Raw genomic sequence first — 243752 nt, 5'->3', positions numbered from 1 at the left:
CTGTATCAGGTAAGCTCCAAAAGGGGAGGGAGGTGGCAACATGGAAGGAGGGTAAGAGGCTGTTTAAAAAATTGAAAAAGAAGGCATATGGATCAGCATTGAAATCGGGTCAGGTCACCCAGGTCAACCAGGTCACATTTTGTCCGGGTCATCCAAGTCTGACCCGCATTAAAAATTATCCGAGTCTGACCTGGATTGGATCACATGCGAAGCAAATTAATTAGTTGGACAGTATGGAAGTGTATAAACACATTATAGTCAAGTCCTGATGCAACCCAACTTCTTTCGCGAGTCATGTTCAACTGCCTGCAGTCATACATGCAGCCACACCCATTTATTAAAGTCTAGGTGTGCATGAAACCATGCTCACAACTGCCTGCTTGTGTGGAGCCACACCCACTAATCAATTGTTGCTGTACAAGACATAATCTAGGCCATCTTCTTTTGTGAGCCATGCCCACTTTATATCGGGAATGTGTCATACTGTTTTAAAATCATGTATGTGTAAAGCCACACTCACTTGCAGGAAATATATCTTGCTTTTTGTAAACCTACATGGAATCATGCCCACTGACTAACATTGTTAAGTATAGACACCCTTGTGCTTAACACGCTAGTCAGCACTAAAAACGTAGCTCTTGGCGCACGCCTCAGTTTTACTTAATCCAGGTCAAATCTAGGGATGCGGCGATTATGCTGGCATAATTTCGGGCATAATAGGTATGTGTGGGAATCAGAAATTATGCTAGCATTTTGAGGTGATTATAAAGCTTTGACAGTAGGAAAATCTGCAGATTGCACAATTCCGTTTTAATGATCGAGATACTCTAATAGAGCAGTCACTGAATATTATTTACTCTAATAAAGCAGTCACATTGAAATGAAATACTCTAATACAACAACCAGCTAAACAATTCAAGACTATCTGAAGTTTAAAATATCAATGAAAATGGCCTGATACAGCAATGAACTGGCATTATTAGCCAATTATGGTGGCATAATTTTGGGAATAATGGGCAATTCTCAAAAGCATAATAGGTGATTGTTTGAGCACTGCTCAAAAGCATAATGCTCAATTTTTGGAGCATAATAGCCTCATGCCTAGTCAAATCTGGGTATGACCTAGATTGCTATCTGGGTCATCAGGTCATCCGGGTAAGCAGTAGTGACCTGGTGTCAATGCTGGTAGGGATGAATCAGGCCAAGTTATGGGCCATTCGGGTATCAAAACTGGCTTAAATAAAAGGAAATTTACAGCATAGGTCTTTATCAACACCATGGAGCTGTACAGCCACATACAGCCACCCTCAGGCTGACATTAATGTCCCACACTGCACATACAGATTGCCACTGGGCATGGGAAAAGCAGCCAGCAGAACCAGACCACTCAAGTCTAGCTGATTTTGTTTGTGAAATTAAATGTTTATGTAGCTTTGTGTTCTTGGTGAAAATTTGAATCTGCTGACATGGGTGATAAGACCAGACTGGGTCACATACAACTGTGTCACATGAGATAATGTGATCCACCTAATAATACAAAGTTGTAAACTGGTTGCTGTGGCTGTTCTAAGTGGCTAGTACTACTTCTGGACGTGTTTCATGGCTGAAATTGGTAAGTTATAAATATTAGCTGTTCTGGAGTATCTGGCTATTAATCTGTAGTTGTTATTTTTTAAATTTATTTATTTATTTATAAGGCTTTTCAGCATGGGTACAACTACATACAGATACAGTGGTTATACATTCATGAAAACAATACTAGTCCATGCTGAAGGTCCACTAGCAACCTGTGCTAGTGGCCTGAGTATGTTACAAAAATTAATTACTTAACTACAGTAAGTTACTTATTTATTTAATTATAAATCAATTAGTATGTAACTACAAGAGATCAAAGTTCATGACAAGATGATTGCTAACACAGTTACCACACGGACAGAGATAGTGATATTTGTGTGGGTCAGTAGAATTGAAGTTTGTGATAAAATGATTCCAGAGAAAAGATTTGATGCGTCTTTTGATGGTTTCTATAGGCAAACTTATATCAATGATTGGTAGGGAAGTCTTGATTTGTCATATGTTTGCAGACTTGATCCGATTGCACAATCTTCTTGACCTCCTTCGAGTAATGCTTGAAAGCTTTCACATTGTCTGACATGATAACAGCTGGGACTCTTCTACATACACAGAATTTCTAGAAAATTATAGAAAAGCTACAGCAGATAACTCATTAGCAAGCTCTAGGTGCACAGCCCCCTGGTGGTTGCACAAGTATATAAACACAAATAAACCTTGACCTCTTTGTCTGTAGTGCTTACATCACTATCACTTACATACAAAGGGCAAGCAAAATCAATGGCTTTACTAATAAATGGCGGTCCATAACTCTTTCCTTCACTGAAAGTTCAGTGTAACGGTGCTTAATGGGCAGGATTCTTCCAAGATAAGGACAGATATCTGCGGTATCTAAATGTCCATTACAACAAGCAAACCGGTCCTCATTAATGAACAGTTTCAGTTGGCGATTGTAAATCACCTTCTCACCAGGCAATAATGTTCTGTACTCACTTGTAAAAGACTTCTTCTGAATGTCTTTATTTCCCTCCTTAAGATCACTTGCCTCTAGCTTCATGTGTACTTTTCTCTCTTTATACTTCCAACACATAGATAAACTTGAGAACCCTTGCAGTCACTAACTCTGGATATTATTATTATTATTAAAGCTAGGTCTGACAGCAACATGTGCTGCAGCCTTTGGATTAACCTAACCTAACAAACTGGAACTGAAGACTTAAGAAGAATACTTGACCTAGCTAACAATAAGGCGAAACAGAAAAGGGCCAAAGAAAGGAAAAAATCCCTCCTACCACAGGATTCGAACTGCAGGCCACCCAATGTCTAGTCGAGCGCCACACATATAATGTGTTATGTCAATAATGTTAGAAACATTGGAGGTTGGTTGTTCTTTCGAAACTGAAACTATGATCAGAAGGGGATTTCGTATCAATTTTTTATCAGCTAACTTTGGCTGATAACAAGTTGGCATATCTGGCAAACAAAAACTTAGGTAATTTTCTGGACCTTTCCATCACTGCTTCATCTGGCAAGTAATAACACCTGAGAATTTTGACAGTTAGCAACAATTCAAGTCCTCCACAGAATTGATTCCACCTCTTCAACCATTGTCCTTCAAGTGCCTCATTCTATTCATAATACACAGTTTTTGAAACAATACTTTAATGCCTATAGTGAATGCACTGAGGAGTTATAAGGGATCAAACAGCTTGACTGACACTCTCAAAATGGATAGTTTTGTGAGGAGTAAAGATTTTGCAAAGGCTATAATAGTGATATTTACCAGGATTTTGTCATCTGATAAGATTCTTTCTGTGCTTTAATTAAATATCTGAGGAATTCAATTTGGTCTCTTGTCCAAATATTCATTCAAAGAATACACTGTCTTGGCATCCTTAGCCAAACCATCAAAGACTATACATACAAAGCATAGTTGTTCCTTTGTCTTATTATGTTACACCATGGTGAGGTAAAAAGCGACCCTCTCAGCAACCCTCTCAACAACTGAATCTTGTAACCACTTCTCTAAAATCTCATCATAAATAAATAAATATCTATTTTCAACCTTAATCGTAATTGTTGCAGTCTAGTTACACACATACGTATCATACCCACTTGACAGTGGTAATCTTCCATGGCAACTGCACTCTATATCTACAGATCTTCCAATCATATACATCAAAGCCAAGTGTTTCTTTGAATCAGGTGAACACTTTACAAAACAAGTCCCAGGAGACTGCTACGATCAATAACTCATCTGCCATGGATACTACAAGATGAAGGTGGTCTAGTAGAGGTTTCAGAGGCAGCAAAAGCCTTTCTGAAGGCAGCCTTCTCTGGGATGACAGACAACAACAATCGCAAAAAGCAAATTAAATGGATTGGGGTGCCAAACTGCAACCAAATTGCTGTTCAAAGTTAGACGGAGTATTGAAGACTGTATTACCGACAGATGCCACATAAAGGCAGGTGGCTGCTTATCACACCTGCAGCAGTTCTGGTTGGATGCCATGTCACCAGCAGCAATATTGGAGAGTGCGAAAGTAGGCAAATTGATGCCAGAAAAGGTGGTTGCTTCAACCCAAGTAGAACTGTGCTTAATGGGAAATGTGCAACAGCAGATGGCTCAAGAGAGGTACAAGAAACTGCTGCTCAAGCTAAATCCATCTCCAAAATTCACGGCAGAGGACCAAAAAAAACCTTCAAATCAGCAGATTCAATGTTGTTTGGAGAATTTGCCAAATCAGCAATGACTACAGTAGACTAGGTTGAGGCTACGAAGAGAATCTCAAAGCCAGAGGAGAAGAAAGGAAGGATGTTTTTCTGCCTTGAAACTATCAAACCAGTTGCAGGGTGGATACAGAAGCAGCTGTGGACGATACCAGCCATACAGCAGGGGATACAATCACTCAAACCACAGCTCAAGCTGCCCATCTGCAACAGAAATCATAGATATAACCCATGGTATGGATGTTGTAAATTGTCAAAAAGATATGATAAGTTGTCATCATACATTAGATCAAAGAATAATTTTGCCTTCAATAGAGAGGGATACAATCACCAATTTACAAGCAGGGTGTATAAAGGCCTTCAAACAGCACTGGGCCATGTTGACACAAGATCCTTGGATTGTACAGACAGTCCAGGGGTTTCACTTGCCCTAGTTTCCCAGCCAATTCAGACAATGGTCCCATCACAGATGCACTTCCCTCCAGAGCAACTAAGTTTGATATCGTCGGAGGTGGAAGTAATGTTAAAAAAAACAGATGCAATATCACTGGTGTAACCCAGTTTTATTTCTCTGTTATTCGTGATTCCCAAAAAAGACGAGGGCTACCGTCCAGTAGTGAACCTAAAAGGCTTGAACAAATTCTTAGCAGAGGAGCATTTCAAGATGGAGGGCTTCCACGTGGTGAAGGATCTGGCAAAGACAAGAGATTGGATGGTGAAGACACACTTGAAAGATGATTTTTTCACTGCTTGGCTGTTTTTGTATAGATTACTATTTCCCTAGTAATACTATAGGCAGTTTCTTTCAGTAACTACTGTCGGTTAAACTTGTCATTAATCATTGCTAAAAGTAACATTTACAACAGAAGTTACTTCTGTTTATCTACTGAGACCACTTGTTACTAGAGCAGATTATAACTAGCTTCCGTTGATCTGATATTATGTCAGATCAAAGTAATGAATTGATAATTGTGACCGTACACTTGATAGGCTATAATACAATACATGTCGGAAAGCGTAAATGAACTTGAAAATCTGTTGGTGAACTGTGCCCACAGTCATACTACACAATTAATTATAACTACATTAACTATGCATACAATTATTTCAAATTGTGACTATACAGTTAGCTAATAGGGCTGCACTGATTCTAGTACCAGTATTGGGCCAATATTGCTACTTTCATGAGGGTATGAGTTATACTGGGATTGCAATTAGTAAGGAAGAGAGTAAACATAAGGATTGTTTAGCAATTATGATCACACTGCAGGTCATTTAAAAAGGCTGTTGAAGTCACTTGGAGAGTCTGTCAACAAGCGGTAGAAAGATGCAGAACATGCTTTGTTGAAGACCGTTTTTTTTTTGTTGTTTTAAGACATTTTAGAAGCAATTAGACTGCTCTATTAGAGTAGCTGATTGTTCTATCGATTTTTAGCGAGAAGTGGTTAGCTATATTAGTAAGTAATTGGGCGGTCTTCAAGCAAATTGGTCAGCAAATATCCGATGGCTTACCATTATAAAGTTTGACCAGCTCAGCAAAAAACAGTCATTTTCGCACATTCCTCAAATTCCATTTTATTGCTTCTCTGCTACCGTAGAGTCGGGTTGTTAAGCGCATGTATCTGTTAAGCGCATATTATTTGTTAAGCGCATACACATTTCTTGTAATTAACTATGGATGATAAGCGCACACGGCAAAAATGCGATGATAGAGTTACACACAGCAAGAAGCGGCAAGAAAAGCTGAAAGTGCTGAAAAATTAATGCCTCCCCAAGCGCTTACGTCTCTCTTGAGGTCTCTCTTCACCATATATACAGCAAATCAGCCATCTGGATAATAATAATTTCGTTCATCACGAAGGAATTCACCCGGAAATGGTATCAAATATCCTTACATACTGGTGTGGTGACCGGTACAAACTATTAACTACGCTATTACAACGTAGTGATCCCGTGTTACACTCACCATAATTATCTATTAGGTATATGCGCCTAACAGATAGTATGATTTTTACTAAAGTTTTCTCCGAAAATTATAAGCGCATGCGCTTAACAACCCGACTTTACGGTATCTATAGTATGGTATTTCCCAAGTACAACGTCATTTCTCGCAAGTGCATATGATTAAAAAACAACTCACTAGTTAGTTAAAGGACATGGCAGAAATTTTGCTAGCGAGTCATTATCCTGCAAAGGGATAGCAACTTGCTAGCGAAATGGCTGCCACGCCCTTTAATTAGTGTGTTTTTAATTGTGTGCACTCGGGAGAAATGACATCGCGCTTGGATGGTATCATAGCAAAGGAGTGTATTGCCAAAGTTTCAGTCTTTTGTGATAAATATTCTTGGAGTTATAGCGCTAGACATTTGTAAATAAGTTCGCATAACTCAATTTCTTATAGCCTAGCATTCATCTGGTTCAGAATACTACGTGCATTATCAGAGAGGATTGTGGTTGTGTTGGATCTGATATTACCATACGCTTTTGCCAGTACTCAAAACCAGCAGAGTAGTAGGAGGATAACAGTGGAAATCTTTAGTGTAATGGCCTAGCTTTCATTCTGTGCAATATGGTACCATTTTGCAAATCTAAAAACTAAATTAAAACCAGTTATAATATATAAACAAGAACCAAGCAGTATACAGAAAACCAAAGAGTGGTATGGAAAGGCTACACTCTAATTAAGAAATCTACTTAACCACCTACAGTGTTTACATAAAGTACAGTCATGATCAGAACCAAAAGGTAACCAAATCACTGAATAGTGAATGATAAAATATGATAAGCTAAGTGTGGTCTTCCTGGAAGGTAGTACGTATGTGACTATTTGAGTAGTAATTAGTCGATTTCCTAACATAATACTCACCATACACCATCACAGTAGCAATCCTTGACATCACTGATCCAGCACCATTTGCTACTACACACTTGTAATCATACTGTCCGATTATCAAATTTGTATCAGTAGTGTATGATGGACTTTTTGCATTGTTAATACGTTTCCAACTACTACCAGATTGTCTCATTTGCCAGGAATACATCAGTGTCCCATATCCAGTAGCACTACATGTTAGAGTGGTAGTATTCCCTACTGGTATGTTGACAGTCATTAGGTATGTTGACAGTCATTAGGCGTGTAGTGATGGATGGAGGACCTGTACAAATTACATAGGTAGTCATTTACTACACTTGGAATTTCTGTAACACTACACTGTACGTTTATACTCTTACCAAAAATTAACATTTATAGTAAGGTTTTATTTCTAAGTGTAGTATTTTTACTAAAATAGCTGATCATTGTGATAACCGATATTGTTCAGAATTAGCTGATACTGATAACCTAGCTGATATACACTAACAAAGGTATAGGAACGATACGCAGAGTGGGGTGTGGGCAAAGATAGCCATAACTAGTTAACCATAAACTGATCAACACCCATGCAGGGTCTCATTGATACAGCTCCTGTACCCAGTTCATACGTGTATTTATATAAAGGTATTGTGGAGTGAGGTATCACTAGCTAATAGCCCTACACCTATACTGCATAACTATATCTCTTCACTTTCTATCTTGCAAATGGCTACTATGCTCCTCTACACCTACTGCATATGCTCGATGCATTATATATATCATGTGAGAAATCATGGTCATGTGAAGGTCTTCTCTTTATGCAAGCTTTACGTACTTCACACTCAAGGATTACAACATTAATAGTCTGATTGCTATCTGCAAAGTGACACACAGTTACCTTTAAGGAACTACAAACTGGGAGGTCTACTCTAGCAGGTGTTCCCAAACTGAGTGTAGATCACGTGAATACCACACTGCGTTCACGGTTTACCACTTTCATTTTCAGCATCTTTGTATGTTTCTCTTTAGACTACTTGATAAATCAACTACACCAAAGTCTTTATAATTTTTGGTTTAATCGTCGGTAGTCAGCAACTCCCATACACTCACGCATTACAGTGAAACTGTCCTCTTAGATGTGTTACCACCTCAATTTGAGTTAAATCTTTCCCACATCATATAATGCCACGGATGTGGCACTTTCCACTGTTTAAACTTCTCACTGCACGGGATCCAGGAAATATTTGAATAACAGATATCACGTGCAAGCATGACAGAAATAAAATTACAGGCGCTTTTGTGTTTATTGCTGTGCAATGAATAGCTTGACAGTTGTGGTGGACTGGTGATGCCACACCCCAGAGTGCTTTTGTGTGATGGTTGTATGGCTTCTCATATGGAGGTATGTTCTGTGTGTGTTGTTGTAACGTCCAGTCTTGCAGAAGGTAAGCAGCACTCAGATACTTTTAACAACAGCAATTACAGCAATAACCAAGAATATCTTACATTACATGTGTCTCAAGTGTCTATTACTAGCCTATTTTCACTTAGCTATATCTGCTATCCAAGCTATATTACACTATAATACAAGCACTACACTATCCCCCTCTTTCAAGAAGACTTCTCGGCTTGAACTTAACTATGTGGTATAAAATCATCATAATGTGCAGGGGGTTGTCAGTGTCTCTCAGGATACCTTCTAGGTGGAGTAAAGGTAACACAGCAGTCGGTTGTTGTGTGTCCACTGTTTGTCGTTTATCATCATCATCATCATCATAATCGATGAGCTGCAAGTTAGTCCCAATACTTGGCATCCGTACTTGTTCATCATCTACTGACCCAGATGACTACTCCACATTCTTCTGCTGCTTCTTATTAGTTGCCTCATTGGTATTGTCCTTCACACGGATGTTGCTAGGTCAAGGCTTTAATCTGTCAAAGTGAACAACTTTGCATTGTCTTTTCCCATCAACTTGCTTGATTCTGTATGTAGCCTCTGAGATCTGCTCGAGCACTTGGTAGGGTCCTGTCCAGGGATGGTGGAGTTTGTGGTGTTGGCCTCTCTTCACAACTGATGAGTGCAGCCACACAAGGTCCCCTCTCTGGTATGGGTCTCCATGTAACTTCTGATCATAATACTCCTTTTAGCGCATATGTTGTCTACCCATCTGTTCACGAACCAAGTCAAATGCTGAGGTAAACTGTTTCTTCAACATGGCTGCATACTCATTAGGTGATTGAGATTCTGGCTTGCTAGTTCCAAACATTATGTCAACTGGCAAAACGTGCCTGCCTCCCAAACATCAGGTAGAAAGGTGTAAATCTGGTAGAGGGGTGTATACTGGTATTATACACCATTCATGCCTTACGTATAATATGCTGCTCCCAGTTGAATGGGTGTTCCTTAGAGCATGTTGCCAACATGTCTAAAAGAGTTCGGTTGAACTTTTCAACAAGGCCATCACACTGTGGATGGTATGGGGTCGTCCTGGTTTTTATTATTGTTATTAGCACTTTACAGTGACCAGCACTGAAGGTCTGACAGCAACATGTGTTGCAGCCTTAGGATTACCTAACCTAATTGCAAGGACTTAGACTTAGTGGCTTATAGCTGAAAAGGTGTAACAGAAAAGGGGCCAAAGTAAGGAAAAAAAATCCCTACAGCCCCAGGATTCGAACTGTAGGTCACCCAATGTCTAGTCGGGGCCACACTCAGTCTCCTCCAGGAGGGATGGATTTTCTTCCTTAAACCTAAAGTATTTATTATTAGCACTTTACAGTGACCAGCACTGAAGGTCTGACAGCAACATGTGTTGCAGCCTTAGGATGACCTAACCTAATTGCAAGGACTTAGACTTAGTGGCTTATAGCTGAAAAGGTGTAACAGAAAAGGGGCCAAAGTAAGGAAAAAAATCCCTCCAACCCCAGGATTCAAACTGCAGGTCACCCAATGTCTAGTCGGGGCCACACTCAGTCTCCTCCAGGAGGGATGGATTTTCTTCCTTAAACCTAAAGTATTTATTATTAGCACTAAACCTAAAGTATTTATTATTAGCACGTTTTACGTATGTTCAACAATTTGCAGACCTCGGTAAGCAGTTCTGATTCCTGCTCAGGTACTGAGTATCTCAGAAATACTTCATCTACTAGTCTAAATTCCACTGTCTGTGCCTCCTGGTTGGGGATAGGTAGAGCCTCCATCCACCTTGTAAAGTAGTCACCGACCACCATGACATATGAATTTCCACTGTTACTCTCAGGAAGAGGACCAAGAAGGTCTACTGCCATTATCTGTGTTGGACAACCAGGAGTTATGGTACCCAGTGGTGCACGTCGTCTCGGTGCTTGTGACTTTCTAGTAGCACACCCTGGACATGTTTGGCACCAGTCTCGCACAGCATTAAAGTGTCCTGGCCAATAGTATCTCTCTTTCAATTTATTAAGGGTCTTATCTTGGCCTAAGTGGCCCCTCCTGTACCTTCATGTAATTACTTCAAAATTACTTGTTGCAAGGATTGAGGAACAATCAATTGAAGCCAACTGTGGCTCTCTGATGGGGTGTAGAAGTGACGCCATAGTACTCCCTTTTGAACAACAAGTTGGTCCCACTGTTGGTGAAGCCTTCGGTAAGAGGGACACTGGCTTCAAGCAAACTCAGCACTAGGCTTTTTGTCTGTTTCCTTTGCCTGTAGTATTCCACCGATACTTCCATCCAACAGTTGTACTTGACGTAAATCCTCAGCTGTGTGGTTATCTGTAAGATTAGCAGCTGATACTTGAAGCTCTTCAGGATTATCTTGCACAGGTGGTATCACAGGGTCTGTGGTGACATGTGATGATCTTCCACACTGACGATATGGAATTCTGGATAATGCGTCAGCATTATGTGTCTCCTCCCTGGCTGATGGATGATGGTAAACTGAACTCCTGAAGTTTCTCTAGCCACCGAGCCAACAACATCAAACTACTTGAAGTTTTGGATCCAGGTCAAAGCTCCATGTTCAGTATGGATCATAAAAGTATGTCCCAGTAAGTATTGCTTAAATCGCTGCAGAAAGGTCACAATTGACAGACGATCCAGGACTCGTTGAAGATTGTGCAAATGCAGGTCAAAAGTCTTCCTAAAAAATAATGATGGCATCTATATATACCAGGCATGTACTCCACTGGATACCTGCTAACACCAGATTCATTAGTCTTTGGAACATTGCTGGGGCATTGCACAAGCCAAAAGGCATTACACTGAATTTAAATAGGCCTTGTTGGGTGCAAAAGGCTGTTTTCTCCCGGTCACTGGGGTTCACTTCAACTTTCCAATACCTGCTCTTCAAATCTAAGGTTGAGAACCACTATGAACCTGCAAGGGTATCAAAGGTTCATCTACCCTTAGCAGGAGATAAGCATCCTTTGATGTGACTGCATTGACTTTTCTGTAATCTATACAGAATCGAATTGACCCATCCTCTTTTGGACTAAGACAACAGGTGACACCCATGGACTCTTTGATGGGGAGATGATCTTGTTTAACATATCCTCAAGTAGTTGTTCTACCTTTTCCCTACATGGCATGGGTACCCAACGAGCTGCTTGGCAGATTGGTGGGGCATCTCCTGTATCAATATGGTGGGAAAGCACCTGTGTATGACCTAAGTCAATAGGACCAGAAGCAATCACATCAAAATACAGTGACAGCAATGCTAGGAGCTTGTCTTGCTGGGTCTGGCTAACATCATCTGGTAATTGATTACAACTGTCTGTATAGACTGGTACAGAGGTAATGCCATTAATGTCTCGCTTCTCTGGACATTCAACACTGCTTGAAGTATCTTAGTTTACTAGAGTGGTATATCCCCAGTATATGGAACAGTTAATTGTTTGTTATTTTAGTAGTTTTTCAGTAAACCTGCATTGACTGATGTTTTACTGAGAGTTTAAAACTTAGTAAAATAATTATGTTCCATATACTTAAGTTTACTGACACTTTACTATCAGTATAACTACAGTAGGGCATCTTAACAAATTAGTAAACTAAGAACCTTCAAGCAGTGCAATTCATCCCATGATCTCTAGCTCACTAGCAGGAGGTATGACAGTTGTATCTTGTAGGACTACTTTCCCCAGGAGTGAATCCTTGGGAGAGAGGCGTGGTACCAATGGAATACAGGTTTTGTTGTTGACACACAGCTTCCTTTGTCCCAGGTCAAGAATACACTTGTGAGGATCTAAGAAATTTAGTCCGAGTATTGCATCTGCAGTGATGTTATCAGCAATGATCAACCAGTGTTGGAATTCAAGGCCAGCAATAGTCACAGGGAAGGTACTTGCTCCACGTACCTTGAGTAGTATACCATCTACCCCAACTAGTTTCTGGTGAATTACTGGTTCCATAATGACGCTCCTTTGGCCAACTTTATCCAAAACATCTCCACTCAGTAGGGACACTCCTGCATCAGTATCAACCAAACAGGATATTTCCATTCCAGCAACACAAATAGGCAAAAAATAACTGGACACACTGTTTATTGTAATGGTTGCCATATCACTGCTCCTACTGCCTGTTTCACATATTGTCTTAGTGCTGGCCTGACTCTCAATCACACTATCAACACCCCGATTACACATACTACAAAATTAATTTTAATGCTCTTTGGGCACTGCTCATTTGCATTAACACATTGTGGTGGCAAATGTCGCTCTCTGTGTGATTCCTTTGCAAAATACTCCAGTCTTTCTACTTGGCTTGTAAGGTATTGGATCTGTTTGAGTATATTGACTTGGGAAGACTGGATCGTAGTCAGTAGTAACGGGTCCTATGTCTGTTGCTGGGTAGGCAGTTGTTTAGGCAAATATGATTCCAATTGCATGGTGATTCCCACTGCTTCAGCTACGGTTGTAGGGTGGGTTTGTTTACTCCCACTGCTATTAATGGTGATTCAGCTGGTCCAAGTAGTGACGGAATGCGAGATGCTCCTGCGCATTCGCTTGAAAGTAAGGATAAGCTCTTTCTACTAGCAATCGAATATCATCACCATAATCTGCCCAACTTTCCATGTCACTTTTTAGTCAACCGAGAAATTCACATTTGTACAACTCCCTTTTGCTAGGGTGCTCGAAGTGATTACGAACTGCTGCTTTTGTCAGTTCATAGGACACCTTGGTCATGTGCGATACTTGTCTTAATGTGACTGCAGCCTTGTCAACCAATTTAACGTGCATCCACATTAGTTTTTCATTATCGCTCCACCCATGTATAGCTGAAATACTTTCAAAATGGCTCACCCAGCTGTCCAAGTCTTCCAATCTAGTAAAGTTCTGTGGCAGTACTGTGACTCTATCGTCCAATGCTAGGTTCTGTGAGGTGTAATTTTCTGTTCGCTCCAATTGTAGTCCCAGTTATCCAGTCCTCTGTCCGGTCTTGGTCAACTCAAGCGTTAGACACATCATCAATCCTGCAAGAAGGGGACAGAGAACAACGCATCCAATACATTCAAGCGGGTGACCTTAACGGGTACCGTTAATATATCCATGGTACTAAGGTTTGTTAGTTCAGACGAGTAGTAATCCTGACAACTACGCCAGTGTTGTAACGTACAGTTTGCAGTAGGTAAGCAGCACTCAGATACTTTTAACAACAACAATTACAACAATAACCAAGAATATCTTACATTACACGTGTCTCCAGTGTCTATCACTAGCCTATTTTCACTTAGCTATATCTGCTGTCCAAGCTATATTACACTATAATACAAGTACTACAGTGATTTAGCTTTAGCTGATTGGCTACTTGGCCCAAAAAGTGTGTGGGGGGGGGGGGGGGGGAAGAAACATGCTTTTGAAATAATGTGTGAGCCATGACCCCCCCCCCCCCCCCCGGTTCCGACACCCTTGTACACTAATAACACTAACACTCATCCTCATCATTAAAATGACTCATATTGAGTGACATAAGCATTAATTGATGTATAGTTCAATCTTGGCTAAAATGTAAAGTTTGATGTATACCACACGTAAAAGTTACTATGTTTACCAGATTTTACCACTGCTATACAGTTGAAACAAGTGGATGGTATTCATAGTTTACGTTGAGAATGGCTTGTAGTCACTACTAAAGCATCAACACATAACTTAATGAAAAAGCCAAATAAATTAGCGCATTACACTGTGAAAAAAGAGGGATATAAGATGTTATTTCCAGTGGCTTATTGAATACAAAAAAGCTTGGTATAACCTGTATTATACTAACAATCCCACATAAGACTTTAGTTAATGTGTTAAACATACTGAAACCATATATGTGATGGTATAGTGTGGGCATTATAACAGATATAAGCTATCTCAAGTATTGTGGTAAATAAACTGAAACCATATATGTAATAGTATAGTATGCATTATATTAAAGTATAACATGAGTATAATGCAGGATTTATATTAAGGCTTATTTGTATTCAATAAGCCACTGGAAATACCATATTATATCCCACCTTTTTCACAGTGTTAGTTAGTATAGACGACCTGGCATTAATCCACAAGGTCTGCTCACTTGAAAATATTAAAAAATTAGGCTGCTAACAAAAATATTTATTAGTTAATGTGGCAGTTACCCGGAAGTCATGGCTTTGAAACATTGCAAAACAAAGCCATATTCTCACCACAAAATTTGTTTATTGCATTATGTGATTAGTGTTCACACAATGATTAAAATGGGTGCTGTGCATGCTAAGGTGCATTGCCTTGTAACAAGAAGATATTTGTTACTGTTTTGCCTTGTTTAAATGGGCCTGGTAATGATGAGGGTCAAGATTAATTTTGGCTTCACTATTTTATAGCGTAGGATTGATATCGCATCATGGAAAGGCAAATGTAATTTCTGACCAATTAAATCTGGGATACATTTTGGTGATCAACTCTAGTATGTGTTTCCCCAATAAAGGTAATGCATAACCCACCTTCTTACCCTCTTCCAAACATTCTCCACTAGGCCTCAAATTCTTCATATCCTAACATTCATCTGGTTCAGCATAGGTGCGGATTATGGTTGTGCAAATCAGATATTATATCAATAGGAACCCCCAGATAAAACAACCAGGTATCAGAACCAGGAGGATAACAGTGGAAATCTTTAGTGCAATAGCCTAGCTAACAGTTTATTTTTTATATGTTTTTCATTCTATGCAATATGGTACATTTTTGCAAATGTGACCGTCTCAGCAAAAGCCAGCCTACTACAATACAGAAAGTAGCACTTGAATGGCTGCAACATGTTACATGAAAATGATTTATACGAGTTAATAATAGTGGAGAGGAGAGTGTCTGACACAATTAGAGCCTCTACAAATGATTTAGTGCAATTCGAAGGGATTCTCTCAGACATTGTAACCAGTGCACTCTGGCAGAAAAGGAAAACCCTTACCCAAATGACATGACACGAATTTCTATTTGGGGGACTCTTATATTTTCGAGTATTGTTACCAATAGCAATTGACACTTCAAAGATTGGCACAGTGACTAGCAAACAAAATATTGAGGCAAAACTACCAAGTATGTTTTTTGCAATAAAGAAACAATAATATTTCTACTCAACTTGGAAAACTAGCTGAAAATTCTAGACAATAGGTTTTATACCCTTATAACCATATCTGTTAGTTTTAGGTCAATATTGATTTGATTTCTTATTAAGCCCCATTAGAACCCACACTCAAGTATGTTGGAGTCCCCCAAATAGAGCATCCATTTGCAATCTGTGGGATAATTAAGGCTTATTGCACACTGGCAGAACAAAGAAATGTGATGAATGATGATTACAACAATCTTCAAAATTAGAATATGCTACAAATCACGAAGTATAAAATCCCTTTGAATCACACTAAATTATTTGTAGAGGCTCTGTATTGTGTTGGAGACTCTCCTCTCCACTAATATTAACTCTAGGTAATTTGCATTTTTCATTGTAGAATAATTTTTGTATGCAGTTATATAACAAGTTGATGTTATTCTACTTCTAAAACCAGGCAGCCATGTAGTTAATACTTTCCCATTCTAACTAAATAGGCCATTAATCAACCATGTATATTTAATTCATGCTATTGCTATTATAAATTCAGCTAGATAATAGGATTTGTAATACTGTAATTTAGCATATTTTGTAATTCATGAATTATCTTGTCATTCTGTAATTACAATGCTATGTGCTGCTAACGAAGCATAACTGTAACAAACCACTTTAAACTGCAAATTACACACAGAAGTATCTTTTATAGTGTGTCCATCGTGTTTTCTCATGCAAATTGTTTAGAGAAACTCTTGAGACTGCCCTTCATTTTTGTTCACGTAAGTACAGGTAATGCCCCCCTTTCAACTCGAAGTATACACTATCTCTGGTAGCCTAAGAGACCTTCAACATTGTTTTGAAGTTGTTAAATGTCAGGGAAGACTGTTCACGAAGACTTACCATACCCGTATTTTAGACCACTGAGAAGAAACCATTGCAGAGCAAAGTTTATGTGTATAGAAGTTTAATACAAAGCTTTCAATTCTTACATCCTGGCTGCTTTTTACCATTTAACGATTTTGCTCACATGGATGCGTATGAAAAAACATAGATAGGTACACGCACGCACGCACTCACACACACACACACACCACACACTTTTACGAAAACAATTTCAGTAAACCAGATGCGGCCAGCTGTGGGCGCATGCCTGGTTTAAAAATTTCTTGCATGAAATTTTTTTTTGCAAAAGATAGAGCAGTCATATTGATGTAAAATAATTTCATTTAGTGAAAACCATTCAAAAAATAGTTTTGTACAAAAATTCCATGAATTTTTTTGCACAAAAAATAAAGCAAATTGTGGTAGGCAACTATTGTATTGGCAGGGTAGAAAGTATGATACCACAATTGGAGCACTTATAAATTTAAAGGGTTTTACATAATTACAGGTGGAAGTAAAAAAGGTGTTGAGGTGGGTGAAGAGCGAGAAATGAAGGTAAAGGACAAGTAGACCCACTTTACTGCTAGAGGACGCTGTCTATTCACTGAGACCACTTGTTACAGTCTCAACATCCAGCCAACTGATGCTGTCTGGCTGTGTCCACAAGAGCTGTTCCAGCAAAACCAAAGTGGTATCAGGGCATCAGATCTTCTACTGTGGATTTGCAGTATCAGGGCATCAGATCTTCTACTGTGGATTCACAGGGCTCCAGAGACATGGGCCCAGAAAGCAAATACAGCAGATTAGTAGGACAACAGTGAAATCAATAGCGTATAAATATATAACTAACTGTTTGTGGCATATGTAAAAGTTTGTGCAAAATTCTACCGTTTTTACAAATCTGAAGACAAGTTTTAAAAAATACAGTTACATAACAAGAACCAAGCATTATATAAAACGCCAACAAATGTGACCCACTGAGCAAAAATTAGCCGTTGTCACACATTCCTCAAGTTCCATTTTATTGTTTCTCTGTTATCTATAGTAACCAAGGAATGGACAGCCACAGTATTAGTCTTTTGGGATGAATAGTCTAGCGCTAGACAGTAGGAACAAGAATAAACCCAATTTATACAGCAACAATATGTGACTGTCTCAGCAAAAACCCATCTAGTTTGCACAAGCATGTGTTTTGAGAAAAATGAAATTTTAAAAAATTGGCTAAATTATACGTGTTACAAAGAAAATTTTATGCAAGTTTTTATCAAGCCATTAATTAGGAAAGGAAATCTCAAATCAATTAAACCTATACACCATCTTATTTGCCTACTCATGGAGAATTCGAAAATCTTTGTTTCGTTTTTGTAGCCCTAACAGTTTGCATGTCACGTATGTGTGTTCATGACACGATAGACGTAAACAAAATTGTCACCGTTTTTCAGTAAAACTGCCTTCATACACCTATGTACAAGTGACTGCAGGGCTACAACTATTCCTTGGTCAATCTGCCAATCCATGGTGAACATTGTAAGCCAAATCTCAACTCTGTAGACTAATCCAAGCGGAAGTTATGGCCGCGAATGTAACCGCCTGTAGTTTATTTTTAGTATAATCACTGTACAAAAAATCAAGGGGTGTGACACCTTCACAAATCTGTATGTGATTTGAAATCATTTTGTGATTTGAAACTTGATTTGTGATTTGAAATTGGATTTGTGATTTGAAACTTGATTTGAAATGTCACGCGTGATTGCCATACTGTGATTTGTAAGGTTATTACTGGGTTCTGAAGGACATTAGGACATGATTAAGAACTAGTATTGTATCACTGTGAGCTTGTATTGTTTATAAATATGTTTTCGAGACTAGTTTTCAAGCAGCATTAATTACTCGCGTGGGAGAATCGCTTGAGTTTGCTTGATTTGTGATTTGGTAGCTGAAGGGCGTACGTGATTTGTAGAGATGTCATACCCCCCGGTACACATCGATTCTCCCTACTGTCTAGTGCTGTAATTCCAAAACTACTCACCATAATAAATTGAAACTTTGGAAAACCATAATGAAGATAATGCTAAGAAAATAAAAAGACATTTTGAAGTTGTGCGAGCTAGACAGGGTTTTGCTGAGATGGTCACATATGGCAAATAAAATACAGGCGCTTATTTAATCGTCGATCATAACTCATGATACGAAGAAGGGTTTGGCTCAATCTTTCACCATGAACTGGCACATTGATGAAGGTATAGTGTTTTCCCTATACGTCTCCATGTGGACAAAGAAGAAGGCTATTTCAACAATTAAATGAAGACAATAAACTTTATTCCTACCGCATCGTAATTAAGTGCACGTAACTCACATAGCTACTGTACATTGTAAGAACACAAAATAAAGATTTTCTTGCTTACTCCCAATGAACAGGAGAATCTGGTGGCGTATAGGTTTTATTGATTTGAGTCAGTACATACTGAAGCTATTAAAATGTACATAATATATTTATGTAACACACATATTTTTACCCAATACATTTTATAGCAAAATAGAAATTTGCAAAAATGGCCAGTTTTAGCTCAGCAGGTCACAAATGGTATGGAAAGGCTACACTCTAATTATAAGCAATTTATCTACTTTACGTATATTACAGTCATGATCACATCCAAAAGGTAACCAAATCACTGATTAGTGAATTAATGAACAATAAGTTGTGACCGGATTGTATAAAATTGATCCAAATTGCACATCGGGCAACACCACCAGTGGATGGCTATGTATACAGTATCATACCACTAGTTTAGACCCTACTCAAATCATTAAAGGCTGGTTTTAGGAGACGTCTTTTCTGGGTGGTGTGGCAAGCTCAAATTATGGTTTCTGGCCTTGTGAAGGACCTGGCTTGGCAAGAATCAGTTGTTTACTGGTGGATGGCTTGACATGGTTGGCCAAAAGTGTTTGCTGTTGATTTTGCTGTATATCAGCCACTAAACAGCCAGCACAGCTCTGTAATCTTGTGCTTGGACTTCAGTTGTCATCTACCTCCATTTTGAAGTCTATCACTTCCCCGCATCCCTACCTCTTTGTGAGCACTCATGATACTACTTCACTCATCCAATGGCTCAGATTTTCTACCATATTTGGCAGGAAAACTCTACAAGCAGCTACAAGTACTGGAAGGGTAATAGATTGATGCATATCTTGTGTAAATTTCATACACGTGTTTACTATCCTTGGCAAGTTATATTGACTTGAATTCTTAATTGTTTATCTCGAAACTTCTAAAGTGTGATTTAGATCGTTTTTCCAAAATCTAGTCACAATGTAAGTGTATTAAGCATGGTCTTCCTGGAGGGTTAATACTTGGTATATGACTATTACAGTAGTATACTGCCTCAAATTATGATTTTTCGTAATGTAATACTCACCATACACCATCACAGTAGCACTTTGTGATGTTGAACCAGCATCATTTCTTACTGTACACCTGTAATCATACTGTCCAACTGCCATGTTACTATCAGTAGTGTATGATGGACTGTTAGCATTGTTAATACGTTTCCAACTACTACCAGATCTTCTCATCTGCCAGGAATACATTAGTGCATACCCAGTAGCACTACATGTTAGAGTGGTAGTATTCCCTACTGGTATGTTGACATCCATTAGGCGTGAAGTGATGGATGGAGGACCTGTACAAATAGGTAATAATTATAATGTATGTAACAGTATACTTACCATATATATTTACAATAATTGTGCGATTAACTGATCCAGCATCATTCCTTACTATACATCTGTACTCTCCACTGGTTGTTGTAGTATAAGATGACATGATAGCACCATTAATAGTAGACCAACTGCTTCCAGAATTTTCCTCCCAGGAATATAGCAGTGTTCCCATACCAGTAGCTTGACAAAACAAATTAGCATTAGTTCCCATTGGTACATCAATATTCCTTGAATAATTAGTCAGTTTTGGAGGATCTGCACAGAAAATATAACCATTTTTAACATACTAACCCAAGACACTGATGTTTAATGCTTTTGTTGCATTCTTCTGTTTACATGTATACTCTCCTACTACAGATGACATAATTGAAGTGATACTCAGAATCCTAGTTCTCTGAGGAGCATTATCAACACAGTACTTAGTAGCAGACATATCAACACATCGAAGTACTATCATCCCATCAGGACCCAACCAGTCAGGTCTTCCACTACCTGCATTACACTGACAGCTAACAAGTACACTACTTCCAACTGGTTTATACAGAGTAGTATCAGTAAATGACTGATCATCCACTAACAAGCTAACTTCAGTACACTGCTGCTGCTGTGCATTGATCAGAACACTAAAAACTAACAAAATAGTTTCGATAAATATATCTAATCCAAAACAGCCAAGTTGTAAAAAAGAGTGCGGCCCTCAAAAAGGCTATGGTGGAAAAAGGTGTGAAATCCAAGGTGGCGGCCAAGAAATGGCTGTGATGGTAGGTTAATGGTAAAAATTTTAATAACGAAAATTCAGGTGAATTTTGGTGCCACTTGGTCTTGGCACAAAATTCACCTGAATTGTCGTTATTAAAATTTTAACCATTAACCTACCATCACAGCAATTTGTTGGCCGCCACATTGGATTTCACATCTTTTTTCACCATAACCTTTTGAGGGCCACACTCTTTTTTTACAGTTTGGCTGTTTTGGATTAGATTTCACTTCTTTTTGTATTTGTATACCCCAAAACCGGCCTATGGGACTTTTTAAACCTATCTTTGTTTTTACCACAGGAAGAAGAAAAGATGAAGCAGATGTTAAATACTTCAAATATTTCTGATTTTATCAGTAAATGTACAATTTATAATTCGTATATTTATTACAGAATTATCTACATGGTTGTTTCTTTGTAACTGAACTCACTTCAAGGTAACTTCTTCTAGCTGATGTCTCTACAGGGTCACTAGTTTGTAGCTGAACTCTCTACATGGTGGTTTCTTTGTAAATGAACTCTCTACAAGGTGACTTCTTCTAGCTGATCTTTCTACAGGGTGATTTGTTTGTAGCTGAACTCTCTACAAGGTAACTTCTTCTAGCCGATCTCTGTACAGGGTAAATTGTTTGTAGCTAAACTCTCTACAAGATAAATTCTTCTAGCTGATCTCTCTACAGGGTGATTTGTTTGAAGCTGAACTCTCTACAGGTGATTTGTTTGCAACTGAACTCTCTACATGATAGTTTCTTTGTAGCTGAACTCTCTACTAGGTAACTTCTTCTAGCTGATCTCTCTACACGGTGACTTGTTTGTAGTTGATCTCTCTACAGGGTGACTTGTTTGTAGCTGAACTCTCTACATGGTGGTTTCTTTGTGGCTGAACTCTCTACAAGGTGACTTCTTCTAGCTGAACTACCTCTTTCCGTAGTTGAACTCCCTACAAGGTAACTTCTTCTAGCTGATCTATCTACAGAGTGAATTGTTTGTTACTGAACTCTCTACAGGGTGATTTGTTTGTAGCTGATCTCTATGCAGGTTACTTATTTCTAGCCGATCTCTTGAATTCTCTTCAGGATGACTGCTCTATTAGGATGACTGCTCTATTAGAGTATCTCGATCTTGCACTTTCTATACCAAGTTGGATTTCGTATTGTAACTCCGTGGCTTTAAGTCTGATTCTTCTACACCATTGAAGAGCCTTTCTACGATGATTACTTCATCTGTACAGCGATTTTCAAAGCATTACCCCAAGCGGTTTTTCTGGTAGGTGTGACAAGTAGTCATTTTTTATTAGCTAATCTCAATTGTGTAATTGTTACACACTGTTGGTTTTTTTTATTGTATCTTCCTGGTTTTTAGCTCAATTTCTTTCGAACCACAAAAGGTTTGAGGTTCAATAGTTAACCTATTCACCCACCGATTTTCAGCTTCTTCCCATAAGTGGTTTACCCTGTAGGTGTGACAACATATTGGTGTTATTTTTCGTGAATAATCGCTAATAACTCTTTGCCTGTTTATCGTACTCCAGCCAAAGTTGGTACCAAGATGCGTCTTTATACCCCCCTTTTGTGTGCCAAATTTCAAGGCAATTGGATATAGCGTTTGCGTTTTATAGCAGTTTTTGTAAGTGTATGAGAAGAGGAAGAAAAATAAGAAGAAAAATGAAGAAACTAAGCCAATTTTTGAAGTCGCATATCTCAGGAATGCATGAAGCGATTTCGCTCAAATTTGGAATGTGGAGTAGTGAAGTTGGAGGTAGTGTCCACAGAAAAAATCGTCGTGTTTCATCAAGGCAGCACAGAGCTATGGAGGCGCGAAAATTGCATTTTTGTTCTTCCTTTCAATATACTCATGGGTGTTGCGCGCCGGCTTCTTGGGCTGCACGACACACTACCGTGTGTCTTGATATATATGTACTAGTAATAGCATGGGTAGCAGTGAAATTTGGGATAAATATCACGAGTGTTGTATTGGAAATGGGGATAAATTTCACGAGGCGAAGCCGAGTGAAATTTACAATTTCCAATACAACAAGAGTGGTATTTATCCCAAATTTCACTGCTACCCATGCTATTCCCAGTTAATACCATACTCGCTGCATATACGCATGCTGTGCATTAGCATTGCTATGTACGCAATTTGTCACTATGTACTAAACATGCGTCGACACTAATTGGCGCTACATTGTTAACATAAAATTCTAGCCAATGAAATTACAATTACAACTTTTTCACTGCTGTCAGTGAAATACGGGATAAATTTCACTGCTACTATTGAGACTTTTGTATGGGCAGTGAAACAGGTATGGTATTAATATATATATAAGTGACAAATAATATAACTCTTACAACTCAAAAATCATCATTAGGGCCATTTGTCAAATCAACAAAGAATTTAGGACCACCTCTCTGATTTTGATGAAATTGTATAGTACCTATGGTTTTCATCACCCATACAAATTTTTAGCCCCTTACACCACATGTTTTCTGATTTATGACCACAAATATTTTGAATATTTCATGAAAATTTGATCTGTCTTAAGTTACAAAATCGACTGTAACTTTGTACTGTGTAATATCTTAAAATACAATTTTCAGCAATTGAAGACTGTTGATTGACCCTTCAAGTGATTTATAAATTATGGGATATCACCTTAATAAAGGTTCAAAGATACTTAACTGAAAACTTTAATACTTAATATTTAATGCTGTTTAAAATTCTGGGAATTTTTAAACCAGGTACGCACTGACAAACAACCAAAGGCCGGCTGTGGGCACACGCCTTGTTTACTGAAATTATTTTCTGAAAAGTGTGTGTGTGTATGTTTGTATGTATGTATGTATGCATGTATGTATGTATGTATGTATGTATGTATGTATGTATGTATGTATGTATGTATGTATGCATGCATGCATGCATACATGTATGTATGTATGCATGCATGCATGCATACATGTATGTATGTATGTATGTACGCATGTATGTATGTATGTATGTATGTATGTATGTATGTATGTATGTATGTATGTATGTATGTATGTATGTATGTATGTATGTATGTATGTATGTATGTATGTATGTATGTATGTATGTATGTATGTATGTATGTTTGTATAGTTGTTTGTTTTCCCTCACCCACGTGAGCAAAACTTTGCTCGCTAAAACAGCCTTGATGTGAGAAATAAAGGCCATATAAAGCCTGTATTGAATTTCCAGGCAGGTAAGCTTTGGTTAAAGGCAGATAGTACATGCTGGTTTGAAATACGAGTTTATAAGGATGCAGTGAAGGCCTTTCCCAATAGGCTCTACGGATGTCAAACAATCAAAAAAAAACACAACTGGCCTCCTAAGACTACTGGGTATAATGAATTCAAAAGGAGGCATGCCCATACATATGCGAACAAGAATGAAGAGCCTTTGCCTAAAGAATTGGCATAAGAAAATGCTATAGATGAGCTATAAAACAGTTAAGAAGATACTTCTGCGCATTAATAGTGGGTTAAAGTGATTTGTCTTGAGGTATGCCTCCTAAGCAGTGCTTAGCAACATAATTACAGAATTACAAAATATTTCATCGATTATGACTATACAAATTACTATGATTCAATTGTGTATGTAGCAACAAAGCAAAACCCAAAATAAATACTAGTTTATTACACTGTTAATTAAGGTTTGTTTGCTTCATGGCGCTTGGTTTTATAAGTAGCACAACATCAACTTGTTTAGTGAGTTATCATTGGGTCATGGTTACGTTTCATTAAAATTTTTGGTGGGACTACAACAAGTTCAAGAGTTATAATTAAATATGTTGAGGTAAGCAATTTAGCTACTAGACAGATGTTAACAACATCATGGAGCGAGCCTTGCATAAAATTCTATTTGTGCATGGTTGACGTGTGGCATGTTATTGCTATTTTGTAGATGAAGCAGAGAGTAGATTTGAGGAAGACTGCTAGTATGCACCCACTGCTAGTATGCACCCACTGCTAGCTATTTTGGTAGCTACACTTTACATTTCATTAACTACAATGAATCTACATAATACATGTGCATGAAATTCAATGACTATGTGCCACTTGGTTGATTAAAACATATATACAAACTGTGTAGTGTTGGTGCCACTGGTGTCACGATCTATATGCATGAGCATTGATCATCTCAGTATTCCCTGTCTCTGCAGTTTCATTGGCTCTCTTCTGCAAGTGCACATTTTAGTGTATACTTGCTTCTGCTTCACCTGGTGTTTCTGCTGGTTTTCTCTGTCCATGTAGATAACAAGTTCTAAGCTATGCTAAACAATGTGGTGCAAATATGGTCTTTTTTCGTACAGGAAATTTTTGTAAACGCAATGTACGTACCATTCATCAACCAGTGTGGGGCAATCTGTTTTCGTAAAGGAAATTTTCATGAACATGGCGTACATACCATTCACAAACTAGTGTGGGTCAATCCATTTTCATGCAGGAAATTTTCATGAATGCAATATACGTACCATTCACCAACCAGTGTAGGGCAATCCGTTATCATACAGGAACGCTAGCCTTATATGGAAGCATTTGCATGTCATTCATGTTTTCTTGTAAAATTTTGTTCGTGAACAAGATGTATGTACCATCGACTCGCTAGTGTGGGGCTTGCTCAGGCTCACCCCAATTATTGCTGTGTGGAGTGTACACTTCGCCATCTAGGTCATGCCAAGTTTTCCTTGCACAGTGGAGATGTAGAAGTACAGTGCAGCCTGTATTAGTGACCATCTTTAAGGAAAAAACACCTTTTACAAGGGCGTATCTAGGATTTTCAAAGGGGGTTTTCACTAGAAAGTAGATTCAAGATGCAGGGGTCAGCCCCAGATGCTGATGAAGATATAATTTCACCAAATGCCTGTAGTCTGAGTGCTATATAATATCTTATCAAAACAGCCAAGCTGTAAAAAAAGGGTGCAGCCTCCAAAAAAATCAGGATGAAAAAGATGTGAAATCCAAATTGGCAGCCAAGAAATGGCTGTGATGATAGGTTATTGGCAAAAATTTAATAATGACAATTCAGGTGAATTTGGTACTGAATACTTGGAGGAGGCAACACAGATTTACCTGAATTGTTGTTATTAACAATTTCATACCTAAAGCCAGCCTATGGCCAGGTTGGGTATTTCTTTTAACTTGTCTTTTTATTTTCTACATTATTAAGAAAAAAACCTCTAAATTGTTATCTTTTAACAATATTATTTAGTAATTAATTATTAACTCAATACAGGATGAATTGCTTGCAGCTGAATACTCTACAGAGAAATGTGTACGTAGCTGAAATTTTTACAGGGAGAATCATAATGCAGCTGTACTCTTAGACTACATGGTGAACAGTTTGTACGTAGTTGAAGTCACCACAGAGTGACTTGCAACCTAACTAAAAGAACTGCAAGATAGCCGAACTTTCTACAGGGTGTTTTTTTTGTAGGTGAACCCTCTACAGGGTGACATAGTTCTAGCTGACAGGGTGACTTGGTTCTATCTGGTCTCTCTACAGGGTGAGTTGTTTAAAGCTGATCTTTCTACAGGATGATTTGAAATGTAGCTTCTCTACAAGGTGAAATGTTTTTCTAGCTGAATTTTCTACAGGGTGACTTGTTTCTACCTGATCTCTATACAGAGTGATTTGTTTCGAGCTGATCTCTCTACAGGGTTTCTTGTTTCAAGATGATCTCTCTATAGGGTGATTTGTTTCTAGCTGAACTGTCTACTGAAAGATTTGTTTGTAGCTGAACTCTCCACAAGGTGACTTTTTAACGTAGCTGGACTCACTACAGGGTGACTTGATCAAGCTGATCTATCTACAGAGTGATTTCCAGCTGATCTCTACAGAGTGATTTTTTCTAGCTGATATCTACAGCATGATTTGATCTTTCTACAGGGTGACTTGTTTCTATTTGATCTCTCTACAGGATGACGTGTTTCTAACTGGTCCTTTTGTGGGGTGATTTGTTTCAAGTTGGTCTTTCTAAGGGTGATTGCTGATCTAGCTATAGGGTGACTTGTTTCTAGTTAGTTGATCTCTCTACAGGGTGAGTGATAGCTGATTTCTCTACAGGGCGACTTCTTTTTTGCTGAACTATTATTTTATTTCAAGCTGATCTATCTACAGAGTGATTTGTTTCTAGCTGATCTCTCTACAAAAATTTGTTTCTAACTGAGCGCTGTACAGGGTGATTTGCTGATCAACCTACTGAGAGATTTATTTGTAGCTGAACTCTCCACAGGGTGACCTGAAATGTAGTTGAAATCTCTACAGGATGATTTGATCAAGCTGATTTCTCCACAAGGTGCCTTGTTTCCAGCTGATCTCTCTACAGCGTGATTTGTCTCTAGTTGATCTTTCTACAGGGTGACTTGATTCTATCTGATCTCTACAGGATGACTTATTTCTAACTGATCCTTCTATGGGGTGATTTGTTCAAGCTGATCTTTCTACTGGATGATTTGAAATGTAGCTGATCTCGCTACGGGTGACTTGTTTCTAGCTAGCTGATCTCTACTGGGTGACTTGATTCTGGCTGATTTCTCTATACAGGGTCACTTCTTTCTGGCTGTACTCTCCACAACGTGAACTTGCTTCTACCAGATTTCTCTACCAGGTGATTTGAAATGTAGCTGATCCCTTTACAAGGTTACTTGTTTCTAGCTGGCCTCGGTGACTTCAAATGTAGTTGAATTCTTTGCAGGATAACTTACTTCTAGAGATTTGTTTGTAGCTGAACTCTCCACAGAGTGGCTTATTTCTAGCTAAAACACAAAATGTAGCTGAACTTTTTATAAGGTAACTTGTTTCTAGCTGATCTCTCTACAGGGTGATTTGTTTCTACAGGGTGACTTGTTTCTAGCTGAACATTGTACAGGGTGATTTGTTTCTAACTGATCTCTCTCTTTATGGTAACTTGTTATATAGCTGCATGAACTCTCTATACATAGTGACTTGTTTCTAACTGATCTCTCTACAGGGCGGCTTGTTTCTACTGAACTCTCTATAGGCTGATTTGAAATGTAGCTGAACTCTCTACAGGGTGACTTATTTCTACATAATCTCTCTACAGGGTGATTTGCACTCTAGCTGATCTCTCTAAAGGGAGATTCTAATCTTTCTAAAGAGTGATTTGTTTCTGGATAAATTCTTTACAAAGTGATTTCCAGCTGATCTCTCTACTGACAGTCTGTGATTTGTTTATACTGAACTCTCTGCAGGGTGACTGTTTCTGGCTTATCTTTCTAAAGGATGATTTGTTCTCTGTTTGTTTCTAGCTGATCTTTCCACAGAGTGACTTGTTACTAGCTCTACAAGGTGATTTGTTTTCAGCTGATCTCTCTAAAGGATGATTATGTAGATGATCGTTTTACAGGGTGACTTGTTTCTAGCTGATCTCTCTACAAGGTAATTTGTTTCTAGCTGAACTCTCAGCAGGATGACTTGAAATATAGTTGAAGTGACTGGTTTCTAGCTGATCCTTCTACAGGGTGACGTTGAATACTCTACAGGGCGATTTGAATTGTGCTTTAACACTTTGCAGGGTGACCTGTTGACTTGTTTCTAGCTGATCTCTCTACAGGATGACCTTTTTGTAGTTACGCTCCATACAGTGTGGTTTATAACAGTGTTAAATTCTCTACAAGACATAGATGAATGCTTTAATAAAATAATTTACTTATTATAGGTGACTGCTCTATTAGGGTGAATGCTCTGTTAGAGTATCTCGATCTCGCACTTGCTATAACGAGTTTGATTTCATGTTATAACTCTGTGGCTTTAAATCTGATTCTTCTACACCATTGAAGAGCCTTTCTAAGATAATTATTCCATCTGTACAGCGATTTTCAAAGCATTACTCCAACTGGTTTTGCTGGTAGGCGTGGCAAGTAATTGTTTTTTTATTAACTAATCTCGATCGCGTAATTGTTACACACTGTTGGTCTTTTTGTTGTATCTTTGTTTCAAACTACAAAAGGTTTGAGGTTCAATAGTTAACCAATCTACGCACTGATTTTCAGCTTCTTCCCATAAGCTATTTTTACCCTGTAGGCGTGACAACGTATTGGTGTTATTTTTCGTGAATAGCATTGAAACCGGGTCACTACTGCTGACCCAGATGACCCACTTACCCGGATAATTAAAGACGAGGAGTGTGATAAAAGCTATGTTTCGGGTTGTCTCGAGCGAGCGAGACTACGCTTTGAGCGTTCAATTCATGTTGAGTAAACGAGTAGTTTATGTGATACCTAAGCCGGTAAGTTCATAATTTAAAATCAGTCAGTGGGTTTGGTTCCACGTATCTACCGTGAGTTTACAGACAGCAATTGGGTGTGGCTTCGTGTATACCTAGTATTACAATTTCCCAATATATTAAAGTGGGTGTGGCTCACAAAAGTACTTATTAAAGTGGGTGTGGCTCACAAAAGTACTTATCCTGCTGCAAGACTAGACTATGTACAACTTGTACAATAATCGATTAGTGGGCGTGGCTCCACATAAGCTTGCAGGCAGCAATGGACACGGTTTTGTGCTACAGACTGCACTTACTAATAAATGGGCGCGGCTAAGTGTATGTTTGTAACATGATAAGTGGGAGTGGCTCACAAAAGAGCGGCGTGACTAGCGTTATAAGTTTCCACGTTGTCAAACTAACAATTTCGTTTCTCATGTGATCCAATCCGGGTCAGACCCGGATAATCTGTAAACCGGGTCTGACCCGGATGACCTGGAGAAAATGTGACCCGGTTGACCCGACCTGGTTTCAACGCTGGACTAAACACACTATTAGTGGGCACAGTGGTAAGCCACAGTAGTTCGTTTGCATTGCAGTTAGAAAATATGTCCTCAATAGCCAGCAGGGGTTTGTGCCTCTCTCCTATTATTTTGGGAAAAGGGATTTGTGATACATGTAATTACTAGCTATAATGAGAAATACAGAAAGTAATGTTCAACTCTTCTGAAACTGCTAATTCCAAGCCCTGGTTACAATAGCTATTTCACTTTCTCTATTAGCACAGTAGAGAGAAATGAAAAAAACTAATGACGGATATCCCAGATCATGGCAAACAAAATGTACTTGTTCACTATAACTAGTGGATATTTCACTGGCATTCAGACTAAATTAAACACTAAAAATCAGCAAGTGAGAACCTAAAGTGTGAGGCTAGGATACTAGTTATATTCCCACTGTGCTAACATGGCCAGCTAGCCTAAAGAAGAAACCTATATACACCTGGTAAAGGAGAAACCTATAGCTGGAATCTGAACCTTCATAACTAACACGTCAGCATAGTACTGAAAACAATCCTAGTCCAATCCTAGTTACACCCTCTCAAGAGTAGTCACAACTACATTTAAGGCAACTGTGGCCACAAGCAGCTGCGGATGCATGAAGCAGAATAGTCTCGCGCCGCCCACCCCTATAGGGGAGGGCGGCGCGAGACTAGAAACAGGATAGCTGCCGACTTACAATGTGAATCTCATATGACATCAAGAGTGTTTGAAAATGTCAAAACACGACGATCTGGTCAGTAGGTACAGGTACGAACCCACACGCTCCTAGTAATCGTACCACCAGTGCCAGTGCTATTTACAGAAAACATGAATTGTGTAAGAAGCGTTCATATGAAGCTCGCATACGTGAATTTGAACAGAACTCCTTTCAGCCACAGGAGGAATGGCTAACAAAGCAACCATGTTTTACAAACGCCTTGCTTCCTTGCTATCAGATAAATGGGACTCAAATTATGCTGCTGTAACGTGGTGGATCTGGTGCTACTTGTCTTATTCACTTCTGAGGTCAGCAATTAGACGTCTGAGGGGTTCTAGATCCTCAAAGGGGTCTTTTGGCCACTTTAGGATCAGCACCAATTGACCTAAGTCAAGTAGAGTCAAGACTCCCATCAATTAAGCAGTAACTCGTATTGTTTTTGTTTTTTTTCTCCTTTCTTTGTACTGTTAATTTGTTGTTTCTATTTAAAAAATAAAAAAGTACAGGTACGATCAGTAGGACGATCAGATCTAGCTACGTACCTAGCCAGTAGCTAGCTAACAAAAGTTTGCCAAAATGGTTAACCGGCGGCGTACCATCAACACCCATGATTGTATCTAAGGTAAATGAGGGTAATTCCGGACACTCCAGGGGCGGATCCAGGGGGGGCTGTCTGGGTAATTCCGGACACTCCAGGGGCGGATCCAGGGGGGGCTTCATAGGTGCATGTATAGGTGCAGGCAGATTTTTCCAAATCTGCCTGCACCTATACATGCAATGAAATGAATTGGTCTGTTTAAAGGGCTTCATTCATCTACTTGTGTATGACAATACTTAATTCAGGTTCACAATTTCCATTGAAAATGCTCTCAGATTCAATCTTGTATTGTTCAAATTTCAAAATTTTCCACTTTCAACATTATTATTCTAACATGCACCTATTCAGTGTTGTGCAATTGTGAGAGGGGTGCATCATTTACTTGGTTGTCTGTACCTACCCAAACTTTTCCATTAGCAAAATGCTTCAGAGAACCATACCTATAATCTAAAGGCAGTATATAAAATATCTACAGGCAGAAAATATTATGAATTTTATGTGGAAATGTCTCCAAATTGCAGTGTTTTAGCATCTATTTTTCAAAATTTTCCTTGGGGGGGCATGTCCCCAGACCCCCCTAGTTCCAGCATGCTTTTCATGCTGGGAAGTGTGCTTCGCTACCTCTACCCAAGAGATTAGTACCTTGAGTTAGCCCCCCCCCTTTTATAAATCCTAGATCCGCCCCTGCACTCTTTAATAAAAGCGATCTAACATTAGACTCACAACGAGTTAAGACAAACTCTAGGAATCATTGTAAAGCCTATCTTATGGGCTTACTTTATTCCATGGACTGGACTGGACTGGTCTCGCGGACTGAGCTGGAAACAGCTTTTAAACAATAATCCAGGAATTATCCATCTATTGCAACACTGGAGACACCACTATCGTGTTACAACTGTGCTGCTGCTGGCTCTTCCTTACAAGTCATGACACTAGCGCATACACTAATTAATTAGAATACACTTACGATACATGTGTACTAGCAGTGATAGAGGCTATTTATTTATTTATTTATTTATTTATTTAATGCTTTATGGTGAAAAGTGACACCAAAGGTCTGATGGTAACTTGCACCATCAACCTGCCTAAGTACAAAATTATCTACAATTATACAATGTTATGTTGATTAATTATAAATGTTTGAAGTTTGTGACTGGAGGTCTGGATTGATGACAGGTTCTGCAAGGACAAAGGAAGTGAAAGGTACAGTTGTTGCTCTCGTCAAAATTCATTAGAAAGTGATTCCATAAGAATGATTTAAGCTTAGATTTGAGAGTAAAATATGATGTGTTTATATCCATTATCGGCATGGCATTCCACAAAGATGGTAACCAATGGAAATAAGAATGTCGAACTGTGTTGTTAAGGTGATGAGGTATCAAGAGTTTATTGCTTGCTCCAGCCCTAGTAGTAGAAGAGTTGAAACTGATAAAGTTGTTGATGTTGAACTGGTAGGTTGGTGACTTTAGTGACTTGATAGCAAACAGTATGTCCTGCAGTTCAAATATGTATATGAGGGGAAGGAGCTTCAGGTTAATTAGACGAACTTTGTAGCAGCTGGTGTAGTCATTGAGGATGTGTTTAGTGGCTCGGCGTTGGATTCTCTCAAGGTTAACAATGTCTTTCATCAAATGTGGTCGCCAGATCTGAGTACAGTAAAGTAATTGTGATCTTACCAAGGATACGTACAATCTAACCAAGGTAGTAGGTGAATGATTGCAGACAAATGTCCGTCGAATTAGACCAAGTGTTCTGTAAGCACTGGCAATGATGGTTTTATGATGTTTCTCCCAGCTCAGATCTTCAGATAGTATCACGCCAAGATCCTTGTGAGAATCTACATGAGGTATAATGGAATCAGACATTGAGTATGTTGTGTGGAATTTGCGTTTGAATGATAAGTGAATAAATTTCTTTATATTGAAATTTACGTCATTGTCCTGTGACCAGGCGAATTCTTGTAGCGTAGATGTTTTCTTTTGTTGCTTTAGCACTAGTGTTATAGCTGTAGAGATGAGCCAGTAATTATTCTTAGCAGGTAGCTAGGTGGCACCACCAGGCAAGGTGATGGTAGTCTCGCGTGGCCAGACCGCTTTTTCTCAGCACGGCGCTTATCGATTAAAATTATAAGCGCCTGCTCGAAAAAGGCCTGTTAAACTATAAGCGCCTGTTCGAGCAGGCGCTTATAATTTTACTTGATAAGCGCTGTGCTGAGAAAAAGCGGTCTGGCCACGCGAGGCTAAAGGTGATGGGGCTATGCAAATAATCTGGCTCATCACTGCAACCCTAACGCTAGTGTTAAGTACTGAAGCAACAAAGGAAAACATGTATGCTACAACAATAGCCTATTAGCCTCTGTCACACTTTATCACTGCGAGTACACGTGTATCGTAAGTGTATTATAATTGATTAGTGCATGCGCTAGTGTCATCCGACTTGTAAGGAAGAGCAGTACCAGCAGTTATAGCTCGATAGTGGTGTCTCCAGTGTTGCAAGAGATGGATAATGCCTGGATTATTGTTTAAAAGTTGTTTCCAGCTCAGTCCACGAGTCCAGTCCAGTCCGCGAGTCCAGTCCAGTCCGTGGAATAAAGTAGGCCATCTTATGGTGCATCTGCAGTACAAGTTTCGTTTCGATACAATTAACTGCTGCGGAGTTATGAACCAAAATTTAAAAGCGTGTAAAAATGCAACATGCGACTAATTCCGGACACTTCGAAAAACAAGGAAGTAGAGCCTTGCACAGCTTACCAATCCTCTTTTACAAGTATGGAGACTAAAGTACCACTCATCCTGCAGCTTATAAATCAAGTAGAAAGTTCATACCATTTGGGAGAAAGCAGCAGTGCGTATTTTTAAAAGTTTATGTAATTCGCGAATATTTTCTTTGTATTTCAACCAAGCAGCTGCTGAAAAATCGACTGCCACTCCGCCTGTGCTGCATGGATTCTTATGATTTTTGGTGTGCAATTAGCTGAAGGTATGAGCTTTCTATAAATCTTGAAAATCGAAAATATGAACTTGGGCTGACTGAACATTTTCAAAGTTTTTGAACAAAATAACCCGTGATTGCGCTACAAATTCGTGTCAAACTTCGCGGTGGAATAACGGATTCGTTTCAATTTTGGTTTGTATATAGGCCATAGGACACTGCATTAGCATACCAAATTATAGGCCCAGAGATTTTACCATTGTTGAGAACGATCTAAGTGTCCGGAATTACCCGCACTTACCTTATTAAATCAACATAGGTCTACAACACATCGCTTACCAGCTAACACAAGTACGCAGTATTGCAAAGAAGTTCCTGCCATGTCTCTTCTCGTCCTCGGCTAGGAGTGAGAACAAACTAAACAGCGATCAGCCCAAATAAGGGAGTCAATAAACAACACTCACGTGTAGCTACATGCGGGAGCAAAAATTTTACGAACGCCAAAAAATAAGGTTTAAAAACGAGGATTAGCAGTGCAGGGTGTGGCGCCCGCTGCTCATCAGTACCACGAATAGAATACAAGGGAAACACAATAATGTACGGCAGCTAGTAATTAAGTTGTTGCGCAGGCGCAAGCATAGCATCAGTTTACAGTTGGTGTCAAATCCAGAAGCGAAACAACTTACTGCCCACCCACCCTGTTCCACTCAAAGTTCCTTCTTTGCTGACTAATTTCACTCCACTTACCTCAGGGTAATAATTTACCCTCTCCACTGGCTAAGCATCTTGTACTACCAGTGTGATCGGTGTGGGCCAGGAGTTGGGATTTTTGCCCCAGCTCTAGATATCCCTCCTGCTTGTGACACAGGATGCAGTATGCAGGTCCTCGCAGGATAGGGGATTTTCTCCTGGCCAATACACACCTCTGCCAAAACTCTACACAGCAGCCAGGCTGTGGAAATGGAAAGGGGAGACCTGTCACCTACTGCACTGCTGATCATGATGATAATGGTGAGTATACACTATGTGGTTTGTGTTGTGGTTATGCTTATGATAGTCCGACAATTATTAAATAAAATAAAATAATTGCTTTACAGCGTCAAAATGAATGGATGACATGTGAGTTATCTCTATCCAGTTGTGTTGACAGTCGATTTTGTGCGAGATATTGTGTGTATGTAAGTATGATATTGTGTTGGGATTAGCCAAGAAGGACAATGGTCGTGGTTTATATAAGAGCCATGTAGGCACACCGATTTTGTAAGTATCACTTGCCAAGTAGATGTCCATTTCCAGTAAAGTTGCTGCTATGATAATTTCAGTACTGGTTCCTCAAATGTACTGCTTTTTTTATGTTCTTAAGGTGGCTGTTGAAATTATTCTGGTAAAGTGCTTCGTGAAGAGGTATAAAATAATAAGTTATTGTCAGCTTCAAATTCACTTATTGCCTTCCTTAAATGTGGATGGTAGTCTTCAACACCAGTAAGTGATTTAGAGAGAGCCCTAAACAGATAATTTCCATCCCTCAGAACCCTGTCAATTTCCCTACCTTGTGAACTGAGGAATGGCTTTAAAATGGCATAACCAGTAGCAGAACAGTTTGCTGACATTGGCTTAACCATATCATCTGGTATCACCATGTCTGGTACATTGAGGCCAGGTGGCTTCAGGAAGGTTGGAAATGGAGAACACATTTTCTATACTATTAAATCTTAGCAGACAGTAAGATATCATGTGCATACCTTCATAACATCCATGCTTGACTATTTGCTATTCCCTATGTCAGGTTTTATTGTTAAATGAATGTATACATGTGTGGGTGACTGCTCTGTTTACATCAAGACACACGGTAGTGTGTTGTGCGACCCAAGAAGCCGGCGCGTAACACCCGTGAGTATATTGACAGGAAGAAAGAAAACGCAATTTTCACACCTCCGTAGCTCTGTGCTTCCTTGATGAAACAAGACGATTTTTGCTGTGGACATTCCCTCCAATCGCAGCACTCCACATTCCAAATTTGAGCAAAATCGCTTCGCGCGTTCCCGAGATATGCGACTTCAAAAATTGGCTCAGTTTCTTCGTTTTTTTTCTTCTTATTTTTCTTTTTCTTGTCCCACACTTACAAAAACTGCTATAAAACGCGAACGCCATATCCGATTGCCTTGAAATTTGGCACACAGAAGGGGGGTATAAAGGCGCATCTCGGTACCAACGTTGGCTGGAATACAATAAACAGGCAAAGAGTTATGAGCGATTATTCACGAAAAATAACACCAATATGTTGTCACGCCTACAGGGTAAACTGCGTATGAGAAGAAGCTGAAAATCGGTGGGTGAATAGGTTAACTATTGAACCTCAAATCTTTTGCGGTTTGAAAGAAATCGAGCTAAAAAACAGGAAGATACAACGAAAAAACCAACAGTGTGTAACAATTACGCAATCGAGATTAGCTAATAAAAAAACGACTACTTGCCACGCCTACCAGATAAACCGCTTGGGGTAATGCTTTGAAAATCGTTGTACAGATGCAATAATCATCTTAGAAAGGCTCATCAATGGTGTAGAATAATCAGACTTAAAGCCACGGAGTTATAACACGAAATCCAACTTGGTGCAGCAAGTGCGAGATCGAGATACTCTAATAGAGCAGTCATCCTAATAGAGCAGTCACCCTGAAGAGAATTCAAGAGATCAGCTAGAAACAAGAAATCTGTATAGAGATCAGCTACACACAAGTCACCCTGTAGAGAGATCAGCTAGAAGAAGTTACCTTGTAGGGAGTTCATGCAACTATGGAAAGGGATCACCTTGTAGAATTCAGCTACAAAGAAACCACCATGTAGAGAGTTCAGCTACAAACAAATCGCCCTGTGGAGAGATCAATGGAAGAAGTTACCTTGCAGAGAGTTCAGCTACAAAGAAACCATCATGTAGAGAGTTCAGCTACAAACAAATCTCCCTGTAGAGAGATTAGCTAGAAGAAGTTACCTTGTAGACAGTTCAGCTACAAAGAAACCATCATGTAGAGAGTTCAGCTACAAACAAATCTCCCTGTATAGAGAGATCAGCTAGAAGAAGTTACCTTGTAGAGAGTTCAGCTACAAAGAAACCATTCTTTAAAGAGCTCAGCTGCAAACAAATCACCTGTACAGAATTCAGCTACAAATAAATCACCCTGTAGAAAGATGAGCTAGAAAAAGTTACCTTGTAGACAGTTCAGTTACAAAGAAACCACCATGTAGAGAATTCAGCTACAAACTAGTGACCCTGTAAAGACATCAGCTAGAAGAAGTTACCTTGAGAGAGTTCAGCTACAAAGAAACCATTATTTAAAGAGCTCAGCTGCAAACAAATCACCTATACAGAATTCAGCTACAAACAAATCACCATGTAGAGAGATCAGCTAGACGAAGTTATCTTGTAGATAGTTCAGCTACAAGTAAATCACCCTGTAGAAAGATCAGCTAGAAGAAGTTTACTTGTAGAGAGTTCAGCTACAAAGAAACCATCATTTAGAGAGTTCAGCTTCAAACAAATCACCTGTAGAGAGTTTAGCTACAAACAAATCTCCCTGTAGAGAGATCAGCTAGAAGAAGTTACCTTGTAGAGAATTCAGCTACAAACAAATCACCCTGTAGAAAGATCAGCTAGAAGAAGTCACCTTGTAGAAAGTTCAGTTACAAAGAAACCACCATGTAGAGAGTTCAGCTACAAACTAGTCACCTTGTAGAGACATCAGCTAGAAGAAGTTACCTTGTAGAGAGTTCAGCTACAAAGAAACCATTTTGTAAAGAGCTCAGCTGCAAACAAATCACCTGTACAGAATTCAGCTACAAACAAATCACCCTGTAGAGAGATCAGCTAGAAGAAGTTACCTTGTAGATCGTTCAGCTACAAACAAATCACCCTGTAGAGAGATCAGCTAGAAGAAGTTACCTTGTAGATCGTTCAGCTACAAACAAATCACCCTGTAGAGAGATCAGCTACAAACAAATCTCCCTGTAGAGAGATCAGCTAGAAGAAGTTACCTTGTAGATCGTTTAGCTACAAACAAATCACCCTGTAGAGAGATCAGCTAGAAGAAGTTACCTTGTAGAGAGTTCAGCTATAAAGAAACCACCATGTAGAGAGTTCAGCTGCAAAGAAATCACCATGTATAAAATTCTACCACGAACAAATTGCCCTGTAGAAAGATCAGTTAGAAGAAGTTACCTTGTAGAGAGTTCAGCTACAAAGAAACCATTCTGTAAAGAGCTCAGCTGCAAACAAATCACCTGTACAGAATTCAGCTACAAACAAATCACCCTGTAGAGAGATCAGCTAGAAGAAATTACTTTGTAGAGAGTTCAGCTACAAAGCAACCACCATGTAGAGAGTTCAGCTGCAAAGAAATCACCCTGTATAAAATTCTGCCACAAGCAAATTGCCCTGTAGAAAGATCAGTTAGAAGAAGTTACCTTGTACATAGTTCAGCTACAAACAGATCTCCCTGTAGAGAGATCAGCTAGAAGAAATTACCTTGTAGAAAGTTCAGCTACAAAGAAACCATTCTGTAAAGAGCTCAGCTGCAAACAAATCGCCTGTACAGAATTCAGCTACAAACAAATCACCCTGTACAGAGATCAGCTAGAAGATGTTACCTTGTAGATAGTTCAGCTACAAACAAATCACCTGTAGAGAGTTCAGCTACAAACAAATCTCCCTGTAGAGAGATCAGCTAGAAGAAGTTACCTTGTAGAGAGTGAAGCTACAAACAAATCACTCTATTGAAAGATCAGCTAGAAGAAGTCACCTTGTAGAAAGTTCAGTTACAAAGAAACCACCATGTAGAGAGTTCAGCTACAAACTAGCCACCTTGTAGAGACATCAGCTAGAAAAGTTACCTTGTATAGAGTTCAGCTACAAAGAAACCATTCTGTAAAGAGCTCAGCTGCAAACAAATCACCTGTACAGAATTCAGCTACAAACAAATCACCCTGTAGAGAGATCAGCTAGAAGAAATTACCTTGTAGATAGTTCAGCTACAAACAAATCACCCTGTAGAAAGATCAGTTAGAAGAAGTTACTTTGTAGAGAGTTCAGCTACAAAGAAACCATTTTGTAAAGAGCTCAGCTGCAAACAAATCACCTGTACAGAATTCAGCTATGAACAAATCACCCTGTAGAGAGATCAGCTAGAAGAAGTTACCTTGTAGAGAGTTCAGCTACAAACAAACCTCCTTGTAAAGAGATCAGCTACCTTGTAGAGAGTTCAGCTACAAAGAAACCATCATGTAGAGAGTTCAGCTGCAAAGAAATCATCACTGCCCAAATTTCAAGGCAATAGCTCTTTCCAATCTGAAGTTATCAATTGTCAAAGTTGGCAAATTGGATGTGTGGAAGACCCCTTTTTGCAAATCCGGTCACATATGTATTATATATGTAATTGTACATCTACTGATAAAATATTTAAAGTACGTACATCTACTTCATCTATTCTTCGTCCTGTAGTAAAGAAAAAAAACATAGGTTTAAAAAGTCCCAAAGCTGGCCATAGGCTGGCTTTGGGGTATACAAATACAAAAAGAAATGAGATCTAATCCAAAACAGCCAAGCTGTAAAAAAAGTGTGCGGCCCTCAGAAAGGCTATGGTGAAAAAAGATGTGAAATCCAAGGTGGCGGCCAAGAAATGGATGTGATGGTAGGTTAATGGTAAAAATTTTAATAACGACAATTCAGGTGAATTTTTGTGCCGCTTCACAAAATTTACCTGAATTGTCATTATTAAAATTTTTACCATTAACCTACCATCACAGCCATTTCTTGGCCGCCACCTTGGATTTCACATCTTTTTTCACCATAGCCTTTCTGAGGGCCGCACACTTTTTTTACAGCTTGGCTGTTTTGGATTAGATAATATGTAACCTGGTTTCTTTGGTTGGTTCACTTCATTGTTTTTGTTGGTCTGACTAATTGTTGTTTGCATGCTTGTACATACACGTTGGATGCATGCCTTCTTTAGCTTGCCAGGTCCACCAACATTTGGGCTGTGATTACAGTATTTACATGTTTTATAGCTTGCAGCATTGCAACCAGCACATTCCCCATACCTAACTCGTTTATGGCCTATTGGAAAATTAACAATGGATTTGTTTTGTATACAATAAATACTTGTTGCGATCTTTTTGTCAGCGTCCTCAGTGCTTGTGGCAATCTTGTCAGTTTACTCAGTTCTTGGGGGTGATCTTCATGCTGGCGTCGTGATTGTTATCTGAAACATCTGATATTTGCATATATGTGTATATAGTTCTGCATATCATGACACCTTGTGTATTTATACCTGGTGGTACATGAGCTGGTGATTGCGGAGCTGAGTCCTCTTCTGTTTGGAATGCAGTAACTTGAGACAATTCTGTAACTTCTACTTGTTGATTTGTCGTTTCTTCGCCAGCACTTAATTCCTTTGATATAAATTACATTGTGTGTGTAGTGTGAATATCTTAAAAGTTATGTTCACATTAAGCAGATACCTCAAAAGTTGAATGAATAATACAACGGCTCAAAGTATGTCTCACTTGTATTACTAATTACTCTCTTAAAGTATTTCAGTACACTGAAGCGCTGTGTAGTGGATACCATTTATAAATTAAACTCACAAAACTAGTCCTCTTTGATAGAAATTTAACTATGTAGTACTAGCTAGGTATAACTCAGCTATGCTCAACCCGTTACACAGCATTACAAATCAAGAACTGTTTAAAATAAAGCACCTCTGCAATCCAATATAAAATATACAAACAATATCCATTACGAAGGGACATCATGCACTACCACCAAATTGAATGGGACACAAAGGAGGACACTGGTAAGTCCATGAAGAATTCATTGTATATACTGCGGTGTGCCAAAAGCACCTGTCAGGCTGAAGTGACGTTGAACAGTGAGAAAAGTCAAGCCCGTAGATTTAGCCATTATCGAGTTATGCTTGTCTGAAGGCATAAGTAAGTCAGTTAGCTACTGTAGAAAATTCTGTTTAATAAACGTTTTAAAAATTCCATAACAACTTGTTGACAGCATTTCGGGTCAATCTGAAGGTTTGTTTGGGCTTAGTTTTACCTACGTAATCAATACTGCCTCATCATCGTCAGGGAAAAGTGAGGCTGGTTTTTGGGTGATGTTTATTCACATTTTAGTCCCAACAGGCCTGGCTTTACCATTGAAAGAGATAACCCTCTATATTAAAACAAAGTGGCCAGAAATCTGAGTGGTCCCAAGGTGTCCATTATAGAGAGGTTCTGCTGTATTTATTTCATAAGTGAACTGGTTGCATTTTTTGTACCATTCTTTGTTCATTCGTTTGTATAGTGTGTAAAAGGCAGAACAAGGCTGAAAATGAATGAAATGGCCATACCACCTTTTAGTAATTGGTAGCCAGGAAGCAAAAATGCCTCTATTCTCAGATATCAGCTCAATGTAAACATATTGTGGTACATGTGTGTATGTGTAATTTTAAAGGTACTGTTATTCACATGTACTGATTTGTTCATAGTAGCAACAATAACAGAAATGACCCTAGGATATCGTAAGTTGCATAGAAGTCATTGCCGTTTGCACTTTTAAAATTGGTGAGTGGCAGTATTATATGTAAGTGTGCATGCTTTAAGGTTACGGGATACCACAAACCCGCATTTACATTATACATCATTTTTCATGATTTAGGGTTTTGATTTTTTTAAATCCAATGTTACCAAATATTTATGCATTCTTAACTTCTCATTAATTGACATGGAACTCAAATGTTGTCATGGAAACATGAGTTGTCCCCAAGCCAATTAGTGAAAACTATGAACCAAAAATCAGACCAATGAAGAACCATGAGAACTTACTAACAACTCAAAGGTTTGAAGAGCATCACTTGTCAGGGACTGACAAGAGGATTTGTGAATAATGTGTATAGTTGTTGAAATATGGCAACAAAATGGCCTAAAACAAGACACTATGGTCACAAAATTATTATTTTAATTCATATCACAAGCACTAGAAACACTATTACAATGGCTCCATCAGGACCTAGGCAAGAAGCCAAACTAGTAGTTTGCTTACACAAAATGTTAACAGCTTGTTTGACAGTCTTGATTTTTGGTTCAGGAAAATATCGCCATTAGTAAGCAAAACTATGCATGCACCTACAGGTGTGCCAGTTGCTAAGTGTATTGTTTCTATGTTATCTTGTACTGTTACTTGTGTTTTCTTGTACCTTGTACCTGTCCAGTCAGCATGCTATTATTCTCCCAACAATTTAAGCCTGGTACAATACCAAGACCGCCTTAATTATGTAATAAAAATTTTGTTCGACAGTCGCGCACTATTCTGTAACCTTAACACCACTGTACTTATCTATATCAAAGTGCTGTTTAGTAGGGTTCCCCCTTAAAGTAATGTGCACCATTAAAAATGGCACATCTAAAAACCATCATAGAAAAATCATATGTAATGAAAATCACCTTTCTTACTCCATTCAATACCAAATACACCATTAAAACAAGAGAACACTGACAGGAATCTAAATATTAGAATTTTAAAAAATTGTTGAAACCTATCATTTGGTCAAGGCTAGAGGCCAAACAAAGTAGCACATAGCCACCATTTTACACCACAACAACAAACACGTGGGTGGGGCATGCCTTTTGTGATGTCTAGTTTTGTCTACCTCCAGCACTAAATGGTCATCTTATTCTTCATGCCAGGAAACCATACGAAAGTACTGTATCGGCACTTTCCTTGAAGGAGTGTATGTGTTCATTAGAATTTCACATGACCCGATAGCTGCATTGATCAGTGGTTTATATACAAGAGTATCATATCCTTGTGTAATTCACTGTCACTCATATACATATGCATAGCTGTACATACACTGTACCTCAATCTGACTGTTGGTAAACTTGTCTAAAATTTTCTCTTTCTCCTCAGTACCAGCATGCCTGCACCAATCATATAAGGAATATACATACATATATAGGGGTCAGGGGAGAGTACCGTATACCTACAAATTTTTGAGGGACACGTTTTTTTGCAGTTGCTTAACTGCCTGCAAAATTTTTATCCTTGAAAATTAAGATTAGCTATGCACATGCTATATAATATAGATGGCCTGAGTGATAGACAATCGAGTGATCCACAAAATAATAAATCTGTTGGTCTGCAAAATTTATATGTTCCTTCAACATTCATATGTATATGGTATAAATTGCCACGTTGTCCTGTAAAAGATGACAAAAGTGTAATGGCGTATTTTCCGTACATTTTTAGTATTTGTTTGTCTCCTTATTGTAATTACGTAGTTTAGCTGCCAAATGATAAGAAGTTAATTTTATTAATCCTACTTGCCATACTAAAACAATCTTGTGAGCTATAATCACAGCATGTTGTTGAAATAATTAAACCAAAAAATGCTTCAATTGTAACAGTGTTTTGAGATACATAAGAATGTATGATATTTGTGCTCGCAAGATATCGATACAATTATCACAACAATATTGCACACCACTAAAGAATATACAATAGAGTAGTGCTCTTTCAGTTTCAGAATGCTCAAATGCAGGTTTTGCTTGTAACTGATGACATGTAAAGTCAAAAATTTCAGGCAGTACTCCTCCCTCTATTATTGATTTGTCAGACACACTTCTTATGGAATTGTCCTCCAGGTTATGAGTCATGTCTTTAATACAACAACCCTGCTTTGTCGAATGCACACTTTTGTGTCTGAGATGATCTTTGTGGTTAAATATGAAACTATAGTAGCCAGTCTATGTTACACAGAAAGAAAACTGTTAAGTTATGCACAAACATCTTTTGTAGGACCACACGATGTTAGATACTCTCCTCAACATATTAACTCTTAATGATATACCATACGACAGGACATTTTGATGAATTTGATAAATCAGTTTGATTCATCAAGCATCCATAAGTGCCTTTAGAAGTATATGTGTTAACTTATGTAGATTTATGATTTTGATAACATTTAATTCATCAAAGCTGATGAATATGGATTTGTCAAATTTTCATTCCATCAAACTTTTCTGTCGTACAGTACAGTAGAACCTCTCTATAATGGACACTTGGGGACCAAGACTATTTGCTGTAATATAGGATTTCCTATTTCAGAGGTACAACATGTATTGAGCAGACTTGTATTATGAAAAGTTTTTTCTATTGGCTGTGTCTGTAATTTAGAAGAAAGGCTCCACTGTACTCTTTATTATTATGTCTTACGTACCTTAAAACATTCCCATTCTTTTTCCTACCAGGTAATTTTGTTGTGTTAATAAATCTTCATTGATGCTCCAAACACTTTCCTGGTGGTATATTCTCCTTTTTGCTTATAGGCTCTGGTGGCTTTGTGGCTTTGGTAGCAGCAGTGCATGTTGATATGGCTTGATGTAGAAGTGCATTAATGTGATCTAGGTGTGGCAGAATTTTGCTGTTGGTGGTATTAACATAAGACTGCAAATCCTTTTGTAGGGTGTTGAATGTTTGGAGTTGAATCAAATAATCTGTAGATTAAGAGTGCAATACATTACAGTTAACCCCCAACACGAATAGGATGTCCTTGTTATCATCCAAGCTTCAGGCTGTGGCTGAGGTGATGATAACAAGCATATCCTAAGTGTGTAGGTGTAGTTTAACTATAGCTTCTGTCCTAAGCAGTACTTGACTTCATAAACAAAGCTGATTGTTGATAATGATAACTATGTGTTGTGACACTGTTACATAATTACATTGATTTTTGGGGCACTACAGCAAAATACAGGTGCCAACACAACCACAGAGAAGCCGCATCATGCTATTGCGAATTCTTGTCAGCGTTGAGCACAAAGGAGGACTTTTAAAGGAAAGTCCGTGGTGCATGTATTGTACATACTGCAGTTGGCAAAAAGGCATGTCTCAGGATGAGATATGTTTGGTTGGAACCAGTTCGTTCGTTATTCAGTTAGCATAAAATTCTGTTAGATAGAAGATAAAAAATTTAAATTCCATAGAAATTTTTGGAAGGGTTTGGGGTTGAGCCTGGCTGTGCCTAACCCAATGCTGCCAAGCTGTCATGAATGGAAGGGTGATGTTTTAGCTGGAAAAGCCCAGTTCTTCACGATCCCTAATGTACAGTACTACTGTGCTGTGCTGTATGATTAATTTTGTGTCTGAACACACTCCCCAACTATCAATTACTGAATGGTGAAGTTGTCATTTTCAACTACGATTGGCCCGTTTCGCAGCATCACAAACTAAAAACAGCACGGAAGGACAAGGCTCAAAAGTTAATGATTATCAAGACTAGCCCCTATACTAAAAGCTTCAGTGAAGAACAAGTATCTATGAAAATAAAATCGTGAAAACCCTGAAATTTGTCAACCCACAAAAATTACATACCTCAAAAATATGTGCATATACAGTATCTATGTACACTACGTACCTCTCTGGGGTTCAGCTACTGACTCTGCATAAGCTACGCTTCCATTTTCTTCATCCTCAATTCTGTCATATTGTTCTTCTGGAATTTCTGGAACTGCTGATTCTGTTTGCTCTTGCTGTTTCTTATGTTGAATAGAATGCACACAGTGGATGTGCTTACAGATGTGGCCATTGTTATAATTGTAGCATCTATCGTCACATTTGTACATATGAACATATGAATGCAGAAGCAGCTACATTCCTTTACTGTACAAATCATCTGATTGGATAAACACTCTTCACAAGAATTATTTTGGCAAAGTATAATGGTATATCCCTCTAGGGTACTCCCTGATATGCTTTCAACATGCCACATACCACTTTCCACTTCCTAAAATAATAAAGGTTTTATAAACTATTATTATTATTATTATTATTTTTTATTAATGCTTTACAGCACAAGTGCTGAAGGTCTGTAGGACACCTGGTCCTACAGCCTGCTCAAAGACTTTAGCTACAGAAGGTGTGTTTGAAAAGTTGGAAAAAGGAGAAAAAATCCATGACTGGGCCTAGGTAGCCTCGAACCTACTGCTTTACGGTGTCCAGCACTGAAGGTCCAACAGCAACTTGTGCTACAGCCTTCAAATTATGTACCTAACCTAGTAAACTTGTATTTAAAACTGTAACATAAACATATGTACTTAACATAGCTAATAAGGCAAAACAGAAAATGGGCCAAAAAAATGAGGATTCGAACTGCAGGCCACCCAATGTCTAGTTGAGCAACACACTCAGTTTCCTCCAGGAGGGATGGATTTTTCTTCCTTTGTGATATAAGAAAATGTATAACACTTTGAGCAAAATTTTATTTAGGAGGATGCAAGTTTTAATGAAAGTCTCAGATACATCAATAATAATTATCAACGACTCTAATAATTATATTGAATGAAATACAGGACATGTGTATTTTGTCAGTTGCAGTATAACTGAGTATCTGAGAATGCATTAATTAGGAACAGTAATAACCTGAAATTACTTCTGCTCATTTCTAATTATAATTTTCCTGGGGGATTTTAGATGTCGCATGTGTAGCAGTAAGGAACATGGATCTTTACACTGTTGCCACTTACTCTAATAAAATTTTATTGTGCCCCTCCTTGAGTAATTTCCCAGATGAAGGCCTGGCCTTGTTACTATGCATACATGTAACATCAATGCAATTCCTGTTCATTTATTTAAGTGAATTACCACTTGTGTTGCTAATAGAACCCTGTGTTTTGAATGGCTGTACCTTGACAGCTGCTAGCAGCATGCAGTGTAGAAACAAGGAGCATTAATGTACCATAATTTAGTTCTGCTGCATAATATTGCTGATGTGTTGCAATTGTTGCCAGACTTACAGGTGTGTAATTTCCATGTTTTGTGTAGCCTCAGAGCATGGCTGAACTACACATGGATCCATGGGGTTTAGAGATCATGTTTTTAGCCAATCACAATTCATGCAGTATCTAAATAGTAAGGAGTCTAGAGAAATATAATTAATATTTTTAATCAGTTTATAAAAATTTTGATCCTCATTCATATATGTAGTATCCTTGGGTGACACTTAACCTGTATTGTGGTCCTTGGTTGAAACATGTAGTTGAGCAGGTAAGGATATTAGATATCCTCTGAGTTGTAGCTCTGTGAAGTAGCAAGAAGCTACTTTTGTAATCTTCAAAGAACAAAGCAAAAACTGCTATATGGTTGTCTATTGTGTTTTCAGATTATTTGTATGCCTGCTTTTCATTTTGTGCATGCAAGGGAACATGCTCTTTTTTTTCAACACAAAATAAATGTGGTACAAGATGTGTTGTTGTTTGGTTGTTATATCACACTAAGAGTAAAGCTGGCCAGCCTGGTTGCTACAGTGTATAAACAGCCTTAATTTCTCACATGTACTAATTGCTTTAACGTGCACTTTTTTGCTTGCATGGCAGTGTTGTGTACAAGAATTAACATTAACACACATTATTTATTTTTGCAACAGAATTACTGATAGGCTTTTGGTCAGCCGTGGCACATACCTGAAACCATTAATATATTAGTAGATCCTCAATCAAAAGCACTAAAACAAGACTCATTTGATAAAGCACAATCCCAAATTCGTACAAACGATTAATTATGATACTGTATAGCATAATAGCAGAGAATTTAACAATAACTCGTCAAATATTCCCTCTAAAAATTTTATGTAGTGTATTCTTTAATACAGTATTGAATTGTAATGTAATAATAATAGTTATTAGGTTCACCTGTATGTTAGCATCAGTTAGTTATTTAGTAGTATTACACTGTACACACTTTACTGTATGTGTACTTAGTAACTCTCACTGTGCTATTGTATATGTACATTGCTGTTAATACATATTAGTCATGTACAAATCTTCACTTGCTGCAGGTATCATAAGACCTCGTTGATGATGATTCATCTCCTGCTTCTCTTTCTTCTGCAATGCCGGTGGTAGTAACCAATTCATTTTATAATGAAAAAATGCATCCTTCTGATATTGCAAGAAGTGATGGATAAGAAAATCCACTCTACAGTTGACTTTTCCGTTCAGATATGTGGTCTTCAGTTGGTTGTGAAAACTGTACAATGTATGTATGACAGTATGTATGTATCTTTTATATGTGACCGAGCCTGCGATAATAGGGCATGTTGGCACATGATTTTTGCCTACTTTTTCACACTTTAATTACTCATAACTTTTTGTACCATTATGCTATGGTATTGCAATTTTCAGCTCTTAGTAAGCATCTAAGTGGCATCATGATGCAGGTTACAGAATGCAAAAATACTATTCCAATATTGAGATATGACCTGAAGAGTGATGGGGTATAGTTTGTGCCCACATTCCCTGTTTTTGCAGGCCCGGTCACATATACATACCTCTCTAGGTACATGTTAGTATCTGTGTCTCCATGTTTAAAGTGACTATTAATGAAATGCGCTTATTTTAATGAAATTTTAATCCATGTATCTGTGCAACAAGCACCATCACTCTTGTTCTCTGTTGAAGCTACTTTGTCCATCCTCATCACTTATTTGGTTTATTTTTACCACTGGAGTGTCTTTATTTTTACCACTGGAGTGTCTTTATCGAGTGCTAGGAGTGGTGGAAAGGGGTGCTGGATACCCCAGGAATAAATAAATATATATATATAAATACACAAAGTTTGATACAACTCCTTCTGATTACAAGGTGACACTGCTATGAGTTTGTTCTTCCATGCCCTGTACAATATACGTAGAACCTGTATAGTAGACCTGTTGTGATCTATTAATTATCATGAAGAAAGATTCCATGTTCTGAGGGTAATTAGTGAACATTGAATATTGTGGATTGTAATGTATGTACTACTGTGAAATAATACAGTTAAAACCAGAAACTGGCCAACTATATAAAAAGGCCACTTCTCTATAAAGGCCAACTTTAGATGTCTAAAGTGAGAAGTTTATAGAACAATATCACTGACATATTGAGGACAAGAAACTTCAGGTTATAAGTGACTGACCTATTCAGGTGCAACTTTTGTTATCACTGCCAATCAAGTTCATGCGTTTTGTGTGCATGGTGTGTGTGTGTGTGTGTGTGTGTGTGTGTGTGTGTGTGTGTGTGTGTGTGTGTGTAGTGTGCGTGTGAGCACGCTCGCGGGTGCATGTACATGTGTGTGTGTTGGCAAACAACCAACCTAAAAATTATTAAAACTGTAATTATACAAGTATATGTTATGATTGTTCATAAGAACTTGACCACCTGCACACATTCATGCTCCCACATGTATCATGCAAAGACAAAAAGTACAGTGTGACAATTAACAGGCAGAAATTTTTAAGGCTTATCACTGTTGCATTTGTGTACTTTCCCTTACAGGTCACTTTGCTGGTATATTCTGTATGAATGCTAGTGTGGTTCATCTTACCTATCCACATGCCAGTGGCACAGCAAATGTCTAATGTCACCATACACAGTTCATGTGGCTGACCAACCAGTATTATCTGAAATATTAATGTTGATAATATATATATATATTGTGTGTGTGTGTGTGTGTGTGTGTGTGTGTGTGTGTGTGTGTGTGTGTGTGTGTGTGTGTGTGTGTGTGTGTGTGTGTGTGTGTACGTGTGTGTGTGTGCACGTGTGTGTGTGTGTGTGTGCACGTGTGCATGTGTGTGTGTGTGTGTGTGTGCACGTGTGTGTGTGTGAGTGTGTGTGTGCACGTGTGTGTGTGTGCACGTGTGTGTGTGTGCACGTGTGTGTGTGCACGTGTGTGTGTGTGTGTGTGTGCATGTGTGTGTGTGTGTGTGCACGTGTGTGTGTGTGCACGTGTGTGTGTGTGTGTGTGTGTGTGTGTGCACGTAGTTTGAAATTACCATCATCAGTCATCATAACATTTATGACAGTAGATGGTGATCTTGCTTTGATGCTACTCAAAAATGCTTTGATGGCTTCACTTGATTCATGATCTGATAAGCACCATGCAACAGGCTGACCTACATGTGATACGTACATGCAGTAGGTATCATTTTGGTGCTGTGATACTCACAGCTTATACATACTTTTACCATGGTCATCTGGTACAACACAAGTGATCAGTTTACTGATTTGTACAATGTGTAGAATCAATACACAAGATGGTTGAAGCATGCTGTCTGTAAAGTTCAATCTGGAATTGAGTTTGAAGTACCAACATAAATGTATCTTCTGGTACCATTGGATACTGAGTCTCTTTCATACCCTGAGGTTTGTAAATGAGGACAGGGTTAAATGGTTCTTCTGTAAGCTCTTGTACCATGACATTGACAGAGGTAGCATCATCTTCATGCCATTTGATCCCAAAATCTTTGACTTTTATTTGTATATTGTAAATATCCATTTTGCTTAAAAAGTGTTTCCTTTTGACATCACTGTCAAATGTCCTGTCCCCAACTCCTGCTCAAATATCTAAATAAACAGTGAGCTTTCCACTATTTCTCATGAATATTGTACACTATACCAGTACTTGCAGGTGAAATATAGTTAATGTACATACAATATATACATATAAATGCAGTATATTTGTGTCATATAATGATGCATCTGTGCAGAAAGGTCACCGCTCTAATCTACAAGGGCGGATTTAGGGGGGTGCTTGGAGTGCTAAAGCACACCCCCCTCCAAAATTTTATCATGTGTAAGCTAGGAAACTTCTAGAAGTTGCAATCGCATCTTATACATATGCATGGGCAATGAAAAGATGGAAAGAGAAGGGAAAATGGCTAATCTTTTCTTAGAATTACTAAGAGGGGTTCAAATTATACTTTTGTTGTGAGACTTAACCTAAAAGCTGCTAAAAAATCGAAATACTCTAATAGAACAGTCAACTACTCTAATAGAACATCCATCATAATGTGTTTTTTTCAAGAAGTTGCCTGTGTGTTTTTTTGACCTGTGCACTGCTATCTTACCATTGCTCCAAACATCTTGCCATATACTATAATCACTTTCTGAGAACAACTTCTGTCAAATGGTTTAATATTATAGTAGGTATTTTTAGTTGTTGCTACAAACTTAATGCTTGGGTTTACATGCTTAAGTAAAACAGTTAATTTCTTAGCATGTATACAGTTAACAAGGCTGTAGCATCTGAAAACTGTTTGTTTTTGCTTTATCAGTGCGAAAGTTCCATGCTGCATTTACTGAATCTAGCATCAACTGAAGTTAATAAAATTTAATGTCATACAGGGTTTGTGCACTCTTAAACCCCTTGAAGCTCAACTTTATAAGCTCAGATGATACAGCAGCATTTACGCTGTCACATTGTAAGGGGGTTAGTTGTGGCCAAAAACTAGTGAGAGAATAAACGTCTTAATGATTAAGACAAAATATACAGTACAAGCATGTAGGGGCCTAGACACGGCAAGGGTGGATTTAAGGCTTGGGGTGCTGAAGCACCCCCCCTCCAAAATTTTGTCATGCGCAAGCTAGGAAGCTTCTAGAAGTTGCAGTATAGATGCAATTGCATCTTATACGTATGCATGGGCAATGAAAAGATGGAAAGAGAAGAGAGAATGGTTAATCTTTACTTAGAATTACCAAGAGGGGTTCAAATTATACTTTTGGTGTGAGACTTAACCTAAAAGCTGCTAAAAATCGAAATACTCTAATAGAACAGTCAGCTACTCTAATAGAACATCCATCAATTTTTTTTTAAGAAGTTGCCAGTGTGTTTTCTTGACCTGTGCACTGCCATCTTACCATTGCTCCAAACATCCTGCCATATACTAATTACTTTCTGAGAACAACTTCTGTCAAATAGTTTAATATTATAGTGGGTATTTTCAGTTGTTGCTACAATGATGCTTGGGTCAACATGTTTAACTTAGCATGTATACAGTTAACAAGGCTGTAGTATCTGAGAATTGTTTGTTTTTGCTTTATTAGTACCAAAGTTCCATGCTACATATATCTGAATCTAGCATCAATTGAAGCTAATAAATTTAATGTCATACAGGGTTTGCATTCCTAAACCCCTTCAAGCTCAACTTTATAAACTCAAATGATACCACAGCATTTACGCTGTAATGTTATAAGGGGTTATTGTGGCCAAAAACTAGTTGTATATGTATGTGACTTTCAACTCTAATTAATACAGTGATGGGGCCATATAGTTGAAAAAGTCAGATTGAAATATACAAAGTTGAAGTTATTTTTGTGTGCATTTTAAATCTCTACAGTGACCATAAGATCCAATCCTGTCTTTGTCTTTGACAATCCACTATTATGTATTGCCTTATAATCCAATAGCATTTTAAGGTGTAGTTCTATTTTTCTAAAATTGCTTACAACTGAACTTTGTACCCCCACGTACAATCTTTCAGTACAATGGAGTATTTGGTTAAAAATAGCTTCCAGATCCAATCTTGTGATAGCTATAGTCCAAAAATTTCCAGAGGAAGCATCACCCCAAAGTCTCAGACCCCCCTAGCTGGAAAATTCTACGTATATGTACCTTACACACTGCATGGTGAGTGTTACTGTTACAGCCCTCTCTCCATTGTTACTGTTTGGACGTTATTTATAGTTTGAGCCATGAAACTGTAAAGCACATTAGCTATACCTTAAGCCAAGCAATGCACTAAATTTAGTGATCTTGTATATTGATCAATTTACCATATAAATTTTATTAATTCATGAATTGATGTAATCACTAATTAGCAAAAAAACCTCTAAATTGCTAAATTTAATGTCAGTGTTTATTCTATAGGGCCGTGTTCCCCCCCTAAAATCTCAGACTCACCCCCTAAAAATTGTGACCACTACACTATACTTTCTTTTAAAATAGCACACAAAACTATCAAAAGTACCTTCAGATTTCAATCTCAGAGTGTTTAATGTGTAAAATTTTCCCAGGTTAGAAACTTACAATGTATATATGCTCTCAGGATTAAATCTCCAAAAGTACAAATACAACTATCAAAAAATTTCTACACAAAGTGATGGCTATTCCATATCTGAGAGCCCAGTTTACCCTGTTTCTTAGTTGTTTTCTATACAGTAAATAGCATGTTTAGCTCTTAAAATCGTCCTTAAATTCAATCTCATTTTAAAAGTTTCTAAGTCAGTTTACTTTCAAATGGCATGTTTACAGCCAGCAAAATACCCCCAGATTTTAGTTCAGAAAGCCTGGTTTTGAAAAAATTCCTTGTTTGCTATAGAATCGTGGTATCATACAATTATGGCCAGTACAAAATTGTGATTCAACATACACAGTACACTACTAATATTAATAATTCACGTGAGGTGCAATGGTTGTCCTAGATATTGCACCATTACATCATCATTTCTACACTCATGCATCAAGCCCTACCAACCATAGAATCTGAATCACAAAAATCGACACTCATGATACAGCTAAGTGGTCAGTTGGAACTATTCAACTGTTTTACATAGTTGTGAGCTTGTAAGCCAGTTATCAACCATAGACTTTCAACTGGTTACCCCCCAAATTCCTGATTCACCCCCAAAGGAGAAATCCTACTGTTTAATATACCGCTAAAATAAAGTATTTGAAACACAAAATTAATGGTGCAAGTATTGATCATGTATAGCTGCATCCTTCGCCTTCCTGTTCTTTATGTAAAGAATAGTTACTGGCTGTGCCCTTATATGACAGCTAGTATTACAACTGTTCTGGAATAATGGTGTCATTTTATCATTATTACACTTAGGTGACTCACAATGCTTTACAAGCATTGTGAAAGCAATGTGAATCACTTAAGGCTCCTATTTGGTGATTATTAGTTTCTCATCCAGTTTTTCTAATTATTATGATGCAGGTGGGAGAGAATTACCATTAGGCCATTATAATATCAATACACCGATGTCCAAAGATTTTCTTTCTTTCCTCCCACAAATTAACATTGGTTTTTAGTGGCATTCTCTATCGACTTCAGCTCGGACTTCATCATAGTGGGATTTCAGTTGAATGTTGAAAAACCATCGAAAATAGAATCCACTGCAGTAATTTGCCAAGGAAACAGCAGTTCTCCTGGTGATGTATAGCGCTCTGTAGTGTTAATTAAAAAAAAAAACGTCCATTCAATACAAATTATGACGGTTTGGTATCATGTGTTCTTCTGAGCATGCACAGAGTAAATAATGGCTTACCATGCGGTAGCTTAAGAAGGATGCGGGCGGTGGATGAGAAACTAATAATGATCAAATAGGGGCCTAAACAAAGTGGCATCATTTTTCAGTCAAAAATATTGCCAAATTTTTGGCTAAATTTGCAAAACTTTTCTGTGACATGCCCCCAGACCCTCCTAGGTAGAGCATGCTCTGCCATGCTGAGTGTACTTCGCACACTATACCTAGTTGTATTAACCAGTTGTCACTTTTCTTAGCCAACCAACCATTATGTTAGCACCCCCCATTCTGAAATCCTAGATCTGCCCCTGAATCTACATATGTTTACTTCCCTCAGCAAGAAATCTTATACAGTTTACAGTGGAACCTCTCTGTAACAGACATTTTGGTATTGCTGCTGCAGAGGTAGAATGTATGGAGACGACCTGTTAGTACCAAACTCGTTGTCCATGTAATGGAGAGCTTTTTTATTGTGTCCTCTATTCAGAGAGTTTGTAAAGAGAGATTCCACTACATGTAATACTAGTATAATGCATACCACTTAAAATTCGGGTTGAGTTTACTCCGAGGCTTAGTTTCATTGCCTCTTCTTCCTTTTCTTTCCATGCATAAAACTCTGCCATGCTAGTAAACTTCAAACTCTTCTTCCCTGCATGTGAATAATATGAGGGTGTGTGTCATAGTTATTAGTTAAAATAACCAGGTGCATGTGTATAGCCTAGAACATTGACACCACCATATTAATAATCACCACAAAAGTGCTGCAATACTCAGCAATGGCTACCGTGTTTCTATCTACCTAGTGAATGATCATGAACTTCTTCACAGTAACTTATCGGCTCCTTGTTTGTTCTATAATTCTTTACTCCACAACTGAAAGGACATGAAAGTTTCTTGTACATTCATCACTGTCTATTCCGTGGACTTGTTTAAGATATTTATTCAGACGGTACTTCCTTTTGATGGACTTTGTACATCTGGAGCACACATGGTGTGATTGTTCCACCTGTGTATATATAACTTATATATAGCTTGCATCTGGTAATTTGCCGTTCTGCACACTTTGGCGTATTATGGAGGTAACTTGCCTTTGTTAATAAAGGGAAGATTTTACGTGGATGTTTTCTTTGTTTATGAAGGGAAGATTTTATGCCAATGTCTTCTTTGTGTACTTAATGGAAAGATTTTATGCAGAGTAAGTGACATAAAACCAATGCATGCAATTGCATAGTATGTGCTTACTAAAAGGAAAATTTTATGCAAATTGTCATTTAGCATATAATTGACTTGAATAGTGAAAATTATACTTGAGTACTCATTGAGATCACATGACCCAGCTCAAAGCCTCATAGTAATTAATTTTTAAATGAAATGATACCATAAAGGCTGTAGTAGTGGATTGGTATTGCAATTTGATACGGGTCACTTGTCAGGAACACCAATATCAGCACTTTCTGTACCAATGCTGTTACTTAAAAACATTGATATTAAATATATCACAATTGCAATAATTTAGTACCTAGTATTTGTGAACACTCAATCACATTAACTCTAGAGAGCAGTCAAATGCTGAAAGGAAATAATAGTTTCAGCTAGCTGTAATAAAAATTTAATTAAAACTTGAAACAGCTAGAGATTGCAAACAAATAGAAATCAGTACTGCTACAATTAAGAATGTCAAACCATTCTAAGACCCCAGCACTTCAAGAATATGCAAATAATGATTCTTACATGAATACAAAACTACTAGTTTTTATAGAGTTTAGAGCATTCACTTGTAGCTACAGCTTAGAGTTAGCTACTCGGTGGCTAAGTGAACTGGGCTTTAGAATGGATATCACGATACCCTTTCAATGTGCACATTTTAAGCAATATCGATATCGTTCTCATGTCAAAATCAGTGGTCGAATTGAGGGTATACGGAGGTATACGAAGTGCACCTTGATATTTTTTTGTAATTGAATCAGTAGCTAGCTATCCATGTTAACAGTGTAGCTATCAAGAGCATCCATCTTCCTTTCATGAGGTGTGTATTAATTAGAACATGATGTTTTATTTTGCAAGTATTCAATCTAATTTTTTATATCATCTACCCCTTCCACTGCATGTGTCTACCAAGGAAGTAATTGGTGATCAGTTGATATGAAAAGCAGCAAAGCAGTGAAGAATATTGTAGTGAGTCTAGTGTATATACAGAGCAAGTTAACTAGCAGTGACACATTTACTGTACCTAGTTTTTGGAACTAGAAAATGTGGCTGGATAAAAAATGTTCCTACCTTTGGCTTATTTGTGTAAATCATAAATTGGGTTGCAACACTTGTAAATAGTTACCATCTCTTTAAATTAGGTGTAGATGCTGCAAAGAATATTCATCTTTCTCATAAATGGCAATCAAAATTACCACCAGAATCATTCTCAAAAGGTCAATATTTCGAAAATTTCCTTATAGACTTTATTAGTATTCATACTCCCAGCATTGAATTTTCATAAACATTGACAATTTACATTTACAAATTTTATTCAAAATCGCTACCAAATTCAATCTCAAAATTATTGAAGAAACTATACTAACTAACTCTGTTTTATAGCTCAGTATATAGCTACTCTTACCATTCATACTTCCAGTGTTGAACTCAGCCAATTTCAGCCAAAATCAATCTCAGAATGTCAGTTTTCAAAATTTCCATGGGGAGCAGCCTAGGTCTTTACACTAATTAATTTTTTTAGCTTAGTAGCTATAACAAATCTTAACATGTTTGCATGAAATTTCACTTCTGTCGTCAAAATTCAGCAACCTACATCCCTGTTGCAATGTTAAATGATGACAATCATCCTCTACACCGGTTACCATCATTGTACCAGATCTCAATTTCTGAATTCTGACTTGCTGTACTCCTTATTCTTTCCATGCTTCTTTATTCTGAGGAGAAATTCTAGTGGCTTAAATGAACACTCATTAGCTATCATTTGGTACTTTTCTCATCATGCTTTCCTTTAAGTGCAGCATTATTAGAATACTGCTGCTGATTGACAGAACTGTGATAGGAAGCTTTTAGTTATCTGCTGCAGTGATATCCTATGAAGCAAAAAACTTGTCTTATTCATAAAGAGACTACATTACTGCTTTGCTGCATATGATAATGTTCTTTAATCACCATTCGTTGCAAGTAAACCTTGCCTGCTCAAGTCACTGCTTGAAGTTTCTTAGTTTACTAGAGTGGTATATCCCCAGTATATGGAACAGTTAATTGTTTGTTATTTTAGTAGCTTTTCAGTAAACCTGCATTCACTGATGTTTACTGAGAGTTTAAAACTTAGTAAAACAATTATGTTCCATATACTTAAAGTTACTGACATTTTACTATCTGTACAACAACAGTAAAGCATCTTAACAAATTAGTAAACTAAGAACCTTCAAGCAGTGAGTCCAATGGTGCTATGTGGAGCTTGGTCCCAATCACTTGAGATCATATTTGTAAAGCATTTGTAGATGATTTAGCTTGGTCCACATGAAGATTTTTACTGCTTGAGTTTTCATTTTTACTATTTTGCACTACATTAAGACTACTAACTTTGCTATTGTATAAGAAATGTCAGGAGCTTATGAACAGCCGAAGATGGTGAAGGAACATGAAATTTACACTGCCTGCTAGGTGCCATCACAATCCAAATCAATCGCTGATTAGTTTCCATATAAGGAAAGTAAAATCCCATTTATTTGAAGCCGTATACAAAATTGCACATGACCAGTGACACATGGCGATGGTAAAGTTGGCTGAGTCTTCCTTGAAGTCTTTCTCTTCTTTGATGGTGGCGAACTCATTTCTACTTTGTGCAGCTGGAGCACCATTTGCACATGATATAAAACAAACACAGTGACGTAATTTGGATTGTCATGGAACTCAATTTCATGCTACTTCGCCTAAGCTCCTGGTAATGTATTTAGTACTATGTAACACAATGTAATCTTGTTCCATGGTATGCTCAACATGTCATGCATAGAAATATGCATCAATGCATTGCCAAAACAATTATTCATCATAAAACAGTCAACTTGTCATAATTTTGTGACTACTCTCAGCTTGACTAAGAAACTAATATTGCTGTGTGCTGCTCAATATACAAGTAAAACAAGCATATCGCAATCGTATCTTTGAATTGGTTGGGTATCAAAGCTGTGTTCTTAAGATATTGTCTGGCTTGAGCGGTTCCTTTGACTAAAGTAATCATACAGTCCAACCGATAAAACCCGCAATTGTAATACCATGTTCTAACATAGTAAAGCATAATGATGCATGAATAATGTTCTGAGGGCTATTAGTCCACACTTTAAAGCCATGGTCAATCATGCAGTAAAACAAACAGGGTGAGTGCTCTGTAGTTCTGTACAGTACTAATTGTTTTAAAGTGTAGTAGTACTGTATAGTATGGAATAGGTACCACACATATTTATACTCTCCTGCCATAAAACGTCATCATAACCTTTCTTCATGACAACTTGTCTACAAGTATAGATCATAGAAATAAAAGCCACTGAAAAAGGAGACCAAAAGGAGACCTTTTACAACCTCAGCTATGCATTTACTAAAGGACACTTAATTCCTACTCCAGTTGTGGCTATACTATATTGACAGACTGTATAATGATCGAAGTAGGAATTAAATGTTCAGGTGTATATAGGCAATCTCCCTTCTTTCAGGGCCTTTTTATATCTGATCCAAACTTAAATACACTTTTCCGTATAGTGCCAATTTTGAATAATTCTATTTACCCATCTCTCCTTGGATATATATATATCTAATCAAAAACAGCCAAGCTGTAAAAAAAGGTGCGGCCCTCAAAAAGGCCATGGTGAAAAAAGATGTGAAATCCAAGGTGGCGGCCAAGAAATGGCTGTGATGGTAGGTTAATGGTTACATTTTAATAACAACAATTCAGGTGAATTTGGTGCCAAGACCAAGCGGCACAAAATTCACCTGAATTGTCGTTATTAAAATGTAACCATTAACCTACCATCACAGCCATTTCTTGGCCGCCACCTTGGATTTCACATCTTTTTTCACCATGGCCTTTTTGGGGGCCGCACCTTTTTTTACAGCTTGGCTGTTTTTGATTAGATATCACTTCTTTTTGTATTTTTATACTGCAAAGCCAGCCTATGGCTGGCTTTGGGGCTTTTTTTAACCCATGTGTTTTTTTCTTTAACACAGGAAGAAGAAAAGAACTTAAAGAAGAATTTTAGTACTTCAATTATTTTTGATTTTATTAGTAATTATACAAATTATATACATATATTTATTACATGCCCATTATTCCCCACAGGATTTTTTTTGCAGCTGATCTCTCTACTGGGTGACTTGAAATGTAGCTGAACTATATACAGGATGGTTTCTTTGTAGCTGAACTCTCTACAAGGTAACCTCTTCTATCTGATCTCTCTACAGGGTATTTTGTTTCTAGCTGAACTCTCTACAGGTGATTTGTTTGCAGCTAAACTCTCTACATGGTGGTGTCTTTGTAGCCGAACTCTCTACATGATGGTTTCTTTGTAGCTAAACTCTCTATAAAGTGACTTCGTCTAGCTGAACTCTCTACAGGGTGATTTTTTTTGTAGCTGAATTCTCTGCAGGGTGATTTGTTTGCAGCTGAACTCTCTACATGATGGTTTCTTTGTAACTGAACACTCTACAAGGTGACTTCTTCTAGCTGATCTTTCTACAGGGTGAATTGTTGTAGCTGAACTGTCTAAAAGGTGATTTGTTTGTAGCTGATCTCTCTGCAGGTTGATTTGTTTTAGCTGAACTCTCTACAGGGTGATTTATTTGTAGCTGAACTCCTTACATTGTGTGTAGTTTCTAGCTGATCCCTCTACAGGGTGATTTGTTTGTAGCTGATCTCTCTACAAGTTGATTTGTGTGTAGCTGATCTCTCTGCAGGTTGATTTGTTTGTAGCCGATCTCTCTATAGGGTAATTTGTTTGTAGCTGAACTCTCTATAAAGTGATTTGTTTGTAGTTGATCTCTCTGCAGGTTGATTTGTTTTAGCTGAACTCTCTACAGGCTGATTTGTTTGTAGCCGATCTCTCTACAAGGTAATTTGTTTGTAGCTGAACTCTCTACAAGTTGATTTATGTGTAGCTGATCTCTCTGCAGGTTGATTTGTTTGTAGCCGATCTCTCTACAGGGTGATTTTTTTGTGGCTGACCTCTCTTCAGGGTGATTTGTTTCTAGCTGATCTCTCTACAGAGTAATTTTTTTGTAGCTGACCTCTCTTCAGGGTGATTTGTTTCTAGCTGATTGCTCTACAGGTTGATTTGTTTGTAGATGAAATCTCTACAGGGTAATTTGCTTGTAGCTGAACTCCATACTTTGTGTCTAGTTTGTAGCTGTTCCCTCTGCAGGGTGATTTGTTTGTAGCCGATCTCTCTACAAGGTAATTTGTTTCTAGCTGAACTATCTATAAGGTGATTTGTACATAGCTGATCTCTCTGCAGATGGATTTGTTTTAGCTGAACTCTCTACAGAGTGATTTGTTTCTAGCTTATCTCTCTACAGGTTGATTTGTTTGTTGCTGATCGCTCTAAAGGTTGATTTGTTTGTAGCTGAACTCTCTGCAAAGTGTTTTGTTTGTAGTTGATTTCTCTACAAGGTGATTTTTTGTAGCTGACCTCTCTTCAGGGTGATTTGTTTCTAGCTGATATCTCTACAGGGTGATTTTTTGTAGCTGACCTCTCTTCAGGGTAATTTGTTTCTAGCTGATCGCTCTACAGGTTGGTTTGTTTGTAGCTGAACTCTCTACAGGGTGATTTGCTTGTAGCTGAACTCCTTAAATTGTGTGTAGTTTCTAGCTGATCTCTCTACAGGGAGATTTGTTTGTAGCTGATCTCTCTACAAGTTGAATTGTGTGTAGCTGATCACTCTGCAGGTTGATTTGTTTGTAGCCGATCTCTCTACAAGGTGATTTGTTTGTAGCTGATCTCTCTGCAGGTTGATTTGTTTTAGCTGATCTCTCTACAAGTTGATTTGTGTGTAGCTGATCTCTCTGCATGTTGATTTGTTTGTAGCCGATCTCTCTACATGTAATCTGTTTGTAGCTAAACTCTCTATAAGGTGATTTGTCTGTAGCTGATCTCTCAGCAGGTTGATTTGTTTGTAGCCGATCTCTCTACATGTAATCTGTTTGTAGCTAAACTCTCTATAAGGTGATTTGTCTGTAGCTGATCTCTCTGCAGGTTGATTTGTTTTAGCTGAACTCTCTACAGGGTGATTGCTTGTAGCTGAACTCCTTACATTGTGTCTAGTTTCTAGCTGATGTCTCTACAGGGTGATTTTTTGTAGCTGAACTCTCTACAGGGTGATTTGTTTCTAGCTTATCTCTCCACAGGTAGATTTGTGTTGATTTGTTCATTGCTGATCGCTCTAAAGGTTGATTTGTTGCAGCTGAACACCCTGCAAAGTGTTTTGTTTGTAGCTGATCACTCTAAAGGGTAATTTGTTTGTAGCTGTACTCTCTCCACGGTGACTTGTGTGTAGCTGAATTCTGTGTAACTGAATTCTCTAGAGAGTGACTTAATTGTAGCTGAATTCTCTACACAGTGCATGACTTGTTTATAGCTGAACTTTCTTCAGTGTGACTTGTAATGTTCTGAATCTCTATAGTGATATATTTGCTTAACTCTCCACATGGTGACTGTCTTCTTGCTGAACTGTCTATAAGATTAACTGTTTGCAGCTGAACTCCCTACAGAATAACTTGTGATGTAATAAAATTCTATAATGGAGTAAATAAATTATCAGAATGCTCTATTAGGGTGACTGTTCTATTAGAGTATCTCGATCTCGCATTTGCTACACGGAGTTGGCTTTCGAATCATAACTCAGTGGTTTGTAATCCGATTCTTCTGTACTACTGCAAGGACTTTCAATGAAGATTATTCCAGCTATACACCGATTTTCAGCTCATTGCTCTAAGCGGTTTGCCTAGTAGGCGTGAAAACTAATACTTTTATATTTATAAAAAAATCGATCGCGTAATTGTGACACAGGTTGGGTTTTGTGTCATATCTCCATGGTCTTTATCTCGATTCCTTTCAAACCACCAAAAGGCACTCCTACGATGGTTACTCCATCTACATAGCAATTTTCAACTCATTCCATGAAGCGGTTTACCCTGTAGGCGTGACAACAAATCGATCTTGTTTTACGCGAATAATCGGTCATAACTCCTGAACCATTCATCGGATTTGTACCAAAGTTGATGCTAGAATTCGCCTTTGGACTCCCTTTCTGTGTGCCAAATTTCAAGGCGATCGGAGTACGCGTTTGCGAGTTACAGCAATTTTTGCAAGTGTGCGAAAAGACGAAGAAGAAGAAGAAGAAAAAAACGAAGAAAAAAACGAAACTTTGGCAGCTCGTATCTCGGAAATGGCTGGAGCGATTTCCTTCAAATTTGGAATGTAGACTCCCTTGGCTGGCGGGCAACTGTGTAGCAAATTTGGTTCCAATCAGATAAGTGATCACCGAGATACAAAGGTGTGAAAATGACGTTTTCGTTCTTCCTGTCAATATACTCACGGTGTGGCGCGCCGGCTTCTTGGGCCGCACGACACACTACCGTGTGTCTTGATATGCCAAATCTGAAACCAAAAGAGCTTAGCTATAATCTGGCTAAGCACCTACCCGCAGGCTAAGCTCATATGCATCCAGTGGTAGCTAGCTATAAGCTCTCAGGTAAGCTTGCTTCGTTTGGACCAGTTTGGTGAACAAAACTGATAGCTAGCTATATACTGCATGTGGTTTGGTGGACTACATCCCAAAACTCACACCAGACTGGAAAACTGGTTTGGAAACCCTTGGTTTGACCCAGACCGATTTGGTTGGGCCGGACCAGTTTTGGATACCAAGAATGGTCCAGCTGGACCAGTTTTGATCAAAACTGATCCGGCTGGACCAATTTTTTCCCTAGGACAAATTTGGCATTACATGCCATCAAGAGTTTATAATGTGTTAGGGAGAGTATCAAACTTCGCTATACACAATGAAAAATGAGCCTGTAAAGTAGCCCCGCATACCTTTGTGTCCTCTCATAAATTTCACCACTGTTGATTGCCCAGATTTAACATCTTCTTTGTTTGTTCAGGTGTTCCACATTGAATCACTATGGCTAAAGCCCCATCTAGACGTGTCATGTTCACTATCAGAACTATCGAGGCATGGAACGGCGACCATGATGAAACCTCGAATTAAGATGTCACATGCAAAGTTGATATCTATGGCTTTGAGGTTAGTTGGCTGTGTCTTTCTCTTTGTACTGAGTTCCTCAGCACGCTGTGTCATACTTTTACAATGTTTTTTCACTCTGTAGCTTCAGTCTCTCAACGTGTATGCACACGTCCATTGTACTTGTACTTAGTAGTCACCAGTCAACACAAATCACCGAGTTGTTTGAACAATGCCATAGGACTTTACGGGCTCATATTTCACAGGGTATAGTGTAGTTCCACACTCTCCCTACACCATTATAAACTCTTGATGCCATTTAGATGTTGATTACTCCTTCTGTTTGTCTGTTAATTCTGCCAAGTCCTGAATAGAAGCAAAAAGTCGCAGTAACTTGAAGGGCATAAAAGAATCTAGGATGTCTTGCTTTACTTTTGCTATAATTATAGTTTGGAAATTTTGCGAACATTTCATCTGTGACTTTCTTTTTGTTACCATTCAGAGAATGGTTTACCTTCTCTGCAACCCTTTGGTATGTTATAATTGCATGCTCTTTCAATTTCAAACTTGCATACGATTCTTAGTATAATTTATATGAATCATGGTACTGAAATGATCATTCCTTATTGGATCTCATACATGCTACTACAGCCCATTTCATAGCTATATGACTAAAGACCATTAAATTACAGCAATTCCATGTTTTTATTTTGTGCCTTCCATTATATAGTAGTACAGTAAATTTACATAATATATATGGAGGGATAATCCACACTAGTAATATGATGGCAGCAGAGGTGGATCTGGAATTTTTGCAAAAGAAAGAGCACACTAGTAGAAGTAACCACACAGTGCATGTGATTCACTCTGCAAAATGCAAAGCATAAGATTTCTAGTGGGGTCTAGAATTGTCTCTCCAAAGGAAATTTTGAAGAAATTATAAGCTTTTTTGATTGCATGTGATGGCACTTTAACTTAAAGTTGTTTTATTGAAACTTCATATATGTATATACAGTACTGAGCTACAGAACAGAATTAGTAGTAGCTATAAGGTCTAAAGTCCAAGCAATAGGCACTGCTGGTGTGAGGTGTACAGGTGCTTCTGCTTTTCTGTTTAAACAACCAAAATACTGATTCTCCTAACTCAACTATGAACTAGATCCTAGTCAGATACTCTTTGTAGATGAATGATCAAGTATATAGTATTTTATAATTATACGCTATACTACTCTTAACGTAATGATTACTCTATTACAGTATCTTGATTTTAATGCAGATGGAACTCTAAACCATTTATTTTCCCATGTTCCCCTTGTAATATTATGTCATGGGTAGGGATAGGATTGGATATATTCACAATTATAATTAAACTGCACAAAAATCTTTGAATAATTAGAGCCTAGATATTTATACAATGAGTATAACACTATGAAAATTTTCTGAAGGAAGACGGGCTGTGGGAATCTGCCTCTGACAGGCATACAACTCAGTGCTGTCAGCATTGATAGGATTCGGTATGGTCACTACACCCCTACCCCAAAATTAATATATTAAGCATTGCAAATTACGTATAACTAATGACACAGGTATAGTAAGTACCATACATCAAAGAGTCATACTTCCACAGCTGGAAACCTTCCTAGAATTTATTTCATTCTTTATGCTCCCTTCTATGCAGCCCCTGCCAGTGCTGCTGCAGTCTAGCATATGCATAGAGGTAGACAGTGAGTAATCTACAGCAGGGCTAGTTACTTTAGACAAGTTGACAACCTCTTCTAATTCTTCAAATTTCAAGAGGAGAACTATAAACTGCTGGCTTATTTAAATCATTAATTATGAGCTTTTCACTCACAGAGAAATGCCTCACTTTTGACCAACCTCCTCTTCACACATGCAGCTTAGAAGCATATAAAATATGTGTATCCATTTTCTTCAAGGGTGGGTAACAAGTACACTACTATAATACCTTTAAACCCAGATTGTTATATTAGCACAGAAGCTTCTTAAGAGGTTTGTCATTGAAGATATACATGATAGAATTATAAGTCTAAAGGAGTGTTTTTTTATAGTGTTGCAATAGATACGGCAATGCCATGATCTGTTGTAATTAAGGTTGTACCTTTGAAGGCATGTTTTGTAGAGTTGCCATAAATATTGCAATACCATGGTCAATTGTTACCATTAGGGACCCGCCGATTATGCTCATTATTTTACCTATTATGCTATGCTGCACTGCTCAAAAATTTGCCTATTATGCTTAAATTAATGCTCAATATTTACCTATTATGCTCAAATTATGCTCAATATTATAATTTTATACCTCAGTTCCCATATGCATGTTTTTGTAAATTTGTACTTTATGGGAAAACAGTAAGTTTCTGAAGCACAGACTCTGAATCCTTGCTTGTCAAAATGCATGTCACAGAAAAGATCGATATACTCTAATAGAACAGTCAGATGTCTGATTATTCTCTGACTGTTCTATTAGAGTATATCGATCTTTTTCTGTGATATGTATTTGGTAAGCAAGAATTTATGGTAATGCAAAAGTGCTCTGCCTATTATTAGGGATGCGGCGATTATGCCAGCATAATTTCGGGCATAATAGGTATGTGTGGGAATCAGGAATTATGCTAGCATTTTTAGGTGATTATAAAGCTTTAACAGTAGGAAAATCTGCAGATTGCATAATTCCGTTAAAAAAGATCGAGATACTCTAATAGAGCAGTCAGAAACTCTAATAGAACAGTCACCGAATATTATTTACTCTAATAAAGCAGTCACATTGATATGAAATACTCTAATACAGCGACCAGCTAAAAATTCAAGACTATTTGAAGCTTAAACATCAATGAAAATGGGCTGATACAGGAATAAACTGTCATTATTAGCCAATTATGGTGGCATAATTTTGGGAATAATGGGCAATTCTCAAAAGCATAATAGGTGATTTTTTGAGCACTGCTCAAAAGCATAATGCTCAATTTTTGGAGCATAATAGCCTCATGCCTACCTATTATGCTAGCTTTATGCTCAATGCTTTTTAAGTACCTATTATGCTTATTATTATGCCAGCATAATTGGCGGGTCCCTAGTTACCATTGATACATCAGGATCCATTTCATAGCGTTACCATGGTTACCACAAGAGCCTAATGTCTGTGTTACCATGGTTACCACAAGAGTCTATTATGTCATAGTACTACCATAGTTACCACAAGTGTTTATTATATTGAATGACAGCTTGCATAAAATTTTCCCTTTAGTAAGCACACACTATGCAATTGCATGCATTGGGTTTTACGTCACTTACTCTGCGTAAAATTTTTCCATTAACTACACAAAGGAGACATTGGTGTAAAATCTTCCCTTTATAAACAAAGAAAACATCCACATAAAATCTTCCCTTTATAAACAAAGGCAAGTTACCCCCATAATACACCAAAGTATGCATGACCTAGTGTACTAGAATTCCATTCTTATCCTCTTACTGGAATAAACATTGTTGTGCACTAAAACATCTTGCCCCCTGGACAATGTCTCCTAGATCCATCTATGTATAGTACTGTCTTAACACTTAAAAATTACAAGCAGCCAATATAGCTTCAACATTAATTGACTGCTCTTCAGCAGTACCTTATATGCATTGATATGTGACAGGGACACTGGAGTCTTAAGTATTAACATTAAATTATCAGTATTGTTACTATTAATTTTATCATACTATTAGTTACAGCCTCCCCTCAAATGTACTGTGCCCATGTCATTAAATTAAACATGTGATGTGTTCTCAGTGTTGGGAGTAACGCGTTACATAATATTATTACTTTTGTGGTACCTAAGTAATATAACGAAATATGCTATAAAAACAGGTAATATAACGCAAGTTACTTTACTTACAAATGTAACGCATTACCTCAGTTATATAGTTACTGTAACAAGTCTAATATTACTACTACAAGTAACGAAATTACTAATCTCGTTAGTTATCCTCTGAGTAATGCCAGCCACAACGAAGTAACGAAGCCTACTGAATGAAGCTTATTCACCAGCTTCTTACTTATAACCAAGATTTGCACATTGTCCAACAACGCAATCATGTCATGTGATAAGGTGGTAGTTTCACACGTGACAGCTTAAGGCTGTTGACACAAAGTAATATAATATGTAATATTATTATAGTTACTTTATTTTATGGGTAATATGTAACTGTAGCTAAATAGTTCAGTTGCAAGTAATATGTAATAAGTAACGAGTTACATTTAAAAAGTAACTTGCCCAACACTGTGTGTTCTGCAATGCTGCCTACAAGAAGGCTAAAAGACCGCCATAAATGTTTGCAGTTTGTAGAAATGAAGTAATAGTTCAGAAGATGTAAGCTGCAAGTAATAATTAGTAAAATATTGTACAAAACACTGTTCCTGTCATGAACTGAGTTCATGTTAAACACTAATGAATAATACACTAACAAGTCTACTAATATAAAAATACAACTGCTACTACAGCGTGGGGTTCAGAATACAAAAAAAATATTTACATGGTAGCTCCTTCAGAGAAGTTGTCATAGTTGGCAAAACGTTGCAGCATGGCAATCAGAGCATTGTGAATGAATTTGTACTGGTCCTGTTAACAATACAAACAGTAATATTATGTTGAATATTTCCACAATGTCTTATAACACTGAAAACTTTCTAATAAAGCATTCAAATTGTATTACTACTTCTCTTACAGCATTGGTCACAAGTTGTGGTTTCTGTGTACGCATTGTTATAATAGTCTGGAACACATCCACCATCTGTTCAGCCTTGAACCTGTTAATACTGACCACCAGAGCACAGAATGTTCCAGAACGTCCAACACCATCACTAAAAGAATGCAGTAAATATACAATAACTGTATATTTGAGGACAGTAGCAATACTTTTAACATTCATCCAAATAATTTCTCTCTCTATATAAAAAAATATTGTTTACTTACCTGCAATGGACAATGATGGGTCCATTGCCAGTTCTACGCTGGACACGTTCCATTATTTCAATCATATCAACAATGGGGACAGAACTGCTAGGACAAGACTGTTGTGGCCATCTTACATACTGTAACTGAGTAATGGTCCTGGAGGCTTTCTAATGAAACATCAAGACAACAATGCTGACAGGTATGCATCAATATTATGTCCTTACAGTTTCTACATGAGTTATCTTCATAACTCTCTTGATGACACTCTCACCCAATGGCTCCTCAGAAATAGTTTCAATAACAAAAGTGCCAAACTCAACAATCTGACCCTTGTCTGGCCAATACTTGAACGAAGCCTCCTGTGATAGTGAACTATCATAAACTACTCTATTATAAAAGTCAGGATGCACTTACCTCTCCATTCTCCACCAACTCCCCCAGCATTATAAGTGAACATGATTTGTTCTCCCATAACATCTTCCAGAAATCAACACTAGTTGATTCCATGGGTCCAGGACCAACTATGAACTCCTTACTATGACGATATCCCTTAAGTGACACAAAACTCTCTATTAGAACATAGATAACATGAAAGTCAGCTTACATCAATGTAGCAAGCATTGATGTAATCTGGTTTGTTACCAACTGGTGCTAGCTGAACTCTAGAATTATCAGCTACACAAAGTGATACCTGAAGTTTTGTTATCACATAGTAATATTCTTACGTGGTAAGATTTTTTTGTTACGATTCTTGGTCTTGTTCTTAGAAGAACTAGCAGTTGCATATGTAAACTCTGATTCTTTAGGACTAGCTTTTGTCAGTTTCTAATATAATAGAATAGCATTACACTAATATTATCTGTTTAGGATTTTACATGCCTCAAATTGTAACTCAAATCCAGTCTTCTTGGCAGATGGAGCCACAGCAGATAACTCACTGACTTTATCCTGTACACTCTTAGTTGGAGCAGTAATGGAAGTGTCACCGTATGCAATGTACTCCAACAAGGCAGTGTGGATCAGTGTGTACTGTGCCTAAACCAATGAAACTCATTAAACTAGATTACATCTCATTGCAATTACAGAATGGTTTATATAAAATATTTAGCACTACAGCCAATTTAATATATCAACATATCATGTTGGGACTACTGTATGGGTTCTGTGTTACAACTACACTACAAGGACACTGATAATTCTTATATACATTTATGTAATAGTTGTATCATGTACCCGAGTGATTTGCCTGATATGTACACGCAAGCTTGAGGGCCGTTAGGCCCGAGAGCGTGGGTGTACATATCAGGCAAATCAAGAGGGCACGTGATACAACTGATATGTACCATTGTGGTGGGCGACTAATCACCCAAGCCAATACGAGGCAACCCGCTGGATTTATTATATAGAGAGTCTTGTAAAATTCGATTATGTGTCAGCAGCAAGTAACGTTGCAGTTACGTTTATTAGCATAAACGGGAAAATCCTATCACGGAAACATTCAATTTTGCGATTTAACAAGTGTTTCAAAGTTGCTACATTGTTTAACCACTGTTTACAATGTTTTCTAAACATCCAGAGGGGTAAGCTTCGCTGTAGAGTGGTTACCTCGTGATATACGAAAAGTGGGCGTGGTATGTAATCAAACACGTGGGAACGCGATTGTAAATTAACCATGGCACTAGTTCTCACCTTAAACTTCCGTTTGTCAACTCATAGGGTGGTAAGGGTGTCGAATCGCCTTCGTATGAGTGCTGTAGAATGCAAAATCGGGTTCATTGTTTTCATCACGTGAGTAATACTAAACTCCCACAATCGAATACTGCCAGGATTCTTATAAAAACAAACAACGTTACCTCATCAGATATATCAAGGCCATGGTACATTTAAATGTACCATAGCCAGCCATGGTTTAACTTAAATGTACCATGGCCAGACAGGGTTTATAAGATATGTACGCAGGAATTTGGCTTTGAAGTTAGGTGGTTTCATGGTACATTTCATTACAAACACTTGTCACATAATTAAAACATCAACATTCTTACAAGAGCCACTGTGGTGTGTAGGAAGACCTACATGAGCTGGTATGTAACCATTAGTATTATTCATAGCAATTACAATAATAATCATTTAAATTACTTTTACCATATAAGGCTATGCATTTAATGGTTATGTCTTACTGATGATTGGACCATAAAATTCCTCCAGTATCTCAGCTTGAGAACACAATTGTAAACATCTACAATATTCTCATGTCTGATGTGTTGTATCTCACTGTCAATGGCTATGAATGTACCAGTACGACCAACACCAGCACTGGAGTATGATAGTAACAACTGTTGATCTGTAATACTGTTTGATCCTACCTGCAGTGTACCAACATGGGCTTGCCAGTCTTTCGTTTGTGATGTTTATCAATTCTCTTTTGAAACTCCAACAGAGCAGTGCTGTACTTTGGTACTCCATGATCAGGCCAAGCCGTGAAATAGAATTGAGTGACTGAACGAACTTCATGTTTCTGATTGGTGACCTACACAACACACTATAGAGTATACTAATAAGTTAACTGTATCATTGTCACCTTCTCAATAGTGAAATTTCTTATACAATATTTGGCTATTTCTTCTTGTTTCAATACTGTTACTTTGTAGTCACCATACGTAGCTGGTTCAGTATTGTTGGGCCAGTATTGGTGACATTTCACCTGTGGGGACACATACAGTAATTAGAAATATATTATAATGTTAATGTTTTTAATATCTTGGCCATTTTACCAAAGAAGGTTAGCTAGCCTATACAAGTGCTGACACTTAAAGCAGCCATTTAAAATGCTGTAAGTTGTTTACCATAAATGGAGACAGCATGGTTCAGTTATGTAAAATTAAAAAAATCCATCATTACAACTGATATTCATTTTTATGTATGACGTTTACTTTAGCATCTTCCACTAGTCTGGTGACCATGACAATAGTGGCAACATTTTTTTCCCATATCATCCTCCAGAAAGTGTCCACTGTGTCAGCAACTGGTCCTTGTGCAGCAATGTAAGCCTTGGGCTCCTTGTAACCCTAAGATGTGTATATTCTGTTCATTACACTGTGTAGTGATGATAACTATTGGAGCTTACATCAATGAATGAAGCATTAACATAGTCACTTCCTGGCTTGTGTCCTTGTAGACTCAGCACCACACGTGAGTGGTCATCTTGGGGGGGGGGGGAGGGACATATGTTAACTACAGCATAGGGAAGTTGTACAATTTACTTACATGGTACAATGTTCTTGTATCTGTTTTTGGATGCATTGACATGAAGTTTAGCAGTGTGTTGGCTGAAAGGTATGTTGACTACCATTGACTCGTAATCTGCTTCAAATTGCTCATTTTTCTTTGACCTCATCATTGCCACATGCTCCGGAAAGTCATCGACTTTGATAGATTTCCGTTTGGACATTTCTACACTATCATAATAACATGACGTTGTTGTAGTACACAATTCTAACCAGATGGCAACTGAGGGTTAATCACTTTAAGACGAAGCCTCTCAGACATACTACTCTCAGCACTACTAGCAGTCACATTATATTCTCCACTATCACTAAGGTTAGTATTAGTAATGTACAGGGAACCATCTGGGAGTACTGGATAGTTGCTTGGTTTGTTATCTTTCTTCCAAGTGATCTCTGACTCATCAGCATAAGGTAGTTCCACAAAGAGAGTGGTTGGTTGTCCAGCTGATGTGACTACTTCCATTAGTAAATTATCACTTGGCACTATATAAATACCAATATAGCATTTATTGAACATACCCTGGAATTACAAATAAGTACCTTGAGCAGATAAAGCTACAGGATTAACTACAGGCAAAGGCTTGGCCTTATCTTCCTTCATCTCCTTCTCCTTCATTTGAATACCAGAGTCACTAGGAACCACTTGAGATAAGTCATTCTGGTTTTGTTTTAAGTACATTTTCTTGTAATAGCTACAACAAAATTGCACAGCTCTTATATTATTAGCTAGTAGCCTATAGGTGTATACTTACAAAAGGAATAATATAACTGCAATTATTATGGCAATAAAGATCAGTAGTGCCACTATCACACCGACCACAACTCCTACTGCACTACCACTACCACCACCACCATCAGATGATTGACTGTGGACTGTTACGTGAATTAGTCATGTGCACATATTAAATGACAAAATATAGCTAGTGCTTACATGATTCAATCATAGTAGTGGTAAATATTTCATTCTACAAGAGACAGGTAAATTTGACATTGACGTGTAATGTAAATACCTCTTGTGTACTGTTAGCAGAGAATATACGAAAGAAATAATAGTTTCCCTGAACGTCTCTGTTATAAAACACATGACCATCAGGATCAGTAGTGATATCACCAGCTCCCAGGATGTATCTCATGGTATTATTGGAGTTGTACTGATAGGAATATATCACAGCTGCCACATAATACAAAAGAGAAGACTCATTGATCTTTTCAAGAAGATCTTCAGTCGATATCTCCTCAACATTTTTAATCACACTATCATTGACAGCCACAATAATGTAGAGATGACTATAGAAAAGGTAAAATAGTATTAAAGTACTTATATAATATACACAATACACTAACCTGAATGGTCCATTTTCTAAACTGATGGCTGGTAAATCAATGGTAAATGTTTTATCACTCATAGTCCCATTACTGACATATGAATTTTCATTTATTATCAGCTCAGGCTTATTTTTATCCACTTTTGCTAATGATGGTTCTGCACAAATCCATTATAAAAACTCCACTAAACACCTATTAGATATTTACACATACAAGTACAATACAAAGAAATAAAGAAGAGACAGGAAACCATTTGATCCTTCTGTAGTGTGCAGAGATCGCTCGATTTTTAAACGTGTACATATTTCTTGAAGAGTCTTGTTGCTTTTCTTCTGCTGTATCATTTGCTGCAAATATATACGTAATCTTCTTGTCTTGCTGGTACCGATGTGGACTTTTGAATTGTGGCAAAAATCACTGATTACATTTTAACAACTAAATATCCTACGTATTGGTTAACAAGTCTACACACTATATAGTCACACACTGTACACTATACCTGGCTATGCACTAGCTATAGTGTACATCATTAAATTTAATACTAACCACCAGAAATATTTTTAATATAATTTTTCCATGTATGGATCAAAACAAATCTACTTACTCAAACAAAGGAAAATACTCTACTGTACTACAGCAAACATTATTTATAACACAAGGTACACTCAATAACAAACCTCCAGCTAATGTTCTAGCAGAGACTATATTACTCTTCTCCCCCTTCAGTGATCTACCAGTAGTTCCTATCAACCTGACTGCTGTCACATATACACTGTACTCTGTGTATGGTCTGAGGTTGTCAAGAGTGTAGTTACCAGTGAAGTTGGTAACATTGACCACTTGTACTGGTTGGTCACTGCTATTGTAGTAGTACACCTAATTGACAGAAATAAACAACGGTATTAATATGCTTGAGTGTACACTGTATGACATCAAGGATGATAGGTGACACAGACAACATACATTGTAATAGTTGATACTACCATGAGGACTAGTAGGAACACTCCATGTCAGCTGCAGTGAATTAATGAGCACTTGAGTAACGTTAAAGGATGTAGGTGGTGATGATTTCTCTGTAATATACAATGTAGTTATTATACATTGTAATGAAAATATACCTTCAACTATTAGAGTAAGTGATGTGCCAACACCTCCACCTTCAATATTTCTTACAATACACCTATATTGTCCACCATCACTATTAGTAATGCTGTTGATATGAAGAGTAGAGGATGCTGTACGACTATCATCCTCATCAGTTGTTGTTTCATTAAACTCAACTCCTTTTGGTGTCCTCCAGGAGAACATTAAGTTTTCTGGAGCATCCTGATCATTAGTAGCAGTACATGTGATCTGAAACTCTTCACCCAACACTACATGAACTTGTTGTGGTAGTTTCTGTACTGTGGGAGGACCTGATATATAGTGTATGTTAAAGTAGAAGAAAAAATGCTATTACTAACATACCATATACTGTAATAGTTGACTCAACCTGACCACCTTTATTTCTAGCCACACACTTGTACACTCCCTCGTCTGATTCCTCTCTGTTATTAATCGTCAACATGTTTGAGTTAGCACCAGACACTACTACACCATCCTTCATCCACTGGTAGACTATGTCAGTACCTAGTGCATTACAAGTGAGCTGTGTTGACTGGCCAATAAATACAGTGACATCATCAGGGTTGGTGAGGATTTGTGGGAGAACTGCAAACAAAGAACAGTAATCTTTGGCCAAGAATAAAATTATTTACTTAACAACTCTGCTTCATTAGATTCAGCACTCTTTCCATCACTATTAGTAGCTCTACATCGATACTTGCCACTATCAGCTACTCTAGCTCCGTTCAGTGTTAAACTACTACTCACTCCATTACTGTGTGTTGTAACTTGTGTAACGCCCGATTTGTATATTTTTCTGTTCTTTTCCCATGTGATAGTTAGTGTATCACTTCCATTAGCAAAACACTCAAATATCACTTTGTCATTGTTATTAACAAATTGATTTTGTGGATGCTTCCAGAACAATGGTAGACCAGCTACACATATCAAGCAGAATGTAAGTAATTTAAAACAAATTAATTTTTTACGGCAGTCAATTTGTTAGTACTCATTGGTAATTATACATAATTAATTCAAAGATTCAAAATGATTCTTTTAAAAGTGATAATTACCACTAACACCTTGCACTGTAACATTATAAAATCATTATTAAGGGGTGGCTTATCCAATAAGGTATTCTAAATAAAATGCGTCATCAAAAATTGTGGAGACCTAACTGCTGTTATGTTATTTTGTTATAAGGCTTGCAGTATAAGGTAAAGGCCAAGTGCATCAGGTAGTGTTGCACTGATATGCATTTTTCACATTTACCAATACCAATTATTTGCCTGTTCCTATAACCAATATACCAATATTAACTGAAAAAGGAAGCCAAGTAGTCATAGCCAGCTAATCAAAGGGTGTTTTTAGTGGGATTCACCCTTTGTGGAGAATGATTGACTAATTGTGTGGGCAGCCAGTAAATATACATAGCCTGCTATAGCCTTGCAGCCATAGTTTCGCAAACAGTCCAGTTAAAGGCTATTGCTGGTGTTCCAGCCTGTCGTAGTGCAAAACATTCGTCTAAATTTAATTAGTACAATCTTTGTAAACTTCAGTACTTTTGCTAACTTAATCGCTAATTACTGAGCTCCAGCAAAATTACTGTAATTTCGTACAAACAATTTTGTGTAAAAATATTTTCATATGATTTACGTGAATGACTGCTCTATTAGAGTAGTTTGATCTTACAGGTATGTAAAAATTTTCACGTAAGAAATTTTCGTACAAATTTTGAATACGAAAATTATTTTACAACAAAAAAATTGCAAATTACAGTATATTGGTGCCACCTATATGTCCTTGGGATTGTTGACAACAAACTGCTCATTAGGCCTGCTAATGCCAATATACTCTAAATTTTACCTATCATTCTTTCCAGAATTTCTCAAACATTCTCCTATTATTCTTTTTTATTCTTGTATCTAGCCTATTGTTAATTCTCCTTTGGTTCTGTGGCTAGTCATTTAGTTTTCAAGATGATCATAAGCAGTTTTAATTAATAACCATTATAAGAGTTCCATCTTACACATCATTTTTTTGTAACCATAATAAGTAGTTACAGCAAGCTATGTGCAGTAACAAGAGTTCACAATAATATAACTGGTAGTAATAATTCAAGTACTTTCAATTATTGGTGTATTAAGGCTGCTAGTGTATTTAAGTTGTAGCTTTATTTAGCTAGCTACGTACTAAGTTACGTAGGTAGATAATGATATCAATCAATATATTCAAAGACTTCAAGCTTCAAGAAGATATATGTACAAGTTTCAGAATTGGAGATAACTAAAACTGGCTGCAAATTGTTAACTTGAAATAATTTGACTGTTCTATTAGGTATTTGAGCGTTCTGTTAGAGTATATCAATGTTTTAGAAGCTTTTCAGCCTCTTTTCAGCCAGCACTTTGCAGCACTCCGATATAATGTCAGCTATATATCATTCATAGTAGCTTAACTTTTCCTTCTAGCTACTCAAGAAGAGACACGCCCCTTAATTCTACCAATTATTCCCATGGATGTCCGATAATTCTAAAATTATGCCTGTAACAATCCTATAATTCTGGAATTATTCTCACAAAATTGGTGACCTATTGATGCCTAACTGTCAATAACTGATTGAATTCTTCACATCTCAAGTGGTACTTTGTGCAAAATAAAATATATCAATCTGCTTGATGTTGCCCAGGTAGTGATAGCAAAGCTCCAGGTCAAATTACACCCTACTGGGAGCTTGAATGGGCTGTAGTCCAGGGGAATCAGAGTAAGTCTGGAAGATCCGGCAACTGCCGGACCAATGTTTACAGGCAAAAAGCAAAAAAAAAAAAAAAAAAAAATATATATAAGAACGATTTACTATAATCACATTGCCGAGTCATTTAGTAACAGCAGCTGAGCATGAGGTATGAGTGATCTTTCAAAGGAAGTTCGTTGTCCTCCTAATCCTTCAAAGAATTTTATGTTTCCTAAAAGAAAATTTGGCGTGCAAGGAAAAGATCAGAGATCATTTCGTTCTGAATGGTGCGTCTCTTACACATGGCTACACTATGATGCTACTTCTGATGCGGCATTTTGTCATCTCTGCATGACAGCAGAATTCGAGAAGAAGTTCCTGGCTAGCACGAAAAGGGATCCTGCATTCATTAGCGCAGCTTCACATATTGGAAGGAAGCAGTTACAGAGTTCAAGAAACACATGAACAGTGCTTGCCATCAAGAAGCTGTAGAGGCCATTGAAATATTTCCCAGACAGGTTAAGGACATTGGTGAGCTCTGTGATACTTCAACCAGTTATGAGAAGACTGCTAACAGAGCAATATTTAAACACATTTTGCAAAACTTGTGTTTCTTAGCTCACCAAGGACTGGCTTTTAGAGGACATGACACTGGACTGGACAGCCAGTTTACCCAGTTACTTCAATTGAGACCGTACGATTGCCCTGAAATACTTACATGGATGGCTAAGAAGACAAACAAATACACTTGAGCAGGTATGCAGAATGATAGCTTAAAAGAAATTGCTTTGTACATTGTAAGACAAATTTGTAGAGATGTTGCTCACAATGGGTTTTATACGCAGATGAATGTACTGACATGTCTAATAAAGAGCAGTTTACTATATGTTTAAGATGGGTAAATGAACATCTTGTAGATCATGAAGATGTGTTGCGCTTGTATAAAGTAGATGTAATTGATGCAGGTAGCATAGTTAATGCTATTGATGAGCTAGCTTGTCTTATAGTCAGTGTCGTGGACAGTGCTATGATGGTACTTCTAATATGTCACGGAGTAGAAATGGTACAGATTCGAGCAAATGAAAGTCGCACAGTACTAACTCATTGCTATGGGCATGCACTCAATGTTGCAATAAGCGACACCATCAAGCAATTAGAGCTGGAAGGTATCGGTATATAATCAATAAGATGGTATTTTACTTGTACCGGTATTGATATCGAGCTATAATTTTAATACCGAGAAACTGCTATACCGTTAAGAACTGGTATACCATAAAATACCAGTATACATTTTGACACGTGAGTGGTTATGTGCTCAGAATGTGTGAACTTGCTTCGAAGGAAAAGTCAATGTGATTAGTGTGGAGTTATTTTGGGTTTAAAGCAGGTGAAGATGGGAAGCCAGTTAATTCTGAGAAGGCCATCTGTCATGGATGTACAAAGAAGCCAATATTAGCAAAAAGCAGGAACACCTCTAATCTGTCAACGCATCTCAAGAGACACCACCCGAAGCAGTATAGAAGCACAGGAGAAGAAAAAGGCGAAGGAGAAAAGTTTGAAAAGGTCTCAAGGACAGGCAAAACTGAATGTTGTTGACTAGTCGGCAGTGATATATGGCCATGCAAGTAAAATATGGCAAGAATTAACCAACATCGTGTTGTACTGCATTGAAGACGTGATGCCGATTCATACAGTAGAGAAGGAAGGATTCAAAGCATTACTGGAGCGGTTTAATTCAAAGTACGAGTTGCCTAGCCAAAAATATTCCTCCCAAACTGCACTGCCAGCACTGTATGCTAAGACAAGGGAAGCAGAAGAGGTGAAAGAGGCAGGATACTTTGCTGCTACCATAGATTTATGGTCAAGTGCTACAAGTGAGCCATATATTAGTTACACTGTTCATTTTATCACTCGAAACTGGGAGCTACGCAGTCGTTGTTTGCAAACCATGTTTATACCAGAACAATATACTGGTGAGAACATAGCTGAGACTATCTAAGTAATGCTGGATGCTTGAGGTCTTCCAGAAGCATACCATGTGTGTCTGACTACAGACAGTGGAAGCAATGTTATCAATGCTGCTGAAAGGCTACAGATGACCAGATTGGCCTGTTTTGGACACAATTTGCATCTTTCAGTAACCAATGCTTTAAAGGATGACCCAAGACTGAGTCGAGCTGTGGGTGTGTGCAAGAAAATAGCGTTAGCCTTTTCCTCTAGTTGTAAGAAGAAAAGTGAGCTATCTAGAGTGCAAACAGAGATGGAGCTCCCACAGCATTCATTGATTACAATAATATACAGTGCACACATTTAATTATGACAATTACAATAGGTACATGACTATGGTACACACAAATCTAGTTACACATATATTATGACTAAGCTTTTGTAAGCCAAGCACATGAGTCATCAGCCATGTGACAATGTGGTAGGACTTTTGGGAGTGGTTGGTTTTTTACATACACACACTGGTATTTGATTACATGCGTAACATGCATAGTTTACAAATCCATTTACAAGTATTGTGCTTAACAGTGTAATGGTAATGTTAGTATTTGTTTCACTAGTCCTGTGCAACACGATGGGGATCAATGCAAGCAATGGTTGGGCGGGTTTTGAAACAAGAAAAGGCAGTACATCAAGTCCTCAGTAACAACCGTAAAACTGCTCACCCGATTGCCACATGGCAAGACATTGCAGTTTTGGAGTCGGTAAATAAAGCTCTTGCTCCACTTGCAGACCTGACAGACAACCTGGGGAAGACTACGTCACAGTGTCATACATTAAACCACTCTTGCATCACCTTAACACTGAAGCTTTGGCTGTAAAGGATAATGATACTACACTAACAAAAGATAACAAGGAAAGAATCAAGTCATCCCTCACAGATAAGTACTGTGACAAAGATGAAATCAATATGCTGCTAGACGTGGTTACAACACTGGATCCTCATTTCAAAGCTGATTACATGAGTGCAAGTGACATGGAAAATGTGAAAGAGAGAATAATGGATGAAGCACTAAATGAAGAGCAAGTTTGTGCCTTGCTGATGCCACAGTCACCAGAAGATTCTGGTGAGATCACTGACACTGATCAAACAAGTGAAAATGATCCTCCTGCTAAGCGAAGGAAGTTATTTGAGTTGTTAAATAAAAGTAGATCAAAAGATTCCATGTTCCCAGGAAATGAAAATTCTAGTTTGAGCCTTTTTGTGAAGTGGAGAAGTATCTCCAAACCCCTCAGCTTGACATTGATGACAGTCTAGTTTTTTGGTGGAAGGGTAACCAGCAGATGTTTACAGTCTTAGCACTGATGGCTAAGAAGTTCCTGTGTATATGTGCATCAAGCAGTGCTTCAGAACGCACATTTAGCACAACTGGGAACATTGTTACACATAAACATACATGCCTGAAACCAGCTAAGGTTAACATGCTGCCATTTTTAGCTAACAACTTGTAGAAGAAGTGACAGTCAGTCTACAATAAAAACGTTTACATACAATTACTTAGCCTTAGTATACTGTTTGTAATGTAATTTGTTATATTTGAGACAACTAAACATGACTTACTACTACACTTGTGTGAGGATGTTTGTATGTGTTAACAAAATACTGAGATAGTTATTCATACTGTGATATTTTATAAAATATCGACTTAAAAATTTGTGTACTGCCCAGCTCTACAAGCAATCCAGGCTATGCCATAACTCCTTGGATACAGCTTTTGAAATAAGCAAATTGATTTGTTTTTACCTCAAACGAAATGCAGCATTTGACAGGATTAAAACTGAAGTTCTTGGAAATGAAGATGGCTATAAAGTGGATATTCAAGAATTTTGTCTAACTAGGTGGACAGTTAGAGGTGACGCCATTACTAGTATTATTGAGTAGTGTTGCCATGATATATTGATACATTGATAGTATTGAAATAACAAGGTGGTGATGATATAGCTAATTAGTTATATCAATGGTTGTGCAATAGTGGCACTGCTTAATATAATGATGTGGGGGAGGCCAGACATATTTGACATTTAATTAAGTTATGCATTGATGGTGTAGTGTGGTAAACAAGCGTGATGGTATATTTAGCGAAATGGCGGAAACGGCGGAATGGGTGGAAACAGCAGAATCATCATTTACAGATTATGGACAGTCTTAGAACACCCACTTCCAGTTAGCTACTCACTGTTACATATATAAATACAGCTACATAGCCACAGGCTTTACAGGCTCACCATGACTGATTACCACATTTTGGTGTTGAATGGTCAGGCTAAGTCTCGGGTGGCCATACTCTATTTTCTCAGGGTGGCGTTTACAGATTTTCAATTATAAGTACCCCCCTTGAAGGCGCTTGTAGTAACATGTACTTCAAAATATGGGGTGTGAGGGTTGAGATATGACTACACTCTAAGAGTGCCACAGATGATGTTAAGCTGCAAGAAGACAGAAAATCAGTGCTACAAAGACCATGAGCTTTAATTGTGGTGAGCTCTATGTAGCTGTATTTATATATCTAATCAAAAACAGCCAAGCTGTAAAAAAGGATGCGGCCCCCAAAAAGGCCATGGTGAAAAAAGATGTGAAATCCAAGGTGGCGGCCAAGAAATGGCTGTGATGGTAGGTTAATGGTAAAAATTTTAATAACGACAATTCAGGTGAATTTGGTGCCAAGACCAAGCAGCACAAAATTCACCTGAATTGTCGTTATTAAAATTTTTACCATTAACCTACCATCACAGCCATTTCTTGGCCGCCACCTTGGATTTCGCATCTTTTTTCACCATGGCCTTTTTGGGGGCCGCAACTTTTTTTACAGCTTGGCTGTTTTTGATTAGATATCACTTCTTTTTGTATTTGTATACTGCAAAGCCGGCCAATGGCTGGCTTTGGGTTTTTTTTAACCCATGTGTTTTTTTCTTTACCACAGGAAGAAGAAAAGAACTTAAAGAAGATTTTTAATACTTCAATTATTTTTGATTTTATTAGCAAATTATATACATATATTTATTATATGCCCATTATTCCCCACAGGATATTATTTTGCAGCTGATCTCTCTACTGGGTGACTTGAAATGTAACTGAACTATCTATAAGGTGACCTCTTCTAGCTGATCTGTCTACAGGGTGATTTGTTTCTAGGTGAACTCTCTACAGGTGATTTGTTTGCAGCTAAACTCTCTACATGGTGGTTTCTTTGTAGCTGAACTTTCTACAAGGTGACTTCTTCTAGCTGAACTCTCTACAGGGTGATCTTTTTGTAGCTGAACTCTCTACAGGGTGATTTGTTTGCAGCTGAACTCTCTACATGATGGTTTCTTTGTAGCTGAACTCTCTACAAGGTGACCTCTTCTAGCTGATCTCTCTACAGGGTGATTTGTTTCTAGCTGAACTCTCTACAGGTTATTTATTTGCAGCTAAGCTCTCTACATGGTGGTTTCGTTGTAGCTGAACTCTCTACACGATGGTTTCTTTGTAGCTGAACTCTCTACAAGGTGACTTCTTCTAGCTGATCTCTCTACAGGGTGATTTGTTTCTAGCTGAACTCTCTACAGGTGATTTGTTTGCAGCTAAACTCTCTACATGGTGGTTTCTTTGTAGCTGAACTCTCTACATGATGGTTTCTTTGTAGCTGAACTGTCTACAAGGTAACTTCTTCTAGCTGAACCCTCTACAGGGCAATTTGTTGTAGTTGAATTCTCTACAGGGTGATTTGTTTGAGGCTGAACTCTCTACATGGCAGTTTCTTTGTAACTGAACTCTCTACAAGGTGACTTCTTCTAGCTGATCTTTCTACAGGGTGAATTGTTTGTAGCTGAACTATCTACAAGGTAACTTCTTCTAGCTGATCTCTCTACAGGGTGATTTGTTTGCAGCTGAACTCTTTACATGATGGTTTCTTTGTAGCTGAACTCTCTACAAGGTGACTTCTTCTAGCTGAACTCTCTACAGGGTGATTTCTTTGTAGCTGCACTCTCTATATGATGGTTTCTTTGTAGCTGAACTCTCTACAAGGTGGCTTCTTCTAGCTGATCCCTCTACAGGGGGATTTGTTTGTAGCTGAACTCTCAACAAGTGATTTATTTGCAGCTGACCTCTTTAGGTGGTGGTTTCTTTGTAGCTGAACTCACTACAAGATGACCTCTTCTCTCCAGGGTGATGTGTTTCTAGCTGAACTCTCTACTGGTGATTTGTTGCAGTTAAACTCTCTACATAGTGGTTTCTTTGTAGCTGAACTCTTTACAAGGTGACTTCTTCTAGCTGAACTCTGTGATTTCTTTGTAGCTGAACTCTCTACATGATGGTTTCTTTGTAGCTGAACTCTCTACAAGGTGACCTCTTCTAGCTGATCCTTCTACAGGGCGATATGTTAGTAGTTGAATTCTCTACACGGTGATTTGTTTGAGGCTGAACTCTTTACATGGCGCTTTCTTTGTAGCTGAACTCTCTACAAGGTAACTTCTTCTAGCTGATCCCTCTACAGGGAAATTTGTTTGTAGTTGAATTCTCTACACGGTGATTTGTTTGAGGCTGAACTCTCTACAGGGTGATTTGTTTCTAGCTGAACTCTCTACAGGTTATTTGTTTGCAACTAATCTCTCTACATGGTGGTTTATTTGTAGCTGAACTCTCTACATGATGGTTTCTTTGTAGCTGAACTCTCTACAAGGTGATTTGTTTGCAGCTGAACTCTCTACATGATGGTTTCTTTGTAGCTGGACTCTCTACAAGGTAACCTCTTCTAGCTGATCTCTCTACAGGGTGATCTTTTTGTAGCTGAATGCTCTACAGGGTGATTTGTTTGCAGCTAAACTCTCTACATGATGGTTTCTTTGTAGCTGAACTCTCTACAAGGTGACCTCTTCTAGCTGATCTCTCTACAGGGTGATTTGTTTCTAGCTGTGTGAACTCTCTACAGGTGATATGTTTGCAGCTGAACTGTCTACATGGTGGTTTCTTTGTACCTGAACTCTCTACAAGGTGACTTGTTTCTAGCTGATCCTTCTACAAGGTGACTTCCTCTAGCTGATCTCTCTACAGGTTGATTTGTTTGTAGCTGAACTCTCTACAGGGTGATTTGTTTGTAACTTAACTCTCTACAGGATGGTTTCTTTGTTACTGAACTTTCTACAAGACAACTTTTTTCTAGCTGGTCTCTCTACAAGGTGACTTCCTCTAGCTGATCTCTCTATAGGGTGACTTGTATCTAGCTGAACTATCTACAGGATGATCTGTTCATAGTTGAACTCTCTACAGGTTAATTTGTTTGTAGCTGAAATCTCTTGTTTCAAACTGATCTCACTGTAGCATAACTTATTTGCAGCTGAACTCTCTACATGGTAGTTTCTTTGTAGCTGAACTCTCTACAATGTAACTTCTTCTAGCTAAACTCTCTACAGGTGGCTTGTTTCTAGCTGATCTCTCTACAGGGTGACTTGTTTGTAGCTGAACTCTCTACAGGGTGATTTGTTTGTAGCTGAACTCTCTACAAGGTAACTTCTTCTAGCTGATCTTTTTACAGGGTGATTTGTTTGTAGCTGAATTCTCTACAGGGCAATGTGTTTGCAGCTGAACTCTCTACATGGTAGTTTCTTTGTAGCTGAACTCTCTACAATGTAACTTCTTCTAGCTGAACTCTCTACAGGATGATTTGTTTCTAGCTGAACTTTCTACAGGGTGATTTGTTTGCAGCTGAACTCTCTACATGGTAGTTTCTTTGTAGCTGAACTCTCTACAATGTGACTTCTTCTACCTGAACTCTCTACAAGGTGACTTGTTTCTAGCTGATCCTTCTACAAGGTGACTTCCTCTAGCTGATCTCTCTACAGGGTGACTTGTTTGTACCTGAACTTTCTACAGGGTGATTTGTTTATAGCTGAATGCTCTGCAGGGTGATTTGTTTGTAGTTGATCTCTCTACAGGGTTTCTTTGCAGCTGAGTTCTCTACAGGGTGACTTCTTCTAGCTGAACTCTCTCTTGTTTCTAGCTGAACTCTCTCTTGTTTCTAGCTGAACTCTTTACAGAGTAGTATTTTGGTTGCTGAACTCTCTACACGGTGACTTGTTTGTAGCACAATTCTTTACAGAGTGACTTGTTGGTAGCTGAATTCTCTACAGAGTGACTTACTTGTAGCTGAATTCTCTACAGAGTGACTTACTTGTAGCTGAGCACTGTATAAACTATAAAGTGACTTGTCTGTAGCTGAACTCTCTTCAGGGATACTTGTTTGCAGGTGATCTCTATAGGGTAACTTGTTTGTATAGATGAACTCTTTACAGGGTAGTTTCTTTGTAGCTGAACTCTCTCCACAGTGACTTGTTTGTAGCTGAATTCTCTAGAGAGTGTAGCCGAACTCTCTACAGGGTGTATGACTTGTTTATAGCTGAACTCTCTTCAGTGTGACTTGTAATGTTCTAAATCACTACAGCAATATATTTGTAGCTGAACTCTCTATAGGGTGACTTGCTTCTTGCTGAACTGTCTATAAGATTAACATTTTGCAGCTGAACTCCCTACAGAATAACCTGTAATGTAATAGAATTCTATAATGGAGTAAATAAATTAGCTGAATGCTCTATTAGGGTGACTGTTCTATTAGAGTATCCTGATCTTGCATTTGCTACACGGAATTGGCTTTCGCATCATAACTCAGTGGTTTGTAATCCAATTCTTCTATACTACTGCAAGGACTTTCAATGAAGATTATTCCAGCTATACACTGATTTTCAGCTCATTGCTCTAAGCGGTTTGCCTAGTAGGCGTGAAAACTAATACTTTTTTATTCCTAAAAAATTGATCGCGTAATTGTGACACAGGTTGGGTTTTGTGTCATATCTCTGTGGTTTTTATCTCGATTCCTTTCAAACCACCAAAAGGCACTCCTACGATGGTTACTCCATCTACATAGCAATTTTCAACTCATTCCATGAAGCGGTTTACCCTGTAGGCGTGACAACAAATCGATGTTGTTTTACACGAATAATCGATCATAACTCCTGAATCATTGATCGGATTTGCACCAAATTTGATGCTAGGATTCGCCTTTGGACTCTCCTTCTGTTTGCCAAATTGCAAGGCGATCGGAGTTTGCATTTGCGTTTTATAGCAATTGTTGCAATTGTGCGAAAAGACGAGGAAAAAAAAACGAAGAAAAAAAATGAAACTTTGGCCACTCGTATCTCGGAAATGGCTTGAGTGATTTCCTTCAAAGTTGGAATGTAGACTTCACTAGCTGGCGGGCAACTCTGTAGCAAATTTAGTTCCAATCGGATAAGGTATCACTGAGATACAAATGTGTGAAAATGACGTTTTCTTTCTTCCTGTCAATATACTCACGGTGTGGTGCGCCGGCTTCTTGGGCCGCACGACACACTATCGTGTGTCTTGATGTATGTAACAGTGAGTAGCTAACTGGTAGCAGGTGTTCTAAGACTGTCCATAATCTGTAAATGATGATTCTGCTGTTTCTGCCAATTTTGCCATTTCGCTAAATATACCATCCCTAAACAAGCCAACCCCAAAGTAAACTGGGAGGTTTTACGGTTTCTATGTAGTGCCAGCCACTTGTCTCAACTGTAAAGCAGTAGAAAAATGCAGATAAACAAGAGTAGCTTTTGCTTGTGGTATACATCCAACTTAAATTTTAAACTTACAATGAAGAGTATGTATATGTTTGTCTTGCAAATGTTACAGTTCTATATCGTGATATATGTTCGTATCGTGACATAAATATTGGTGATATATGATATAGTTTTTCTAAATTGTGGCAGCAGTATTATTGAGAATTGCGATTTTCTGTTACAAGTCTGAGGGGGGGGGGGTGTTTGGAAACAAAATTAGACCCAGATGCTAAAACACAGATGTCACAGCACAAACTGTTGTTTGGCTAGCACCTATGTAAGATGATTCTGCTGATTACAGATAATTTAAGCAAAACATTACAAAAGCAAACTCTTGTCTGCTGCTGAAGGTCAAGAAGTTGCCAGGCTTACTACTACAACATTAAAAGGCATGAGAAGTCGTGAGGCATTTGATATGTTTTTTTGAGCTTGTTGATAAGTTTTGTGATAAGCATGATGTTGGCAAGCCTAAAAAAAGAAAAGCTCCTCGTCATCTGAAAGTTGGCACAGGTGGAAGTTGGAACAGGTGAAGGTTACCATAGCACTTCACAGTACAGGAACACTATTGTCAAATACATTTTGAAGTCCTTGACTTTGTAATTACAGGGATCACAGATCAGCCAGGATACACTCTGTACAAAGGTCTTGAAGGCATTCTGGTCAAGGCTGTCAACAATGCTCCATATGATGAATGCTTTTAAAATATAACATCCTTTTACAAAGATGATTTGAACCCTAGTGAACTGTCTACACAGCTGAAAATGCTCTGTGTTCACTTTCCTGAACAAGGCAACAAGGTCACCCTACAGGACTACATAAAAATATTTCTGGAGTTTATCAGCTGCACAGTGTTCCTTTTATGGCCAGGTTAATTCTGGCGATGCCCGCAACAAATACAGATACGTAATATCGCATTACAGCATACAAGTTTTCTACACTCCCCGTTTAATTCCAGGGAGATTAAACACAAGTTACATAACAAAATAAAACTAACAATTCATTAACCAAAGTCCTATTAATATGTAATTTGTTCGTTTGATTGTTTCTCCTGATGATCTCACTATTCATCGTAGCAACACTACATGGTCTGGTAGATATGTTAGCAGATCTGGAAGCACTGTAGCTTTCAGATTCTTCTCATCTACCTTCATCAGTAACTTGGAGGTGGTGGACGTCCAATGGAAACAAATGCTTTATGCTTCGCTTCAATCGTTTTGGATTTCTTTCTGCATTTTCCACCTTCACAATACCGAATAGTGGGTTATTTTTGAAGCAGAAGATTTTGCAAAAGAAGCAAAATCTGAATTTCGAAAGATTTTAATTTTGAAGAGTGCATATTTCGAAGTCCGGGTGGATTCAAATATATGTAAATTCATGTCACAAATCTATAAAGATACGTGAATGTTTTGAAATAATCCCCATCCCTGTGCACCGGAGAGAAAATTGATGCAGTCTTGAGTGGAGGTAATTCACTGGCTCGATCGTAGCTAGCTGGCTATTCACCATAGATTCTAGAACAGACCTCATCAATTTCCATTCTGGATCACCTGTTTCCTGGTTATTGGAAAGTAATGATACAGTTTACCCATTATCACCAGTAATACTGAGCTAAAAGTCAAGGAATGCACAAGTGAATTGCTGAAAGTTGGATCATTGCTTCAATTCACTTGTGGGAATTTATTTTCGAAGAACAACCAGACGTGGGATTATATTTTCGAAGAAAAGGACCTCTTCAAAGCATCTGAAAATAACCTTTCGAAAATTACTAGCTATACAGTAGCTGCTCTCGCAGAACCATCTTGTCCAACCAGAATTTTACCTTTGTCTGATGTGTATCATGACGAGCCTTATTTGGAGTACTGGTAATTCTTCTTCCATTAATTAAATCTGAAGGACACAGTGCACTGCATGCCATCTCTGTCACCCTGAAGGTAGGTGAGGGGTCTATTGTTGATCACTGCTTCTATTTTAACTAATAAAATAGTCAGCTCATCAAACATTAATGAAGTTCTTCCAATACATTTACGCAAACATTGTTTGACAGATCTCACCATCCTCTCCCAAAATCCTCTCCACCATGGTGCACGGTAAACAATGAACTTCCAATCTACTCTCATTTTGGACAGGTACTGTTGTGCCTTTGATGACTACATGATCTTTTGTAGCTCCCTTGCTGATGATTTAAATGTTTTTGCATTATCCAACCAAATGGTAGCTGAGGACCTAATCGACCAACAAACCTTCTAAAAGCTAAAAGAAACTGATCAACACTTAACGAATTTGTTAACTCAAGACGTATTGCTCGAGTTGAGGCACATGTGAATAAACATATGTAGTCCTTATACTCACCATCATCATTGCTTCCCTTGTGATAAACATACAGAGGGATAGCAAAGTCAATTCCTGTATACGTGAAAGGGGGATCCAATTACTCTATCACTACACAAGGACGTATGACACGTTTAAGGGTACGTCTGCCTACCTCTGATCACCTAAAACCTTTGTCTCAATGCATTCAAAGTATCATTCACTCCATTGTGTTTGACTAGGTTGTGGTAGTGGTTAATAATGAGATTAACAACATGATGTTTAGAAGGAAGTAAAATTGGATTCTTGCTTTCTACTGGTACTGTTGAATTGACCATGAAATTTCAGTATTCCATGATCCAAGAACAGTCCAAACTGAATTACACGGATTTCTCCTAGTTTGCTCTTTCGTAAAAATAATGCTCTTGTTTTTGTTTTCAAAACACTGCAGTTGTAGACATTTAATTCAGCATCTCTCTGCATTGTCAAGTGCAGTTACAGGTAATTCTAATTTGCGATCTTCCACTCCTTTGTTTTCAGCAAGCCTTTATAAATCAAAGTACTAGAGCAGTGGTTCTTATCAAATGAGAATACTGGCTAAATCTGGTGTAGTCGATTACTCGGTCAATTTTCATGGTATCAGCACTCCCATCTGTAGTGGCCAACATTGTAAAAGTAATTTCCTGATCATCAGCATTCTTGTTCAACTCTGAGTATGCATCTTCATTCTCATCACACTCAACCTTATGAAACCAGTTAGAATTAGAAATTGTGGACCTTCCCACCATACCTGGTTGTCCATAAGCTCAGTTGCCTTGAGTCCATGTGAGGGTAGGTCTGCTGGATTGAGCTGTCCAGGACAGTGTCTCCACTGGTCTTGGTTGGTAAGTTGGTAGATTTCCTTCACATAATTTCCCACATACTGCCTCCAGGGTTTATACTTTTTAATCCAGTACAGAGCAGCGGTTGAGTCAATCCAGTATGTTAAAGTGTACTGATGTGTCAGGAATTTACTGACAGTATTCCCCAGTTGTGCAAGTAGCACTGCACCCAATAACTTGAGTCTAGGAAAGGTTAATGTCTTTACTGGAGCAACTCTGGTCTTTGAAGCAATAATTTTGACACTGAAACTTCCATCTGGGTAGGCTGAACGCATGTATAAAACTGCAGCATACACTTGAAAGGATATTGAGGCATCACAAAAGCCATGTATTATCTGTATCACAGAGCTCGACATCAGGTAAGTATTAACAACGAGTTAGTTTGATTACTGATAGTGAGCCAATCTCATCCACTATACTTAGCCAGTCCAGGTTGTCAAGTAACCCTTGAACTTTGGGAGCTCTAACTTTGGTACCCACGTCCTGGCTTGTGATACTGTCGATGGAGGTATGATAACGGAAGGACTAGTGTGGTGCGGATCGTTTAAAATAGGGGGCATGGTGCTAGCTTCAACAGCTGATTTAATAACTTGTTTGAGTTTTGACTGACACTCTATTATTTTAGCAGTTATGTTCATCTACCTCTTCTACCTCCCCAGTTGTATTGTTCACCTCACATAAGTTTAATGCTTCAGAATCCAGATTATTCAAACAAATTGACTTAAGATTGAGTTGCTTGCTGATCACGTGTAGAGAGGATTTGGCTTTGGGCGACAAGGGAGGAGTCGAAAGTAGTTCTTTGGCTTCTTTAATGAGCTTAGTGGTAACATCTCTATGGCTTCCTTGAACCTCATAATTCTTTCTCACTCATTGAGACTTACAATGGACCTTATCCAAAACTATGCGAAACCATACAAGTGCTGTATACTATTCGTTTTATGAATGTTATACTTTCACTACATTTCCGTGTCACGTCCATGATATTTTAACTGGGGGTGTAGTTTGTACAGGAGCCTATAGGAGAATGGCAAGTTGAGTGTATAAGAGTAGGTCTAGCTTTACGAGACACAAGTACATTATTTTGTTGTTAAAAAGATGGCGTTTTAAGATAGCAAAAAGTGTAGAAGTAGGCTGTGATAGCCAAGCGGTACAGCACCAGCAAAGTCAAGTTCTACTTTCATTGAGGGCTAATTCGAAGGCACATGATACAATATTGACAGCCCATTTATACAAAAACTGATAGAACATTCTAGAGCTTGCCAGCTCAGCATATACAGTGCCACAAAAATCAAAACTACAATCAACAATGTTCAGTTCTTAAACGGCTTCCTGGACTTGATCATTCAGGTTCCTGCTAGCTTCACACTTCTGCTGGTTTTCTATCACACTCCTCCCCTCTTCTTGAACTTCAAATTGTCCGGTTGGATCATCCTCCCAAGATGGCATCCAGGACAGCACATCAGCATTGGCGCTGTCAGTGCCCCTCCTATGTTGGACCTGAAAGAGGTAAGGTTGTAATGCCAGACTCCATCTCATTAGTCTTCTATTGTGATCCTTAAATTTTGTAAGCCACTGCAGTGCTCTATGATCAGTTTGGATCACCAACTCTCTACCCAGTAAGTATACCTGAAAAGCTTCAATACCTAACTTAATGCTAAACACTCTTTCTCTACTGTGGAGAACCTCCGTTCTCTAGGTAAAAGCTTTCTGCTAAAAAAATCTACTGGGTGATCATATCTTTCGGCATCCTGCTGGCTCAGGACTGCTCCTACTCCTACATCGGAGGCATCTGTCTGTAAGATAAAAGATCTAGTAAAGTCAGGATTTCTTAGAACAGCAGATGACAACAATATTTCCTTTAACTTACTAAAGGACTGAATACATTCTATACTCAAACTCAAAAATGCTCCGGAACTGACTTCCTGGTGAGATCGGTGAGGGGTGCAGCAATGGTGGCATAGTTAGGGATGAAATGCCTATAATAGCCAGACAGTCCAAGAAATGAGCGGACGTACTTCTTGGTTGTCAGAAGCAGAAACTGAGCTATTGCCTGAAGCTTGTCCCTCTCCGGCTTCACCACACCATTTCCTACTACGTGCCCTAAATATGCACATTCTGTCATACCCAACTGACACTTTGAAGGCTTAGCTGTTAAGCCCAATTCCTGAAGGCGATTCAACACTGCTTGAAGGTGTACCAGGTGATCCTCCCAAGTCATACTGAACACAATAAGGTAGTCTAAGTAAGCACAGGTAAACTTGCTCATTCCTCTAATAACATGGTCTATCATGTTTTGAAAAGCTGCTGGTGCTCCACAGAGACCAAATAGCATCACACAAAATTGATATAACCCCTGTGGTGTCATAAACGCTGTCTTTGGACGATCCTCTTCCGCAGCTGGCACCTGCCAATATCCCTTGGCTAGATCAAGAGTGGACATATACTTGGCCTACCCCACCTGGTCCAGGATATCATCGACCCGTGGCATTGGGTAAGCATCAATCCGAGTCTCTGCATTCAGTCTTCTGTAGTCCACACACAGCCTTATGGTGTTGTCTTTCTTCTTGACAACTACAATTGTGGAAGCCCACTCACTACTACTACAGGGTTCAATAATGCCTTCAGCAAGCATCATCTTGATTTCCCTTTCCACAGCATCTCTATATGTGTTGGGCAACCGATAAGGCTGCTGACGAATGGGAGTATCCCCTTCACTCGGATGTGATGCTGACAGACAGTAGTCCATCCACACTTACCACTCATCACTGTCCTGAACTTTGCCAACAAGTCAGATAGCCGCCCCTTCTGCTGCTCTGACAGTTGGTCACTTATGGTTGAAGCAGTACTACCCTGATACTGCCATGTGGGTACAAACTCTTCCTCATCAACCTCCATGTCTTCTGATGACCAGAAGCTTGTAGCTACTGGTGAGTACCACTTCTTCAGCATGTTTATGTGGAATACCTTCCTCCTCTTCCTCTTATCCGGCATCAGCACCTCATAATTCACTTTGCCAACCCTGCATAGTATGCGATACGGCCCTTGCCACTGGGCTAACAACTTATTACTACAAGTGGGTAGCAACACAAGTACCTCATCTGGTTGTAGCTCTCTGTCTCTAGCTGTCTGATTGTACCACTTCTTCTGGCGTGACTGTGCTGCTCTAACATTCTCTTCTACAACCTTGGTCATCTCCTCCATCCGCTCACGAATTAAAAGAATGTGGGATACCACACTCTCATCACTCCTCTTGTTGGCCTCCCACTCCTCTTTAAGTACATCAAGTGGGCCTCTAACCTCTCTTCCATACAGGAGTTCAAATGGGGAGAATCCCGTTGTATTGTGGGGAACCTCACAATAAGCAAATAAAACCTAAGGTAACAGCCTGTCCCAGTCACGACCTTCCTTATCAACAAGCTTCCACAAAAGCGACTTGAGGGTTCTGTTGAACCTCTCTACCATTCCGTCGGTCTGAGGATGGTAGGGTGATGTACGGATCCGTTGTATGTGCAAGAGATTGTACAACTCCTTAAGAAGTTGCGACATAAAGTTGGTACCTTGATCTGAAAGGATTTCTCTGGAAATACCCACTCTTGCAAACAACTGAATCAACTGTTCTGCCACTGTCCCTGCATCAATGGAGTGAAGAGGCATGGCCTCTGGATACCTGGTGGCATAATCACAGATAACCAATATATACTGATTACCCTTTCTACTAAGAGGCAGAGGACCAACAATGTCCATAGCAATACGTTCAAAAGGTTCTCTCATCATCGGTAAAGGTATCAGAGGCACTCTTCGCTGGCTTCCCTTTGCAGTACGTTGACATTCAGGGCATCGGCGACAATAGTCTGCCACATCACGGAACAGAGTTGGCCAAAATAAGCGCTTAGAGATTCTCTTGGCTGTCTTGTCCCTGCCAAAGTTACCTGCAAGTGGGATGGTATGAGCCATCTTACATACTATCGGGTGAAACCGTTCTGGCAAAACCAGTTGTTCAACAGTCTCCCCTGGCTGTTGCTTTGAAGTCCACAGATGATACAGTAGACCACCTAGCTCAACAAACTGGTTTGGCCTCCTCATCATATCCCGAATGCCCATAACCTCATCTTGAAGCATACGTAGCTCCTGCTTAGTCATCTCCACATTAGGAATATCACCTTGCAGCCTCTTAAGACATGCCCACCTATACTGATCCTTCCTCTTATAAGATCTCGACTTTCTTGGTGTTAGAGTCCTGTCATCTAAAAACATGTAATCATCAAAATTGAACTCACCTGACAATACAGATTGCTCGCTACTGTCAGGACCCGGAGAAACACTCTTTTCCTCCTCTTACTGCTCATGTGTCATGGCTACCTCAGGTTCCTGTGCAGGCCTTAACCTACTCGAAGAATCACTTGATTTTCCTTGCTCTGAATGAGCTGCCCGTTGTAGCCTCTGAGCCTGACTTCTGGTAACCACCATAAGGGCTTTTCCCCCTTCTCTGACCCTCAGCAGACTTAACAGCTTTGGAACGTACGTTCCCAGTAACACCGACTGCGGTAGTGTCTCTGATACTGCAGCCTCTACTGTCACAGCTTCCCCCTCTACTTCCAATTCCACATTGGCGAGAGGATAGGCTACAGCATCCCCATGAGCACACTGGATTGTAACAGACTCTCCTTTCATCAGCTTCTCCTCACTGACAAGGTCTCTATGGACTAAGGTTCTAGTACAACCAGTATCTAACACAATATCAGATACAAACTTACTATCTACCACTCCTTCACACTTAGTTACCAATGGCTTACTCTGAGAGGACTTGAGGGGACTCTTTGGTCCACAATAAAGAGCCTCACTAGGACATTGTCTCGATGTATGTCCTCTATCACCACAATTGTAGTAAACCAAGAGTTTATCTTCTCGCTTCTTCTTCTCTCCCTTAGTAGAATTGTCCCCTTTAACAGCATCCTCCCCTTTCTCAGGTATCGTCTTTTTGGGACAGTCCTTTGCTAGATGGCCAGGTTGCTTACAGCTGAAACATACCTTTGGGTTGCTCCTCTTTGGCTCTATACCTGGAGTCCACAGATCCCTCTTCCTGGCTTGTCTGTAATTCTCAGCCAGTCGACCAGCTTCCTCACTAGTTCAGGGTTTCCTCTCCTTGACCCACACCCTGACTTCTTCAGGTAAAACATCAACAAATTGTTCCTTAACAAGCTCATCAACCACTGCTGCACGATCTGCACGTCCTTTTAGCCATTTCTCTGCCAGATCCGGGACACGAATAACCAGCTCTACAGGAGTTTCATTTTTCTTTGGCTTCACTTCACGGAATTGTCGTCGGTATGTTTCTTCATTAATGTCATAACGACGAAAAAGGCCGCCTTGACCCTATCATAGTGTCTAGCATCCTGGTCGCTCATAGCAGCATAAGCAAGTCTAGCCTTCCCCGTCAGCTGAGGAGCCAAAATTGCTGCCCATTTGTCTCCCTCAACACCATGGGCTTCTACTGCTCTCTCAAAGGTGGTGAGAAATGCTTCGATGTCATCGTTCTCCCCCAGCTTGGTAAGTTTCAGCGACTCAGGTCCTACCTCTATGCGCCATGGTCTTCGCTCCATTAGCCCTCGAATCAATTCTTCATACTGCCTCCTGTCAGCTTCCCGTTCAGCCCTTCTCTCTTCTTCATAGTGGTGCTGTTCTTCAAGCCGTGCTTTCTCAAAGAGTTCTCGCTCTTCTTGTCGTCTCTCCTCTTGCCTACGGGATTCCTCCATCCAGGCTTTAAGCAGGTCTGTGACTTCTGACATCTCGGACCCTTCGCTTGTTTCTGGCTGGTATATTTTCCCAGAACATAGCATACACAAGCCAGTAAGCCTGTCACTGCCGGGACGAAGTAAGCACTCCTGTCACCAAGTGTGATAGCCAAGTGGTACAGCACGAGCAAAGTCAAGTTCTACTTTCATTGAGAACTAATTCGAAGGCACGCAATATTGACAGCCTATTTATACAAAAACTGATAGAACATTCTAGAGCTTGCCAGCTCAGCATATACAGTGCCACAAAAATTAAAATTACAATCAACAATGTTCAGTTCTTAAACAGCTTCCTGGGCTTGATCATTCAGGTTCCTGCTAGCTTCACACTTCTGCTGGTTTTCTATCACATAGGCTTTTTGATAATGCACGCTAATTAGAGTCGGCACAAACAACATGTTATCGCATTCATCTAGCATTCATTGTTGTTTCAATTAGCCTACATGCCTTTTACATTGCTAGTTACATGCAAACATAGTGCAGTTACAGTTCATTAAACGAATCTGTGGAAATTTCTAATTAGCGCACACAGCGAAATAAACCTGCTTTAAGGCATTATTCCGGGGTTTCGCCATCTTAGAGCGCTGTATTTACACAATGAAACAACATACTTATGTCTGATAAAGCTAGAGTTACTCTTATATGCCTAACTCACCATTCTCCAATAGGCTCCTGTACAAACTACACCCCCAGTTAAAATATCACGGACGCAACGTGGAAATGTAGTGAAAGTATAGCATCCATAAAACGGATAGTATATGGCACTTGTATGGTTTTGCATAGTGTTGGATAAGGCCCATTGGTTAGCAACAGCAGCTCCCTCAACAGAGTGCAGACAACGAACTAAAATTAAAAACGAGAACAAGATTTCTATACAGCAACACAGTATCACCTTTGATGGTGCCTGTAAACCCGGCACCAAGGAATTTGTGTTTAGGCATTGGCATCTCTTCTCTAGATGCTACAATCTCGTCAAGAAACACCTCTCAATTGGTTGTCGTTGTGCCTCACGTTGGGCGCCAGATGTTTCAGAACGTTGCTCAGCTAGCTCAACACAGTGTAGCTACCACAGTTTCATTACGGAGTGTAATTAATTTTATATTATGTGCACACATACGTAATATTGCATTACAGCATACACGTTTTCTACAAACATGCAGTCCCATAAGCCCAGCAGAATTGAGAAATTTAAAGAAAGATCAGTGTGGCAATAATTAGCCAGGGAATTTAGCCAATTTGTGATGGTATTAACTGGATTAGAGTTTGGTCTTTGTTTAGAAATCTAGTTACATCATACAGTATAGTAGTACCGTATATTAGGGATCATGAAGAACTAGACTTTTCCAGCCAAAATTATCACCCTAAAAATCAGCCTCAATTTCCCTTCATAATAGCTTTGCAGCATTGGTTAGACACAACCAAGCCCAAAAATATCTTCAGACAAACCCTTCCAAAAAGTTCTTTCCTAAGGATTTTTCTATTTAACGAGGTATGTTACAAGCTGTTTATGGCAACAATTGGACAGCCTAAAAGTTGCCAATTTCAGGCCACCCAAAGTTGTCAATATTGGCAACTTCAGGCCGGCCAAAGTTGACTATATTGGCAACTTTTGTGTTTCTTTGAGCAACCACAAATGACACTCAAAAGTATCCAAACTTGGCAACAAATGTACTTTCTTTTATAAAAGATGATAGAGAATTTGATTGTGGGATTCGGTTATCCACAATTGGTAATTTTGTGTGACAAATTCTTAGAATTGCCAAAAATGGCAATTTTATAAAAATGTGTGCAGTAGCTGCTGTTTTTGGCAATTATAACAACAGTCTAAAAGTTGCCAGTTTTGGAAACTTTGACACTTACAGTTTACCGGTATTAAGCATGAAAGTGAGCATTACAGTGTTAAAGTTCACAAAGCTGCTAACTTAACTAGAGGTTCCTCAAGAGGCTTTCACACCGTTGGCCAAACGTAAATGTAAGAGGACCATTAAAAACGCATTAGATATGGACAACATTAATTATAATTCTGTTTGGAAAATGTACATCAACTGTAGTTGCAAATAATATTTCTGCTGAATCTTAAAGATACGTAAATTGTAGAACAGTGCATTGTAGCAGTAATCACCATATATATCATATGGTTTAGATATACATTGAGCCAGCAGGCATAAACTACAATAATTATAATGCAGAATAGGGTATTCTAAATTTGTGTTATGTATATTTTGCTGCCAAATTTGGCAATATTGAGTCAAACCTTTCACCATCTTTTTGGTGAACTAGATCACAAAATCTGCTAATCCAGTTGCCAATTAAGTCCAAGTTCTCAATTTTCTTAGTTAAAATTGAGTTGTATTGCCGGAATGCAAAATGGATAGGTACAAGCACAGTTTGTGGATGTTCAAGCTACCAAATTTGGACTATAGTTTTCAGTTTTGGGGCAACTTTTGGCTTGCTTCCAAAAGTAGCCTAAAGTGAAAACCTCAGAAAATTGTCGAAACTGGCAATTTGTAAGCAATACAATAGTTTTGCAACTTTTAAAAGTTGCCAAATGTGGAAACTTTTATTTGCCAGAAGTGGTAATTTTAGTATGCATGAACAGTCCAATAGTGGGCATCAAATTTTGCCATTTTTGCAAACTAGATCCCACAATTGATTTATTCATTGGTCTTCATAAAAAAGAGTACATTTATTGGAATAAAGATAAAAAATAAACTTAGTTGTTGGGAAACAGTCAACATTGAAAGTGTAGATGTAAAGGTTGAATCTGGCAAGTTCTAGAACTTTCTTGAGAATTGTGTATAAATAGATAGTGTAGCATGTACATTTTGCTGGTGTTATTGTACTACTGGTGTGCTGTTGTTATTTTGCTGTTGCTGCTGTATTTTTTACTGCTGTTGATTAAAGAGATTCTTAATCAAATAGACTGTGTAGTTTCTCTGGAAATAGATTTGGGCTCAGTATCGTGGTCTTTACAACAATTTCTTGGTAGCAGAGGATGGTTGAAGGTTAAAAGCTGATGACTATGGAGACTAATAGTGAGATACTAGAGCTAGAAAAAGGTTTAGAACAGCAGCAAGGTAATGAACAGCTTGAAGATAGCATATTAGAGTTAAGACAAGAAAAAGCTAAAGTAAAGACACTATTTACTAAGGCAAGGCGTAGAACACTAGTTTTGATACAAGATAAAGATGTGACTGTAGAAGTTATTAAGGATGCTTGTGAAGATTTAGATGAGGCTTTGGCGAATGTTATGGACACAATGACTAGGTTAGCAGATGCTTTTAGAGAAAACAGAGATCGTAAAAATGATGATAAGCTCAGCCAAGAAATATAAAAGGTTGAGTTAGAGTATAGTAATGCACAAGATCGTGTGCAAGACACCTTGGATGAACTGAATAAAGTAGCTAACCTCAACAAGTTTGTCAGGAGATTAGAAGAAGATAGTTTCAAACAGTCAGAGACAATAGCTGATTATAAGACTACAGCCTCAAGGGAGGTATCAAAGTCAGAGGATTTAATAGCACACCAGCAGTCTGAACATGTAAGAGATCAAGACACACGGTAGTGTATCGTGCGGCCCAAGAAGCCGGCGCGCCACACCGTGAGTATATTGACAGGAAGAACGAAAACGTCATTTTCACACCTTTGTATCTCGGTGATCACTTATCTAATTGGAACCAAATTTGCTACACAGTTGCCCGCCAGCCAAGGGAGTCTACATTCCAAATTTGAAGGAAATCGCTCCAGCCATTTCCGAGATACGAGCTGCCAAAGTTTCGTTTTTTTTCTTCTTCTTCTTCTTCTTCTTCGTCTTTTCGCACACTTGCAAAAATTGCTATAACAAGCAAACGCGTACTCCGATCGCCTTGAAATTTGGCACACAGAAAGGGAGTCCAAAGGCGAATCCTAGCATCAAATTTGGTACAAATCCGATGAATGGTTCAGGAGTTATGACCGATTATTCGCGTAAAACAAGAACGATTTGTTGTCACGCCTACAGGGTAAACCGCTTCATGGAATGAGTTGAAAATTGCTATGTAGATGGAGTAACCATCGTAGGAGTGCCTTTTGGTGGTTTGAAAGGAATTGAGATAAAGACCACGGAGATATGACACAAAACCCAACCTGTGTCACAGTTACGCGATCGATTTTTATGAATAAAAAAGTATTAGTTTTCACGCCTACTAGGCAAACCGCTTAGAGCAATGAGCTGAAAATCGGTGTATAGCTGGAATAATCTTCATTGAAAGTCCTTGTAGTAGTACAGAAGAATCGGATTACAAACCACTGAGTTATGATTCGAAAGCCAACTCCGTGTAGCAAATGCGAGATCGAGATACTCTAATAGAACAGTCACCCTAATAGAGCATTCGGCTAATTTATTTATTCCATTATAGAATTTTATTGCATCACAAGTTATTCTGTAGGGAGTTCAGCTGCAAACAGTTAATCTTATAGACAGTTCAGCAAGAAGACAGTCACCATGTGAAGAGTTAAGCAAATATACCACTATAGAGATTCAGAACATTACAAGTCACACTGAAGAAAGTTCAGCTATAAACAAGTCATGCACTGTGTAGAGAATTCAGCTACAATTAAGTCACTCTCTAGAGAATTCAGTTACACAGAATTCAGCTACACACAAGTCACTGTGGAGAGAGTTCAGCTACAAACAAATTACCCTTTAGAGTGATCAGCTACAAACAAAACACTTTGCAGGGTGTTCAACTGCAACAAATCAATTACCTTTAGATCGATCAGCAATGAACAAATCAACACAAATCTACCTGTAGAGAGATCAGCTAGAAACAAATCACCCTGAAGAGAGTTCAGCTACAAAAAATCACCCTGTAGAGACATCAGCTAGAAACTAGACACAATGTAAGGAGTTCAGCTACAAGCAATCACCCTGTAGAGAGTTCAGCTAAAACAAATTAACCTGCAGAGAGATCAGCTACAAACAAATCACCTTATAGAGAGTTCAGCTACAAACAGATTACCTGTAGAGAGATCGGCTACAAACAAATCAACCTGCAGAGAGATCAGCTACACACAAATCAACTTGTAGAGAGATCGGCTACAAACAAATCACCCTGTAGAGAGATCAGCTAGAAACTGCACACAATGTAAGGAGTTCAGCTAAAAACAAATCACCCTGTAGAGAGTTCAGCTAAAACAAATCAACCTGCAGAGAGATCAGCTACAAACAAATCACCTTATAGATAGTTCAGCTACAAACAAATTACCTTGTAGAGAGATCGGCTACAAACAAATCAACCTGCAGAGAGATCAGCTACACACAATTCAACTTGTAGAGATCAGCTACAAACAAATCACCCTGTAGAGAGATCAGCTACAAACTAGACACAATGTAAGGAGTTCAGCTACAAGCAAATCACCCTGAAGAGAGTTCAGCTACAAACAAACCAACCTGTAGAGCGATCAGCTAGAAATAAATTACCCTGAAGAGAGGTCAGCTACAAAAAATCACCCTGTAGAGATATCAGCTAGAAACAAATCACCCTGAAGAGAGGTCAGCTACAAAAAATCACCTCGTAGAGAAATCAACTACAAACAAAACATTTTGCAGAGAGTTCAGCTACAAACAAATCAACCTTTAGAGCGATCAGCAACAAACAAATCAACCTGTAGAGAGATAAGCTAGAAACAAATCACCCTGTAGAGAGTTCAGCTAAAACAAATCAATCTGCAGAGAGATCAGCTACGTACAAATCACCTTATAGATAGTTCAGCTACAAACAAATTACCTTGTAGAGAGATCGGCTACAAACCAATCACCCTGCAGAGAGAACAGCTACAAACTAGACACAAAGTAAGGAGTTCAGCTACAAGCAAATTACCCTGTAGAGAGTTCATCTACAAACAAATCAACCTGTAGAGCAATCAGCTAGAAACAAATCACCCTGAAGAGAGGTCAGCTACAAAAAATTACCCTGTAGAGAGATAAGCTAGAAACAAATCACCCTGAAGAGAGGTCAGCTACAAAAAAATCACCCTGTAGAGAGATCGACTACAAACAAATCAACCTGCAGAGAGATCAGCTACACACAAATCAACTTGTAGAGAGTTCAGCTACAAGCAAATTACCCTGTAGAGAGATCGGCTACAAACAAATCAGCCTGTAGAGAGTTCAGCTAAAACAAATCAACCCGCAGAGAGATCAACTACAAACAAATCACCTTATAGAGAGTTCAGCTACAAACAAATTACCCTATAGAGAGATCGGCTACAAACAAATCAACCTGCAGAGAGATCAGCTACACACAAATCAACTTGTAGAGAGATCAGCTACAAACAAATCACCCTGTAGAGAGATCAGCTAGAAACTGCACACAATGTAAGGAGTTCAGCTACAAATATATCACCCTGTAGAGAGTTCAGCTAAAACAAATCTAACTGCAGAGAGATCAGCTACAAACAAATCACCTTTTAGACAGTTCAGCTACAAACAAATTACCTTGTAGAGAGATTGGCTACAAACAAATCAACCTGCAGAGAGATCAACTACACACAATTCAACTTGTAGAGAGATCAGCTACATTAACAAACAAATCACCCTGTAGAGAGATCAGCTAGAAACTAGACACAATGTAAGGAGTTCAGCTACAAGCAAATCACCCTTTAGTGAGTTCAGCTACAAACAAATTACCCTGTAGAGAGATCGGCTACAAACAAATCAACCTGTAGAAAGATCAGCTACACACAAATCAACTTGTAGAGAGATCAGCTACAAACAAATCACCCTGTAGAGAGATCAGCTAGAAACTAGACACAATGTAAGGAGTTCAGCTACAAAGAAACCATCATGTAGACAGTTCAGCTGCAAACAAATCACCCTGCAGAGAGTTCAGCTACAAAAAAAATCACCCTGTAGAGAGTTGAGCTAGACGAAGTCACCTTATAGAGAGTTCAGCTACAAAGAAACCATCATGTAGAGAGTTCGGCTACAAAGACACCACCATGTAGAGAGTTTAGCTGCAAACAAATCACCTGTAGAGAGTTCAGCTAGAAACAAAATACCCTGTAGAGAGACCAGCTAGAAGAGGTTACCTTGTAGAGAGTTCAGCTACAAAGAAACCATCCTGTATATAGTTCAGCTACATTTCAAGTCACCCAGTAGAGAGATCAGCTGCAAAAAAATATCCTGTGGGGCATAATGGGCATGTAATAAATGTATATATATAATTTGTATAATTACTAATAAAATCAAAAATAATTGAAGTACTAAAATTCTTCTTTAAGTTCTTTTCTTCTTCCTGTAGTAAAGAAAAAAACACATGGGTTAAAAAAGCCCCAAAGCCAGCCATAGGCCGGCTTTGCAGTATACAAATACAAAAAGAAGTGATATCTAATCAAAAACAGCCAAGCTGTAAAAAAAGGTGCGGCCCCCAAAGAGACCATGGTGAAAAAAGATGTGAAATCCAAGGTGGCGGCCAAGAAATGGCTGTGATGGTAGGTTAATGGTTACATTTTAATAACAACAATTCAGGTGAATTTGGTGCCAAGACCAAGCGGCACAAAATTCACCTAAATTGTCGTTATTAAAATGTAACCATTAACCTACCATCACAGCCATTTCTTGGCCGCCACCTTGGATTTCACATCTTTTTTCACCATGGCCTTTTTGGGGGCCGCACCTTTTTTTACAGCTTGGCTGTTTTTGATTAGATAATACAAAACACCAGCCGCGAGTTGTAAGAGAAGGCAGCATAGTAAAAAGTAAGATTCCCACTGTGTCACTTCACTCGGCAGTGGATCATCAGATTACAGTACCAGAAAGAGGGGCATATTATCCATTGGATGAAGGGACAAGCCAGAATATGGCTGATTCTGCACTGATTGGACAAGACCTGTGGAAACAGCTTAAAAGGGTTAGTATTCCTGTTTTCTCCGGTGATAAAAGAACATACTCAAATTGGAAAGCTGCCTTTTTGGCCTGTGTGGATCAGGCACCAGCCACCCCAGAATACAAACTCCTTCAATTACGACAGTGTTTGGCTGGAGAAGCTTTAAAGACAATTGAAAGTTTGGGACACAGTGCTGCAGCATACCAAGCAGCAAAAGAACGATTAGAGCGAAAGTTTGGGGGTCAGAGAAGACAAATAGCCATATACTTGGAGGAAATTGACAGTTTTAAGCCGGTTCGACCTGGAAATTACAAAGATATTGAAAAGTTTGCAGACCTATTGGATGTTGCTATTGTAAATTTGAGGGAAACACATTATCCAGAGGAGTTGAGAGATGGTATGTTGTATATCAAATTACAAAAGAAATTACCAACTCAAATGCTGGCTGCTTACCATCGTTGAGTGTTTGAAAACTACAAGATTGAAAATGTTGAGGTGTTGCATGAATGGATAGTTCAGGAGGCAGAATTCCAGATGAGGGCTATAGAAACAGTCCAAGGTTTGTCTACTGGAAGGCACGGAAAGCCAGAGACTAGATCTCATGGTTTTAGAGAACCTCATCAGACCTTTTTTGGGAGGTCAAATGCCAAGCTGGAGTCTGGTGAATCCCGAGGTCAGAGGTCATGTAGAGTTTGTAATAAACAACATGGAACATGGACATGTGATGAGTTTAAACAGCTGAATATCCAGAAAAGGTGGGAATGTGCAAAAAGGTTAAGACTATGTTTCCGTTGTCTGGGCGAGGGTCACCTGGGCCAATACTGTACACGTACCAGAGTTTGTGACTTGAATGGTTGTAAAGAGCTTCACCACCGACTGTTACATAGAAATCCAGTTACCTTACCTGATAACGTTGAGGAATCACAGAGAATAGCAACAAACAAAAGATCAACAGTTAAGGTTGATCAGCCACTTACTACTGAGGCATCAAAGTGTACCCAAGAAGAGAGGGTCCCAGTGACAAGAGTGGATTCCCCCAGGGAGGGGGACCAAGTGACATCAACTCAAAATACCACCATGGTTTCTGGAATCTCTAGTAATATTGCCTTAAGGACAATACCTGTATTTGTGAGGAATGGACATAGAAAGTTGATGGTTAATGCTCTCTTGGATGATGCTAGTACTAAGACTTACCTGAATACGGATGTAGCATCAGAGTTGGGATTGAAGGGTAAGCTTCAGATAATAAATGTAAATGTATTGAATGGCCAGGTTGAAACTTTTGAGACTTCACCAGTTGAACTTTTGATAGAAAGTTTAGATGGAAATACTACTTTGAAAGTGACTGCACTTACAACAGGTAGAGTTACCGGGAACATGAAAGTTATTGATTGGGTCGAGTGTGCAGGAAGATGGCCACATTTAAGAAATATAGTGTTTCAAAAATTAGGACCTCGACCGATAGTTGATGTGTTAATAGGGCTGGATTGTTCTGATTTACATTTTTCTTTCAGGGATATACGTGGTGAACCAGGCCAACCTGTGGCTAGACTTACACCACTTGGGTGGACTTGCATTGGACCTGTCTATGATGAGGGACAGGCTTGTATGACTAATTTTGCTAGAACTTACTTTACCACAGGGGACACTGATGTCAGCAAGATTGAAGCTGTATTACAGAAATTTTGGGAAGTTGACAGTTGTAGTGGAGAAGTGAGTTTCTTATCTCCTCAGGATAAACTGGTGTTAGAATAGACAAAAAAATCAATTTAATTTGTTGATAGTCATTATAGAATCTCCATACCATGGAAGGGAGATTCAGTGTATCTACCTGACAACTATTCTGTGGCGGTGAATCGTTTGAAGAACCTTGAGAAACGACTGGCAAAGAATCCTGAGGTGGCCAGGTCCTACCAAGAGACCATTAAACAACATTTGGAGAGAGGTTACATCAGGCAAGTTAATCCTTCGGAGAAGTCCCACAGACAGTGGTACTTACCACACTTTGCGATAGTTAAGAAGTCAAGGTTGACAACTAAAACCCGCATTGTATTTGATGCTTCTGCTCAATGTGATGGAGTGTCTTTGAATGATGCTACACACCAAGGGCCAAAGTTACAGCAGGAATTATATCAAGTTCTGCTACATTTTAGAAAGCTCCCAGTAGCTTTGATATGTGATATAGCTGAAATGTATTTACAGATCAAGTTTTATCCACAAGATCGGCCTGGTCACAGGTTTCTGTGGAGAAATTTAAGTTTGGAGGAAGACATAAAGGAGTATGAGTTTGATCGGTTAGTATTTAGTTTAAATTGTTCTCCGTTTTTGGCACAATTGGTGACACAACATCATGCTAAGATTTATCAAGAAAGATACCCTATGGCTTCTGAAATTATATTAAAGTCAACCTATATGGATGATAGTATGACTTCAGTTGTGAGTGAAGATCAGGGAGTACAACTTTATCAAGAGCTATCCGACCTTTGGGCGGGGGCAGGAATGCATGCCCATAAATGGCTATCAAATTCTGATGTGGTTCTTAGTCAGATTCCAGTAAAGGATAGAATTTATGAGATTGACCTAAACAGTGACCCCTTACCTTCAGTCAAGACACTTGGAGTAATGTGGCTAGCTACGGAGGATGTGTTTATGTTTAATTCTAAAATGATGGAACAAAGGTTTGAGTTAACAAAGAGAAATTTTTTGAAGAAAATTGCAACCTTGTTCGACCCATTGGGCTTTTTGTCCCTTTGTAATACGAGCAAAAATGTTAATGCAAGAAGTGTGGGTACAAGGTGTAGATTGGGATGAAGAGTTACCACTGGATACATCTACACAAGTGACAACATGGTTCAGAGAATTATCAAGTTTACCAAGTGTTAGAATTCCAAGGTGTTTACAGTTGAGGAAGGAGGTGAGCTCAATTGCACTGCATGTGTTTGTGGATGCTTCACTGGAGGCTTATGGTGCAGTAGTTTATGTAAGAGTCAAATATCAGGATGGAAGTTTATCAGTACGTTTAGTTTCATCCAAGACCAAGGTGGCTCCACTTCAGTCAGTGAGTGTACCACGTTTAGAGCTCATGGGAGCTGTGTTAGGGAGCAGGTTAGCGACATCAATTTCAGATGCTTTAGATATGGAGAAACAATCCTATACTTTCTGGACTGATAGTGCAAATGTTCTATGGTGGATTAGGGGATACAGTAGAACATTTAAGTCATTTGTTGCAAACAGAGTGGAAGAAATACACTCATCCTCCTCTCCTGATCAGTGGCGATATGTTCCAACAAAGTTAAACCCAGCAGATTATTTGACACGTGGAGTTAAACTTATGGAGTTAGTAGAGTTGAGGATGAGGTGGGAAGGTCCAGAATATTTAAAAGAAGATGAATCCCAATGGCCAAGAAATGTTGTTGACAAGAGACCTGCATCAGCTGTAGAAGAAGTTAAACAGAAATATACAATGAAAGAACCATCAGAAGAAAAATCAGCCTTTATGACTACCACAATAAAGATAATTTGGCGATTACAACCAGAACATTTCTCCAGCTGGAATAAATTAACTAGATTACAAGCCTGGGTTATGAGATTTACAACAAATTGTCGTTCTCACCAGCATGAAAGATTGCTAGACAAAGGGATAAATTTGGAGGAAATAAGGGATGCAGAAAAACTAATTTTGAAGACATCACAGAAAGAATGTTTTAAAGAAGAGTATACAGCCATAATCGAAAGAAATAAATTACCTAAAAATAGTAAATTACTCAGTTTATGTCCACGACTGGATGATGATGGGGTGATGAGATCAGAGGGCCGACTAAAGTATGGTGAATTCCTTCCATATGATGTAAGGTATCCTATTATCCTGCCCAGGAAAAGTTGGATAACCAAACTTATTGTGAAGCATCACCATGAGTTGGGGAACCATAGTGTGAGTACTAACCAGATATTGTCCACTTTATCATCCAAATATTGGATTGTGGCTGCCAGGGAAGCAATCATTGAGTGGGAGAGAGAGTGTGCCATGTGTAAGAGGAAGAAAGCAAAGAGGACAGAGCAAATAATGGCACCTTTACCATTGAATAGGCTGACAACATCCTTGAGGGCTTTTGCAAGAGTGGGAGTAGATTTTGCTGGACCATTTATCACGGTACAGGGTCGAGGAAAGCGAAGACAGAAACGTTACTTATGTCTTTTCACGTGTCTCGCATGCAGAGCTGTTCACTTGGAAATTGCTTATGGCTTGGATGTTGATTCTTTTCTAACTGCTTTCAGCCGAATGATTAATAGGAGAGGACTACCAGAGGAAATAATATCAGATAACGGCACTAACTTTGTGGCAGCAGATAAGGAACTCAAGGAGATGACATGCCAAATAGTAAACGATTCGAAGTTCACTTCTACAATGATTAAAAGAAAGATAAAGTGGTCTTTTAATCCTCCCCAAGCCCCACACTTTGGAGGAGTCTTCGAAACGATGGTTAAAGCAGCAAAGAGGGCAATCACGGCTATTCTGAGTAACTCAGACATTACTGATGAAGAATTGATGACGGCTTTTACGGAAGCGGAGGCCTTGATTAATTGCAGACCTTTGACTTATCAATCTGCTAATCCACATGACGATGTACCCCTTACACCGAATCATTTGTTACATGGTCAAATGGGGGGAACATTCGCTCCTGAAAGTACAAAAGAAGTAGCTTACCATCCACTGAGACGATGGAGAAGAATACAAGAACTTAGTAGACATTTTTGGCAACGATGGTTTCATGAATGGATACCAGGTCTGAGTCCGCGGAAGAAGTGGTTCGAGTTGCGGAACAATTTGAAAGTGGGTGATGTAGTTTTAATGATGACAACTGATAGTCCACGAGCTCACTGGCCTTTGGCAAGAGTTCTTGAAGTATACTCGGGCCAAGATGAGAATGTTCGCTCAGTTAAAGTTCAAGTAGCAGATAAGACCTTTGTTAGACCAATAGTTAAGCTTTGTCCACTAGAACTGGAATCAGCTAAATAAGAATATTTTGTACAGACAATTGAGAGATAATATACCTTCACCAAAAGATTACTTAAAGAGAACGATTTACTACTGATATTACACTAACTCCTATATCATCATGTAGAACATGAGGAGGGGGAAATGGAATAAAGATAAAAAATAAACTTAGTTGTTGTGAAACAGTCAACATTGAAAGTGTAGATGTAAAGGTTGAATCTGGCAAGTTCTAGAACTTTCTTGAGAATTGTGTATAAATAGATAGTGTAGCATGTACATTTTGCTGGTGTTATTGTACTACTGGTGTGCTGTTGTTATTTTGCTGTTGCTGCTGTATTTTTTACTGCTGTTGATTAAAGAGATTCTTAATCAAATAGACTGTGTATAGTTTCTCTGGAAATAGATTTGGGCTCAGTATCGTGGTCTTTACAACATTTATTGCCAGAATTGGTAGTTTTGAGCACCATCTTAAACTGCCAAATTTGGAAACCATCAGCAGTTTCAGGCTTGGCAACTTTTTGATGGTTTCCAAAAGTTGCCAAAGTTAGACAGAAACTTAGTTACCAAAACTTGCCAAAACTGGCAAATTCTTAGCAGTCCTATAGCTTTGCATTACACTGCTTTATAAAGTTGCCAAAAGCGGTAACTTTTGTTTGCAAGAAGTAGCCAAAATTGGCAATTTTTAGGCTGTCCAATAATTCCAAAATTGGCCTTGTAACATACCTGGAGGTTAACAGATGACTGACTGTAACTGATGTCTCCGACCAAGCAATAACTTACAGGGTTTGGGGTTTGTCTAAAGATATTTTTGGGCTTGGCTGTGCCTAACCAATGCTGCTAAGCTATTATGAAGGGAAATTGAAGCTGGTTTTACGGTGATAATTTTGTCAGGAAAAGTCCAGTTCTTCATGATCCCTAATATACGGCACTACTATACTGTATGATGTAACTAGATTTCTAAGCAAAGACCAAACTCTAATCCAGTTAACAACATCACAAATTGGCTAAATTCCCTGGATAATTATTGCTATTGATAAAGCTACGAGCTTGATTTCTTTACTGCTTGATGTAGCTTCGTCCCAAGATATGCTTTTTTGCCAACTGCAGTACATACAATACTCACATCATAGACTTGCCTTTGTCCTCCTTTGTGTTCCAGTTCTTTTTGCTGACGGTGATGTGGCTTCCCTGTGACTGTGTTGGCTAATCGTCCATATTTTCTGTAGCGACGGCAGAGTTGCTTCTCGTATTGCTCTGCATTTGTAACACTGTGTAACTGACCAAACATAGCTGAAAACAAAGCATAATAGCCCAAAGGCCACCTCCCTTTCCATGATTGTTGGGGCACACGTTCTGACATTTTTTGGCATTCCTGCTGCCATTTCTTTTAATGCAGTATGTGCTGGTTCATTTGTCATAATGATGCTATGAAAAATGTTAACAAACAAGTAGAAGGAAAAATTGAGAAACTGAAGTTGGATTTGGGATCAAAGAAAAAAGTAGCAAAACAAGGAAGGTTGTCTTAATTTACCTGCAGATATACTAGTGGACATTTAATCCCTATGGTTATAAGACTGAAGTTTAGAGATTTAATGTCCACTAGTATATCTGCAGGTATAAGCAATCTTCCTTGTTTCACTACTTTTAGCTATTCTCTTGCTTCACTACTTTATTTCTTTGATCCTAATCCAACATAAAATTCCTAATTTTTCCTTCTACTTGTATACTTAGCTTTCATCATTCGAATGAAGTCTTCTTTTAAGGTTGCAGCTATTCCCTGATGTGTGCAGACAGATACACAAACAATTAAATACACAAATGTATTAAACATTTTCAGGAAACTGGACGCCTACTAACAATTTACCATTGCTATCGCATTACACTGTAGTAAGTTCTGACCACACACACATTTGAATGGTAGCTGAGCTCATCCCTAATAATATACAGTACCACTGTGTACAACACCGTTAACAATTGTGACCATCTCAGCGAAAACCCGTCTAGTTCGCACAACTTCCAAATTTCTTTTTATTTTCTCAGCATTATCTGCATAGTCCAAGGAATGGTTCACCAAAATTTCAGTCGATTATGGTGAGTAGCTTAGGAAATGCAGTGCTAGAAAGTAGGAAATTGATTTGTACAGTGACTATACTAAAAATAAACTACAGGCACTTACATAAGCAGCTGTAACTTCCATATGGATTAGTCTACCAACACTGGAAAAAATTATGTATTTGTCCAGAGACAACTATAATTTTTTTTGAATCCCAGTGAAAATGTCAGGCAGCCTAAAGCATTACCTGACATTGATGTGCTACTTATGATACATGTACATTGATAGAATAGAGTAACTCAACCTATAATAATAATAATACAATCATTGCTGTCTAATTGATTGACAATGCTTCACTATAAAACTCTCTAACTTCCTCTATTTTGATCTGACATTTTGTCAGGCAGGTACCATTATGGTCGGCCATGAATGATATTTGCCTGACAAATGGCCTATGTCAGGCAGTAATAATTGACTCTGTATTTGTCTATATGTGCAACAGAGTACATGTGAAGCAAATATAGTTAACTATATGTGCACCATATGTGAGGCAAGCCAAATATGATTTGAATATTACAAAGATCACATGTGATATTTGCAACATGTGTATGGTAGTGGTTTTGTGCAGTACATATAGTAACACATTTACTTCATCTGCAATCCCATGGCACATATATATGTACCTTATATTTACTAGTGTGGCCTATGTATGATACACATGATATGAATATGATATAAATGTGACCGGATCTGCGAAAACCCGACATGATGGCGCATTTTTCAAATCCTTTATTATTGAATATGTATAATCTACTTAGCCAACTGTATGCTCTGGCCAGGTTTCAGCTTCATATGGCAACAACTTTTGGAGTTTCAGCCCTACAAAGTAGCAACAACAGAAAGATCGATTTGTATAGCAAGTATTGGGAAAATAAATTACATGTGCTTACAAAAACGTCTGTACCTTACAAATGCAAAGCAGTACAGAGTTGCAATTTGCACCATTGTGTTCGCCATGAATAGAGGAGTCCATTCCTGGGTACGTTTTTTCTTCTATTACCCTTCGTCACTGCATACAGAGACGAAATCAGTGAAGAAAAATCGATCGCGTATGATCGTTTCGACGTGATGTAAACAAACGCCCATAGCTTACGTATCCTTTAGTCTACTGAAATGAAACAAAGATGTTTGAACTCCTCTTGAGTTGGCGAATAAGATGATATCCAGGTTTTTATCACAGGGCCCTATCCTTCATAAAGAACAAAGCGTTAAAAAATTTAACGAATTTTTTTTCGATTACGTTAATATTTTACCCATTGCAAATCAGTGGCTTATACTGAAAATTTAGGCTTGTGCCATTATGTCGGGTTTTCGCAGATCCGGTCACAAATATGAAGTGAATATGAATTACACATCATTAACAGACTAAGTACACTATGCACTGTAGCTCACTATTATGTGAACAATTGTTTACAAAACTCACTGTATTAAGTATAAATCAACTATATCAAACATATGTTGAGTTGTCATGCATAAAATTACAGAAATAACTTTTTTACTGACAGATACAGAGCAAGAACAGCCTCTGTTCCAGTGTTCAGTTGCCGGAAATGCAATTGATTTTAATCACTAGTAGAAATGATGCTGGCCAAATGGCTTTTTCAGTGTAGCATACCTGGCCTGAGCTGAACTGGTAGAGGCAGCAGATTTTCAATTCACTGTACTTTTGTCATACAAATTTCCTTGTATTCATTTCCTATCAGTAGATTCTGATATTATAACATACAGAACAGGCCACATCAATATATGGCCATCATTTCCAATACAATACACTTCAATGCATATTGAATGTATACCTCCTACCATGATGCTGTCTCTCCAACCACCAACGAATGGATTTGATGATTTACATGCTTGAAAAGTTACTTAAGATGTTCTAAGGCAAGAAATTTTATTACTGCTAAATCCATGTAGTGAGTATACGGTGGTACAGGTTTAACAAATAATGTTGCATTGCACAAATTTCTGCATGGTATACAGATAAAATATTGGTAGGTTGCTTGGAGGATAGGTGTCTTGCTCTAGTAAAGTCTTAGACGAAGTACAAAAAGTTTTTTTAATCAAATAAAGATAAGTTTATATCACCGTTTACATGTTGTAGGTGACAACCAAAATTTTCAACTTGATTATTTGTTTGCACATGGGGAAATACCATCGTCGTAACTCTTGAAACTACACAACCAGCATCTGTATAGTCCATCAGAATATCACAGATATTCATATGTAGATGTATATAAAAACTGAGTTAACAGAATCTACCCATACAGCATTTCAGCAGAAACAAAAAACTGATACATTAGATCCAGGGTACTACATATAGCTAGTAGTTTACTCACTGATCCCTTAGAATGGCAGAATTCACTGACTACAACAACACACCTGAGACCACTGAATCCAGTATGAATTATAAACAGTGAGAATAATAGGTTCGATTTGTCCATTCATTGGCAGTTAATCTTGCAAATTAGACAGAATTTTGAGTGGAATTTGTCCAAATTTTGTGAGTCAGTGTCAGTAGGCTTCCGTGTCACAGGTTTTCACAGGCCATGCCATCAATTGTCTACTTTTTTTGCCTTGTATGCTCACCAAATCTCCATTCTTAGAACTGGGCCAATACATTGCTTCTTCTAATACAGATAGTTATAAAAACCGGAATCGAAACGGGAAACGAAACGGAACCAGCCTACAGTCTAGTGGAAGATGATCACTATAATATTATTGTGCACTGTTACACTATACTATATGCACATACTACCTGTTTATGCAACAAGCAAGACACCAGGTGGCAGATTTCTCTGCACGGCGTTTAATGATTAGAGATATTAAACGCCTGCTGCTATCCGAGGATCTGGACTCGAGTCTGGGGACTCTACAATAAAAAAGTTCTGTGCTTCGGTAGGTGAGCATTGATTGTCCCTTGACCACTTTCATAAGAGGTGTGCCATAATAGCCACAGATGGCTTCATCCCTCTCTTAAAGGCATGGCTTCAGACTCGTCAACCCACTGCAGCCAATCATTACCGTAAATGGTTTGTAATGATCAAGTATTTATTGCTATTCACTCCTCTTATGAAAGTGGTCAAGGGACAATCAATGCTCACCTACCCAAGCACAGAACTTTTCTATTGTAGACTCCCTAGACTCTTTGGATAGGAGCAGGCGTTTGATATCTCTAATCGATAAGCGCCATGCAAAGAAATCTCTGGAGTCTTGCTTGATGCATATACAGGTATCAATTAAAGTGCGTGCATATATAACAGTGTAACTGTACATAATATAGTGATTGTCCTCCACTAGACTGTAAGCTGACTTCATTTTGTTTCCCATTTCGATTCCGGTTTTTATAACTATCCTTCTAACACTACTTCGTGTCATCTTCATAATTCAGTCCTTCACCTACAGCTTGCCAGGACAAGCGGCCGCCAGGACGGCAGGATTCTTTTTATGATGAATCCTTTTTCAATTTTTAGGATCACAAACAGGTCCCCCTTCTTCTTGTAGACCCAAACAGCAAACGATACCTCATGGTATTGGCATAAATTTTACTAGAGTGCACCTCAATCCAGGCCTCCATGAAGAAAAGAGTTCATGTGCTGTATGTCACAGAAAAGCGTGGGCGAGTGACGAGCAGATGCTTTGTGAAAATCATGGAAGAACCCAGAAGCCCTGTCACTCCCAGTATGCTTCCAAAGGAACTCCGCTGAGAAAAACTGTCGCCAGTTGGATCCCATCATTAGGGCCGGTGGCCGTAATGTTCTATAAGTCACAGATGCCCAGTGGATCAAGCAGCGGATAGAGCAACACTGGTGCTGGAGCAAGCCATTACTAGTGCTGAGCGATAATATTGATAGTTCGATACTCACGATCAAAATATCATTATCGCGATATGATAATTACAGCTTACTATTGCGATATTGCTGTAAGATTACTTGAAACATTGTTACCAAGTTTATTTAACTGTTTTATAACTCTTTAGGCTTGCTTATTTGTGAAATGATTGGTTGCAAGGCTATAACAAGCTGTGTATATTTATCGGCCGCCCACACAATTAGTCGATCGCTTTGCAAAGGGTCTAGAATTCACTAAAAATGCTGCTTGAGAAGCTGGCTTAGCTGTTTTATAACTACTTGACTTGCTTTATCACGGAAAAGTTTGGCTGCAAAGCTGTAACAAAAATTGTAGAAATATCGGCCGCCCACACAATTGATTACAATTAATTACCTAATTGATGCACTTACAAGAAAACCAAGCAAATAGTAATCTGTGATGGTGTTAATTATGCTTAGCATGCATTGAATACTTGGAACTTGACTGAAGATCATTCAAAGTGTAATTATCGTGATAATATCGTATCATGAATAATACTTCAACATCTATCGTGATAGTGAATTTTCTACTATCACTCAGTTCTAGCCATTAACTGATGGATTCAGCCATACAGGGGAGTCGTAAGTTAACGATGCAACCAATTCAGTTACTGTGATATGTAATAACATTTCAGTACTCATATTTCATCTCAAGAAGACCAACTTGTGTTTAATCTAGTACAACAAAAAGTATCCAGACTTTAGACCAAAGGCTTGTTCTAACTATGGTAAAAGATGTGACAAGGACTGCTCACCTACCAAGATACCTTAATAGTGTAAGTTTCATTTTCTGCTTAAAAGTGATCATTCAGTGATCATAGGAAGCTGTCCGTGACATATCATATTGGATGTTGATGATGATGATAAGATTGTAGAAGAACTACACAAGCATTTCAGTCTCAAGTATGAATACATGTTACTTGAGAAACTTAATTTACCCCTCATAATAGATTTGGTGAAATGACTTCAATGGATGGTAATCAAGAAAACATACAAGCAGTTATTGATAAAATGACAAATGAAACTATAACCATTAAACATATGTTCCAAAAATGTGTGTTCTGTGTGTAGAGTTATCCATTTTCTGATAGGAGCAGTGACTTCAGAAAGGCCATCCGTGCCAGGAGAGAAACATGACAACAGTCATCTTGCGCTGCCATTCTAGGAGAAGACAGAGAAGGCACATTGTAAGAATTACAGTGGCTTGTAATACAATATGTTACAGATATTATTTTTGTAGAAAGAAAGTGCATAAAGCACTGCACTATTCTTCAACTATTGGCACAGAATCAAAATGAGAGTGTGAAGGAGGACTAAGAGCAACCGATGAATTAATCGGGCAGGATTCTGGTGGCAGATAGTGCACCGACAGAGGTAAGACATTTAATCGTCCACCGGAAAAAAGAAACTGATTAAATGCACACCGCACTGTAGTGGCATTGTAGAAAATTACAGGATGTGGAAAGTCTCTTAACAACAAAATAGATGTCATAGCACAAGAAGCAGAGCTATGTCGGAGAATCAAAAGACCAAAGCATTGTGAACTTTTCAGTTAGTGTCAAACTCATTTGAATTCGAACTAAAAGTAAATAAACTGTTGATGGAGTTGTATAATTATTTTCATGTTTTATTTTCAAATCAAATTAATTATCAAATCAAACTACATAGCTTATAAGTGAAATATGTCATGTGTATGCAACATGTGTCTTATACATGCACTTCAGATTCATGGCATCTATCCTACATCTGTCCATGTGTGTGAAATTGCACAAATACAGTCCACATGTACTGCAAATCTTGTTTATCTTCTCCTACACTCAACAACAAATGTGAAGCAAACAGCACATTTACTCTAGATCAAATATGATGAGCACATAAGTGAATGTGATATTTGCTTAATATGCACTACATATGCACCACAGGCACAAATGTGTTTTTTTCCAGTGCAAGTTGGGATTTGGCTTACAGTGTTCACCATGGATCGGCAGATCAGCCAAGGTATAGTTTAGCCCTGCAGTCACTTGCCCATAGGTACAAGTTGCTGTCAGACCTTCAGTGCTGGTCACTGTAAAGCGTTAATTATACAACCAAGTACTAACGATAAATACGAAATGCATTTAAAATTACATCATTAATAATGAAATAAATAAATAATAAAATAATGTTTGAGAAAACTACAAGGCCTAAGGCTTCGCACTCACCGAGAATAGAATCCATGTTGTATGAAGAGACAATCTATAATGAACGGATGTTTTCGTGGAAGTGATAGAAACGTACGACGATTCTATTTTACATCGATCAAAAAACAGTTGGCATGTAATGCTGATCAAAACAGTTGGTATGTGACGCCCACTAGACAAGCGAACTACTGTTCATTTTGTGTTTGAAAGTGGGTGACAGCGACTATTTCGATTGGAAGACGGGTGGTTGCTACACCTGCTTAATAGACAACATGATTGGAAGTTGCTACTATTCGCTGGACTCAGGAGGTTAGTTTGTGTTGGTTAAAACACTTGGCTTGGCTGTCACCCTTTATTGGCCTGCATACAGTATTGTGTATCACCTGCATTGTGTATCGCCTATTACCACACCACTGTAAATGTAATTTCATCTTGTAGTATGGTGCGTGGGCAGATCAAAGGCTGCCACCACTGTTACAAATCAGCTGTAAACCAGTTTACAAATAATTGTAGCATGGCTAAGTACATCCTATCAGCCACACAGTCTGGCCACTAATTAGTTCAAAGACTTCAAACAATACCAAACACCAGACCAACATAGGAAGTCACAATGCAAGGCTAATAATGTCAAGGACTGACAAGGAGGTAAATCGCTCTGGAACGAATAAACACACAACACTGCACTCGTCTGAATGAATGAAAAGCAGTACAACCGCTGGGCTGAGACTCATACACGCTCGTTCGCCAATAAATTAAGCTAACCAAGACTATTATAGCGCTGCACCACTCGACAATGAATATCAGACACTTCAGCTACACCTGTCTAAATGGTGCAGAAGCTGTACAATGGTAGGAGTGATTGGCATCGATGAAGGCACCTCGCGCTCGTGCATAACAAATGCGCTACCAATGAATAAACTAGCTACAATGAATTAACTAACCATCAAGACAGTAATTAGTGAGTAAAATCGTTCCTTATACACAGCGCTCAGCAGTAGCCAATTATGAATATTAGTCTTGCGTTCTTGCTCCTTCCGTGTTACAAATGGGGTCCTTTGATCTGCGCAAGCCCCATACCACAAATCAGTTAGAACACACCCATTCGGTTTGTATCTGATTTGCAAACACTCCACCCTCAGGCCGCAGGCCCGAGGGTGGAGTGTTTGCAAATCAGATACAAACCGCGGCCCGAGGGTGGAGTGTTTGCAAATCAGATACAAACCAAATGGGTGTGTTACAACTATTACTTGTAGTATATTATCATGTTATCATTTTAGGACATATGGCCTAGCTCATATCAAAAAAACTCAGATAACAGTTTCAAGTGAAATACTCTGCTTCTTTTATCATTGACGTCTGCTCTTGGAAACTTCAGCAGCTGTGTATGTCTTAATCCAGTACCATGATTCATCCTCATTAAACATAATTAATTTTAGGATTGTTTAATGCTTCATTGCTTGCATGCATGAGATTCAATACCATAGATATGAGAGCATGCACTTGCACCTCAACTTGTGAGAATCATGTAGGAGGGGCAGTGACAATGCATCATGTGGCCTTCCATGGTCGAATATTCAATGCAATGTAATAGCAGCAGGCCCTCATGATTGTAATTGCATATATCACTTATGCTTACTGTATGTGCATCTTTTCCATCCACACACACTGTGCTGGTCATGCACTGGTATAAAATGGTTTTTAGTTTTCAATGACGGCTAGTGTTGTCATGATATAGAAAAAACTTTCACCAGGATTTATATCATGATATAGAATTAACTGTAACATTTACAAGGCAAACATGTACATACTCCTCATTTTAAGTTAAAATTTAAGATGGATGTGTACCACAAGTTAAAGCAAAAATGCATTTTACTACTGTTACACAGTTGAGACAAGTGGCTGGCACTTCATACAAACTTTTAAATTTCACAATTTCCTAGGTAGTTGGAAAAGGCAGATATGGTTGGACACAGACACGGATATTTTAAAATACACTTTTACATTTACAAAACAGTTATTTTTCATACCTAATGTTGTTTTTTACAGCAGCATTTGCTTCCAGACCCAGGCGTCGATCTTGTCATAGTGCTTATCCATTTATACGTGCGTGTGTGAAGGATAGACTAGCACTCTAAAGACCATATAGTGTTGTACATGTGCTCTAGAAATCTAATTCAGTGTCATAGAGATTAAGCTGGCATGTCCCAACTTAATCTTGTAGGACAGGTCCTTGAAATCCTCAATGCTTGGTATAAGCACCTGCACCTTATACTAAAAGGCGTAAGATTGTGGATTTGGCCTGCTAAGCTATGTTGCATGGGGCATACAAGCTAATTTCTACAATTATATAACTCTGTATTAGACTTTAGAGCATGTGTACAACACTATATGGTCTTTGGCATTCTGTGGAGTGCTGGTTTAGTCCTTCGCACGTGCGCTTATAAATAGATAAGCGCTATGACAAGATCGACGCCTGGGTCTGGAAGCGAAGACTGCTGTAAAAACAACATTAGGTATGAAAAATAACTGTTATATAAATGTAAAAAGTGCTTTTTGAAAATATCCGTGTCTGTGTCCGACCATATCTGCCTTTTCCAACTACCTAGGAAATTGTGAAATTTAAAAGTTTGTATGAAGTGCCAGCCACTTGTCTCAACTGTGTAACAGTAGTAAAATGCATTTTTGCTTTAACTTGTGGTACACATCCACCTTAAATTTTAACTTAAAATGAGGAGTACGTACATGTTTGCCTTGTAAATGTTACAGTTATGAACATTTACAAGGCAAACAGAGTTATATAATGTTAATGTTTGCGTGTATGATAAAGATTATTTTTTGATAGGGAGCTACCTCAGATTTGACCTTTGGTGACCTTTACAGGCAATTTAATGTTCAAAAATTGTTAGTTTTGTCTCTATTTCATGTTTGTATATAATCCAAAATCCACAAACTTGGTGTCAAATTGAAACATTTGCCCTAAAGAATAAGTTGGTTTTTACAGAAAGTCTATAGCTTATTCTGTTCTAAAGTTACAATGATTTTTGTGGTAAAACATGCCACTATTGTCTCCTGCCCATGCACAATTTTGAAATATGTACAGAAAGAAGGTTTACTTTTTCAATACTTTTAATTTTTTATTAAGGCTTTACAGCACAAGTGCTGAAGGTCTGTAGGACACCTGGTCCTACAGCCTGTTGAAATTTGTTGTGTTTATAAAGTTGGAGACAGGAGAAAAAATCCATGACTGCAATGACCTAGGCAGCTGCAGCCTCAAACCTGCAGCTATCCGATTAATGCGCAAACGTTTACAGGAGTCTGCCAGGCAGCCAGGATGTTCACTGTCATATATATGTATTCATAGGAACTCTAGAGAGTGACTTATTATCTCAAAGTACCCCAGGTGGACATTAGTATATTTACAAGTATAAGAAAAAATTTGGAATTGTGTATAGCACAGTAGGGATATTCACTTCTTATTGTTTTACAGTATTTGGACATTACGTACTACTCCGATCTAGCTTGTTTCAGTACTTTTTATTGCAGCATTATACACTGTCCCTAATCTAATTTACAATTCCAAATTTTTTCTTATACTTGTTTGTGAAATTTTTTTGCAAGCTCATGACCAATAAATATCTGCTGAGTTACTCACAGCACTATTATACTAGATTATGACACATACAATAACAACTGATCAGTGGGCGTGGCTCTACATAAGCCTGCAGACAATAATGGATGTGGATTCGTGCATACCTACGGACTGATGATTGGGCATGGCTACCATATGTCTACAGATAGTAATTTACATAAGTGGGCGTGAATTCGTGCATACCTACACACTGATGAATGGATGTGGCTACCATGTCTACAGACTGTAATTTACATAAGGGGGCGTGGCTCACAAAAGAAGCAGAGCTACACTATGACGTGTAGTAACATGTCCACTTTTAATTTAGCACGTGGGGTCAGACCCGAATAATCTGTAAAGCAGGACCTGGGCGACCCGACTCGGTTTAACATTGTTACTAAACAAAGACTTATACATTGCTATATAGTTCACCGTGAGTTGCTCTCTCTGGTCGATATCAACAGCGAGTCACGTACGCGTGTGTTTTTGGTGCAACCGGCAACTACGTGTATTCGAATATTTTGATGCAATATACACTGGTATAGAAGCCATACTGTAGTCTATTAACACTCAGCGGTAGAACCTTGACTGATGGCAATGGTAAAGAAGGATAAAAGGTAAGACAATAGTGCAAGCATTCTATGCTTATCAATATACCAAAGGTTTTTTCTTAAGTGAACTAGAAACGTTTCTGCGAAAAAATTAGGGCTGTAGCCACTTTTTCTGCTACGCTTGACTGAAGGTGTCAGGCAGGCAGGCAGGCAGTAGAAAATTCTGTTGAATAATTTTTTTTCAAAATTCTGTAGCAACTTGATGCAAACATTTCAGGTCGATCTGAAGACACTTTTGGGCTTGGTTTTACCCAATCAATACTGCCATGTCATCGTGAGGAAAAATAGTGGCAGGTTTTTGGGTTATATTATATCACGGATCACCCCCACACCTTCGATGTCCCTAATATACAGTACTATCGTACTGTATGATAACAGCACAAGTGCTGCAGGTCTGTAGGACACCTGGTCCTACACCTTGTTTAAAGTTGGTACATAAGTGTACTTATTCTGTATAACAATTTGACATGTTAAATAGGCATGATACTATCAATTGACTGCCATGGGTTACATGCCCATGCAGGTCATTATTCTGAATGGTGGGTTTATGTACGAGGTACAATTTGTGTAAATTTTGCAAATTCTTGAGTCACTAAATTTTAGCTGCATGTTTTTGTATGAATTCACACATTTCAATTAAGGTTTCTGGATTATACTTTTATTGAATTGTCATAGTGAAGACAATTGCTTGTGTTTTGTAGACTAAAGTTTGCATTTGCAGAAATTACTGTTGTAGACTATTTAGATTATATGAACTCACAAATATATAGTATCACTAATGCTTGATATCTATCACTGAAGAATATTTGAAACCACACTATACAATTGCAACTCAGTATATTAGTGCATATCATACTATATAAGCATTGTTCTTATTATATTTTTTAAAGCTATTATTGTGAAACCTCTCTAATTCAATACCTGTATCTAATCCAGAATATCTCTGTAATCTGACACCATTTGCTGCACCAATAAAATAAGACTTTATCTGTTTAATATTGTTTGATAATCCAACATCCCTACACAGGTTTTTGAGCAAAGTAATGGGTGATACAGTAACTGATATATAATAGGAAAATTCTACACCGGCAACTAAACTAAGTAAAATAGATCATATATATGTACTGGTCATGGTGCAGGTTTTAAAATCATAACATTAATTTTGTCCAAAATTAAGTAGTCAGTAGCGTGACTATTTATGTTGTACATTTTAAAATAAATTGTCTGGAATGTAGTAACTTAGTAGTTTTCTTAATTCTTATTTGTACAGTTACTGTGTAATGTCAATAGGGGTGATCAATATGCGCAGATATTGTAATGCTGTTTGGCTAGTGGTGTTTATACTACTATTGTAAATAAACTACTAATTCCTTTACTATCTTGTTGCACCAGGTTAGTAAGCACTGCTTGTACTACCAATCACAACTCACCAACATAATATGTAGTTTATTGCTCTAGCAACAAACAAAAGTTAACAGGCTAGCTTCCATTGGGTGAGTTGTCAACATGTAACACCATGTGTGACCATCTGTCACCTGATTGCATAAGTGCACATCATAGTTAAATTCCACAATCCTAATATAGTAACAGGTCAGGCTTTGCTCATCATTATTATTACTGTTACGTTATGATTGTATGGTGCTTTACCAGGGTCAATGATCCTCGAATATTCCTCAGGCAGTAGAGGATCTAAGCTTGTGAAGTTAACGATATCAAAATTTGAGTGATGATCCCTGTGCACATGAGACTGATCCACTGACCTGCCGGATAGCTACAGCGTGAAACCAGCTAAGTTACATTATACTGTATCTTCGTTAGTAGCTAGGTGGTAGATTATGTTCAATGGAATTAAAGCTCACAATACACTATTCAGTATGATTGTGGCGCACATGAAGCATAGCCAACAGCAAAGAATCCATGCGACCTACGTTTACGTGTGTAGGCGGCCTCCCAAAGACTGCGTGGACTACTCGGATTGCTTGCGGATGAGGCTCGCGCGTGAGTCGCAATAGCAAATAGAGCTTGTTGGTTGAAATAGCTCACGTATTCGAGCAATCACGTGTGCGGGTTGTTCGCGGGCAGCCTGAGATCGACTGTATCAAATTTGTTAGGCAAATATGGGTTCCAGCCCATTCATTAGGTAGCTCGCAGCCGCTTATTTACTCAATGCTATTCGATAACAGTGTTTCACCTTCAAACTTAAAACAAGCCCATCGCGGTTAAGGTCACCTGTGCGTCGCCCTTGTCATAACCGAGAAACCGTACTAATTACCACTCTTCAGGCTTCTACTACATCTCCCACATAGCAACACACAAATCAATTAAGGTAAGTAGCCTACCACAATAACGCATTATTCTGTAACAATGTTAGTGTTACATCAAGAACTCCAGGTTCTGTAAAAAAATATTAATGGCATCCAATGCTTAGAGTGACATGTCATTTCAACAGGCTATTCATGCAAAAATATATATACGTTCATAATTTAATATTTCATAATGCTGCAGCCCTGCTCCTTCATGAGCCATGTCCCTGGATTATAGGCTATAGCTAGACATACGTAAAGCCACGCCCATTTGACCCCGTGTGTGTAGCAGCCAGCAGATATGCACAACATTGTACCTGTTGCTTTCATGGAGCCACGCCCACCACTCTAGGATTATAATATCAGCCACAGTTTGATAGTCTTATAGCTGGCTAGTTTATTTCATGAGCAACGCCCACTTGTGAGACTGCTTGTATGGATGTGTGGAGCCATGCTAGCCGGTCATTACAAAGGTTGTGGGCATGTTCAAAGCCACACTTTGCTTTAGGTACTGAACCGGTTTCGATGCTACCCAGCAGTTGTTAGCTGCCTACTAAAAAATTGTACAAGGTAGTTAAATGCTTAAAGAACACAGTGGTGTAACAAAGTGTGTAATATAATGCCAAAGTAATGATAGGCATGGTTGGACACCAGTTTAATTACATATGACAACGAAGGGAAATTTTGCAGCAAAATCGGGCTACACTGCTACAAAATCAGACTGCTTCCAAAAAACAAAAAACCACTACAACCAGGACTTACCACTTTAGGGTAAATTAATCCCCATAGCCTAATGTATCTTCACCATAAATGCTGACTGTATTGACAAAACCGTTGGAAAGTTATTCTAATATATTGTACGTCATATTGCCCAGATTTTTTCATTGTCCTATTCACATCTATCATCACTCATGGTGTTTGTGCTTTGCTTTAAGTTACAGGTATAGGTTCTCCTTTATCTGATTAACTCCAGTAGGGGCAAAGTTATAGGATTTCCCAGGCACAAGGTCCCATGCAAGGTGAAATGAGAACCCATATCTGTGGACTACTTGTAACACATTTGCAAAATGAAAGTGCACACATACATTTAACTAGCAATTAAAATGCTATTTATGTAGTTTATTAAACTTAGATGTTAACGTTACCACTGGAACTTGGAACTTAGCAGTAAAGGACTGACTCGTCACTGCTGTCACTATTCCAATCCACCATTGACTTTTTCTCTATCACTCTTCCCTTCTTGCGTACAGCTCCATATAGTTGCACTTTGTATCCATCATTCTGAGAGCTTGAATATAACACTGATCCCCGTAGTGCCGCCTCCAGCATGACACGTACAATACTCACTACTCCCGCTCTGGCCTACTCCCGCTCTGGCCTGGGAGGTGACAGTGGGAATTGGTCTTCACCTGTTTTCATTAGTCTACCATTAGTGACTAAAATATAATACATAAATGTTCCATCTTACGAGGAGCCCAGTGAGATTTTACATGATGGCGAGCAGTTAACCAGTGCGATTTTACTCAATTCCACTTGTAATAATACTTATGTTGCACATTCTACATTCTTCACAATTGTGCATTAATAGCTAACAATTAATATGCATATCTACAGTCAACATTGTTCCCAACCCATTGGATCACATACCACGGTGCATGTATAATTTTCACTCCCATGATGCCAACTTATCATAATCACAGTTGCTTGTCACCTAAAGTATACATACATGTTCATTGTACAGGAAGTCCATTACGACATTTATTCTAAAATTTCTCATTGTGCTACAGTCAAATTAGAACTGCCTCCCAAGTTTAACTTGGATTGCACATTTAGAAGCCCTTACCGCATTCAAGGAGTAACATCCACATGTGCATTTATTGTTCCCATCAATACTGCAGATGGCGAAGCAATTGCTGCATCACTACAGAGATTGTTGAAATGTAGAGTTCAACGCTTGTTAATCAAAATTATAAATATTATATTTCATTACCCTTCAGAGTACTGCCATTCTACTATCCACTACATCGCTGTTCGGTGTTTAACAGACCAGGTACCACAAAGTACCTATTCAAACTTTACTGACCTTCTTTTGCATTTTTTTTTCTCCTTACAATCGAGGTGGGATGTAGGAATTACTATCATTGAGGTTTTATTTATCTGTTATGGTGTGTCCGTACACATTGTCATGGCCATTCATAGTCTGTGGTGCCTGTGTTGCAAAACATGACTGTTGTGAATGTACATACTTGTGGTGTATTAATGCATTAGTTGTGTATGCATGTTGTGCTTGCTGCAGCCATTGTTGTTTGTTGTGTACGAATATCTGTTGTGCATGATTGTTGCATTTGTTGTGTATGAATGTCTGTAGTGTATTGATGTTACGTTTGTTGTGCTCAATGTTGCTGCGCATGAATGTCTGTTGTTGTATGAATGTTCAGTTTGTTGCGACCGATATTTGTTGCGACCGATATTTGTTGTGATCGGTGTTTGCTGTGTATGAAGGTCTGTTGTGTATGAATGTTGTGTTTTTGCTGTGATCAATGTTTGCTGCGTATGAATGTCTGTTATGTATGAATGTTGAGTTTGTTGCGACCGATATTTGTTGCGACCGATATTTGTTGCTATCAGTGTTTGTTGTGTATGAATGTCTGTTGTGTATGAATGTCTGTTGTGTATGAATGTTGTGTTTGTTGCGATCAATGTCTGCTGCGTATGAATGTCCGTTGTGTATAATGTTCAGTTTGTTGCGATCGATGTTTGATGCGTATGAATGTCTGTTGTGTATGACTGTTGAGTTTGTTGTGACCGATATTTGTTGCGACCGGTATTTGTTGTGATCAGTGTTCGTTGAGTAAGAATGTCTGTTGTGTATGAATGTTGCATTTGTTGCAATCAATGTTTGCTGCGTATGAATGTCCATTGTGTATGAATGTTCAGTTTGTTGCGATCAATGTCTGCTGCTTTGAATGTCTGTTGTGTATAAATGTTCAGTTTGTTGCGACTGATATTTGTTGCGACTGATATTTGTTGTGATCAGTGTTTGTTGTGTACGAATGTCTGTGGTGTATGAATGTTGCATTTGTCGCGATCAATGTTCGATGCGTATGAATGTCCGTTGTGTATAAATGTTCAGTGTGTTGCGATCAATGTTTGCTGCATATGAATGTTTGTTGTATATCAATGTTGAGTTTGCTGTGGCCAGCATTTGCTGTGACCGATATTTGCTGCGACCGATATTTGTTGTGATCAGTGTTTGTTCTGTATGAATGTCTGTTTTGTATGACTGTTGCATTTGTTATGATCAATGTTTGTTGCAATCAGTGTTCATTGCGATCAATGTTTGCTAAATATGTACGTCTGTTGCATATGAATGTTGAGTTTGTTGCACCTGACAATTGTTGTGTACACATGCTGTGCTTGCTACGGCCTGTGTTGTTGCTGTGTGTTCACGATTTGTGAGCTTGGTATTACAGGAGATGTCTGTCGAGAATGTTTTGTGGTTACAGTGTACTAGTGTAGCATTTGCTGTGTAGCATTTGCTATGTATGAATATCACGCTTGGTATGATCGATGTTTTGCTAGTCTGTTGCATATGACTGTTTCATCTGTTTACGACCAATATTTAGTGCAATCGATATTGCTGTTACCAATTGCTTGCACAGTGAATGTAGTGTTTGTTGTCGTTGTTCTGGCATGATTAACAACTGTTGTGTATGAACACTCATCGTTTCATTGTGACTGAGTATTATGTAACTGTATAACAACAATAACACACATTACTCATCTCATAGTTAACCTTCATTGTTCGTTATTACTTGGCTTGTACACACAAGTTACTCTATGCCTTTCGTACATTCTCATTTGGTATTATTGATAGTTAATGACCTATATGCTATTTTGCATTACAAGCAATGATGTTGTCTCACGGTATAGTATTGGTTGATATGTTGTTGCGTATATTCACTGTTTAATAATATACAAGTTGCAGATACATACTCCATAATGGTAGTTACCATATTAATTGATGCATTATATCTGTGCTTGCATCATATACATTTATGTACTTATGTTACTGTACATTTTTGTCAATTTTCGTGTAACTGTTTACAATTACTTTGGGGGAAATTGGGCACAAATTGCTGAATAATTAAAGTCAATAGCTGCCTAGTCCAAGGCTGTGTGTGTGTTATCACAAAATGCTAACTGTCATTAAATTTAATGTGTGACAACTGAATGTGCTAATCCTTGTTATAATTGTATGTTTGCAATGTGGTTGCTGAATGTTGCTGCTGCTGGCTTGGTATAAGTCATACTGGATGTATTATGTAAAATTTGCTGTGACAGTGATAACACATACTCATTGCCTATTTGTGCTAGTGTATCATACCTCAGTTACCCTACCTCCCCCAAAGAGTTGTATGTATATGTATGTATGTCTGTATAACTGGTCTGTAAAGTGATGTGTTGTTGTAATATGTTGTGGCCGCATGCCGTAATGTTATAGAGCTTAGTGCGGTGGAAGGGCGGTTTGTGTAGGAAAGCATGCAGTAATGTGTTGTGGTATGCTTGTACATGCTCAAGTTAGCATGTTAAGCTTGGTATACTGTATATACAGCTTAAGGATACACATAGAATGGGGCATTGTTACAGGGTGACAACTAAATACAATTTATACTGCATGCTTAGTGTAGCTACTGGCTATTTTATATTCCATAGGCATTAGCACCATTTTAGCCAAGTGTTCCATCTTATTTAGAAAAGTATGCAGTGCGTTTTACTGTACAATGTACATTCTATGTCTTGAAATTAACTTTTATAGAAATGTGGTCTCTTAACATAGGTGGTCATTATATGACAGGTTCCACCTTACAATTCTAAATGATATCACATATCTACTCAGCATCTAATAATAATGTTGGAAATACTCATCTGCACTATGTATAAGTACCATACTGCGTGGAGTGCGTGGGCGGGAGAAAACAGGGCTATATTTTACTCTTATAAATGGTTATAACTTTACAATAGTAAAAGCTATGGACTTTCTTTTAATGTTTGTGTACTCTTCAGAGCAAGAGCACTAATTTGACACTAATTTTGAACCATTTATAGGTAAGAAAGATGAAAAACTGACCATTTTAAGCATTAAATTTGGTGTAAAGGTCACCAAAGGTCAAATCTGAGGTGGCTCCCTATCAAAAAATAACCTTTATGATACATACAAACTATGTGGCAAGTTTCATGTTTTTATCCAAAAGTGCACAAAAAAAGTCTTAGCAACCTAACTAATGTGTTACAAAAGACGTGTAAAATCGCGTAGGATCGTCTACAACAAAAGGCTGAGGATTGTGTGGCATGCTCTACTCCTATGGTAAACTGACAATCATTGTAGAAGTCAGCTAATGTGTATAGATCGACTCTATAAAGTTTTCTTGTAACTGGGGAGGAGAGTTTAGAACATACAGTGAATAATCTAACTATATCACAAAAATGTAAATTATTTTAAACACACTTTTCAGGTATCAAAGGGTAATTTAATCAATTAATTAATTAACATGCAGATCATGCACTAATATGTCATAAATCCTTTCTGTGCTTTTATCATAAAATGAATATTTGCTCTGCATTAAAACATTACCAAGCAAATGTGTATAAAATAATGTACATACCTTGAACAGATAAAGTGACATCATCACTCCTCACACTCCTACCCCACTGATTAGTTACAGTACAATAATACACTCCTTCATCAGATTCACCGAGATTAGGAATTGTTAACACTGCTCTTTTAACACCAGACACCTTATTAGGAAGACTGCTACTACCTGTTTTCCTCCATCGATACATAAAATTTCTCATATTTACACCACTTGCTGTAGCAGTGAACTGAGATGTTCCTTTCTCGCCAATCACTGGATTAGTTGGTATAACACTGATGAATAACTGATCTGTTGAAATTGCAAAGCATTATAATGCAACATTCTTAATGTTAGATCAATGATTTAAAAAAAAAATTATATGCCTGTATGTGGTATTTTCTTAAGCAAATCAGATGGATATAGTAACTGTATAGTAGGGACCACAAAGGAGTAGGTGTGGCCCATGAAATAATATCACCCAAAAAACAGCCTCAATTTTCCCTGACGACGATGAGGCAGTATTGGTTAGGTAAAACTAAGCCCAAACAAGCTTTCAGATCGACCCGAAATGTTTTCAACAAGCTGCTACGGAATTTTAAATATAATTTATTTAACGAAATTTTCTACTGACTGAGTAAGTAACTGACTGATGCCTCCAGACAAGCGTAACTCAATAACGGCTAAAGCTACGGGCTTGATTTTTTCACTGTTCGATGTTGCTTCAGCCCGACAGGTGCCTTTTGGCATACCGCAGTACGTACAATGCATTCTTCATGGACTTACCAGTGTCCTTCTTTGTCTCCCATTCATCTTCGCTGACAGCGAAAAGTGTGAATTTGGCAATAGCACGTGATGGCTTCCCTTCATAATGGAAATCGTCCGTGTTTTTCATAGTGGCTATTTTGACAACAGGGGTGCTTTTCAAACAGTTCTTGATTCGTACTGCTGTGTAACGGGTTGAACATAGCCGACAATGAAGCGCAATGGACGCTTCACTTTTCAGACGATAATTGATATAACTGGGGCGCGCGGCACCATTTCTTTCAGAATGCGTGGATTGCAGAGGTGCTTTTCAAATAGTTCTTGATTCGAAACACTGCGTAACGGGTTGAACATAGCTGACAACTAAGCATAATGGATGCTTCACTTTTCAGACGATAATTGGGGTGCTCGGTGCCATTTCAGATGCGGTATGCGTGGGTTCACCAGCCATAATTATTATTTACAAAAAAAGTTAACAAACAAGTACACAGAAAAATTTGGAATTTTCAACTAGAGTAGGGACAATAACACATCGATAAAAAGTACTGAAACAAGCTGGAGTAGTGCACGATATTAAATCACAGTAAAACAATAAGAAGTGTTATATCCCTACTGTGCTCAAGATACGATAATGGAAATGCATAGTAGGGATATAACACTTCTTATTGTTTACTGTGGTTTAATATTGTGCACTACTCCAGCTTGTTTCAGTACTTTTTATCGATGTGATATGGTCCCTACTCTAGTTGAAAATTCCAAATTTTTCTGTGTTCTTGTATAATATGATACTTAGTGCTATGATCATAAACTAAAACTAAAATCAATGCATGTTTACAAGAGTTAATAATATGGAGAGGAGAGTATCTAACATTGTACAGTCTGCAATAGATGATAGCGCAGAAGTTAAATGGCTTTCTTTCCACGTTACATAGTATTTGTCTCAGAAGTTTATAGCTGCACTGAGATGAATGCTCGAGAGTATACAAGGAGATTGATGGGGGTGCAGTGGAAGAAGTTGAAAGATGTGTGACCAGATTTTACAAAACCAATCCAAATCGCACATCAGGCAAAATCAAACTAACACCACCAGTGGATAGCTACACTATTGTACTAGTAGTTTTGACACTAAGTACCACTCAAACTACTCATGGCTGGTTTAAACAGATGTCTTTTCTAGGTGGTGTGCAGTCTTGGGCAATACTGAAAATAATGTTATTCGATATATTGACAAGCTTATATTCATGATATGATTAAATATTTAAATTTGTCAAGCAGTGAGACTAGTGACACATTATTGCATCATATTATATCATACAATGTGAAATGGTGCCAGACAATAGCTGGAATTTGCCCATAATCGAATTGCCTTCCTTGTAGCAAGAGTACATAATAAAGAGGAGAGTGTCTAACTCCAATATATGCTATCAAAAATGAGCGCGGGTAGACCTTAGTAGGTTTTCCGATTTTATTAGTAAATTTACGTAAACGATAAGGGTGTAAACAATGGTTAATTAACGCATCGGGATAGAGCCGTACAGTCACTGGAAAGGAATCGATGGATACTCCGAGGCGATTGAGCAGTCACGATTCTTCACCTCTGTCGTCGCAAGTCGAATGCCATCCCATTGAGGAATTGTGCGAGGAAGAAGATTACAACGGAACTGCTAGTGTAGCACCCGACTCGACTGCCGTGGAAGACAATAGCTCTGAAAATGACATCTTGACGACTATCTCGATTGAAAGGCAGGTAGAATTTCTGAAAGATATACAGGAGAATGTAAGCGATTTTTTCCCAGAGTTTTCTTTTGTGTTGTCACGTGTATCAATCGACGGTGCTGAAGGTGATTTGCAAGTGCCAGTTTTGATGATTACTCCACTGCAACTGTTCGTCCACCAGCCTTTGGGAGTTATGCCACGAATTCAGATCCAGGTACAGTATAAGATCTACAGTGTACACGTGCTAATGAGGCTCTGGAAAAAAGAAAGCTTCGACACATTTGAGGACATAGCTTCCTTGTGCAAGTTGCTAGGAGATAAATCTCAATACAAGTTTTGTCCGGGGCTGCTTCAGTATGATCAATACATGTCTGAATACAATAAGACAATCCGCTTCCATCTTAAGAAAGTACGGCTCACAACATTCCCATTCAAGCGTGTAGATTCTGTGGATTGCAGCCTTCTGTTTCAGCTAGCTCATAATGCTACAAAGGAAGAAAAGTCATCGAAGGAAGTGAAGTGTTATCCATGCAAGAGTCTGCTTTTATATTTGAAGCACCAGAAACGTAGGACATCTTCAGAAACTCCAACAAGAAAAACGAAACGACAGCAACCATCATCCCGAGCCAGGATGTCATATATGAGCCCAGCCAGTCAAGCAAAAAGAAGAAAATTGGCTCAGTATGAAAGAACTAGTAACATTAGGAAGCTGGCACGATATGAAGAAAATGAAATTGAATTGGACGAAGAGCAGAATGATGAAATGTGTGCTATTGTAAAGAAAATGGAAGACGAAGACTTGCAGAAATTGTTTGATGAAGGAGAAAAACATGGAGTTGGAAGCATTTTGAAGGATATTTGGGCCACAGATTTAGATCGCCAGCGAAAGGAGTTTTCTCATGATCAGGCAACCAATTGTAAGAAAACTTTAATACATGTATTTTAAAATTCTATTGTTTTTGTTGTAGGTAATGGTCGACGAGGTAATCGATGGAGTATGGTTACAATCAGAATGGGTAATGTATGCGTCAATTATCATGAGTGTATTGTTATCTCAATATTTTGTAGCCTTAGCGATATACTGTCGTAGTCCTGCTGCATACCAGGCATTAAAGGATTTTAACATCCTGAGCTTACCAGCCAAATCAACGCTACAGTCCTACTCAGGTGCTTTCATCCATGCACCAGGGGCTAGTTCAGCATGCATAACTGACCAAGTGTCTCGCTATGTGTTGTTTAAGGAGCAATGTAGACTAGTAGGGAAGCATGAGCCGAGGGGAGATGGTGCATTGATCTTTGACGAAGTCAAAGTTGCTTGTCAATTAATGTGGAATTCTCGAAACAATCAACTAATGGGATTGGCAATGACGGCAGCTGATCTTGCATCTTTGAATGATATTTATCTACTGTTGAAGAATTCTGAGGGCAGCAAGCAGACATCATATGTGTTACAATTCCTATGGAGAGATCTGACAAGCAGCTTTGACATTGTTGGGCCTTATTTTACATGTGCATCCTCTGTAGATGGCAAGTTTGTGTTGGCTTGTGTGCTAGAAACAGTGAAACTGTTTCAATGTCATGGCTTGCAGACAAGTGTTTTAGTGTGTGACGGGGGCTCCTCCAACATTGCTACCATCAAGGCTTGTCATGGTCATCATGGTGCTTACTCTGTCACTGATGGTGAAGACAAGTTTGAAGTGAAGCCATGGATGATCAATCCATTCAACCCTCCAAACCAAATTTTTTGGTTAATTTGTCCGTCACATCAGGCATGTTGTATGTCTATATAATTATATATTTACATATACCTGTTTCACTGCAGTTAAAGAACATGATCAATGCTCTGTTCTCATCAAAGATAGGTGGCTCCAAACAATTTCAGCGTACAGACAAATGTACGTTTGGATGGGAGGCTATTGATAGTTTGTATCAAAGGGAGCTGGAACGAGCAAAGCAAAATTTAGCCAGAATGGTTCCAAGGCTAAAAGAGACTCACGTCCTGCGGGATGCATGGACAAAACTGAATGTTCATCCAGCAAAGATCATGCAGGTAAGGTTTAGTATTAAATTCCTGGCATTCAATGATGTAATTGTATAAAAATATTGGTAGCAAGAACAAGTTTTAGGAGAGCTCTACTGGTATGCTAACCAAGAGCCCACGCCACCAGATGCTGGAGTAACATCAGAGACCCTGGAGTATCTGGAAGCTAGCAGTCGTTTGTTTGAAAAAGGCTTTCTAAGCCATGACTGTGTCAGGGACATGAATTCTGATGTGATTAAAAACATCAACGAAGGTTTCAGCTACTTCACCGATTGGCTTGATGCTATTTTACAACAAGGTAATTGTGTACATCCTTTGTAATAGTTCTATTTCAGAACCTTTCTCCCACGCTTAGATCCCAAGTTTCCCCATACCTCAAATACACAAAGGTCATTTTTGTCTTGGCAAAGTAAGTATTTGTTCTTAAATGTGCATGCATAAGTTAGTGTACATGTGCTTATGTGTACATTTCTTACAGCTTGGGACCTCTTAAGAATTGATGTGTATGGCTTTAGGGCCTTCAGTGAGTGGTTCTTCAAAACCTACCCAACCTATTTTATTTCACCTGTACGACTATCGGGATCAGCTGTTGAAAGCTTGTTCAGTCAATATAAGCACAATGCTGGAGGAAAGTTGGACTCAGTCAACTACTGTACAGCCAGAGCCGCTCATCTAGTGAAACAGACTGTCAGCACTCATCACAGCGGAAAGGGTTACCGAGATGAAAATCTCAATACAACCGAGTTGCCACTACGGAAGAAGACATACAATAAGCACAACACAACAAACAATTCATGAGTGTATTCCAATCAAATAAACTACTTTAAGTAAATTTAGTTTCAAGTTTAGTATGGTTAGCTAATAAAAGTGGCCGTAAATTCACATCTGTTGTAGAAGCTAGGCCCTTCTTTGATGCCATGTGCTGTTTCACTGCTGAAACCACTTCTTGGATTCGTGTGTTACATAGTTTGCGTACCAGGATGTTGTAGACATTGTCCATAGCTTCTTCACTAAATGTATGAATATTTGGTAACTTCCCAGTTAGAATATTTATGAATGATTCTTTTAGTGACCCTTGTTCTTTCACCTTTTCATGAACTAACTAAAGTAAAATATAATAGGTACCAATTTTACATGGATTACAGACGTTACCTTTATAATCTGGTCATCATCTTGTATAGTCTCAGTATTTATTACACCTCTAACAATTTCATCCAAGCTCCGTAAAAATGGAACAAATGCTACATCTGGGAAGTACATGTAGCCGTTGTCACGATACATGAGGTACTGAGGTAGCTTTGACTTATCCTTCATGTTTATGGCTTACAATATAGTTATTTCTTGGGATAATACATCTCTTTGTGCACCTGGACAACTCTTGATCTGTTTGTAATGCTGATGTAGCATGTCACATAGAGCAGCACCTCCAAAGCGCAGATAAACATCATCACCGTCAGTTGGCAATTGTACTGATTCCTTCATAGTACCAGTGGCATCCAATTTGTTCTGGAAATCACTACTTCGCTCCAACAAAAGTTCATAAACTGAGGAAGATATTGGTATCATCACTTTCTTGCTGTCATCAATGGCAATATGATGGATATCACAAAAGTCCAACCACTGCTTTCTAAGATCAGCAACTGAAGTTTCAACAGATTTATCCAGATTGATCACAGATAAGCAATATTCCTTGGCCAAGAGAAAGGCACTGCAATGCTGATGCCACTGCAATTGAAAGCGTAAAAAAGAATCCGTTCCTTTCTGACATTCAGCAAACAACTCCACAAATCGTTCCCTGTGGTGGACTAAAATTATTTCAATTAACTGCTTGTTTCTAAACACTTCATCCACAAATTCCCCAAGTCCTGCTGGTAACAACTGCTCACTCAATTTAACTCGCGCAGCGTCAAACAAAACAGATGCATCTACTTCGTTCAAAAACTTACACAAACTTTGCCTCTCCTTTTTATTCAGGGCTTTGCGAGTTCTTTTCGTAGTGTGTTGACTGGCTGATGACTGGTCGTTATCCTTAGACTTGTGTGGCTGCTTGGTTGGTGGTAAATCATCGTCGATAGATTCTGCCTCCTTGCATGTTCGCTTGCTCTGCTTACCAGATCAAGATTTTCCATTAACAGTGGTGGTAGCAGCTGCCTGTTCAGAGTTCTTCATCGACTTTGAGCTAGGCTTCACCCGATTACGAGTCCGTGCAGCAATGGAATCAACTACAGTGGCCGTTCCGCTTTTCAGCTGCTTCTTGCACGAGTTACTGATAGATATTTCATCATTGCCATTCGTGGACTTCGACGCCATTTCTCACAATCACGTGTGTATTTCATCAGATGGGTTAATTTGTGAATCATGCGCATTGCGCCTGCGAACCATATAGTAATCAACACATTGATCAGCCACCATAAGAAGCCAAAGGTCTACCCGCGCTCATTCTTGATAGGGCATATTGAACTTAGATACTCTCCTCTTTATTATGTACTCTTGCTTGTAGGTATATAGCAAGTGCAAGAAATACAACCACTAGCCAGATTTAATTAGGCAATATAAACGATTGTATCGTCTAGACAATATTATTGTGGCTCTATAATTTACCTCGATACGATATAATTATTGTGTAGTTCAATATCACGATATTGCCAATATATTGAAATATTGCCCAGTTCTAGTGATGTGGAGTGTTCAAACGGCGGTTTCAGGCCTTGTGAAGGACCTGGCTTGGCAAGAATCAGTGGTTTACTGGTGGACAACCTGATAGTGTTGGCTAGACATTTTTCTGTGGATTTTGCTACATATTAGCCACTAAGGAGCCAGCACACCCCTGTAACCTCGTCTCTGGACTCCAATCATGGTCTGCTTTCATTTTGAGGTCTAACCCTTTCCCACCCTGCCACTCCCCACCCCTTTGTGAGCACTCGTGATACTACTTTACCTGTCCAACTACTCAGATTTTCTCCTGTCCAACTGCTCAGATTTTTAAACTTATTTGGTGGGAAACTCTACGAACAACTAAAAGTACTGGACGTAGTCTGAAAGGTAACAGATTGATGCATCTTTAGTGTAAATTTCATATACATGCTTGCTATCCTTGGAGAGTTATGCCGGCTTGAATTCTTTAAAACCGTTTGTCTTGAAACTTCTAATGTGCGATTTGGATCATTTTTCCAAATCCAGTCACATATTTCAAATGTTTATGATTCTCATCTCATTCTGTGTCAACTTCCTCTACTGGGTGCAAACTAGATTTAGAAACACTGATTAATGCTGAACAGTGGTTCAAGGAGCTAGTGTTTGTCAAGGGCACACTGGACTGGACCAGCGTCCTACTTATATTGTGACACAGCGGAAATTATTCGATTATCTACTGTTTAGATACACTTCATATATCAATATTACTTTGAAAGGCACTTAGTATGTGATCAATTTTGTTGGTTTCCAGTGAAATCAGGAACAATAGCCAATGATGGTGATGTTCATGAGTTGTGCCAGAGATTTTCAAACCAGTCATCATACAAGTTTTGCCCAGGCATTGGTTGGAATCTCTATGAGAAGAAATACTATCAAGCTATTGCTATTATTTGAACTTAGTAAGATATTCCACTTCTTTGTTTCAGAGGGTTGACTCTGAGAAGTTCCCACAGTTGTTTAAGCAACCAAGAGCCTAGGAAAGTATGCTGACGAGCTTTTGTAAGTGATTAAAAGCATACCTTGACTGGCAGCGCAAGTGCACTATGGCTGAAAGTCCTTCTAGAAAAGTGAAAAGACAACCCCACATCATCAGAGGCTAAACTCTCACACACGTCTCCTGCAATTCAACTCAAATGTAAGCAGAACACAACTGGTGAAAGAAACAATAAAATGAAGCTAGGGAAATATGTGAATATGAAGTGGTATTGGATGATGATCAGTATGTAATAGAGGTGTACCAATATACCGATACATATCGTATCAGTGGCCGATATAGACATTTCTACTATATCGGTGGGAGCCGATATTGTTGCTAAAAACCGATACGATACACCGATATACAACTGAACTATTTTGAGGACACTGTCCAATGATCAAGCCACATTATAAACTCTATTATTTAGCTAACAAGGGCAGGAAACAGTAGTTATCTTCCTTGTCTAAAAGCAGTACGATATGTAAAGCCATCTAAGTGTGTGGATACTTACTGTTTTGTTGTCACAAAGCTTACCAATCATACAACAAACACTCATAGTGGTGGGCCTGGGGAAACAGCAATACGATGAACCAAGAGCACAGCATAAAACAACCAGCCATCTCTACAAGCCATTAAAATGCGGAGTAATCCAGGCTAATCTTGGCAGGGGCATGTATTAAAATATTTGTGGGTGCCTTATAGTCTGAGCTATCAATAGAGGCCACACTACCAAGCATAGCCAATAATCTTAAGACTGTCTTCAGTAGTTAAAATAAAGTTGAACATGGCATATGTGGTTCCTCAAATATAAATAGCTACACTTAATTATATCGGTATATCGGATCGGTATCAGTGTTCAGACTCAGTATATCGGTTTATATCGGATCGGTTCAAAATTTCCCTATCGGTACACCTCTAGTATGTAAAGATGATAGAAGTTAGTAAATATAATTTAGAAAAGGTGTTTACAAGGTGACATCCATGGTATTGGAGAGTTGGCTTATAGATCGGAGGCATCAGTTGGAGCCATTTAATGAGGATCTAACAAGAAATGGTATGTATGATTGAAGACAACTCATTAGTATGGCAAGCATAGCAACCAGTGCAGTCTAGTGACTATACGAATTGGTAAGAAACAAGTAATAGTTATACCATGGCTGCGAGGGATTTTGCTGATATATACACCCAAAGCCCAAGGGCCACAGGCCTGAGGGCTGCAGGTGTATATGTCAGCAAAATCCCAAGCAGCCATGGTACAAGTGATATATATCACTTGGGGCACACTCACCTAATAGGTGAAAAAACAAACTATCCAATGGTCCATTTCTTTTATAGAATAGCCACAACAAATCGATCATGGGTTTAGTACGTTATCCAAATGTTTTCTCCTTTAGCATGCACAGAACATTTGATTGTGAGTTTGCTCACAGAACATTTGATTGTGGGTTTGTTTAGTATGAGTGATGGCCAACCACGTGCTGAAGTTGTCAGCAAGTCTCTTATACGGACGAGTTTAAGGCCAGGAATTACAGAGGAAGGAGTAAAGAAGTTCTGTTTAGGAATTCCTGGGTGGTGTTCTTGCTGTGAGGAGCCAATGGAGAAAGATTCTAAACGGGCACCCAAATCTCTCCAATTGAAACGGACTCGTCAAACGAAGGTTTCAAATGAGAATTGCAGGAGATCGAAAGAATCCAATAGTGAGTACAATGAGGAAGAAGTAGAAATATCCGAAGATAAATTTTCGTTTGATGTCACCTGCGAAGAGCTCGATGCATTTAAAGAAGGCGAGTGCCCAGCAAATACAATGAAGAATACTGAGTGGGCACTGAAGAATTTTGAAGAATGGAGAGTAGCAAGAAATCGGAGATATTCTTCAGAACACTGCCCTCCTGAAGTGTTGGCTTCCAAGAATTTCGAAGAAATATGCGAGTGGCTTTGCAAATATGTTGCAGAAACACGTAAGGCTGACAGCAGTCAGTACACTCCTAGGAGTTTTAAAATGCTATTATCAGCAATTCAAAGGCACTTACGGAAAATTAACCCAAAAATACAAATCAATATTTTCCAGGATCCAGTGTTTCGGCCTCTAAAAAATGTATGTGATTCTGTGTTCAGGCGTCTACACAGTAGTGGAATTGGCACTGAGACAAAAACTACCCCTGTGTTGTCTAAAAGTGATGAGGATGTGCTATGGGATAGTGGTGTGATCAATCTTGACAATCCTACTGGTTTATTAAATGCTGTGTTTTTCTACAATGGAAAAAACTTTTGCCTCAGGGGAGGTTTAGAACACAGAAGTTTGAAATTATCTCAAATCAAAAGACAAATGGATAATGTCAATGGTAAGGTGGTTGCTTGCTATGTTTACACTGAACGTGGATCAAAAAACAACGAAGGTGGATTTGCCTCACTTAATCAAACAAATAAAGTGGTTAGGCAATATGAAGTTGATAAAGAAAGATGCCATGTGAAGATACTGGATAGGTATTTACGAGTATTGCCTCATGAGAGCAACGAAAGTGATGTTTTCTATTTGAAACCGTTCGCTAAAGTTCCCTCAGATCCATCTATGCCATGGTTTACAAATGTACCTGTTGGAAAAAACACATTAGGAACAATGATGAAGAAAATGTGTCAAAAGGCAGGGTTAGAAAAATACACAAATCATAGCCTTCGGGCTTATGGAACCTCCACTCTCTTACAAGCAAGTGTTCCAGAGAAGCTGATACAGCAGCGTACAGGTCACAGGTCACTGGAAGCATTGCGCCAGTATGAACGTACTACCACAGCACAGCTAATTGATGTCTCTAATATAATGGCGGGTGCTGTAAGCAATCCACCATCCACCAGTATTGGTCAAGTTCCAGCACATCAGCAGGAACCTGGTAACAGTTCCATGTCTAGTAGTCTATCACCTGCAACAACAGCACCAACGTTTATACTAAATGGTTGTACATTTACAGGATGCTCTGTTGCATTTTCTGGCCAGGCACTGCATCAATCAACCAGTAAGGAAGAGCAACGTATTTGTGATGAAACACTGCAAGGTATTGACTATGATGAAATATTTGATGATTAATCATTATGGACTTTTCCTTTTTTTCTTTTCTTATGCATAGAATTTAAGCGTTTGTTATTTGTAATAGGAATTTTACCTTAGAGATCATACTGCTGTACAGTTTGTATTAAAATTAAATCCCACAATTGCTTCACTGAGACTTTAAAACGTCATTAATTCGTTATTGTGCTTCAACACATAGTGTTAAAAAACCTGTGATTGTGGGATGGAGTTTATATTGTTATCATTTTTGTACTAAGTTAAGCCAACTACCTTCGCTATTGGGACAGTAAGTAAGTTATTATATTAAGTTAAGTACTTAGGACTGTATGTTACTAACCTATTTCAGCGTAGCAGTAGTAGTTTTGCCATTCTGTGGTCTGTTCAAAGGCTGATATGCGGTGGGTAGAAATACGCATCCACGATCGCCCAAACACTTATTTTGTGTCTTCATTATCCTTTACTAACAACTATCTTTGAAAATATATGTGACCGAATTTTGGAAAACCGTTGATATACGCACAAGAGTACTTTTGTAATAAAACGCATTTAAAAACTATGGTTAAAAAATGCAAGCTCAAGAAAAAAAATTACGCAAGTTTTTATCGCCTCGCTGGTGGGCGAATTAAGCCGCCAATGAATAAATCATGGGCATCATCGTGTTCACCTGTCCATAGGGAGTACAAAAATCTTTGTTTCATCTCCATACACAAGAAGATTCCAACGTTACAGATGTTTGTTTACGTTGCAGTGATAAAAGAATTTACCGACGATCGTTTTTCAGTGAATTTGCCTTCCTTCTCAAACAAAGAAGCATGCCTGGGGAAAAACCTATGCCTTGGTGGATGCACAAATTCATGGCGAACACAATGAGCCAAGATTCAGTTCCGTACGTCGTTGTATCAGTAGGTTATGATGGTTTATGTAAGCGACTGTAGATTCTTTTCTCAATAGCTTCTGTACATATCAAATCATTTGCTCGTCCGGCTGTCTAGTGCTGTATTTCCAACGCTGCTTAACTTGGGAAGCTGAAACTTGGCTAGTCCATTCCTCTGTCCCTGTAGAAAACAAAGAACAAATAAAATGCATTTTGAAAATTGTGCGGATATCGACGGTTTTCTAAAATTAGGTCACATATTAAGCTTAGCAACCACTATAAAAACGAATCCCACAATACAAAGCTCTATGTCGCTCAATATAAAGAGTCCCACGCTAAAGTGGTATATTATTCAGATATATCAGCTATGTATATTATATGAAAAACATACACACTGGGATTGTGCAATAATAAAACAAATAAGTATCATTAGTAAAATGATACCAAATCTTGACAATAATAGTATACAATACATTAGTTTCATGTTCTTAATTGGTGGATATTAAAACTATACATTGTGGCAACTATAGGCTCCTGGTTCGGTATACTGAGTTTAATATTGTTAGCATAATTGGCTGTTTATAGTAGGAACCCAACAACTTATGAAGCTTTAAATAGCTGGTAACTCCTATAATTACCATCCAAGTCATCCCTGCAAGCTTGCATTGGGGCATTTTGTATGACCCCACAGCCAGTCAACAGTGCAAGTTGCACGGTTTGTGATTTCAAGGTAGACTGTAATAAGGAAGGCAAACATGTCACATAAAGGGGTGAATTAAGTCATTGCCTTTGACAAAGTGAAAGTAGCTTGTCAACTAATGTGGAACCCAAGAAGCCAGAAGTTGTCAGGGTTGGCTATCTTTGCTTGCTGAATGATTTATACAGATTCCTTCGAGATCTGGTAAGTCCAAAGTAAAAATCATACATACTCTAGGTTTTATGGAGGGATATTACCAGTAACTACGTCATTGTTGGACCATGACATTTCACTAGCTCAGATTTAGTTGATAGCCAACTGACATTAAGCTGTACGATATAAAGTTATTTCAGTGCCTAGTTTAGTTTGTGGTGGTAGCCTTGCTACAATTAAGGCAACACATGGACACGTTGGTGTTACTCTGTCTTACCAGATAGTCAACCCCTTTGATCCTCCAAATTGTCATATATATTGGGAAGTGTGTCCAACACACCAGGTTTGTTGCAAGATTAATCTATACTGTGTGAGTGTACTTTGCTTATGTGTAGCTCAAGAATATAATATATCACTGCCTTGTTCTTTTCTAAAAGTGGTAAAACAAAATTGTTTAAACATGGTCAGGAGCATTGTATATTTGTTATTGTAGAGCTGTACAGATGGGATGTAGCCAGCAGTTAACTAGAGTGCATGGTTCCTCATATGAAACAAGTACACTGTGTGAGGGATTCATGGACAAAGCTCACTGCAAGGTTAATGATGTTTGTTTTTTTTCAGTGTGTGAGCATCAATTAAAACACTATAACAACTGCTATTCCTGGGTAAGTTGTTTTGGTACAGCATACAACATACACCAACACCCAACCCCACCTGATTATGATACTACTAATGAAAGACTCAGTATTTGTAAGTGTGTCAAAACCTATTTGAACAGGGATTTCTTTCACACAAGAATATTACTAGCATGAAATCTGCAGTACCGATAAATACATTTCAACACAGGTTATGAATATGATAACATGTCTAACTGAAGGTGTGAATATTATTTTAGTAGTTCGGTACAATAACATAAGTTGAGACATTGTGTTTAAACATGCACACAAATGTTCCATAATTATTGGTAATTCATGTCTTCAAAAATTTCTAGCTATGCTATACTGTACTGTGTGTATGCATATATATTTTTATTTTCTTTCATACTTCATTCCACAAAAGCCTGTCTTTCATGGTAAAGTATGTTACTCTCTTAAAACAACTATATACTAAATAAATAGTACAAGGAAACATTACTTGTTTTACCCCTATAATAAGACCACTTTGTTGTGTAGTGGACATGCCAAGAAATTCTCACAGAGTTATCCTCCATTTATTTGATCTTGAGAAAGGTCCTAGATCTCATGGCAACACTCTGTGCTTAATACCTGTGAATACATGCCCTCATGTCTGGATGACACATGAAACTGAAGCAAATATTTATGCAGAAAGGAAGCTGATTAACTTCTATACAATCATTTATTAAAGGACTACTGTATATGGCCTTAGATACTCTCCTCCCCATATTATTAAACTTTTGATGTTTAACAATTGCAACATCATTCAGTATACTGTCCATTACCATGTCTAATTTTCAAGTAATAGAATTATTTTTATAACAATAGCTATAGTGTTCTCACCATCCACTCTCACTCTAGCTCTACTAGACTCCACACTAATTCCCTCCTTGTTAGCCATACAATAATACATTCCCTCATCAGGTGGAGTAGCTCTAGTAATAATGAGTGTGTTACTGTTCTGTCCTCTTGATCTGGAGGGAACACTACCACCATCACGATGCCATGAGTATGTCACATCATCAACAGATGCTAAACAATTTAATGTGACATCTTGTAATGCTATAACAGTAGTACTTGATGGGTGAGTGGTGATTTCTATTAGCACAAAATAATATAATGCTTATTATAAATACAACAACCTACTCAAAACAGTAACAGTAGCATCATCTGATGTATTCCGACCAGCTTCATTGGACACTACACACCTGTACTGTTGTGACTCTTGTAAGTTACTCACAACAAGTACCCTGTTATTACTATTACTAATATCACTCCATTGACCTCCATTAATATTCCTAGTCTGCCATTGATATGTAATCGATCCTCTACCAGTTCCCTCACAATTCAGAGTAACACTCATACTAACAGTTGTCAACTGACTGGTGGGGTGAGTTGTGATAGTGGGAGGACCTGTGGACACTTGTGTCATCATGTCTTACCTGTTAGGACAATACTCACCATACACATTCACAGTAGCACTCCTTGACCTCACTGTATCGACCTCATTTCTTACTATACACCTATATGTGTACTGTCCAACTGCCATGTTTCTATTAGTAGTGTATGATGGACTGTTAGCATTGTTAATAGTGGTCCAACTACTACCAGAACTTCTCTCCCAGGAATACATCAGTGTACCAGCCCCAGTAGCTTTACACATTAGAGCAGTAGTAGTCTTCAATGGAATGGTGACATCTGTTGGGGGCCTAGTGATTGATGGAGGACCTGCATTAAAATGTCAATACAAAGGAAAGTTATAGTAAACAATACGAGTCAAGGATTTTAATTGAATGTCATGTAAACACTAGATACGCAAAAAACTTTAGCAAAAACAGGAATAGGGACAAAACATCCATGCAACAAGAACGGATTGCTAAGAAAGATTATAGTTATATTAAGTAAATCTACAAATCCCTATTCAATGCTATCACTTTACTCAGGCATCTTCATACCTTTAAGGTTAAGGCATATGGCTCAAGCATTGGAGGTCCTGGGTTTGATTCCCGCTCAAGGAATTTTGTTTTTCTCTTTTTTTAGTTTGAGGACCTTTTTTGTCTAAGTTTTATTTTTATTCACATGACTGCTGGAACAATAGCAACAGCCTTGATTTTATTGGTCAATTTCTGGTGGCAGCACAATCTGTGCAGTTTTTTGGCGACAAGACAAAATGTTTCCATATCCTTGCAAACCAGAAATAATTATTAACCATATAAAAAAATTTCTTACGTAATTTTTGCGTGTAAAATTACCTCGTGGCCTTTTGTCTAAAGGAAGAACGTGTGGTATTGTGCACTTAAAACAACATTATGCAAGGAAATCTACAAGAAGATAAGTGAAACAGTTCAGTTACATGTTCCTGGAGGATTGGTGTGAAGTGGGGCTATTCTCTAACCATTCTTCAAGCCATTCTTCGCTACTGGGAATCCAATCTCGTGGCTCTCGTATGAGAACTCTTGGGATGCCAAGCTCAGGTAATATAGCACAAAAATAGAATTCTCTGAGTTTAGTGATCTTTGATAAACAGAATTCTTCGTCAAAGGGGAAGTGCTCAATGTGGACATCTACCTTTGTTCTGAGATGAAAATCACACCATTTCGCTTCGGTACACAGCATGGCGAATTGTATTTGATAGTAATAGTTGTGAGACTGCTTCAGTGATCTCCTTCCATCATGATGATATAAACAGGTACACATTTTGCTTGTAATGGCGTCATCAATATTGCTCTCCTTATAGCTGTGTGGGTTTTTAAACTCCACATAATTATAACAGAAGACGCCAGATTAGTTAGAAAACACAAGGTTTGTGTTTGTATTCAGTATGTTTTGTGATTGTCCAAAGATTATAGGTCTAGTTGTGATACGTATTAACTTCACATGCACAGTCCGAGCCAGTGTCAAGTTACAACCATTTAAATAATTAACTGCAATTTCTACATACGTAGTATGAAAATACAAACAAGTCCATTAATTGGTATTATAGCAAAAATACTCACCATATATTGTTACAGTAGCACTCTCTGATTGTGATGGTCCAGCCTCATTTCTTACTACACACCTATATGTGTACTGTCCAACTGCCATGTTTCTATTAGTAGTGTATGATTGACTGTTAGCATTGTTAATAGTGGTCCAACTACTACCAGATCTTTTCTCCCAGGAATACATCAGTGTTCCATACCCAGTAGTACTACATGTTAGAGTGGTAATAGTCCTCAATGGAATAGTGACATCTTTTGGGGTAGTGATTGATGGAGGACCTGTAAATTAATTACACAACCAAGTACTAAAGATAATAAGAAATGCGGTTAAAATTACGTCATAAATAATAAATAAATAATAATTAATGTTTGAGAAAACTACGAGGCCTAGACACACAAACTAACCGAGGATTGATTCGCCTGTGAATGAAGGCACAAACATATAATCATTGCGCCTGTTCGTGCTGATGACTTAAATACATGTAATCAAGACACACGGTAGTGTGTCGTGCGGCCCAAGAAGCCGGCGCGCCACACCATGAGTATATTTACAGGAAGAAAGAAAATGTCATTTTCACACTTTTGTATCTCGGTGATAGCTTATCCGATTGAAACCAAATTTGCTGCAGAGTTGCCCGCCAGCTAGGGGAGTCTACATTCCAAATTTGAAGGAAATCAATCAAGCCATTTCCGAGATATGAGCAGCCAAAGTTTCATTTTTTTTCTCTTCTTCGTCTTTTCGCACACTTGCAAAAATTGATATAAAACGCAAACGCGTGCTCCGATCGCCTTGAAATTTGGTACACAGAAAGGGAATCCAAAGGCGAATCCTAGCATCAAATTTGGTACAAATCCGATGAATGGTTCAGGAGTTATGACCGATTATTCGCGTAAAACAAGATCGATTTGTTGTCACGCCTACAGGGTAAACCGCTTCATGGAATGAGTTGAAAATTGCTATGTAGATGGAGTAACCATCGTAGGAGTGCCTTTTGGTGGTTTGAAAGGAATCGAGATTAAGACCACGGAGATATGACACAAAACCCAACCTGTGTCACAATTACGCGATCGATTTTTAGTAATAAAAAAGTATTAGTTTTTACGCCTACTAGGCAAACCGCTAAGAGCAACGAGCTGAAAATCGGTGTATAGCTGGAATAATCTTCATTGAAAGTCTCTTGCAGTAGTATAGAAGAATTGGATTACAAACCACTGAGTTATGATTCGAAAGCCAACTCCGTGTAGCAAATGCGAGATCGAGATACTCTAATAGAACAGTCACCCTAATAGAACATTCAGCTAATTTATTTACTCCATTATAGAATTCTATTACATTACAAGTTATTCTGTAGGGATTTCAGCTGCAAACAGTTAATCTTATAGACAGTTCAGCAAGAAGCAAGTCACCCTGTGGAGAGTTAAGCTACAATTATATCACTGTAGAGATTCAGAACATTACATGTCACACTGAAGAGAGTTCAGCTATAAACAAGTCATGCACCCTGTAGAGAGTTCACCTACAATTAAATCACTCTCTAGAGAATTCAGCTACACACAAGTCACTGTGCAGAGAGTTCAGCTACAAACAAATTACCCTGTAGAGAGATCAGCTACAAACAAAACACTTTGCAGATAGTTCAGCTACAAACAAATCAATCTTTAGAGTGATCAGCAACAAACAAATCAACTTGTAGAGAGATCAGCTAGAAACAAATCAACCTGCAGAGAGATCAGCTACAAACAAATCAGCTTGTAGAGAGATCAGTTACACACAAATCAACCTGTAGAGAGATAAGCTAGAAACAAATCACCCTGTAGAGAGTTCAACTAAAACAAATCAACCTGCAGAGAGATCAGCTACAAACAAATCACCTTATAGACAGTTCAGCTACAAACAAATTACCCTGTAGAGAGATCGACTACAAACAAATCAACTTGCAGAGAGATCAGCTACACACAAATCAACTTGTAGAGAGATCAGCTAGAAACAAATCACCCTGTAGAGAGTTCAGCTACAAACAAATTAACCTGCAGAGAGATCAGCTACAAACAAATCACCTTATAGACAGTTCAGCTACAAACAAATTACCCTGTAGAGAGATCGACTACAAACAAATCAACTTGCAGATAGATCAGCTGGAAACAAATGACCCTGTAGATAGTTCAGCTACAAACAAATCAATGTGCAGAGAGATCAACTACAAAAAATCATCCTGTAGAGAGATCATCTAGAAACTAGACACAATGTAAGGAGTTCAGCTACAAGCAATACACCCTGTTGAGATTTCAGCTACAAACAAATCAACCTGTAGAGTGATCAGCTAGAAACAAATCACCCTGAAGAGAGGTCAGCTACAAAAAATCACCCTGTAGAGAGATCAGCTAGAAACAAATCACCCTGTAGAGACTTCAGCTAGAAACAAATCAACCTGCAGAGAGATCAGCTACAAACAAATCACCCTGTAGAGAGTTCAGCTAAAACAAATCAACCTGCAGAGAGATCAGCTACAAACAAATCACCTTACAGACAGTTCAGCTACAAACAGATTACCCTGTAGAGAGATCGACTACAAACAAATCAACTTGCAGAGAGATCAGCTACAAAAAATCACCCTGTAGAGAGATCAGCTAGAAACAAATCACCCTGTAGAGACTTCAGCTACAAACAAATCAACCTGCAGAGAGATCAGCTACAAACAAATCACCCTGTAGAGAGATCAGCTAGAAACTAGACACAATGTAAGGAGTTCAGCTACAAGCAAATCACCCTTTAGAGAGTTCAGCTACAAACAAATCAACCTGCAGAGAGATCAAATAACCTTATAGAGAGTTCAGTTACAAACAAATTGCCCTGTAGAGAGATCAGTTACAAACAAATCAACCTGCAGAGAGATCAGCTACACACAAATCAACTTGTAGAGAGATCAGCTACAAACAAATCACCCTGTGGAGATCACCTAGAAACTAGACACAATGTAAGGAGTTCAGCTACAAGCAAATCACCCTGTAGAGATTTAAGCTGCAAACAAATCACCCTGTAGAGAGGTCAGCTAGAAACTAGACACAATGTAAAGAGTTCAGCTAGAAGAGGTCACCTTATAGAGAGTTCAGCTACAAAGAAACCATCATGTAGATTGTTCAGCTGCAAACAAATCACTCTGTATAGAGTTCAGCTAGAAAACGTCACCTTGTACAGAGTTCAGCTACAAAGAAACTGCCATGTAGAGAGTTCAGCCTCAAACAAATTACCGTGTAGAGAATTCAACAACAAACAAATCGCCCTGTAGAGGGATCAGCTAGAAGAAGTGACCTTGTAGAGAGTTCAGCTACAAAGAAACCATCATGTGGAGAGTTCAGCTACAAAGAAAGTACCATGTAGAGAGTTTAGCTGCAAACAAATCACCTATAGAGAGTTCAACTAGAAACAAATCACCCTGTAGAGAGATCAGCTAGAAGAGGTCACCTTATAGAGAGTTCAGCTACAAAGAAATCACCACCTAAAGAGTTCAGCTGCAAACAAACCACCCTGTAGAGGGATCAGCTAAAAGAAGTCACCTTGTAGAGAGTTCAGCTACAAAGAAACCATCATGTAGAGAGTTCGGCTACAAAGAAATCACCCTGTAGAGAGTTCAGCTAGAAGAAAGTCACCTTGTAGAGAGTTCAACCACAAAGAAACCATCATGTAGAGAGTTCAGTTACACAGAAACCACCATGGATGTAGAGAGTTTAGCTGCAAACAAATAACCTGTAGAGAGTTCAGCTAGAAACAAATCACCCTGTAAAGAAATCAGCTAGAAGAGGTCACCTTGTAGAGAGTTCAGCTACAAAGAAACCATCATGTAGTGAGTTCAGCTACAAAGAAAGCACCATGTAGAGAGTTTAGCTGCAAACAAATCACCTGTAGAAAGTTCAGCTAGAAGAAGTCACCTTGTAGAGAGTTCAGCTACAAAGAAACCATCATGTAGAGAGTTCAGCTACAAAGAAAGCACCATGTAGAGAGTTTAGCTGCAAACAAATCACCTGTAGAGAGTTCAGCCAGAAACAAATTACCCTGTAGAGAGTTCAGCTAGAAGAAGTCACCTTGTAGAGAGTTCAGCTACAAAGAAACCATCATGTAGAGAGTTCAGTTACAAAGAAACTACCATGGATGTAGAGAGTTTAGCTGCAAACAAATCACCTGTAGAGAGTTCAGCTAGAAGAAGTCACTTTGTAGAGAGTTCAGCTACAAAGAAACCATCATGTAGAGAGTTCAGCTACAAAGAAAGCACCATGTAGAGAGTTTAGCTGCAAACAAATCACCTGTAGAAAGTTCAGCTAGAAGAAGTCACCTTGTAGAGAGTTCAGCTACAAAGAAACCATCATGTAGAGAGTTCAGCTACAAAGAAAGCACCATGTAGAGAGTTTAGCTGCAAACAAATCACCTGTAGAGAGTTCAGCCAGAAACAAATTACCCTGTAGAGAGTTCAGCTAGAAGAAGTCACCTTGTAGAGAGTTCAGCTACAAAGAAACCATCATGTAGAGAGTTCAGTTACAAAGAAACTACCATGGATGTAGAGAGTTTAGCTGCAAACAAATCACCTGTAGAGAGTTCAGCTAGAAGAAGTCACTTTGTAGAGAGTTCAGCTACAAAGAAACCATCATGTAGAGAGTTCAGCTACAAAGAAAGCACCATGTAGAGAGTTTAGCTGCAAACAAATCACCTGTAGAGAGTTAAGCTAGAAACAAATCACCCTGTAGAGATTATTATTATTATTAGCGCTTTACAGTGACCAGCACTGAAGGTCTGACAGCAACATGTGCTACAGCCTTAGGATTACCTAACCTACAAGGACTTAGACCTAATGACTTGACTTACTGACTGAATAAGGTGTAACAGAAAAGGGGCCAAAGTAAGGAAAAAAATCCCTCCAGCCCCAGGATTCGAACTGCAGGTCACCCAATGTCTAGTCGGGGCCACACTCAGTCTTCCTCCAGGAGGGACGGATTTTCTTCCTTAAACCTAAAGTATTTATTATTAGCGCTTTACAGTGACCAGCACTGAAGGTCTGACAGCAACATATGCTACAGCCTTAGGATTACCTAACCTACAAGGACTTAGACCTAATGACTTGACTGAAACAAATCACCCTGTAGAGAGATCAGCTAGAAGAGGTCACCTTGTAGAGAGTTCAGCTACAAAGAAACCATCATGTGGAGAGTTCAGTTACAAAGAAATCACCCTGTAGAGAGTTCAGCTAGAAGAAGTCACCTTGTAGAGAGTTCAGCTACAAAGAAACCACCATGGATGTAGAGAGTTTAGCTGCAAACAAATAACCTGTAGAGAGTTCAGCTAGAAACAAATCACCCTGTAGAGAAATCAGCTAGAAGAGGTCACCTTGTAGAGAGTTCAGCTACAAAGAAACCATCCTGTATATAGTTCAGCTATATTTTAAGTCACCCAGTAGAGAGATCAGCTACTAAAAAATATCCTGTAGGGAATAATGGGCATGTAATAAATACATGTATATAATTTGTATAAAATCAAAAATAATTGAAGTATTAAAAATCTTCTATAAGTTCTTTTCTTCTTCCTGTGGTAAATAAAAAAACACATGGGTTAAAAAAGCCCCGAAGCCAGCCATAGGCTGGCTTTGCAGTATACAAATACAAAAAGAAGTGATATCTAATCAAAAACAGCCAAGCTGTAAAAAAGGTGTGGCCCCAAAAAAGGCCATGGTGAAAAAAGATGTGAAATCCAAGGTGGCGGCCAAGAAATGGCTGTGATGGTAGGTTAATGGTAAAAATTTTAATAACGACAATTCAGGTGAATTTTGTGCCACTTGGTCTTGACATCAAATTCACCTGAATTGTCGTTATTAAAATTTTTACCATTAACCTACCATCACAGCCATTTCTTGGCCGCCACCTTGGATTTCATATCTTTTTTCACCATGGCCCTTTTGGGGGCCGCACCTTTTTTTACAGCTTGGCTGTTTTTGATTAGATTCTATATAACACCCAGTACCATACCCATTCTTTAATTTCAGATTTCACAAAGGAAAAGATTAGCAAACCGCTGCAAGTGATTGCAGGAGAGCCAGAGGCCACTTTGCTTGAGACTACAAGTATGTTTTAATGTTTCTAAGCTGTTTTCATGTGGCACGGTGAGTTCTAAGTCACCATGCCAGGTGCCAGTGGACACACTCCATGTGATGAACAAGGTTAAGAGTATGTTTCCATGTTAACATGATTGTTTGTTTGTTTGTTTGTTGCGTATTTGTATCATTTTGTATACCCCTGTTCATCCTTTATCTGGCTTTAGCTAGCTGAATTATTTCCATCTCCAGTGTTCAGTGCTAATAATACATTGTTGCATAAAGTTCTACAAGTGCATCTCCTGTACATTGTACAGTACTGTGCTACGCATCATTATGCCATTGCCACACCATTGATGTACTGGAACTCAGCTATCAGTAGTTTTGCATTGGGCATGGCAGGGTATTGTGTGGAGGACGCCAACACAGCTGCAAGCAATGAAGCTTAAAAATCAATTAAAATCCAGTATCAATAGTTGCAGGCCTTCACAATTGTTATTGCATAATTTATGTTTACTGTATGTGCTACTATGTATGTGCATCTTTTCCATCCACACACACTGTGCTGGTCATGCACTGTTTGTACATGCCCCATTTGTACATTGTCCCATTGGTGGCTGTACTTGGTTGTATGTAAGAATAACAACAAAACATTGGGCATAGAAACTAAACATGTGTCTGAGTGGATCTTTGTGAAAAACCAGCATAATGGTGCAAGCCTAACTTTGCATTGGGTAAAACACTTGCATATCAAAAAAAAACAAAACTACTTTTCTGGATATCATTTTCTTCGCTTACTCAAGAGGATTTTGAAAATCCCTGTTTCACTGCAGTAGCAGTAGACCAATGGATACATGACATATTGGTTTACATCACATTGATGTAATTGTATGCAATCAATCTGATTTTGTCTCTGTATGCAGTGAAGAAAGGTGATTCTAGGAAAAACTTACTCAGCAGCGAATTCCAGCAATATTGCTCTATAAAGCACATAGTAGTGCTGAGGTGGTAACTTGTAGCACAAGTCACATGAAACACATTGCAATTGGTGTCAAACTTATCATGTCATGACAGCACAATACACATGTAACAACAACACATATCTCATCATCACAGCAGATCACACATGTCACGTCGAAAAACATTATTATGTCATGACAGCAGTTGCACACATACAAATTCAATAGAAAGTAATGTATGAATCAACGAGTCTTTAAATGTCACATGTTCGCTTTGACCTTGTGTGATGATAACACACAAATTTTGCACTACCGTCATATTTTTATTCTAGCAGCTGACTACACCCAATTTTCCCAAAATGTGTATAAATAAAATATTACCTATACCAGAACAGCGAACCTGTGAGAAAAAGAGTGTGGTACTACTTAAAGGCCACTTTTAGGCCAGGGTGAAAAAAAGTTGCTAAATCAAAGGTGGCTGCCATGAAATGGCTACTATGATGCTAATGCCAATCATTTTTAATGATTACAGTTTGGTATAGATATCACTTCTTCTAGTAATTGCAAGCTCTAAAGTCAACTTATAGCAAGCTTTGAGGCTTCCTTTTAATTCTCTCTTTACCATAGGGTTGTTGAAAAAGATGAAGACTGGCTTATGTGTCCATTGAAAATAATATGTCACATAAAATAAAATGCATATTATGTAGCTTTTAGGGTGATAAAATGTTAAGAGCCAAAGGGGGTGGTGCACTTGCTGACCTGATTGATAGGCTGCATAAAGAAACTAGGAGCGACACAATCTGCAGAGTTTTTAGTTGGTTCACAACACTGCAATTTGTGGCATGATACACAAAGCAGGCAAGTCTGCTGTCATTGATAAATGTGACCAGATCTGCAAAAAAGGGACATAATTGCAAAAGCCTAAATTTACAGTAAAAAGCATTGAATACATTGGGTGAAATACTTGTGCATCATTGAAAAAAATCTGTAAACTTTTTGACCCCTCTTTCTTAGTGAAGGAAGGGCCTAACAATAAAAAACCTGAATATCTTCTTATTCGTCTGCTCAAGAGGAGTTGGAAAATCTTTGTTTCGTTGCAGTAGACCCAAGGATACATAAATTATGAGTGTATGTTTACGTCATGTCGAAGTGATCATTCGCGATTGATTTTTCTTCATGAATAATTATTTTGCCTTTGTATGCAGATATGGTCACAAACAATTTCTGGTATTGATGTTAGACAGGCAAGTCAAAATAGTGAGGCGGATTAGCTATAAAATTGTGCGTTTTAGTGATAAAAGCACCAAATTTGGCACAGAGGTAGAGGATCACTTTACAAACAAATTTGGATATTGGGCCAATGCAGACCACGCCCCCTTCAATAGTTCCGCCCCTTTACTGTGCCAACCAATAATTCAATATTTAATGACGCTATAAACAAAGAAAACGACGAAATGAACTTGAAATCTCTATAATATAATACAGTATTATACTAATTAACCTATTCTGGTATAGTGGGCATTGTGAAAATGTATTCTGTGTGTAGTGTTACTACCGAGGACACTAGCTAGCCACTGTGACAGTAGAATTATAAAGAATGATACTATAAATTTGTCATTTATATTAATTAATCATGTTTTCTTGTTTACATTGTTCTCATGTAATTATACACATATCAAATTAATTAATAATTCATCAGATATACCTATTTTTTATCAAATTTGGGTTTGTTACCTAGTAACCAATTAAAATGGTAGCTTAATTTCATCTTTCAACTCCTATCCATTGTAAGTGACCATATTATGTGATTGTTTCACTTTTGCAGTAACATGGTAATAAAATGCTAATCTTCATGTTTTTTTTGTATAAGGTTCTAGATATTGCTTGGGTGTTACTTAATTAGACACAGACTTTTGCATTGGTTGACACCAGCGTACAAGTCCTGTCAACTTCTACCAAATACCAAACTGTAACAAACTGGAAATTGTGTATTATCTGCCAAGAAGAAACCAAGGAATCACTGACATGTCCATCAAAATCCAAGAGAAAGGATTTAGGCAGTGGTTACAGCTCACTAGCACAACAGTTAATTCGGTTTAATGAGCTTGACCAATTACCTTTTCAGTTAGAAAGACTAGATGAAGGATGTGGAATAGAAATGGCAATGGTTACAAATCATGCTCAGTATCATCAGTCGTGTAGGCTCCAGTACAATAATACAAAATTACAAAGAGTAGAAAAGAAAACCCAAACATCAGAGAGCAAATCTCTCTACACACAGGAGGTTACAAGGTGATGAAAAAAGCGTTCAAAAAGACATATGCTTTTTTTGTGGACAACCTTCAAGCACTAGTGGTCTTCACGAAGCAGCTACATTCCAGCTGGATAACCGAGTAAGAAGCTATGCAGTGCTACTTGAGGATACAGAGCTGTTGGCCAACTTAGCACTACAGACATGGTGGCCCTGGAAGCCAAATATCATACAAAATGTTTAGTAAGCTTGTACAACCGTACAAGAAAAGTCAAGGGAGACGGACACACAGATGAAACAGAAACAGTATCAGGAATTGCATTTGCTGAGCTGGTAATGTCATAGAGGAACAAATTGATGGAGAAAGGGCACCAGTTTTTAAACTCAGTGATCTTTCACAGCTCTACATATCACGAATGGAACAGCTTGGAATAAAAGCTAATGGAAGAGTGCATACCACACAACTCAAACGTCGTCTTTTGGCTCAGTTTACTGATATGAGGGCTCAGAAGAAAGGGAGAGATGTTCTATTGGCATTTGAAGAAGCTATTGGCCCTGCTTTGACCAAAGCCTATGAGTTTGATAGTGACAGTGATGCTATCCACCTTGCACGTGCAGCTAACATTGTTCGTAACCAAATGTTTGGGAAAGCTAAACCTTTCTTTGGGTTTCCAGTGGGTTGTCAAAATGAATCTGTCCCCCCCCTTACTGCTAGCCTTAGTAAACATGATACTAGAAGGTCCCAATATCAAAGACCAAAGTGAAGACACAAATCCTACAGCATTATCTATTGCTCAGCTGTTAAAATTCAACGGCATTAAACATAGACGAATGCGGGGGGGCACCTCTCAATCTATAACTGTGAGACACAGTACTGCACAGGAGACACCACATCCAACATACATTGGATTGATGTTACATGCTCACACACGCAAGAAAGAATTAGTAGACAGGCTTTACCACCTAGGTATGAGCATCTCTTATGATTGTGTTCTTAGCTTCTCTGCAGCAATGGGATCAAGTGTTTGTAAACAATTCCACAGAGAGCAGGTTGTTTGCCCTCCCAGATTGCGTGGCAGTGTTTTCACCACTGCAGCTGTAGATAATATAGACCACAATCCAAGCTCAACAACATCAAAGGAGTCATTTCATGGCACAGGTATCTCCTTACTGCAGCATCCCACTTTTGATGGTGAAGGAGTGGATCGAAATATTGTTCTTGTAGGAGAATCATACGATGTCAGTTGTAAATCAGTTGATAATCTGCCCCATTTCTACACTGATGTACCACCTGTTACTGAAAGTGTCAAAAACTTGTCTATACCAGCTACCGCCATTACATTACTAAACAGGGACAATCATGATTGACAAATTAAGCAAGAATATTCTTGGCTTGATTACACAAAGGAAGTGTTAATTAGTAGGAAAAATGATTCTCCAATGATTAACGTATCTTGGGCTGCATACTATGCAAGTCGACAGTCCAATATCACCCAAGTAATTGTCCCACTGTTCTCCTTCCTCTGTTCTCTGAATCTGCTCATACAGTGGCAATGGTCAAACACTCCTTATGTGTGATCAAAGTGCAACTGAGCATTTGAACCCTAAGCAGACACCAGTAATTACTTTTGATCAGCCACTATATGCTTTGGCGAAACGTATCCAGTGGAAGTGGCCAGAGGAATACGGTGAAAGTAAGTTTGTGATCATGTTTGATGGGTTACATATTGAAATGGCAGCTTTGAAGATGCTTGGGGACTGGTTAAAAGGAAGCGGTTGGGTACAAGCATTGGTGCAAGCTGAGATTACAACACAAGGTACAGCAGATTCCTTTTTGAAAGCAGCACATGTTGTTCGAACAAGACAAGCCCATCAAGTAACAGCTTCTGCACTGTATATTTTTCACAGCATCATGCTTACAATCACTATCGTGATGCATGTTTACATAATAAACAGGATGTACTGGAATTTGAAGAAGGGTGCACTCAGCGAGAAAAGGTCTGCCCTCATTTTCAATGTTAGAGAATTGTTATAGAACTAGAGCTATGTGTGCTGGTGTTTGTACGTTCACTGCACCAAGCATCTTTTGCAGCATATCTAGACGCTTTAACAGAGCTTGCTCCATGGTTTTTTGCATTAGACCACACAGATTATGCTCGGTGGATTCCTGTACATCTTAGAGACATGGCTGAACTTTCAACTAAACATCCTGAGATAGCTGCAGCATTTCATGAAGTAGGTTTGTTGTTAACAAGACTGACAGAGTATTTTCGAGTATTCCTATTGACCAGGCACATGAACAGAATAATGCCCTCATTAAGGGAGATGGAGGAGCTGTTGGTCTCACTAACAATCCAAGTGCTCTTCGGCGCTGGATGGTAGCAGGACCAGAAATTGCTAGGATAATAGAAGAATTTCATAATGAGCAAAATCAATGGGGAAGAAAGAAGAATACTGAACACCATGACCAGACACCTAGTATTCAAGCTGCTTTTGCTAGAGATGTCTGCTCTCTTGTAAGTACAATGGAAGAGTTTGGTAATCCTTTTGAAGAAGAAAGTTCTGATTTGCTTGTTCTTGACAGTAAGGAGATTGTAGATGATGCAGCTGTATATGTGATTCAGAATGTACAAAATATTGGCCAAAAGCAATTTCAAACTTTCATCAAAGAATGCATTGTTGACAGAGTGAAGTCAATAGATGATACTATTCATCGCAATAAGTTGAAGTTATTTGAAGCAACCAAACCAAAGGTCAACAAGGAAAAGCAACAAATGGTTTCATTAAAATCTGATGTTGGGCTTTTTTCACGACTCTACATTAGCTGTCAGACTAGAGATGGAAATTTAGAAGAATTCTTCTGCTACAAAAATCAGGTTTATTCTCCAGCACTTTCTGACTGTGGTAAACTCCATCTAGGGACCAAAAGTGACTTATTGACATGCTTAAGGGAGTTGGAAGGTCATTCTGAAGAGACTCCAGTGACAACTTGCACAGTTCTTGATGGAGATGCAATTGTGCAAATGCTGAAGCCTGGTTCTGCTAGTAACTTTGCTGAATATGCCTCTCAAATCTTCATTCCATATGTTTGTTCCAAGTTTCAGAATGCATCATGTGTTGATCTTGTTTGGGATAAGTACATGGAAGATACACTGAAAGGTACTACCAGAGCAAAACGTGGAAAAGGGATGCAGAGGCGTGTAGTTGCTGGGGCACTGCTTCCAAGCAATTGGATGGACTTTTTGCGTGTGGATAGTAACAAAACCAACCTGTTCAAATTTCTGTCTAATGTTCTATTGGATTCATTTAGTGTCAAGGAAAAACAACTTGTTGTTACTGATGGAGAACTAATTTTAAGTAAGCCTCCACTGCATGACCTTGACTCACTTTCCCCTTGCAGTCATGAAGAGGCTGACACTCGCATGTTGTTGCATGCAAACCATGCAGCACACCATGGTCATCACAAAATTTTCATTCGGACAGTAGATACAGATGTTGTGATACTAGCTGTTTATGTAGCCCAAGTGTTAGGTTCGCAATATGAGCTCTGGTTAGCATTTGGAACTGGTAAGCAGTTTCGATACTTGTCAGCCCATGGAATTGCAAATGTCCTTGGACTAGAGAAAGCGCATGCACTCCCAATGTTTCATGCACTGACAGGATGTGATACTGTATCTAGCTTTGTTGGACATGGTAAAAAGAAAGCATGGAGCACCTGGAATGCACTGCCAGAGCTCACACATGCACTGTTAACATTATTTCATGCACCAAGTGAACCAACAGGAGATGTTCTCCATACTATTCAGAGGTTTGTCATCCTGCTGTATGACAGGACCAGCAAATGTGTAGATGTTGACAAAGCCAGAAGAAAACTTTTTGCAAAGAGAACTGCAGTGCAGCAGATCCCACCAACCAAAGCTGCTCTAGAACAGCATGTGAGAAGAGCTACATATCAGGGAGGCTATGTATGGGGACAGTCACTGGTAGCAGTTCCTCAATTACCTTCTCCCACTAATTGGGGCTGGATAAGGACAGAAGCGGGCTTGTATGAACCATACTGGACTACTCTTCCTGAAGCTTCCCAAGTTTGCTCTGAGCTGTTATCATGCAAGTGTAAGAAGGGTTGTGTGAAGAACTGTAAGTGCAAGAAGGCTGCTCTTGAATGCACAGCATTGTGTTCATGTGAAGGAGAGTGCTCACAAACTTGAAATCTGAAGTTAGCATTTTATGCCAAGTTTGTACACAGTTTGATTTTTGTAAACTACATTATTATAGAGATAGCATTTTATGCCAAGTTTGTACAAGTTAGATTTTTGTAGCTACACTAGCTAAGTATCCATTGACTGTAGAGTCCATTAACTTATTATGTAAACTGCAAAGTTCACCCTGACTGTACGTACAGTAGATACTACAGAATGGATATCAATTATGATTGAATAGAACTGAGATTCAGTATAAATCCTTTAACACTTCATGAATGGATAAAAGTTAATGAGTACATTTACATAATTGCATAAAATATGAGTTTACAACAAATAATGGTAAAAACAATAATATATTGATGGTAAAATTTAACATCTAATGTGTTGTTGCTCATAGTGTCCTCGGTAAAAAAAACTACACACAGAGTGTTTCCCAATGTATATACTGTACCAAAATAGGTCAATTACATGTATATATTGCAATCCTACACTATATGGTAGAAAGATTTATTTCATTCTGTTATCTTCCTTGTTCGTTGTGTCATTTAATACTGAATTATTTGTTGGTGTGGAAAGGGGGCGGTACCCATCAAAAGGGGTGTGGTCTGCAATGGCCCAATATCCAAAATTGTTTGTAATATAATTCTTGACATCTGTGCTAAATTTGGTGCTTTTATCACTAAATGCACAATTGTTATGAATTTTTCAGTTAACCCACCTCACTAAAAGGAAGAGTTTTGTTCTTTAGCAGATATATGCTGTTCCGAGGAGACAAGATGGCCAATCAAATCTGGAAACGGCCTACCAAATTCAATCTTGCTAGGACATTTGACTGGTCAATGATGAATTCTTATTTCTGGCACCGGATATTAAATCACAGTAAAACAATAATAAGTGTTATATCCCTACTGTGCTCAAAATACCATTAAAAAATGCACAGTAGGGATATAACACTTCTTATTGTATTACTGTAATTTAGTATCGAGCTTGTTTCAGTACTTTTATTGATGTGCTATGGCCCCTACTCTAGTTAAAAATTCCAATTGTTTTTGTGCACTTGTTAACTTTTTTGTAAACAATTTATTATGATTGGCGAACCCATGCATACTGCATCTGAAATGGTGCCTTGCGCAGGTGTATCCATTCACTGGACTGGACTACTGGACTCACATAAAATTTGCTCAAACACATTTTTCAACCACAAACTCCTTTTGCGGCCACTAAAATGATTACATAGAGTACACATGGGGCTGCTGAGGCTTTCATTGTCATATAAAAAAAATATATTATATATAAATTTAAAAAACAAAGGGGCATGCACATACAGTCTATTTTTTTATTAAGGCTTTATTAAGTATGTTTGAAAAAGTGCTATAGTTTTGGTGGTCTATTTAATGGTATGACTTTGGTTTTACTCTTATTACACTCACTGCATTATTTTTGTAAATATGTGTAACCTTACCTTCCTGTTTGAAAGTGCATGCATTGGGAAGCTTAATATGTACCACTGCACAGTCATTGCTATTTACAAACATCATAAACCAAAGAGCCAGCAAAGCTGAAGTGAATGCACAGGCCATAGGTGATATTTATGTTACAGTAACATACATGCAATGTAATTGCATGGCATAAAACGTATATACATGTATGGTGTGTTATTTTACAAAAGAATGCTAGAGAAGATGGACAGATGCATTGGTAGTGTTAACAGTGTACAGTGCTTGAAACATGCTAGCAGTAGGCAAATTGTTTTTGATAACTGCACTAAAGTTAAATTGCATTTTTTTGTGATTAATGTACAAGTTTTATGCCTCGTGGTGAATGGTGTCAGTTTCTAAAACACTTTTTAGTTAAGTTTAGTGATAAAAACATAAGAAAACAAAAAAATCTCAGTCCAGTAGTCCAGTCCTGTAATCCAGTCCAGTGAATGGATACACCCACCTCGCACCCCAGCTGTTGTAATATAGTTATAATATGAATTTAGAAATGATCTTGTAATTATAATTATTAATGTATTTCTTGTAATTGAGTTGTTTTATGACATGTGATTGCACTAGTGATTTACTGAAGATTCCATCTTATCAAAGCATGGTGTTAGGAATAGCTTTCCGTTAATCAACGTCTTTGAACTGTGTCACTACATTGTCCTTTTTATATCGGGAAGCTGCGGAGAGCATAAAATAGTGGTGACAGTCAGTTTCTCAAAACCATGTGCAGAACATGGCATCACAGACCTTAGCCAAGCCACTGGAGCCGCTCAATCTGGAGGACACTACTCACCAGGGTGATCACTGGAGACAATTTAAGCGGGACTGGACCTATTATGAAACAGCTTCCAAAATAGACAAAGAAGAAGGGCCAGTACAGGTAGCGCATCTCCTCAACATCATCGGTAAAGATGGTCAGGAGATGTTGAAACCTTTACTCTATCAGACACTGATCATGGTGATATTGCAAAAGTTCTAAAAGAGTCTGAAGACAGATGCACGTCTGTTACCCACGTAATCTATGAACGTTACATTTTTAACGAAAGAACCCAAGAGCCTGGTGAATCCTTAGACTGCTATCTGACTGACATAATCAAACAAGCAGGCCGGTGCCAGCATGGTCAACTAAAGGATGAGTTAGTCTGGGACAGGCTTGTCAGTGGAATACAAAATAATCGAATTAGAGAAAAGTTACTGAGTAAAAAAGACCTCACACTAACAAAGGCAATTCAGCTACTGAAATCAAGTGAAGCTACACAGCTGCAAGCCCAGAATATGACGACACCAGACAGTACAAGCAATTGCAGCACTGCAACCAAAGTCACACTATGAAAAGAAAACAACCCAGCAAGTTGACAACTCGAAAAGACCTCATAAGCCATGTAGGTATTGTGGCAGGAAACACGAATTTAGGAAAGAGGCATGCCCAGCAGTAGACAAACAATGCTACATATGCAACAAAAAGGGAAACTTTGCCACACAGTGTAAATCAGCAAAGGCTCACCACATTGATGATGAATACAGTGACGAGGAAGTATTCTTTATTTACACAGTGAAAAGCTTATCCAATAGCCTGCTCTGGCTACCTGCACAGTAAATGAGTGTCACAAAGTAAATTTCAAAATTGACACGAGAGCTTCTTGTAACATCCTCCCCTTTACTGGCTATGTCAAAGCAACAGGAGATAAACAAGGGACACAAATTATCCCCTCCAAGACCCAGCTAACTATGCACAATAACACTAGTGCTATACCACTTGGCAAAGCAATGCTACACATGGAACGAGGGGGCAATACACATCTATTGCGATTCTTTGTGATGCAGTTATCAGTGATGCAGTTATCAGTGATGCCCATTCTGGGGGAAAACACTTTTATTGGGATGAAACTGGTACAAGTCTTAGATTGTGATGATGTTCACTTGATTAGCTCCGACACACCAAACTTGCTTATGTCTAAACCTCTCAGTGATCCCATCCTCCAGCAGTACCATGATGTATTCAGTGGCCTGGGTGAGTTCCCTGGAGAGTACACAATATAGATCAAAACGGATGCTGTGCCTGTCATTAACTCACCACGCAGACTACTAGTCTCATTGAGAAGTATAGTCAAGGCGGAACTGGATATGATAGTAGAAAGAGAAATCATCTCCCAGGTGATGGAACCCACCCCGTGGGTAGCCCGTATGGTAGTTGCACAGAAAAATATGGCAGAGTTCATATATGTCTGGACCCACAACACTTCAACAGAGTTGTAATGAGAAGCCACTATCCTCTACCCACAATCGAAGAAGTCAACTTGCCTGACTAGTGCCAAGGTTTTCAGTGTACTTGATGGTAAAACTGGATTTTGGCAGGTGAAACTGTCAGAAGCCTCCAGTTATTTGACCACTTTTAATACCCCATTCAGAAGATATAGATGGAAACGCATGCCTTTTGGCATTAGCAGTGCCCCAGAGATGTGACAACAGAAGATGAATGAACTAGTAGAAGGGCTAAGTGGAGTAGAAGTGATTGCTGATGATTTTTCGATTTGTGGGTTTGGAGACACTTCCACTATAAGCCATGACAACAATCTACGTCTATTTTTACAAAGGGCAAGAGAGCGAGGTCTCAAACTTAACCTTGAGAAAGTCAAGCTATGACTTAATTCAGTACCATTCATTGGCCACCTGTTAACTGAGAAGGGACTGGCTCCTGACCCAACCAAGGTATGTGCCATCACAAATATGCCAACCCCAGCTAATGTTAAATCATTGCAGCAACTACTGGGAATAGTATAGTATCTCTCAAAATTTCTACCACAACTTTCAACTGTCACTGAACCACTGCAACAACTAGTACACAAGGAGGCAGACTGGCAGTGGACTATGGAACATGACAGTGCGGTATATATTGTAAAAGACCTCATTTGCAAAGCACCTGCTTTGCGCTATTTTGATCCAGCCTTGGAATTGATCCTGCAGTGTGATGCTTCTGAGAATGGACTGGGGTATGCCCTGTTACAACAAGGTCAACCTGTAGCATTTGGAGCACGTGGGATGATACAGACAGAAAGAAAATACGCCCAAATCAAGAAGGAGATGCCAGCTATTGTCTGTGGTTGTCAAATTATCTATGGACACAGAATCACAATAGAGACTGACCACAAATCATTGGTGAGTAATTCACACAAATCAATACACAATGCTCCAAAGTGTCTACAAAGGATGCTCCTTCGTATGCAAAGGTATGATTTCAATATTACATATAAGAAAGAGTCAGAAATGTATTTAGCAGATGCTCTCTCTAGGACCTACCCAGGCCAGTTCACAGCCTCACTGTCACATTCACAGTCAGAATTCTGCCATGTAATGGAAGCATTAGACTTAGCAGAACACCTCCCAGTCTCATCAAAGAGACTGAAACAGATTCAAGAAGCAACCAACACAGACTGTACACTACAAGTCCTTAAGAATCAAATTATTTCAGGGTGGCCACAACAGAAGCATGGTCTTATGTAAAGTGTCAAGATAAACTGTCAACGCAAGAGGGAATACAGTTCAAAGGAAACCTAATCATACTCTCCACAGCCCTTCACAAAGAGATGCTCTAGAAGATCCACGAGGGCCACCTTGGAGTAGAATCCTGTCTTAAACAAGCAAGAAAAAATTCTATTAACCACTGATGACCTCAGAAGTCAAGGACTATGTGAGTAACCGTTCTGTATGTGACGCTGTACAGCCATCACAGGCCAGAGAACCACTTTTGGCACAAGAGATCCTGCAGAAACCCTGGAGCAAAGTAGCCACAGATTTGTTCTCTATCAATGGAGATAATCTTGTTGTGGTAGTTGATTACTATTCTTCCTTTAGAAATGGAGCAGATTACAAGCACTGCTTCAAAACCAGTCATCCAAGCTTTGAAGGTTACCTTGGGGAATCATGGTATACCTTACAGTGTGATTTTGGACAACGGGCCTGCATTTGCCTCATAAGAATTCAAGAAATTTGCAAAACAGTGGGAATTCCACCACATCACTACCTCTCCACACTACCAACAGGCAAACGGCAAAGCAGAGAGTGCTGTGAAAATATGCAAGACACTTATGAAGAAGACCAAACTAGCTAATGTTGATCTACAACTGGCACTGCTTAACTATCAAAATATTCCAACTAAGCCAACTGACCTCTTTCCAGCAAAGACTATTTGGCCATCAAACACGCACACAGTTGCCGCCTACAACTGCATTACTGACACCTGAGACACCCCAGCAAATTCCCAGCCAAGCTGTCATGTGGGCAATAGAGACAAGCCCAGTACAACCAGTAGCGTAACTAGACTTGCACCGACACCAGGGCCTAGTGCAATATGTTGAAGTTGCATTCACAAGTAACGCTATTAAAGTAGTTGCATCATCGAAATGATAATTATTTCTAGAGGCGCTTATGCCGCTAACCTGTCAGTTTGAAGCGATTTCACAATAATGAAAGGTAACATAGTTGTTTCGCTTCCAAAAATGTGTGCTGTTGTCAAGCTCTAGATCAATTATTTGGTGAAGTTGTCTTTTTCTACTGCTCTATTGTTAATTCCGTGGGTGTGACTTGATTGCTGACACCCGGGCCCAGGACCGGGTAGGACCACCAACCACCAAATTCACCTGAATTGTCGTAATAAAATTTTTTTGGCCATTAACCTACCATCACAGCCATTTCTTGGCCGCCACCTTGGATTTCACATCTTTTTTCACAATAGCCTTTTTGGGGGCCGCACTCTTTTTTTACAGCTTGGCTGTTTTGGATTAGAATTCACTTCTTTTTGTATTTGCATACACCAAAGCTGGCCTGTGGCCGGCTTTAGAGCTTTTTAACTTAATTTTTTTTTCTTTGCCACAGGAAGAAGAAAAAGATGAAGTATCATTAATTATAAATACTTTAATTCTGATTTTATCAGTAAATGTACAAACTATATATATAATACATATATTTATTACAGATCAATTAAACCCTACAAGATAACTTTTTTTTAGGCTGACCTATCTACTGGGTGACTTGAAATGCAGCTGAACTCTCTACAGGATTCTCTCTATAGGGTGACTTGACTTTAGCTGAACTCTCTGCAGGGTTACCTGCTTGTACAGTGTAGTTGAACTCTCTACAAGCTAGGTGATCTTTCTAGCTGATATCTATACAGGGTGATCTATTTGTAGCTGAACTTTCACAGGGTGATCTGTTTGCAGCTGAACTCTCTACATGATGGTTTCTTTGTAGCTGAACTCTCTACAAGGTAACTTCTTCTAGCTGATCTCTCTACAGGGTGACTTGTTTCTAGCTGGTCTCTGAATGACTTGTTTCTAGGTGGTCTCTCTACAGGGTAACTTGCTTCTAGCTGAACTCTGGATGAATTGTTTCTAGCTGAACTCTCTATAAGGTATCTTGTTTGTAGCTGAACACTCTACAGGATGGTTTCTTTGTAGCTGATCTCTCTACAAGGTGACTTCTTCTAGCTAATCTCTCTACAGGGTGAATTGTTTGTAGCTGAATTCTCTACAGGGTGATCTGTACGTAGCTGAACTCTCTACATGATGGCTTCTTTGGATCTGAACTCTCTACAAGGTAACTTCTTCTAGCTGATCTCTCTAGAGAGTGACTTGTTTGTAGCTGCACTATCTGCAGGATGATTTGTTTGCAGCTGAACTTCTACAAGATAACTTCTTCCAGCTGAACTCTCTAAAGGGTGATCTGTTCGTAGCTGAACTTTCTATAGAGTGATTTGTTTGCAGCTGAACTCTCTACATGATGGTTATTTGTAGCTGAACTCTCTACAAGGTAAATTCTTCTAGCTGATCTCTCTACAGGGTGATTTTTATTGCTGAACTTTCTACACAGTGATCTTTCAGTAGCTGAATTCTCTACAGGATGATTTGTTTGCAGTTGAACTCTCTACAAGTAGCTGAACTCTCTACAAGGTAACTTCTAGCTGATTTTTCTACAGGGTGACTTGTTTCTAGCTGATCTCTCTACAGGGTGATTTGTTTGCAGCAGAACTCTCTACATGGTGGTTTCTTTGTAACAGAACTCTCTACTAAGTAACTTCTTCTAGCTGATTTCGCTACAGGATGACTTGATTTAGCTGAACTCTCTAAAGGGTGATTTGTTCTTAGCTGAACTCTCTACATGGTGGTTTCTTTGTAGCTGAACTCTCTACGAGGTGACTTCTTCTAGCTGATCTCTCTACAGGGTGATTTATTTGTAGCTGAACTATTTGCAGGGTGATTTGTTTGCACCTGAACTCTCAACAAGGTGATGTTGTCTAACTGATCTCTCTACTGGATGACTTGTTTCTAGCTGATCTCTCTACAGGGTGACTTGTTCCTAGTTGAACTCTCTACAGTGCGATCTGTTAAGTTTGTAGCTGAGCTCTCCCTTGTTTCTAGCTGATCTCTCTATAGACTAAGGTTATAACTTGCTTGAATAGCTGAACTCTTTACAGGGTGGTTTTTTGATTGATTGCTGAGCTCTCCATGCGGTGACTTGTTTGTACTACAGAGTGATTTGTTTTTAGTTTAACTCTCTACTGAGTGACTTACTTGTAGCTGAACATTGTATAAAGTAACTTGTTTGCAGCAGATTTTTAGGGTAGCTAACTTGTTTATATAGATAAACTCTCTACTGGGTAGTTTTTTTGTAGCTGAACTCTCTACACAGTGATTTCTTTGTAGCTGAATTCTCTAGAGTGTCTTGTTGTAGATGAACTCTCTACAGAGTGACTTGTTTATAGCTGAACTCTCTTCAGTGTGACTTATAATGTTCTGAATCTCCACAGCGACATATTTGTAGCTGAACTCTCTACAGGGTGACTTGCTTGTAGCTGAATTGTCTATAGGATTAACTGTTTGTAGCTGAACACCCAATAGAATAACTTGCAATGCAATACAATTCTATAATGGAGTAAGTTATAAACGTAGCTGAATGCTCTATTAGGGTGACTGTTCTATTAGAGTATCTCGATCTCGCATTTGCTACACATGGTTGGCTTTCGAATCATAACTCAGTGGTTTGTAATCCGATTCTTCTGTACTACTGCAAGAACTTTCTATGATAAGTATTCCGGCTACATACTGATTTTCAGCTCATTGCTCTAAGTGGTTTGCCTGGTAGGTGTAAAAATTAATAGTTTTATTATTCATAAAAATCGATTGCATAATTGTGACCCAGGTTGGGTTTTGTGTCATATCTCCATGGTCTTTAAATCGATTCTTTTCAAATTACAAAAAGGCACTCCTATGATAGTTACTCCATCTACATAGTAATTTTCAGCTTATTCCTTCAAGGGGTTTACCCTGTGAGCGTGACAGACCTTTAACCTTATTTTATGCAATAATTGCTCATAACTCCATGAATGTTCATCGGATTCCTACCAAAGTCAGTACTAAGATTTGCCTTGATAAGCCCTATATGTGTACCAAATTGCAGCTTGATTGGAGTACGCATTCATGTTTTATAGTGGATTTTGCAAAGTGTGAAAAAAGAAGTAGAAAAAAAAAACAAAGAAAAAAACCCAAATGTTTGCCGTTTGTATCTCAGGAATGGCTGGAGTGATTTTCTTCAAATTTGGAAAGTGGACTCCCTCACCTAGCCAGCACTTCTGTAGCAAATTTGGTCTCAATCAGATAAGGGATCACTGAGCTACAAAGGTATGAAAATCACGTTTTCTTTCTTCCTGTATTATACTCATGGTGTGGCGCACCGGCTTCTTGGGCTGCACGACACACTACCAGAGCTCAATATAACTAATTTTGGTTGATCTGTCATTTTGTCAGACCAAGACAAAAGTGGTAGGTCATCTACATCAGTTGATCGGTCATGCTGCTTTTGATGCAGGGACAGATGTAGGATTTTGCCAAGGGGGCACATGCACTGGTAGAAGTCATCACACAGTGTGAAAGCACTCCATGAAACACATATATAGCTTAAGCCTTCTAGGAGGTCTGGGGGGATACTCCCAGGAAAAAGTTTGCAGAATTAACTAACCAGATATGTGGTTTGTTGAGTTTTACTGCATATTTTCTAAGACAAATATATTACCGCAATAGCAGAGATTGATAAGTGTTACTGTGTAGCTGAAGTGTTATTACAATATAATATGTATATGTGGTGGAACTTTTCAAGTGTGACAAATTATGGAAAAGGATAGGGCACTGTTCCCTCCTGGATTCACCATATAGGCAAGTATAATGTATGTATTTGTCATTACAGGTCTGTTCACTGAATCCCCTTCACTGACATCTAACGGAAGAAATTTGAATGAACCTATGCAAATCATGTACTCAGTTACTGTACAGTATTATTATTAACATCATGTATGTTGACATTCATGTTTTTATTCTAAATAATTATATGTATAAAAGACTAGAATTAAATAAAACAAGGCTTACAGCGGTACGTATAGCATAATACCAAGCTAAAAATCAGAATCAGAAATGTCACTGTCTTCTGAACTTAGAAACCATTGATCCCACTTGTCAAGTGTAAACTTTGGCTCGTCATCATCACTGTCATTGTCTTCTTCATCTTGATCACCTGACACATCTTTGGAGCTTGATGGACCATCTTTTTTCTCACGTACTCTATAAGGTTTCCTTGCATCTTGGTGTGGCCTTCTGCTAGTAGGACAGTCCTCTAGCCACCAATCAATTGCATGATCGGCACAAAAGTTCTCCAAACTAGGACCCTCAACATATATTTCAATTAAATCATCCAACGTAGAAATGTTCAGTGCATTTCTTTTGACATTTTTAAGATGCTTTAGTGAAGAGAAAATCTGTTCTACTCTGGCATTTGAAAACGGCAAGCTGAATGTCAACTGGCAAAGTCGAAGAACATTAGGCCACTCTGAAGAGTTTGGACAGATGAACAAATTGTACCATACTTTTCTGTAATCAGTGGATCCAATTGAGAGGTAAGCCCTAGCATAAATGACAACATCTTCCATTTCATCTTGAAGTGATGGTATGTTAACACCGGCAGTTTCTAGTGGGTCTCAAAAGTGAGACGACAGCAACTCAAGAGCACCTTTCACCTCTTCTAAAGATACATCCGGATCCCCCACCTTACTTCGATGGTCAGCAGGTTCCCTTTCAACCCAGCTCTGACTTTCAAGAAAGACTATGAGAGCTCTTAACAGGTGTAAATCAGACCATTCTAGTCTTTGTTGAATAGTTCTGTTCAAGCGCTCAAGATCCCCTAAAGCTTGCCTCTTGCAGCTTTCCAACATTGTATCTGTGTAATTTTTGATTTCTGCTCCTTGATAGCAATAAACACTACCTTCGGAATCGATCCTTTCCATCACCAGCTTGACAGTTGGCCATAGTGATGGATCTTGCCTTCTGAGAGATTTTAGGGAATCTACTACCTTTAGAATTAGCTTTAAACCATATACAATGTCGCAATCAGTTTTTTGCAAACACAGGCTTAAAATGGATGGGCCTTTCAGAATTTCAACATAGACAGCACAACCTAGCAGCATTTTTGACTGGGATCACTTCTGCACATACCCCTTCAAGCAAGCTCGATCGTCAGATTTGAGAGTTTTGTCTTCACACAATGTAGTTAGGTGCGCAATGTAAGCTCCATATTGATCAACAACTTTTTGTAGAGCTCTTCTTTTATGTGTTATCCAGCGTGAACCCTGTGACCGAACAGGAATGAACCCTCCATCATTAAAACTGTATACTTCTTTAAGATCCTCAACAATCCCCTTCAGTTCTCGCACCTTTTTGGAGGACTTTTCATACAAGTAATATAATCTTAAGAGCATTTCATCAATATTCTTGAACAATTGACTATTCAAGCCATCTTTGGAAGAAAGCTCTAAGCGGTGAGCATAGCACCAACTCCAAAATATCCACGGTACACTCTCGAGTAATCTTGCTCTGAGACTATTGTGTTGTGAGATATTGACCGATGCACCATCAGTGCTACCTCCAACTAATATGGGCTTGACTTTCAAAATACTGGAGGGATCACAAATATCTTGTATACCCATAGTATGTTGTAGCACTTCTCCAAGGCATTGTAGTAGGCCATCAGTAGCAGTTCCGCTGGGGTTAGCAACTGACAGGTACCTTGTGCAGGATTTTATTTCTTTAAAAAAATCATCTTTCTTGAAATACATCATCAACACGGCTTTATCTTCCATCTTACTCACATCTGTGGTCCCATCCATTAGGAAACTGAAGAAGCAAACACTTTGTTCCAACAAATTTCTTGTGTGTTCTCCGTTGACTCTCGGCAATATAATGTGTAAAGCATTTCGCAGCAACATCGTTGCTGTATGATAGGCCTAGGTCTACCTCATGACGAGCTTCTAACTCGTAAAGTGGTGTGCATTTCGTAAACGGTATCCCTTCCCGAGCCATAACGAAACTAATGTCGAACTTTCGGCGTAATCTTTGACGAGCTCCAGCGTCCAACTTCATCAAACTGCCGACTATAGGAGCTACGGCTGCCAAAGGTTGCTGGCATTTCTTAGCTTGATCGAACTTAAGACATTCCATGGCTGCTTTGTGTTGAGAACTGGTGGCGTGATCGATAACATTACTAGTCCTGTGGTTTCCGGATCCATCGATCCATACTTTCGAGAAATTCTTCTGGCTGCAAATCTTTCTTTCGTAGCTTCGACAAACTTTGCACCACAACGATACGACACATGCGTTACCTCTTTCCATGTCACAGCACAACCAAGTAAGTGTCCTGTGCTCGGTGTTGTACTGTACTTGCCATTTCTCGAATGTTTTATACCCTATCTGAAGTTTAACAACTTTACTACCACTAGAATCACCACTAGAACTACGCTTCCTATGATTGGACATTTTTTGTCTGACGACACTAATTACTACTGGTCGTGTGATCCTGTTGTCAGAATTTTGACCGTTGACCGACCGTTATATTGAGCTCTGCACTACTGTGTGTCTTGATTATTATTAATGTATTTCTTGTAATTGAGTTGTTGTATGACACGTGATAGTACTAGTGATTTATTGAAGATTCAATCTTATCAAAACACCAGCTATATCAAGTATTATCTGAAAAGAGAAGTATCCATTGCACTTCATTGTCAGCTATGTTCAACCCATTACACAGCATTTCGAATCAAGAATTGTTCGAAAAACACTTTTGCAATCCACATATACCGAAAAAAGAAATGGTGCTGTGCATCCAGTTATATCAATTATCATCTGAAAAGTGAAGTACCCATTACGCTTTGTTGTTGGCTATGTTCAACCTGTTATATAGCAGTACGAATCAAGAACTGTTCGAAAAGCACCTCTGCAATCAGAGTAGCCACTATGAAATATACAGATGATTTCTGTTTCGAAGGGAAGCCATCACGTGCTACCGCCAAATCGACACTTTCACTGTCAGCAAAGATGAATGGGACACAAAGGAGGACACTGGTAAGTCCAAGAAGAATGTATTGTACATACTGCGGTATGCTAAAAGGTACCTCTCTGGCTGAAGCAATGTCGAACAGTGAAAAAATCAAGCCTGTAGCCTTAGCCATTATCGAGTTACACTTATAATACAGCCAGTGGCTGCACTTGTATTGGTTTGGGTAATTGATCGCCCTGTACATGCTATCAGCCTGGTAAGTGTTGCATGTTAACAAGATACACTGGTAGTGTGTTGTGCGTCCCAAGAAGCCGGCACGCAACACCTGTGAGTATATTGACAGGAAGAACGAAAATGCAATTTTCACACCTCCATAGCTCTGTGCTGCCTAGATGAAATAAGATGATTTTTGCTGTGGACACGCCCTCCAACTTTAGTACTCCATATTCCAAATTTGAGTGAAATCGCTTCAAGCATTCCCAAGGTATGCGACTTCAAAAATTGGCTTAGTTTCTTCGTTTTTTCTTCTTATTTTTCTTCCTCTTTTCGCACACTTACAAAAACTGCTATAAAACACGAACGCAATATCCGATTGCCTTGAAATTTGGCACACAGAAGGGGAGTATAAAGGTGCATCACTGTACCAACGTTGGCTGGAATACGATAAACAGGTAAAGAGGTATTAGCGATTATTCACAACAAAAAAACACCAATATGTTGTTACGCCTACAGGGTAAACTGCTTACAGGAAGCTGAAAATTTGTGGGTGAATAGGTTAACTATTGAACTTCACACCTTTTCTGGTTTGAAAGAAATTGAGCTAAAAACCAGGAAGATACAACGAAAAAACCAACAGTGTGTAACAATTATGCAATTGAGATTAGGTAATAAAAAACGACTACTTTCCACGCCTACCAGAAAAACCGCTTGGGGTAATGCTTTGAAATTTGCTATAAAGATGGAGTAATCATCTTAGAAGCTCTTCAATGATGTAGACGAATCAGACTTAAAGCCATGGAGTTATAACACGAAATCAAACTTGGTGTAGCAAGTGCAAGTCGAGATACTCTAATAGAGCAGTCACCCTGAAAAGAATTCAAAAGATCAGCTAGAAACTAGTAACATGTATAGAGATCAGCTACAAACAAATCACCCTGTAGAGAGTTCAGCTACAAACAATTCACCCTGTAGAGAGATCAGCTAGAAGAAGTTACCTAGTAGGAAGTTCAACTACGTAGTTCAGCTAGAAGAAGTCACCTTGTAGAGAGTTCATCTACAAAGAAATTATCATGTAGAGAGTTCAGCTGCAAACAAATCACCTGTAGAGAGTTCAGTTCTACTTGTAAATTTCAAATTTTTTTAATACTTGTTTATTTGCTTTTTATGGAACATGATTATAACTTAAGCCTAATGGTCATATAACTTCATGTTTGTAATGCACATCATAGCTGCAATGTGTGAAAATGTATCAAGACACACGGTAGTGTGTCGTGCGGCCCAAGAAGCCGGCGCGTAACACCCGTGAGTATATTGACAGGAAGAAAGAAAACGCAATTTTCGCACCTCCGTAGCTCTGTGCATCCTTGATGAAACAAGACGATTTTTGCTGTGGACATTCCCTCCAACTGCAGCACTCCACATTCCAAATTTGAGCGAAATCGCTTCGCGTGTTCCCGAGATATGCGACTTCAAAAATTGGCTCAGTTTCTTCGTTTTTTTTTTCTTCTTATTTTTCTTTTTCTTGTCGCACACTTACAAAAACTGCTATAAAACGCGAACGCCATATCCGATTGCCTTGAAATTTGGCACACAGAAGGGGGGTATAAAGGCGCATCTCGGTACCAACTTTGGCTGGAATACGATAAACAGGCAAAGAGTTATGAGCGATTATTCACGGAAAATAACACTAATATGTTGTCACGCCTACAGGGTAAACCACGTATGGGAAGAAGCTGACAATCGGTGGGTGAATAGGTTAACTATTGAACCTCAAACCTTTTGTGGTTTGAAAGAAATCGAGCTAAAAAACAGGAAGATACAACGAAAAAACCTACAGTGTGTAACAATTACGCAATCGAGATTGGCTAATAAAAAAACGACTACTTGCCACGCCTACCAGATAAACCGCTTGGGGTAATGCTTTGAAAATCGTTGTACAGATGGAGTAATCATCTTAGAAAGGCTCATCAATGGTGTAGAAGAATCAGACTTAAAGCCACGGAGTTATAACACGAAATCCAACTTGGTGCAGCAAGTGCGAGATCGAGATACTCTAATAGAGCAGTCATCCTAATAGAGCAGTCACCCTGAAGAGAATTCAAGAGATCAGCTAGAAACAAGAAACCTGTATAGAGATCAGCTACACACAAGTCACCCTGTAGAGAGATCAGCTAGAAGAAGTTACCTTGTAGGGAGTTCATGCAACTATGGAAAGAGATAGTTCAGCTAGAAAAAATCACCTTGTAGAATTCAGCTACAAAGAAACCATCATGTAGAGAGTTCAGCTACAAACAAATCGCCCTGTGGAGAGATCAATAGAAGAAGTTACCTCGCAGAGAGTTCAGCTACAAAGAAACCATCATGTAGAGAGTTCAGCTACAAACAAATCTCCCTGTAGAGAGATTAGCTAGAAGAAGTTACCTTGTAGAGAGTTCAGCTACAAAGAAACCATCATGTAGAGAGTTCAGCTACAAACAAATCTCCCTGTAGAGAGATCAGCTAGAAGAAGTTACCTTGTAGAGAGTTCAGCTTCAAACAAATCACCCTGTAGAAAGATCAGCTAGAAGAGGTCACCTTGTAGAGAGTTCAGTTACAAAGAAACCATCATGTAGAGAGCTCAGCTACAAATTAGTGACTTTGTAGAGACATCAGCTAGAAGAAGTTACCTTGTAGAGAGTTCAGCTACAAAGAAACCATTCTTTAAAGAGCTCAGCTGCAAACAAATCACCTGTACAGAATTCAGCTACAAATAAATCACCCTGTAGAAAGATCAGCTAGAAAAAGTTACCTTGTAGAGAGTTCAGTTACAAAGAAACCACCATGTAGAGAATTCAGCTACAAACTAGTAACCCTGTAAAGACATCAGCTAGAAGAAGTTACCTTGAGAGAGTTCAGCTACAAAGAAACCATTATTTAAAGAGCTCAGCTGCAAACAAATCACCTGTACAGAATTCAGCTACAAATAAATCACCCTGTAGAAAGATGAGCTAGAAAAAGTTACCTTGTAGAGAGTTCAGTTACAAAGAAACCACCATAGAATTCAGCTACAAACTAGTGACCCTGTAAAGACATCAGCTAGAAGAAGTTACCTTGAGAGAGTTCAGCTACAAAGAAACCATTATTTAAAGAGCTCAGCTGCAAACAAATCACCTATACAGAATTCAACTACAAAAAAATCACCATGTAGAGAGATCAGCTAGAAGAAGTTTACTTGTAGAGAGTTCAGCTACAAAGAAACCATCATTTAGAGAGTTCAGCTTCAAACAAATCACCTGTAGAGAGTTCAGCTACAAACAAATCTCCCTGTAGAGAGATCAGCTAGAAGAAGTTACCTTGTACTATGGAGCATGCATCATCTACTGCATAGTAATTAAGAACACATGCAGAGGGATCTATAAAATTGTTACTGCTGAAGCACACAGGTGCATACAGGTGAGGGCACTGAAAGGTTCTAGTTTGAGTGCGTTCTGAGCAAGAGGGTCGCCCAAAACAGATGGGTTCACAAACGCAGATTGTAAGTTGTGCGCTGTGTCCATGGAGTGTGGGGCTGTGTAACCGAAGTTACACCTTTGTCAAATGTCTGATAAGAACAGCTGTACAAAAGCCTTGTCACGGTGATTGCATAGTTCACACTCAAGAGTGAGTGGTACTGTGGTAGTGGGGTGCATGCATCCCACTTACACATGCTGGGTAGGGGAATCCCCACGAATAAGGTGGGGCAAGTCTGGGTGAGCACCTTTGCATTGTTACAAATGTTGAGGTATTGACAATTGGCGTGTTGGCAAGTTATTAGGTTGGTCAAAACACAGCAGATTTGCGCGAGTGATTGTGGTAGGAAGGTAGGATGGACTGCTAGGGGGCGGGTTGGAAGTCTAAAGTAGCGTTGCACTGATAATTGGGTTGAATTATTGGTAAAAGCCGATATTAGCTAATTTTACAAGTAGCAGTATCAGTTACAAAGTGGAGATATTTCGTTGATTAACTAAAACCCACAATCAATCATTGATGACGGTAATGAACAGGTGAAAGTAAAGCTGTGAAATGCAGCATACAACACTTAACTGTTTATAACTATGTAGGCTTTCTTTTTGTAAGTACGGCTGCCAGGCTATAGTAGGCTGTGTATATTTATTGGCACCCCACGTAATGAGTCAATCACTTTTCACAAATGGTCTAGAATCCCACCAGAAACACTGTTTGATAAGCTGGCTTAGCTATTTTATAACCACTTGGCTTCTTTTCCATGAAGGGGTTAGTGGCAATACTTCAACAACATTGTAAAATCGTATGCACACTCAATTAACCACATTGATTACATTTGCAATTTAATTTAGGTGATTTCCTGCTCCCCCTTCCTTCTTCTGAAGGACTGAATATCAGCATAACATTTACAAGAATAGGCGGTGTGATAACACGATTATGGAAGCCCTATTGATATGGAAGCCCTACTGATGAGCAATGGCCACGATAAAGAAGGATCAAAGGTAAATCAGTAAGCAATAGCGCATACATTGTAGGATATTTAAAATACTAAAAGTTTCATCTCCATGAAATTCGAAGCATTTCTGTCAAAGAAGTAAGGCTGTAGCTGTAGCCAATTTTCCGCTACGCTTGACTGAACGCATCAGGCAGGCAGGCAGTAGAAAATTTGTGAAAATAAATTATTTTTTAAAATTTCGTAGCACCTAATCGAAAATGTTTCTGGTCGTTCTGAAGGCATGTTTGGGCTTGGTTATACCTGACCAATACTGTCAAGTGGCCATGAAGGGTTTGCAAAGATGATTTTGGCTTGATTTATTTTTGTAGACCACGCCCACATCTTCGTCATCCGATAGTACTGTATGATATGTATTATGTATACAATTTGTACATTTATTGATAAAATCAGAAATATTTAAAGTATTTAACATCTGCTTCATCTTTTCTTCTTCCTGTGGTAAAGAAAAAAAGATAGGTTAAAAAAGCCCCAAAGCTGGCCACAGGCCGGCTTTGGGGTACACAAATACAAAAAGAAGTGAAATCTAATCCAAAACAGCCAAGCTGTAAAAAAAGAGTGTGGCCCTCAAAAAGGCTATGGTGAAAAAAGATGTGAAATCCAAGGTGGCGGCCAATAAATGGCTGTGATGGTAGGTTAATGGTAAAAATTTTAATAACGACAATTCAGGTGAATTTTGGTGCCGCTTGGTCTTGGCACAAAATTCACCTGAATTGTCGTTATTAAATTTTTTACCATTAACCTACCATCACAGCCATGTCTTGGCTGCCACCTTGGATTTCACGGATTTCACATCTTTTTTCACCACAGCCTTTTTGAGGGCAGCACTCTTTTTTTAAAGCTTGGCTGTTTTGGATTAGATAGTTGTAACACAGGCATACATATCAGGCAAAGCCCAAATGCCTGTGTTACAGCTAGTATGTAACACTTATCAGGCTGATAGCCTATAAAGGGCGATCAATCACCCTAGCCAATACGAGTGCAGCCACTGGATATATTATATATGCATACCTAAATTTTTTGAGTATGGGTCAGCAACTAGTACATTCTGGTTATGTTCGGTTACGATAAACGGACATATCTTAAAGATATCACGGAGAATTTCGGTTACGCAAGTTTGATGTTTTAATCAGTGCTATTGAATTGTTTATGGAATAATGAAGGAGTTTACTAAAGGCCTAGATAGGTAAGCTTGCTTGTAGAGTGGTTACTTCATGCAGAGTGGTAGCTTTGTGATGAAGGAGTGTCCATAATCGAAACGTGTGGAAACAATTGGTGAATAAGCTTTAGCACTAGTTCTCTTAGTCCAACGTTTATCAACTCATTGGATGGCGAGGATACCAAAATGTTCTCCGTCTGAGTGGTCTTCATGGTGAAATCCAAGTCGTGCATCCAAATCACGTGAGTATTAGTTGATCCCCACAATCAATTTCAGCATCAACATCTATATAATCACTGCCCAGTTGTAGCCCTGCTACATTTCGTATGTAGTCTGGCTAGCTGGGCTGCATCCGAAATGTAGACAGGGTGGTTTCTTTGATCTGAGGTGTGAAAATATTACATATTAGCTGTAACACGGGCATTCGGGCTTTGCCCGATGTGTATGCCCTCTGCCCTCGGGCATACATATCAGGCAAAGCCCTCATGTCTATGTTACAACTATTACACATAAAGGGTTTGTGTGTTTCCTTGTCAAAGAAGTTATTTACATGGCTGATCTTGGCCTCACTGTTTAGCATTTTGAAAAACCCTTGATATCATTTTAATCCTAGTTACATCACATGTAGAATGACATAAATTGTGTAGCTATAGGATGAATGTTTCAAACGTTACAGCACTTTGTGCAAGGTATGCGTGTTTGGGCCAGTTTTCTGGCCTATGCAGGTTTAAGGGTTAATACTCAGAATCGTTGTTTCGTTTTTTGGATAAGATCTTAGCAGTGCTAGTTACTTGAAATTGTTGATCACTTGGTCTTGTCACCAATCTGTGACCATATATGAGGTGAGCTGGAGTTAAGGCAAAGGACACTCTTTCTAGATCATCATACATGTAAGTGAGAGGCCTGTTGTTGAGAGTGGCTTCAACTTCCACAAGTACAGTATTCACTCATTTCATCGATGATCATTCAATTGTTTTTCTCAAACAACATTTCACACACCTCTCCCCTCCCCATCAAGGGGTTTTCTCTGCAATAAATTTCCATTCAATCTTATATTGCATGTTTGCAGACTTGATCTGATCACACAATCTTCCTGACCTCCTTGAGTAATGCTTGAAAGTTTTCGCATTGTCTGCCACAATAACAGCTGGAACTCTTCTACACACACAGAATTTCTAGAAAGATTACAGAAAAGCTATAACAGATAACTCTTTAGCAAGTTCCAGGTACACTGCCCGCTGGTGGTTGCAAAAGTATATAAACACGCTTGACCTCTTTGACTGCAGTGCTTGCATCACTATCTCTTACATACAAAGAGCAAGCAAAATCAATGCCCGTATTAATAAATGGCAGTCCATAACTCACTTTTTCTTTTGCATGGGCAGATATGCCTTTCATGCCTTTAACAAACAATACATCTATGGACAATGTTTTTAACTATTTCACAAGCACGTATAATCAGTACAATTCTCAAACAGCAGCAAGTGTTTTTTGAACACAATCAGATGCAAGGAATAGTGCTTCTCCTTCACTAAAAGTCCAGTGTAATGGTGTGTAGTGGGCAACAAGACTGGATTCTTCCAAGATAAGGGCAGATATCTGCATTATCTGAATGTCCATTACAACAAATCAACTGGTCCTTATTAATGAACAGTTTCAGTTGGCCATTGTAGATCACCTTCTTACCAGACAATAATGTTCTGTACTCACTTGTAAAAGACTTCTTCTGAATATCTTTTATCCACATTTGCTCTGCCTCCTTAAGATCATTTGCCTCTAGCTTCATCTGTACATTCCTCTCTTTACCCTTCCAACATATTGATAAACTTGAGAACCCATGCAGTCACTAACTCTGGATATAACATGTTATGTCAATAATGTTAGAAACATTAGAGGTTGGTTATTCTTTCAAAACTGAAACTAGGGGATTTCATATCACTTCTTTATCAGCTAAATTTGTCTGATAACAAATTGGCATATCTGGCCAAAACTTCGGATATTTTCTGGAACTTTCCACCACTGCTTCATCTGGTAAGTAATAACACCTGAGAAGTTTGACAATTAGCAACAATTCAAGTCCTCTACAGAATTGATTCCATTACTTCAACCATTGTCCTTCTAGCACCTCATTCAATTCATTCTTGCCAATACACAGTTTTTGAAACAACACTTTAGTGCCAATAATGAATGTACTGAGGAGTCATAAGGGATCAAACAGCTTGACTGACACTCTCAAATGGATTGTTATGTGAGGGGTAAAGATTTTGCAAAGGCTATAATAGTGAAATTCACCAGGATTTCATCATCTGATAGGATTACTTCTGTACTTTTTTAAAATCAAATATCTGAGGAATTCGGTTTGGTCTCTTCTCCAAATATTCATTCAAGGAATGTACTGTCTTGGCATCCTTAGCCAAATCATACGTACATAGAATAGTTGTTCCTTTCCTTTGCCTTCTTGTGTTACACCATGGTGAGGTAAAACGTGATCCTCTCAACAACTGAGTCTTGTATCTGCTTCTTTAAAATCTCATCATAATCTTCAAATAAATAAGTATTTATTTTCAACTTTAATTACAATTGTTGCAGTCTAGTTACACATATTATACCCACCTGACAGTGGCAGTCTTGCATGGCAACTTCACTCTATATCTACAGAACTTCTTGGGATAAGTAACTGTTTCTGTAATGTCAATAGCATCTGTGTCCCAAAAACATTGTAATTCTCCAGACTAATCAGCACCATGATTAAGTGACTTCATTAAATCTGAAATAGTCACTCTCCTTTACGACACAATGAACAGGACCTGACAGGAACCAGCCAAAGTCAGGAATAAGCCAAACTTACTACTCACGGCAATTAATCTCTCACTACCTCTAACAAACTACATCCCAGCAATGGTTGAACCCAATCGACATATCAATTATATTAAAATTGTGTTTATCTGTGCTAACATCAGCCAATTCTAAAGTGAGTAATTGTGGGTACTACTCTAAATTGATTTGTCTTTGTAGGGGTGAACATACGGATGGCTGGGAAAGTTAAGGGAATTCTATCTACATCTCCATTGTGCTTCCATATATACTAGTCAACCCACATTCTTGTTTACTAAAATATTTGTGACCTAATTTTAGAAATCTATCAGTCTAAGCACAATAGTAGTTTTGTAATAAAACACATTTTAAAACAATGGGTAAAACATGCAAGCTTCAGAAAAAAAAAATTACACAAGTTTTTATTGCCTTGCTGGTTAGTGAATTGACACTCCAGTAGATAAATGCTGGGCATCATCGTGTTCCCCTATTCATAGGAAGTTCACAAATCCTTCATATACAAGTGAGTTTCTGAGTTACAGACCTTTGTTTATGTTGCAGTGACAAAAGAATTTACAGAGATTTTTCTTCAATGAATTCACTTTCCTTCCGGATCATAGAAGAATACCTTTGGTAAAAACTATACCTTGGTGAATTCACAAATTCATGGCAAATACAATTAGCAAAGATTCAACTCTGTACGCCATTGTATCAGTAAGTTATGATGGTTTATGTAAAATTATTTTCTGCATGTCTTCTGTACATATTGATTTATTCGCTCGTTTGGGTGTCTACTGCTGTATTCCCACACTGCTTATCTTATGAAGCTGAAACTTAGCCAATCCATTCCTCTGTCTCTGTAGACAACAAAGAACCAATAAAATGAATTTTGATTAATGTGTGTATATCTACGGTTTTCTAATTAGGTCACATTTATTACCAAACATGTTCAGGGTTAGTTGGTAACTTTTCAATGTTGATGACCCAATCCTTGATTTTCAATGTATTGCTGACTGTCATTATCCATGAGTAAGCAAACTAGTATCAATTTCTGTATAAGCATACGTATGAGCAGCCTGTAAAACAAGTTAACATTTAAACCCGCAACTATTTTATAAAACGCAAGCACTGAAAATGCATAATCCAGTAAACTGGATTGCATGCTTCCTTTGTAGCACTAAATTCCAGAACACAGAAACTGTTGAAACTACTTAGAAACACAAACACCATCTTACTCACCATTTAATTTCTGTTTAAGTGATTCCATACTTCGTCACGTTCATCTAACCAAGAACTTTTCGCTTCATTTTGAAAGCACAAAAAAATAATCCCTCCATCTTCCTTCTTCAGTTGATATAAAGATATCATGTGATTATGTAACTGTTGGAGGAGCACAGTGACGATACGAAGACGAAGGGACACAAAATGATTCAGCGCATCATAGTGGGTGAGTTCTTTGTTTATGTTGAAAGTTTATACACAGATAGATAGCGTACTCTTTGCCAATTATTACAATCTGTGTTTCTAAGCAAACGGACAAATGCTTCATGAGATATGCCTGTTTGTAACCACCTATGTGAATTGGCAAAAGTATTGTGCATTTTGAATCTGTTTTTTTTTAAAAATCAAATCCAGTTTTCTGGATTATGCGGGTTTAAGGGTTAATGCTGTGCTACTTGTGAAAACCAGGTACACAGTAATTACTAACCTTTGAACATACATAACTCTCTTTATAATATAACTCTCTTTATAATTTAACATATACAGCATGTTATTAATGTATTTCTTGCTTTGTATTATAACAATACATATAGTAGTAACGTCCAACAAAAGTAACACCTCTCAATTAGCACCCAATATAATGTACGTACTACTAACATGCAATCATTACCAAAAATTTCAGATCAATATTGTAATCTATAGTGTATTACAGCTATTACAATGTCATAAAAGTAGACCCATTTTACATACAAAAAAAATGGCACTGAAGACAGTGATTTTTACATTTTTATAAAACTCAATTTGTTCGCATAAACCACTAAACCTATTCTCAGCATGTTTACATGTAAGAAGTTTGACATAGTGCTTTCAATCATATATCAAACTTTCAACAGGGAAAATATATTATTATTGTTTCTGCAAATTAACCTAAATCTACAGCAATGCCTTGAGTAACCATCTAGACCAATACTTTCCATTCAGCATACAGCCCTATCTCATCACACAGTGGTCCGATGCTAATATTCATCAAATGTTCCATTCATTCAATGATACTACCAAGCAAACAAACTGGATTGCGGTAGTATACACATTGCTCAACTCAGCTATGTTACAAATACATCAAAAACAACTTCAAAAATGTGACCGGATCTGCAAGAATCCCACATGCTAGTGCAAGCCTAATTTTACAATGCAATAAGTGTGATGAATTCCACTGCTGTTGCAAAATTTCAGACAACGTAAGCCCTGGTAAGGTAGTAGCTGCTGACAATGTTTCACGTAATTGATTTATTGATTCCAGAAAGGGCTAGGGTTCTTATGAATGGAACTGCCGAAGCTGTCCTAAAATGCTTTGAACTTTGTGACTTACATCTCCAGACTTTGGCAATTGGAGCTTCGGAAGTTTAGCCTTTGCCCAGCAACCTTCACTACTAATATGCTCTTATCAGACAACAAATTCCATTCAGTGTCACTTGCAAAGGATGAAGGGAGCATATAGTGGCTTCAGGATTAATTTTTTGTGAAGAACTACAGTAGTTAAGGCGCTCTATCACTCATCGACTCTGATTCTAGCACATATCTGCTTCTATATCAAGTACCTTGATACTGTCTGATTACATGATTCCAATAATGTCATTTTCTCTATCAACTGTGTTTCGAATAAATTCTGATCAGATCAGTTAATTCTTCTTTAAAAAGAAGAGAGGCTTCAAGAATCAATTTTGTGATGACAGCTCTAGTGGGCCGCTTTCTGTGCCTTCAATCGTTCCATGGTAGTGACAGATGAAATCTCTAATATATCAAAGAAATGACAACAACTGTTCACGCTAGAGTGGGAGGGTTACATTTCTGTGTGCCCATTCTAACCCAGCACCAAAGTTTAGATGACTGTCCACCACACGTTGAGCGCACATGACCGGTACGATTCATCTGTCATGTTCCGTTGTTCTCATTAATTAACACCATGCACATGTGCAATTATGACCATTATGCTACATGACAATTACCATACTCTACAGGAACCCCCAAATATGTGACCATCTCAGGTAAAACATGACATGTTCGCACAACTTTCGATTTTTTTTCAATTGCTCAGAATTATTTGCAGTGTCTAAAGAACGGATCACCAAAGTTTCAGCCTTCTGCGGTGAGTAGTTTTAGAATTATAGCGCTAGACAGTAGGAAGAGCAAGATAATCAGTTTTTACAGCGACTATACTGAAAATAAACTAAAGGCACTTACATTCACAGCCATAACTTCTGTTTGCATTAGTCTACAACATTGAAATTTGGCTTAATTACAATGTTCACCATGGATTAGCAAATCAGCCAAGGTACAGTGCTAGCCATGTAGTCACTTATGCATATGGGTATGAAGGTGGTTTAGTTGAAGAAATGATGAAAATCTTGTTTACATTTACCGTATTGCACGTGGCATGCATACTGTTGGGGCTACAAAACAAAATAAAGAATTTTCAAACTCTCCATGAGCAGGTGAATAAGATGTTGCATAGTTTTAATCGATTTGAGACTTTCTTCCCTGAGTAATAACTCGATAAAAACTTGCATATGTTTTCTTTGAAGCATGCATAATTTTACAAAATTATAAATTTTTTTTTCTCAAAATGCATGCTTGTGCGAACAGGTCAGATTTTTGCTGAGATGGTCACATAATTATAAACAATTTCTGTTGTATTCCTAGGGTACATATGATAGCCAGTACATAAAGCAATGATGCAATCAACGTAGTTGTAGTGGGAACTGAAAGGTAATTGCTTCATCACTATGATAATTTTTATGTCTTCTATCAAGAAGGCCTCGCCATAGGTGGCAGAAGGGTGTTAGAGTTGGGGTACCCAAAATTTGTGCAGGTAGTATTGGTGTGTAAACTTCAAAGAGAAATAAAATTACATACCTGTACTATATGGATTTAATGGAAACTTTCTGGTCATTTTAAAGGAATGATTGGTAAACCATGCTAAAGTGCTATGTCAGCTATAATTTTATGAAACTGATTTCTGGTTGATATTTTGACAGGAAATTGCAATCTCGTGATCTCAACTACAATACGTACGCATTGAGCTGAATCCTCAAAAACAATTAATAACTTACGATTGCTAGATTGCACGGGCCTCCTGTATTGCTCAATATGTAGTGCTTCTCAATCTGCTAAAAATATATTAAAAGCACTTAATTTAAATGTAATACACTCCAGTTATGATGCTGTAAAGTTTTGCCATACAATTTCAATGGGGAATCCTCTTAGGTACGGCCCTTTGATGTTATGTTGACACGTGTTTTAGGTGAAGCCAGACGTCACACTCCCGCCCTCTACACCTGTGATTTATTATATGTTATGCAAGAGGCAGTAATACATTTTGCAAGAACAAAAATAAAAACAATTTAGCTTATGTTAAACAAGAGTTGCATGAGAGGAAGAGCTGGGGCCACTGTTGCATTATATTTATAAGATAAGTGACCCACTTATCTTCAGGGAAAAAACCTCTTTCAGCCATTCAGCATAGGTGTACCTGCAAGTGAGGCAAACAACATGTTTTTAACTTCACATTTACCACACAGCTGCATATTCTCTCCTATTCCCATCTTTGTCATTTTAATCCTTTTCCCATCACTTTGTGCACATGCTATACAAGACATTTAAAATCAGCACCTGGTTCTCGAAGTCACATTGCCACAAAACTCTACAAAAAGTTTCACCAAATGAAATACTGTTTGTATGAATTTGGACCCATAATACCTTTAGTGACTTCTAAACACTCCTGCACTGATCAGTATACACAATATCAGGTATGTTCACCTTCTGCATGCATAATAATGTGATAATAACAGTGCACTAGATATATTGCTCACTTAACTGAACAAGTAAACTAGATATTGCTGGAAGTGAGTCAGGATCAAAATAATGGCTGAATGGTTTCCTTTGTCTCAGTCAGTTGTTTAGGCTCCAAACGTTTATCATCAATAGAATTTTTTACCTATAAAACAATTGTGACCAGATTTTACAAAACCGATCCAAATTGCACATCAGGCAAAATAAAACTAACACCATCAGTGGATAGCTACACTATTGTACTAGTAGTTTTGACACTCAGTACCACTCAAACTACTCGAGGCTGGTTTTAACAGACGTCCTTTCTGGGTGGTGTGGAGTGTTCAAATGGCGGTTTCAGGCCTTGTGAAGGACCTGGCTTGGCAAGAATCAGTGGTTTACTGGTGGACAGCCTGATAATGTTGGCCAGACGTTTTGTTGTGGATTTTGCTACACATCTGCCACTAAGGAGCCAGCACAGCCTCGTAATCTTGTCTCTGGACTCCAATCGTGCATTTTTAGGTCTAACCCTCCACCCCTTTGTGAGCACTCGTGATACTACTTCGCTTGTCCAACTGCTCAGATTTTCTATCTTATTTGGCGGGAAACTCTACGAGCAGCTATAAGTACTGGAGGTGGCCTGAAAGGTAACAGAATGATGCATCTTTTGTGTAAATTTCATATGCGTGCTTGCTATCCTTGGAGAGCTATGCTGGCTTGAATTCTTTAAAACCACTTATCTCATAACTTTTAATGTGCGATTTGGATTGTTTTTCCACAATCCAATCACAATTATCTTTTGCATAATATGTACACAGTATGTTATTCTTGACTTAAATTAAAGTTTCACAGGGAATTTCCCATTTATGGCCTTCCCATTTACAGTACAATTCTAGATGTTTTATAGTTAAACAGCTGTTCATTTTTTAAAAATTTTGTCAGACCATTTAAGTTGTGGGTTTGTGAACAGCAAAGTTATCTTGTACACAAAAACACTAACCTCACTGATAAAATCTCCCTTCTCTATCAGTAGTGGCAGGTTAGCACCCACAGGCCAGCAGGTTGCCACATCAACATCTCTCTCATTTAACCACTCTTGAAACAATTGTGTTGCCTCCAAGAAACTGACCAACTCGCACTCACTGACCAACTTTCAAAATTATCTGCATTCATTTCTTGATGGTAATCTGCTGCAGATCCTTTCTTGGATTTAAAAACCCAATCACAACCTGAAACAACAACTGAATTTACTGGATATTTCATATCATAAAAAATTACCGGGAACCCATTCATCTTCGCCACCAGCATATAAGATAATAAGGCGCTCTCCTTTACCTGATGGCTTGCTATCCAAGTACACCACTGGTTTTCTTTCAGTTCTGTTGCGCCTCATTCTTCTCAAATATTTATGGCGTTGATGGACTATGCGGGGCTGCTCATAGTATACCCTGTATGTATGTGTAGTAAAACTAAAACACACAAAATGGTGCAATGCTAACCTCTTGTCATTAATCTTTTTATCCCATATCACTTAATACCCTCCTAAGTTATGTTCTCCCCCCGTAGAAAACACCATAATTCCGAAGAACTGTTTTTATACCTTTTTCTTGGCATAGAAAACCTGCCTTTCTTGTGGTACTACATCCTCGCTCTTACAATAGATGACTCTGAAATCCCAACGTGGCGAAATGAATACCAAACCCAGCTGCAAAGAAGATATTTAATACCAGTGGCCTTCAAGATTCTCTGCTTCACATTGACGGAAACTTTAGACTTCCTTGCTTCTTGCTCAAAGTAGTCCCATAGTTTCATGTGTAGAAACCTTGTTTGGCTGTTTAACCTCTTTCCAAGAGGGTATCGCTCCACACTCACTGACACTGCACTGGACGCCATATTTTCGACTAATTAAGTGCACGCTCATTTCACGAGCTTACAAATAAATGCGTCATTAACACGAGTGTTCAAAGTCCTTTATCTTGTATGGCTTCTTGTGCAACATTCCAGGATTCAGCTCAACGTGTACGTACTATACCACACTAAATATTGAATGCGTAAGTACAATGAATTAAAAGCAAATTAAAGCAATGACAGCTACACTGTATGACCATGATCAGGATCAACAAGCATTTAAAGCATACAGTAACTGCATGGTATGCCCTATCTATTGATTGCATAATATCAATATGGTCAAGGACGCAGCCCAAATTTGTAGCTGACTAGTAAACATGTTTTCAATTACTGGAAGTGTGACTTCCCTAATATAGGGGTGTCTACTATTATGGTAGCAAGTTGTGAACAAGAAAGTGAAGGACTTTGATGACACATCTCTATTAATGCAGTACTCACCATACACATTCACAGTAACAGTCCTTGACATTGACCGTCCAGCCTCATTTCTTACTACACACCTATATGCGTACTGTCCAACTGCCATGTTACTATTAGTAGTGTATGATGTTGTGTTATCATTACTAACAGTAGTCCAACTACTACCAGAACTTCTTCTCTCCCAGGAATACATCAGTGTACCATACCCATCAGCATCACATGTTAAAGTGATAGTATTCCCTAATGGAATGTTAGCATCAACTGGGTGTGCAGTGATTGATGGAGAACCTGTAAAATGTTGTCAAACAGTTTCAATACAGTCACAGCAAACACTAACATTACACTTACCATATACATTTACAGCAACAGCATGACTAACTGATCCAGCCTCATTGCTCACTGTACACCTGTACTCTCCACTAGTTGTTGTAGTGTATGATGACATGCCAGCACCACTAATAGGATCCCAACTACTTCTAGATTTTCTCTCCCAGGAATATACTAGTTTTCCATTACCCATAGCTTCACAAAACAAATTCGCATTTTTTCCCATTGGTATAACAATGTTACTAGAGTGATTAGTGATCTTTGGAGGATCTGCACACAAATATTAATGTTGTACAACTAATTATAATAAACACCACACTAACCCAAGATAGCAATAGTTAAAGATTTATTTACATTTTCTCCCATACAAGTATAATTTCCTTCTTGTGATTGCATAAATGAAGTAAAGGTTAGAGATCTAGTCATCCTATCAGGATTGTCAGCACAGTACTCACTAGACCGCTCTTTGTCGTCTTTACATAAAATTACTTTCATTCCATTAGGATCTAACCAGTTAGGTCTTCTTTCTCCAGTGGTACACATACAGCTGACAAATGTACCACTACTACCAACTGGCTTATACAATGTAGTAGCAGTAAATGGTTGATCATCCACCAACAACTGAACTCCAGTACATTGTGCATCAATCAAACCATTAATAGCTAAAATAAAATTAAAAATACATATGAAAACTGTAATGTATATTTTGTGTACTGGATTTACACACTGGACTTCCAGACTGACCTGGAAATAATCTCCTCCTAACAATAACCCAGGCATTATCTAGCTTATGTAATGCCGAATACACTATTATCAAGCTACAACTGCTGGTACTGCTCTTATTTATCATTCACATTGGTCCATGTGTACCAATTTATTAGAATAATTGCAAAACATAAGTAGTTGAGCTATGGCTTTGTAGTGCATGGTTATTACTACATGGTTTTACCCGTAACTATTGTAGCGGATGCACACCTGTACACATAGGCATAAACTCACTATTCAATATTGAACAAGCAGGCGCTAGCAAGACATACTAAGTGGCTATGAAAACCTACAAGTGAAGCCTGAACCCTAACCTTTAGTGCTAAGTACCGGAGCAACAAAATTACATTTATGCTACAACAATATTCTCTCCCGCTATTAGTGCATGTGTTTCATAACTAGTGCAATAACTAAAAATGAAGTAGGGTTCCAGCAATCAAGACACACGGTAGTGTGTCATGCGGCCCAAAAAGCCGGCATGCAACACCATGAGTATATTGAAAGGAAGAAAGTAAGTTTGATTCTCACGCATATGTAGCTCCATGATCTCTTATCTGATTGTTACCACATTTGCTACAGAAGTGCCCGCCAGGTAGGAGAGTCTACATACAAAATTTGAAGAAAATCTCACCAGCCATGTCCAAGATACGAGTGGTCATTTTTTCTTCTACTTTTCGCACATTTGCAAAATCTGCCATAAAATACAAATACGTACTCCAAGCAAGCTGAAATTTGGCACACTTAAAGAGCTCATTAAAGCAAATCTCAGTACCAAGTGTGGTAGGAATGCGATGAACATTCACGGAATTATGACCGATTATTTGCGTAAAATAAGATGGCATACCCCTTGAAGGAATGAGCTGAAAGTCCCTGTGTAAATGGAGTCACCATCATAGTAGTGCCTTTTTGTGGTTTGAAAGGAATCGAGATAAAGACCATGGAGATATGACACAAAACCCAACCTGTGTCACAATTACACGATCGAGTTTCATGAACAAACAAAAAAAAGTTAGTTTTCATGCCTACTATATAGGCGAACCACTAAAAAGAGCAAGCTGAAAACAAGTATGTACATGGAATACTCATCATAGAAGGTCTTTGCAGTAGAACAGAAGAATTGGAGTAAAATCTACTGAGTTATAAATCAAATTACATTTCAGAATGCTCGGATCCCATATCAACGTGTTTGGCCTAGTTTTCTATTTTCCAGCAAGTTTTTGTAGGATCAATGAATAAAAAACACTGAACAGGAAATGACATCATCATGACTACCATATAAGTACTGCCACGTGTACACCAATCGGCCTTTTTTCTTGCTTCAGCTAGTGAGTAGTAGGATCAGCCAAGCGATTATGTCTTCAAGTGATTCACCCCGTCGAAGCTGACACTGAAGCAGTCGTAAGAAGCACTGCCATCATCGATGAAGCCATTCCCAAGATTCGTCATTAACTTCTCTGCTGCAATCACTCCAGAAAGATATCACAGCAAACCATGTCAGTCTACACAGCGAGGTACAGAAGATGTGGCTACTTTGGAGGAGCAGAGCCCTCTAGTCCCGCCACCTTTAGCGCAGCTGAATGGAGAGCAGAGTCTCTCTGGAGGACAAGACTCACAGGCAGCAGGAAACACCATGACACCACAGTCAGCGTCGAATTCCAATGGAGGGCAGAGTCTCTCCGGAGGACAAGACTCACAGATGGCTGATAACATCACCGGAAGAGAGCAGAGCTCTCACCCGACATCTATACCAGGCCACAAGGCAGAACAAAGTTAAAGCTCGAACCACTTTGTGAACCACACGTCAGTCCCGGAGGAACTCCAAGGGTGGGGCGACCAGCCAGATGACAAAACCCCGGACTACGAAGAACAGATCTTTTGGGATACTGTGGACTCAGACTCGGATAGTGAACACAGTCAGGTCTCCTCTGCAACAGCCAGGGTCATGCAGGAAGCATTCTCACAAGCATTATCTTCTCAAAGGCGGAAAACCATTAAGGGGAAACAACCGATTCCTGACACACCTCACACCAAGTTTCCCAAGTTGGACCCCACTATTCAGTCAAGAATGTCACCTGGCACAAAGGCAGTGGACAGAAATTTAGCTGGCCTTCAAGGATTTGTCCTGGACGTAGCCATACCTCTAGTGAATATGATGGAGTCTGCTAGGTCAGGATCCAGGGATGCAGCAGAGTCTGCGCAAAAGGCCCTGAAACTCCTGGGAAATGCTTCAGCTCATATTTCAGTTGAACGTCGCCTGAAGGCATCCTCCTGACTGAACAAGGAGCAAGCTCCACTGGTAGCAGATGAAACAACTTTCAAGGATACCACAACCCTCTTGTTTGGGAACTCCTTCCAACAAAGAATGAGGGATGATGTGGAGGCAATCAGAAACCTGAGGCAACCCCAGTTTTCAAGCTACCAGCACTCTTCCTTTTGGAGGAGCTATCCCCTACAGTCGCGAGGAGGTGGTAATCACAGAGGCAGAGGAAACAAGAAATATAAGTCCCTCAGTCAGGAAAACATCCTCAGCAGTAAGTGGACTTTACTACCAATAGACCCTGTATCATTAAACTTGAGCTTTATATGACAAATTTATTACATGTATCAAAGCATTAATATCTACCACTCTTCAAAGAGCACCCAGAGCAATTAAGGGTCAAAAACCTGGGAAGCCATGGTGTTGAAACACCAACCAAAGCCCATAACTGTCAGAGCACACATCACTATCAACAAGTATCAGAGGTCACACTTCAAAGACACACTTCAGCTGATGTCAGTGAACACATCATTAACACAAGCATCAGAGATGCCTCAACTTGTATTTACTTTGAAAAGGGCAGACAGCAACGCTGATTATTCCTCAATTTGTACTTTAATAATGTCAAGCTTCTCCCAGTTCACAATTCTGAACCAAGCCTGCGTCTCGATCTCTCTCCCTGCAGCTGAAAGATCTACCATAGATCCACCTAACTCAGAGAGGCATATTTCTCATGGCAGAGTCCATCTTTCAGACCTATTTACAGGCTGAACCCGGCATTGTTTCAGAAGATCTGAAAACATCTCCTGCAGAAGCAGGTTATCCCTCAGGGAACCTACTCCATAATTTCATGGAGAGGAATAACTGGATGGCCAAGGACACTTTCCTTATGGCCTCAATATAGTATCTTAATTGAGCTATCCTTTCCTGTATATTCATGGTAGAGAAAGGCTTGCAAGTTCATCTGGGTCTGTGCACATTGCTGAGGGTATTCACATACATTGTAGATACTGAGATCTCTGGGCATCCATTTGGTAGTATACATGGATATTATGCTACTGATGTCCTCTGTAGAGCAGTAATTAGCATCAGTATCCAGGTAACCTGCTAAAAACCTGGGTTCATTATTAATTATCAGTAAAGACTACCTTTCTGAAACCCCCCCCCCCCCCCCCCCCCCCAAAAAGTTGAATTTGGGGTGTCAGTAAGCTACTTGTTAATGTGCTAGGAAACGAAATCAGTTGTTGGCAGCCACTTTATAGCAATTCTGAACCAAGCCTGTGTCTTGATCTCTCTCCCTGCAGCTGAAAGATCTACCATAGATCCACCTAACTCAGAGAGGCATATTTCTCATGGCAGAGTCCATCTTTCAGACCTATTTACAGGCTGAACCCAGCATTGTTTCAGAAGATCTGAAAACATCTCCTGCAGAAGCAGGTTATCCCTCAGGGAACCTACTCCATAATTTCATGGAGAGGAATAACTGGATGGCCAAGGACACTTTCCTTATGGACTCAATATAGTATCTTAATTGAGCTATCCTTTCCTGTACATTCATGGTAGAGAAAGGCTTGCAAGTTCATCTGGGTCTGTGCACATTGCTGAGGGTATTCACATACATTGTAGATACTGAGATCTCTGGGCATCCATTTGGTAGTATACATGGATATTATGCTACTGATGTCCTCTGTAGAGCAGTAATTAGCATCAGTATCCAGGTAACCTGCTAAAACCTGGGTTCATTATTAATTATCAGTAAAGACTACCTTTCTGAAACCCCCCCCAAAAAAGTTGAATTTGGGGTGTCAGTAAGCTACTTGTTAATGTGCTAGGAAACGAAATCAGTTGTTGGCAGCCACTTCATAGCAATTTAAGCAGAGGACAGGCATCACAACCCTCCTACAAATAGTCAATTCTATAGGTACTGCAACAGAAGGGGGGAGGGGGGGGGACAGCATCACCAAAGTTGCAAAGGCCCTCTGATTGTGGTGCATACATGACTAGGAGTCCACAACATCCTCAGACAGATCAGATGGGAAGCTTCCTCAACACTGCTCCACAAAATAAGTCTTCTCTTGGACCTATTGCAAGCAATCTATTATCATAACTCTCACCATTTCGTGATTTTAATCCAGGAGCTGCACAGATACATTATTCAGGCTTGGAATAGCCTTCCAGAAACATTGTAGGCCAGGAGCATAACAGACAGAGTCCTATCCCCTGCTCATTCCCTAGTACTAAAGGAGCTATATTACTAACGGCAGTTTGGAAAGTTTAGGCACATCTTAATGCCTCTGGCAATGTTGATTAGAGCACCGGTTTCTCATCCCATAGTCATCAGACCAGAGTGTCAGAGCAATCTATCAAACAACATCCCGCATGTGGCTACAGTCTCTGTCCTCTCATTATATGGAGGGGAAATCCACAAAGTCATACGATAATTGTTCTTTCAGTAAATGGACTCACAGGTGTGGTGAATGGAATAGTATTCCCTTCCAGGCTCTAGATGTAGCTAATTTCTTAGCTGAACTCTATGATCAAGGTCTCTCTAAATGTTCACTGATCATCCACACCCTCAACTCATGAAGTCAGCCTGCTGGCAAGCACATCCTACATTTGTGGGAGTATTAGGGAGCCTACAACTAGCTAGGGACCTCCTTATTCAGATGCTATATTACACACTTCTAGCATCAACTGCTACAGTGGTTAAATGATTCTTTCTATGCTAAATTATCTGAGATAGTTACTGGTTCTTTCAGTGAGAAGTGCCTCAGCTCTCGAGTGGCTTCAGTTAGAATTGTAATAATCAATGCTGCTGATTGGAGGTTGGAATCCGTTTTCAGGAGGTTCTATTACAAACCAGCAACAATTGCCTCATGCAGCATTGCACTCATCCTCAACAGATTCTCTACAAACATCATGTTGATATGTGATCCGAGCATTCTGAAATGTAATTACCTGAATGGCTCAGATTACAGAGTGGTTGCCAGCTATTCTGGATTACATGAGGAATGTGAGGTGAACATATGAACGTCCCACCCATCCTTTACCCGTTGATATTATGATAATGCAGTGTGTTAGGGAGTAGAGGCCATTTATCAGAAACAGACCTTCTACATCTTGTATCATTGCTCCAATCAGCATTTCTGCAGTATTAGCTATGAAAAAGGCCGATTGGTGTGTACAGGTGGCAGTACTTATATGGTAGTCATGATGATGTCATTTCCTGTTCAGTGTTTTTTATTCATTGATCCTACAAAAACTTGCTGGAAAATAGAAAACTAGGCCAAACACGTTGATATATATGTTCACCTCACATTCCTCATGTAATCCAGAATAGCTGGCAACCACTCTATGATCTGAGCCATTCAGGTAAATGTAACATAAGTGTAGCAAGTGTGCGATCGAGATACTCTAATCTAAACCAAAGCTGTAAAAAGAGTGCGGCCCCCAAAAAGGCCAGGGTGAAAAAAATGTGAAATCCAAGGTGGCAGCCAAGAAATGGCTGTGACGGTAGTTTATGGCAAAAATTTTAATAACGACAATTCAGCTGAATTTGCATTGCCTCCTCACGTTTCACTAGGATTCGGCATCAAATTCACCTGAATTATCATTATTAAAATTTGTGCCATTAACCTACCATCACAGCCATTTCTTGGCCGCCACCTTGGATTTCACATCTTTTTTCACCATAGCTTTTCTGAGGGCCGCACTCTTATTTTACAGCTTGGCTGTTTTGGTTTAGATATCACCTCTTTTTGTATTGCAAGCCACAAAGCTGGCCATCACCTGGCTATGGTACTTCCTTTTAACTTTTTTTTTTCTTCTTCACTGCAGGAATTGTGGAACAAAAGCCAGAAGCAACTATGTGTATACTGTTTTGTCTGATTAAATCAAGACACACGGTAGTGTGTCATGCGGCCCAAGAAGCCGGCGCGTAACACCCGTGAGTATATTGACAGGAAGAAAGAAAACACAATTTTCGCACCTCCGTAGCTCTGTGCTTCCTTGATGAAACAAGACGATTTTTGCTGTGGAAATGCCCTCCAATTTCAGTACTCCACATTCCAAATTTCAGCGAAATCGCTTCACGCGTTCCCGAGATATGTGACTTCAAAAATTGGCTCAGTTTCTTTGTCTTTTTTCTTTTTATTTTTCTTCCTCTTGTCGCACACTTACAAAAACTGCTATAAAACGCGAATGCCACAAGCGATTACCTTGAAATTTGGCACACAAAAAGGGGATATAAAGGCGCATCTCGGTACCAACTTTGGCTGTAATACGATAAACAGGCAAAGAGTTATGAGCGATTATTCACGAACAATAACACCAATATGTTGTCATGCCTACAGGGTAAACCGCGTATGGGAAGAAGCTGAAAATCGGTGGGTGAATAGGTTAACTATTGAACCTCAAACCTTTTGTGGTTTGAAAGAAATTGAGCTAAAACACAGGAAGATACAACAAAAAACCAACAGTGTGTAACAATTACGCAATCGAGATTAGCTAATACAAAAATGACTGCTTGCCACGCCTACCAGATAAACCGCTTGGGGTAATGCTTTGAAAATCATTGTACAGATGGAGTAATAATCTTAGAAAGGCTCATCAATGGTGTAGAAGAATCAGACTTAAAGCCACGGAGTTATAACACGAAATCCAACTTGGTGCAGCAATTGCGAGATCGAGATACTCCAATAGAGCAGTCATCCTAATAGAGCAGTCACCCTGAAGAGAATTCAAGAGATCAGCTAGAAATAAGAAACCTGTATAGAGATCAGCTACACACAAGTCACCCTGTAGAGAGATCAGCTAGAAGAAGTTACCTTGTAGGGAGTTCATGCAACTATGGAAAGAGATAGTTCAGCTAGAAAAAATCACCTTGTAGAGTTCAGCTACAAAGAAACCACCATGTAGAGAGTTCAGCTACAAACAAATCGCCCTGTGGAGAGATCAATAGAAGAAGTTACCTTGCAGAGAGTTCAGCTACAAAGAAACCATCATGTAGAGAGTTCAGCTACAAACAAATCTCCCTGTAGAGAGATTAGCTAGAAGAAGTTACCTTGTAGAGAGTTCAGCTACAAAGAAACCATCATGTAGAGAGTTCAGCTATAAACAAATCTCCCTGTAGAGAGATCAGCTAGAAGAAGTTAACTTGTAGAGAGTTCAGCTACAAAGAAACCATCATTTAGAGAGTTCAGTTTCAAACAAATCACCTGTAGAGAGTTCAGCTACAAACAAATATCCCTGTAGAGAGATCAGCTAGAGGAAGTTACCTTGTAGAGACTTCAGCTACAAACAAATCACCCTGTAGAAAGATCAGCTAGAAGAAGTCACCTTGTAGAAAGTTCAGTTACAAAGAAACCACCATGTAGAGAGTTCAGCTACAAACTAGTGACCTTGTAGAGACATCAGCTAGAAAAGTTACCTTGTAGAGAGTTCAGCTACAAAGAAACCAATCTGTAAAGAGCTCAGCTGCAAACAAATCACCTGTACAGAAGTCAGCTACGAACAAATCACTCTGTAGAGAGATCAGCTAGAAGAAGTTACCGTGTAGATAGTTCAGCTACAAACAGATCTCCCTGTAGAGAGATCAGCTAGAAGAAATTACCTTGTAGATAGTTCAGCTACAAAGAAACCACCATGTAGAGAGTTCAGCTACAAAGAAACCATCATGTAGAGAGTTCAGCTACAAACAAATCTCCCTGTAGAGAGATTAGCTAGAAGAAGTTACCTTGTAGAGAGTTCAGCTACAAAGAAACCATCATGTAGAGAGTTCAGCTACAAAGAAACCATCATGTAGAGAGTTCAGCTACAAACAAATCTCCCTGTAGAGAGATCAGCTAGAAGAAGTTAACTTGTAGAGAGTTCAGCTACAAAGAAACCATCATTTAGAGAGTTCAGCTTCAAACAAATCACCTGTAGAGAGTTCAGCTACAAACAAATATCCCTGTAGAGAGATCAGCTAGAGGAAGTTACCTTGTAGAGAGTTCAGCTACAAACAAATCACCCTGTAGAAAGATCAGCTAGAAGAAGTCACCTTGTAGAAAGTTCAGTTACAAAGAAACCACCATGTAGAGAGTTCAGCTACAAACTAGTGACCTTGTAGAGACATCAGCTAGAAAAGTTACCTTGTAGAGAGTTCAGCTACAAAGAAACCAATCTGTAAAGAGCTCAGCTGCAAACAAATCACCTGTACAGAATTCAGCTACAAACAAATCACCCTGTAGAAAGATCAGTTAGAAGAAGTTACCTTGTAGAGAGTTCAGCTACAAAGAAACCATTTTGTGAAGTGCTCAGCTGCAAACAAATCACCTGTACAGAAGTCAGCTACGAACAAATCACCCTGTAGAGAGATCAGCTAGAAAAAGTTACCGTGTAGATAGTTCAGCTACAAACAGATCTCCCTGTAGAGAGATCAGCTAGAAGAAATTACCTTGTAGATAGTTCAGCTACAAAGAAACCACCATGTAGAGAGTTCAGCTGCAAAGAAATCACCCTGTAGAAAATTCAGCCACAAACAAATTGCCCTGTAGAAAGATCAGTTAGAAGAAGTTACCTTTTAGAGAGTTCAGCTACAAAGAAACCATTCTGTAAAGAGCTCAGCTGCAAACAAATCACCTGTACAGAATTCAGCTACAAACAAACCACCCTGTAGAGAGATCAGCTAGAAGAAGTTACCTTGTAGATCGTTCACCTACAAACAATTCACCCTGTAGAGAGAGCATCTAGAAGAAGTCACCTTGTAGAGTGTTCAGTTACAAAGAAACCACCATGGAGATTTCTGTAATCAATATATGTATTATATATATAATTTGTACATTTACTGATAAAATATTTAAAGTACATCTACTTCATCTTTTCTTCTTCCTGTGGTAAAGAAAAAAAGATAGGATTAAAAAGTCCCAAAGCCGGCCTATGGCCGGCTTTGGGGTATACAAATACAAAAAGAAATGAAATCTAATCCAAAACAGCCAAGCTGTAAAAAGTGTGCGGCCCTCAAAAAGGCTATGGTGAAAAAAGATGTGAAATCCAAGGTGGTGGCCAAGAAATGGCTGTGATGGTAGGTTAATGGTAAAAATTTTAATAATGACAATTCAGGTGAATTTTGTGCCGTTTGACCTTGGATTTCACATCTTTTTTCACCATAGCCTTTTTGAGGGCCGCACACTTTTTTTACAGCTTGGCTGTTTTGGATTAGATATTTGTATATATATATATATATATATTTTACACTGAATGATATCACATATGTAATAAGGTGATTTCTTACCTAACTGAACTGTAGCTGAAACTCTCATAGTTTGAACTCTTTTCAGGGTGACTTGTTTCTAGCTGAACTCTCTACTGGGTGATTGAACTCTCTACAGGGTGCTTTCTTTGTAGCTGACTCTCTACAAGTTAACTTCTTCTTCTCTACAGGATGACTTGTTTCTAACTGATCTCTCTACAGGATGACTTGTTTCTAGCTGATCTCTCTACAGGGTGACTTCTTTGTATCTGAACTCTCTACAGGGTGATCTGTTCATAGCTGAACTCTCTACAGGGTGCTTTTTTTTGCAGCTGAACTCTCTACATGATGGTTTCTTTGTAGCTGAACTGTCTACAAGGTAACTTCTTCTAGCTGGCCTCTCTACAGGGTGACTTATTTCTAACCCATCTCTCTACAGGGTGAATTGTTTCTAGCTAAACTTTCTGGGGTGATCTGTTTGTAGCTGAACTCTATACAGGGTGATTTGTTTGCAACTAAACTCTATACAGGGTGGTAGCTAAACCCTCTACAAGGTGACGTCTTCTAGCTTACCTCTCTACATGGTGACTTGTTTCTAGCTGCATGATCTCTCTACTGGGTGACATGTTTGTACATGTAGCTGAACTCTCTACAAGATGATCCTTCTAGCTGATCTCTCTACAGGATGAATTGAGGAATAGTCAAGGAGTTATGAGCGTTTATTCACGTAAAAAAAGATAAAACTTCTGTCACTGCTACAGGGTAAACCGAGTATAGCAATAACTTAGAAATTGGTGTCTAGACAGGCTGATCATTGTAGCAGTGCCTTTTGATAGTTTGAATAGCAATAGAGTTACAGCAACAAAGTTATGAAGCAAAAACCAAACAAATGTAAAATTGTGGGATTGAGATAGTCTAATAGAGCAGTCACCACGGGATAAAAAAAGGTGTACAAAATGTTGAAAAAAACCTTATAAAAGTTTGAACCAGGAACATCCATACCTAACACTTTCATCTTTAACCACTGAACCACTACTACCTTGGCTGATTACCTCACTTAATTTCTGCTTTATAACTGAAATTTCTAATTTAAATCTACTTATAGTCAAATGTTTGTAATTTCATAGATTTACCAATAGAAGTACTAGATTGTTCTAGAACATTCTATGTATGTTCTATTAGAAGCCCGCAAAAATGTGCACTCAATTAGAGTATTACAATAATATTATCAAATATTGAATTAAATCATGCAATGAAATGCATTTATACAGTACAGCTCACAGGTAATGTCGCGAGTATACACATGCGAGTAGTGCTCGTGTCTTCTCGCAAGATCATTCTTTCGCAATGCACTGTACAAGACCTGTGGAATATTGTGCGGATAAGCACTAGCCACGTGAGAAGCTCACCACGCATGAGAACGCTTGCCACTGAGTTTAGTAACTGTGACCGTATCTACAAGAATCCCATATGTTTGTGCAAGCCTACAGTAGCTACAATTTTACAGCCAGTAGAATGCAATAAACGCAGGGTTTGCAGGACGCACTGGGTGGAATTTTTACAGGATGCAATGGGTGGATGTTTACAAAATCGAAAATAAATTTCGTAAAATTTTAAAACGCTTGTTTCACAATGAAGTAAAGTAATAATACCAAGAACCTTGGTAGCACCGTGATCCCCAAAGCAAGGAGTTCCAATATCTTTGTTTCGTGTCAGTATGCCTAAGGAGATGGAAAATATGAGTGTTAGTCTGCCTTGCGTTGGACGAACGGTTCACTGTCACTTTATTGCTCACGTTTTGCTTTCGCCGGTTCACCCTGGTCGCAGGAAAGGCCTGGAAGACAAAACTTACCCAGCAATGGATTCGCTTGTTCATGGAGAATCCAATGGTCTAACGTGCGTCTTGGTAGAGGACTGCATTCATAAGTTATGATCATTTTATTAAGCGCCTGTACTTTATTATCGCCGTACAATTTGATTTTTGCTGTTGCCACTTTGTAGCACTGTAACTTCAATAGTTTTTGGCTTATAGAGCTGAAACTTCGGTTGATCATTAGGTGAGTCCTGTAATATCTCACCTTGCGTGATGCTCTAGAGTGAAGTTTGCTATCGTGGAGCATTACTGTAGCCTTGCTAGGGATGCGCCGATTTTGCCGGCAAAATTTTTTTTGGAAAACTACATTGGTAAAAGCAAAGAGCAAAATGCTGGAAAGATAGGTGGAAAATTGGAAAAATGGGCATTAAGGAATGGCAACTTGGCACATTTTGTATGATAAAGATCGAGATACTCTAATAGAGCAGTCACTACGTACGAAATATTCTAATAGAGCAGTCACACATACTTGTAAGCTAGAGATACTGCAATTAATTTTTACTGATGCTCAGCAAAATAGAAAAATTTAGAGCAAAATATTGAGCAAAATAGGTAAAAAATAAAAGAATTGCTGGAAAGAAAAATAGGTGGAAAAAAAAGCAAAATAGGCTCATCCCTAAGCCTTGCTGTATCCACGCAGGTCACTCGAGCACACCTCACGCGTGTCGTGTGTGTACATGCGACATTACCCGTGAGCTGTACTGTAAGTCTACCTTCAATAATCATCATTGTGTCTGCATAGAACAGAAGAAATGTGAGTAAAAATAAACCTCAAAGTCAGCCATAGGCTGCAAAAAGAAGTGAAATCCACACAACAACAGCTAAGCTGTAAAAAATGATGCAGCCTAAAAAGCCTGGGTGAAAAAAGTTGTGAAATCAAAGGTGGTGGTCAAAAAAAATGGCTGAAATTATGTTAATGCTAAAACTTTCTTTTAATAATGGCTATGTGCACTGTTAAAAAATTAATAGCATTAATATCATTGCAGCCATTTCTTGGCCGCCACCTTTGATTTCACAACTTTTCACCCAGGCTTTTTAAAGCCGCACCATTTTTTACAGCTTGGCTGTTTTGTGTGGATAGAGAGATCAGCTAGAAACAAGTCACCTGTTAGCTATAGAGAGCTCAGCTACAAACAGGTCCCGCAGTAGAGAGTTTAACTACAACTACAAGCTAACCCAATAGAGAATTCAGCCACAAACAAATCAACCTGTGGAGAGTTCAGCTACAAACAAGCCACTCTGTAGGGAGATCAGCAAGAAAGAAGTCACCTGTATAGTTAAGGTCACCCAGTAGAGAGTTTAGCTACAAGCTAGTCACTTGGTAGAGAATTCAGCTAAACCAGTCACCTGTAGATAATTCAAGTCACACAGTAGAGAGTTCACTTACAAACGGATCACCCTGTAGAGAATTCAGCTACAAGCTAGTCACCCATTAGAGAATTCAGCTACAAACAAAATTCACTTGTAGAGAGTTCAGCTACAAACAGGTCACCCTGTAGAGAATTCAGCTACAAGCTAATCACCTTGCAGAGAGTTCAACTACACCCTGTGGAGATTTCAGCTAGAAATAAGTTACCAACAGAGAGTTTAGCACCCTGTGGAGAGTTCAGCCACAAACAATCATCCTGTGGAGAGTTCAGCTTCAAACAAGCCATCCTGTAGAGAGTTCAGCTATAAGCAAGTCACCCTGTAGAGAATTCAGCTACAAAGGAGTTGCTTGTACAGAGTTCAGCTACAAACAAATTACAAGTTCAGCTGCATACAAACCATCCTGTAGAGAATTCTGATACAAAGAAGTTAACAGTAGAGAGTTCAGCTACAAATATTCACACTGTAGAGAGTTCATCTACAAATAAGTCACCCTGCAGAGTGTTCAGCCACCTAGTAGAGAGAATCCAGCTACAAACAAGTCACCCTTCAGCTATATACAATCTAGTTATTTGGTAGAGAAATTAGCTACAAACAAGTAACCCAGAAGAGAGTTCAACCACTTTTGTAACTAAGTTATGTAGTAGTTTAAAGTAACTATAATAATATAACTAGTTATATAGTAATTTGTACCAAGGATTAATTAATTATCCAAAATTGTAACTGGCCTGTTGAGAAAGGTTCATTATCTATGTTTAAAATTAACCCTTTGTATTTCATTTCTCCTTCCTGTAGTAAAGAAAAAGACAGGTAAAAAGAGGCCCCAAAGCTGGCCAATGGTCTGCATTGGAGTACACAATTACAAGAGAAGTGATATCTAATCCAAAAATAACGAAGTTGTGAAAAAAAAAGGGTGCAGTCCTCAAAAAGCCAGGGTGAAAAAAGATGTGAAATCCAAGTGGGCAGCCAATAAATGGCTGTGATGGTAGGTTAATGGCGAAAATTATAAAAACAATTCAGGTGAATTCGTTGCTGAGTCCTAGTGAAACTTGGAGGCAGTACTAATTCACCTGAATTGTCCTTATTAAAATTTTTGCTATTTACCTACCATCACAGCCATTTCTTGGCAAATCAAGGGTTCAGATAATTGAAATTCGGATAATCAAGATCCTACTGTATCTCAGTCTTAGCTATGCAGTAGGGAGAATGGTACAATACCTTGTTTCCTACAGTACTAGATGGTTGAGTGATGTGGACTCAGCACTGATTATTAAAGGTGGGCATGTTAACGTTTAAGGGGGCATAGCCCATTGCAATTACTTTATTAGCCAAGTACAACTGCTACCCAATAATACCAGAGATACTACAATCTGTTGATCACCCCTAGTCCCATAGCATCTAAATAAACTCCTTCAAAGAAAGTGTTGATATGGAAAATTAATACCTTGGTGCACGAAGAAGACAACCATTTAACTGAAGATTAAAGGAATGGCAAAGCACAGAAGTCAGATATTTATCAGAACCACAAAAAAGCTTATCCCACCTGTGAGCTTGTTGTCGTGATGTACCTTCATGATTCACAATGATGAGCAATATCAACAGTTGGAGCTTTCTTAAGTATTGCAATAGATAGTTATATAATTCCTGGATAATTATTAAGAGACTATTTCCATGCCAGTCCATAAATCCAGTTCACATAATACATTAGGTCTCACACTATTTCTAGGAACACAAATTTATGAAGAGCTTTGACTGCTCTAATATTAGACATTTTATTGCAGTACATCAATTTTCTGTGGTTTATAGTCCTGCTCCTAGAAATACTATAAAAACATAATCTACTATCAACACTTTAATTCAGTAAACAACTGTAATCATTTCACAACATTATGTTGACAATTAAATTTCCTTGATACACCTAGGGATGCCATGATAGTTGTGACATACAACATACTGTGACATAAAATCCCATGGCATAGTGTGCCATGGCCCATTTATGTCGTGACACAGAAATAGCACAAAATTTTTGGCTACTTTAATGTACAAAATTGAATATTGTGACCAAAACTACGTGTATTATACCTTGAAAGTATTATGTTCTATAGAAATTCACCAATGGGAAATATATTTTGCTAGGTTTTTTCTAGAGCAAGTTATGTTATGACACATGGGACATAAATATGACAAACATTTCTATGCTGTGACATCCCTGGATACACCAACAATGGTAATTAAAAAACCTGATAGACAAAAACCTCAACCATATATTTCACTGTTCAGTTGGAGCAAAGCAAATGGAAGCCATAATAAATATATCATGCACAACTTGCATCCTTTACTCACGTAACTGTGACTGGATCTGCAAGAACCTCACATGTTAACACATTTTTCAAATTCCAATTTTCTTTATCTAAATAGTCAAAGGAATGGTTCAGCTCTAAAAGCCAAGAACTTTCAAAGATACAGCGTTACAAAGTGGCAACAATAGAAAAATGATTTGTACAGTGACAATATGGAAAATAAACTACAGGCACTAAATTAAATGGACATAACCTACAAATGCAGTTCCCTACCAAGATGCAACTTACACCATCTGGTTCTCCATGAACAGGCGGATCCAGGCTGGTTAAGTGTTACCTTCCAGGCCCTTCCTATGACCAGGGTAAGGCAAAAATGTGAGAAAAAAACAATAGTGAATCATTCATCCAATGCAAGACTAACATTCATAATCTTTTGTCTCCTTGGGAGTACTGACACGCAACAAAGATTTTTGGACTCCTTGTGTTTTGTGAATCATAATGCTACTGAAGTTATGCCGTTATCTCCTTCCATCATTGTGAAACAAGCACTAAAAATATTAATGGAATTTTTTCAATTTCGTAAATATTTCACCTATTGCATATATTGTATTCCACTGTAAAATTAGGTAACTGTACTAAAATATGAAATTTTACAAATCTGATCATATATAATTGAATTTGCTAGCAGACAAATCTTAAGCATTACACCCCTCACTCATTGATTTGCTTTGCTTCCTAAGCCTAATGCAGGCTTGTAGGGGGTATATGCTTTGCTGAATTTTAAAATTTAAAAAAATTTTTATGATTATGCTCTTAGGCTAGTGGTAAACACCTCATATGGGTTCTAAATTTAATGCTCATCCTCCATTGTCTAATTGGTAAAGCAGATAATAGCAGTAACATTGATAGCTTAATAGCCTGCAGCACACGACCAGTCCTGTTTAGTAGGTTAGTCCCCCTTCCCAAAAAACAACAGCAAATTGTTGGTTAGTCAGCCAGCCTGACCACAATCGTACAGCTAGAGGCCAACTAAAACAGCACACGGCATCACAGCCACCATTTCACACCACAATAACAAACTCATTAGTGGTATCTGCCTTTTCTGGTTCCAAAGAGTGTCACCAATCCAATTACATGGTCATCTTCTTTATGCAATAAAAATCTATACCAAGGTATTAATTTCCCACATCGACACTTCCTTAGAGGAGAACATTTAGGCACTGCAGAACTATTTAAAGAGTTTAAGTGGAGTAGATACCTGTAGCTGCACTGCACTTATAAAACAATCACATGATCTGGCCATGCCCCAGAACATGCTATCAGACCCTTAATGATGTGGCTGATTCTGAATAGTTTCCATATTGACTTTTGGAACTAAGGTAATAAATTACACAGTGTTTTAACCCTTAAACCCGCATAATCCAAAAAAACTGGATTTGATAAAAAACGAATTGAAAATGCACGATACTTTTGCTAATCTACATAGGCGGTTAATGTTTAGTTACGCTACCACTCACCTATTTACGTGCTCTGTTCCTCGGATCTTCATTCTTCACCTCCAGCAATCCATTGATTGAGGAGGGGGTTTGGTAGGTGCCAGGAGGCCTCATCTGCCATGGTATATGGCCTAGGCAAATGTTATGTAATTCCAGCGGGACCAAAGTAGGAAGTACTTTTGGTTTATTGATGCTTGGGTAATGAAAGAGTTTAGAGCAGAGAAGCGTCTCTGTCCTAAACTCTTTACAATAGAGGCCAAACGGGAGAACCTAGTGGATAAGGCAGATATCCTAAGTGAGGCCCCCTGGCTGTCTCAAACTCCTCTAAGGAGAATGGACGAACTGCTTATAGCAGTAGTAGGTGATGTGTTGACCTGCGGGTCACCACTAATTTGTGTCACGTGGCTTTAGCCAGATTGTGACAGCATCAACACCTGTGCGCAGGTGCCAGATTGTGCTAGTGATCTGGTTGGGAGAGCGTCTCCTGGTAGTGATCTGGATGGGAGAGCGTCTCCGGCTAGCAATCTGGTTGGGAGAGCATCTCTAGTTGGCAGTTTGAATGGGAGAGCGTCTCCTAATAATGATCTGGATGGGAGAGCATCTTCAGGTAGTGATCTGGTTGGGAGAGCGTCTCCTGGTAGTGATCTGGATGGGAGAGCGTCTCCGGCTAGCAATCTGGTTGGGAGAGCATCTCTAGTTGGCAGTTTGAATGGGATAGCGTCTCCTAATAATGATCTGGATGGGAGAGCATCTTCAGCTAGTAATCTGGTTGGGAGAGCGTCTCCTGATACTGATCTGGATGGGAGAGACAAGCAGCTGTTAGCAACCCAACTTCCTGATGGCACTCTGAACTGGAGGGGCTTGTCTGTGACTGCAGGCAGGATAAAAAGAGCATCTCTCCTGACAAAGATTTGAACTGCAAGCATCCCTCAATAGCAATCTCTACTTGTGGTAGCAGCTGGCACGGTGAAGGAATCCAGGCTGGCACAGTGAAGGAATCCAGTCAGACCTACAGCTGAAGAACTCGCAACAAAATGCATATGATAGTACAGTCTTTCATGTAAATGTTTAGAGTACAACAACAACAACAACAACAACATTATGTGTCTACTTAGCTTGCTCCACTGCTTACCAGGGCTGAGCGATACTACTGTTTTAGCGATATATCGTGATGTTTTGAAAGTATCAATATCGCGATATTTTGTTATTAACTATCGTGATACCATGCCTGTACATTACTGTCATTAAAATCCATTTGTTATGCAGTAGTAGGCTAAGAATTCTTGTAAATGATAAAGTCCACCCGTCTGGTTTCCCCTGCAGAGAGGTGTGAACACCGTACCAACCTCAAAGCATGTGTTACAATAACTGTTACTGTAAACAAGGATGATAGTGGCTAGTTTGTTATCACCTATAAGGACTTCCTGCAGGAATGCTGAGCAATAAGCTATGTAGCACCAGCTATGATTGACTTATTGGTAAGTATCGTGAACTATTCAGTATCGTGAATAGTGGCTTTAGTATCGATCGTGATACCAAAATGGCAGTATCGCTCAGCCCTAATGCTTACACTACATATGTATGTAAGTACCACTATTGACAATGGGATACTGACTAGAATTTTTAACTGCCAACATACTATGCCAATTAACATAGAGTACCTGTGTGTAGTGAAGTTTGTGAACTGTTCAGTGGGTAGGGACAGGGTGGGAAGATTTGTTACAACAGGTATGAATTACTGCCAACGTGTTCTGCTCACTTTGTTGCGCATGCGTTGTTCTTATTAGAGCCCACTGTTGCATGCTAATATTTTGGGTACTTGCGCAGCCTGCGCTTCACAACATTAACTGTGTTTAATAACTTAAACTTTATTTAATGTTTAGTTACGCTACCACTCACCTATTTACGTGCTCTGTTCCTCGGATCTTCATTCTTCACCTCCAGCAATCCATTGATTGAGGAGGGGGTTTGGTAGGTGCCAGGGGGCCTCATCTGCCATGGTATATGGCCTAGGCAATGTTATGTAATTCCAGCGGGACCAAAGTAGGAAGTACTTTTGGTTTATTGATGCTTGGGTAATGAAAGAGTTTAGAGCAGAGAAGCGTCTCTGTCCTAAACTCTTTACAATAGAGGCCATAGGTAGGTCATGATATGTAGTATATCGTGATCTACCCCCCCAAGCATCAAGGTTATTTATTTAGACCATGCAATGTGCAGAAATGATGATGGTGGCAACATCTAGTAATATGCAAGATAAGCTATGCTTGCAGCATACAGAAGATGATGATGATGATGTGCAAGCTGAGCAACGGTGACATACAAAAACAAGCAGTGGCAGTGACATACGTTGGTATACGGACAAGCAATGGTGACGACATACATATCAAGCGTGACAACGTAAACATTAGGAAGACATAACGTACGTGCAGACTAACATGCAACTAAGAACCCAATGGTGTGCCCCGTACCAATTGCCTGGCAAAGTTGTGGAACACATCCTAACCATAGAACTACAGATATATGACGAAGACACTGTATCGTGTACACATTAGAGCAAGCACTGTGTTTTGAAACAATTCCTGTTGAAGATGTATAGGTTGAAGTTTCCTTTAATGACAATAAAATGGACTTTTCTTTGGGACTATTATAAGACTCAAGGGGTATGGTGTGCAAGAAGCTGGCACAACACCATGAAACTACTATGCAAAGTTCTAATATGTACTTGCCTGCTTTTCAACATACAATTTATGATAACCATGTGTTTGTGTTGTTGTTTTTACAAAGCAACTCTTATTATTTCACATTTTACTGGGGGTGTACCAATAGAGAAATTTCTGAACCAATCCAATATAAAGCGATATACTGAGTCAGAACACCGATACCGACCCAATATAATAAAGTGCAGCTATACATTTAGATTAGAGGAAACTGAGAAACTTTAACTTGCCATAAGATACACTTAGTAAGCAGTTCCAAGTCCTAACAATCACTGCCAATGGTTGATTGCCTGTGGTGGTGTGGCCTCAATTGACAGCCCCAATTAACAGCCCAGGCCGTGAGGCACCCACAAGTTTATTTAATTATTTGTATTATTATTATTTAGTGCGTGCTCCCACCAAGATAAGTCCAAATCACTCCGTATTTTTAATCGCTTGTAGCAGGAGCTCACAAGCGCCGAAGGCGCTAAGGAGCGCGATACTAGTGGTTCCAACATTTGACTAATTACTTAAACCTCAGTCCATGTAGGGCATTCATCCTATAATCACTGCTACTCAGTGGTTTATTGCATCATCACTTTTAAGCTGTTAATTTTCAAAGGAAGCCATGATGAGTCTAAGTACTTGTGTGCTATTTGTAAACTGAAAGGGGCTGAACAACTCTTAACAATGAACTAAGTAGCCATATGTTTTGTAAGCTCTCTGTGCTGTACTGAGGACCAGAAACGGAGTTGTGTTGAAATAATTCTTTTAATTACCCTACCAGTATTACTGACACTCTATGGCTGCATATTAACTGCTAGCACCTGTTAACATAACCAAGCACAGCCCAGGAAATTACTGCTCTCTTTATAAGGACATGTTTCATTAACAAAAGATAGAACACAGCTATATCCTGAGTGTCACGCTCCCCGCGCCCACAAGCTTCTGCTTGTAGAGATGGCTGGTTGTTTCAAGCTGTGTTTCTAGTTTATTCATCCCATGGTTACTTTTTTTAAAAAATTTTTTAATTTTTTTTTATAGCTCTCCACTATGATCATTTTTGTATGGTTATAACAAAGAATGTTTGCTATGTGCATATTCCTATGGCTTCTCATAGCGTAGCACTTCTTTTCAAGGATAAAACTACTGTTTCCCCAGCTTTGTTTGCTATATAACAGAGGGTATAATGCGGCTTTACCATGGCAAAGACTATTTCGGTACATTATATTGATTGTTGGCAGCTATATTGAGACCAACCGATATTGGCAAAAGACGAAATCGCCATATTGGCCACTGATACGATGTACCGGTACATCCCCACTGATTGTATACAAATATATACAGTGTGTGTGGGGACAGTGTGCAAGATCAAGACACACGGTAGTGTGTCGTGCGGCCCAAGAAGCCGGCGCGCCACACCGTGAGTATATTGACAGGAAGAACGAAAACGTCATTTTCACACCTTTGTATCTCGGTGATCACTTATCTGATTGGAACCAAATTTGCTACACAGTTGCCCGCCAGCCAAGGGAGTCTACATTCCAAATTTGAAGGAAATCGCCCCAGCCATTTCCGAGATACGAGCTGCCAAAGTTTCGTTTTTTTTTCTTGGTTTTTTTTTTCTTCTTCTTCTTCTTCGTCTTTTCGCACACTTGCAAAAATTGCTGTAACTCGCAAACGCGTACTCCGATCGCCTTGAAATTTGGCACACAGAAAGGGAGTCCAAAGGCGAATCCTAGCATCAACTTTGGTACAAATCCGATGAATGGTTCAGGAGTTATGACCGATTATTCGCGTAAAACAAGATCGATTTGTTGTCACGCCTACAGGGTAAACCGCTTCATGGAATGAGTTGAAAATTGCTATGTAGATGGAGTAACCATCGTAGGAGTGCCTTTTGGTGGTTTGAAAGGAATCGAGATAAAGACTATGGAGATATGACACAAAACCCAACCTGTGTCACAATTACGCGATCGATTTTTTTATAAATATAAAAGTATTAGTTTTCACGCCTACTAGGCAAACCGCTTAGAGCAATGAGCTGAAAATCGGTGTATAGCTGGAATAATCTTCATTGAAAGTCCTTGCAGTAGTACAGAAGAATCGGATTACAAACCACTGAGTTATGATTCGAAAGCCAACTCCATGTAGCAAATGCGAGATCGAGATACTCTAATAGAACAGTCACCCTAATAGAGCATTCTGATAATTTATTTATTCCATTATAGAATTTTATTACATCACAAGTTATTCTGTAGGGAGTTCAGCTGCAAACAGTTAATCTTATAGACAGTTCAGCAAGAAGACAGTCACCATGTGGAGAGTTAAGCAAATATATCACTATAGAGATTCAGAACATTACAAGTCACACTGAAGAAAGTTCAGCTATAAACAAGTCATGCACTGTGTAGAGAATTCAGCTACAATTAAGTCACTCTCTAGAGAATTCAGTTACACAGAATTCAGCTACACACAAGTCACTGTGGAGAGAGTACAGCTACAAACAAATTACCCTTTAGAGTGATCAGCTACAAACAAAACACTTTGCAGGGTGTTCAGCTGCAACAAATCAACCTTTAGAGCGATCAGCAATGAACAAATCAACACAAATCTACCTGTGGAGAGATAAGCTAGAAACAAATCACCCTGTAGAGAGTTCAGCTACAAAAAATCACCCTGTAGAGACATCAGCTAGAAACTAGACACAATGTAAGGAGTTCAGCTACAAGCAATCACCCTGTAGAGAGTTCAGCTAAAACAAATCAACCTGCAGAGAGATCAGCTACAGACAAATCACCTTATAGAGAGTTTAGCTACAAACAGATTACATGTAGAGAGATCGGCTACAAACAAATCAACCTGCTGAGAGATCAGCTACAGACAAATCACCTTATAGAGAGTTTAGCTACAAACAGATTACATGTAGAGAGATCGGCTACAAACAAATCAACATGCAGAGAGATCAGCTACACACAAATCAACTTGTAGAGAGATCAGCTAAAACAAATCAACCTGCAGAGAGATCAGCTACAAACAAATCACCTTGTAGAGAGATCGGCTACAAACAAATCAACCTGCAGAGTGATCAGCTACACACAATTCAACTTGTAGAGAGATCAGCTACAAACAAATCTCCCTGTAGAGAGATCAGCTAGAAACTACACACAATTTAAGGAGTTCAGCTACAAGCAAATCACCCTGTAGAGAGTTCAGCTACAAACAAACCAACCTGTAGAGCGATCAGCTAGAAACAAATTACCCTGAAGAGAGGTCAGCTACAAAAAATCCCCCTGTAGAGATATCAGCTAGAAACAAATCACCCTGAAGAGAGGTCAGCTACAAAAAATCACCTTGTAGAGAAATCAACTACAAACAAAACACTTTGCAGAGAGTTCAGCTACAAACAAATCAACCTTTAGAGCGATCAGCAACAAACAAATCAACCTGTAGAGAGATAAGCTAGAAACAAATCACTCTGTAGAGAGTTCAGCTAAAACAGATCCATCTGCAGAGAGATCAGCTATGTACAAATCACCTTATAGATAGTTCAGCTAGAAACAAATTACCTTGTAGAGAGATCGGCTACAAACAAATCACCCTGCAGAGAGAACAGCTACAAACTAGACACAAAGTATGGAGTTCAGCTACAAGCAAATTACCCTGTAGAGATTTCATCTACAAACAAATCAACCTGTAGAGCAATCAGCTAGAAACAAATCACCCTGAAGAGAGGTCAGCTACAAAAAATTACCCTGTAGAGAGATCAGCTAGAAACAAATCACCCTGAAGAGAGGTCAGCTACAAAAAAATCACCCTGTAGAGAGATCGGCTACAAACAAATCAACCTGCAGAGAGATCAGCTACACATAAATCAACTTGTAGAGAGTTCAGCTACAAACAAATTACCTTGTAGAGAGATCGGCTACAAACAAATCAGCCTGTAGAGAGTTCAGCTAAAACAAATCAACCTGCAGAGAGATCAACTACAAACAAATCACTTTATAGAGAGTTCAGCTACAAACAAATTACCCTATAGAGAGATCGGCTACAAACAAATCAACCTGCAGAGAGATCAGCTACACACAAATCAACTTGTAGAGAGATCAGCTACAAACAAATCACCCTGTAGAGGGATCAGCTAGAAACTACACACAATGTAAGGAGTTCAGCTACAAATAAATCACCCTGTAGAGAGTTCAGCTAAAACAAATCAACCTGCAGAGAGATCAGCTACAAACAAATCACCTTTTAGACAGTTCAGCTACAAACAAATTACCTTGTAGAGAGATTGGCTACAAACAAATCAACCTGCAGAGAGATCAGCTACACACTTGTAGAGAGATCAGCTACAAACAAATCACCCTGTAGAGAGATCAGCTAGAACCTACACACAATGTAAGGAGTTCAGCTACAAGCAAATCACCGTGTAGAGAGTTCAGCTACAAACAAACCAACCTGTAGAGCGATCAGCTAGAAACAAATCAACCTGCAGAGTTATCAGCTACAAACAAATCAGCTTGTAGAGAGATCAGTTACACACAAATCAACCTGTACAGAGATAAGCTAAAAACAAATCAGAATTCAGCTAAAACAAATCAATCTGCAGAGAGATTAGCTACATACAAATCATCTTATAGATAGTTCAGCTACAAACAAATTACCTTGTAGAGAGATCAGCTACAAACAAATCACCCTGCAGAGAGATCAGCTACACACAAATCAACTTGTATAGAGATCAGCTACAAACAAATCACCCTGTAGAGAGATCAGCTAGAAACTAGACACAAAGTAAGGAGTTCAGCTACAAGCAAGTTACCCTGTAGAGAGTTCAACTACAAGCAAATCAACCTACAGAGCAATCAGCTAGAAACAAATCACCCTGAAGAGAGGTCAGCTACAAAAAATCACTCTGTAGAGAGATCAGCTAGAAACAAATCACCCTGAAGAGAGGTCAGCTACAAAAAAATCACTCTGTAGAGAGATCAGCTAGAAACAAATCACCCTGAAGAGAGGTCAGCTACAAACAAAACACTTTGCAGAGAATTCAGCTACAAACAAATCAGCTTGTAGAGAGATCAGTTACACACAAATCAACCTATCGAGAGATAAGCTAGAAACAAATCACCCTGTAGAGAGTTCAGCTACAAGCAAAACACCCTGTAGAGAGTTCAGCAACAAAGAAACCACCATGTAGAGAGTTCAACTGCAAACAAATCACTTTATAGAGAGTTCAGCTACAAACAAAATCACCCTGTAGAGAGATAAGCTAGAAACTAGACACAATGTAAGGAGTTCAGCTACAAGTAAAACACCCTTTAGTGAGTTCAGCTACAAACAAATCAACCTGCAGTGAGATCACCTACAAAAAGCACCTTGTACAGAGTTCAGCTACAAACAAATTACCCAGTAGAGAGATCGGCTACAAACAAATCAACCTGTAGAAAGATCAGCTACACACAAATCAACTTGTAGAGAGATCAGCTACAAACAAATCACCCTGTAGAGAGATCAGCTAGAAACTAGACACAATGTAAGGAGTTCAGCTACAAGTAAATCACCCTGTAGAGAGTTCAGCTAAAACAAATCAACCTGCAGAGAGATCAGCTACAAATAAATCACTTTATAGACAGTTCAGCTACAAACAAATTACCTTGTAGAGAGATCGGCTGCAAATTAATCAACCTGCAGAGAGATCAGCTACACACAAATCAACTTGTAGAGAGATCAGCTACAAACAAATCACCCTGTAGAGAGATCAGCTAGAAATTAGATACAATGCAAGGAGTTCAACTACAAGCAAAATCACCCTTTAGTGAGTTCAGCTACAAACAAATCAACCTGCAGTGAGATCACCCACAAAAACGCACTTGTACAGAGTTCAGTTACAAACAAATTACCCTGTAGAGAGATCAGGTAGAAGAATTCACCTTGTAGAGAGTTCAGCAACTAGGGACCCGCCGATTATGCTCATAATTTTACCTATTATGCTATGCTGCACTGCTCAAAAATTTACCTATTATGCTTAAATTTATGCTCAATACTTACCCATTATGCTCAAATTATGCCCAATTATTTATGCCTCAGTTCTCATGCTCTGCTAATAATTTCCAATCTATGGATAAATAATAAGTGGCTGAAGCACAAACTTACTTGTCAAAATGCATATCACAGAAAAGATCGATATACTCTAATAGAACAGTCAGCTATGTGATTGTTCTATTAGAGTTACTGACTGTTCTATTAGAGTATATCGATCTTTCTGTGATAGCTATTTTGATAAGCAAGAATTCATACTATTACACAAATATTCTACCTATTATGCTAGCATTATGCTCAATGCTTTCAGACACATATTATGCTCATAATTATGCCAGCATAATCGGCGGGTCCCTATCAGCAACAAAGAAACCACCATGTAGAGAGTTCAGCTGCAAACAAATCACCCAGTAGAAAGATCAGCTAGAAGAAGTTACCTTGTAGAGAGATCAGTTACAAAGAAACCATCATATAGAGAGTTCAGCTACAAAGAAATTACCCCGTAGAGAGTTCAGCTAGAAGAAGTCACCTTGTAAAGAGTTCAGCTACAAAGAAACCATCATGTACAGAGTTCAGCTACAAAGAAACCACCTGTACACAATTCAACTACAAACAAATCACCCTGTATAGAGATCAGCTAGAAGAAGTTACCTTGTAGATAGTTCAGCTACAACAATTCACCCTGTAGAGAGAGCATCTAGAAGAAGTCACCTTGTAGAGTGTTCAGTTACAAAGAAATTATCATGTAGAGAGTTCAGCTGCAAACAAATCACTCTGTAGAGAATTCAGCTACAATGAAACCGCCATGTAGAGAGTTCAGCCTCATACAAACCACCTTGTAGAGAATTCAACTACAACAAATCACCCTGTAGAGAAGAAGTTACCTTGTAGAGAGTTCAGCTACAAAGAAACCATCATGTGGGGAGTTCAGCTACAAAGAAACCACCATGTAGAGAGTTTAGCTGCAAACAAATCACCTGTAGAGAGTTCAGCTAGAAACAAATCACCCCGTAGAGAGATCAGCTGGACAAAGTCACCTTGTAGAGAGTTCAGCTACAAAGAAACCATCATGTAGACAGTTCAGCTGCAAACAAATCACCCTGCAGAGAGTTCAGCTACAAAAAAATCACCCTGTAGAGAGTTCAGCTAGACGAAGTCACCTTATAGAGAGTTCAGCTACAAAGAAACCATCATGTAGAGAGTTCGGCTACAAAGACACCACCATGTAGAGAGTTTAGCTGCAAACAAATCACCTGTAGAGAGTTCAGCTAGAAACAAAACACCCTGTAGGAAGACCAGCTAGAAGAGGTTACCTTGTAGAGAGTTCAGCTACAAAGAAACCATCCTGTATATAGTTCAGCTACATTTCAAGTCACCCAGTAGAGAGATCAGCTGCAAAAAAAATATCCTGTGGGGCATAATGGGCATGTAATAAATATATGTATATAATTTGTATAATTACTAATAAAATCAAAAATAATTGAAGTACAAAATTCTTCTTTAAGTTCTTTTCTTCTTCCTGTAGTAAAGAAAAAAACACATGGGTTAAAAAGCCCCAAAGCCAGCCATAGGCCGGCTTTGCAGTATACAAATACAAAAAGAAGTGATATCTAATCAAAAACAGCCAAGCTGTAAAAAAGGTGCGGCCCCCAAAAAGGCCATGGTGAAAAAAGATGTGAAATCCAAGGTGGCGGCCAAGAAATGGCTGTGATGGTAGGTTAATGGTTACATTTTAGTAACAACAATTCAGGTGAATTTGGTGCCAAGACCAAGCGGCACAAAATTCACCTGAATTGTCGTTATTAAAATGTAACCATTAACCTACCATCACAGCCATTTCTTGGCCGCTACCTTGGATTTCACATCTTTTTTCACCATGGCCTTTTTGGGGGCCGCACCTTTTTTTACAGCTTGGCTGTTTTTGATTAGATTATACTAGTACACCAATTGGTGTTATACTGTTGCTTACCCGATGCAGCATCTTGTTTGAGGCCGTTTCGCGATAGTCGTGTTTGTCCTCGAAGATTCTAATTGATGCCCACCACGTGATTTCCCTGCATTTTTGTTGATTAGGTGGCGTCCGACGAACTGGTTATGGTATGAGGTGGAGCTGTAATTACTGTTGGTATTGAGTCCAGCGGCGTCAGAGCTGTCCCAGGCGACCGTGACACCGTGCGTGGGCCAAGGTAAGCAACTTGTGGAAACGGCCCTGAAGGTGGCTACTAGCATTGTAGTATCGCATCTTGTCGCGTCGTCGTCCTGTCCGGAATACTTGTTCCATTAGGCGGCCCTTCCTCCGGCGTGACAAAGCTCTTCGCTTGCTCAATCCAGCAGTCGACCTTCCCAAGGACGACGACCCTCCCTTTCCTCAGTCGGCAATAACTACGAGTATTCATCTTGAAGATTAAAAGCCACTGTAACTGGCAAGATTTGTTACAACAGGTATGAATTACTGCCAACGTGTTCTGCTCACTTTGTTGCGCATGCGTTGTTCTTATTAGAGCCCACTGTTGCATGCTAATATTTTGGGTACTTGCGCAGCCTGCGCTTCACAACATTAACTGTGTTTAATAACTTAAACTTTATTTACAAACAAGCATATATCACGAAGCATTTATCTGATCGCTTCGAAAAACAGATTTTATTAATTGGGAAAGAGTAAGCTATCTGCCAGTATCAACCTATAAACAAGGAACTCACTCACTACGATGCATTAATCATTTTCAGTCCTTCCACGTTCACATCGCCACTGTGCTCATCTGACAGTGACGTTATCATATAATGTCTGTATATCAACTGAATCACCATCACCTGAGGAGTAACATGACACCAAGCAAAAGTCGATACAACAAAGCATGGCTGAGTTATGGCCCTTGCACATCATTATGTGAAGAAGGAATATGGAAGGATAGTCTTTCAAAGTGAAGCAAGTATCTCTGGGTTGGATAAACACAACAAAGTATGGGACCATTCAAACCAAACTTTAACGGTGAGTAAGATGGTGATTGTCATTTTAGATAGCTTTAACAGTTTTTGTGTTATAGAGTTTAGTTTTACAAGGCATGCATGCAATCCAGTTTACTGGATTATACGTTTTCAGTGCTTGCGTTTTATAAAACAGCTGCGGGTTTAAGGGTTAACCAACCAAGTATATATAAGGATACAAGATCCATTATGAGATAAGACAACTTCCTGTGTATGACATATTCATAATAATTATATAGAGAAGCCAGCCAGCCACTACCTTGGCACAAATTAACCACATTATAAATCTGATTTCATACAACCACAGGCATTCTGTCTATGTTGAAAATTACCCTCTTAGCAAAAGTAGTGTTATACCCCCACCACTTTCATTACCATGGAATGGGTGTTTCTGGACTAGACTATTGAATTAATTTTTGTTGAGAATTAATGGGTGGATATATAGTGCATACAGAAATAGAGTAATGCTATAATTATGAGCAATACAGAAATATATTAATGGTCAACTGCAACTTTTACCATTTCAGATAACTAATTCCAAATCCTAATTATAATCTTTCTATTATTAGCTCATTACAGACAAAGAAAACTATGATGTTAATACATGTATGAAAATAACACTAATCTACAGATCATAGCCAACACATGCATATGCTAGTTCACACTGAATATGGCAGTGCATATAATTTCATTGGCTATAGTATATACGCGTTGAGCTGGATTGTCAAAAACATTTAATAACTCATGGATGCAATTACACGTGACCTTAAAATTCAGCTCATTTGTAGTCATTTGTAGTACTACTTGACCAACTAATAATATTTCAAAATTTTTAAAATTAAATGTCCAACAATATTTTCGGTAAATTTTCACTATACATCTTCTATGTGGAAGCCATAAAAGTGCATTATCCATTTCGACCCTTTTCCGAACTTGCAATGGAGCCAAACTACACATTGACACTTTTACTGTCACCTTTAATCATCTCGTTGGCTTCTTGAGAAAAAAAATCCATTTTTCAGGATCCAGCTCAACTTGTACATACTAAACACCTTGTACAGGCTCTGCCTTCTGTGTTTACCCTCCAGTGCCTAACTGGTAAAGTTGATAATAATAAATTTGCATTCATGTGACTGGTGTGATAACATGGTCAGCTAGCTACCATACAATTAGTAATGTGCATAGATCGAACAGGAACCTATAATACGTACGTGACACTTGGTCATAGGCGATTCTAAGAGGGGGCCAGGGGGGGCCTTGGCCCCCCCTGTTAAAAAATAACTTTTTAAAAATCTTGGGGAAAAGTTGCTGTATAGATTAGCATTGTTATTTTTAGCATTTTTCATGATTTTAGAACAAATTTTAGGCTGTTTTCAAGCCTTTAAATTGCAAAAATCCTGCAGCTTCTGGGGGTTGCACCCCCAGACTCCCCTGAAAATTCTACTTTATACTATAGCCAAACAACAATAGTTATGCTGTTCCCTACTGGGCCCCCCCTGTAGGTCAGGTCTAGAATCGCCACTGCACTTGGTAGCTAAGGACAAACCTTAGCTGAATCCAACCATAACTTCATGTTCATAACCAACGTGTCAGCACACTATTTCAGTACTCGTTCGAGTCTTTTTCACACTCCAGCAGCCAGTCTGCAGGGTATTATAGCTACCAGTGGCTTGCGGCCCGGTCATACAGTACGTTTCAAACGAAAAACAATCCGAGTCGCCCCAGTAAAGTCCAGTAGTTCAGTCTAGTGAATAGTTACACCTTCTAAAAGTGACAATAAGTTTAGCTATTTGTTAAATTCAAGGCTGAGCCATAGACTGAGCCACAGCACTGAGGATATTGAGTAACTAGAGGCTATACTTGCACTGATGTGAATGTCATGAGGCATCCGAAAAATTAATGCGATTCGGTCTAAAAAATCCGTTATGAATGGCCACTATTTAATAGGACTAGCTACCTAACAAAATTTCGCCAAGACCGGTTCACCAACCGGCACATTCCAACAACACTATTTTTTTGTGTCTAATCACTTTAACACATCGCTCACCAGCTAACACTAACATGTAGCACCACAGACTGCTCCCTGCCATGTCTCTTCTCGTTTTCAGCTAAGGGAGAGGATACTAAATTACGGCCATCATGAGGTTAATAAACAATGCTCACGTGTGTGACATCAAGTTCAGGGATACTAATTTCACCATATAAGGTAACAAACAATACTGTCGCATTATGATATGAATTTTAACAATGCACACGGCTATTATTAATTATTAGCACTTTACAGTGACCAGCACTGAAGGTCTGACAGCAACATGTGCTGCAGCCTTAGGATTACCTAACCTAATTTCAAGGACTTAGACCTAATGACTTGACTTACTGACTGACTGAAAAGGTGTAACAGAAAAGGGGCCAAAGTAAGGAAAAAAATCCCTCCAGCTCCAGGATTAAGGACCCGCCGATTATGCTGGCATAATTTTGAGCATAATAGGCACCTAAAAGCATTGAGCATAATGCCAGCATAATAGGTTAAATATTTGTACGATAGTGTAAACTCTTGCTGGAAAAATGACAATTGCAAAATAAGATCGATATACTCTAATAGAGCAGTCAGTAACTCTAATAGAACAATCATCAAACTGACTGTTCTATTAGAGTATATCGATCTTGTCTCTTACATGCAGGCATGCAGCAAGAATTTATTATTTGTGTTCCAGCAACTCATTTTTTTCTTTCTATATAGTGTTAAACTAGTAGCAAAGCATATGAACTAAGGCATGAACATTGAGCATAATCGAGCATAATAGGTAAATATTGAGCATTAATTTAAGCATAATAGGTGAATTTTTGAGCAGTGCAGCATAGCATAATAGGTAAAATTATGAGCATAATCGGCGGGTCCCTACCCAGGATTCGAACTGCAGGTCACCCAATGTCTAGTCGGGGCCACACTCAGTCTTTCTCCAGGAGGGATGGATGTTCTTCCTTAAACCTAAAGTATTTATTAGGCCACTACAATGAGATAACTTGTTTCTCATCAACTTCTCATAGAGTAACACATGCGGGCGGGCGGGTTATCTCATTATCTCATTATTGCACAAGCCATAGCATATTTGTACAAAACCAGTATAATAATCCTTTATTTTTAGGCTATTGGCAGGATGCACACCAAGCACTGGTGCACACTGAGGGTAAAATTCCAAGTGCACATAAACTTCAACTTCAGTAACATAGCATTCAAGTCCTTTGCGAAAGTTCCACCAGTCTTGGAGTCATGTACCATGCAGCAGCAGACAGCAGCAGTCTTAGCACATGTAGGCTGGTCAGTCTTATTAGGGGGAGGGGCTGTGTAAGCTTGTGGCAGAAGTAGCAACACTAAAGCTACTATGTCTCTTAGATATGATGGCCCTGCACATAGGGCATGCAGGTCACGATACCAATGCTAGTGTATGGTCTAATGTACACTGTAGCACTCACTGTTGATGCCTTGGTGGTTGTTGATGCTCTAGAAGCTCTCTATAATCAACACAGAAGTAAAAAACACTCATAAATGGTGTCTGTATCTCAATGGGATTGCAGCTTTTCATGGAAATAGTGCTTTTCTACGTGATAAACCCACTACCACAACACTCAAAAAAGCCATGCTGCCATCTCGTGCAATAATGAGTGTGCATGGGCAAAAGAAAATTTTGGTGCGGGCGGTTGATGAGAAACAAGTAATCTCATTGTAGTGGCCTTATTAGCAATTAAGCACTATCATCATTGCAGCCACGCATTTCTTGGCCGCCACCTTTGATTTCACAACTTCTTTTCACCCAGGCTTGCACCATTTTTTTACAGCTTGGCTATTGTTGTGTGGATAATGCAGAGATGCCAACCTCTGAACAACTTTAGGAGTGAGACCTCAAACACTACCAGCAATGTGGACCAGCAGCTCCAGGATTTTTGGTAGTGAAGACCAAAAAAAAAAAAAAAAGAGTCATCGCATATTCTAAGTACAAAAATAAGCACAGGTTTACCCAATTTTATGCACAGGGCTAATTACAAAGTAGATCAGGCCTGAGAAATGCGTGAGAACTAAGCTGAAAGAGTGAGAAACAGAGGGTTAGGCATGAGAGCGTGAGATTACTGGCCAAAGAGTGAGACTCATGCCTAATGCGTGAGAGTTGGCATGTCTGATAATGTAACACCCACAAATTTGATCACTGATGAGTATACAATACACTGGCCATGGTGTTGTAAACCAAACGCAAAACTTAGACCATAGTGTAAAGATGCAGTGGTAATCGTAAGCATTAAAGATGCATTCACTGTCCAACGAAGTGAACCTATGTGCTGTATTTGAGATATGCCAACCAGAGGTGAGCATTGATTTATTTTATTTGTTTGCTTTTTACTATGTGTGCATAAGTTCCAGTTCATATACAGAAGGTATGCCAGTACGCAGTGCTAGCTACCTGGGCTAGCACCCATTCAATGTCTTACATTCTAGTGGTAGTACATTTGGTTAACTTCAAAGCATTGCTATCATACAAAAGTTGTACCTTGGTATTCACATTTTTGTATGATAGCAATGCTTTGAAGTTAACCAAATGTATTACCACTAGAATGTAATGCATTGAATGGGTGCTAGCCCAGGTAGCTAGCACTGCGTACTGGCATACCTTCTGTATATAGCTATACTGTACCAATAAACTAATCTATGCTAAATTTTCAAAAAGTTTCAGGTGGTAGGCTGTCAGTATGATGCACTTAATTTTATATGGAACTGGGGGTGCAGGCACATGGTAGACAGTCAAAACAGCTTGGTTGACTTTGTACATGTGCATGCACTTCAATGACAGACTTCATATCTTTGTATTCCTTACTGCATAATGAGGGGTAGCTGCAAAAGGGAATCATTGAAAGTACAATATATTCCTTATGATAAAGTAAATTTAACAGGGTATATCGGCCTCTAATTTGATGTGTGGTTGACTTATGATCCCTAGATTTTACTTCTAAATCTGCATGATTTAACCTGGTTACCCACTGTACTTGTTTTAGGTCATATTACCAAGGCTAATGCCAGCATCTACTCTAATGAAATGATCACATTATAGCTAGACGTCCTTGTAATCAGAGTGCGCTGTTCAACCACTTGGGTAATGAAAGAATCAAATATCTATAATGCAATCAAATGTCATTGTCTTAATACTAGCTCAGTGGAGACAACAAGGTGCTCAGTTTTCTGCTCACTCAAATTGCCAGTAAAGCCATGGATGATTTATTTAACTTACTGTCTTCCATAATTGAGAGCAACAATATTGACACTTTTTCGGCAGAACTGCAGATATTGTGTTGACCTAAATAACTGTAATCTTTGTAACTACGTAGCTAAATTTATTTTGTGATTACATTTTTTCCTGAGCATATCAGCTGTGCTGTCTGCTCAGTAACAATAATAATCATATAGATTATACAGAACACAGTAGGGAAAATGAGATGGCACAACATATCCTGGACAGTGTCTAGTCTGGTTGTACAAGTCGGGAAGTCACCATGATAATGGAACTAGAAAACTACCACGTTTCCAATGAGCAACCTCCTCACAAGCATCATTTAATAAACTTGAAAACAGTTGTCAGTTGCACCATCAGTCTCTCCTCACTGAAATTCAACATAGACAACAATGGTTCTGTAGGATAGAAAGAAGAATACACCAGCAAACTGGTTGTAATATATAGCTTGTGAGGATAATACAGAAGATGTATATACAACAAACTCACACACTCACCATGATACCACTTGTTACAATCACAAAAATAATAAAGCATCCACCTAGGTTTGTGGTGAACAGATGGTAAATAATGTGGAGGAGAGGTGTACCACATGCACAGTACTCATTTGAGACTGATGTTGTTGATTTCACTTACCTTGTTTATGTCAAGGGATGCGAGTACATCAATTGATATCAGATGATAAAAAAGTTTTACAAAGACTTTTTAATAATAATGACTACCTCCATTCCCCCACTTTTTTATTGCTTAATTATAATTTAAGGGTGCTCTGTACAGTTCGCTTATATGTCTTCCCATGAAATTTAATTTGTTCTATAACTTACAAATGGTTTTAGCAAATGTTCTGTACGTTTTTACTGGATATAAGCTAACACTAGTACACAGTTTAGTACAAACCCAACTGCTAAATTAGCTTTAGAACATGAGTTACAGATCTTCCCTTTATACTAGAACTAGTCCTACAATTTATGCACAAGAACCTTGATACTTTTATGATACACTATGCTAAACAGCACAAACCATTGTGTGTTTTTATTTTTGTCTTTTAGTTTCTCATTCATCACATATTTATCTTTCGGGTTGACACTCCCAGAAATCCTTTTCTTTACTTCCATGTTATTCATCATCTGAACTTGCTATTTAAAAATGGAAAACGCTCTTCTTTGGCAAAATTACTAAAGCAGCTTGTGTGAAAATTTCATGTCCATTGGATTAAAAATAATGGAGTAGTTCTAATTTAAGTGAGAGGATGTAGAATAGTAAGATGCATGCGTTTGTTGCTATGGGATACCTAATTTATGGGTACTAAAATGTGTCAACATGTCACAGACTAATTAAGTGACCATAATATTTCTTTTAGTGCAAAACAGACTATGTCTTGGGAAGCCTTGTACAAACTGTACAGAGCACCCTTAAGTGCTTTACAGAATTGAGGTACAACTACACATACCAAAAACAGGTGCTTATAAGGGATTATATATACAATTCTGAGTGTCTACAGATAATTGCACGCATATGGTGTAGGAGTTTTGGAACTGCAAGAGGATCTGGGTATTGAAATGCAAGGTGTATTTTTAAAAAATTGACCACAACAGTTTCTTCAACTTTATTGGTAACAAAAGATTGAGTTACTGTCTACAGACAATAATAGAGTCTGACTGTGCAGTACACAACTCTAATAGAATAGTCGTCTTTATATCTGTGGGTAGTCAAGACTTGCCTATAACTAAGTATAATCAGTTAACCAGGGCAATAGTCTAAAGTCATATCTCTAGCTTCTATATATATAACTACACAAGAAGTCCCCATACAAGAATAGCATCAATGTCTATTGTATATTAAAATCTAGTAAACTATAATATTTATACTGTGCAAAAAGTTATTTCAACTTCGTATACAACAGCAGATGTTATAATTTATGTAACCCACAGCAATACTATAGCTGTGGCATGTATCTCTTTCAACATAAGTAACTCACCTGAAGCACAGCTAGTTATACAGTGCAACTTATGTACCTATACCGTATATACATTCAGTTGTGTTTACAATTATACATTATTAAACTAGTCAGTAGGTGCCTATAAAGTTTGAACAACTTTACGTGATAAAAAATGATTATTGACTAAAAGGCTATGGTGAAAAAAGATGTGAAATCCAAGGTGGCGGCCAAGAAATGGCTGTGATGGTAGGTTAATGGTAAAAAAATTTAATAACGACAATTCAGGTGAATTTGGTGCCAAGACCTGGATGATCTAGCCTTGCCAGACTAGCTATGCAAGGCTAGTCTGGCTATGCATGACTAGCCTTGCATAGCCAGACTACAAGTTGACACTAGTCCATGACTTGCTGAAACTACATAATTATGCTCAAATAGAACATACAGTTGGAGTCGCTTTAATAAAGATCGTTAATACACATATCACACATGCATAAATGCTCACAAACGCAGAGAAAATTTCAAATTGCTATGGCAGGCTGTGTGGCTCCTCAGTTGCTTACTTACACTGCAATTAATTGATTAAGGATCCCCTGGTTCAGGCTTTTTTCCTTCACAAATAATTTTGATGGAGTTGATGAAAGACTCCAACTCCCTTCATTTTATAGACTTAAACCTTCTTGCAGGCTACTAATAGACTATGGTATATATAAATATAATAATGATTATTTGTACATATGCACAAATACACTAGAGTATTATCACATGTTCACACTCACATGCAGTCATATTATGCAATATGCAGCAAGTAGCTAATAAAAGAAACAGGTGAAAAGGGATTTTTCAGTATACAGTAGCTCATTTTTGCTGAAGAATAACAAACAAATGTACCAGCTTAATAGAGGCATTGTGTACATAACTAGTCATAAACACAATACAAGGGAAGGCTCTCATGACCATATTACAATGTGTTAGCATAACTCTAAACAAAGATTATGAAACACTATATAATTATGCTCCACCTAAATAGAGACAATAAATTTAGCTATATACAAGGTTGAGAAAATTATTTATAATGAAGTACCCTGTAAACCTTTCGGATTGATAAGAATGATAATATTATTGTGTTGATAATTGTGTGGCAACATTGCTTGGCCTGTTTTTTACGAAAATACCAGGAACAACTCTAGGCATAACTTTCATCTTTAATTTAAAAGTCACATTAGGCTATGCCTGCATTACTGGCCCAGCTGTTTGACTATATCTTGATAATATGTGTACACACTGTGCATGTACAATGTACAAATTCTAAACTGAGTATACTCCAATGTTAAAAAACTAAACATAATACTACTGGGGATATGAATACATGTATAAAATGTTTATTTAGCTTTGGCATGATGGCTGGCAGGAATAGCATCATAGTGGTGATCTTCTGAACTGCCTTGAGAAGCACTGACTGAGTATGCTGGGTTATTCTCTAGCTTCACATCACTTGACTTATCCACCAACTCATATGTATATGCTGGCTCTGGTGCAACAATGGCTGGTTTAGTATCACTGATAGGAATAAGAACATATAAATGCCTGCATTCATATGATTATACCTACTTGTAGTTAACTTTAACACTTAGTTTTTGCTTTTGTAGCATAAACACCCGAACTGCAAGAACAATATTGCAGAATATTGAGACCATCATTATAACTGCCATAACAGCAATGAGCACCATATTGGAACCAGAACTGTCACTGCTACAAACGTTCTCGTCATTCCTCTGTGGCTGAACTATACAGTTACAGATAACAGCAATTAATCTATTTTACTTTGCATAAAATATATAACACTGATGACACATCAAATAAGTACAAAATTTTTTGCATCTACATAGCTACCTTTAAAACAACAGGGAGTATATTCTTAAAATTGAAACTAATAAAAATAGAATGCAGCCAAACTAGAGATGAATCATACAATATGGTAGTACTGTATATTAGCAGGGCCGCCCACAGGGGGGGGGGCATTTTGCCCCGGGCCCCAGCCTGAAAGGGGCCCCCTGTTGAATACCTGTTTAGAGCAGTCACAGTATTGGTCATGACCTTTTTTTTTCTTTTTTTTGGTCTTCGGCTTACAGCTTGGGTAAAGTTGTGATTCAGAATGGAAACCTCCTTGCCTCTGGGGCCCCACTTTAACTCTTTGTCCTGGGCCCCTTAATTTCTCTGGGCGGCCCTGTATATTCGGGATCGAGGTTGGGGTTTTTCTGGCAAAAAAAAAAACACCTTAAAAAACAGCTTCACGACACCATTCTGGCACCTTGGCAGTATTGGTTAGGTATAGCCAAGCCCAAAAGTGTAGTATGACCCTAAATGCTTCCAATAGATTGTTACAAAATTATTGTTTTATTCAATGGAATTTTTTACTGACTAACTGCCAGCCTGTTGCCTTCAGGAAAGTGTAACTCTATAATGGCTAAAGCATAATCAATTATTACTACCTAACATAGGCCATTTGTCAGGCAAATATCATGCATGGCCGACCACAATGGAACCTGCCTGACAAAATGTTAGATCAGAATAGAAGGAAGTTGTAGAGTTTTTATAGTGAATCTAGCATTGTCAATAATAGCAAACGCAATTAGACAACAATGATTGTATTATTATAGGTCGAGTCATTCTATTCTATCAATGTATCATAAGGATTTCCCTATTATGATGAATTGTGTAAAACAGTAGCATATTAATGTCAGGTAATGCGTTTGGTTGTCTGACATTTTCACTGGGATTTGAAAAAAAATATAAGTCTGGGCTAAAGCTATGAGCTAGATTTTTTCACTGTTCAATGTTGCTTCATCCCAAAACATGCATGCTGCAGTACAAATAATGCACTAATCATGCACTTACCTTTGTCCTCCTTTGTGTCCTATTTATGCTGACAACCCAGATGTTGATTCACACTAGCTGTCGAGACTGAGGAGTGATTGTCTAAATTATATTGCAAGCAGGACTTGAACACTTGTAATGTGTGTTATTATTATGATGTCATCATTATGTGCACGTGATGTAATGTATAAAAGTGTGCACTCTGTTTAAATTATGACCAGTCTTATGTGAGCCAAAACGAAGCGAGTTATCCCTCCGAAACGATTGAGCCTTGGCGTCCTTCTGTCTTCGTTACAGTTGGTGCTGTGACCAGGATTCTGGGCGATGTCCGGACCAATAAGGAAGATAACAGGACCTGCTAAGGCCCGTCTACAGCAGTACATTGAGTCAGCGAACGGTTTGTTGGAGAATAAACCCAAGGAACAGGAACTGGATGAATACGAGAGTGAAGTAGAAGATTTTCTGAACAGGCTCACGACTAACGTTTCGTTGCTAGAAAAAATGCAACAAAGACTGGTCGAACGTTCTTAAGGAAGCGAAAGGTGACGCGAAGGCTACTGAAGAGAAAGAATATTCTCGAGCGACAGATAGTGAAACTGGATTTATTGAACTCATGTTTGCCGCCAATGAAGTGATATCCAGATTGAAAGCAAGAGTAACATTAATCTCAAGGAAGAGAGAACAAGCCAACTACCAGAAAATGCTCACCTCAACACAAACTAACTTTCAACCTATAATTGACCATGCAACTGTACAAGCTACACGGGAAGTACAAGCTGCGACCTTGACCTCTTCTTCATCAGGTGATACCTTTACAGTAAACAATCCACAGTTATCAGTACATCTTCCGAAGTTGCATTTACCGATATTTGATGGAAATTTGTTAAAGTGGCCAGAATTTTGGGATATTTTTCATTCGTCCGTTCATAAGCAGAAGATACCAAATGTGTCAAAGTTCAGTTATCTCAAAGGAACTCTCCGAGGTGTTGCCTCTGTTGCAATTTCAGGCATCTCTGTAACTGAGGAGAACTATGACGTAGCACTCAAACTTTTAAAGGAGAGATTTGGAAGAAAGGAATCAATAGTTAAAGTGCTTTATGCCAAATTACAGAATCTTCCAACTTCTTCGTGCAAGTTCAGTGACATTCAGTACACTCACAATAATATTGAGAGAATATTGAGACAGTTGGAGTCACAAGGTGAGACAGTTGACAATCAGAGGATGCTGGTTTACCAGATTTTGAGCAAGTTCCCTTTGGAAGTCATTTTAAAGTTGGAAAGCACAAAACAATGTGATGAAGAATGGACAATGGAATTATTGAGAAAGTTATTGAGTCGATATGTGATTATTTAAGAGAATGTTTATCGAAGAGTGGCTAATGCCAAAGGAAGGAATTATGATTATCGACCTGTAAGACATGAAGGAGGACAAAAGGAGAGTCAATCCTTGTCCGGAGGTGGTAAGCAGTTATTGAATCAGGCATCTGTTGACACTTTTGCTACTAATGTACAGAGAAGAGGTAGAAGTCCTAGTTGTGTGTTCTGCAGAGGTGACCACTTTAATGATGAATGTGACAGAGTTAAAACACTTGCTGAACGTAAGCGGAAACTGATAACTCAGGGTCGTTGTTTTCTTTGTTTTAAGGTTGGACACACATTTACTGATTGTTCATCACCTCAGAGATATGGTTGTTATTATTGTGGGAAAAAACAATACCATAATCGAGCTATATGCCCACAAGGGACATTGGAAACAGTGGAAATTGAAAACTGAAACTGAAACTGAAAAACTGAAACGAAAAAACTGAAACTGAAAAACTAAAATTGGTCAAAACTTCATATTAACAGGTACCTCTTAACAAAGACCACCTCTGTAATAAGACCACCTGTATAATAAGACCGCCTCTAATAAGACCACCTCATTATAGTAGTCATGTCAAGTAGGTCCAACAAAAAGGCCATTAGGTGTACTCATAATGTAATAAAGTATCAATCAATCAGACAGTACTTAAAGTTAAAACGACAGCTGCAGGGTTGTACATAAGGATACACTATCTTACCATACCAAGACCTAAAGTCCATGGTCATGTCACAATGAAAATGGGGTAATTGCATGCACAATTACTCTGCTGATACTGGATTTCTCATGAATTGTGCATTATTTAAGAGTTGCATAGTTAAATTAATGATCTTGGACTTTGTGTCTTGGTAATAGTTGGACACTCGTGATAGGTGTCTTCGAGGATTTAAAAACCTATCAATATTTACCTGCGCCTCGGTAATTACTGATGTCACCTCAGGTTTTTAAGTCTTCGAGGATGCTTATTACATGTGCCTAACAATTATTAAGACACAAAGTCAAGAATCATTAAAGTTGATTTTGTAACTATGCAACTCCTAAATCATGCACAATAATATTCAAGAGAAATCCATTATCAAATTCAATTATGCATGCAATTGCTCCATTTTCATTTGTGACATGACCATGGACTTTAGGTCTTGGCATGATAAGATATATCCTTTTGTACAACCCTGCAGCTGTCATTTCAACATTTAAGTACTGTCTGATTGATTGATACTTTATTACATTATGAGTACACCTTAGCTATATTTTTGGACCTACTTGACATAACTACTATAATGAGGTGGTCTTATTTTAGAGGCGGTCTTATTATACAGGTGGTCTTATTATAGAGGCGGTCTTTGTTAAGAGGTACCTGGTAATATGAAGTTTTGACCAATTTTAGTTTTTCAGTTTCAGTTTTTCAGTTTCAGTTTTCAATTTCAGTTTTCAATTTCCACTGTTTCCAATGTCCCTGACCATGATGTTGGTAATGTAGTAACAGAGGGGAGTCAAGATAAACCTACTGAAACTCTTAATGCAAGTGTAGACACTGATCAAGCTTTAATTTCTTCTGGAGAAAAGGTCTTGTTACAGACAGCAGTTGTTCCTATTCAGACAGCAGATGGATCAGCAACCATTATGGCAAAACTTTTGTTAGATAGTGCAAGTCATCGTACCTTCATAACTGACCAGCTGGCTAAGAAGTTGAAGTTAACTTGTGATCGTGAGGAGTTACTGTCTGTATCGACCTTTGCTGCAAAGACACCTCAGCAGGTAAACACCTTTGTTGTCCACTTTAATGTGATAACTAAAAACAATTCTTGTTTACCGCTTCATGCTAATGTGATAAATAAGATTACAGGCCCAATACAAAGAGGCCCAATACAGCCATCAGATCTAGAGTTTTTGCTATCAATTTCTCCAGAGAAAATGGCTGACACTGTTCCCAAGGATGTAGAGCCAGTGAATGTTGACCTCTTAATAGGATCTGATTATTTTTGGACCATCTTGGGTACTGAGAAGTTGACACTTCAGGATTGTTTTTGATATCCTCAAAGATAGGATATATTCTTACAGGAAAGTACAGTATCAGAAGTTGTCAACAACATGTTTCAAGTTGTCTTGTGATGACAGAGGTTAATAAGACGTTACCTGAAATGAGTATGGTTTCATGTTCTGATGATTCAGTTACTTGTATTGAAGACTTTTGGAGATTGGAAACAATTGGAATCAGTGATCCATTGGACATAACTGATGATGATAAAGCTCTTGAAAGATTTAATTCCTCGATTTGTTTTGAGGATGGTAGGTATCAGATACAGTGGCCATGGAAATATGAGAACTTGGATATTCCTGAAAACTTGGATATTGCAGTTGGTAGACTTAGATCTTTGGCAAGACGTTTTCAGAAGGATAGAAATCTACTTGAGAAATATGACGAAGTTATTTCTAGTCAAGTTAAGCAAGGAATAGTGGAGAAGGTCACTACTGATACAAGGACAAGTCAACAATGCCATTATCTTCCTCATCATCCAGTGATGACACCAGCTAAGAGTACAACAAAACTGCGTATTGTGTATGATGCTTCAGCCAAAGCAAGGAGGGGAGAGAAGAGTTTAAATGAGTGTCTTCACAGAGGCCCTGTGTTATTACCAGACTTGTGTGGTATCCTGCTTCGTTTTAGGATCCAGCCAATTGTCATGCTTGCTGACATCGAGAAAACCTTTTTGCAGGTTGGTATCCAAGAGATGGACAGAGATGTAACAAGGTTCCTCTGGTTTAAGAACTTACAAAGCTTAGATGTGGTTGAAGAAAATCTGGATGTTTACTGATTTTGTCGAGTTCTGTTTGGAATTATTTGTAGTCCCTTTTTGTTGGGAGGCACAATCAAGTATCATTTGAAGAAGATTGGCACACCTGTTGCTTCACAGATTAGTGAGAACATCTATGTTGATAATGTCCTACTTGGAGCTGGTACTGTGAAAGAAGCTCACAAGATTTATTTTGAGTCAAAGAACATTTTTAGAAAGGCATCTATGAATCTAAGGGAGTGGATCTACAATTCATCTGAATTCCTTAGTTTGTTGCCGGAGACTGAAGTTGTCAAAGGAAGTGTTGTTAAGACCTTTGGCATGCCATGGAATTACAAAGAAGATAACCTACAAGTTGGAGGGGTTAATTTTAGTAATTCGGATGTCATCGCTACAAAAAGGGAGGTATTGAAAGTAGTGGCTAAGGTTTTTGATCCATTGGGTCTTGTTACTCCGGTGACATTTTATGGGAAGGTGTTTCTTCAAGTACTGTGGATGGAGAGTGTGTCATGGGATGAGCCTTTGTCAGAAGAGTTATGTAAGAGATGGAATGAAATATTGACTGAATTGAGACTGTTGTCTACGCTTAAGATAAAGAGATGTGTTGCCAATGTGGACACTACTGAACAGTATAAGCTGCTTGTGTTTTGTGATGCATCAATGAAATCTTATGCAGCTGCAGTGTATCTTCGTGTAGAGAAACAGGGTTCTGTCAAGGTAAACCTTGTCTTTTCAAAGATGAGAGTGGTTTCAAAGGGTATCCATAAGATGAAAGGAAATATCAAGACACACGGTAGTGTGTCGTGCGGCCCAAGAAGCCGGCGCGCAACCCCGTGAATATATTGACAGGAAGAAAGAAAACGCAATTTTCGCACCTCCGTAGCTCTGTGCTGCCTTGATGAAACAAGACAAATTTTGCTGTGTAGATTCCCTCCACCTTCAGCACTCCACATTCCAAATTTGAGCGAAATCGCTTCAGGCATTCCTGAGATATGCGACTTCAAAAATTGGCTCAGTTTCTTCGTTTTTTTTTTCTTCTTATTTTTCTTCCTCTTTTCGCACACTTACAAAAACTGCTATAAAACGCGAACGCGTTATCCGATTGCCTTGAAATGTGGCACACAGAAGGGGGGTATAAAGGCGCATCTCGGTACCAACTTTGGCTGGAATACCATAAACAGGCAAAGAGTTATGAGCGATTATGCACGAAAAATAACACCAATATGTTGTCACGCCTACAGGGTAAACCGCGTATGGGAAGAAGCTGAAAATCAGTGGGTGAATAGGTTAACTATTGAACCTCAAACCTTTTGTGGTTTGAAAGAAATCGAGCTAAAAACCAGGAAGATACAGCGAAAAAATCAACAGAGTGTAACAATTACGCAATCGAGATTAGGCCACACCAAGTCAAACCTTAGTTTCTGGTCACCCGCCCGCATGGAAAACTGGAACCCCAGTTTATGAGGACTATTATTAATATTACAAGCGCTTAAGTGTACGTGACCAAGGACAGTGATTTTTAAACACTGCAAAAGATCGAGATACTCTAATAGAGCAGTCAGGGATTCTAATAGAGCAGTCACACTACCCTTAACTCTAATACTAGAATAGACAGATACTACTATAACGTTTTTGACTTGTCCTTGATTAGCTATATAGCTAGCTATTAGTAATGCTTCTGTTGCCAGTAAGTAATTTCAGTACAGTATGTATGTAGCATTGATCACTAGCCTAATGATCAGATATACCATAGCTTTAAACTTTCCTAACAATTCAGATGTGGTCCTCTAATGATTAGTCTAATAACTCTTCTAGTGGATCTAAACTTGGACTTCCTTATCACTGATCACTGATATACTGACTTGAAATCCGGTAACATTTGGTGAGCTCAAACTTCAACTTTTCCATGGTTACATAATTGCAAGTATGGTCCTAAATTAGCAAGTGCATGACATCCCTTAGTTAAAACATTAACTTAGCTTTCCCACATGATCACTGAAAAACACTAGCCTGGAGCACTCAACAACTCAACTCAAAACTTTGACAGCTACTTTACTCAAGGTTTACTGTATAGAAGGCTGGAAACGTATGCATACATAGTTGGCTAAGACCTCACATTTGAAAGAGTTTCTGATGATGTGTTAATATAGCTTTGGATTATTATTAGCTAGCTAATAAATAATAATTTCCTGACATAGCTAATGAAACATTTCATTTGTAAAGCAAAAGTAGCTACATGAGCAGACCTTTCCTTAGTGTTAGCTACACATTGTTGTGCTCAGCAGTGTAGCTAGCCATCGACAATTTTTCTGATGCATTTTGTAGAAGCATAATTAACTACTTATGCTATAAGAATGTTGGTTAAGCTTGGTTGTAAACTCAATATGAAATGGGTAAATTGAGCAAAATTAATAACATTACAGTATTACTGGTGTATATGTAAGAGTCTATGATAGTCCTGAAGTCCTGATCATCCGCCCGCCCGCATCCTTTTGTTGGCTAGGGAGTGACCAGAAACTAAGGTATGACTTGGAGTGGCCTTAGCTAATTTTTAATTTTTTAATTTTATTATTATTATTATTATTATTATGCTTGCCACGCCTACCAGATAAACCACTTGGGGTAATGCTTTGAAAATTGCTGTACAGATGGAGTTATCATCTTAGAAAGGCTCTTCAATGGTGTAGAAGAATCAGACTTAAAGCCACGGAGTTATAACACGAAATCCAACTTGGTGTAGGAAGTGCGAGATCGAGATACTCTAATAGAGCAGTCATCCTAATAGAGCAATCACCCTGAACAGAATTCAAGAGATCAGTTAGAAATAAGTAACCTGTATAGAGATCAGCTACAAACAAATCACCCTGTAGAGAGTTCAGCTACAAACAATTCACCCTGTTCAGACATCAGTTAGAAGAAAATTTCTTGTAGAGAGTTCAGTTACAAACAAATCACCCTGTTGAAAGATCAGCTAGAAGATGTCACCTTGTAGATAGTTCAGTTACAAAGAAACCACAATGTAGAGAATTCAGCTACAAACTAGTGACCCTGTAGATACATCAGCTAGAAGAAGTTACCTTGTAGAGAGTTCAGCTACAAAGAAACCATTCTGTAAAGAGCTCAGCTGCAAACAAATCACCTATACAGAATTCAGCTACAAACAAATCACCCTGTAGAGAGATCAGCTAGAAGAAGTTACCTTGTAGATAGTTCAGCTACAAACAAATCATCCTGTAGAGAGATCAGCTAGAAGAAGTTACCTTGTAGATAGTTCAGCTACAAACAAATCATCCTGTAGAGAGATCAGCTAGAAGAAGTTACCTTGTAGATAGTTCAGCTACAAACAATTCACCCTGTACAGAGCTCAGTTAAAAGAGGTTTCCTTGTAGAAAAGTTCAGCTACAAACAAATCACCCTGTAGAGAGATAAGTAAGAAGAAGTTACGTTGTAGATCGTTCAGCTACAAACAATTCACCCTGTAAAGAGATCAGCTAGAAGAAGTTACCTTGTAGAGAGTTCAGCTACAAAGAAACCATCATGTAGATAGTTCAGGTACAAACAAATCACCCTGTAGAAAGATCAGCTATAGAAGAAATCACCTTGTAGAGAGTTCAGCTACAAAGAATCTATCATGTAGAGAGTTCAACTACAAACAAATCACCATGTAGAAAGATCAGCTATAGAAGAAATCACCTTGTAGAGAGTTCAGCTACAAAGAAACCATCATGTAGAGAGTTCAGCTACAAACAAATCGGCCTGTAGAGAGATCAGCTAGAAGAAATTACCTTGTAGAGAGTTCAGCTACAAAGAAACCATCATGTAGAGAGTTCAGCTGCAAACAAATCACCTGTAGAGAGTTAAGCTACAAACAAATCTCCCTGTAGAGAGATCAGCTAGAAGAAGTCACCTTGCAGGGAGTTCAGTTACAAAGAAATAAACCATGTAGAGAGTTCAGCTGCAAACAAATCACCTGTAGAGAGTTCAGCTAGAAACAAGTCACCCTGTAGAGAGATCAGCTAGAAACAAGTCACCTTGTAGAGAGTTCAGCTAGAAGAAGTCACATTGTAGAGCTACAAAGAAACTACCATGTAGAGTTCAGCTGCAAACAAATCACCCTGTAGAGAACTCAGCTACAAACAAATCGCCCTGTAGAAAGATTAGATAGAAGAAGTTACCTTATAGGGAGTTCAGCTATGAACAGATCACCCTGTAGAGAGTTCAGCTACAAACAAATCACCCTGTAGAGAGTTAAGTTACAAAGAAACCACCATGTAGAGAGTTCAGCTGCAAAAAAAATCAATCACTCTGTAGAAAGTTCAGCTAGAAGAAGTCACCTTGTAGAGAGTTAAGCTGCAAATAAATCACCCTGTAGAGAATTCAACTACAAACAAATCACCCTGTAGAAAGATCAGCTAGAAGAAGTTACCTTGTAGAGAGTTCAGCTACAAAGAAACCACCATGTAGAGAGTTCAGCTGCAAACAAATCACCTGTAGAGAGTTCAGCTAGAAACAAGTCACCCTTAGAGAGATCAGCTAAAAACAAGTCACCCTGTAGAGAGTTCAGCTAGAAGAAGTCACATTGTAGAGAGTTCAGCTACAAAGAAACTACCAAGTTCAGCTGCAAACAAATCATCCTGTAGAGAGTTCAGCTAGAAGAAGTCACCTTTTAGAGAGTTCAGCTACAAAGCAACCACCATGTAAAGAGTTCAGCTGCAAAAAACTCAATCACCTTGTAGAAAGATCAGCTAGAAGAAGTTACCTTGTAGAGAGTTCAGCTACAAAGAAGCCACCATGTAGAGAGTTCAGCTGCAAACAAATCACCTGTAGAGAGTTCAGCTAGAAACAAGTCACCCTGTAGAGAGTTCAGCTAGAAGAAGTCACATTGTAGAGAGTTCAGCTACAATGAAACTCCCATGTAGAGAGTTCAGCTGCAAACAAATCACCCTGTAGAGAACTCAGCTACAAACAAATATGCAGTGTAAAAAGATCAGCTAGAAGAAGTTACCTTGTAGAGAGTTCAGCTACAACGAAACCACCATGTAGAGAGTTCAGCTACAAACAAATCACCTGTAGAGAGTTCAGCTAGAAACAAGTCACCCTGTAGAGAGATCAGCTAGAAACAAGTCACCTTGTAGAGAGTTCAGCTAGAAGAAGTCACATTGTAGAGAGTTCAGCTACAAAGAAACTACCATTTAGAGAGTTCAGCTGCAAACAAATCACCCAGTAGAAAGTTCAGCTATGAACAGATCACCCTGTTGAGAGTTCAGTTAGAAACAAATCACCTGTAGAGAGTTCAGCTACAAACAAATCACCCTGTAGAGAGTTCAGCTACAAAGAAACCATTCTGTACAGAGCTCAGCTGCAAACAAATCACTTGTACAGAATTCAGCTACAAACAAATCACCCTGTATAGAGATCAGCAAGAAGAAATTATATTGTAGATAGTTCAGTTACAAACAAATCACCCTGTAGAAAGATCAGTTAGAAGAAGTTACCTTGGAGAAAGTTCAGCTACAAAGAAACCATTTTGTAAAGAGCTCAGCTGCAAACAAATCACCTGTACAGAATTCAACTACGAACAAATCTCCCTGTAGAGAGATCAGCTAGAAGAAATTACCTTGTAGAGAGTTCAGCTACAAAGAAACCACCATGTAGAGAGTTCAGCTGCAAAGAAATCACCCTGTAGAAAATTCTGCCAGAAACAAATTGCCCTGTAGAAAGATCAGTTAGAAGAAGTTACCTTTTAGAGAGTTCAGCTACAAAGAAACCATTCTGTAAAGAGCTCAGCTGCAAACAAATCACCTATACAAAATTCAGCTACAAACACATCACCCTGTAGAGAGATCTGCTAGAAGGAGTTACCTTGTAGATCGTTCAGCTACAAACAATTCACCCTGTAAAGAGAGCAATTAGAAGAAGTCACCTTGTAGAGTGTTCAGTTACAAAGAAACCACCATGGAGATTTCTGTAATCAATATATGTGACCGGATTTGCGAAAAGGGGTCTTCCACACACATCCAATTCCGTAAACGTTGGAGACCATAACTCAGTGTTCAAGTAACATATTAACCTGAAAATTTCACTATGTATTCAGCTATAGTGGTGCTCACCACTGCCCAAATATCAAGGCAATAGCTCTTTCCAATCTGAAGTTATCAATTGTCAAAGTTGGCAAATTGGATGTGTGTGGAAGACCCCTTTTTGCAAATGCAGTCAAATATGTATTATACAGTGTATATAATTTGTACATTTTGTCGATGATTGACTAACTACAACCCATATAATACTATTATTATTAGCATTGTATTAGGCCTAGGCATGTATTGTATAATTGTTTTGTGTTTTCGCTTGTGGGGTTGAGTTTTGGGTCACGTGAATAATAGAAGAGTCAACACGTGCTGGTGTAGTGTTAGTAGTCCGTCAACTCCTCCTGCTCCTGTACATCACATCAACGTGAAGCGTCATTCTCCCCTTCCCTACATGGTGCTGTGACGCTGGAGTCGTTTCGTCAAACGAGCTACTTCCGGACCTTGTAACCCCTCGCGAAAACGCTTGGTACCGTAGCATTTCTTAAACGGTACCCCGGAAGGCAAGCGCTTCACCTACAGTGTTCATTTGTTTTGTGTCGTTTTCCTTGTAGAAAACATTCACGGAGATGGAGGAGACTCAACGTGCAAAGGGATCACGTGCGGCGTATCGCGCACATGTTACTCGTATATTTAAGAAAGTAGACGAGAATCTAGAGACGGAAACCCCATTGACGGACACTCAAGTCGCCAAACTCACCAGCAATTTAGAACAGTTAACCCAGAAGAAGGATACATTACAACAGCTGAACGGGCAGATCGCCTCATCAATACAGACATCAGAGGAATTAGAAACTGAGATTCTTGAAGCAGAAGAAATACAGGACACCATCATTGAGTATATGAGTCTGATTAAACACCGCCTTGAGAAAACTAGAGAACCTGCACGCACTCTCAGTGTAACAGCTCCAGAGTTTGTACCCACGTTGCCACCACCAGTAACCAGAGAACCGGTAAGCCGGTTACCTAAGTTAAGCTTACCCCACTTTTCGGGGGATACCTTGATGTGGCAAGTCTTCAAAGACTCGTTTGATGCAGCCGTACACAACTCTCCTTCCCTAAGCAAAGTGCAGAAGTTCAACTACTTGAGAGCGCAGTTGCAGGGTGATGCACTGAGGGCCATAGCTGGACTACAACTCACTGATGCTAACTATGACCATGCCATAGCCCTTCTTACACAGAGATATGGTCAGTCTCATAAGATCGAACAGGCACACATGCAAGCTCTGTCACAAACCAACTGTCCCACCTCGTCCTTGTCCAGTCTGCAGTTGTTCTACGACACAATAGAAGCCCACATAAGAGGATTGACTGCACTTGGCAAAACAGAAGACTCGTATGAATCAATGCTAGTGCCTATCATTCTGGGAAAGCTACCAAGTGATGTACATAAGAACCTTGTTCGAGAACACGGCGTTGGGGCATGGACCATCGCAGAGTTAAGAGATGCCATTTGGAAGGAAATCACTATTTTAGAATGTGGATCATTGTCCAACAAGTGCAAGACAATGGAACCCTACCAGTCTACAATGACTACCACTCTACATACCGGTGCAAGTGGACGTCAATCCCAACCTGCTAATTCAGGTACTAGTAAGAACACCTGTGTATTTTGTAAGGGTCCACATTTTTGTGGTCGCTGTGATGTTGTTAAGGATCCCCAAAAACGCTTTGAATTAGTTAAGAAGGGGAAACACTGCTTTAATTGTTTGGGGCACCATAGGGCTTCACAGTGTCCTTCAAAGTGGAGATGCAAATTGTGCAGACAGAAGCACCATACTAGCTTATGCGGTGCATTTACCAAGCCATCTGAGTCTAATACCACTCCAGTCACTACACAGGCATCTATCACAACAGAGAGAGTGCAACCTCACACTTCTGTTCAACCCCAAACAACAGTACAACCTCAGTCAACAGTACAATCTCAGACAACAGAAACCACTACACCATCATCCACTGCAATGAATGCTGCCATTATTCCCCCAGAGCCCGCCACACGTACAAATTCTATGTGCTTATTGAAAACTGCAGTTGCTCAAGTTAGTGTGAATGGCATCCGAGTGGAAGCACACATTCTGTTCGATGAAGGGGCCCAGAGATCCTTCATGTCTAACCAACTAGCCAAGAAGCTAATGATATCTCCTCAACAAACTGAACACATCAATATCTCTACCTTTGGAGGAGAACCAACCCTGACCAAACAGTTGGACAATGCTACAGTCAACGTTGAGACACTGACAGGTGAATCTATTCCAATATCAGTTCTACTGGTCCCAGTCATTGCGGCACCCCTACAGAACAGGTATCATACTCACTTGATAAACATAGAACACTTACAGGGACTTCAGCTAGCCAACCCAGTGTCAACATCCAGTAACTTTTACATCTCATTATTGATTGGTGCTGATTATTACTGGCAGTTCGTGGGTGACCACATTGTGCGAGGTAATGGACCTACTGCAATGCAGTCCAAACTAGGTTACCTTCTGTCTGGACCACTTGTTGTTCCACCAGCTCCTACTACTAACGCCAGTATGTTTCATGTTTCCACACCAGCTACTGACTGTAACAATGCTCCGACCTTTTGGATGATGGAATCTGCTAATGTCACACAGCCTGAGACAGCAGAAGTAGAGAACGAATTTCTGGAGAGATACCAACAATCTTGCATCAGGCGAGAAGAGGATGGTGCATACCGTGTGAAGTTTCCTTGGAAACAAGAATATCCACCCCTCCCTTCAAACTATGCAGTTTGCAAAAACAAGACCCGCTCTTTAGCTCGCAAACTCAGCCACACTCCTGAACTGCTGCACCTATATGGGAAAATTATTATGGAACAAGAACAAAGAGGTTTCATCGAGAAGGTAACTGCACCAGACCTTACCAAGGATGTCCACTATATACCACATCACCCGGTTAGTAAAGCTTCCTCGACAACACCGATCAGAATCGTGTACAATTGTAGCTACCGTCAGGCTAGACACCCCAGTCTTAATGATTGCTTGCTAACTGGTCCATCCTTCACAACAGACATGTGCTCTATCCTCCTACGCTTCCGTTCCCATGCCATTGGAATTTCTACAGATTTAGAGAAGGCCTTTTTACATGTTAGGCTGGATGAGTCCGACCGTGACAACACCAGATTCTTCTGGTTATCATCACCATCTGATCCAGAAAGTGACCTTGAAATTTATCGATTTAAAACTGTCTTGTTTGGCTCTACCAGCTCCCCATTTATGCTTATGGCCACACTACATCATCATCTGAATTCTTGGGATAGCCCAGTAGCTCAGGACATGAAGCAGAATCTCTACGTGGATAACGTCATTAGTGGATGTAATACCGAAGCAGAAGCTATTAAATATTACAGAGAAGCCCGATTCATAATGACACAAGCCCAATTCAATTTGAGATCATGGGCATCTAACAGCTCACAACTGCAAGCTGTTACAGTGGCTGAGGGAACAGCTGATTGTGATGTTACTGTAAACCTATTAGGATTGTTGTGGAACACAGCTACTGACACCATTAGCTTCACCCCTAAACAGTTTCTATCCAACACAGAAGTACCACTACCTGTCACTAAACGTTTAGTACTCCAACTTTCATCAAAGGTATATGATCCTTTAGGAATTTTGTCACCGGTCACAATTCAAGCAAAGATTTTAATGCAGGATCTATGGAGATCAGGTATCGCTTGGGATGACCCATTGTTCCCAGAACACACAAACAGATGGTGGAAGATAGCTGAGGATCTACAAGATACCAGTAAGATTACAATACCTAGATTTTACTTTGGACCAACATACTCCCAGCCAGTAGAATTACATGTGTTTGCAGATGCCAGTATGAAGGCCTATGGTGCCATTGCATTTCTTAGAACTGGTGAGCACACCTGCTTTGTATTGGCCAGATCACGTGTGGTACCGCTCAAGCCACACACACTTCCGCGACTTGAATTGATGGCTGCTGTTGTCGCATCAAGACTGGCTCAATTCGTTGTTTCATCTCTTCCTCACCTACTTCAGAAATACGCAGTTAAGCTGTGGAGTGACAGCCAAATTGTGCTTCATTGGTTGTACAGTAAGAAACGCTTAAAACAGTTCATTTCAAACCGAGTTCAAGAGATTAATAAGACATTCCCAGATATTCCTTGGCTCTACTGCCCAACCAATGACAACCCGGCAGATTTACTAACAAGAGGATTGAGTGCTGCTCAGCTAAACTCATCGTGTTTGTGGCAACAAGGCCCACCGTGGCTCACAGATGAAACTCGTTGGCCTGCTTGGAATCATAGTGAGATCCTACACCTACAAGTGGATGACGATGTCATGGAGACAAATACCAGTGCTACTGACCTACCTAACACAGTAACCTCAGGTATTCACAACCTTATTGAACTTACAAAGTATAGTTCACTGATGAAAGTATTAAGAGTGTCAGCTCATGTTTACAGATTTGTCCATAATGCTAGGAATCCCACCAAGCGACATATTGGTCCACTGTCCGTGGATGAAACTAACAAGGCACTTACTCTCTGGATCCACAGTTGTCAGCACACCACCTTCCACAAGGAAATTTTGAACATTAGGGCTAAACGTGGAAAGAGATTACCTCTCGTGAGACAACTACGTTTGTTCATGGACAGCTCTGATTATTTACGTTGTGGCGGGAGGATCCATAACGCGCATGTAGATTCTGACACCAAGTTTCCTATCCTACTACCTAAACATCATCCCTTGACAAAGCTGATAGTGTTGGCTGTTCATAAGGAGCAACTTCATGCAGGTGTAACTGGAACAGTTACGTCTATAAGACAAGGATACTGGATCCCCTCGGCTCGACAGTTAGTAAGGCAACTAATCAGAAAGTGTGTCTCCTGCCGTAAGGTATCAGGAAAACCCTACATGGTACCAGAACCACCGCCATTGCCACTTGATAGAGTTAAGGAGGGTAAGCCGTTTGATGTTACGGGTGTAGATTTCACCGGAGCCCTGCACGTGAAGAACAATGGAACTGAAGAGAAGGTATATATCTGTTTATTTACGTGCGGTCTGTCTAGGGCAGTCCATTTAGAAGTAGTTTGTGATCTGAGTGTTGAAACCTTTCTGAGAGCATTCCGCCGATTTGTGTCACGTAAGTCACTGCCCCAAGTGATGATATCCGATAATGCGTCTACATATGTGTCTGCGAGTAAGGAGTTGGAACAGATTTTTACCTCAGATAAGCTAGGAGAATCCCTGAATGCCAAGGGCGTGAGATGGAAGTTTATCCCCAAACGTGCCCCTTGGTACGGGGGGTTTTGGGAAAGGTTGATTGGTATTACGAAGACGGTATTGAGGAAAGTCTTGGGAAAGTCATTTATTACATTGGAGGTACTACAAACCTTAATAGTTGAAGTTGAAGCAGTACTAAATGATCGCCCCCTGACCTATCTATCAGCAGATGTGACTGACCCTGAGCCATTGACACCATCGCACCTGCTCTATGGACGACGCATGACTATGTTACCTTACCCAGCCGTAGAAGAGGAACAACATGACCCTACCTTTTTATCCAGTACATCACTGCGTGACAAGGTCAACAGACAAACACTATTGTTGAATCATTTTCAGAGGAGATGGCAGAGAGAATATTTAACTTCCCTCCGAGAGGCATACAAGGCTACAGGTACTTCTAAACAATCAGTGAAAGTGGGGGACGTCGTTCTGGTGCATGATGATATACCCAGACTACAATGGCGTTTGGCTGTGATCGAAGAATTGATGGAAGGCCTTGATGGATATGCTCGAGCAGCCAAAATAAGGACAAGCACAGGGAGAACAAACCGACCAATTGCCAAGTTGTACCCTCTTGAGTTGAGTTCCCCATGTGAGCCTACAACATGTGATGACAACAGAGATACTGATAAGGACAATGATCACGATGTTAGTTCTGAGCCTGTTCACCAGAGACCAACCAGAGATGCTGCTGCAAGGGCTCGCGTACGAATTAAGAGTTGGACTAATCAGTTAACCGTGGCCCCGGAGGATGTCGATGATTGACTAACTACAACCCATATAATACTATTATTATTAGCATTGTATTAGGCCTAGGCATGTATTGTATAATTGTTTTGTGTTTTCGCTTGTGGGGTTGAGTTTTGGGTCACGTGAATAATAGAAGAGTCAACACGTGCTGGTGTAGTGTTAGTAGTCCGTCAACTCCTCCTGCTCCTGTACATCACATCAACGTGAAGCGTCATTCTCCCCTTCCCTACACATTTACTGATAAAATATTTAAAGTACATCTACTTCATCTTTTCTTCTTCCTGTAGTAAAGAAAAAAACGTAGGTTAAAAAAGTCCCAAAGCTGGTATATAAATACAAAAAGAAATGAAATCTAATCCAAAACAGCCAAGCTGTAAAAAAAGTGTGCGGCCCTCAGAAAGG

General features: G+C 38.8%; 4 protein-coding genes, 1 long non-coding RNA gene and 1 pseudogene across 5 annotated transcripts; 4 read left to right on the top strand and 2 right to left on the bottom strand.

The window, feature by feature from the left end:
* Window positions 1-29715: 29715 nt before the first annotated feature.
* Window positions 29716-48204, top strand: LOC136267071 (uncharacterized). Its single transcript, XR_010706494.1, has 3 exons — window positions 29716-29877; window positions 41627-41702; window positions 47969-48204. It is a non-coding gene; the product is annotated as an uncharacterized lncRNA (long non-coding RNA).
* Window positions 48205-67790: 19586 nt separating this feature from the next.
* Window positions 67791-219160, bottom strand: LOC136267016 (receptor-type tyrosine-protein phosphatase S-like). Its single transcript, XM_066062066.1, has 34 exons — window positions 219039-219160; window positions 188305-188643; window positions 188003-188251; window positions 187673-187942; window positions 145263-145526; window positions 143728-143994; window positions 143413-143679; window positions 143110-143364; window positions 128649-128927; window positions 74742-75026; window positions 74452-74694; window positions 74103-74399; window positions 73948-74057; window positions 73662-73860; window positions 73003-73141; window positions 72669-72945; window positions 72590-72623; window positions 72411-72531; window positions 72199-72350; window positions 71872-72141; window positions 71639-71824; window positions 71499-71575; window positions 71305-71439; window positions 70953-71075; window positions 70738-70901; window positions 70552-70687; window positions 69254-69409; window positions 69100-69199; window positions 68979-69049; window positions 68789-68923; window positions 68599-68733; window positions 68393-68541; window positions 68145-68280; window positions 67791-68038 (listed from the first exon to the last, which is right to left on the bottom strand). The coding sequence occupies exons 1-34, from the start codon at window positions 219079-219081 to the stop codon at window positions 67949-67951; spliced, it is 6153 nt and encodes a 2050-aa protein (XP_065918138.1). The 5' UTR covers window positions 219082-219160; the 3' UTR covers window positions 67791-67948.
* Window positions 77578-80708, top strand: LOC136266483 (uncharacterized; annotated as a pseudogene).
* Window positions 130820-134423, top strand: LOC136267032 (uncharacterized). Its single transcript, XM_066062093.1, has 7 exons — window positions 130820-132013; window positions 132065-132112; window positions 132165-132865; window positions 132919-133146; window positions 133207-133435; window positions 133493-133546; window positions 133616-134423. The coding sequence occupies exons 1-7, from the start codon at window positions 130936-130938 to the stop codon at window positions 133933-133935; spliced, it is 2658 nt and encodes an 885-aa protein (XP_065918165.1). The 5' UTR covers window positions 130820-130935; the 3' UTR covers window positions 133936-134423.
* LOC136267053 (uncharacterized) lies at window positions 166593-171384 on the bottom strand. The gene is made up of 2 exons (XM_066062117.1): window positions 169754-171384; window positions 166593-169420 (listed from the first exon to the last, which is right to left on the bottom strand). The coding sequence occupies exons 1-2, from the start codon at window positions 170521-170523 to the stop codon at window positions 169240-169242; spliced, it is 951 nt and encodes a 316-aa protein (XP_065918189.1). The 5' UTR covers window positions 170524-171384; the 3' UTR covers window positions 166593-169239.
* Window positions 219161-237493: 18333 nt separating the features above from the next.
* On the top strand, window positions 237494-243485 carry LOC136267020 (uncharacterized). Its single transcript, XM_066062074.1, has 2 exons — window positions 237494-237812; window positions 237876-243485. The coding sequence occupies exon 2, from the start codon at window positions 237891-237893 to the stop codon at window positions 243363-243365; it is 5475 nt and encodes a 1824-aa protein (XP_065918146.1). The 5' UTR covers window positions 237494-237812; window positions 237876-237890; the 3' UTR covers window positions 243366-243485.
* The last annotated feature ends 267 nt before the right edge of the window (window positions 243486-243752 follow it).

This window comes from Dysidea avara, chromosome 9 (assembly GCF_963678975.1).
Source record: "Dysidea avara chromosome 9, odDysAvar1.4, whole genome shotgun sequence".
Classification (NCBI taxonomy): Eukaryota; Metazoa; Porifera; class Demospongiae; order Dictyoceratida; family Dysideidae; genus Dysidea; species Dysidea avara.
This window is presented reverse-complemented; position numbering and strand designations above follow the sequence as displayed.

What these genes read in the sequence shown, in the direction of transcription:
- LOC136267016 (XM_066062066.1), bottom strand. Translation starts at nt 219,081, where the DNA reads ATGGCAGGGAGCAGTCTGTGGTGCTACATGTTAGTGTTAGCTG. An exon ending in GTAGTATCAACTATTACAAT is followed by an intron (nt 73,861 to 73,947) that starts GTATGTTGTCTG and finishes TCTGTCAATTAG; the next exon opens with GTGTACTACTACAATAGCAG. An exon ending in CACAACTTGTGACCAATGCT is followed by an intron (nt 68,039 to 68,144) that starts GTAAGAGAAGTA and finishes TATTGTTAACAG; the next exon opens with GACCAGTACAAATTCATTCA.
- LOC136267032 (XM_066062093.1), top strand. Translation starts at nt 130,936, where the DNA reads ATGGATACTCCGAGGCGATTGAGCAGTCACGATTCTTCACCTCTGTCG. An exon ending in TAATTTGTCCGTCACATCAG is followed by an intron (nt 132,866 to 132,918) that starts GCATGTTGTATG and finishes GTTTCACTGCAG; the next exon opens with TTAAAGAACATGATCAATGC. An exon ending in ATCCAGCAAAGATCATGCAG is followed by an intron (nt 133,147 to 133,206) that starts GTAAGGTTTAGT and finishes AAATATTGGTAG; the next exon opens with CAAGAACAAGTTTTAGGAGA.
- LOC136267053 (XM_066062117.1), bottom strand. Translation starts at nt 170,523, where the DNA reads ATGTTGCTGCGAAATGCTTTACACATTATATTGCCGAGAGTCAACGGA. An exon ending in GATCGAGCTTGCTTGAAGGG is followed by an intron (nt 169,421 to 169,753) that starts GTATGTGCAGAA and finishes GCGCTTGAACAG; the next exon opens with AACTATTCAACAAAGACTAG.
- LOC136267020 (XM_066062074.1), top strand. Translation starts at nt 237,891, where the DNA reads ATGGAGGAGACTCAACGTGCAAAGGGATCACGTGCGGCGTATCGCGCA.